Source organism: Halichondria panicea, chromosome 1 (assembly GCF_963675165.1).
Source record: "Halichondria panicea chromosome 1, odHalPani1.1, whole genome shotgun sequence".
Taxonomy (NCBI): Eukaryota; Metazoa; Porifera; class Demospongiae; order Suberitida; family Halichondriidae; genus Halichondria; species Halichondria panicea.
The window spans coordinates 6,295,326-6,538,192 of NC_087377.1; the positions used below are offsets into that span (position 1 = coordinate 6,295,326).

The 242,867-nt window shown below is 42.2% G+C and overlaps 23 protein-coding genes and 5 long non-coding RNA genes across 39 annotated transcripts; 10 read left to right on the plus strand and 18 right to left on the minus strand.

Annotated features, from left to right (window-relative positions):
- Window positions 1-16,624: 16,624 nt before the first annotated feature.
- Window positions 16,625-18,310, minus strand: LOC135330790 (uncharacterized). The gene is made up of 4 exons (XR_010392873.1): window positions 18,185-18,310; window positions 17,922-18,087; window positions 17,322-17,833; window positions 16,625-17,012 (listed from the first exon to the last, which is right to left on the minus strand). It is a non-coding gene; the product is annotated as an uncharacterized LOC135330790 (long non-coding RNA).
- An 840-nt stretch (window positions 18,311-19,150) lies between these two features.
- Window positions 19,151-26,940, minus strand: LOC135342345 (uncharacterized). 6 transcript variants are annotated; one of them, XM_064539096.1, is made up of 21 exons: window positions 23,209-23,261; window positions 23,064-23,153; window positions 22,935-23,000; window positions 22,588-22,689; window positions 22,414-22,486; window positions 22,277-22,327; window positions 22,181-22,222; window positions 22,034-22,083; window positions 21,749-21,809; window positions 21,295-21,416; window positions 20,998-21,059; window positions 20,811-20,906; window positions 20,659-20,768; window positions 20,503-20,559; window positions 20,291-20,439; window positions 19,860-19,925; window positions 19,723-19,805; window positions 19,587-19,671; window positions 19,478-19,528; window positions 19,308-19,355; window positions 19,155-19,244 (listed from the first exon to the last, which is right to left on the minus strand). In XM_064539096.1, the coding sequence occupies exons 5-15, from the start codon at window positions 22,441-22,443 to the stop codon at window positions 20,386-20,388; spliced, it is 735 nt and encodes a 244-aa protein (XP_064395166.1). In that variant the 5' UTR covers window positions 22,444-22,486; window positions 22,588-22,689; window positions 22,935-23,000; window positions 23,064-23,153; window positions 23,209-23,261; the 3' UTR covers window positions 19,155-19,244; window positions 19,308-19,355; window positions 19,478-19,528; window positions 19,587-19,671; window positions 19,723-19,805; window positions 19,860-19,925; window positions 20,291-20,385. The 6 variants fall into 6 exon arrangements, with proteins under 6 accessions (XP_064395174.1, XP_064395166.1, XP_064395150.1 ...); XM_064539104.1 differs by lacking the exons at window positions 22,034-22,083; window positions 22,181-22,222; window positions 22,588-22,689; ... (1 more) ...; window positions 23,064-23,153; window positions 23,209-23,261 and having other exon boundaries at window positions 19,151-19,244; window positions 22,414-22,443; XM_064539080.1 differs by lacking the exons at window positions 19,155-19,244; window positions 19,308-19,355; window positions 19,478-19,528; ... (12 more) ...; window positions 22,277-22,327; window positions 22,414-22,486 and adding exons at window positions 23,492-23,532; window positions 23,589-23,658; window positions 23,723-23,806; ... (3 more) ...; window positions 24,797-25,602; window positions 25,825-26,932 and having other exon boundaries at window positions 22,585-22,689; window positions 23,209-23,444.
- An 8,488-nt stretch (window positions 26,941-35,428) lies between these two features.
- Window positions 35,429-36,150, minus strand: LOC135342381 (uncharacterized). Of its 2 annotated transcripts, none has more exons than XR_010396854.1 (3): window positions 36,002-36,150; window positions 35,743-35,932; window positions 35,429-35,698 (listed from the first exon to the last, which is right to left on the minus strand). It is a non-coding gene; the product is annotated as an uncharacterized LOC135342381 (long non-coding RNA). The 2 variants fall into 2 exon arrangements; XR_010396857.1 differs by having other exon boundaries at window positions 35,995-36,150.
- Window positions 36,151-37,712: 1,562 nt separating this feature from the next.
- LOC135342423 (uncharacterized) lies at window positions 37,713-40,971 on the minus strand. Its single transcript, XR_010396878.1, has 5 exons — window positions 40,849-40,971; window positions 39,853-40,076; window positions 39,512-39,662; window positions 39,078-39,453; window positions 37,713-38,070 (listed from the first exon to the last, which is right to left on the minus strand). It is a non-coding gene; the product is annotated as an uncharacterized LOC135342423 (long non-coding RNA).
- Window positions 40,972-41,005: 34 nt separating this feature from the next.
- LOC135342390 (uncharacterized) lies at window positions 41,006-56,344 on the plus strand. Of its 5 annotated transcripts, XM_064539135.1 has the most exons (28): window positions 41,008-41,159; window positions 41,443-41,544; window positions 47,119-47,418; window positions 47,526-47,831; window positions 47,893-47,969; window positions 48,260-48,476; window positions 48,552-48,875; window positions 48,973-49,251; window positions 49,319-49,354; window positions 49,434-49,537; window positions 49,608-49,655; window positions 49,734-49,766; window positions 49,825-49,953; window positions 50,272-50,367; window positions 50,468-50,594; window positions 50,804-51,085; window positions 51,207-51,263; window positions 51,315-51,421; window positions 51,469-51,520; window positions 51,732-51,812; window positions 51,910-51,995; window positions 52,045-52,198; window positions 52,252-52,374; window positions 54,626-54,682; window positions 54,852-54,968; window positions 55,267-55,371; window positions 55,603-55,654; window positions 56,113-56,344. In XM_064539135.1, the coding sequence occupies exons 2-28, from the start codon at window positions 41,469-41,471 to the stop codon at window positions 56,114-56,116; spliced, it is 3,429 nt and encodes a 1,142-aa protein (XP_064395205.1). In that variant the 5' UTR covers window positions 41,008-41,159; window positions 41,443-41,468; the 3' UTR covers window positions 56,117-56,344. The 5 variants fall into 5 exon arrangements, with proteins under 5 accessions (XP_064395198.1, XP_064395205.1, XP_064395193.1 ...); XM_064539128.1 differs by lacking the exon at window positions 56,113-56,344 and having other exon boundaries at window positions 41,006-41,159; window positions 51,210-51,263; window positions 55,521-55,654; XM_064539123.1 differs by lacking the exon at window positions 56,113-56,344 and having other exon boundaries at window positions 55,521-55,646.
- On the minus strand, window positions 43,260-44,655 carry LOC135342643 (ATP-dependent DNA helicase RecQ-like). Its single transcript, XM_064539438.1, has 3 exons — window positions 44,462-44,655; window positions 44,178-44,283; window positions 43,260-44,114 (listed from the first exon to the last, which is right to left on the minus strand). Exons 1-3 carry the CDS (start codon window positions 44,652-44,654, stop codon window positions 43,295-43,297), a joined length of 1,119 nt encoding a protein of 372 aa, XP_064395508.1. The 5' UTR covers window position 44,655; the 3' UTR covers window positions 43,260-43,294.
- Window positions 56,345-57,982: 1,638 nt separating the features above from the next.
- On the minus strand, window positions 57,983-76,729 carry LOC135352434 (mucin-5AC-like). The gene is made up of 72 exons (XM_064551617.1): window positions 76,439-76,729; window positions 76,176-76,348; window positions 76,026-76,117; window positions 75,918-75,975; window positions 75,816-75,846; window positions 74,336-74,470; window positions 74,106-74,222; window positions 73,915-74,040; window positions 73,682-73,807; window positions 72,289-72,429; window positions 72,100-72,222; window positions 71,877-72,038; window positions 71,690-71,812; window positions 71,467-71,628; window positions 71,278-71,400; window positions 71,055-71,216; window positions 70,870-70,992; window positions 70,647-70,808; window positions 70,460-70,582; window positions 70,237-70,398; window positions 70,052-70,174; window positions 69,829-69,990; window positions 69,640-69,762; window positions 69,417-69,578; window positions 69,230-69,352; window positions 69,007-69,168; window positions 68,818-68,940; window positions 68,595-68,756; window positions 68,410-68,532; window positions 68,187-68,348; window positions 68,000-68,122; window positions 67,777-67,938; window positions 67,592-67,714; window positions 67,369-67,530; window positions 67,180-67,302; window positions 66,957-67,118; window positions 66,770-66,892; window positions 66,547-66,708; window positions 66,358-66,480; window positions 66,135-66,296; window positions 65,948-66,070; window positions 65,725-65,886; window positions 65,536-65,658; window positions 65,313-65,474; window positions 65,128-65,250; window positions 64,905-65,066; window positions 64,716-64,838; window positions 64,493-64,654; window positions 64,306-64,428; window positions 64,083-64,244; window positions 63,894-64,016; window positions 63,671-63,832; window positions 63,486-63,608; window positions 63,263-63,424; window positions 63,074-63,196; window positions 62,851-63,012; window positions 62,664-62,786; window positions 62,441-62,602; window positions 62,252-62,374; window positions 62,029-62,190; window positions 61,844-61,966; window positions 61,621-61,782; window positions 61,434-61,556; window positions 61,337-61,375; window positions 60,933-60,974; window positions 60,490-60,708; window positions 60,223-60,420; window positions 59,944-60,066; window positions 58,946-59,065; window positions 58,714-58,845; window positions 58,358-58,624; window positions 57,983-58,214 (listed from the first exon to the last, which is right to left on the minus strand). The coding sequence occupies exons 1-72, from the start codon at window positions 76,683-76,685 to the stop codon at window positions 58,099-58,101; spliced, it is 10,035 nt and encodes a 3,344-aa protein (XP_064407687.1). The 5' UTR covers window positions 76,686-76,729; the 3' UTR covers window positions 57,983-58,098.
- Window positions 76,730-76,806: 77 nt separating this feature from the next.
- On the plus strand, window positions 76,807-80,111 carry LOC135342447 (uncharacterized). The gene is made up of 2 exons (XR_010396882.1): window positions 76,807-76,897; window positions 79,993-80,111. It is a non-coding gene; the product is annotated as an uncharacterized LOC135342447 (long non-coding RNA).
- On the minus strand, window positions 78,535-86,475 carry LOC135342430 (uncharacterized). Of its 2 annotated transcripts, none has more exons than XM_064539170.1 (18): window positions 86,193-86,475; window positions 84,325-84,600; window positions 84,001-84,255; window positions 83,659-83,931; window positions 83,450-83,575; window positions 83,269-83,394; window positions 83,009-83,134; window positions 82,797-82,928; window positions 82,539-82,730; window positions 82,148-82,474; window positions 81,961-82,095; window positions 81,502-81,723; window positions 81,213-81,413; window positions 81,034-81,156; window positions 80,852-80,971; window positions 80,589-80,720; window positions 78,892-79,158; window positions 78,535-78,827 (listed from the first exon to the last, which is right to left on the minus strand). In XM_064539170.1, the coding sequence occupies exons 1-18, from the start codon at window positions 86,458-86,460 to the stop codon at window positions 78,712-78,714; spliced, it is 3,417 nt and encodes a 1,138-aa protein (XP_064395240.1). In that variant the 5' UTR covers window positions 86,461-86,475; the 3' UTR covers window positions 78,535-78,711. The 2 variants fall into 2 exon arrangements, with proteins under 2 accessions (XP_064395240.1, XP_064395232.1); XM_064539162.1 differs by having other exon boundaries at window positions 83,450-83,578.
- Window positions 86,476-86,502: 27 nt separating this feature from the next.
- Window positions 86,503-91,921, minus strand: LOC135352435 (obscurin-like). The gene is made up of 16 exons (XM_064551618.1): window positions 91,654-91,921; window positions 91,315-91,584; window positions 91,004-91,165; window positions 90,792-90,914; window positions 90,340-90,609; window positions 90,016-90,270; window positions 89,677-89,946; window positions 89,372-89,533; window positions 89,160-89,282; window positions 88,708-88,977; window positions 88,384-88,638; window positions 88,045-88,314; window positions 87,734-87,895; window positions 87,522-87,644; window positions 86,885-87,154; window positions 86,503-86,792 (listed from the first exon to the last, which is right to left on the minus strand). The coding sequence occupies exons 1-16, from the start codon at window positions 91,919-91,921 to the stop codon at window positions 86,503-86,505; spliced, it is 3,543 nt and encodes a 1,180-aa protein (XP_064407688.1).
- Window positions 91,922-98,641: 6,720 nt separating this feature from the next.
- On the minus strand, window positions 98,642-106,044 carry LOC135352436 (muscle M-line assembly protein unc-89-like). Its single transcript, XM_064551619.1, has 22 exons — window positions 105,729-106,044; window positions 105,406-105,579; window positions 105,206-105,328; window positions 104,754-105,023; window positions 104,430-104,684; window positions 104,091-104,360; window positions 103,780-103,941; window positions 103,568-103,690; window positions 103,116-103,385; window positions 102,792-103,046; window positions 102,453-102,722; window positions 102,142-102,303; window positions 101,930-102,052; window positions 101,288-101,557; window positions 100,964-101,218; window positions 100,625-100,894; window positions 100,312-100,473; window positions 100,100-100,222; window positions 99,648-99,917; window positions 99,324-99,578; window positions 98,985-99,254; window positions 98,642-98,835 (listed from the first exon to the last, which is right to left on the minus strand). Exons 1-22 carry the CDS (start codon window positions 106,027-106,029, stop codon window positions 98,642-98,644), a joined length of 4,827 nt encoding a protein of 1,608 aa, XP_064407689.1. The 5' UTR covers window positions 106,030-106,044.
- Window positions 106,045-111,174: 5,130 nt separating this feature from the next.
- Window positions 111,175-146,247, minus strand: LOC135352439 (titin-like). The gene is made up of 71 exons (XM_064551622.1): window positions 145,932-146,247; window positions 145,597-145,875; window positions 145,258-145,530; window positions 144,924-145,202; window positions 144,585-144,857; window positions 144,251-144,529; window positions 143,918-144,187; window positions 143,583-143,861; window positions 143,244-143,513; window positions 142,333-142,491; window positions 142,134-142,274; window positions 141,862-142,065; window positions 140,601-140,810; window positions 138,822-139,049; window positions 138,340-138,768; window positions 137,936-138,190; window positions 137,593-137,862; window positions 137,282-137,443; window positions 137,070-137,192; window positions 136,432-136,701; window positions 136,064-136,339; window positions 135,716-135,994; window positions 133,716-134,114; window positions 133,551-133,640; window positions 133,024-133,452; window positions 132,713-132,874; window positions 132,505-132,627; window positions 131,867-132,136; window positions 131,553-131,807; window positions 131,214-131,483; window positions 130,903-131,064; window positions 130,691-130,813; window positions 130,053-130,322; window positions 129,685-129,960; window positions 129,337-129,615; window positions 127,334-127,732; window positions 127,169-127,258; window positions 126,642-127,070; window positions 126,331-126,492; window positions 126,123-126,245; window positions 125,485-125,754; window positions 125,171-125,425; window positions 124,832-125,101; window positions 124,521-124,682; window positions 124,309-124,431; window positions 123,671-123,940; window positions 123,303-123,578; window positions 122,955-123,233; window positions 120,955-121,353; window positions 120,790-120,879; window positions 120,263-120,691; window positions 119,952-120,113; window positions 119,744-119,866; window positions 119,106-119,375; window positions 118,792-119,046; window positions 118,453-118,722; window positions 118,118-118,396; window positions 117,775-118,044; window positions 116,854-117,012; window positions 116,655-116,795; window positions 116,386-116,592; window positions 115,152-115,361; window positions 113,944-114,171; window positions 113,462-113,890; window positions 113,143-113,409; window positions 112,808-113,083; window positions 112,427-112,702; window positions 112,088-112,363; window positions 111,751-112,035; window positions 111,440-111,601; window positions 111,175-111,350 (listed from the first exon to the last, which is right to left on the minus strand). The coding sequence occupies exons 1-71, from the start codon at window positions 146,230-146,232 to the stop codon at window positions 111,175-111,177; spliced, it is 17,364 nt and encodes a 5,787-aa protein (XP_064407692.1). The 5' UTR covers window positions 146,233-146,247.
- Window positions 146,248-146,256: 9 nt separating this feature from the next.
- On the minus strand, window positions 146,257-152,931 carry LOC135352441 (muscle M-line assembly protein unc-89-like). The gene is made up of 21 exons (XM_064551625.1): window positions 152,588-152,931; window positions 152,305-152,462; window positions 152,166-152,251; window positions 152,055-152,112; window positions 151,959-151,995; window positions 151,367-151,525; window positions 151,132-151,269; window positions 150,872-151,072; window positions 150,608-150,814; window positions 150,309-150,554; window positions 149,832-150,260; window positions 149,513-149,779; window positions 149,178-149,453; window positions 148,797-149,072; window positions 148,458-148,733; window positions 148,121-148,405; window positions 147,812-147,973; window positions 147,608-147,730; window positions 146,960-147,229; window positions 146,595-146,867; window positions 146,257-146,531 (listed from the first exon to the last, which is right to left on the minus strand). Exons 1-21 carry the CDS (start codon window positions 152,850-152,852, stop codon window positions 146,257-146,259), a joined length of 4,467 nt encoding a protein of 1,488 aa, XP_064407695.1. The 5' UTR covers window positions 152,853-152,931.
- A 40-nt stretch (window positions 152,932-152,971) lies between these two features.
- Window positions 152,972-160,370, plus strand: LOC135352499 (BOS complex subunit TMEM147-like). Its single transcript, XM_064551676.1, has 6 exons — window positions 152,972-153,132; window positions 153,194-153,263; window positions 153,876-153,941; window positions 154,377-154,482; window positions 156,412-156,527; window positions 159,983-160,370. The coding sequence occupies exons 1-6, from the start codon at window positions 153,002-153,004 to the stop codon at window positions 160,226-160,228; spliced, it is 735 nt and encodes a 244-aa protein (XP_064407746.1). The 5' UTR covers window positions 152,972-153,001; the 3' UTR covers window positions 160,229-160,370.
- Window positions 160,371-163,897: 3,527 nt separating this feature from the next.
- Window positions 163,898-167,088, minus strand: LOC135330763 (ATP-dependent RNA helicase DHX58-like). The gene is made up of 3 exons (XM_064525717.1): window positions 166,940-167,088; window positions 166,518-166,811; window positions 163,898-166,357 (listed from the first exon to the last, which is right to left on the minus strand). Exons 1-3 carry the CDS (start codon window positions 166,941-166,943, stop codon window positions 164,031-164,033), a joined length of 2,625 nt encoding a protein of 874 aa, XP_064381787.1. The 5' UTR covers window positions 166,944-167,088; the 3' UTR covers window positions 163,898-164,030.
- A 1,849-nt stretch (window positions 167,089-168,937) lies between these two features.
- Window positions 168,938-169,800, plus strand: LOC135338322 (uncharacterized). The gene is made up of 2 exons (XR_010395482.1): window positions 168,938-169,443; window positions 169,495-169,800. It is a non-coding gene; the product is annotated as an uncharacterized LOC135338322 (long non-coding RNA).
- A 1,015-nt stretch (window positions 169,801-170,815) lies between these two features.
- Window positions 170,816-174,039, minus strand: LOC135338330 (antiviral innate immune response receptor RIG-I-like). The gene is made up of 3 exons (XM_064534427.1): window positions 173,911-174,039; window positions 173,568-173,849; window positions 170,816-173,371 (listed from the first exon to the last, which is right to left on the minus strand). The coding sequence occupies exons 1-3, from the start codon at window positions 173,933-173,935 to the stop codon at window positions 170,988-170,990; spliced, it is 2,691 nt and encodes an 896-aa protein (XP_064390497.1). The 5' UTR covers window positions 173,936-174,039; the 3' UTR covers window positions 170,816-170,987.
- Window positions 174,040-174,051: 12 nt separating this feature from the next.
- On the plus strand, window positions 174,052-177,602 carry LOC135338357 (leucine-rich melanocyte differentiation-associated protein-like). Its single transcript, XM_064534461.1, has 8 exons — window positions 174,052-174,213; window positions 174,446-174,500; window positions 175,038-175,153; window positions 175,411-175,543; window positions 175,922-176,061; window positions 176,501-176,627; window positions 176,899-176,986; window positions 177,098-177,602. Exons 1-8 carry the CDS (start codon window positions 174,140-174,142, stop codon window positions 177,175-177,177), a joined length of 813 nt encoding a protein of 270 aa, XP_064390531.1. The 5' UTR covers window positions 174,052-174,139; the 3' UTR covers window positions 177,178-177,602.
- A 952-nt stretch (window positions 177,603-178,554) lies between these two features.
- On the minus strand, window positions 178,555-180,488 carry LOC135338378 (histone H2A.v). The gene is made up of 5 exons (XM_064534484.1): window positions 180,347-180,488; window positions 179,930-179,996; window positions 179,466-179,587; window positions 179,123-179,252; window positions 178,555-178,857 (listed from the first exon to the last, which is right to left on the minus strand). Exons 1-5 carry the CDS (start codon window positions 180,347-180,349, stop codon window positions 178,799-178,801), a joined length of 381 nt encoding a protein of 126 aa, XP_064390554.1. The 5' UTR covers window positions 180,350-180,488; the 3' UTR covers window positions 178,555-178,798.
- Window positions 180,489-180,490: 2 nt separating this feature from the next.
- Window positions 180,491-188,526, plus strand: LOC135338367 (vesicle transport through interaction with t-SNAREs homolog 1A-like). The gene is made up of 8 exons (XM_064534472.1): window positions 180,491-180,631; window positions 180,761-180,855; window positions 181,827-181,885; window positions 182,710-182,820; window positions 184,464-184,544; window positions 185,826-185,981; window positions 187,329-187,390; window positions 188,354-188,526. The coding sequence occupies exons 2-8, from the start codon at window positions 180,762-180,764 to the stop codon at window positions 188,457-188,459; spliced, it is 669 nt and encodes a 222-aa protein (XP_064390542.1). The 5' UTR covers window positions 180,491-180,631; window position 180,761; the 3' UTR covers window positions 188,460-188,526.
- A 391-nt stretch (window positions 188,527-188,917) lies between these two features.
- Window positions 188,918-195,270, plus strand: LOC135338349 (transcription factor 7-like 2). The gene is made up of 12 exons (XM_064534449.1): window positions 188,918-189,131; window positions 189,946-190,085; window positions 190,848-190,890; window positions 191,449-191,501; window positions 191,987-192,081; window positions 192,722-192,872; window positions 193,209-193,277; window positions 193,385-193,519; window positions 193,625-193,699; window positions 194,000-194,090; window positions 194,542-194,641; window positions 194,865-195,270. Exons 1-12 carry the CDS (start codon window positions 189,098-189,100, stop codon window positions 195,094-195,096), a joined length of 1,218 nt encoding a protein of 405 aa, XP_064390519.1. The 5' UTR covers window positions 188,918-189,097; the 3' UTR covers window positions 195,097-195,270.
- A 421-nt stretch (window positions 195,271-195,691) lies between these two features.
- Window positions 195,692-204,504, minus strand: LOC135338338 (dynein intermediate chain 2, ciliary-like). Its single transcript, XM_064534438.1, has 19 exons — window positions 204,339-204,504; window positions 204,191-204,232; window positions 203,978-204,079; window positions 203,280-203,357; window positions 202,945-203,067; window positions 202,446-202,580; window positions 202,058-202,174; window positions 201,253-201,312; window positions 201,055-201,124; window positions 200,671-200,802; window positions 199,741-199,905; window positions 199,463-199,532; window positions 199,089-199,269; window positions 198,683-198,842; window positions 198,214-198,335; window positions 197,429-197,535; window positions 196,675-196,829; window positions 196,263-196,393; window positions 195,692-195,863 (listed from the first exon to the last, which is right to left on the minus strand). Exons 1-19 carry the CDS (start codon window positions 204,372-204,374, stop codon window positions 195,768-195,770), a joined length of 2,082 nt encoding a protein of 693 aa, XP_064390508.1. The 5' UTR covers window positions 204,375-204,504; the 3' UTR covers window positions 195,692-195,767.
- Window positions 204,505-204,543: 39 nt separating this feature from the next.
- Window positions 204,544-208,819, plus strand: LOC135338387 (3-mercaptopyruvate sulfurtransferase-like). The gene is made up of 8 exons (XM_064534495.1): window positions 204,544-204,654; window positions 204,721-204,800; window positions 206,618-206,769; window positions 207,357-207,449; window positions 207,620-207,805; window positions 207,925-208,084; window positions 208,185-208,309; window positions 208,599-208,819. The coding sequence occupies exons 2-8, from the start codon at window positions 204,722-204,724 to the stop codon at window positions 208,662-208,664; spliced, it is 861 nt and encodes a 286-aa protein (XP_064390565.1). The 5' UTR covers window positions 204,544-204,654; window position 204,721; the 3' UTR covers window positions 208,665-208,819.
- Window positions 208,820-209,401: 582 nt separating this feature from the next.
- Window positions 209,402-213,910, plus strand: LOC135352423 (glutamine synthetase 2 cytoplasmic-like). The gene is made up of 9 exons (XM_064551610.1): window positions 209,402-209,678; window positions 211,149-211,291; window positions 211,428-211,527; window positions 211,682-211,846; window positions 212,186-212,328; window positions 212,561-212,628; window positions 212,843-212,985; window positions 213,230-213,347; window positions 213,652-213,910. The coding sequence occupies exons 1-9, from the start codon at window positions 209,580-209,582 to the stop codon at window positions 213,783-213,785; spliced, it is 1,113 nt and encodes a 370-aa protein (XP_064407680.1). The 5' UTR covers window positions 209,402-209,579; the 3' UTR covers window positions 213,786-213,910.
- A 68-nt stretch (window positions 213,911-213,978) lies between these two features.
- On the minus strand, window positions 213,979-220,201 carry LOC135352422 (death-associated protein kinase 1-like). Its single transcript, XM_064551608.1, has 7 exons — window positions 220,076-220,201; window positions 218,640-218,946; window positions 218,323-218,430; window positions 218,156-218,260; window positions 214,922-217,047; window positions 214,688-214,766; window positions 213,979-214,590 (listed from the first exon to the last, which is right to left on the minus strand). The coding sequence occupies exons 1-7, from the start codon at window positions 220,085-220,087 to the stop codon at window positions 214,229-214,231; spliced, it is 3,099 nt and encodes a 1,032-aa protein (XP_064407678.1). The 5' UTR covers window positions 220,088-220,201; the 3' UTR covers window positions 213,979-214,228.
- A 392-nt stretch (window positions 220,202-220,593) lies between these two features.
- LOC135342581 (hemagglutinin/amebocyte aggregation factor-like) lies at window positions 220,594-222,603 on the minus strand. The gene is made up of 6 exons (XM_064539340.1): window positions 222,112-222,603; window positions 221,812-221,914; window positions 221,457-221,587; window positions 221,099-221,155; window positions 220,891-221,045; window positions 220,594-220,830 (listed from the first exon to the last, which is right to left on the minus strand). The coding sequence occupies exons 1-6, from the start codon at window positions 222,247-222,249 to the stop codon at window positions 220,740-220,742; spliced, it is 675 nt and encodes a 224-aa protein (XP_064395410.1). The 5' UTR covers window positions 222,250-222,603; the 3' UTR covers window positions 220,594-220,739.
- A 193-nt stretch (window positions 222,604-222,796) lies between these two features.
- Window positions 222,797-229,107, minus strand: LOC135342574 (cholesterol 7-desaturase nvd-like). Its single transcript, XM_064539326.1, has 6 exons — window positions 228,681-229,107; window positions 228,085-228,418; window positions 225,493-225,762; window positions 225,077-225,322; window positions 224,318-224,491; window positions 222,797-223,125 (listed from the first exon to the last, which is right to left on the minus strand). Exons 1-6 carry the CDS (start codon window positions 228,926-228,928, stop codon window positions 222,964-222,966), a joined length of 1,434 nt encoding a protein of 477 aa, XP_064395396.1. The 5' UTR covers window positions 228,929-229,107; the 3' UTR covers window positions 222,797-222,963.
- Window positions 229,108-229,513: 406 nt separating this feature from the next.
- LOC135342566 (cholesterol 7-desaturase nvd-like) lies at window positions 229,514-234,420 on the plus strand. Its single transcript, XM_064539313.1, has 6 exons — window positions 229,514-229,868; window positions 230,317-230,644; window positions 231,758-232,030; window positions 232,265-232,510; window positions 233,365-233,538; window positions 233,947-234,420. Exons 1-6 carry the CDS (start codon window positions 229,615-229,617, stop codon window positions 234,106-234,108), a joined length of 1,437 nt encoding a protein of 478 aa, XP_064395383.1. The 5' UTR covers window positions 229,514-229,614; the 3' UTR covers window positions 234,109-234,420.
- The last annotated feature ends 8,447 nt before the right edge of the window (window positions 234,421-242,867 follow it).

Here is a 242,867-nt window from a genome sequence, read left to right on the forward strand (position 1 = left end):
TTATGTTGGTCCCAGTCCTTAATGCACCTGAGTTGCTAAACTGGCTATCGATTCGAATTGTTCAATCCAGTCTTGATAGGCTTCTTTGTCTGCCTGGTCATTTCCGTCAAATCGAGATATTTCGGGCAAAGTAGCCGGTTGAGGGCATTATGACGTCATGTGGGCTCGAGTAGGTTGGTAAAATACTGGCTGTCTCTGTCATCACCACGGATTCCGTAGCGCCTAGGCTCCGCCCTCTAGATGCACGCGGCATCCGTACAGTCAGGTTTTCCTTTCCTCTCAATCTGGTTTGCATCGAGTTTCTCTATTCTCTGTTCCAACTGACTGATCACTGTGTGAGCACTCATTAGTTCCTGCTTTATCACATCAAGACAATGTTGTTTCCCTATCTCGATTTGTATCTCCAAGGGATTGCCTCTTGCTATCCAGTTGTTCCACTAATCGGGCTTCTCTGGCTTCCCATTTTTGCTGTTCTACTTCAACAGCTCTATAGCGTTCCAAAGTAGCTGCAGTCGCCTCTCTGGCATACTGCTCATGCAGGACTTCGTTCTGTCTCTCTGCCTCAGCCGTGTTTCTCCGCAACTCTTTCTCCAACTCTTGAGCCTTCTGTTGAACGGTACGGGCCTCTTCGGTAGCATCGGTAACTGCTTGTTCCATATCTGTCCTACATTCGGTCAATCTCGCTACGTCGCCCCTTGCGTGTTCTAATTCCGCTTCCAAATCGGCCCCCTCCGTCTGGATTCCGTCCTCGTAGTTTCTGGTTTTCGACGTCCAGACGATTCATTTCGAACTGAAGGTTATCGACCTTGAGCTTTAGGGCTTCCATTTTGAAGTCAAGGGTCCTCACGACACGAATTGTAGCTTGAATTAGGTACTTTCAACTTTCGGGCGACAACGACTTGGAATAGCAAATCTAGCTCACTTGTCTACAAAGACACTATGTAGACACTGTGCCAGGCTCCACTAGACACTCTACAATCCCAGACAAGCCCCATATGTAACGCTTTGGCCTAACACTTTGACAGTTGAACAAACAATTTCTTCATTTAGCACGACTGATCATATTGCATCACACCATGCCATTAATAGTATTCACAAAGACAGGAAGTAAATAGCTAACAATACCATTAATAGCATAACATATGTGTAATGCGCATGCGCGCTCATTCCCACGTGTGTGAGAAAATAATATCAGATCCAAATTCTCCTGCCAGAATCATCTTTGTCTTGAGGGCCTGGTAAGCCACAAAACACTACCATATAACAATATAGATAACAATATGCATGTACACAGGTCTTTTCTTCTTAGATATTATATACACTGAACTACAGATCCTGGAAGAATCAATTTTCTTCTTTCTTCAGGTCCTGGTAAGCCACATAATACAATAAATAACAACAATAGATAAGTCTTTTCTTCTCAGTGACTTTATATAGATAAGCTAACTTTAATATAAAATTCATTATAGAAACTAATAATTATAACACTCTAATACTTTTAAGCGAAAGCAAAAACATGGCGAGAGGCATTAGCACAGCGCCAGCTTGAACACTAGTTGAACTTGCAGACACACCCCTTATTCTTGGATGTAATGCGCATGCTCAATACCACGTGTAAGATAATTCATTTTGAACCTCGAGATGCAGTATACAATGAAGGCCCTCCAAAGTTCCTCCTTTTTATATACCTTTTACCTTCTTACAAGTAATTTTGTACATGAGTGTTGAGTCAGCAACAAAGAGTGTCAATATTCAGTCAGCATATGGAAACCTTCCTGTTATTAGCCCCTTTCAAGCAGTGGGAGAAGAGTGTTGATTACCGCATTAAAAGCCCATCAACCGTTACTGCATGCCACAAAGCAACGCTGTTATCCCCAAACTAAGGCGGTATCTAAAGAAAGGAAGTCTCATACAAAGACCTTCACTTTGAGGAATGTGGATATGGTTGCCATTACTTCATCAGATTGTCTAAAGAAAATTATCAGAGCTCAGCTTAAACAAGAAATTGTACCTGACATTCATGATTTTCATGTTGGATAATTATGTTCAAGGTACAAACGTAATTAGTATTATGACGATGCTGAAGACTCTATTATGTGTGGTTCATGCCTATATTGGTTTCATTTTTTTTGTGTGTCTCTTAAGTTTTGTCTGTCTTGTAACTATGACCATCACATAGGGGACTGTTAGCAGCAGGAGCACTGCAGTCGTGTCCTCTATCCTTGGTGAAATCTTCACCTTCTGGAGTTTCATCTAGTGATGGTTACACAATAATTAACGCATGTCGACTGTCTTGATAACAACAAATAGTATAATAAAACGGTACGATGTATACTGTGCATGTACACTCCTTATAATGTGGCTTTTGATTATAACATACAAATGTGCCAGAAGTATCTTCATCCATCACATAAACAATTGCTTCTTTGCCCTTGATCCATGTGTCCCTCAAACTCTTCATAGCATCATAGCATCATAGTGTCTCCTGAACTCAGCCATTCCCACCTCTGAAGCAAGTGTGGCTAATTCTTGAGCCATATATTATATGAGCTTTGTGGAAAATTTGATGCTGGAATAGCGTGGACTTTCCTTTCTCACGTGCAATACTAGTAACCTATACAGGTGCATGTGCACAATTGTGAAATCATCAGATGACACATCTGTGGCAGGTGTCTTTTTATTCTTGAAAGTTTCATGCATGTAACTTGCAGTCTATCTTGGAGCTACACCATATAGAAAGATACCTGTCGATTTTCTCGAATAGCAAATATGTGCCGACAGGGGAGATGCTAGCCTCGATCCCAGGCCGAGTTTTCGCTTTTATAAGGGTTAGGTGAACAACTAGGCCTGGTACTTGTCTGCGCATGCGTCAGTCGTTTGTCAGATTCTGACAAATGGATATTCTCGTTCACTTTCTAGAAGTCAGTTCCCGTTTTATCATTATTGGAATGGCTCTTAGCTGAAGCTTCTCTCTTCTCTGAAGCTTAGAAAACATTACTCTGAAGACTGAACAACAAGGGAAGAGGTATAAAGCTTTGTCAAGCTTGTTAAGGTCACACATTTTTGTGTGGGCCCTGTGCTATCAAATCTTGTTCATGTTTGGCAAGATCTATCTAGGTAGACTATAGTTTCATCATTAATATGGTGCATCAAGTGAAGAGTGTGAGCTAGAGAACTTGGTGCTGCCATCATCAGCTCGTCAACAATGACACTATAACCTGTTTAATACGAGAAATTTAATATAGAGCAATGGCTAATATCCAGCTATCCCAACAGTGCTCCACTTGGCTATACTAACGGACGAGACTGGACAGTTTGAGGTAAGGATTTAACCGTCTTTGTAATTATTGTCCTATACTTACAGGACTGGAGTATGACCTGCTCGTTCGAGCATTGCTGGGTAGCTCAGACTGACAGAGGCATCAAGAGAATCTACGTTTTCTCAAGAATTACGAGTTGGGGTCTAGAATCAGAGAAGTCCAGCAGCCTGCTAAATCTTTTTGAAACGTAATTTGAAGGCATTCAATCATCCTGAAGTTGCCCTGGGTCACTGTAATCGTGCTGCAGCACAACTGGCAACTCCCCAGGCCCTTATGAAGTAGCTCTCTATGTGCACTCACTCTGTGCATTTTCTGTGTACAAATTTCGATTGTAAATATTTTTGCCGACCACAAATACAATGAAAATTTGACGCATGCGCAGACAACTAGTACCGGCCTAGTTGTTCGCCTAACCGTTATAAAAGCGAAAACTCGGCCTGGGATCGAGGCTAGGGAGATACATACTTGTCCAACAGTTACATCCAAACAGCCATTAGATAACTGTACTGTGTACTCCACTGTGTACTCCATTATCACTAAAGACATTCATCTTGGTGCGCAAATGTAACTGCTTTTGAAGATACCGTATAGCGCGAAATTTTCACGGATTTCGTGGGTTTAGCAATCTTACCACGAAAATTGTTCTTTAATTACAATTATCTGCTATAACATGCAAAGATTTAAAGGCGTGGCTTCCGGTAAGCAGTCATTCCGCGAACATTGTGCAACGAAATGCTTTTAAAGGCCAATCGACGAAATATAAGTGACTCGAAAAGTTTGCGCTTATGGAGTGAGAAGTAGAGAAAATTGCTCTTCTGGTGAATTAGGTGGAAATGTTGATACCCTCTTCTTTGCCAAAGCCATTAAATAAAAGTTGCATGATCTCTTTCATTTCTCAAACAGGATAACACAGCAAAGAATTGGTCGAAAAAGTAGAAAGATCTGCATACTTTGAGCAAACATTCTTCACTATAATTATTCCCCACTTACATGGGGTCTGTATCATAAGAACTGGGTGGGGCTTAACTACCATAAACTCCCGCATTCCCCGTGCCTTTGAGGGCGCACTGATTTTATACTAGATCTATATGGAGCGCCATTCAGATCAAAAATGCATGACAGAATCATCGATGGATGGCAGGTCAATCATCGATTATTGCCAATCGGTTTGGATCTTTAAGCTTTGCCTCTATGCTTGACCCTTGACCTGAGCTCTCAACCTTCACCTTTATTGTAGGTGATTACCGCCAAAATTAGCAGTAAAAAAATGGTGCTGTTTCTTTAACAGGTGTGTTTTAAAAAATGGTGCTGTTTTTTTACAGAGGGTTTTAAGGGGTTTTAAAAAAAATGGTGCAATTTTTGTAGAGTTTTTCATTTTGTAAGACAGGTTCCTTTTTGCAGAGATGTGTATTTTGTAGAGAGATGTTTGTTGTGTTTCAGAGACTCAGAGCAATGCAGAACAACAGCAGGCAATGGGCTGACACTGTAGTACTGTACTGAGTGAAATCTTCTTTCTTGCCTCCACTTTTAAGCACATGGTGGAGGCAAAAAAGAAGGAACATATTCTCCTGCACATGCACATGCACCGCCAGCTTTGCTAAGAGATATGGAAGACAAAGACACTCTCAGGCAGCAGGTAGTATAATCATAAGCTGCAAAAAGGAACCTGTCTTACAAAATAAAAAACTCTACAAAAATTGCACCATTTTTAAAACCCTCTCAGTCTGCAAAAAACAGCACCTTTTTTTAAAAACCCAAAACCGCACCGTTTTTTAAAGCACACCTTTGTAAAAAAAAAACAGCACCATTTTTTTAAAACTCTGTAAAAAAACAGCACCATTTTTTAAAACACCTCTGTAAAAAAAATAGCACCATTTTTTACTTTTGGCGGTAATCACTTCCCATAAACCTATTAAAAGTACTAGACTAGACTGGAACTCGACTACTTACGTATTACGTACCTATAGCTAGCTATTAAAGATCAAGACAGAAGTAAAGCTCGAAGAGGGCCAGTCGTATTATGCTAAACGTGTGGAACATAACGCCTAAAGAAGCTACAGAAAAGGTTGTCGAGAATATGGAGGTACTAAGAGATATTGCAGCAGGAAAGGCAAGGTTTCCTCCATGTGATTTGTTTGGTAAATATACAGTATGCATGTGAGAGGCACAATAATATTATGTGGAAGACAGGGACATGTAGGATTGTTTGGTATGTGGGTGGACCCTTAAAAGAACTTCGACGTCATTCAAGGAAATGTGGCCTGGATATGTACGTGAACGTTAAGGTCCATATCATGTAATGTGTTGTTACATGCGTCCTCCAGCCAAGGAAGGCCACACACTTACATTGACATCTGTTCTGGATATATCAGTGAGGTATGTGAAGTTACTACAGTTTGAATGTATACATGTACATGTATGCAGAGTGAGGACACTGGTGAAGGAGGATCAACAGAGAGGGAAAGTGCTACGGTCAAGCGTAGTACAGCACAAGTGGAACATGCTATGGTTGCTCATGCCATTGCCCTGCGTATGGGTGAGAGTGATGACAGCAAGACCGAACAAATGTGAGCTCACTGTTTACTTCAATTTAGTGTGAACTATAACAGTGAGCCGGTAACCTTCAAAGACGAATTCACTTGCATAAGCTGCCAATGTGTGTGCAGTAATGTCCAGCCCCACCTCCTAATTTTCATGCTGGCTTGTGCGTTGCGAAAGGGTTAAGTTGCCTGGCTAACCGTTCTCTTATTAATGGCTTGTGGATTTTTGTCTTTTCTTCCACGTGGGACTAGGCTATCACATAACTTATATCACATCACGTGGCTTAGGTTCACCTGAAGTTATAGGCCACGCCCAACTAAGCCTAAGGACACTCATGCATATAAAATAGTGCACCTAGAAGTACGTGAAGTAGTGGATGTGTCAAGTAGCTGATAGATATCAAGTTAGGTGACAAGATGTCAATAGATAATTTATGTCAAGTAGCTGATAGATTTCAAGTATACGCAGCAGTAGATATCAAGTAGTCGATAGATGTCAAGTATAGTATATCAAGTTGGGTGACAGATGTCAAGTAGTGGATACATGTCAAGTAGCTGATAGTATACGTAGCAGTAGATGTCAAGTAGTCGATAGATGTCAAGTATAGTATATAAGTAGTGGCCGGATAGCTAGATGTCAAAAGTGTACTTGTTGCATTTTGAGTGGGCAGATCAAAGGAAACACTGTGCCAATATCTGCCATATGGCACAGGTCAAGCCTTGAACTGTGCCACTATCTAGATACTGGCATAGTATGGCTGAAGTTACCTAAAGCCCACCCTCCACCCAGTAACCCTCCACCCAGTAACCTGAAACGGTCTCTTTATAGTATAACACTGTTAACAGATTCAGTGGTAGGCAGAAAACGTTTTTCATGCATCTGGTGCATTCCACAGCCACCACAAGTAGTTGAAACTAGTTGTCCTATAAAACGAGTGATGTGTACATGGAAAGTAATGCAACAAGGAATGCAACAAATCAGTTGTTACACAGCTCACTCGTGCGCACATTGGATATATTGGCTCAGTAGTGCCTGCGGCCCTCGGGCCTAAGTCACTACTGAGCCAATATATCCAATGTGGCACTCGTGCATGTGTCACAACAAGAGTAGATAAGAGTAAGAGTGTTGAACTGCTAGTAACAGCAATTTCCTGCTCCTGCATCTCACCATCATCACTTGATAGTAATCAGTTATGTTAGCAACACTTCCCAGAAACAGCATGCTGTGATTGCAGTTTAGTGCTACAAACCACAGACCACAGTTTACTTAACAGCACTCATTAATTGAATAGTGACGACAGTGATGATGCATGTCAAGGCAAATGCGGTTCCACGATTACTACAGCAGTTCAACACTCTTACTCTTATCTACTCTTAGTCACAACTATAACATGTGGGTAAAGATCGATATGTGCAATGCAACCGATAGATGTGTGGGACACCCCCATGAAGTGGGATGTATTTTTGACCTATTTGGCGTTCCATAGTGTAGAGGCTAACACACTTCCGGGAGTCTTAGTGTAGACTTGGATAATAGGAAGGTTTGCATATGCTGACTTGGCACTTTCAAATTATAATCGCCCTTTATAATAATTATCTTTCCAGGATCTATAGGAGCTCACGAGGGTAATGGAAGTCCATAGCAGATTTGGCTCAATGGCATGTGTACCCTGAACACAGATGTTGGAGGAGTAGTGGATGACCCTTTTTGAGATACATGAATTCGAATATGCATCCATAAACTGTTAACATGCACTAATAAATATCTTTAATTCCTCAGAGGTATGGAATTGACTGGTCAGGCCCTTGTGTCCTAGATGTGCAGCGAGTGACTGTTTCAACCACAACATGCCCATTAAATGATGAGGAATTGAGGTATCTTAGGGAGTGTATCGATCCAATGGAACTGATGGTGGTATTGGTTTGTACACAGCAGCAAGGCCGTGCATTGTATACAGTTTAGCTAGAAACACTTAACTTGTATTGTATGTGCACATGTCAATTGAAGTGAAAGATATATAATGCTGGAATACATGCAGCTTCAGAAAACAGTGTGAGACAATACTAGATGAATAAGTGACGCAAATTACATGATAACACGCACTGAAGCATGCATGTTCATGAAAACATGGTCCGAAGAGGTTAAATACAGAAAACATGTTCTGGCATAAATGAGAGTGTGTTTACAGAGTTATGAGTTAATTATGAGCAACATGCACTTAGCGCTTCCCAAAACCTCCATGGGTTCTTGAGGCCATACAGCATCTTTTTTTTGAAAAGAGCTGGCTGGTTGTGGTACTGTGTTGGTAGTGTAAGGTGGAGTGCACAGGTTGATTATGTGGGGAACATTCCTTTTGGGCAGAATGCAAGTACAGGCGACAAGTCTAACCCCAATGGAGGCACTAGCTGACTCTGCCCCAGTGAAGAAAGCCAGGATTTTGCTCAAAGGGACGACATCACTTCCTATATAAACACATACCAAGGGCGTATAAAAGAAGAGATCGAGGGCATGCAACTTGGGAAACATCAAAATTCAAATGTGGGCGGGAGAATGTGCATGAATGCCCATGTAAGAATGTAGCTGATAGCTAAATATAGTATATCCAGTTTGAACTCTGATCGCTATGTATAATCATAGGGCTAGCTATACATAGCGATCAGAGTTCAAACTGGATATACATAGGGCCTATGTACTGTAAAATCTTCAGTTCATCACAGTTGGCTAAAAATACAGTGATATAATGATATAATGATACTAGAAATTAATACTGTGCACAGTAGTACTGCGTCCATAATAAATGCAGATGTTTAGAAGCGAAGATCTCAAACAAGAGCTTCCAGAAAGTCTTAATAAATACTGCGTTGGATATGCCTGCTAAGCCTTCAGGTGGCATAACAAAGATTGTGTGTTCACAGTGCATCAAGAGACAGTAGAATCCTGACGTCACTGGTCAGGATAGCAACCACAAGTGTTGAAAGAGCCATTCCACGTCAGTAGTTTTAGTGCAGGTAGTTCTATAAGATTGGCCCCTTGGGAAAGACACGAGCGGTACTGGGGCATCCTCTTTCAATGAGTTCGCACCCATCAGCTAGGAGGAGTACGACGGGGGTTGGAGGGGAAGGTTCCATTTTGCTCCTGTATACAAATTAGTATGAACTTAAATTCACCATTTCACTATACATTTTGTAACTCACAGTGGTGGTCCACACAAAACTAGCCTCGATCCCAGGCCGCACTTCCTTGAAGGCCGGTGAAGGAGGCTAACATAACACCAGTGTCAGTGCCGTAATGTCATATCTTGATCCAGATACCAAGAATTGGGCTATATAGGCTCTATAGTGTACAATTTCCAATGATGAAAGGGTATTATTGATTTATATCGCTCACTTTGACAATACATCCCAGGCCCAGCCATTTGTGGACACCTCTGAGCATAGTATACAAGAGATCGATGGCCAGAGTCTGAGGATAGACTCTACCAAGTGTATCTGGCAATCAATGATCTAATCAAGTGCTTGTATTAAATTGTGTAGTCAATCAAAGGTAGCCAACTGATAGCAGAAACTTGAGAACCTAGGTCTGTTCTTTCACAAGAGTGATGCTCCTTCTTCCTTCGCACAAGACAGCTCCTCACACTCTGGCTGAGGCTAGTACTTCACATGAGTATAAAAGATCCAGAAACATCATGTATACAGGTATTCTTTTCCTTCTCAAATTCTGAGCTCCTCCCGCTTTGTGAATATTTCACATCTTTTAGAAGGGACTTGATGTCATCTGTATATAGTTATGCATATACATGTAGGGGTTACAATTTGCCACACACTCTAAACGAAAGACATACCAGCAAACAACTCCATCTTTCATAAACAAAGAATGGTTCCATCATGTCTGGATGCTCAGCCATCATCTTTCCAATGCCAAGGGCTGACAGACCTTCTCGCAGTTGATCTAAATCAGCCTTATTTCTCAAAAGAGTGTAGTGCTTTGTAACCACAGACAGCAACCTGTCCTTGTCAGTAATACTGACAAAGGTCAGGGGTCTTGAGTATCCAGCATCCATAATGAACTGTACATTATCATCTTTCAGACACAATGACCGCAACTCCTCATTTGTAGTAGCTTTCTTCATCTGCACAACAATGCATACATGCATGCATGTATAACCAGATGGATGTATAACATTCTGCACACTCCATCTGTACATATCCTTGTACCTCCTCAGTGATGAACCGCACTTCAATATCAGGAATTTCCGTGACATCCACATCAATGTTAGGAAGGGAAACACCACACAAATGCTTAAAAACACTGCGTGACAAGAACGGGAAACCACTCCCACAAAGAACATAGCCACCAACTTTCAGAAACTTTTGATCCTGTAGTGTACATGGTATACAAATAAGGCTGGTTCACAATACTGTAACGTAAAGGATGATGCAAGCTGACTCCGTGTCACACCACAGAATTTAACATACCTACGTCATAAATTATTGTAAAGTGGGTTAATGTATAAAGATTGATGTACAAACCTGTAGAGCCAAGGAGTCATGATGTACACACTTTTTCTTCTCATCTCCCTCAGAGCATGCTGGCAATATCTTTGGCCAGTAAACACCAAAACTCCCTCAGTAGCCCCCCTCCATCTTCACCACATTCTCCCAAGAACTCAATCTACATGTGTTTGTACATCCTCACACATGTAGTGTTAGGGCCATGCTCTTACCCTTAGCCCTTCTCAGGGGAGAATATACGGCGCTTAGCTTAGGCAAGGGTCTATAGAGGTAGACTTTTACTTCTCCAACGTCAGCAGACCAAAGGAATCCAGAATGCTGGAAATACTTATGCAAGCAGTGTGTTTCAGTGTTTAGTTAACCATGGGCATCAAGTATATTATGGTGAGGCATATTGCAGAAAACCACTGTGCAATTCAGATAACACATGCACAATAATTAGGAAAATCTTAGCTAAGACTTAGCGGCTACAAATGTTACGTTGTAGCATAGCTACAAATGTTTTGTTGTATAGCAGTGAATCCACAAGCATACAGTGCAGTAGAGCTTCTGAGTGGCGTCGACAATCTGTACCTATATATATGAAAGGAAAAGCAATAAATACATGTTGTGTAGTCACTGTATTTATACAGACATTAATATTTGCTTGTTAAGTGTTGGACGTCCTGACAATTATGCACATGCTTTTTTTGCTTTTTTATTCTGTAACAGTTTCTAACATCAACACATGTTCCATGGAAGAATTTCGGAGTATTATTGTTCGAACCTTTGCGGTAGTTTCGAAATGCTCAGGTGTTTAAGCAACTCAAAAGATTGTAGAAGGGAAACTAACGCAATCTGTTAAGACCCTGAAAACCTGTTCCATGATCCATGGAAGAATTTCGGAGTATTATTGTTCGAACCTTTCCCAAGTTAGGTGATTGTGGTAGTTTCGAAATGCTCAGGTGTTTAAGCAACTCAAAAGACCTAGTGCTTCTAGAAGGGAAACTAACGCAATCTGTTAAGATAAGACCCTGAAAACCGTTATTGGGAGTGGAAGGCTCTATGTCCGGCCGATACAGAAGAATTTGGATCTGACAACTGTTGAAGACCTGCAGTGGGAGGCAGATGAGGTATATAGGAAAGTGTTAAGTGCAAAAATTAATTATTATCGTTTTTGATGATTAATGGACAGGTTGAGGAGAAGTGAATGTTTTGCTGTGAAGCAATGAAAGTGAGCAAGCTAAGAAATCATGTTGAAAGATGCCGCTATAAAAAGTCAGTTTGCCACTTTTCATTTTGATAACAGGATTTTTAGGTTTTCTAGCAGCTTCTCATCTGATGAAGATTTCAAACCAACAAAGGACTCCATTTTGATTGACTCCATTTTGATTGACTCCGATTGCGATTCTAGGGAGGTTAGTAGTATCCTTTTAGTGTTACAATAATTATTGATTTATAATAATCATGCCTTACTTAAGCAAGCTTTGACAGAGAGCAAGCAACCTGATACTCTCGTAAGCTTTAAATTTCCCTATAACACTTTTTTATACCTGTGCAGTGTGATGGTCAGCTCTCTTTCTGGCTTGAGTATCGGTTCAAGGAATATCATCAGACCCCGGCCAATACGTCGCACTTATGTTGTTAGTAGATGCACTCAGAGCTGCAAGGCGGCCTGCATTTTACAAGCATCAAGAAAAAAATTTGGATTACAGCCAATGGAATTTAGATACAGCCAATGAAATGAGAGTATTGCTACATCTACTCCTTCTTTATAACCTTCAATATCACAGTCTCCTCCCTATTGACATTCCAAGAGCACACGGAAGTGCTGCAAGAGTCTCCAGACCTCTTTTTCTCTTCCCCCTCCCCCCTCTGAGAAAAAGGTCTGGCCCCCAGACTATGTGTGTATTTATGAAAAAAAAAATACTTTGACTTTAACGTAATTTTTCTTGCTCTATTCCAGCAAGCCGTAATTATTTTTTTGTTTCCCGGTAATTCGGGTGAATACAGTATCAGGAGCACATTGCAGAAGGAGCGTCTAACTCAGAGTAGCCTCGAATCCAGGCCAATTATTTAATCGGCCTGGTCTCGAGGCTAGTGTATGGTTCGGAAATCGCATCTCGTGTGCTTTTCTAACGCCGCATTGCCTTATAAGGAGATTGGAAACGAAAATGTTTGCGTGAAACACTTCGCGTTATAGGGTGTGGCTAAAACTACAAAGGATTATATTTATAGTCAGCATGCTCATTACCTGTCTTGCTGCCATACAATGTGTTGTACATACAGAGAAATGAATGTTGATTACTCTAAAAAGTAAAGAGAATCTAGCTCCAAAAGGTAGACTAAGCAACGCAGCCACTATCACTAAGCAAATAATTAATGCTATACAAGAAGGAATAGCTCTTACTATGAAGTCGTGGGAGGTCCAAGACTCGTGGTGTCTCTAAAAGTATACTAAAGCAGTTTGAAGGACTATACTGCAAACGTTTATGAACAGTACAGCTTATCCATAGCATGAAACTATCCTGTATAGCACTTACAGGGCCGTAGCCACCAGTCAGGTTAATCAGGTTTCAACCTGACCACTTTTTCCGAGGTGAATAGGCAATGGTCGTCACTACAATAAACACATAATGGACAAAATGTGCAGTGAACTTCTTCTGCAGTGCAAAACATGCAACTTCCAAGCATCATGCTAGAACTATAAGTGATCAAGACTATTAATCTATAAGTATTGCATGCTATCATTATGGAGGGCCATTTGGGTCAAAAATAAGGGAATATAAACTCATGTCAACACACGGTTAGAAGACACGCTCAGGCAGTAGTGTGCAACGTGCTCAGGCAACACACGCTCAGAAGACGCGCTCAGGAAACGCGCTGAGGCAACACACGTTCAGAAGACGCATTCAGGCAACGCGCTCAAAATACGCGCTCAGGCAACGCGCTGAAAAAATGTGCTCAGGAAACGCGGTCAGGCAACACACGCTCAGAAGACGCGCTCAGGCTATCATTGCTATGGCTGTCAATGTTGGAAGAGAATCCCTTCAAAGTCTTCCAGACCAAGCTTACCATCCAGCTGAGCTAATAATTTGTTGTTCCCGAAGCGATCGTTATTTGCAAACCAGTTCTGTGGTCTTGCCAAATAAAACTTTGCTGTTTCTCCATCATGATGAGAATCAAGATGTTGTGTTCTGTAACATTATTTTGTGTTAGGGCTAAGTTTTAAAGCTAGTCCAGCAGTATAGTCAGTAGACAATGGGCGTAACCAAGGATACCGAAAGTGGGCGTGGTCCAACAAAATTCTCCGCGTTATGCGCGCCGATTTTTTCCATTTCATAACCTGACCTAGCCTCGATTCCAGGCCGATTAAAATACGTATTTTAATCGGCCTTGAATCGAGGCTAAACCTGACCACTCTAAAGTTGATGGCTACGGCCCTGCACTTAGATACATAATAACCAAGTCAAGCAATGTCCTTTGCTGTTCCGGCTTCACAGCAGGGAAAGAGAAAGGTTGACATGGAGTATTTCAAGCTAAACTCAACAAAAAGTAAAAACAGAGTAAAGACAAAGGACTTAGAGCTTGTCAGTGGTGTAAACTTACTTCTCTAGAGTACCTCCCAGCTTCTGAGTGATCGATAGTGGATAGGAGAGCTAGAAACAGTTGAAATACAACCTGAGTGTGGTAAAAACTAAAATATTCGCGAGCGCGAAATCATAACGCGGAGTGTTTCACCCGTTGACACAGGGTGGCCTGGTCATTTCCAATCCCCTTCCTTTTCAATCTATGGTACATGTATTATACCAGAGGAGGTACGACATCCGCGTGTCAAAGGAAATGTTTTAGACACACATTCCTTAGGTCAAAGTTCGGAATGTGTGTGTTAAAGACATGTGGATGACACGCAGATGTCGTACCTCCTCTGGTATTATCATTTGTCAATTTATATGGCCTTATGGGAGTTAATGATATTCATAGTTCGCGGTAGTAACAAAAACAGTAACACTCCTTTTGTCAAGGATAACTTTTCATCAGAAGGTGCCTATAACACTATTAATTAAATGATATAGAAATAATGCTGAATAAATAAGCTACTGAATTATATAAAAATAAAGTAGTAAGAAGGAACTGAATAGTTACATTGAATGAAAGAAATCAGTACTGGGGGTGCTGGACAAATCGATACAGATAGGCATAGACTATAGACAACACTGGTAACTAGCTACAAGTAGACCAAATAAGAACACTAATGACCTAGGTTTGACTAAGATACAACAAAGTATGAGTGAGTTTAGCTCTTGCCTACTTGCCACTTGAGTGTCCAGAGTTTCTTAAAACTGTCTAGCCTATTATAATAGCGAATGCTAGAAGTTAGCTGAATAAACAGCATCCGCTTTGCCAAAATTTTTTATAGCAGGTCTCAGGGGCGTAGCTAGCCTCGATTCCAGGCCGCTCTTCCTCGAAGAGAGGGCGGCCTGACGGTATCGACTGTTTGCGCATGCGCTATCTATTACCCAGAAACTGGATAACATCGTATAATTATGCTCAGTAAAACAATGACGTCCAAAGAACGGAAGTGGATAGATAAAGTTCGATTGTGAAGGTTTCTAGCCTATCTGATAGCATTTCTAATAGCTAGCCTTAGCCTGCTATGTTACAAAAGACTCACAGCCTGCAACAGTGTGGATGACAATCGTCTGAACGGAGTGAAGGCTGACAATAGCCTATACGGACAGGCCACGCCCATCTGCTACTAACCTTAGTGAAAGTCTACATGTAGAATCTATCAGAAAGAAATAGCTGCTGTAACCAAACGTACAGCTCTGTCTGTAGCTAGCTAGCTATATGTACGTAGCTCTGTGTATGACTTTTATGAATTTGTATTCTTTGTCTGTATACTTTTCAGGATATTAATTTTTCTGGTAAAATTTATGTTTAATGGGAAACTTTACGGGGAAATTGACTAATAATTTTGTGCATGCGCTTGTAGGACCAGAAAGCCAGAAATCGGAAAAAGCGGAAGTGAAGGGTAAATGAGTGGGCGTAGCAGGGCAATGCATTCCAAGGTTAACCCTTGACTTTTCACAGATGTAATGAGATATGCTCTTGCTTGATCACTATACTAGTGTATGTAAGTAAGTAGAAAGCTGGCCAGCCTAGTTTTAAGTAGACTCTCCATTGTCTGCAGTATAGACTTGATATAATAGCTAGCTACATGCACAATTATGTCTGTACACTGAGCTAGATTTAGATGAATTTAACATTATCCTTTTTAATTCAGCCAGTCACCGTTACTCCTACTTATACTCCCCAATTTATTGTCTAGAGGTTATTTGGCTCTATACTGAAACACGCCGAGCCACTTTTCTGACTTTCTGAGAGCCATGATTATAGAACGGGAACTGGAATAATTATGTTCAATCCTGGTCTATATACAAGCAATTAAGTATATCAGCCAATAAGTTATGTTGATATACTCAATCGACTGGAACTTGCTGAGAAACTTTTCTGACTTTCCGAGAGCAGTGGTTCGTTAACGGGAACCCAGAAAAATAATATATTCAGTGCTGGTCTAGACATGCATGCAGATATTAGCCAGTATATGTTGATATATACTCAAGTTTACAATTCTGAGGTTACTTTAATCGACTGGAACTTGCTGAGAAACTTTTCTGACTTTCCGAGAGCAGTGGTTCGTTAACGGGAACCCAGAAAAATAATATATTCAGTGCTGGTCTAGACATGCATGCAGATATCAGCCAGTATGTTGATATATACTCAAGTTTACAATTCTGAGGTTACTTTAATCGACTGGAACTTGCTGAGAAACTTTTCTGACTTTCCGAGAGCAGTGGTTCATTAACGGGAACCCAGAAAAATAACATATTCAGTGCTGGTCTAGACATGCATGCAGATATCAGCCAGTATGTTGATATATACTCAAGTTTACAATTCTGAGGTTACTTTAATAGACTGGAACTTGCTGAGAAACTTTTCTGACTTTCCGAGAGCAGTGGTTCGTTAACGGGAACCCAGAAAAATAACATATTCAGTGCTGCTCTATAGACATGCATGCAGATATCAGCTAGTATGTTGATATAATTATACTTAAGTTAAAATTACTCATACAGTCCATGCAGTCTCCAACTCTATTATTATCTCTTCGATCATGGCATTGTCATTGACCCCCCCTCCCCCTCCTAAAAAGTAGATAATTATAGCTATACAATGCATGTAATCAGACTGCATGCACGCAGGAATATATAGTGAAAGAAAACACCATGTTGTAGTACATTGTCAAGTATTTTTCAAAACAAGTTATGTATCCCTGTAGCCATTTTACTTTAAGTATAGAAGTCCATGGATGCAAGTATAGTTTATTGATCTGAGATTGTTATTGTGGTAGTCGGTGAGCCACGTAATGTCCGACAGCTTGGTTGTATGTCAACTTGTTGGCTTTACTAAAGAGACTTTTATCATGGCCTGTATACATAATAATTTGCATGTAAATATAGGAGTAGCAAATTGTAATAATAATAATTATACTTACTTCAGGGACAAGAGTATACCACATGACATCAAGATGATGAGAGATAGATTTTTGTGGTGTTTCAGATTCGCTGATCAATTGAGTGAAGTATAGTACTTCTTTTTCCTGCATGCATGCATGCATGTTTTTAAAGGAAGCATAATTATATTATTTATTAATTTTTAAGCATGTATGTATATATTATAGTATGGTTAAGAGTGCAATATAATTATATAGGATTAATAGTACGAGTATATATATACTATTACTGCACGAGTAACCATGCATATTATACTAAATTATTCGAAACAATAATTATGCTGCCATTGAGAGCGTGCAATTACTGGACCGGATGTGATAAATTGCTTCATTCAACTATATAACATACTATTTTTACAGCTGTGCATGCATGCATGCATGCAGTGTTAAACTCACGAGAGGTGAATTGCCCTGTATATAGGGGAGACGTGCCCCGTAATAAATCTTAATCTTCTCATCGATAAGTTTGTCTGTAGTAGAGCAACCTTCATCCACCCAGCTGGTGTAGTCTGAGTACTACATTGCTGAGTAGCACATAGCTGCCGCAACTGCATGTGGCTGTTTTATTAATAAATCACGTTGTCAAGGTTACAAGGGTGCATGTAGAAATAAAAGTCATGTATAGTCCTTTCCGTGCTATTTTGGTCACGTAGCCTTAATTGGCATTATTTGGTAAGGAATGAGTATTTTACACAATGACATACATGCATGCATGCAGTACTTGCATGTGTCTGTAATATATAATATTCAAAACACTCAGTCTCACGCTATAATTATCTATTACTTGTATATATCATTGTGCATTATTATTTGATAATTATACTGAAATAATTATATGCGTATTTTATGTGCTTACTTCAATTGACTGAAGGTGATTACGTACAGCTTCCACCGTGAATGGTTGCTTGCTGTATAAGAACATGCACATTCAGTAATTATCATAATTCATGCATGCATATATAATATATATATATGACATCATTGCTATAAACGTACTGGTCATCATATGGTGTTGATTTGTACAACAGCACTAATTCTTTCCTCATAGCTAGTGCCTTCTCTCTCAGTGACTTGGTGAGGTCCTCTGAGTCCCGGTGTACACGCTGTAGCTGAACCATTTGTTCAGTGATGATTGGCTGAATGATATCGACGTCAAGAGTGTCTGCATGCATGCATGCAGAATTTTTATAACAGCATGCATGGTTCATCTATACACGTTATAATTGCATGCATGTATAGTTAAAATCATGCACACTTACTGAAGTATACAGTGTCTTGTTGTAGAGATAAATCACACGTGCTATGTGATTGCTCTTCATAGAAGGCATCATCTGCATAATAATTACTATAATTTATAATAGCATTATGTAGATGATCTGCTTTCATACCTGTCTATAATTATAATTGACAAGGGTTTTATTTGATACACGTTGCTTGGAAATGTCTTAGGACTGAAAATGTTAATTGTACATGCATGATGAATATTACATAATTATATAAGTTGTACTAATAAATACAGCATACGATAATTACCGGCACGAAGTAATTATAAGTATGTATAATGAAAGCACCACTGCATGGTCTGATAACTCGGTGGGAGGTGTCAAAGCTAAGTGCCAGTAGCAACGTACCACTCCATGGACAAGTATTTCTAAGCACTCTATATTGCAAAGGCTGCAAAGCATTCCAAGTAAGCAAATTAAACTATAGGAGAACCATGCAAGCATTATTTGCAAATCCACGAATTAAAATCCACTGACTATAATAGAAGCCTATACATAATTATAATTATTATACTTGCACTTCATTGATCCTTGAGCAGTATAGCAATCTACATACACACACACACCCGAACATGCGCACTACGTATACCGTATACTTAGCATGGTCGCGCATGCACACTGAGGCATAATTATATCGCTGCACAATGTGTATCCAGTAGAATAAGCATGTTATATACATGTTTATATATAGACACTATAGTTAATAAGATCTATAACATATACAGTCATGGAAAAGTGCAAGGAGGTATACTATATGCACATGCACTATAGTAATCTAGACACTGTTTTGTCGGTGTCCATATGATTTAGAAGCCCTCAGCCAACAGCATACCATGCACCCTTGCTATACACTCGAGATACTAAATCAGTGCCTTTGGTCTTCTAAATCCCATGGACACCTCTAAAACAGTGTTATTATAATTATATCGCACCAGTATATATATATATGCATGCATGTGTGATTGTGTATATTATATGCATTACCTTCCAAGAATCTCATTTTTACCAACCAAGAACGCATAGTCAACGATGCTGTCTATAATTATATACATGCATGTAGTAAAGTTAATTGCCATTGCATAATCAGTCAAAAACATACCTCAAAATGAATTGATTTCGAGTGGGCTTTTACTATGTGATCTGCATACTGTAATAAGTAATAAGAGTAAATTGGTGAAAGGGCCGCTTAAGTGATGTGTGCCTGCATGACACATCTACCATGCGCGCAGTTACACCGACATACATTTATGCATCATGCTAAATGCTTACTTTGCATATGAACACACCACAGTCTACTGAATTCGTCTGTTGTGGTATATTCTGCACGGGCATGTAGAAAATAATAATAGAGATGAATGTTACTATTAAATATGTATACCATTGGTGCCCTATGGTTCCAAGATGAGACATCTGAATGGTGGCCTATATCATCTCGGTAGAGCTGAAGTTCAGCCACAAACTCTCTGCATTATGTATGTATATAATTATTGTAATTAGAATATATATATACATACCTCAATTTTTGGTATATTGTCTCGTAGAATATACCACCTTGTGAGTCGAGGAATGTGATAACTTCCTCATCAAAATCAATTACCTGCATATATATATAATTATGTTATGACTATTATAATTATGTGCAAATTCTTACGCATAAAATCCAGTGACAATTGGAAACATGCACTGGAACCAGCAGTAGTTTCAGTAGTCCTTCACCCTAAGAGATGATTATGATAACAAGATGCTCAGTACATGTAGAGCATTCATCCCGTGCGTTGAGCTTCATCGCACAGCGGCAAAATGTTTTACTGTATATATAATGACCCCTTGTGGAGAATGATTGTGAATCTATAGATCACAGTCAATTCAATTAGAAACAGTGTTTTTGTCCCCTTCCTAAGATCTAAAAGTTTCAACTATATTATTTTTCAACAACTGCATGTCTTGTATATGCTAATTATAGTTCACTCAAACAGCTCATTTTGTGTCCGCACACATGCACGCATGCATATGCACACACACACCAATCACTCTAACCCCTGCTGTGCGCTGCACATGCGGGGTAATAGTATAAAATAATACCTTGATGTAGTTAGCTGGACGTCCTTTAGGAGGTTGAGACAATCTCTTTCTCTTGCTGTTGGAAACACCAATGCTATGGTTTTGACTGTACCGTTTCAGACTTGTATAGAAGAAAGTCGATACAACGTGATGATTGGTTTTTTCCTTCCCTGCATAAATTAATTCAATGCATATAATTATATACATAATATAGGATTACATGAATGATGTACCTCTTCAATAGCTTTTCTGCTCTTCTCCAACAACACTTGAAAGTAGTAATTGATAGTCTGTGCATGTGCACAGTATGAATAAAGGCCCTTCTCAGAAATACTGTACATGCACCTTATATATAATACAGTAATACGTTATATACTTCGTATATATACCATGTCATCCAGCCATTCTTGATTAAGTATTCTGTCAAAACTTGATGCAGAGATGGCGGTACCATTGATAGTCATCAAATGATCTTTACCTACGGTACTAGGACCTGGAACTATATAATATGTGGATAAATTTATTATTATACCATGCTTGCCTTCACTTATCTTGCATTTTTTATCCTTCTTGATGTTTGACTTCGATGTCGGGAGAAAGTCAAGTATACTTACAGTTTTCTCTGATTTTGGGATGTCTGCATATGCAATGCATGCATGGAATCATGTATATATATATAGGGTATATAAATTATAATGCATGCATGCATGTGCACAAAAATAATATACCAATAGCAGGAAGTTCAGTAGTGTCATCACTGTCACTGTCTTGCTTTAAAGGTGCAGATGTCCTATACAAAACACAATTTATAGCATTTTAATGCATGCATGAAGACCTCTCCGCATGTATAATTATAGGCCCCATGCATGCATTTAGCGATATTTATCCGTCGTATAGTATAATACATCCATGCATATAGCCTAATAATAATTATATATAAGCTATTAGCAGAAGTGTATGACCAAGATCTTTGTAATAGTCTGCATGCATGTATATATACATGTACACATTTTAACGTCAATCACCACTCAGTGCATCCCTTTCCATTGCAGAGCCTAGAATGTTTTTCTACGACTCGGAGAGGAAATAGTAGCTTGCACTGATTACACCTGACTTCAATGAGTGTTGATTGATCCATAATATCATCCTATAAATACACAAATGAATAATCGCATGTTGTCCTATTATTTACTGTGATTCGTACAGTGATTAATCGCGTATCAGTAATTGCACGTCGTCATTAACGACGTGCAATTACTGCCTTGATGACCGCACGTTCGAATAACGGCCGCGGCTAATGTTTTTACTGAAACTGCAGCTAAAAGTGTCCTTAAAACTGCATCACAAACGATTAACAATCAATAGTATGGCTAAGAGTGCAATATGGGATTAATAGCACGAGTAACAAGCAATAGCAAGGATACTAATTGCACGAGGCGCAATTATACTAATTATACAACAAAGCACACATAATTATACCTCTCCTTCTGCCTTTGAATTGATGACATCAGGCATAGTCATTTCCGACAGAAGGTTAAACCTGTGCATAATATATAATTATACTGACAATTGAGTACCATGCATATTATAGCCTCGGTTCCAAGCTCATTTTAGAGAACGAATGCATGGTGAATAATTAATACCTATAGCACATTTAAATCTGGCCTGCATGGGGAACGAGGCCAGGTATATATATCGTTACTACTTAGTGTCAATGAAGATTCAAGGTAAACAGTTTTGGTAAATACAAAAACTTTTACATACCCCTGCAAAAGGTCACTGGAAATTTCTGCTCTCAAATGAGTAGTGGTACCCTGCATGTGCATGTTTAATTCACTATATACGAATCATCATCTTGTCATGCATGCAGGTAATCTTGAACTTACATACTAACTACAACTTTTTACTTACGTGAAAGGTTAGTGACTCTTGTTTTAAGATGCACTTCAAATACTGCAGTTTAACATCATCTTAAATTAACGATCGCCAAATTCATACAAATTATACCTTGCACACAAACGGTCCACAATCAGACAAATTTTCTTGCCTCGGAATCTCCTGTTTGGAGCGTAAAAGTATATAATATTATAGGCAAAAGACATGCAAATCAAATGAATAATTATGTTTACTAGCTATTTAATAACCTCATCAACTGTCACCCACCAGCCAGTCATCTAGACTTGTGTTGTACTGTTCAGCCAACTTGACAATGAAATTCTTGTATTATTATGTATATACATTGGTTAATAACATGCACAGTTACACTATAATTATGTAACGTTCTTGGGCCTTTAATAATACAACCTATATTATACATACCAGACAGGCTTCAATGTGGGGCTGTCAAATGTCGTGTCGTTGAAATCAGAGAAGTCAAGGGAATCGTACACGAACACATTCTTCATTCCAAAGTCGATTACCTATAGTATAATTATACACATGCATGATATTGTTATTATGATATTGTTATATAATTATGCCTGTATATACGTAACATAGTAATACATACATATTAAAAACTAAATGCTAAAAATGCGAGCGGCTATTATCATTGCATCACGCAATAAATTCGAGGCCCGAAACAATTCCCATTGAAATTGCGGGATTTGTAGCATGCAATTAGAGTGGGCGTAATCTCGATCGAATACGGTAATTATAAGCTCACCAATAGCATGTAATGCCGTTCACATAGTACAGGTAACAGAGCTTTTCCAGTTTGGAAGACTGTGCCCTGTATAAATAATAATTCATACTAATAATTGTATGTATATATATATAGATGCTTAAAACGTACTGGAATGTTTTTAACTGCTCCCATAACACCTGACATATCAGCAGATTGCATCAGGTAGTACAATGAAGAAGACATTATCCAAACTGCATTCTGAATTTACATTACAATTATATTAATTAAAACTATAATTATGATTTAAACAAACCTCATCAATGCATAGGACACAGGACAGCATCAATGCGTACAGATCAACCAACTGCATATAATATATATTATAGGGATCAGCACACGCATGTATGCATTATAAAATCGACAGTGACATATTAATTACATACACCAAAATAATCAACTGATATTCATACCTCACAGTGAACAGTCCATTGGTTAACTCTACAAAGTGCTGGTAGGTAATCGAATAAGGTGGTAGCTTCATCATCACATCTGAATAAATCAATTGAGTAAATTCATACTTTGCACTTAATATTTACCATCTGAGTTTGGAGCTTGATGGATGGTCAAATCACTGGAACTGTATAATACGTAACAAATATAATAAGAGCATGATTCCTGCACATTAATATGTACCTCACACCATACTTCTTTTTCCAGTCTTTCTTTCGTTCTTGTTTCTTCCTTTTCTTTCCTTTCCTTTTCTCTATAATTATGTTGGTATTTAATGCTAGTACACAGCAGAATGTGATACTGTACAAAATGCGTACCAATATCAACAGCCTTTGAAATATCATTTCCAACTGCTGTTGATCTGCTTGAAGAAGGAGAAGCACCAGGTCTCTTGCCTTCACCTATATAATGTACAAGCATTGTGCACATTAATACTTATACATTTATAGCATCAGAAAAATAAAAGTATAGTTACTAACCACCATCATCATCTTTTTTCCTCATCTTCTCTTCCAGTCGAGTAACAGAGGACAGCTCGGTTACACTGAACCACTCCACGGTAGACTTTCCCTCAACCTCAAAACTGACCTTGTATTTCTTGGTCTTCAATTTTCTCTCTACCACTTTCCCATTGTAACAGCGTGGAGCAGAAACACCTTTGCCTTTGATCTTGGTACAATTTTTGTTCTTGTTAAACTGAACAAGAAGTTCATCACCGACTTGGTACACAGATGGGGGGGTTTTAGAGGCATGTTTTGAAACCATCATCTTTTCAGCTGCACTCGATACCAATGCTCCTATCTTTCTGATCTCTTTGGTCAATGTGATATGGGATTCAATGGCATCTTTTGATACTTGGGCCAAGTTCACTCCTTTGAAAGACTCACAATCCTGTACACAATAAAATTATGGATCAAATAATTGTTGTAGTCCGGTTAACAAATAATTCAGCTGTATACCTCTACTGAAGATTCATCAGACACTGCAGTTTGAGTATCGTCGTTTTCTCTTTCACTTTGATCCCTTTCATTCATTGGGTGCAAGTTGTAGTTTGAACGACGCCCAAAAAAGAGCTCGAATGGAGACATTCCTGTACGTAAGTAAATCAATGCAACTCTGATCAGTTATAAAGATGTATAAATATACCTATTGATTTATGATGACCGCTATTATATATCATCTGGTAAACGGGTAGAGCCAGCACCCAGTTGTTACTGTCAGTACTATCCTTCTCCAATGAGGATATCTCTTCGAGGTTTTTCGTTAAATCGTAACGAATTTTGCTGCGAATGGTTCGGTGAGATCTTTCATCCTAAAAGGAATTATTATATCACGCACGCGCATTGCATTATTAAAGCACAAAGCAATTATTCATGCATGCATGCAGTTACCTTGCCCTGGGATTGAGGATGCCTATAGCACTGCTTCGAATGATCTTCACTTTCAGCATTGTAGCAACCTTATTGACACACCCACGGAACTCAGAACCTCTGTTACACTGAAGCCGAACCGGAGTTCCAAAATCAGCAAAAATCTGGAGAAGTTCAGTCGCAACTGCTGATGCTTGCTTTGTGTAGAGAGGCCGCAAAATAAGGTACCTCGAAAAGACATCAATGCATGACAGTATCCACTTGTATACCTTGCCTTGTATCTCTACGGGATAGTCCATCATACTCATTAGATCTATCTGAACTTGATGCCAAGGATTGCTTGAATGCACTGGACGTAAGCGTGGTTTATTCTCAAATCTCCCCTTGATTTTCTGGTTGAGTTGAGATTTATTGATGTATTTTTGCACCTCATCTTCACTAATGCCAGTGAACACATCATCGATTCTCTTTTTAATCTTTCTTGCCCCGTCTCCCTTTGATCTATCGTAATAGAAAGCAATGCATTTTCCTTTTTCTTCTGTTCGCAACACAATGACCTTCTGAGTCGTCGCATTTTCCTGGAAAAGTATACGCTTTTCATTCTGGTTAGTTAATGGGTTTTTCATTTCACACACTGACAGACTTTCATGATGTGTGTATCGATAGTAGTAGGCCTTTTTCATTGGGGCACTCCGATCTTTGGTGGGGATATGGTTGCCATCTAAGATGTAAGCAAGATGTCTGTGCACTTCATGACTTAAACTTGGAAAGCGTTTTCGTGATGAAATTACTGTGTCAGAAAGTGCTTTGGAGGCATCAGAATCACCCTGTATACAGTAATTACAGGGGCGAATATGGATTAAAGAAAGCCTCCCAGGCCAGTTTTCTATTGCCTATATATATGGCCTTGCATTACAGCTAGGACTGTAGATCTAGAAACAATGGATGCAAGCTTAACAAACGATTATCATCTAATAGTCTACGTTGTAACTATGCCTTTATTATTTATAGTTTTACTTCTGATTCAGCACAATCTGAGCTTTCCTCACTCTCTCTCATTTCTTCTTCAATCTCTAGTATTGCAGCATCATCACTGCCAACTTCATCGTCACTGCTCATAAGCTCATCCATGTAGCCAGATCTATTGTATAGCTGTATATATACACTGAGGGGACTTAACTGATGTTGGTGTAGCTGTGTTGGATCTTAATTGGTAGAATTTACACTCACATACTATCAATTAATGTAAGATCCACTTACCTGCAGACTCATGGATACCCTCAGTCATTGTACTACATCTATAGTAGAATCTATACATGTAAAACCTAGTATACTTCAATTTTGAAGTTTGTTATGAGCCGCTTGACAATCATTATAGGTCTATATTGGTCATGCAGTGTATATCGACCATCATCGTAGAGTCTAAGTATAGTTAATTCGATACCTATATAGTCAAAACTGATTGGACCTTCGGTCACGAGCTTACTCAAAAGGCTATCTCTGCACTGAGTTTAGAATAACAATATTGGTGAAACATGAACATTTCAGAGTCCTAATAATCTATCATTAATTCAATAATTCACTGCTCTCGGAAAATCTAGAAAGTTGCTAAGCAAGTCCCAGTCAATCAAAATGATGTATAGTAACATATTGGGTGATACCTGCTTGTCTAAGACCAACAATGAACATATTCTTTCAGGGTTCTCGTTTACAAATCTGTTCACGGGAAAAGTCCGAGAGTGGCTCGACGTGTTTCAGTAGAGCCAGGTATCAATTAACTGGAGTACAAGTAAGAGTTAGGTGACTGGCTGAATGTAATGTTAAATCTAGCTCAGTGTACAGACATAATTAATTCAGTCATTGTGCATGTAGCTAGCTAGAGTCTATACTGCAGACTATATCCAGTCTATACTGCATGCAGACAATGAAGAGTCTACTTACCTGACTCTTAAAAAACTAGGTTGGCTAGCTTTCTACTGACTTACATAGACTAGTAGAGTGATCAGGCAAGAGCATGCACATCTCATTACATCTGAGACAGATCTTCTCATTACATCTGCGCAAATCTTCTCTTTACATCTGCGCAAAGTCAAGGGTTAACCTTGGAATGCATTGCCCTGCTACGCCCACTCATTTACCTTTCACTTCCGCTTTTTCTGATTTCTGGCTTTCTGGTCCTACATGCGCTAGCAGTCAGTAGCTAGGCTGAAGCAAGGGCGTATACAGAGAAGAGGGCATGCAACTCGCCCCATTCTCAGAATCATCCGACTTTGTATTGAGCTATTTTTATATAGAACTGCCCACAAAAACGCCCACGCGTAACCTTTGACCGCACAAGGTAAATCAAAGTATTTTTTATATCTGTGCCAGCTAGCTAGCTCGATTGCAGCATAGTAAAACTAGTTCTCAGCAGCAGTATGGCTTGTACTAGCAGTGTCAAAGGCAAAGGCAAACCATCCAACAGTTGCAACTCCAAGAAGATGAAACCTAGGTACAATAATCTGTCTTCCTGAGTCTCTGGTACTTCTTAACAATGCGCCCAGCACTCAACTTCATGCTCGAAGGGGTTGTCTTGGACCTGGCTGGACTAGGACTGGTCATGACACTTCTCTAAAATAATACTGCACTGTTAGCTAGCTAGCTAGCTAGGCCAGCTCTGATGTACACGCCCATAATTATAACTCCGTAAACAACACCGCCCACTTGTTCACGTCCGTATACTGGATTCTATTTTTAGCATATCCTGTCTCTGATACGAAGTCGGATGAGTACGTAGGATACACAGTGAGTTGCATGCCCTCTTCTCTGTATACGCCCTTGGCTGAAGGGATAAATGTTTGTGGCCACGCCCACTTCCGGTACAACGCCCCTTATTTGTGCTGGTTACAGGGAAGCATTATTTTTTGATAACTAATGGCATTAGCTTCAGTTCTCCTCATCTCCTAAACTTTTTAGCTTATAAATCTTAGCTGTAATACCAATGTACTACCATGCAGGATCAGTACCATCGGCTCTGAGGTTGGTGGCTGAGAATCAGATTGTGGTGAGACTGCATGTACACGCAGTCTGGAGTCTGAGCATGCAGAGGAACTGGGCTGACAATCAGGTCTCTTATCTTGGATTGCAGAAGCTAAAGTAGCATTAATAATAGGCATTGAAATAAAAATCCAGGCTAGATATCAATCAATACTCTTGCTAGTCTTCATGCAGCCATTAGCTAATAACAGACTCTGAGCAGTAGTAGAGGAACTGGGCTGACAATCAATAATTCTTGGTCTCTTATCTTGGATTGCAGAAGCTGAACTAGTAATAGGCTAGGCAGAATAAATACTAGCCTCGAATCCAGGCCGATTAAAATACGGCCTGGTACCTATTGCATGTGTAATTTATTATATTTTATTTTTTTATGCTGACGGGTGGGTCTCAGCTCTGGCCCAAATTACAAGAGGGCAAGCATGTAGTTGTATAAAAATAGTAAAGTATATATATAGTGAGAAACACATGTAAGTATACTGTCAACTGTTAATTGAGGTGGCTCTCGCTAAGAGCCAGCTCAATTGAAATGTCACTGTTCTTCAGCGCATTGTGGGTGTGGGAGCGTGTGCCACGAATGCATAGAAGTGATGATCTTAAGAGCGAAAATGAGAGCCTGCAGCGAATCTAATTAATCACTTTGGAGTACGGGGTGTCCCCCTTAACAGACACGAGTGATGCTATCCTCTTGAACGCAATCTTGACTTCTTTGCCCATACCTCCAGTTGAGGAGAATACCAAGGGAGAGAATGAGCCATGTTCTATATCCCTGACTCTGTGGCGTCTTAAGAAGTAATAGCAATAATAGCAGAGTGTCTAGAATAGAAGTATAATTATAATAGCAATAATAGCAGAGTGTCTAGATGGAGGAAGTAATAGCAATAATAGCAATAATAGCAATAATAGCGATAATAGCAGAGTGTCTAGATAGAGGAAGTAATAGCAAGAATAGCAATAATAGCAGAGTGTCTAGAATAGAAGTATAATTATAATAGCAATACTAGCAGAGTGTTTAGATGGAGGAAGTAATAGTAATAATAGCAGAGTGTCTAGAAAGCAAGATAGCAATAATAGCAATAAATGATAGCAGAACTAGAGTGTCTATAGAAGTACAGCAAGTAATAGCAATAATAGCGATAATTATATTACTGTGTACAGTATTAGCAATACTTTGCTAATAGCACTTTTTTGTGTAGAAAAGTAGGATAATAGCAGGGTGCTATTAGGGCTTGCTATTATCATAATGCTAAAAGCCAATACTGCACCTAACTCAACAAGGCCAATTGAAGATACCCCACCAGTCGAATTGAACCGACTCCTGGGACACTACTAGTGCAAAGTGTGAAAAAATAACGATGCAGCATACGAGCCAGATATCATAACGTCGCTTCAAAGTAGCCTTGACAGACACCTCACCAAATACCACCACAAAAGCTACAGCGTCATTCGAGACGTCCAGTTTGCTTCCTCAAACGAAAAACTTAAAGCCATTCGAAAGCAACTGAAAAAAGAAGGGAAAGGAAACAGAGCTAATGCTGCAGAAGCACTCGAAGAGAACGAGATAAGAAAACTCTGGAACTGCGACGCCATAGGTTCTTGCTCAGCACTTATTAAAAAGCAATAATTATTGGCAAGAGATCTGATGCACAGCAATAGCCAGCGAGTTGAATTTGACAGAGTTTCAGGTAACAATAGAGATCACAGAAAGACACTGACAAAACAGAACATGCATGCAGGGTATAGTGCACAGAGACGCGCAGGGCCTCTTTACAACAAAAGAACTATTGTACAAAACAAAAGACTACTAAGGGAGGCTCTGCTCCAGGAAACTCAACAGAGATAATTACTAATAAACATTCCTAACACAAACTATGGAACTGATACTCCTTCTCACTTGACTTAAACATTAGGTTCCACCACTCCAGTTTTCTCTCGGAGTTTGCAAAAAGTTTCACGACTGAGACCTTTGGTAAAAATGTTAGCAACCATTTCGATAGTTGGACAATATTTGAGAGTGATCGTGCCTTGCGTCACTTGTTCACGAATGAAGTGATGTTTGATATCAATATGCTTAGCACGTCCATGGAATTGAGGATTCTTTGTCATAGCGATAGCAGATTGATTGTCCTCATACATTAGAGTAGGTGAGTCTACAGTAGAGGAATCAGTGAGTTTTATGATTAGCTGCCTTAGCCAGACAGATTCTTGGGCAGCACTAGCCATAGCAACGTATTCCGATTCGGCAGTCGACAATGCAACACATCTCTGTTTCTGGCTTTCCATGAGATTGCTCCACCACATAGCAAAAATACGTACCCTGAGGTTGACTTTCAATCGTCAATATCTCCGGCCCAGTCGGCATCAGTATAACCATAGGTATTTGAGCTATCCACAGTGTAGCGGATTCCATAATTTGTGGTTCCTTTCAGGTAGCGAAGTAATCGTTTCAGAGCTAACCAGTGCTCCTTCGTGGGGTTTGATGTGAATCTGGCCAAACTGCTCACAGCATATGAATTGTCCGGCCGTGTACAAACGGAGAGGTACAGCAAACTTCCGATCGCAGACTGATACTCCTTCTGGTCCACACACACATCCTTGTCGGTTGCTTTGGTGAGCTTGGAGGTGTTGCTCACTGGCGTGCTTACTTGCTTGCAATCTTGCATTCCAAGCGTTTTGAGTAAGTTCTTTGTGTGACTTGATTGACCAATCCAAATTGAGTCCTGTGTCTTTTGATCAACCTTGATCCCGAGAAAATAGTTCAGTTCGCCAAGGTCCTTGATGTTGAATTTTGTTGACAGAGCAGTCTTGACTTCCTCCAGATTTTGTTCCATCTTTCCAGCCAATATAATGTCATCAACATACACTCCAATATAAAACTTCTCTCCTCCTATGTTCTTGTGGTAGATACATGGGTCGTTTTGTGATTGAGTGAAATCCATCTCCTTCAATTGAGCTGTGTTCCAGCATCACGGAGATTGCTTAAGTCCATAGATGCTCTTCTTGAGACTTGAGTTTACAGACGTGCTGCTCTTTTCCATTTACCTCGAATCTACCTCGAATCCTTCAGGTTGTTTCATGGACACTTTTTCCTCAAGAGTACCATTTAGAAAAGCGATGGTTACATCCACTTGATGGAGCTTGAGTCCATTCCGAACAGATAGAGCAATGAGGACACGTAGTGATTCTTGTCTAACCACTGGGCAGAATGTTTCGTCGTAGTCTGTCCCATATTTCTACTAGTCTCGCCTTGTATCGTTTTACTGAGCCATCAGATCCAGTCTTCTTCTTAAACACCCATTTGCTGCCAACTAGCTTTCGTCCAGGTGGTAGCTTGACGAGGTTCCATACATCGTTTTCTTTCAGAGACTTCATTTCCGTCTCCATGGCTACCTTCCATTTAGCCGTGTCTCGGCTAGCATTTGCTTCAGTGAGTGTTGTAGGTGCTTCAGTTGTGAGGTGGCTTTGCTCCCTTCCATAGTAAACAGGCTGCTTTCTCTCTCTGCTAGATCTTCTAGGTGGCTCATCAACGTTTTCGGTGTTGGGTTGTTCATCTTCCGTTTCAGATTCAGTTTCGGATTCACTTGATAGATCGACAATCTGAAATTGTTAACAGTTTCGGCTTCGGTTTCTTCACCATCGTTTGGTGTTTCGTCAAACTGTACGTCTCGACTGTAGAAGGTCTTTCTTTTTGTGACATAGAGTCTGTAACCTTTGGTTTCTACATATTTCCGTGCTTTCGTGTCAAACTTGCCCCGTTCATCTTTGGGAATATGGGCGTATGCATAACACCGAAACGCTCGAAGGTTGCATACCTTCGGCTTTTCTCCGTTCCATGCCTCGTACGGTGTTTTCTCTTGCACTGCTTTTGTAGGGCAACGATTCTTCAGGTAAGTTGCAGTTGATACTGCCTCGGCCCAGTAATGTTTGGAGAGATTTGCATCTAAAAGCATAGATCTTGCTGACTCAACCAATGTCCTATTGAGCCTCTCAGCCACTCCAGCCACTCCATTTTGTTCTGGCGTTTTAGGGATTGTTCTTTCGTGTCAGATTCCTTCATCCCTCAAGAATTTTTCGAATTCGTTTGAAGTGTATTCTCCGCTGTTATCAGTTCTTAGAGTTTTTAGCTTTCGTTTGCTTTGTTTCTCTACAAGTGCTTTCCAATTGCGAAAGTGACCTGATTTTTAGTTTTCAGGATATACACCCATGTGTATCTTGTTTTGTCATCAGTGAAGGTGAGAAAATATTCAGCTCCTCCTAGGGACTTTCTTGTATTTTCCCACGTATTTTCCCACACACGTCCGAGTGCACAAGTTCCAGAGCTTCTGTCGTCTGAGAGGTACTGCTGCTACGATGATGCTTTCCACCAACACAGGTCTCGCAAAAACCGATCTTGTTAGCCGCATCATAGTTAAACTGTTCAACAAGTTTCTCCTTTGCAATCCGTTCACCGAGATGTCCATATCGTCTGTGCCACAGCTTCTCTGTGCTGTCTTTTCCAGCCACATTTACGACTTCTTGAGCACAGTGTTCCAGGTGGTAGAGATTGCCAACGCGTGTGGCAAAAGTAATTACTTCCTTCTTCTCGTTCAGAATTTCACAGTCAAATCTTGTTGTCTTTCCTTTACTAGAGGCTTTAGATACGCTCAACAGGCTGTATGAGAGTTTGGGTACCAAAAGAACATTGTTCCACTTGCATTTCTTTGTGCATCCATCCGGCAGTAGCGTCTCCAGTATCACTATGCCTTCAGCAGTTCCTTTGAGAGAGCGCCCATCGCCTAGTGTCACTACTTGTGGAGTTTGCAGTAGTTTCAGCTCCGTAAACGAGAGTTCATCGTTGCCCTGAGTCAACAATCCAGGCGCCTTTCGTTGATGAAGCATTAAGTGCAAGGGTAGTCACCAGAGCTTCTTCATCTGAGTGCGTCTCAGCTAGGCTGGCTGCTTGTTTCTTTTGACTCTGAGTCGCTAGGAACTTCCTGCAGTCCTTCTTGAAGTGGCCAGGCTTGTCGCAAAAATGACATTTGAAGTTTTTGGGCCTCCTGAGATTTCTCTGGCTACTTGCTGTGAGTGCCTTCCGTCCGTCGCTATCCGTACATTTTGGAGCCTTTTCTTGGAACTTTGATTCTTCCTGCAGTAGTCTCTCGGTTACTAGTTCCCATTTAGGCACGCTTTGCCTCCAGTGCCGTCACCAACAAATCAAATGAGTCTGGTAGGCTAGCGAGCAGATGCACGACTCTGTCTTCTTCTGTCACGGGATCTCCAAGCACTGCGAGTGCTGCAAACAGTTCACTCATCGTTTTGATGTGGTTCCTTGAGTTGAAGTGCATAGAGCTTTCTTCTTAGCTGCAGCTTATTTGCCCATGTCTTGCACTGAAATTGTTCCTCCAGCTTCGTCCACGCAGCTTGGGGTCACCTAGCAGGTACAGCAATGACGGCTCAACTGCGAGCACGATCACCGCGAGTGCGTGGTCCTTTCTTGCAAAGAACTTTCTCTGTGGTTCTCCATCTCCACCTGGTGCGCTTCCGTCCCGCTGACTATGCTCCAAAGGCTGTCCTTGACAAGGGCCATTCGACATTGTACCCTCCAGGTAGGGTAATTCTGTAGAGTAGACTTGCTAGTAGATCGTACGTTCGTTTAAGAGTTCAATAATAGAGTCTTTGTTGCTAGCTATTCACTTCTATAGAGACTGATTACCTTGTAGTAGTCTCATGAATCAGCCCATAACCTATTGGCAAGAGATCTGATGCACAGCAATAGCTAGCGAGTTGAATTTGACAGAGTTTCAGGTAACGATAGAGATCACAGAAAGACACTGACAAAACAGAACATGCATGCAGGGTATAGTGCACAGAGACGCGCAGGGCCTCTTTACAACAAAAGAACTATTGTACAAAACAAAAGACTACTAAGGGAGGCTCTGCTCCAGGAAACTCAACAAGATAATTACTAATAAACATTCCTAACACAAACTATGGTAACTACACTAACGAATAATTAAGTCTAAGTGTTAAAACACATAACTAAGGCCACTCCAAGTGACGCTCTGGTTTCTGGTCCTGAAGTTTTTCTAATTGCATGCGGGCGGGCGGCTTTTCTCATTATGTCATTATCATTTCGAATCTCATTATTTTGCAAATGAATATCATTATCACACTATTTTGTACACGTGGACCATTTTGCGCATGCGTAGTAGAAATAATGAGATAGAAATCCAATAGAAATCCAAGAATAAAATCTGATGCGGGCGGTGGACCAGAAACCAGAGTATCACTTGGAGTGGCCTAATAATAAATAGTTTCAGCACATGATCAGCCCCACCCATTTTTCTGCAAGCAAGGGGGTTTCTGGGCAACTAGGAAACCTACGCCCCTGGGTCTTGTGTTCTAACATTGGCTAGTTTATTGGATATATCCTGTTTGGACTGACTTTGATTTCTGGGCAAATTAGTAGAGTAGAAGAAGGTGTTATGAGACGGAACCAATTATGAGACAGCTGTTTAAAACAGGACTGCTTCAGCTATTCTGTCTGCATTTAATAGCACTACCACTCTAGTATTTTTTCCAACAGAAATTTGTACATGTAGTTGTTATGCTTGTGTTGACAAAGATACCACAATAGTTTGTTTAAGTACAGAATTTAATTGGAAAAAACATTTTAAGTGACCAAATTTAAGTGGGTGCCAAATGTTTTGTAGTAAAATTCACTAGGTATCTGTTAAAACAGTAGCCTCGGTCCCAGGCCGATTTTTTTTTAATAGAACGAAGTTGAAAGGCGACCTAGCGTTCAATTGGAGACGGATCGGCCGGGGGTCGAGGCTATTAAAACAGGAGTAACTGTTTTTATAGGCAGAGTAATCGCTGTATTATATATCAGAAAGTTCCACATTATGTTATAACAGCCAATTAGCGTTAAAATTAATTAATTGCAATGGTGTCTCATAATACCCCCCCCTGTCTCATAATACCCGAATCACTTTGAACACTAAATGCTAGCATTAGCTGCAAACAAAGCACTATCACTAATTTTTTTTGCTTGCATGCAAGCCTATTGACCGTAGTAGTTAGTGAACAGGCTATTTAGCTCCCTCAAGATTACTGCAAGACAGGGGGGTCAGAAACATTTAGAGGTCTCATAATACCCCCTTGTACTCTACTCCCCAGTTTTGGATCCTAATTTTCCTGTGGCCAGTTCATGAATAATATAGCTACTAGTACTGTGACTCTGGAACCTGGCTTGCACTTCAGGACCTGGGTATGTATGCTGGAAAAACTGTTTCTTTATCCAATTCTGATAGTAAACAATGACGTAACAGAAGCCATAATTAAATTTACGGAGAATTACTGTAGTATTTACAAGCCACAAACAGAAATTACTCACTATGATGCAAAACCACAATTACATCATTTGAAGCCAAATTTGTAGTCTTAGACTGATCCCCATTTTTACGAATGGTGATATTAGGTTTCATATGCTGACTTGGCACTTTCGAATTATGATCGCCCTCTATATATTTTCTTGTGCTGCTATCAGGAGCACAAGAGTGCTCCCTGGCCCTCTGGAGTGCCCCTGGTGCTATCAAGAGCCTTATAAATTTATTGTATGTAAGCCAATCCTATTAAATACATCATGGCTGAGTTAGTGGTTCATAATTATGGTTTTAGTGTTGATCATCTTGCATGTTGGAGGAGGCATGCATAAACATTTGAAACACATGCTTTGCTTCCAAGTTTCATTGATTATACCACAATCATGGTACAGAGACTATTAATACACATTCGATGTAAACTTGTAACAGAAATTATGTTCAGGGAAGTGAAGTGAAGTGAAGTGAAAAGTTATCATGTATAGTGAGGCTGCATGTATCCCACGTTTCTTCCTCTGGAAACTCTCAGCTGAAAAGTGATAATTGTTATTAGAATAAAAAAAAGCTGCTTACTTTTTTATTGAGATGCATCACTGGCAGCCATAACCCTTCTGTCCAGCCCTATATAGCGATAGAAAAAGACATTCGGCTATAGGATAGTCATACCACGCTCCAAACAGGTATAAACCAAGAAGATGCTCACGAGTTCATGCTGGCAATTCTTGACATAATCAACAGCCACCTACATACAGTACAGTACTACCTGTAGTTGTATAGAAGCAGGTATCGATAATAATCAGACTGAGGTTCCTCTTTTTTATATACCTTTTACCTTCTTACAAGTAAATGAGTCTAGTCCACAGTAGTGTATATGCATGAGTCTAGTCTCTGGAAGAATGACATGAGCTCTGCCTCACTAGAACTACATGTAGCTAGCTAGCTAGCTGATTTAAAATTGCATATAGAGTGCTGAGTCAGCAACAAATAATGTCAATATTCGTTGAGTCAGCATAATTATGGAAACCTTCCTGTTATTATCCAGTCGAATGGCCAAGGCCAAATTTACCTCATGAACGGGAAGTACTTCCTGTTGTCTATCTGGACCTGCGGTTTAAAGCTCAATTTCTGCACTAACTTTAGCTCAGTGTTATGGAACGCCGTTTGCGACAAAATTCAGGCAGAATCTGATAGGCGTGTGCATCCAATATAAAATCGATTTTTGAAGATCGATTTTTAATAATCGATTTTTTACAGTTGATTTTCGATTTACACGTGAACGATCTTTGACAATCGATCTGATAATCGATTTTTGAAATTCGATTTTTGAAAATTGATTCTTGATAATCGATTTTTGATAATCGATTATTGAAATTCGATTATCAAGAATCAATTTTCAAAAATCGATTATTGAAATTCGATTTTTGATAATCGATTTTAGAACTGCTCTGAAGGGGGCTGGGGGGTCCCTGTCTAAAGCTGTATCACGTGAGACTATCCTTAGAGAAATTTTGCATTGAAGAACCCACTATTCATGACTTCTATTCTATCTGGAATCACCAAACTCTTTCTCAGCTCTTTCTCTAAGCACACACAAGATGGCCAAATAAAACAGTGCTGGCAAGAAAACATACAAAAATGGGTGCACGAAGGAACTAAATAAGATTAGCACCAACAGAACAGTTCTAAAATTAATGATTTTTATTGTGACTTATGGCCCTCCTTTTTAATGGTTCCAAAAAAACAATAATGTTTCGCTTTTGCGTTATAGTCTATCATGTGAGATAGCTAACCAAGCCAAGCTTTGATTCCAGGCCATGGAGAAGGAGTTTGTACTAATTGTGTATGTTCTGAGTTTCAAGGGCGGCCTAACTGTAGCCTTGAATCCATTTTAATCGGCCTGGATTCGAGGCTAGTATCAATCAATTGCAATAGATTTTCAAAAATTGATTATTAAAAATCGAATTTCAATAATCGATTATCAAAAATCGATTTCAAAAATCGAATTTCAAAAATCGATTATTAAAATCGAATTTCAATAATCGATTATCAGATCGATTGTCAAAGATCGTTCACGTGTAAATCGAAAATCAACCGTAAAAAATCGATTATTAAAAATCGATCTTCAAAAATCGATTTTATATTGGATGCACACGCCTATCAGACTGCCTGAATTTTGTCGCAAACGGCGTTCCATACAGTGTAACTTTTTATTCCTTGCATGTATACAATATATATTTGCATATTCTTTATTGTTATTGCATCCTCTTTGCAACAATATGTATATCACAATTTTAACACTGAGTGTTGCTTTACACAAGAGATTTTTGTGCAGCCACCAAATCTTGCGGTTTTGACCTACCCGCATATTAGCCGATGTAAAAAACGGTTCCTCACCCTGTACCAGCTCCAAAGTTTGCATACCAATAGTTTAAAGGCTGATGCGTATTATGTCCAAAAAATTGGACTGTTCTACTGTATATTCATTACTTTACAGCATGTCAAAGTGGGCGTACTTTAGACACCAGCCACATGGTATTTACAAGAGTTCTTCACCAGTACCACTGGTCCAACTTATGGTAAGCTATAAAAACAATGCACACAACAACAAAACTATCAACATAAAATTTAATAGAATAATGAGATCTGCTAGAGATGCTAGAGATGCTGGAAGAGAGTCGCGTCATGTAACTTCAGCAGTACATCCAGGCCGATCATGCGAAGAATGTGTTCTGTGTAAGAAGAAAGACCTGTCCAAGTTTTCCCATCCCAAATCCTGGAAAGATCCTTCCCTGCTGCAGCAACTCCAAGCCACTGAGCCTTCTCTCAATGTACAGCCAGAAAGCTGCATCTGCTTGCTTTGTAGGAGGGATGTGAGCAATGTTAATGATGTTAGCTTCTCACCTAGATGGAGAAAGAATATAGGTATCATGAAACTGATATGTTATATTCCTAATTGTACGAACACTGACATTAAAACCAAGTTAATCGATGTACAACAATTAACACCATTTTTCCCAGTGGGGCACAACGATGCTACCTTTTCCAACGAAGATGGAACTAACAATGTACCAATTTGCTCATATCACTACATGCAATGGTACAGGTACGCACACACAACACATAGTGACTGCAAAACATGTGGAAAACAAATCCGTGACTACAGCAAAAGCCGTCCTGTGCCAGAGCCAGTAGTACTCCAACATTTTCTAAATACTAATACTGAATTCAAAGGCACCTTTCAACCAGATGATCGTGTGTGTTATGCTTGCTATAAGTCTCATCTTATTGCTGTAAAGCACGCTAAGAATGTAGTTACAAGCACAGATGGAGACCTGACAGACCTAATTTCTGAGATAAAGCAGAATCTTCCTAGATTGTCAGATGTTCGCACTTGGGAGAATGTAATAGACTACGCTGTTCACTCACTAGCTATTACAGTTGGTGAAGGCCTTCTAAAACAGACCGCATTTCTACTACCACAAGTGTATTTGAAATTTAAGCTCGAACTAGATTCTATTGCTACAAAATCGGATGTACAAAAGGAGGACAAAAATCTTCACAGTCATACTTGGCTAAGAAGCTGTCTTTCATCTCTGCTACAGCATCATATGGCTTACAGGTGTGCAATTCCAAAATATGGTACACTAATATACCGCTATGGGGGTGATCTTGTACATGCTCTTACCGTAGCTCTCGAGCAAGGAAACACACAGGTTGCGACTACATTTCTTTTTTCAATGGACTAGGTAAAACCACTTTTCTAAAGACATTGCTTGAGTATGCCGAATTCATAACAACAAATACAACCAGCACACCTGGTACACTCACAAATGAGCACAATGGGTATTTATCTTTCTTGCGGCTAGTAGGGTGCGCCTATTTTAAGAAGCACAAGTCAGCATTCTTACCTTCATTTCCAACTCCAATGACCTTGTTCAACTCAGTCCAGTCAGCTAGCAATCACCAACGACATGAGCAATGGCTTGATCTTATACGAGACAGAATATGGGCGAGAATTCAGTACGAGGAGGACATGACACCCTCGCATGAAGCATTGCTTCGACATTGGAAGAGGAGTAGCTGGGTTTCATCTGTCTGGAATCAAGCGGCATCAAACAACATTGTCCATCCACCACTGGAAGACTTCGGCTGGAAAAAGCCTGATCCAAACACCCTCATGATAGATTGGGACAGTGAAAGCAATGTGTCTAGAATCAGACAACAAGTAGCGCTGATTCGGAAAGGCTGTGGCTGTAAAACAGGATGCTCCTCATCACGCTGTAACTGCAAGAAACGTAATGGTTACTGTGGTCCTGGCTGCATATGTACAGGATGCACTAACCTCCCTGTTGAAGCTCTAGCAGCAGAGCAGGAAGACATTGACAGTGCGAGTGACAGTGCAAGTGATGAACAGTCCGACGTCAGCAGTGATATCGATGGTAGTCACTTGGACGTTGAAGTCAACCAACTCATGTGTGATATCTTTGGAGACTCTGAAGGTGAAGATTTATAGCATAGGAGTCAACACACAAACTGAGACACTAACTCTCATTAGTCAATGATTTTTATTATCTATATTACACATGTACATGCTGAAAACCACATGACACTTTCAAGTAGTATAAAATCTAAATGAACAATGGGAACAGCTAGATAGCTATTTATAATATACAATAGACCTACCTGAACAACATTAGCCAGCTATAAAGTTGTGATCAGTTGAGGAACCAAAGTTACAGAAGCAGGAGGAAAGGCACCTACAACACCCTTGTTCCATATACTGGCTTGTAGCTTCGCTCCAGCACGATTCTACACCTTCAACTTGGTATCAATCAGTAGCTCAGATGATACCCTCCACGTTTCTACAGTCACTTCCTATCATGTGACTATTGAATGCCAAGTCAAGCCTAGACTCGCAAGCCACTCCCTTTTCTCTGATTGGACGGGGGCGGGAGAAAAGGGACTGGTGACTCTGGGACACATTTTGTGTCTCTACCAGAATTTGGGTAGAGATTATTCATTGATTTTTCCAGGTGATCCAAAAATTGCGTGAGGTTAAGTAGAATTGCGTAGCCTGCAAAAGTGATCGCGGGCTTCTTAGCTACAGTTTAAGAATGGATGCTAGTGCTAGAAAAGAGAAGATGATGGAGTAATAACATCATCAGGCATTCAGCTAGGATATAGTCATCTAAGACACCAGCAGAGATTAGCTTGTTTTAGTTTTACGTGATGAGAACTGGCAGCCGAAAGTCATTGGTTGCCTAAAGCTTTTAATAACCTGTACAATACAAGACAGATAATGGCAGACGGCAGCAGTTGAATTGAGAGTAGTCAGACTTGTACAAGCTGTCTTAAATCGCTGCCACTCCTCGGTTCAAAGAAGGACTGCCAAGATTTCTACGTTCATCAGCTGTTCCATGCTAATCCACAAGTTGTGGCACAACAGACACTGGTACAAGGATCTATAAAATCAAAAGGCTGGCTAGATAGATCTGTATACTTGTCTTCTGTGTGTCTTTAGCTTTTGACGCATCAGAATAAATTGGATAATTTGCACGTGACATTAATATTTAATAGCATTCCTGATTTACACAAGCTGTAGCCCAGAGTCACCAGTCCCTTTTCTCCCGCCCCCGTCCAATCAGAGAAAAGGGAGTGGCTTGCGAGTCTAAGTCAAGCCCTCCAAAGTCAGAGTCTGTTTTTTGTTTACTCCCCAACATGACGTAATTGGAAATGCATATTTAAGTAACTGCCCTATGTTTTACATGCAACTTCCGGTCTCTGGCCATACGACTGTATCGCCTTTCATTTTTACTGACAAAGAAGAACCCTAAACAGTATTAAAAGACTTCATGGAGATATCGATTCGATAGTAGACTGAGCGCTGTAGGATAGGTCAATATAGGTATACAATCTTATATGTAGACTCTTGTAGATATAGTAAAGCCTAAAGGTTAGTCAACTATAGATCTACCCGGCAAAAGTTACAGGTTTGTAAAGTTTCTATTTATGTTGAGGTTGACATTCATGTTGTCATACTTTGTTTCATATACCATTGGATTCCTTGTTAGAAAAAGCGCTAGAGCTGGTATAAGTCAACCAGCTATAAAAGTCATGTAGAAGTCGCTATAATTATAATAATTATGTATATATATACTCGACTCGTCAACCACATAGAGCATAAATTATAAATGAAACCATAATTGACCACATAACTTCCAGGCCGAAAATAGACTTCAGGTACATACAATAATTTATTTTACATTTATACAGGTACAATCGAGTGGACCAAGGGCAATATGGGGTCACAAGGACTGGTGGCACTCGTGACAGCTGTCGCTTTCATACTATCACATACTGTAATTGTATTGACAGGTGAGAATTAATTATTATTGTAAAGAACTCTGTATCAGTGCAACTGCTGTTTTTTAATGCCGTAGAGTCCAATAAAGGAGGCCAACATTTTTAATTAGGCCAGACGAAGTAAATTGCTTGATTCTCAGGCCCGCTTGCTTCGTTTTTTGCCACCGCTTGCTCCTTTTTAAAATCCTGGCCTAAACGACCTTTGACCTATTTATGCGGGAAGACTTTATTAACAGAGGAGGAGGAACCACTTGACCTTAGATCAATGTCATTGATTTTGTGCCCATGAACAGTCTACACTAAGACTTCATATCACAATTTATATGGGGCCTTATGGGCGTTAATGATATTCATAGACCGCGGTTAGATAGCTAACACAAAATGGTAGTTTCTTTATGAAGAATAACTCTGCAACAATATAATTATAACAAGAAGTAATATTAATGATATAGAGTTGATGCTTAATAAATAAGCTACTGAATGATATAAAAATCAAGCTCTAAAAGTGATTATAGAATGATTATTGAGAGAAACAAAATAAACAATTTCTTAGTTTACAGCAACTTTGATTTCTGGGCAAAATAGTTCTGAGGGAGCTGGACAAGTATAAACAGGCTAGACTATAAGACAACACTGGTAACTACTAGTACAGCTCTTAAAAACACCAATGACTCAGGCTTACATCAGATACAACAAAGTAAACATTGACAAAAATAAGTAACTTCAATTACTTGCCTGCCTGCCACTTGAGTATCCATTTCTTGAAAGTACATAGATAGCTAATAGCATACTTGAAGTTAGTATTTCCAAAGAACTAAGCAGCTAGCACTTGCTAATTTTTTTTATACATAGTCTTGTGCACTGGAACCTGGCTTGCACTCCTGGGCCTGGGTATAGATGCTGGAAATACTGAAAAACTTGTTGCTTTATCCAATTCTAATAGTAAACAGTGACGTCACAGAAACCATAATTAAATATACTGAGCGTTTCTGTAGTACCGTATATCTTCTAATTTATCGGACTTTTTACAGACTTTTATAAAAAATTAATAATGATAAGCAAATTCATTGCATAGCTATAGCAACAGTGACGTCAAACAGTAGTTATAAGCATATTCATCGAAGAAGCATGACAGGAAGTAGCTCTAAACATAGTACAAGCCAGTTAAACTAGGCCTCTCGTGGTATATTTGATTTACGAGTAATCAGATAAACCAGTAGACTCGCAAGCCACTCCCTTTTCTCTGATTGGACGGGGGCGGGAGAAAAGGGACTGGTGACTCTGGGCTACAGCTTGTGTAAATCAGGAATGCTATTACGTAATACTGTCACATGATTGTGCAATTTATTTTTATGCGTACGTACGTTGTACGTAATAATTATTCCGAGTTCAGAGTCAGAGTTGAAATACAATACAGTGCATGTTGGGAAAGCAATCGGACCACTTTTTCACATGATGAATTCATTTGACAAGAACAACAAAGTTTCTTCTGAATCTGGAAAACACAGTACTAGAGGTACAAAGAAGGATTTGGAAGAGATTGTAAAGGAACTTTTTATTAATTCCAAAGTATTTACAGATACAGCAGGCAGAGAGCACAAATTCTTCCCGAAATTTAGACCAAACATTATGAGTGGTATTGACATGATCAAATTAAAGCAATGGATGAATACACGATTTCAGAAGCTTATTACGTATCAGTGAACCATCTTTTATATAATATACTTATTATCATCTTCAATTTATAAATAACGGTTGCGAGCTATTGTGAACATAATATACATTTACACACAGATGTACAAATATCACAGCATTTACAGTTTCCGATACTAAGTTTTCCTGTCTGATCAAAATCCCTCAACAATAGTGTTCTGCGACAAGTGTCTATGTTCTTACAATATTCCTTCATACTTACATCAACACGGTCAAATTTAAAATCATTTCCATTATAATATAAAGTAGCAGTTGCTTTTTTACCATCTCTGCCAGCTCTCCCAGTTTCCTGAATGTAAGATTCAATGTCGTTTGGAGGTCCCCAGTGTATAATTCTTCGAATATTGGAGCAATCCAGTCCCATACCAAATGCTACAGTTGCTACAACAATCTTAAGAGGGCTAGTAACGTTAGTAAAAGACTTGATAATACATTCTTTGACATTCGGTACTGTGCAGGCAGTGAACATATCTACAAGTCTGAACTTTGCTAGGTCTGGGGCTCCAATTGGTTCAACATTTTCACATCCAATTCCGTTCTTTAAAAACAGATAAATATGTGCCACATCATCGTAAGACCGACAAAATATTATCACTCTATCCATTGATAGGCGACAACTTCTCACTTCTTCCACAATTGGTGCAAATGTTTCTTCTATATCACCTTCTTTTCTGTTCACATGGTACTTGATATTAGGCTTGTTTGGAGACACAGACACCACGGTTGGGTTAACCATTGATAGAATTTGACAAATGGCCGTTCGACTACTTAAAGTAGCTGTCGCAGTCAATGCCATTATGTGTACGCTTGCTGGTATTAAACTTCTAACTTCTACTAAATTTGAGAACTCCCTCCTGAATTCAGTTCCCCTTCAACAAAAAAGAGAACGTGAATATAAACATGCACGTACTTCGATTGGGTATGACACTTACCATTTTTTCACACAATGCGCTTCGTCAATGACGAATGCAACCAGTTTGTCCGCAAACACAGGAGACTGAAGCATATCTCTCCATTCGAGATTGCACAAAAGACTTTCTGGACTAAAAAACATCACCTGGTGTTCTCCCATTTTAACCTAGTCACGCTCCATCTCGCTGACATCACCTAACATCAATAAGTATACATGGGGATTTGTTGAGGGTTACTATAGTTATCAACCAGAGATATCTAGATCAACCTGCTATATATAGCGCTATTAATTAAAACTATATACCTGAATAAACTGCTGTGATTCCTCTGGTCCTTATGGCTTCAACTTGATCCTTCATGAGAGAAATCAATGGGCTTATAACTATCACCAGAGATCCACTTGTATTGTACAAGTTGTCAAAAGCTTTAGGCAAAATCCAGTAACACAATGACTTTCCACTGCCAGTGGGGAGGCTGATAAACACATCATTTCCCATCATAAAATGAAACACAGCTAATCTCTGCTGGTCTCTTAGACTACTACCGTATAGCGCGAAATTTTCGAGGCACTTATATTTCGTGGATTGGCCTCTAAAAGCCATTTCGTTGCACAATGTTCGCGGAATGACTGCTTACCGGAAGCCACGCCTTTAAATCTTGCACGTTATAGCAGGTAAAGAACGATTTTCGTGGACTTAATTTTCGTGTAGGATTGCTAACCCACGAAATCCACGAAAATTAAGCCCCTCGAAAATTTCGCGCTATACGGTATATCCCAGCTGAATGGCTGATGTAGTGATTACTTCTTGAATCTTAGACACATCCATTCTAAGAAACCCGCGAGCAATTGTTGCAGGCTACGCAATTCTACTACCTCACGCAATGTTTGAATCACGTGAAGAATAACTATGAATAACCTCTACCCAAATTCTGGTAGAGACACAAAACTGGTCCCAGAGTCACCAGTCCCTTTTCTCCCGCCCCCGTCCAATCAGAGAAAAGGGAGTGGCTTGCGAGTCTAATAAACCAGAGGCGCAGCCGAGTTGGTTTATCAGATTTCTCTCGCGTGTAAATCAAATATACCACTTGAGGCCATAATTTAACTATAACTTAATGCAGGTACGGGAGGGGGTGAAGTGAAATTTTTTGCAATTTGCTCACAATTTCACCTTCAAACTTTCATATTAATGAGTGAATACTGAATACGAAAGAGTTAATACAAAAACTCGTTCAAAATCGTAGGAGCAGGGGGGGCAGCCCAGGCATGCCTGACCAGTATTTCTAGCTTGTCTTTATAGATGTAGTCTACAGTACCAGTAGTCTCTTGTCTAGCTAAATTATGCTTAGCTACTACAAAAACTGGCACTATTTAGAATCTGATGACATCACAATCTATGATTAAGTTCATAGTAATAACTATCTGTTCATGCACTGCACTGGAATCACAATGCGTACCCAGACTGCACTGAGAGTGGAGGGGATAAGGCTGCTTCCTTGCAACTGGCTGGAAAAGTCTGAGATCTGCTCTATGTTGCAGCAGCATGCACAGTTGCAAACATTGCGCAAGGCCTGACTCAGCAACAGCAATAGTTGACCTATGCACTTTAAATTAGTATATGCTTTGTTGAAAGTATAATAGCTAGGCCACACCAAATTAATCTTATTGTTTCACGGATTTTCAATCCATTTTAATTTTAAGATTTTCAATCCACTTCCGTTCGTTGTGACGTCATTGTTTTGCTGACGTTGTTATCCGGATCCGCCAGATACCGGCGGATGGCAAACAGTCGATACCAGACCCACTCTTCGAGGAAGTGCAGCTTGGGATCAGGGCTAGTAACAGCACTTGCCTTAAATTGCGACATCACCTGATTATGTTTCGCCCCCCGCGATATTTATGGATAATTATAAATATCATTATTGCTATGTTTGAAGTGGATTGAAGGAAGTAGATAGAAGATTCGCAAGCACATCTGATAGTATTCTGATGAAAAAAAGGGCTATCTTGCTAGCGTACTTTCAAGAGTACATTATACAAAACAAAATTACTAGCACGTACTTAATTTACAAATTTGCTAAAATAATTAGTACCCGTTGTGATACCGTATAATTATTATCTTCTAATTTATAGCGGACACTTCTAATCACTCTTTTGGGCAATTGTCGTTGTTCTAATACAACAAACACTCCAGTATTTACATTTGTTTGGACAATACCTTGAAAAGTTGAGTTACCATTCATACACGGCAAGTAAGACTTAGAGTGCTGCAGTTAGATAGCTTTGAGTAGCTAGTTTTAGATAGCTAGTGCTACTATTCAGTCGTACCCTGTTCTATTAAACTTAGCTAGCTTGCATGCAGCTGCTTGCTTGTTTTAATTATTCCGGACATTTCGCATGCTCTATAAAAGTCTGTTCCAATTATACTAGGACAATTTCTATTTTTTGCTGTCGGATAAATTAAAAGATATAGGTAGTAACAAGAGTAGATAAGAGTAAGAGTGTTGAACTGCTTGTAACAGCAATTTCCTGCTCCTGCGGCATCACTTGATAGTATCAGTAATAATTAGTTATGTTAGCAACACTTCCCAGAAACCACACATGCTGCGATTGCACAGTTCAGTGCTACAAACCACAGACCACAGTTTACTTAACAGCACTCATTAATTGAATAGTGCCGACGGTGATGACGCATGTCAAGGCAAATGCGGTCCCACGATTACTACAGCAGTTCAACACTCTTACTCTTATCTACTCTTGGTAGTAACAATAGTGACGACAGTGATGCCGCAATTTAAAACAAATGTCGTTCCAGGTTTACTACAGGAGTTCAACACTCTTACTCTTATCTACTCTTGGTGTACTGAATAGGGCTTTATTTAGAGTAACGCAGACACGTACGGTACATTCAATGATTTTTGACACACGATTAGAGTAATTTTTCTTTTAAATTTTGTATGTAGCATCCGAATTTACGATGCAACCAGTATCAGTGGTACAGGCCCAAAGGGTAGATGCAGTGTTCGAGTGTCGATATACTGGAGCACAAAGTTACAATTGGAGACTCAATGGAGAGTTTCCCACTGAGGATACTTATCCACCTGGTGTGACTGCTACCCCATCGACTAATGATACCCCAGCAACACTGACCATCCCAGCCATAGCACATTACAACAACACTGTTGTCCAATGTGAGGCAGTGGTTAGAGACGGACGAGCGTTGATACCCACATTGTCAGTAAATGCTACCTTGCACTTGCAAGGTAATTATGTTGTTGTGTACACTACATGTCCTGTAGTACATACTTCACTATAAACCCTGGCACACAAGTGTACATGTGCATGTGTACTCGATTGTGTGTTTACCCAGGACTTCTTCCTGCTGTCGCTGATCTGGCCGTGAACAATGTTGCTGGGAACTGTTCACAACTCAACGTCACCTGGGATGCTCCCTTCTCCCTGAACTTGACCACTGCTGAACCAGACATACAGTACTGTGTGGATGTGTATAACTTTACTGAGGATAATCTGCTGCAGTCTGAATGTAACATCACTACTACCCAACATCTGTTTGATATAGCCTATCCTATGGGTACTTATAGCTTTTCTGTAACACCACGTAGCAACATTGACGGCAGCTTGAATGGAAGCTCCAGTACAGGACAGTTTAGCTATGGTAAGGTTGATTAGTCGATGTTAATACTGACTGTACATGTGCGTACTTCATTACATGACAGAACCACAAGCAATACCCAGTGAAAAGGTTAATTTCACTACAACCACGGAATTGAGTCCTCTGCGAGTGACATTTCCCGTGAGTTAATACAGCTAGACTACCGTATAGCAGGTAATTTTCGGGGGACAAAATATTCGTGGTTTAGCAGTATTTAGTCATTTCGTGGATAATATTTTCGTGGTTGCTGCTTGCACTGCAGGTAAAGGTAGGCAAGGTCGCTTCATTCGTAGGTAAAATATTCGTGGTCAGACCTTCAAATCACGAATATTTTGCCCCACGAAAATCACCCTCTATACGGTATAATAATAAAAATGTTAGTATTTTGTTTTATATTTGGTGTTGGTGTTATCGTATAATCCTATTTGCAGCTCGAGTGTCGAGTACCAGATATATACTCCGTTCATATTAAGTACATTGATCGAGAAGGTTTGGATTTGTGTTTTTGCTCCACTGATCAGTCAACTGAAGGTTCTGGAATGATTGTGCTTAATCTTAACTGTAGCAGCTGTAGTGTTGAACGCCATCGACGATGTAGCTTGATTGTTAAACAACAAAACACACAGTCAGCTATGACTATGAATATAAGTAAGTACACGTACACGTACATGTACATGTAACAAATCCAATGGCTATTATTAATTTTGAATATTCTTTCCTAAGGTACTCATGATGTGTATAAAGTGACCAATTTAAATATGGAGGAAAATGAAGTTTCAATCACTGTCGACTACCTTCCACAGTCTAATGATACTGGTTTCGTCGCCATTGTGTACTCTGTTGATACCCCTTATGATTTACGCTATAAAGTTGTGTACCGAGATAATACATCATCCACTGTTGGTAACCTTGCTGATCGTGTTTACAAGTTGGCTGTTTTTGATTTGAATGATGTTACGAAACCTGAGAGAAAACTAGTATTTCCGGCTGTATTACCTAACACAATACTGGATAACACTCGATATGGTGCCACTGAACCCAGTACAGGTAAATGTCCATGCATGGATAAATAGTTTATTTATTAATTGTCATAATAATTATTAATGTACAATGTTACATATGCATGTATGCTGTACTCAATCAGGAGGAGAGGATATGAATGCTACTGAAGTGAACAGAATGATTTGTATCAGTTGCCGCTCCAGTTGTGTGGGGATCATTCACTCCCAGTCTGGGATTGACCAAGACAACATCACATTGATTCCACGGACTGTTACTGACTCCGGCCAAAACTGCACTGAAAGCATGTTACAGGGAATTTACTTTGCTGCCATATTCAAACTAATGTCTAATAGACTTAATGAACTGCCATCATACAATACCATGATTTCCATTGGCTCGCCCACTTCTACTACTGCCTCAGGTACGCCACTATCAGATTTGTACATGCATAATTATTATCATACTGTCTTTTGCAAACACTCATACAGATGCTCATACTCCAGCTGTAGAAACAGCCATAGTAGGTGAGCTACAATGTAGACTAAGTTATTATGTTGTCTATCATACTATAATTTTAATGTATACAAACAACAACTCTTGCAGGAGGAATTGTTGTTGCTGCTACTGTAACAGTTGTTTTGATTGCTTTTCTGGTAGTGATTGTGTTTGTTTGGAGAAGGAAGACGCAGGAGAAACATTATGCCTTGGTAATGGATGATTGTATTGAGTTATTGATATTGCAATACATGTACCTTCAATTATGTTTATAAAATGCAGAGTACCAGCCTTCTTGAGAATGTATACGATGTTGATCCCCCTCTAAATGTAAGTGTGCACTGTATTACATGCATAATTATAAGTATTTGTTACTGCTGGTATCTACACTGATACTCCCCTGTATAGAGAGAATATTCCATCCCTTCGGAAGCTGCTGGTGTAAGTATAATTATTTTTGTTGAAATATTGTACTTTATGTACCATCTTACTAATTTAGGGACCTCCTCCAATACCGTATGAGAATGTTGAGCTGATGTCACTGACCGGAGCAACAGAGCCACCAGTGTCCATTGATGAACCTCCACCATCTTACAATGCAGCAGCTACCTCAAAACCGTTCAAACAGGTACATGCAGTTCATGTACAGTACATGAACTTTTTCAAATTGTCTTTACGACACCATAATAAGTTATATGGTTGTAGTACAAATTTTACCATACAACTAAGCACACATACTGTACATGTGTATATAAGCAGGAGCACAGGAGGGGATATGGAGAGTCTTACTACGCAGATTCGCTAGCTATGTACAAATTATGCCATATAATTATGTCAAACCGCTAAGTGCTGCTTTTAATGGACTTTTGTCTATAATAACTGTACACATACATTGTAATGGCTTCCAGTGTGTATGTACGTACTTGTAATTAACCCTCTTTGCCAGCCACATGATCAATCTGTGGAATCAACACTCAAAGACCCCGTGTATGATGTAGCCAACTCATCACATTCACAGAACAAAAACAAAACTGAAATCCCAGTAAGTTCATGTACATGTACATGTAGTTAAATATAAGTATACAAACTGTATGCTATTCTTGGTTATCATCAAATCTTTATCTGTATATCGATCTATACAGGTTGTGTACGCTGATTTGGACGTCAAACCCAAAGCTAATAGTACTCCTCCAATGCAACATCCTGTTGTGTATGCATTAATCGATGAGTGCTCTCTAGCTCCGAGAAGTGTTGAGAATAACACACCGTGTAAGTTATGTGCAAGTGTTTTGACTGCTGTAAACACATTCTTTATATTCTTGTCATACTTCCTTATTGAAACATACAATGTTTATGTTACAACAATTCCTTACGTGACTGGCGAACATGCAATGATTTATTGTCAGTGTGGTGAAATAATTAAGCAGCTTTGCAGCATTTATGTGCATATTCAGTGAAGACTTTTTCTCCCGTCTAAGGCCCTCTCCCTTCATTATCACCCCCTCCAACTGCCGAGTCTGTCCTTGCTGAAATATATCCCATTGGTAATAACTGGGAGGCTTTAGGAGAGGCTCTGGGAATCAAGGAGCACCACCTTGACTCCTTCTCTACTGAGGGCCACGAGCAGGTCTGTCTGCACGACATGATCCTGTACTACTTCACCTTCGGTCCTCGCTCGTGGGAGGACATTGTCAAGGCTTTGTGGGAGATTGGGGAGACAGAGGTGGCAGACAAAATTATCAGGAGTGGAAAGTGTACAGGTACGTTCTTTATAATCTTGGGCCAATTTGAACCACTCCGATGAAAAGCGCATGCACAATTTCCTCTGAAGATAAAGTGTGTACGTGTTACCTCTGTACATCATTTCATCTTCTGCTACAGTAGAGCTTCCGGTCACTTCTCCAACTGAGACCCCACCACCTTTGCCTCCAAGGAATGGTTAGTAAATATTAACATTGTCTGGCAAATACTTTGCTTTTGCGTTTTCAGACACTGCTAAGGCTGCAAGTCATCAGACAGAGGCAGGTGATGACTGGCAAGATGACAGTGCGCAAGAGAGTGACACTCTAAACACTAAAGAACATCAAGTAACACAGGTGCTTACACATGTACATGTATGACTGTATTGTGTTAATTGTTTCAGCAATGTGTACAGCATTCAGCTGACGATCAAGGAGAGTTGGATGAGTATAACTGTGAGTGGCTGAAAAATTTGCCAGGATTCATGCTCGTCATTGTTTGGCATTACGTAATATACTTAATTGTACTTCTACAGTATAATTTATATATTTACAGTACAAAATAATAATTGTGTGTTGCTGTGACAGTACCATGTTTAGTTGGAGGTATGGTATACTGTATGCTTATCAAGTTGTGTTTTGATGCTACATTTAATGCCATGTTTAGCTGGAGTTCACTTCCCTCGATCTACTGGAGTGGGCAATAAATCAGAGGATGGACCCACTGGCAGGAAAAATAACTCACTTGGTAATGAATGTGCATGTAATTTAACTGAACACGTAAAAGTAATTATTGTGTGGGTTGATATCTAGTTTTTTAATGATGGTTTACATGTATTCTTCAGCTTCGACTCTGAATACTATCAACAAAATGCCTTACTTTCCAACCATTTGCAAATCTGCTGTGCATGATCCAATACCTGACAAAGAAGTAAGTTATATGTAGTACAATGCAACCATTATTCATGCACATAATGCAGGAGTCAACTGTCCCTTACTGCACAACAATGATCCACTCTCTTGGTGTGTTTGAGAAGCTAGATGTCCCACGTAACCACAAAGTCAGAGCTCTAGGATATCTCAACAGTGGCCAAAGTGCACTCTTGAAAACCCTGTACCAGCAGAGAATGGCGGGTAAGAATATGCAAGGCAATGGGTGATGTGAAGTTGATGCCTATTCGATTTAGCTGCAGATGAGGTTCACGAAAACAACGTTAGTCACGTTGTACCACAAAATGATGACACGGCTATTGAAAACAACGGGTACACAGTGAAGCAATCTGTCTCAAGTATCCCTCTCCTTACAAGAGGTACATGTATTAATTGTTCTTAGTTCTTGATCAGTCAGGGTTTACCTAGTTAGTTTACGTAGTTCACTAGAAAGTTGTTATTGTAGTTATCATGTGCATGTATACATGGCATGTGTTGCTAGTGTACATTAGACACATCCATAAACATTGAATGTGTGCATGTTGCCTAGATATACTCACATGCAAACCTTACACATCGTGTACAGCTACATTAGTGTGGTCTAGATACTGGGAATGAGTCTGTAAAATATTTGCTCACCTCCGTTCCATGCCCTAACTTTGGTCCTTGTAACCAGCTAAACATTGATTTGTTTATATGCTTCCTGGTCCAAGTATTGTATATGACAACGTGCTGAAAGGCTATAGTAATCTTTCATGAACATATACAGTAGCCCTCAAATAAAAGGTCTCTTTCCGTTTAGCATTTCCGTTTGTACGGAAACGGGATTACGTTAACGGAACGATAGTGCATGTCATATTCAATGACGCACCTTGATTACTACACATCGTTCCATGGGAAAACGTCCTATTTTGCTGAGAACAGGTGTATGCATGCAGAGTATGCAAATTTGGAATAGCTACATGTATACGTGCAAGCGAATAAATAGAGCTAGCAGTAACATACATAAAGTAGTATGTATGAAGCATGGAAGCTGGCTAAGTAGCAAGTAACATGAGCAATGAAATTCTATAGACTCCAGAGGCATGCTGAGAACGGAGCTTTAGTATGGATGAGATATGCACTGTGGACTAGATAGAACCGCAGCAAAGTCAGCCAGCAGAAAAGTAGTCCTGGTCCAGAGTCATCAGTAAAGCCTTCCGAGACAACAAAACCAGTCACAATTTTAGCTTTCTACTCTAGTGACCCTTTTCCATAATTGTTCCTGGTATGGAATCACTTCAGCTACAATAATATGTAGATCTACCTTGAATAAAGGCCGCGTGTAGAGCAGCAACGTGCTTTTAGCTTCTGCTCGCTTTTATAAGACAACAAAGCTTTAACATCAAAATCTGAAAACTAATAACTTGTTGTGTGGAGGCTATCCATGCTGTAAACGCAGGTGAGTAGACTCTCATAATTATTGCAAACAGACAAACCAACAGACTACTATACCCGTGGCCACCCACGCGCACCTCAGGTAACTAGAGGTAGAGCAAACCCCCGGCTGGTGACATGATTTTAAAGAAACCAGAGGAGTGATATAATGCAGTGCATGTAGTATGTATGACTTAGCTGTCTATAGCACAGCAACCCAGGAGCAATAAACTAATAAAACCAGACTGGAGGCATGCTGAAACAATGAGACTAGGATCACCAGCAAGTAAGCCTGGAGTCTTAGAAAAGTATGGCTCCTGGTTCAGAGCAGCAAAGAAGCCAACAAACCAGTCACAATTCTACTACAGTGACCCTTTCTATTGTTCGTGGTACGGGATCACTTCAGCTGCAAATAAGTGCCTCGAATAAAGGCCACGTGCAAGTTTAAGCTTCTAAGCTTTTGCTCGCTCTTTTATTTGACAACGAGGCTTTAACATCAAAATCTGCCACTAATGAAAGCACCACGGGTAACTACGGTGGAGGTGCCTGAGCTACATGTACGTAACATAAAGCTACTATACACAAATTATAATAATTATCATGATGAACATTTTTGCATTAATTTTACTGCATGCAGGAAAAATCCAGAATTACATGGAAACTCAAAGAGTGGGTAATGATTGACCACCATTGTTGTTAAAAACGATCGATGCCAAAAGTTCAAGTCTAAAATTGATGGCTGCATCAACAGACTGATGTCCGTTCTGTTCTGTTGACTGAGTGCAAAAAGCTGAATGGCTGTAGTCTCGCCATCTAGTCTCATCTGCCTCTTGACTAGCTGCTTCACTTGCACAGTAATCTTAGTGGGCCTACTGGAGCTTTCTCTTCTTCTGGTTGTGCCGGTCCAGTATCATATCTGTTGGCAGTGATTCTTTGCTGAAGTTGTTTGGAGATATTATATGTATAGTAGGGGTTTTATAGCCTTTTGTAAAGTTATAATCCTCTGCTTTGTATAATCGTGAATACCATGCATTAGCTGCTCGAGTACACCACACGTAATTCAACCTTACGTTATTACGGATGATTTCTGTACCATTTCTTAATTTTAATGAGGTGCCATTGCATTTCATTTCCGTTACGCCAATGTAAGTACGTGTGTTTTAAAAAAAACGGACAAGGTGTAACAAAACTGATTGAATATTGTCTTTTTTATAGAGGAGACAGTTACAAGAACTCCAAACACCAGTGACATTCAGTCGACCAGGGTTCGAGGTACATACAAGTGTGATAGTGTGATAATAGCAATAGTCATGCAGTAGAATGCATAAATACATTGAACACGGAGTCCTGGTGAGCTTTTTTTTCGTCCTGTATCTGTTTTAGAAAACAGTGGACAATTGTACAATTATAATCATCACCATAAGTATTATCTTATTTTCAGACTTCTCATATTTTCCCTTCCATCCAACAACCTGGGCTTATTTCCAAGGTGTCTGTTTCAAGGGCGTACAACTGCTGGTACAACTGTTGGAGCATGGTTGTATCTTTCAGCCAGAAAGTGAGTGCCTAGATCCCAGGCCATAATTACCTAAATGAGTACTTAAAACTGCCACATTAATAAACATGTAACTATAATTTTACTGGAAAGGGTGTCAATTGAAAAATTGCTTCCAGATAGGCAAACGGGATGACATGCCTCTAATAAATACTATGACTGCATGTGCACATGCTTGTCCGTATGCTAATTTAATGTAAACCACTATCCTTGGCTTATGGGGGTGAAAGCATGTGTCCTGTATCGAATAGTGGACAATTGTACAATTTTGATCATCACCATAATTGTTATCCTATTTCAGACTTGTCATGTATTCTGTTCTATCGAACAATCTGGGCTTATCTTCGAGGTGTCCGTTTCAAAGGCGTACAACTGCTGGAGCATGGTTGTATCTTTCAGCCAGAAAGTAAGTGCCTAGATCCCAGGCCATAATTACCTACATGTAAATGAGTACTTAAGGTTACGGTAAACAGTTTGCTCATGAATGTTCATTATTTCCTTATAATGATTTTTTTGTGAAACTATAAATGCCATGATAGACAGGCCTTCATACAGAACAAATTGACAGGGGGGAGGAATCAACATTTCAGAAAAATAAACAACCAACCAGCCAGTAAACTTTAGCATTTTTCTTCAGTTGTAGGAGCAAGAACTCTTCAAGTCGCCCTCAGGAATATAATAAACTGCTGGTAGGTCACTGTTTAGTTCTTGTTAGAGTCTTTCTTTCTCTAATATTTGACGACTAAAATCGGCTATGACCACAAGATTTTTGCGGTAAAGTTGTGCCGTCCAGTTAGCGTACTGATAGCTAGCAAGCGCTATATTAAGCAGTATAGACACATAAAATAGAAACAATGTCTTTCTTTCTCACAAAAACAAAAAATTAAAACTCACGAATAATTCGTTATTAACAATTAACATGGGAAAATTCCAGATTGAATCCTATGTACCTGTAGTGTTCTCACCATAGTTACATGTGGTTGTCTTAATTAATACTTAACAGGAGTTCATATTCTTGTTAATAATTATAACACAATGCGTATCTATCGGCTTGTATCTTTACAGACCTTGATCAGACATTAATTTAGCTTTGTGTGGCTATAAGCAATTCCACCTTTAATATTATTGTTAATTTGCATAATCATAGGTGATCTCTGAACTTTGAGGACTACGTAAGAAATAAACAAGTGTAAATTTAGCTACAAAGTATTATAGTGTTATTGTTTAAACTCTGTTTTTACCCTCACATTAATTTGCTGCTTCTATTTTGTCATTATTAGTAATCCAAAGCTACACATTCTCTATAATTATACCGTAGAAAAACCTTACTTTTTGCGTTCTGTTAATGATTGTGATGTCATACAAGTACCAGTATCGAAGTATTCAGTGACCATGGGGATAACAATTACTGAGTGACGTCCAGCACTCACTATAGACCTGCCTCGGTGCGCATGCATAATCTCGGTAGAGTACGGTATATAGATCTATACGTATAACCATGCAGGAGTGCATGAAGCACTCCTGGTACAACCATGCAGGAGCCCAGTAGGAAGGAACGGCTATCTATATATAATTAAGTATAATTATAGTTCAATACTTGTTACCCGAGGCGGCCACGGGTCTAGTATTGTAGACTGTTGGTTTGTATAATTATGGGTGTCAGAGGAATGAATGACTCCCCGGTGGGAGTGACCCCCGGTCATTCCTAAGGTGTGGGGGACTCCCCCCAGGAATGAATAACTCCCTATGCGCATGCCCGCCAATGTGACCTGTTTCCATCTTAACAATTTAGTATACTGTATAGTAATTTATTTATTTATTTATTACAGTAGAATGAAAAGCCAGGATAAAGAGCAAGGTATATATAGCAATGAATAGTAGACAGCAAGTGACAGCTGGAATATATACCTATATGCATGTGGATGAAGAGCAAGGTTGCAAGGGAAAGAACTGGAGCCAAGTGCTGAGCTGCAAATCGCCCAAATGTACAATTAAGCACACAATGGGTTGTTACTGTCTGTGGCCTCTATTGAGCAGCAGTGGCAGCAACAACTGTGGTTTATTTGCTATTGTCGCTGCATACCACGAATTGCAAGAGACAATTTAGATCACATCATCCAGACAACATGAGGCATATCACCTTGTACGTTGTTTAGAAGATGTTCGAAGTCAAAAGAACTGAAAAGCCGCAGGAGACCAGAGAGATTTTCTAGTATTGTGATTACTATAATTATATACTGCCCTTGTCTCCGCCTATGATGAAATGATACGTGCAACTCGTAGTATCATTATACGTATTAAATCAATAGTTTTGTTCTATAAATATAATTTTTAGTCTCTTCCACGTATATACATGTAACTTTAGCAAAATTAATAGTCTTAAGGTAGTTTTTAAGCCGCGGCTATTTCCTGAACTACAGCCACCTCGATCGCTATTCCAGCCAAGCTGCACTATAGCTAGCATGTCCCAGGGGTGACCAGATTAACGAGAGTCTACTGTACATTTTTTATACTTTTGTCATAATGAAAGCTCATGGGTGGTCAGAAATAATTATATTGAGTCAACAACAGCAGTACAAGTCTGAGGCTGGGTAGATATAATTATAGCATGCACTGCATGACCTAATGCATTAAAATTAATTTTCATTAAATTTGGTCGAATCTTTCATCTGGATAATCAGTTGATCAGGGTTTGGATAATCGAGGCTCAACTGTACTAGCTATTTTAAGTGTTGCGATTATATTTTTGCAACATGCACTCGCAAAGTTCGATGCTCGCAAAACATTCTAGATCTAGTAATTATAACATGACAAAAGATATACCGTATAGCGGGTAATTTTCGTGGGGTTAAAGTTAAACTCAAAAACTGTGATTTTCGTGGGTAAAATTTTTGTTTTTATTTATGGTAATAATGCTGCACACTTAATCATTCCAACAATCATCAGAAACGATGAATTAAGTGCATGACCCTATATATAGCCCTAACCCTAACCCTAAGCTTCAAGTACAAAAGTAGTGCTCGTCAATCAACAAAATTGTACATTCTGCCTCCTATAAAAAAATTATGGATCTGCTCCTAATGTCTCTAATAATAATAGTTCAAGTTTGTTACCATGCAATGTTAGAATGAATCTAGAAAATATTGAACTGCATAGTGTTGGGTCTGTACTCACGACCACAACCCAAGGGTATCACCTTGAAGTGATGGCGTCCTTGAGTTAGGCCCTCGACAGTGTAGGGACTCACACCTGAGTAAATGAGCCATCATAGTTACTAAATATAATAATTATTATAATTCCTCATATCTTTTCCTTTCATGGCCAATGCAATGGCACTAGCTAGCACTACAGCACTTATTACATGTAAATACGAATGAAGTATATCAACTTACAGTTTTCAATGATTTCTGAACGGTCCACAACACACGTAAATCCAGTGACCACTCCAGTGCTGTAGAACTCAACTGTGGCATTGTTACCATTGACAGTCAGGGCACGATTCTGAGTACCAGTTACACAGAACACGTCATCACCATGAACCCATATCCTGTTCCTGATGACTGTGCGACGTTCACTAGGTCTTGCAGGGTCTCTGGCAATCACACGGAGGGTGTAGTCACCATGAGGAATACCTGACCTCTCAAATATCCCAGAGGAGCCTGATGAGTAGCAAAGAAGCAACGAAATTAAAATACAGACTATAGTTTGACAGTGCAGTACATACGTACTATAGCTTACAGCAACTTACAATCTTCTCTGGTGGTATCAAGGTGAGTCAAATGACATATGAATGTGATGTTTGGTCTGTTGGCACGGAATCGGGCTACGAGTGTATTCACAGTCAGTTCGGGCGTGTTTCCAACGAAGTACACATCCAGAGCTGCACAAACATGAGTAAAGCCGTCATCGTATAACTATACGACACTAAACCAAGACAGAATTTGCTACAAAATGTATGGCTGCATTATGCATGCACTTACGCTCAACTGCAACCGTTGCTCCACCGATGAAAGTTTGTTGTCCTGCTTCTTGCCTGAAGATCCTCACTTGATGGCCACCAGTCGACAGCTGCGAAACAGGGATGCTATATGGGAAGTTACCTACAAGACGGGCAGCATGATAAAAGTCGACATAATTATGTGGAGTTGATATGATGCTATTAACGTAATCACTACTTTGATGTAGTGATTACGTAATAGCGCATCATACATAATTATATCAAGGGCGTATGAAGAAGAGGGCATGCAACTCAGAATGTAAACTGTGTATGCGTCAAAAAACTGATGAGTCAGCAGGATATGCTATATTTAGTCAACCGCCCACTAGAGGAGGTTGGTGAAGATTAATTAAAACTCACGTCAGCTTATGTTTTCTATGTAAAAACTCCAAACCCCATCCAAGCTGCTGAGTCGGCACTTTTTATTACTTTCTTCCATTAGCCTCTTGTATAATATCTCCTGTTAGTTCATGAGTCGTAGTAGTTCACCATGATTGCTATATATACCTGCTACATCAAGACAGGAGTCAAAGAAACCAAGGATTTGAGGCAATAACTCAAAGTTTGTGGTTTCTGGCTTGTTGCTTCTAGTACAACTATGCTACTCACTTTCTAGTGTCACTGAGCATTGTTAGCATCATTTACTACTAGTAGAGAGAGCTACAATCATCTGCAGTATGTTAGCTTAGCTAGCTTAGCTACTTTCTCTTTAAGTTTCCGTATATCTTCACCGTGCACGCACAAAAACGGTGCATGTGCAATGCATTTTTTACTATTTTTAGATATAAGACCCCGCCCATTTGTTTTCTGATAGATAGTAGTTGCATGCCCTCTTCTCTTTATACGCCCTTGATTATATCAACCTCACTTCGTTTGTGCACTCATGTATATGAAACAATAATTATTTACCAGCAAAGCGTACTGTACATGTAACTATTATACAGTATAGCGGCCTAACAATGCAACTATACTATCACTTACAACTCTCAATATCTCCAGAGTCAATAGAGCAGAATATGTCTCCTGTGTCTGGTTGTCCATCAATGTCACCACAAGACACAGTGGCCACATCATCAGTCACACTACTCGAGCATTCAATAGCATCTGGGTTGGTAGAAAGGAGAGACGACCCATGATATTGTAAATGTATTCAGACTGGGAAAACTAGACCAAAAATAAGTATACAGACGGCCCTATACGTAAATTGTACATGGATTGACATCATTATATACCCTTGTACGTATAATTATACCGGCTCACCATCATCTTCAATGGTTACGAGGACAATATCATTGAGGAATTGAATCCTTTCCAGATCTCTTGGGTCAACTAAGTCATCTATTTCAAGATACGCCACAAATCCTTCTGTGAGTTCAACCTCAGTATCATTAGCAATGTCAGGTCGGAAAACAGCAGGAATAGTTCCAGTTTCTTCAGCAGTAGTAAAGTCACTATCAGCTGTAATAATAATTATTAGGTAAATACTTTTTACTGCAGTATAGCCTGTTTTAAATGCTCTGAGCTTACACGATGCCGGGGCTGGTCTACTTGGGAAGATTCTGTTCAGATCTCTGTCTGTGGCCTCCTGAAACTCTTCATAAGTGAGGTACCGAATGATGAATGGCAGTGGCCCAAAGCTGGTTCCATTCACAGACACCTCCAGATAATTAGAGGGCTGCTCTGACTCTCGAGTTTCTAATACTCTATCAGTAGGTGTTCCAGCCACATTGAAATTGACAATGAGAGCTGTAAGGAAGATTAAGAACATCATTGTAAAGAGTACCAAGGGGTCACAAATATGGCATAATTGAGTTATATTTTAACTCTTACAAGGCAGAGTTGAACGAATTTGTTACCTCACGAAAATTACCCGCTATACAGTATAGACACTCACTAATCTAAGCCTGCATCAACACTGTTGTAGAAAGAGTTTTATCACACAGTATAACACATAGCCAAACATTACAAACCTGGAGGTGGCGTAGTTGTAGTTGGGGGTGGAGTTAATGGCTCTGGAGGACACGAAACAAAACCGTCAGTACATGGATACGCATGTCTCAACATAATTATGATATGCACTCAAATACGTGTCAATACAATCTTTTTTATCACACAGTATAACTAGGAAAGGACAATTAATCCATAATAATTATTACTATTACTTAAAACCTAACCGCTCAAAGTGGCCTAAAAATATACATGTGAAGACGGACGTTCATACATACATGTACGGTAAAAATACATAATAATTATGATGACAAGTATTATTTTAAAGCATACGCAATTAACTTGCAGGCGGTAAACATGTATCAGCAAGGGCTTATCATTATCAGCCCTTGCTGCATGCTAGGTAGCAGTATAAGGAAAACAATACCTGGTGGTGGAGTAGTAGGAGGTGGAGAAGTGGCTGGTGCTAACAGTGTGAGAAAACAGATAAATTACTATAGTGCAATAATTATTGTTAAACTCACTTCCAATGTCAGCAGTGATGGTGGATCGGACACTTGCTCCATCAGCTGAATCGGTCGTACCAATCACGATGGTCTGCAGTCCCGAGAGTCCAACAATAGACACACAGAACGGGAATTGACCACCTGGAAAAACCATGTGTGAGTTGAAACGTGGAGCGCATGGGTATGACAAATCGAAATAACTCACATCCGTCAGTGACAGATAGTGCATTGAGACTACATTCAAAGTCCAAACTGGCGAGATTTCTGCTTGATGTACAGTTCACACATATTTCCTGGGTCTCAGGATTGAACTCAGTGGTACATTCCAGTGATAGTGGAGTCAATGTTGGCGGTTGAGTGGGTGGAGCTGTGTGGGAATTAACGAGTTGATATCAAACGGCTATAATAAAATACCCAAAGAAACTCACTTCCAATGTCAGCAGTGACGGTGGATCGGACACTTGCTCCATCAGCTGAATCGGTTGCACCAATCACGATGGTCTGCAGTCCCGAGAGTCCAACAATAGACACACAGAACGGGAATTGTCCACCTGTAAACAACCATGTGTGAGTTGAAACATGCGCATGGGTATGACGAATCGAAATAACTCACATCCGTCAGTGACAGATAGTGCATTGAGACTACATTCAAAGTCCAAACTGGCGAGATTTCTGCTTGATGTACAGTTCACACATATTTCCTGAGTCTCAGGATTGAATTCAGTGGTACATTCCAGTGATAGTGGAGTCAATGTTGGCGGTTGAGTGGGTGGAGCTGTGTGGGAATTAACGAGTTGATATCAAACGACTATAATAAAATACCCAAAGAAACTCACTTCCAATGTCAGCAGTGATGGTGGATCGGACACTTGCTCCATCAGCTGAATCGGTTGCACCGATCACGATGGTCTGCAGTCCCGAGAGTCCAACAATAGACACACACAATGGGAATTGTCCACCTGGAAAGAAACCACGTGTGAGTTGAAACGTGGAACGCATGGGTATGACAAATCGAAATAACTCACATCCGTCAGTGACAGATAGTGCATTGAGACTACATTCAAAGTCCAAACTGGCGAGATTTCTGCTTGATGTACAGGTCACACATACTTCCTGAGTCTCAGAATTGAACTCGGTAGTACATTCCAGTGATAGTGGAGTCAATGTTGGCGGTTGAGTGGGTGGAGCTGTGTGGGAATTAACGAGTTGATATCAAACGACTATAATAAAATACCCAAAGAAACTCACTTCCAATGTCAGCAGTGATGGTGGATCGGACACTTGCTCCATCAGCTGAATCGGTCGCACCAATCACGATGGTCTGCAGTCCCGAGAGTCCAACAATAGACACACAGAACGGGAATTGACCACCTGGAAAAACCATGTGTGAGTTGAAACGTGGAGCGCATGGGTATGACAAATCGAAATAACTCACATCCGTCAGTGACAGATAGTGCATTGAGACTACATTCAAAGTCCAAACTGGCGAGATTTCTGCTTGATGTACAGTTCACACATATTTCCTGAGTCTCAGGATTGAATTCAGTGGTACATTCCAGTGATAGTGGAGTCAATGTTGGCGGTTGAGTGGGTGGAGCTGTGTGGGAATTAACGAGTTGATATCAAACGACTATAATAAAATACCCAAAGAAACTCACTTCCAATGTCAGCAGTGATTGTGGATTGGACACTTGCTCCATCAGCTGAATCGGTCGCACCGATCACGATGGTCTGCAGTCCCGAGAGTCCAACAATAGACACACAGAACGGGAATTGTCCACCTGGAAAAAAACCATGTGTGAGTTGAAACGTGGAGCGCATGGGTATGACAAATCGAAATAACTCACATCCGTCAGTGACAGATAGTGCATTGAGACTACATTCAAAGTCCAAACTGGCGAGATTTCTGCTTGATGTACAGTTCACACATATTTCCTGAGTCTCAGGATTGAACTCAGTGGTACATTCCAGTGATAGTGGAGTCAATGTTGGCGGTTGAGTGGGTGGAGCTGTGTGGGAATTAACGAGTTGATATCAAACGGCTATAATAAAATACCCAAAGAAACTCACTTCCAATGTCAGCAGTGATGGTGGATCGGACACTTGCTCCATCAGCTGAATCGGTTGCACCAATCACGATGGTCTGCAGTCCCGAGAGTCCAACAATAGACACACACAACGGGAATTGTCCACCTGTAAACAACCATGTGTGAGTTGAAACATGCGCATGGGTATGACGAATCGAAATAACTCACATCCGTCAGTGACAGATAGTGCATTGAGACTACATTCAAAGTCCAAACTGGCGAGATTTCTGCTTGATGTACAGTTCACACATATTTCCTGAGTCTCAGGATTGAATTCAGTGGTACATTCCAGTGATAGTGGAGTCAATGTTGGCGGTTGAGTGGGTGGAGCTGTGTGGGAATTAACGAGTTGATATCAAACGACTATAATAAAATACCCAAAGAAACTCACTTCCAATGTCAGCAGTGATGGTGGATCGGACACTTGCTCCATCAGCTGAATCGGTTGCACCGATCACGATGGTCTGCAGTCCCGAGAGTCCAACAATAGACACACACAACGGGAATTGTCCACCTGGAAAGAAACCACGTGTGAGTTGAAACGTGGAACGCATGGGTATGACAAATCGAAATAACTCACATCCGTCAGTGACAGATAGTGCATTGAGACTACATTCAAAGTCCAAACTGGCGAGATTTCTGCTTGATGTACAGGTCACACATACTTCCTGAGTCTCAGAATTGAACTCGGTAGTACATTCCAGTGATAGTGGAGTCAATGTTGGCGGTTGAGTGGGTGGAGCTGTGTGGGAATTAACGAGTTGATATCAAACGACTATAATAAAATACCCAAAGAAACTCACTTCCAATGTCAGCAGTGATGGTGGATCGGACACTTGCTCCATCAGCTGAATCGGTCGCACCAATCACGATGGTCTGCAGTCCCGAGAGTCCAACAATAGACACACAGAACGGGAATTGACCACCTGGAAAAACCATGTGTGAGTTGAAACGTGGAGCGCATGGGTATGACAAATCGAAATAACTCACATCCGTCAGTGACAGATAGTGCATTGAGACTACATTCAAAGTCCAAACTGGCGAGATTTCTGCTTGATGTACAGTTCACACATATTTCCTGAGTCTCAGGATTGAATTCAGTGGTACATTCCAGTGATAGTGGAGTCAATGTTGGCGGTTGAGTGGGTGGAGCTGTGTGGGAATTAACGAGTTGATATCAAACGACTATAATAAAATACCCAAAGAAACTCACTTCCAATGTCAGCAGTGATTGTGGATCGGACACTTGCTCCATCAGCTGAATCGGTCGCACCAATCACGATGGTCTGCAGTCCCGAGAGTCCAACAATAGACACACAGAACGGGAATTGTCCACCTGGAAAAAAACCATGTGTGAGTTGAAACGTGGAGCGCATGGGTATGACAAATCGAAATAACTCACATCCGTCAGTGACAGATAGTGCATTGAGACTACATTCAAAGTCCAAACTGGCGAGATTTCTGCTTGATGTACAGTTCACACATATTTCCTGAGTCTCAGGATTGAACTCAGTGGTACATTCCAGTGATAGTGGAGTCAATGTTGGCGGTTGAGTGGGTGGAGCTGTGTGGGAATTAACGAGTTGATATCAAACGGCTATAATAAAATACCCAAAGAAACTCACTTCCAATGTCAGCAGTGATGGTGGATCGGACACTTGCTCCATCAGCTGAATCGGTTGCACCAATCACGATGGTCTGCAGTCCCGAGAGTCCAACAATAGACACACACAACGGGAATTGTCCACCTGTAAACAACCATGTGTGAGTTGAAACATGCGCATGGGTATGACGAATCGAAATAACTCACATCCGTCAGTGACAGATAGTGCATTGAGACTACATTCAAAGTCCAAACTGGCGAGATTTCTGCTTGATGTACAGTTCACACATATTTCCTGAGTCTCAGGATTGAATTCAGTGGTACATTCCAGTGATAGTGGAGTCAATGTTGGCGGTTGAGTGGGTGGAGCTGTGTGGGAATTAACGAGTTGATATCAAACGACTATAATAAAATACCCAAAGAAACTCACTTCCAATGTCAGCAGTGATGGTGGATCGGACACTTGCTCCATCAGCTGAATCGGTTGCACCGATCACGATGGTCTGCAGTCCCGAGAGTCCAACAATAGACACACACAACGGGAATTGTCCACCTGGAAAGAAACCACGTGTGAGTTGAAACGTGGAACGCATGGGTATGACAAATCGAAATAACTCACATCCGTCAGTGACAGATAGTGCATTGAGACTACATTCAAAGTCCAAACTGGCGAGATTTCTGCTTGATGTACAGGTCACACATACTTCCTGAGTCTCAGAATTGAACTCGGTAGTACATTCCAGTGATAGTGGAGTCAATGTTGGCGGTTGAGTGGGTGGAGCTGTGTGGGAATTAACGAGTTGATATCAAACGACTATAATAAAATACCCAAAGAAACTCACTTCCAATGTCAGCAGTGATGGTGGATCGGACACTTGCTCCATCAGCTGAATCGGTCGCACCAATCACGATGGTCTGCAGTCCCGAGAGTCCAACAATAGACACACAGAACGGGAATTGACCACCTGGAAAAACCATGTGTGAGTTGAAACGTGGAGCGCATGGGTATGACAAATCGAAATAACTCACATCCGTCAGTGACAGATAGTGCATTGAGACTACATTCAAAGTCCAAACTGGCGAGATTTCTGCTTGATGTACAGTTCACACATATTTCCTGAGTCTCAGGATTGAATTCAGTGGTACATTCCAGTGATAGTGGAGTCAATGTTGGCGGTTGAGTGGGTGGAGCTGTGTGGGAATTAACGAGTTGATATCAAACGACTATAATAAAATACCCAAAGAAACTCACTTCCAATGTCAGCAGTGATGGTGGATCGGACACTTGCTCCATCAGCTGAATCGGTTGCACCGATCACGATGGTCTGCAGTCCCGAGAGTCCAACAATAGACACACACAACGGGAATTGTCCACCTGGAAAGAAACCACGTGTGAGTTGAAACGTGGAGCGCATGGGTATGACAAATCGAAATAACTCACATCCGTCAGTGACAGATAGTGCATTGAGACTACATTCAAAGTCCAAACTGGCGAGATTTCTGCTTGATGTACAGTTCACACATATTTCCTGAGTCTCAGGATTGAACTCAGTGGTACATTCCAGTGATAGTGGAGTCAATGTTGGCGGTTGAGTGGGTGGAGCTGTGTGGGAATTAACGAGTTGATATCAAACGGCTATAATAAAATACCCAAAGAAACTCACTTCCAATGTCAGCAGTGATGGTGGATCGGACACTTGCTCCATCAGCTGAATCGGTCGCACCAATCACGATGGTCTGCAGTCCCGAGAGTCCAACAATAGACACACAGAACGGGAATTGACCACCTGGAAAAACCATGTGTGAGTTGAAACGTGGAGCGCATGGGTATGACGAATCGAAATAACTCACATCCGTCAGTGACAGATAGTGCATTGAGACTACATTCAAAGTCCAAACTGGCGAGATTTCTGCTTGATGTACAGTTCACACATATTTCCTGAGTCTCAGGATTGAATTCAGTGGTACATTCCAGTGATAGTGGAGTCAATGTTGGCGGTTGAGTGGGTGGAGCTGTGTGGGAATTAACGAGTTGATATCAAACGACTATAATAAAATACCCAAAGAAACTCACTTCCAATGTCAGCAGTGATGGTGGATCGGACACTTGCTCCATCAGCTGAATCGGTTGCACCGATCACGATGGTCTGCAGTCCCGAGAGTCCAACAATAGACACACACAATGGGAATTGTCCACCTGGAAAGAAACCACGTGTGAGTTGAAACGTGGAACGCATGGGTATGACAAATCGAAATAACTCACATCCGTCAGTGACAGATAGTGCATTGAGACTACATTCAAAGTCCAAACTGGCGAGATTTCTGCTTGATGTACAGTTCACACATATTTCCTGAGTCTCAGGATTGAACTCAGTGGTACATTCCAGTGATAGTGGAGTCAATGTTGGCGGTTGAGTGGGTGGAGCTGTGTGGGAATTAACGAGTTGATATCAAACGGCTATAATAAAATACCCAAAGAAACTCACTTCCAATGTCAGCAGTGATGGTGGATCGGACACTTGCTCCATCAGCTGAATCGGTTGCACCGATCACGATGGTCTGCAGTCCCGAGAGTCCAACAATAGACACACAGAACGGGAATTGTCCACCTGTAAACAACCATGTGTGAGTTGAAACATGCGCATGGGTATGACGAATCGAAATAACTCACATCCGTCAGTGACAGATAGTGCATTGAGACTACATTCAAAGTCCAAACTGGCGAGATTTCTGCTTGATGTACAGGTCACACATACTTCCTGAGTCTCAGAATTGAACTCGGTAGTACATTCCAGTGATAGTGGAGTCAATGTTGGCGGTTGAGTGGGTGGAGCTGTGTGGGAATTAACGAGTTGATATCAAACGACTATAATAAAATACCCAAAGAAACTCACTTCCAATGTCAGCAGTGATGGTGGATCGGACACTTGCTCCATCAGCTGAATCGGTCGCACCAATCACGATGGTCTGCAGTCCCGAGAGTCCAACAATAGACACACAGAACGGGAATTGACCACCTGGAAAAACCATGTGTGAGTTGAAACGTGGAGCGCATGGGTATGACAAATCGAAATAACTCACATCCGTCAGTGACAGATAGTGCATTGAGACTACATTCAAAGTCCAAACTGGCGAGATTTCTGCTTGATGTACAGTTCACACATATTTCCTGAGTCTCAGGATTGAACTCAGTGGTACATTCCAGTGATAGTGGAGTCAATGTTGGCGGTTGAGTGGGTGGAGCTGTGTGGGAATTAACGAGTTGATATCAAACGGCTATAATAAAATACCCAAAGAAACTCACTTCCAATGTCAGCAGTGATGGTGGATCGGACACTTGCTCCATCAGCTGAATCGGTTGCACCAATCACGATGGTCTGCAGTCCCGAGAGTCCAACAATAGAAACACAGAACGGGAATTGTCCACCTGTAAACAACCATGTGTGAGTTGAAACATGCGCATGGGTATGACGAATCGAAATAACTCACATCCGTCAGTGACAGATAGTGCATTGAGACTACATTCAAAGTCCAAACTGGCGAGATTTCTGCTTGATGTACAGTTCACACATATTTCCTGAGTCTCAGGATTGAATTCAGTGGTACATTCCAGTGATAGTGGAGTCAATGTTGGCGGTTGAGTGGATGGAGCTGTGTGGGAATTAACGAGTTGATATCAAACGACTATAATAAAATACCCAAAGAAACTCACTTCCAATGTCAGCAGTGATGGTGGATCGGACACTTGCTCCATCAGCTGAATCGGTTGCACCGATCACGATGGTCTGCAGTCCCGAGAGTCCAACAATAGACACACACAACGGGAATTGTCCACCTGGAAAGAAACCACGTGTGAGTTGAAACGTGGAGCGCATGGGTATGACAAATCGAAATAACTCACATCCGTCAGTGACAGATAGTGCATTGAGACTACATTCAAAGTCCAAACTGGCGAGATTTCTGCTTGATGTACAGTTCACACATATTTCCTGAGTCTCAGGATTGAACTCAGTGGTACATTCCAGTGATAGTGGAGTCAATGTTGGCGGTTGAGTGGGTGGAGCTGTGTGGGAATTAACGAGTTGATATCAAACGGCTATAATAAAATACCCAAAGAAACTCACTTCCAATGTCAGCAGTGATGGTGGATCGGACACTTGCTCCATCAGCTGAATCGGTCGCACCAATCACGATGGTCTGCAGTCCCGAGAGTCCAACAATAGACACACAGAACGGGAATTGACCACCTGGAAAAACCATGTGTGAGTTGAAACGTGGAGCGCATGGGTATGACGAATCGAAATAACTCACATCCGTCAGTGACAGATAGTGCATTGAGACTACATTCAAAGTCCAAACTGGCGAGATTTCTGCTTGATGTACAGTTCACACATATTTCCTGAGTCTCAGGATTGAATTCAGTGGTACATTCCAGTGATAGTGGAGTCAATGTTGGCGGTTGAGTGGGTGGAGCTGTGTGGGAATTAACGAGTTGATATCAAACGACTATAATAAAATACCCAAAGAAACTCACTTCCAATGTCAGCAGTGATGGTGGATCGGACACTTGCTCCATCAGCTGAATCGGTTGCACCGATCACGATGGTCTGCAGTCCCGAGAGTCCAACAATAGACACACACAATGGGAATTGTCCACCTGGAAAGAAACCACGTGTGAGTTGAAACGTGGAACGCATGGGTATGACAAATCGAAATAACTCACATCCGTCAGTGACAGATAGTGCATTGAGACTACATTCAAAGTCCAAACTGGCGAGATTTCTGCTTGATGTACAGTTCACACATATTTCCTGAGTCTCAGGATTGAACTCAGTGGTACATTCCAGTGATAGTGGAGTCAATGTTGGCGGTTGAGTGGGTGGAGCTGTGTGGGAATTAACGAGTTGATATCAAACGGCTATAATAAAATACCCAAAGAAACTCACTTCCAATGTCAGCAGTGATGGTGGATCGGACACTTGCTCCATCAGCTGAATCGGTTGCACCGATCACGATGGTCTGCAGTCCCGAGAGTCCAACAATAGACACACAGAACGGGAATTGTCCACCTGTAAACAACCATGTGTGAGTTGAAACATGCGCATGGGTATGACGAATCGAAATAACTCACATCCGTCAGTGACAGATAGTGCATTGAGACTACATTCAAAGTCCAAACTGGCGAGATTTCTGCTTGATGTACAGGTCACACATACTTCCTGAGTCTCAGAATTGAACTCGGTAGTACATTCCAGTGATAGTGGAGTCAATGTTGGCGGTTGAGTGGGTGGAGCTGTGTGGGAATTAACGAGTTGATATCAAACGACTATAATAAAATACCCAAAGAAACTCACTTCCAATGTCAGCAGTGATGGTGGATCGGACACTTGCTCCATCAGCTGAATCGGTCGCACCAATCACGATGGTCTGCAGTCCCGAGAGTCCAACAATAGACACACAGAACGGGAATTGACCACCTGGAAAAACCATGTGTGAGTTGAAACGTGGAGCGCATGGGTATGACAAATCGAAATAACTCACATCCGTCAGTGACAGATAGTGCATTGAGACTACATTCAAAGTCCAAACTGGCGAGATTTCTGCTTGATGTACAGTTCACACATATTTCCTGAGTCTCAGGATTGAACTCAGTGGTACATTCCAGTGATAGTGGAGTCAATGTTGGCGGTTGAGTGGGTGGAGCTGTGTGGGAATTAACGAGTTGATATCAAACGGCTATAATAAAATACCCAAAGAAACTCACTTCCAATGTCAGCAGTGATGGTGGATCGGACACTTGCTCCATCAGCTGAATCGGTTGCACCAATCACGATGGTCTGCAGTCCCGAGAGTCCAACAATAGAAACACAGAACGGGAATTGTCCACCTGTAAACAACCATGTGTGAGTTGAAACATGCGCATGGGTATGACGAATCGAAATAACTCACATCCGTCAGTGACAGATAGTGCATTGAGACTACATTCAAAGTCCAAACTGGCGAGATTTCTGCTTGATGTACAGTTCACACATATTTCCTGAGTCTCAGGATTGAATTCAGTGGTACATTCCAGTGATAGTGGAGTCAATGTTGGCGGTTGAGTGGATGGAGCTGTGTGGGAATTAACGAGTTGATATCAAACGACTATAATAAAATACCCAAAGAAACTCACTTCCAATGTCAGCAGTGATGGTGGATCGGACACTTGCTCCATCAGCTGAATCGGTTGCACCGATCACGATGGTCTGCAGTCCCGAGAGTCCAACAATAGACACACACAATGGGAATTGTCCACCTGGAAAGAAACCACGTGTGAGTTGAAACGTGGAACGCATGGGTATGACAAATCGAAATAACTCACATCCGTCAGTGACAGATAGTGCATTGAGACTACATTCAAAGTCCAAACTGGCGAGATTTCTGCTTGATGTACAGGTCACACATACTTCCTGAGTCTCAGAATTGAACTCGGTAGTACATTCCAGTGATAGTGGAGTCAATGTTGGCGGTTGAGTGGGTGGAGCTGTGTGGGAATTAACGAGTTGATATCAAACGACTATAATAAAATACCCAAAGAAACTCACTTCCAATGTCAGCAGTGATGGTGGATCGGACACTTGCTCCATCAGCTGAATCGGTCGCACCAATCACGATGGTCTGCAGTCCCGAGAGTCCAACAATAGACACACAGAACGGGAATTGACCACCTGGAAAAACCATGTGTGAGTTGAAACGTGGAGCGCATGGGTATGACAAATCGAAATAACTCACATCCGTCAGTGACAGATAGTGCATTGAGACTACATTCAAAGTCCAAACTGGCGAGATTTCTGCTTGATGTACAGTTCACACATATTTCCTGAGTCTCAGGATTGAATTCAGTGGTACATTCCAGTGATAGTGGAGTCAATGTTGGCGGTTGAGTGGGTGGAGCTGTGTGGGAATTAACGAGTTGATATCAAACGACTATAATAAAATACCCAAAGAAACTCACTTCCAATGTCAGCAGTGATTGTGGATCGGACACTTGCTCCATCAGCTGAATCGGTCGCACCGATCACGATGGTCTGCAGTCCCGAGAGTCCAACAATAGACACACAGAACGGGAATTGTCCACCTGGAAAAAAACCATGTGTGAGTTGAAACGTGGAGCGCATGGGTATGACAAATCGAAATAACTCACATCCGTCAGTGACAGATAGTGCATTGAGACTACATTCAAAGTCCAAATTGGCGAGATTTCTGCTTGATGTACAGGTCACACATATTTCCTGAGTCTCAGGATTGAACTCAGTGGTACATTCCAGTGATAGTGGAGTGACACCTGTACATGTATGTGTTTGACCACGAGAACAATCATTAGATGACATACATGTATAACACAACATCTGAAAGGAGAACCAGGACTGTGTTTTTGTGGTTTGTGTGACCTAAGAGACTGAGACCATCAACAACATCTGCTGAATTTTGTTTAGCCTACACAACTGGCACCACAGACATAAATCTCCAGTGGGACAGGATTGTTGTGGGCAGTTGCTAAGCAACACAAATATGAGGCCATCTGTTGAGTACTCAAAGACCAACATTGGGGTCTAGCCACTTCCTGTGGCAAAGCTGTACCCTGCTGCTTATACATTCCAACTAGCCTCAGTCCCAGCCAATAAAGAACAGAAGGGAGAAAAATACATTCTGAGTAAACTAACTAGTTTACGGTATGATTTTACCGATGTAGAACGAATTCCCCAGATTCTGGACAACAAATAAGCACATACAAAACTCACTATGTCATTGAGTTCCATAATTATAATTATGGGATGTTGGTTAGCTCAAAACAATACCAGTCCCATTCTTTTACAGAGTAAATACCCACACATAATTATAGTTATGCCTGGTGTGCGCATGCGCAAGAGAGGTATATGCGGTAGTGTACGTGTTCGTGTATGTGTTTGTGTAGACTGCTACAGCTACCCAAGGACAATGAATATACATCTAGTTTTTTATGGATTTGCTTCGTTCTCGAGTAAATGTTATGCCTAGCTTTGCTTACTTGGAATGCCATTGCAACCTTTTCAATAGTGTGTAGCAAAACTTGTCTGCTACTCTACTTAGTAGTTAGCTCTGAACTAGAACGCTACATATTGATAGCTGCAAGGGTCTACTGATGTAGCAGTAGACTTTGATTTCCATGTCGATCATTTCCCACTCTTTGAGTTTCCTTGTGATAATGCTTGTATACAGAAAAAAATGTTCACCATGTGAATTAGCAATAGCTAGTAACTTCATGTTATGTACTTTGACACATCCACTGAGGCATCGATCAGCACCCACAGTGCTTTCATTTAGACATCGGATATCAGTAGTATAAGACTGTACGTATCATGGAATTAATTGTAAGCAATTAATTTCAGAAATGAGGTGGCCCAACAGTTTCCGTCGCACTAACGTGCGCACCATAATTATTCTTTCCCCAAAACTATAAATCCTAGATGAAACCCTGCCAACATTCAATCTTCCCCAGGCCTGCTAGTGTCTATTAGAGAGAAATTGGTGACACAGCTAACCCTGAACACACTTACCTGTGATGGTGAATGTATTCACTGGTGCATCAATACCAGTAGTGATGTGTGTACACCTGATTTCAAATGTGTGTGGACCAACTCCAACCGTTGACCTATCAATATCAATGCCATCATAAGGGTTACCTGAAGGAGTTAAAAAAATAATAGTATATACATGTAGGTCATCTGTATGCAACTATTCAGGAGGATTTCTACATAAATTCTGTTTTGTTGTACACTGAAACACTTACATGGCTCAAATGGATTGTTATCCAGGAGACAAGTGCAGGTGCCTTCAGTTGTATTGAAATTGGAAGCACACGTAATGCTCAACTGAGTGTTCTCAGTAGATGTAGTACAGACAAGCGTGGGATTGTCTGAGAGGTTTGAGAATATGAGATAGGTACTGTCCTGTAGATCACACACACCATTATCAACTTACTTGGAAACCGGATGGTTGCTTGCGGAATTTGTGAGGAATCACTGATAGGAGCATTAACAGTAAACTCATGGTTCCCAATTGACAAACCAACAAGTGAAATTGTTTGGGGAATAGTACCTATAGGAGATTGAAAACACAAGTGACTCTTGCACAAACTATCAATAGACAAAATATCCATGCATGGAGTAAGTGAGAACAAGTAACATTAGTCTAAATGCACTCCTACGCACATCTTTCCGATATCTGTTGATCAAGTTGACATGTATAGCCAGTGGTAGTGCAGCCCACTAAGGTGCAGTTCACTTCAAGCTCTTGGTTATTGGAATCTGCTACAAAAGCTCCCTCACAACTCAGAGTGCACTGGGCTAAAAGTAAATAGAAAAAGGTTAGCTGCACTCCTATCTACCACAGCTAATTCCTTTATTAAAAAAGGGGAAACGAACAACGGGAAAATTTTGTGATTTTATTTTACCTAAGATTTACCCAGATCACCAAAAATAATGACCAAATGGTTGGTTCGCCAAATTGTCCTGTTATACAGTATAATTATCACAAGAGAATAACTTATTGCAATTTGGTAGGAAAGAGCATTCTATTGGACTGCTTTCTTCAGTGAAATTATTTCCCTCACACGTGAGAGACTTATAGAGCTACATACCAACTAAATCTGTTGGATTGCACAGCTACATGCATGCATCCAGACCTGCAACTTGCTGGAATAATTGTGTTCAGTGTCCACCACACCACAATCACTTTACCAGAGACTGTATGCATGCAACCCACGGGATAGCCAGTGGCGTAGCCAAGATTTTTGGAAGGGCATGCAGGGCTCAAATCGGTTGAGCAAGACCAGATGCTGAATTTTACCTTAAAAAAATGTAATCACTTCTCCTCAGCAGTCAACATGTGCATTAGATCATGATTGTTGCTAAAAGGATGCCAAAAGTACAAAGTCTAAAATTAATGGCTGCTGCATTAGTCTGTAGAGCCTTGCAGCTCTCTTCTCATTCTTGCAGCTACAAATATAGCTAGCGTTCTAGTGCAGAGCTAACTACTAAGTAGAGTAGTAACACTCCATGGACAAGTAATTTTGTTACGCACTCTTCTGAAAAGGCTGCAATGGCATTCCAAGTAAGCTAAACGCAAAACTAGGCATAACTCGAGAAGAAGAATTATTTTGCAAATCCACGAATTAAGGTTACTAGAATGCTATAGAAACTCTTACCTGGAGTTCATTGATCCTTGAGCAGCTGTAGCAGTCTACACACACACACACACACACACACACACACACACACACACACACACACACACACTACCATATACATGTACCTCGCTTGCACATGCGCACCGAGGCATATTGTTTCCCTATATATTCCTATGACAAATTATGTTTTACAGCATACACAACCCTTAACCACAATGGTCAGACACAAAAGAATCTGGCTATTGTGGATACTGCTGACACTTGACAGATGGTTGTAGTCTGAACCTACTATAAACATTGGTCAAATTAACACATGCAGTCCACTACAGAAGCCCTATGAGAAAATTAACAATAGCTATGGAATGTGCTGACAAAGTTTGTGGGCATATATCGATGTGATGCCAGAAAAGAAAAATCAAAGCATGCTTTACTACCACCGTATACCATAATTATTTTGTATTATTTTGGCAGCACTGCAATACAATACAATCTCTACTACTTACTTGACGTCCCACAGAAGGCTGGATCTGGTTGCTGCACAGTCATTAAAACAGAATATGTAAAGTAAAATAAGCAAACCATAACACCAAAATACCAAAACTGACCAGTTCAAGTCCTTTTAGTTGACTATGAAAATTTGTAAAAGTTCGTGTGATTGAGAACCTGCATTGAAGTTATTAATGGACCAGAATATTGTGCGATAAAGCACATACCAGAAAGTGCAACTTTTTAGATCTGCAGTAGATGGAGGAACCCAGTCAAAGCACACTCTTGTTTTATCATCACGATTGGTGTGGGTAACTCCCTAGAAACAGCAATATAGGATAATACTACAATTACCAAGACAATAATTACTAGCTTACCTGAACCGGACAGGGCCACTCCTGAACATCTCGATTTGCGTCAGTGGGAAAGTTAATAAACTCTCCACACTGAAAGTCCGAGTTGGTATCAGACGTAACCAACTCCGGAGTAGAAATACGAGACTGCACCGCAAACCCTCTAAATTGGTTGCCTGGACTTGCTTCAACACAAACTAGATATTAAAGTGGTACAAAAATTAATAATCTCTAGTAGCTGAGAGATATGATCAATAATTCAGTTGATCTAGACTTATGATGCTTACGTCTATACACAGATCCACATCGGAAGGTAGAGGGCTGTCTAGCTTGCATTTCATTTCCATCTATGGAGTCCACAACCACAGAGAAAGGGCAGTCATTTGCTGCACATACTGTAGGATCGAATGGACTATGGACCTGTGTGAGGTCATGGCACACATTGAGAAAAGTGGGAGCACCAGTCCCTAAACTTGAAACAGTGCTACAGTAGCTCAGCAGAGCAACAGTAATGAAGAACAACGCTGCCTCCATTATTGCATGCTTAATACAGTGGTGGCAATAGTGATTTTGAGGTACTTTTATGCAACACAAACTGACACATGCGCAGTAGACTGATCATTAATAATTACAACTAATACAAGCAGTGGTGATGATTATTACCTGTATCCACTGAGTGATGGACGCCGTGCGCCATCCCCATCATAATAGAGTATGCCATCATCCGGTTACTTCCGCATTAGCAGGTAATTTTCGTGAGTTCTTTCAACAGTGGCGATTTTGGTGAGTAAAAAAATTCGTTTGCTGCATATGTACATGTAGAGTCTCTTGCCCATTCCGGATCCGGTACGCCTAGGTTTTTCGTGGTGTTCCATTGGGAGGGGTCAGCTGCCATGAAATATTTCCCCCGATTTCCCCCACAAGTAGGGTTAATGGGTGCATGGGGTCTTGATTATACGTGCAGCTTTATTTTATAATTTAGAGGCAAACACTTGCAAGTTCTGCAAGCAAGTTATTATATACACTGTCTGCGCATGCATCAATTGCCCCTACTGTATAATTATACACCATAAATTAATAGCTTCTTCAACACAGCCTCAGACATTGACAGCTAACGGCTCCATGTGCCACAATGGAGAATAGTGTATTGTTCCAATTTAAAGTGTCGATTATCTACTTGGCAATAGAGTATGATTATTAAATTATATATAGTTATAGCGAAAACTGACAAAATTATGTACATGCATAAACAGGGTCCAAGTTACACCATTCTCAGGGTATCATACAGGGGAAAGGGGGGATATCCCCCTCTGGCTCCAATCCCCCCCCCCTAAGATTTGCATTCAGGTACAGTGGAACCCCTCTATAATGGACACCTTTGGGGAACAATGTTTTGGCCTTTATACAGAGGTGGTCTTTGTTGAGAGGTTGTTTTGTACACAACTGTTCATTTGGGACCGGGGTGCCTGGCTGTTATATAGCAACTGGCCTTTATTCGGAGGTGGTTGTTAACAGGGGTTCCACTGTAATTAGTAGTATGACTGAGTGTCCATATAGCTGGCAATGTTAAGGGTATTGAAATAACAGTAGACCTTTTTTAAGCAACATTAATCTTCTGGTTACTTTTCAAAAGCATACCTTATTTCCTCCCTCTATACTTTGAAATCCTGTATGACACCCTAGCTGATTCTCCATCGAGTTTCATTGGCATAATTATGGAGCTGTTCTCTGAGCTAGCTAGGCTGTGCTGAATAATTATTATGGTTTATAGTGTAACCATGCATAGCAACTTGCAAGACTATAGTGCTGAGCATATTTACTGATAACGTATTACTAGAATATTTTGCCGAGCATTAAACGCGAACTTTGCGAGGGTTAATTGAACAATAAAATCGCAACACCTAAATTAGTACTGGTAAATACACACGATCCTTGCCAAAACGCAATAGTTTAGATCGCAAAGGGTAAATTTGTCTGCTGATTTGGCCCATTTGCAACTAAGGTTTTTCACCCGCAACATATGCTAGTAATATACGGTACAGTATATTCCGGCTCTCTGAAGTATACGCGCATACGGCCACATCGATACCGGCCATTGGTTTGGCACGGATTGAAATGCTCCCCTTCAGACAGTTTCTGAATTCTGTTATTTATAGGTAGTATTACCAGCATAATTCTTATCCAAAAAATGCGCGCCGTTATTCGAACATGCGGTTGTCAAGGCAGTAATTGCACGTCGTTATTAACGATGTGCAATTACTGCCTTGACGACGTGCAATTACTGATACGCGATTAATCACTGTACGAATCACAGTGAATAATAGGACAACATGCGATTATATAATCTATACCAACCCCTGACATGTACACCCAATGGGGGTACGAAAGTTACATAATATACTTATGTCTCTGAGTCAAAGTCACAAATTATAAGGCTAAGGGAAAAAAATAATTATTATGTGTTGCTACTCAGCATAATTTTTATTGTCTCCTTTGCTACAATTATAACAGCATAGTCATTCTAACTATAATTAGTACCGGTATTAAATTAAAGGGTTACTCAGATGATCGTAAATTGCATAGTGTTCGCTCTGTATTGACGTTCACAGCCCAAAGGTATCACCTTGAAGTGGTGCCGTCCCTGGGTTAGGCCTTGGATGGTGTATGGACTCGCACCTGAGGGTTCAAAATAATTATATAAAGTTGCTTACTCGTTATATAACTATCGATCTGCACTTACAGTTGTAAATTATTTCTGAGTGATCCAGAACACATTTATAGCCAGTGACCACTCCAGTGCTGTAGAATTCCACTGTGGCATTGTTACCATTGATAGTCAGGGCACGATTCTGACTTCCAGTCACACAGAAGACATTATCACCATGCACCCATATCCTGTTTCGAACAATTGTACGGCCATCTAGTGGTCTTGCAGGGTCTCTAGCAATCACACGGAGTGTGTAGTCACCATGAGGAATACCTGACCTCTCAAAGACCCCAGAGGAACCTGAAGAATAAAAACGTCGGGTTTATACATGATACAACTAGACCCTGCGCATTACGTGGCACTAATTATAGCCTACTTTGTGGCCAAATCAAAAAATATGTTTACACTACAGATGTGAGGATATAGGATATTTTAACTTCACAAAATTGGCTTGTGTGGGGCTTCAGTCACATTACAAGCAGTGGGAAATCCTGCAGAGTTTGCAATGCGATCAATGTAAAAAGAAGTATAGAAGCTGCTTTTAGCTAACTTATGTTCGTTCTAGAATGAACTACATGGGCTAACTACATAAGTAGAACAGGTGAATAACTGTAAATGGCTAAAAACAATTCTAACACTCTGAGCAAATTAAGGGGGGGTTCCTTTGCTCCCTTGGATTCCCCCTGGATCTGCCACTCATAACTATGGGCTCAAGCTGTACAGCAATACACGCCTTGCCCTCGAACTCACAAGCTGTACAGCCCTCGTGCATGAACGAGTGCTGCAAGCTGCCTCTTGCCATGTTTTTCCTTCGCTCAAAAACAGTGTACGTTATAGTTATAGTTTGCTTTGTCTCTGTAGGGGGTTTCGAGGATACAAACTTTTTCGCGGAATGACCGTTAAAAAGGTTTTCACGGATTTAATTTTCGCAGAATAGCAGCCTTTCTGCAGCATGCATGCATGCGATATTAAATTTGTGAGGTATAAAATTAATGTTCGCGGTACATGCTTGATCAGCGAAAACCGCGAACATTTATACCCTCGAAATATACACGCTATACGATATAATTATAATGTTACGTTATTATTGTTGATTGCAATATTGTTGACAATGAATGAAATGAATTCCAATAGGAGAGGAGCTTAATGGAAACAGAAGTCTATCTGATGGCTTGATCTTCAAGGATAGAAGCAACTGCTGTTATTGTATTTAAGTATTTTGCATTTCCTGTCAATCAATAATTATTAACAAAGGGGTTTAAGTATAATTATTAGAGAAATAGTTGTGTATCTACAGTAGCATTTAGTGTTTCGTGGCTTACCAGGACCTCCGAAGGATGACACATCCACGTGGATGCGCAGAAAAAGGGGTGTATCCGCAATATGTTAAAGTTCGCAATGGCTGCTGCAACTCGGGCAGTACGTACAAGCTTTGCAGCTCTTTTATGACTCTTGTATCTAACCACAAGCTAGCGCAGATGATGCTACGAAAGATTCTGAAGAGACTGCAACAGCCTTCGTTGTAAGTAAAATTAGCCATAACTTAACAGGGTTTAGTTTGCAAATCCAAGAGAATCTGGCCTATAGAAGCTGTTAGTTTTCGTCACGTTGCAACTGTTGAGCAGTTATGGCTGGAATACACACACACACACACAGTCAGTTAGTCAGCTTTACTGTATCGCTCGTGCGGCTATGCCTCGAGGCATAGTAATATCTGAATGTTAACTCACAATCCTCCTTGTAGATATCAAGGTGAGTCAAGTGGCATTCGAATGTGACATTTGGTCTGTTTGCTTGGAATCGGGCAAGGAGTCTGTCAACGTTCACAACAGGGGTGTCACCATGGAAATACACTTCCAATTCTAGGGAGAAAAAAAAGAATCATAGACTAATTAATGTATAGGGATGATTATGGCGATTGATGGTGGCAGACCCTATAATTACATCTGTTCCAGTTTCGCACTTTCAATATAATCTAGATCGACATACATACGTTGTACTGTAAATGACGTTCCTCCAATGTTTTCCTGTCGTCCTTGCACAACTCTAAAAATTATGACATCATGCCTTCCGGTAGGTACTTCTGACGTGGGAATTGTATATGGGAACGTGCCTGTTGAAGGCCGGGAAACAACAAATGAGTGGAATTCAAAAGCTAAAAACAATTTTACTCACAAGGTTCAGCGGGTAAAAAGTCCAAAGAACAGAATATATCTCCATTGTCAGGCTGACCATCGATACCTTTACACGACACTATTGCAGCGTTTTCAGTCACACGACTGCTACACTCAATTGAATCTAATTATTATGGTGATTTGAAAATAAGAGTATCATATACATTAGTACATACTAACCATTATCCTCAATTGTTACTAGAATGATGTCATTCAGAAATTGAATCCTATTGTAGTCACGGGGATCGATCAACTGTCGCTCTAGGTCGAGTAAGGCTATGAATCCTTCTGTCAGTTCTGCACTAGAATCGTCAATGATAGCGGGTGCAAAGTGGCCAGGAATAATGCCTGATTGCGATACAGTTGCATTGAAGTCATCAGCTGCAAGAGAAGCAATTATTTAAATTGCAATCAATATAATTATAGATTGTATATCTACTGGGGATAAGCACACAGATAAAAATCTTACCACTTGCTGCACGGGGTCTTGCGGGGAAGATCTTGTCTAGGTTCCGGTTACGAGACTGAGCCTCAAACTCGTCATACGTAAGATATGTTATTCTGTAAGGCAGTGGCCTAAAGCTTGGTCCTTGAACATTAACCACTGCACCCTGAGGTGAATCATCAGTTTCTTGTATATTAAGCACTCGTGTGCCAGTCTGTCCAAGCACACCAAATTCAATAATCAGACCTGTGTAATACAGAGAAGGTGATAAATCTCTGTGACTATGCACTTATACACACTAATTGTAATGTTGTGTAGACCTTATTACAAGGCTTGTAGTCTACCTGAAAATAAATGAATTCATGCAACAATACATAAATATAATTATACAGAATAGGCTATAATTATAACAGCAACCCCTGAAGACAAACCAAATGCAATATAAAGTCCATGCAGGTACAAGTGTTGTACTATGGTGCTCACGAGGTAAAGAATCCACAGTTTGTCCATCAAAGTCTATGTCTGTTATTATTTCAATTCCTGCACTCCTAACCACGATAGTCAGTGTGTGACGACCAGGTAAGTATTCCAATTGGTTGACAACCAACGGTAAATTGCCTGGAATTGGTCATAGATTACGATCAAGTGATGTAAAATTTCTTAAACTTACATGGCTCAGGAGTAGCTCCATCAAATAAACAAGTTATCTCATCAAACACAAAGTTGCCGTCACAGTCCACAAGAATACTTGCAACAGACTGATTTTGGGTGCATGTGAACTGAACATCTTGTAATCTCCCGAGCGCCACATCAGAGTCTATGTCCACTTGTCCTTGGTCTCTTGGGTCCAGCTGTGTCTCGTCCACACTCAGAATGAATACCAAACACTCCTCTTCCTCATCCAAATTATCAATAGAAGACGAGAACAGAATGGATATTTGACCACTGCCTAGTGGTGGGAGTGAGACCGTTCTTGGACTGGCTCCAATCAAATCATCTACAGCAATAGCCATAGCAAAATATAATTTCAAAATCTGTGAAGTACATATGAAGTGGCGTACCCAAAGTAATTGAAGCAGTAGGAATGTCACTGAATAGAGCACTGAGATCTCCAGGATAGTCAGAGCAGGGCAGAGGTGTCACTTCCACAGGAATAGAACCATAACTGAACCCTCTGCCATCTACCATTAGGAATATGGATTGTCCTTCAGCTAAGATGCGCAAATCCCTGGTTTTAAAACCAACCACAGCTCCTGTGGAAAAGCGAAGTTTTTAAGAATGCTAATGCAATGATAGAATACATAATTTATCATACTTACGTGGACGAACACGGCCAGTGAAGTTATACTCAAAGATCCCGACAAGTCCATTTACGTCAGTGTACTCGATAATCAACACACGAGGTCCAGGAGAGTCAGTGAAAATGTTAATTGTTATGGAATTTATATCACCTGCATATGAAAATTGAGTATACCGATTAATTTAGTAGAGGTTACTATAATTATACATATATACTGTAGGCACAACTCACAAGGCTCTATTGCAGGGCTTCCATCATCAAATGTACAGTTAGAACTTTGCACAAAACCATCACAGCTTAAAATAATTTCATTGGATCTACCAGCATCAGCAATCTCCACGCAGTCGACTGGAGGAGCTATAGGATGTCGGCATCACAGTATAATATCAGGTATATAACTCATGAGAATTCCAGTTAAACATTGCATCATAGGCTACAAATACATTCAAATAATTATGACAAAAAGCATTGACTGTCACACTGTACTGCACCTTGAACAGCAAAAGAGACATCACTTGATGAGACCTGCCCACCAGGACTCATAGCAGTGATTCTGTACGAAAAGGATCCAGGATCTAGTCTGTCAATTGGGAAGGGAAACCTTGGACCAGGACCGCCTGCAATAATAATTGTACTAGATAAACCAAGAACATTCACATAAATTTATCTCACAAATAGTTGGAGGTTGATTATTTAGGGAGCAGGAATAGACGAGAGAGATGATGCCATCAAGTGAAGAAGAACATTCAGCAGAGAAAAAGTCAGCAGAGATATCACAATTGAGTCGTAAAAGTGGCTCTACTATAAGGGAAGAATTATCATCATTAACAGTAAAAAAAAAACATGAACGCAACCTAAAACCAACAGTCAGTATGACTAACCAAAATTGAGAGAGGCTACATCTGAATCGATAATTCTTCCACTGGGTGATGTAACTCGCACTCTATAGCCTCCAGCGTCTTTAGGGCCGGTGTTAATAACTCGTAAGGTGGACGTGGTGGCTCCTTCAATCGCCCCATCACTGTTGAAAAGAGATTCTCCATCAGGACCAAACCACTGGTAGCTCAATCCTTCACCAGAGGCTCCCACGGTGAATGTAGCAGTTCCACCCGCTTCTGCATTCACATCGCTCGGTTGTACGTCAATTGCAGGACCTGTACACAAAGACGAGTAAAGCATGGACATGCCCGCCACACATGCAGACACAAATCAGATGAACTCACCGACGGAAAGTGAGACAGTGTCAGAATCGACAATTCCTCCATTGACAGTTGTAATTCGCACTCTATAGTCGCCAGCGTCATCTGGTCCAGCATTGGTAATCCGTAAAGTGGATGCGGTGGCTCCTTCGATCTCTCCATCAGGACCAAACCACTGGTAGCTCAGTCCCTCTCCGGTTGCCACCACACTGAGCGTGGCATTCCCACCCCGCTCAACGTCCACATTCTCTGGTTGGGTCCCAATCACGGGGGCTTCGCCTGAAACCGACATGCACACGAATAATAATACCTGAGCCGAACAAATACGCATGTTTCAATTAATCTCACCGATAGACAGGGTTGCAGCATCAGAGATGACTGATCCCGCACTGTTGGTCACAACGACTGTGTAGTCTCCAGCATCGCCAGACTCAACATTGATGATTTGCAGGGTGGATGAATTGGATCCTTCGATGTCTCCGTCAACGTCAGTGAGAGCGTCCCCGCCAGGACCAAACCACTGGTAGCTCAACAGTCCTTCACCAGAGGCTTCCACGGTGAATGTGGCAGTCCCACCTGCTTCCGCAGCATTCACATCGCTCGGCTGTACGTCAATTGCAGGACCTGTACACAAAGGCAAGTAAAGCATGAACATGCACGCCCGCCACACAGACACAAACTGAGCCGTAAGAATATAGGCATGTTTCAAATCTCACCAATAGACAGACTTGCAGCATCAGAGGTGACTGATCCCGCACTGTTGGTCACAACGACCGTGTAGTCTCCCGCATCGCCAGGCTCAGCGTTGAAAACTGTCAACGTTCCTGAAGTGGACCCCTCAATCTCTCCGTCACTGTCAGTCAGAGCCACTCCGCCAGGACCAAACCACTGGTAGGTCAGTCCTGCACCAGAGGCCTCCACGGTGAATGAGGCACTTCCGCCTTGCTCGACACCCACACTCTCTGGTTGGGTCTCAATTTCAGGGGCTACATAGAGTGAGTAGTGAAACGATCAGCACTGAACTCAGCATTGCTTGTTTGGCACAAACAATGGAAGGGATTCACCACCGAGTCGACCATAATCAACTGGACCGCTCACCCACTTTTTAGAGGCTCAACGTGCTATGCTGCTATCAGCGGTGCACACACATGCAGTTACGTTGAGGAGGATCGAGTTTAGTTTACACTCTATAATTGTAGTTTACACGGCCATGACGTACGTACTACGATAAACACAAACAAGGGGAACGACACTTTCACCATAATATACTAAAAAGTTTAACGCATGCTGCCCACACGCACTCAATTCGGTACGAACTCAAGAAACGGCTCGGCCAGGGTGAATATACATTTACCTGCGGTTGTGATTGTAATGGTTGACGTGAAACCAGCTCCATCCGCTGGATCGGTTGCACTGATGACAATGGTCTGGCTTCCTGAAGCTCCAGCGACAAACACAAAGAACGGGAATTGTCCACCTGCATGCAAACAGAAACAATGCGTCAATCACACGAGACCAACAAACGATGGATGAATTAAGGCATGCAGCAGAGACACCAAAACTCACATCCTTCTGTTACTGATGAATCATTGAAGCTGCACTCAAAGTCCAAGCCGTCGAGGTCCCTACTTGACGTGCAGCTCACACTCACTTGCTGAGACTCAGCGAGGAACTCGGCACTGCAGTTCAGGATCAGAGGAGCAAGTGTGGGACCTTGGGTAGGTTGAGCTGCATGTGTGGAATGGGGAACGTTTGACTAGCACACACTGACTATTATTATATCTTTCCGAAAACCACACGTATAATTACACATGCACTAGCAAGAATAATTATAATTGCACTTGAACCGGAAAAATAGGCATGTTTCAATCTCTCACCAATAGACAGAGTTGCAGCATCAGAGACGACTGATCCCGCACTGTTGGTCACAACGACTGTGTAATCTCCAGCATCGCCAGACTCAGCATTGATAATTTGCAGGGTGGATGAATTGGATCCTTCGATGTCTCCGTCGACGTCAGTGAGAGCGTTCCCGCCAGGACCAAACCACTGGTAGCTCAATCCTTCACCAGAGGCTTCCACGGTGAGTGTGGCAGTTCCACCCGCTTCTGCATTCACATCGCTCGGTTGTACGTCAATTGCAGGACCTGTACACAAAGACGAGTAAAGCATGGACATGCCCGCCACACATGCAGACACAAATCAGACGAACTCACCGACGGAAAGTGAGACAGTGTCAGAATCGACAATTCCTCCATTGACAGTTGTAATTCGCACTCTATAGTCGCCAGCGTCATCTGGTCCAGCATTGGTAATCCGTAAAGTGGATGCGGTGGCTCCTTTGATCTCTCCATCAGGACCAAACCACTGGTAGCTCAGTCCCTCTCCGGTTGCCACCACACTGAGCGTGGCATTCCCACCCCGCTCAACGTCCACATTCTCTGGTTGGGTCCCAATCACGGGGGCTTCGCCTGAAACCGACATGCACACGAGTAATAATACCTGAGCCGAACAAATACGCATGTTTCAATTAATCTCACCGATAGACAGGGTTGCAGCATCAGAGATGACTGATCCCGCACTGTTGGTCACAACGACTGTGTAGTCTCCAGCATCGCCAGACTCAACATTGATGATTTGCAGGGTGGATGAATTGGATCCTTCGATGTCTCCGTCAACGTCAGTGAGAGCGTCCCCGCCAGGACCAAACCACTGGTAGCTCAACAGTCCTTCACCAGAGGCTTCCACGGTGAATGTGGCAGTCCCACCCGCTTCCGCAGCATTCACATCGCTCGGCTGTACGTCAATTGCAGGACCTGTACACAAAGGCAAGTAAAGCATGAACATGCACGCCCGCCACACAGACACAAACTGAGCCGTAAGAATATAGGCATGTTTCAAATCTCACCAATAGACAGACTTGCAGCATCAGAGGTGACTGATCCCGCACTGTTGGTCACAACGACCGTGTAGTCTCCCGCATCGCCAGGCTCAGCGTTGAAAACTGTCAACGTTCCTGAAGTGGACCCCTCAATCTCTCCGTCACTGTCAGTCAGAGCCACTCCGCCAGGACCAAACCACTGGTAGGTCAGTCCTGCACCAGAGGCCTCCACGGTGAATGAGGCACTTCCGCCTTGCTCGACACCCACACTCTCTGGTTGGGTCTCAATTTCAGGGGCTACATAGAGTGAGTAGTGAAACGATCAGCACTGAACTCAGCATTGCTTGTTTGGCACGAACAATGGAAGGGATTCACCACCGAGTCGACCATAATCAACTGGACCGCTCACCCACTTTTTAGAGGCTCAACGTGCTATGCTGCTATCAGCGGTGCACACACATGCAGTTACGTTGAGGAGGATCGAGCTTAGTTTACACTCTATAATTGTAGTTTACACGGCCATGACGTAGTACTACGATAAACACAAACAAGGGGAACGACACTTTCACCATAATATACTAAAAAGTTTAACGCATGCTGCCCACACGCACTCAATTCGGTACGAACTCAAGAAACGGCTCGGCCAGGGTGAATATACATTTACCTGTGGTTGTGATTGTAATGGTTGACGTGAAACCAGCTCCATCCGCTGGATCGGTTGCACTGATGACAATGGTCTGGCTTCCTGAAGCTCCAGCGACAGACACAAAGAACGGGAATTGTCCACCTGCATGCAAACAGAAACAATGCGTCAATCACACGAGACCAACAAACGATGGATGAATTAAGGCATGCAGCAGAGACACCAAAACTCACATCCTTCTGTTACTGATGAATCATTGAAGCTGCACTCAAAGTCCAAGCCGTCGAGGTCCCTACTTGACGTGCAGCTCACACTCACTTGCTGAGACTCAGCGAGGAACTCGGCACTGCAGTTCAGGATCAGAGGAGCAAGTGTGGGACCTTGGGTAGGTTGAGCTGCATGTGTGGAATGGGGAACGTTTGACTAGCACACACTGACTATTATTATATCCTTCCGAAAACCACACGTATAATTACACATGCACTAGCAAGAATAATTATAATTGCACTTGAACCGGAAAAATAGGCATGTTTCAATCTCTCACCAATAGACAGAGTTGCAGCATCAGAGACGACTGATCCCGCACTGTTGGTCACAACGACTGTGTAATCTCCAGCATCGCCAGACTTAGCATTGATAATTTGCAGGGTGGATGAATTGGATCCTTCGATGTCTCCGTCGACGTCAGTGAGAGCGTTCCCGCCAGGACCAAACCACTGGTAGCTCAATCCTTCACCAGAGGCTTCCACGGTGAGTGTGGCAGTTCCACCCGCTTCCGCATTCACATCGCTCGGTTGTACGTCAATTGCAGGACCTGTACACAAAGACGAGTAAAGCATGGACATGCCCGCCACACATGCAGACACAAATCAGATGAACTCACCGACGGAAAGTGAGACAGTGTCAGAATCGACAATTCCTCCATTGACAGTTGTAATTCGCACTCTATAGTCGCCAGCGTCATCTGGTCCAGCATTGGTAATCCGTAAAGTGGATGCGGTGGCTCCTTCGATCTCTCCATCAGGACCAAACCACTGGTAGCTCAGTCCCTCTCCGGTTGCCACCACACTGAGCGTGGCATTCCCACCCCGCTCAACGTCCACATTCTCTGGTTGGGTCCCAATCACGGGGGCTTCGCCTGAAACCGACATGCACACGAGTAATAATACCTGAGCCGAACAAATACGCATGTTTCAATTAATCTCACCGATAGACAGGGTTGCAGCATCAGAGGTGACTGATCCCGCACTGTTGGTCACAACGACCGTGTAGTCTCCCGCATCGCCAGGCTCAGCGTTGAAAACTGTCAACGTTCCTGAAGTGGACCCCTCAATCTCTCCGTCACTGTCAGTCAGAGCCACTCCGCCAGGACCAAACCACTGGTAGGTCAGTCCTGCACCAGAGGCCTCCACGGTGAATGAGGCACTTCCGCCTTGCTCGACACCCACACTCTCTGGTTGGGTCTCAATTTCAGGGGCTACATAGAGTGAGTAGTGAAACGATCAGCACTGAACTCAGCATTGCTTGTTTGGCACGAACAATGGAAGGGATTCACCACCGAGTCGACCATAATCAACTAAGTTTAACGCATGCTGCCCACACGCACTCAATTCGGTACGAACTCAAGAAACGGCTCGGCCAGGGTGAATATACATTTACCTGTGGTTGTGATTGTAATGGTTGACGTGAAACCAGCTCCATCCGCTGGATCGGTTGCACTGATAACAATGGTCTGGCTTCCTGAAGCTCCAGCGACAGACACAAAGAACGGGAATTGTCCACCTGCATGCAAACAGAAACAATGCGTCAATCACACGAGACCAACAAACGATGGATGAATTAAGGCATGCAGCAGAGACACCAAAACTCACATCCTTCTGTTACTGATGAATCATTGAAGCTGCACTCAAAGTCCAAGCCGTCGAGGTCCCTACTTGACGTGCAGCTCACACTCACTTGCCGAGACTCAGCGAGGAACTCGGCACTGCAGTTCAGGATCAGAGGAGCAAGTGTGGGACCTTGGGTAGGTTGAGCTGTGGAATGGGGAACGTTTGACTAGCACACACTGACTATTATTATATCCTTCCGAAAACCACACGTATAATTACACATGCACTAGCAAGAATAATTATAATTGCACTTGAACCGGAAAAATAGGCATGTTTCAATCTCTCACCAATAGACAGAGTTGCAGCATCAGAGACGACTGATCCCGCACTGTTGGTCACAACGACTGTGTAATCTCCAGCATCGCCAGACTCAGCATTGATAATTTGCAGGGTGGATGAATTGGATCCTTCGATGTCTCCGTCGACGTCAGTGAGAGCGTTCCCGCCAGGACCAAACCACTGGTAGCTCAATCCTTCACCAGAGGCTTCCACGGTGAGTGTGGCAGTTCCACCCGCTTCCGCATTCACATCGCTCGGTTGTACGTCAATTGCAGGACCTGTACACAAAGACGAGTAAAGCATGGACATGCCCGCCACACATGCAGACACAAATCAGATGAACTCACCGACGGAAAGTGAGACAGTGTCAGAATCGACAATTCCTCCATTGACAGTTGTAATTCGCACTCTATAGTCGCCAGCGTCATCTGGTCCAGCATTGGTAATCCGTAAAGTGGATGCGGTGGCTCCTTCGATCTCTCCATCAGGACCAAACCACTGGTAGCTCAGTCCCTCTCCGGTTGCCACCACACTGAGCGTGGCATTCCCACCCCGCTCAACGTCCACATTCTCTGGTTGGGTCCCAATCACGGGGGCTTCGCCTGAAACCGACATGCACACGAGTAATAATACCTGAGCCGAACAAATACGCATGTTTCAATTAATCTCACCGATAGACAGGGTTGCAGCATCAGAGGTGACTGATCCCGCACTGTTGGTCACAACGACCGTGTAGTCTCCCGCATCGCCAGGCTCAGCGTTGAAAACTGTCAACGTTCCTGAAGTGGACCCCTCAATCTCTCCGTCACTGTCAGTCAGAGCCACTCCGCCAGGACCAAACCACTGGTAGGTCAGTCCTGCACCAGAGGCCTCCACGGTGAATGAGGCACTTCCGCCTTGCTCGACACCCACACTCTCTGGTTGGGTCTCAATTTCAGGGGCTACATAGAGTGAGTAGTGAAACGATCAGCACTGAACTCAGCATTGCTTGTTTGGCACGAACAATGGAAGGGATTCACCACCGAGTCGACCATAATCAACTAAGCTTAACGCATGCTGCCCACACGCACTCAATTCGGTACGAACTCAAGAAACGGCTCGGCCAGGGTGAATATACATTTACCTGTGGTTGTGATTGTAATGGTTGACGTGAAACCAGCTCCATCCGCTGGATCGGTTGCACTGATGACAATGGTCTGGCTTCCTGAAGCTCCAGCGACAGACACAAAGAACGGGAATTGTCCACCTGCATGCAAACAGAAACAATGCGTCAATCACACGAGACCAACAAACGATGGATGAATTAAGGCATGCAGCAGAGACACCAAAACTCACATCCTTCTGTTACTGATGAATCATTGAAGCTGCACTCAAAGTCCAAGCCGTCGAGGTCCCTACTTGACGTGCAGCTCACACTCACTTGCTGAGACTCAGCGAGGAACTCGGTACTGCAGTTCAGGATCAGAGGAGCAAGTGTGGGACCTTGGGTAGGTTGAGCTGCATGTGTGGAATGGGGAACGTTTGACTAGCACACACTGACTATTATTATATCCTTCCGAAAACCACACGTATAATTACACATGCACTAGCAAGAATAATTATAATTGCACTTGAACCGGAAAAATAGGCATGTTTCAATCTCTCACCAATAGACAGAGTTGCAGCATCAGAGACGACTGATCCCGCACTGTTGGTCACAACGACTGTGTAATCTCCAGCATCGCCAGACTCAACATTGATAATTTGCAGGGTGGATGAATTGGATCCTTCGATGTCTCCGTCGACGTCAGTGAGAGCGTTCCCGCCAGGACCAAACCACTGGTAGCTCAATCCTTCACCAGAGGCTTCCACGGTGAGTGTGGCAGTTCCACCCGCTTCCGCATTCACATCGCTCGGTTGTACGTCAATTGCAGGACCTGTACACAAAGACGAGTAAAGCATGGACATGCCCGCCACACATGCAGACACAAATCAGATGAACTCACCGACGGAAAGTGAGACAGTGTCAGAATCGACAATTCCTCCATTGACAGTTGTAATTCGCACTCTATAGTCGCCAGCGTCATCTGGTCCAGCATTGGTAATCCGTAAAGTGGATGCGGTGGCTCCTTCGATCTCTCCATCAGGACCAAACCACTGGTAGCTCAGTCCCTCTCCGGTTGCCACCACACTGAGCATGGCATTCCCACCCCGCTCAACGTCCACATTCTCTGGTTGGGTCCCAATCACGGGGGCTTCGCCTGAAACCGACATGCACACGAGTAATAATACCTGAGCCGAACAAATACGCATGTTTCAATTAATCTCACCGATAGACAGGGTTGCAGCATCAGAGATGACTGATCCCGCACTGTTGGTCACAACGACTGTGTAGTCTCCAGCATCGCCAGACTCAACATTGATGATTTGCAGGGTGGATGAATTGGATCCTTCGATGTCTCCGTCAACGTCAGTGAGAGCGTCCCCGCCAGGACCAAACCACTGGTAGCTCAACAGTCCTTCACCAGAGGCTTCCACGGTGAATGTGGCAGTCCCACCCGCTTCCGCAGCATTCACATCGCTCGGCTGTACGTCAATTGCAGGACCTGTACACAAAGGCAAGTAAAGCATGAACATGCACGCCCGCCACACAGACACAAACTGAGCCGTAAGAATATAGGCATGTTTCAAATCTCACCAATAGACAGACTTGCAGCATCAGAGGTGACTGATCCCGCACTGTTGGTCACAACGACCGTGTAGTCTCCCGCATCGCCAGGCTCAGCGTTGAAAACTGTCAACGTTCCTGAAGTGGACCCCTCAATCTCTCCGTCACTGTCAGTCAGAGCCACTCCGCCAGGACCAAACCACTGGTAGGTCAGTCCTGCACCAGAGGCCTCCACGGTGAATGAGGCACTTCCGCCTTGCTCGACACCCACACTCTCTGGTTGGGTCTCAATTTCAGGGGCTACATAGAGTGAGTAGTGAAACGATCAGCACTGAACTCAGCATTGCTTGTTTGGCACGAACAATGGAAGGGATTCACCACCGAGTCGACCATAATCAACTGGACCGCTCACCCACTTTTTAGAGGCTCAACGTGCTATGCTGCTATCAGCGGTGCACACACATGCAGTTACGTTGAGGAGGATCGAGCTTAGTTTACACTCTATAATTGTAGTTTACACGGCCATGACGTACGTACTACGATAAACACAAACAAGGGGAACGACACTTTCACCATAATAATTATACTAAAAAGTTTAACGCATGCTGCCCACACGCACTCAATTTGGTACGAACTCAAGAAACGGCTCGGCCAGGGTGAATATACATTTACCTGCGGTTGTGATTGTAATGGTTGACGTGAAACCAGCTCCATCCGCTGGATCGGTTGCACTGATGACAATGGTCTGGCTTCCTGAAGCTCCAGCGACAGACACAAAGAACGGGAATTGTCCACCTGCATGCAAACAGAAACAATGCGTCAATCACACGAGACCAACAAACGATGGATGAATTAAGGCATGCAGCAGAGACACCAAAACTCACATCCTTCTGTTACTGATGAATCATTGAAGCTGCACTCAAAGTCCAAGCCGTCGAGGTCCCTACTTGACGTGCAGCTCACACTCACTTGCTGAGACTCAGCGAGGAACTCGGCACTGCAGTTCAGGATCAGAGGAGCAAGTGTGGGACCTTGGGTAGGTTGAGCTGCATGTGTGGAATGGGGAACGTTTGACTAGCACACACTGACTATTATTATATCCTTCCGAAAACCACACGTATAATTACACATGCACTAGCAAGAATAATTATAATTGCACTTGAACCGGAAAAATAGGCATGTTTCAATCTCTCACCAATAGACAGAGTTGCAGCATCAGAGACGACTGATCCTGCACTGTTGGTCACAACGACTGTGTAATCTCCAGCATCGCCAGACTCAGCATTGATAATTTGCAGGGTGGATGAATTGGATCCTTCGATGTCTCCGTCGACGTCAGTGAGAGCGTTCCCGCCAGGACCAAACCACTGGTAGCTCAATCCTTCACCAGAGGCTTCCACGGTGAGTGTGGCAGTTCCACCCGCTTCCGCATTCACATCGCTCGGTTGTACGTCAATTGCAGGACCTGTACACAAAGACGAGTAAAGCATGGACATGCCCGCCACACATGCAGACACAAATCAGATGAACTCACCGACGGAAAGTGAGACAGTGTCAGAATCGACAATTCCTCCATTGACAGTTGTAATTCGCACTCTATAGTCGCCAGCGTCATCTGGTCCAGCATTGGTAATCCGTAAAGTGGATGCGGTGGCTCCTTCGATCTCTCCATCAGGACCAAACCACTGGTAGCTCAGTCCCTCTCCGGTTGCCACCACACTGAGCGTGGCATTCCCACCCCGCTCAACGTCCACATTCTCTGGTTGGGTCCCAATCACGGGGGCTTCGCCTGAAACCGACATGCACACGAGTAATAATACCTGAGCCGAACAAATACGCATGTTTCAATTAATCTCACCGATAGACAGGGTTGCAGCATCAGAGGTGACTGATCCCGCACTGTTGGTCACAACGACCGTGTAGTCTCCCGCATCGCCAGGCTCAGCGTTGAAAACTGTCAACGTTCCTGAAGTGGACCCCTCAATCTCTCCGTCACTGTCAGTCAGAGCCACTCCGCCAGGACCAAACCACTGGTAGGTCAGTCCTGCACCAGTGGCCTCCACGGTGAATGAGGCACTTCCGCCTTGCTCGACACCCACACTCTCTGGTTGGGTCTCAATTTCAGGGGCTACATAGAGTGAGTAGTGAAACGATCAGCACTGAACTCAGCATTGCTTGTTTGGCACGAACAATGGAAGGGATTCACCACCGAGTCGACCATAATCAACTAAGTTTAACGCATGCTGCCCACACGCACTCAATTCGGTACGAACTCAAGAAACGGCTCGGCCAGGGTGAATATACATTTACCTGTGGTTGTGATTGTAATGGTTGACGTGAAACCAGCTCCATCCGCTGGATCGGTTGCACTGATGACAATGGTCTGGCTTCCTGAAGCTCCAGCGACAGACACAAAGAACGGGAATTGTCCACCTGCATGCAAACAGAAACAATGCGTCAATCACACGAGACCAACAAACGATGGATGAATTAAGGCATGCAGCAGAGACACCAAAACTCACATCCTTCTGTTACTGATGAATCATTGAAGCTGCACTCAAAGTCCAAGCCGTCGAGGTCCCTACTTGACGTGCAGCTCACACTCACTTGCTGAGACTCAGCGAGGAACTCGGCACTGCAGTTCAGGATCAGAGGAGCAAGTGTGGGACCTTGGGTAGGTTGAGCTGGATGTGTGGAATGGGGAACGTTTGACTAGCACACACTGACTATTATTATATCCTTCCGAAAACCACACGTATAATTACACATGCACTAGCAAGAATAATTATAATTGCACTTGAACCGGAAAAATACACATGTTTCAATTAATCTCACCGATAGACAGGGTTGCAGCATCAGAGATGACTGATCCCGCACTGTTGGTCACAACGACTGTGTAGTCTCCAGCATCGCCAGACTCAACATTGATGATTTGCAGGGTGGATGAATTGGATCCTTCGATGTCTCCGTCGACGTCAGTGAGAGCGTTCCCGCCAGGACCAAACCACTGGTAGCTCAATCCTTCACCAGAGGCTTCCACGGTGAGTGTGGCAGTTCCACCCGCTTCCGCATTCACATCGCTCGGTTGTACGTCAATTGCAGGACCTGTACACAAAGACGAGTAAAGCATGGACATGCCCGCCACACATGCAGACACAAATCAGATGAACTCACCGACGGAAAGTGAGACAGTGTCAGAATCGACAATTCCTCCATTGACAGTTGTAATTCGCACTCTATAGTCGCCAGCGTCATCTGGTCCAGCATTGGTAATCCGTAAAGTGGATGCGGTGGCTCCTTCGATCTCTCCATCAGGACCAAACCACTGGTAGCTCAGTCCCTCTCCGGTTGCCACCACACTGAGCGTGGCATTCCCACCCCGCTCAACGTCCACATTCTCTGGTTGGGTCCCAATCACGGGGGCTTCGCCTGAAACCGACATGCACACGAGTAATAATACCTGAGCCGAACAAATACACATGTTTCAATTAATCTCACCGATAGACAGGGTTGCAGCATCAGAGGTGACTGATCCCGCACTGTTGGTCACAACGACCGTGTAGTCTCCCGCATCGCCAGGCTCAGCGTTGAAAACTGTCAACGTTCCTGAAGTGGACCCCTCAATCTCTCCGTCACTGTCAGTCAGAGCCACTCCGCCAGGACCAAACCACTGGTAGGTCAGTCCTGCACCAGAGGCCTCCACGGTGAATGAGGCACTTCCGCCTTGCTCGACACCCACACTCTCTGGTTGGGTCTCAATTTCAGGGGCTACATAGAGTGAGTAGTGAAACGATCAGCACTGAACTCAGCATTGCTTGTTTGGCACGAACAATGGAAGGGATTCACCACCGAGTCGACCATAATCAACTAAGTTTAACGCATGCTGCCCACACGCACTCAATTCGGTACGAACTCAAGAAACGGCTCGGCCAGGGTGAATATACATTTACCTGTGGTTGTGATTGTAATGGTTGACGTGAAACCAGCTCCATCCGCTGGATCGGTTGCACTGATAACAATGGTCTGGCTTCCTGAAGCTCCAGCGACAGACACAAAGAACGGGAATTGTCCACCTGCATGCAAACAGAAACAATGCGTCAATCACACGAGACCAACAAACGATGGATGAATTAAGGCATGCAGCAGAGACACCAAAACTCACATCCTTCTGTTACTGATGAATCATTGAAGCTGCACTCAAAGTCCAAGCCGTCGAGGTCCCTACTTGACGTGCAGCTCACACTCACTTGCTGAGACTCAGCGAGGAACTCGGCACTGCAGTTCAGGATCAGAGGAGCAAGTGTGGGACCTTGGGTAGGTTGAGCTGCATGTGTGGAATGGGGAACGTTTGACTAGCACACACTGACTATTATTATATCCTTCCGAAAACCACACGTATAATTACACATGCACTAGCAAGAATAATTATAATTGCACTTGAACCGGAAAAATAGGCATGTTTCAATCTCTCACCAATAGACAGAGTTGCAGCATCAGAGACGACTGATCCCGCACTGTTGGTCACAACGACTGTGTAATCTCCAGCATCGCCAGACTCAGCATTGATAATTTGCAGGGTGGATGAATTGGATCCTTCGATGTCTCCGTCGACGTCAGTGAGAGCGTTCCCGCCAGGACCAAACCACTGGTAGCTCAATCCTTCACCAGAGGCTTCCACGGTGAGTGTGGCAGTTCCACCCGCTTCCGCATTCACATCGCTCGGTTGTACGTCAATTGCAGGACCTGTACACAAAGACGAGTAAAGCATGGACATGCCCGCCACACATGCAGACACAAATCAGATGAACTCACCGACGGAAAGTGAGACAGTGTCAGAATCGACAATTCCTCCATTGACAGTTGTAATTCGCACTCTATAGTCGCCAGCGTCATCTGGTCCAGCATTGGTAATCCGTAAAGTGGATGCGGTGGCTCCTTCGATCTCTCCATCAGGACCAAACCACTGGTAGCTCAGTCCCTCTCCGGTTGCCACCACACTGAGCGTGGCATTCCCACCCCGCTCAACGTCCACATTCTCTGGTTGGGTCCCAATCACGGGGGCTTCGCCTGAAACCGACATGCACACGAGTAATAATACCTGAGCCGAACAAATACGCATGTTTCAATTAATCTCACCGATAGACAGGGTTGCAGCATCAGAGATGACTGATCCCGCACTGTTGGTCACAACGACTGTGTAGTCTCCAGCATCGCCAGACTCAACATTGATGATTTGCAGGGTGGATGAATTGGATCCTTCGATGTCTCCGTCAACGTCAGTGAGAGCGTCCCCGCCAGGACCAAACCACTGGTAGCTCAACAGTCCTTCACCAGAGGCTTCCACGGTGAATGTGGCAGTCCCACCCGCTTCCGCAGCATTCACATCGCTCGGCTGTACGTCAATTGCAGGACCTGTACACAAAGGCAAGTAAAGCATGAACATGCACGCCCGCCACACAGACACAAACTGAGCCGTAAGAATATAGGCATGTTTCAAATCTCACCAATAGACAGACTTGCAGCATCAGAGGTGACTGATCCCGCACTGTTGGTCACAACGACCGTGTAGTCTCCCGCATCGCCAGGCTCAGCGTTGAAAACTGTCAACGTTCCTGAAGTGGACCCCTCAATCTCTCCGTCACTGTCAGTCAGAGCCACTCCGCCAGGACCAAACCACTGGTAGGTCAGTCCTGCACCAGAGGCCTCCACGGTGAATGAGGCACTTCCGCCTTGCTCGACACCCACACTCTCTGGTTGGGTCTCAATTTCAGGGGCTACATAGAGTGAGTAGTGAAACGATCAGCACTGAACTCAGCATTGCTTGTTTGGCACGAACAATGGAAGGGATTCACCACCGAGTCGACCATAATCAACTGGACCGCTCACCCACTTTTTAGAGGCTCAACGTGCTATGCTGCTATCAGCGGTGCACACACATGCAGTTACGTTGAGGAGGATCGAGCTTAGTTTACACTCTATAATTGTAGTTTACACGGCCATGACGTACGTACTACGATAAACACAAACAAGGGGAACGACACTTTCACCATAATAATTATACTAAAAAGTTTAACGCATGCTGCCCACACGCACTCAATTCGGTACGAACTCAAGAAACGGCTCGGCCAGGGTGAATATACATTTACCTGCGGTTGTGATTGTAATGGTTGACGTGAAACCAGCTCCATCCGCTGGATCGGTTGCACTGATGACAATGGTCTGGCTTCCTGAAGCTCCAGCGACAGACACAAAGAACGGGAATTGTCCACCTGCATGCAAACAGAAACAATGCGTCAATCACACGAGACCAACAAACGATGGATGAATTAAGGCATGCAGCAGAGACACCAAAACTCACATCCTTCTGTTACTGATGAATCATTGAAGCTGCACTCAAAGTCCAAGCCGTCGAGGTCCCTACTTGACGTGCAGCTCACACTCACTTGCTGAGACTCAGCGAGGAACTCGGCACTGCAGTTCAGGATCAGAGGAGCAAGTGTGGGACCTTGGGTAGGTTGAGCTGCATGTGTGGAATGGGGAACGTTTGACTAGCACACACTGACTATTATTATATCCTTCCGAAAACCACACGTATAATTACACATGCACTAGCAAGAATAATTATAATTGCACTTGAACCGGAAAAATAGGCATGTTTCAATCTCTCACCAATAGACAGAGTTGCAGCATCAGAGACGACTGATCCCGCACTGTTGGTCACAACGACTGTGTAATCTCCAGCATCGCCAGACTCAGCATTGATAATTTGCAGGGTGGATGAATTGGATCCTTCGATGTCTCCGTCGACGTCAGTGAGAGCGTTCCCGCCAGGACCAAACCACTGGTAGCTCAATCCTTCACCAGAGGCTTCCACGGTGAGTGTGGCAGTTCCACCCGCTTCCGCATTCACATCGCTCGGTTGTACGTCAATTGCAGGACCTGTACACAAAGACGAGTAAAGCATGGACATGCCCGCCACACATGCAGACACAAATCAGATGAACTCACCGACAGAAAGTGAGACAGTGTCAGAATCGACAATTCCTCCATTGACAGTTGTAATTCGCACTCTATAGTCGCCAGCGTCATCTGGTCCAGCATTGGTAATCCGTAAAGTGGATGCGGTGGCTCCTTCGATCTCTCCATCAGGACCAAACCACTGGTAGCTCAGTCCCTCTCCGGTTGCCACCACACTGAGCGTGGCATTCCCACCCCGCTCAACGTCCACATTCTCTGGTTGGGTCCCAATCACGGGGGCTTCGCCTGAAACCGACATGCACACGAGTAATAATACCTGAGCCGAACAAATACACATGTTTCAATTAATCTCACCGATAGACAGGGTTGCAGCATCAGAGGTGACTGATCCCGCACTGTTGGTCACAACGACCGTGTAGTCTCCCGCATCGCCAGGCTCAGCGTTGAAAACTGTCAACGTTCCTGAAGTGGACCCCTCAATCTCTCCGTCACTGTCAGTCAGAGCCACTCCGCCAGGACCAAACCACTGGTAGGTCAGTCCTGCACCAGAGGCCTCCACGGTGAATGAGGCACTTCCGCCTTGCTCGACACCCACACTCTCTGGTTGGGTCTCAATTTCAGGGGCTACATAGAGTGAGTAGTGAAACGATCAGCACTGAACTCAGCATTGCTTGTTTGGCACGAACAATGGAAGGGATTCACCACCGAGTCGACCATAATCAACTAAGTTTAACGCATGCTGCCCACACGCACTCAATTCGGTACGAACTCAAGAAACGGCTCGGCCAGGGTGAATATACATTTACCTGTGGTTGTGATTGTAATGGTTGACGTGAAACCAGCTCCATCCGCTGGATCGGTTGCACTGATGACAATGGTCTGGCTTCCTGAAGCTCCAGCGACAGACACAAAGAACGGGAATTGTCCACCTGCATGCAAACAGAAACAATGCGTCAATCACACGAGACCAACAAACGATGGATGAATTAAGGCATGCAGCAGAGACACCAAAACTCACATCCTTCTGTTACTGATGAATCATTGAAGCTGCACTCAAAGTCCAAGCCGTCGAGGTCCCTACTTGACGTGCAGCTCACACTCACTTGCTGAGACTCAGCGAGGAACTCGGCACTGCAGTTCAGGATCAGAGGAGCAAGTGTGGGACCTTGGGTAGGTTGAGCTGCATGTGTGGAATGGGGAACGTTTGACTAGCACACACTGACTATTATTATATCCTTCCGAAAACCACACGTATAATTACACATGCACTAGCAAGAATAATTATAATTGCACTTGAACCGGAAAAATACACATGTTTCAATTAATCTCACCGATAGACAGGGTTGCAGCATCAGAGATGACTGATCCCGCACTGTTGGTCACAACGACTGTGTAGTCTCCAGCATCGCCAGACTCAACATTGATGATTTGCAGGGTGGATGAATTGGATCCTTCGATGTCTCCGTCGACGTCAGTGAGAGCGTTCCCGCCAGGACCAAACCACTGGTAGCTCAATCCTTCACCAGAGGCTTCCACGGTGAGTGTGGCAGTTCCACCCGCTTCCGCATTCACATCGCTCGGTTGTACGTCAATTGCAGGACCTGTACACAAAGACGAGTAAAGCATGGACATGCCCGCCACACATGCAGACACAAATCAGATGAACTCACCGACGGAAAGTGAGACAGTGTCAGAATCGACAATTCCTCCATTGACAGTTGTAATTCGCACTCTATAGTCGCCAGCGTCATCTGGTCCAGCATTGGTAATCCGTAAAGTGGATGCGGTGGCTCCTTCGATCTCTCCATCAGGACCAAACCACTGGTAGCTCAGTCCCTCTCCGGTTGCCACCACACTGAGCGTGGCATTCCCACCCCGCTCAACGTCCACATTCTCTGGTTGGGTCCCAATCACGGGGGCTTCGCCTGAAACCGACATGCACACGAGTAATAATACCTGAGCCGAACAAATACGCATGTTTCAATTAATCTCACCGATAGACAGGGTTGCAGCATCAGAGGTGACTGATCCCGCACTGTTGGTCACAACGACCGTGTAGTCTCCCGCATCGCCAGGCTCAGTGTTGAAAACTGTCAACGTTCCTGAAGTGGACCCCTCAATCTCTCTGTCACTGTCAGTCAGAGCCACTCCGCCAGGACCAAACCACTGGTAGGTCAGTCCTGCACCAGAGGCCTCCACGGTGAATGAGGCACTTCCGCCTTGCTCGACACCCACACTCTCTGGTTGGGTCTCAATTTCAGGGGCTACATAGAGTGAGTAGTGAAACGATCAGCACTGAACTCAGCATTGCTTGTTTGGCACGAACAATGGAAGGGATTCACCACCGAGTCGACCATAATCAACTGGACCGCTCACCCACTTTTTAGAGGCTCAACGTGCTATGCTGCTATCAGCGGTGCACACACATGCAGTTACGTTGAGGAGGATCGAGCTTAGTTTACACTCTATAATTGTAGTTTACACGGCCATGACGTACGTACTACGATAAACACAAACAAGGGGAACGACACTTTCACCATAATAATTATACTAAAAAGTTTAACGCATGCTGCCCACACGCACTCAATTCGGTACGAACTCAAGAAACGGCTCGGCCAGGGTGAATATACATTTACCTGCGGTTGTGATTGTAATGGTTGACGTGAAACCAGCTCCATCCGCTGGATCGGTTGCACTGATGACAATGGTCTGGCTTCCTGAAGCTCCAGCGACAGACACAAAGAACGGGAATTGTCCACCTGCATGCAAACAGAAACAATGCGTCAATCACACGAGACCAACAAACGATGGATGAATTAAGGCATGCAGCAGAGACACCAAAACTCACATCCTTCTGTTACTGACGAATCATTGAAGCTGCACTCAAAGTCCAAGCCGTCGAGGTCCCTACTTGACGTGCAGCTCACACTCACTTGCTGAGACTCAGCGAGGAACTCGGCACTGCAGTTCAGGATCAGAGGAGCAAGTGTGGGACCTTGGGTAGGTTGAGCTGCATGTGTGGAATGGGGAACGTTTGACTAGCACACACTGACTATTATTATATCCTTCCGAAAACCACACGTATAATTACACATGCACTAGCAAGAATAATTATAATTGCACTTGAACCGGAAAAATAGGCATGTTTCAATCTCTCACCAATAGACAGAGTTGCAGCATCAGAGACGACTGATCCCGCACTGTTGGTCACAACGACTGTGTAATCTCCAGCATCGCCAGACTCAGCATTGATAATTTGCAGGGTGGATGAATTGGATCCTTCGATGTCTCCGTCGACGTCAGTGAGAGCGTTCCCGCCAGGACCAAACCACTGGTAGCTCAATCCTTCACCAGAGGCTTCCACGGTGAGTGTGGCAGTTCCACCCGCTTCCGCATTCACATCGCTCGGTTGTACGTCAATTGCAGGACCTGTACACAAAGACGAGTAAAGCATGGACATGCCCGCCACACATGCAGACACAAATCAGATGAACTCACCGACGGAAAGTGAGACAGTGTCAGAATCGACAATTCCTCCATTGACAGTTGTAATTCGCACTCTATAGTCGCCAGCGTCATCTGGTCCAGCATTGGTAATCCGTAAAGTGGATGCGGTGGCTCCTTCGATCTCTCCATCAGGACCAAACCACTGGTAGCTCAGTCCCTCTCCGGTTGCCACCACACTGAGCGTGGCATTCCCACCCCGCTCAACGTCCACATTCTCTGGTTGGGTCCCAATCACGGGGGCTTCGCCTGAAACCGACATGCACACGAGTAATAATACCTGAGCCGAACAAATACACATGTTTCAATTAATCTCACCGATAGACAGGGTTGCAGCATCAGAGGTGACTGATCCCGCACTGTTGGTCACAACGACCGTGTAGTCTCCCGCATCGCCAGGCTCAGCGTTGAAAACTGTCAACGTTCCTGAAGTGGACCCCTCAATCTCTCCGTCACTGTCAGTCAGAGCCACTCCGCCAGGACCAAACCACTGGTAGGTCAGTCCTGCACCAGAGGCCTCCACGGTGAATGAGGCACTTCCGCCTTGCTCGACACCCACACTCTCTGGTTGGGTCTCAATTTCAGGGGCTACATAGAGTGAGTAGTGAAACGATCAGCACTGAACTCAGCATTGCTTGTTTGGCACGAACAATGGAAGGGATTCACCACCGAGTCGACCATAATCAACTAAGTTTAACGCATGCTGCCCACACGCACTCAATTCGGTACGAACTCAAGAAACGGCTCGGCCAGGGTGAATATACATTTACCTGTGGTTGTGATTGTAATGGTTGACGTGAAACCAGCTCCATCCGCTGGATCGGTTGCACTGATAACAATGGTCTGGCTTCCTGAAGCTCCAGCGACAGACACAAAGAACGGGAATTGTCCACCTGCATGCAAACAGAAACAATGCGTCAATCACACGAGACCAACAAACGATGGATGAATTAAGGCATGCAGCAGAGACACCAAAACTCACATCCTTCTGTTACTGATGAATCATTGAAGCTGCACTCAAAGTCCAAGCCGTCGAGGTCCCTACTTGACGTGCAGCTCACACTCACTTGCTGAGACTCAGCGAGGAACTCGGCACTGCAGTTCAGGATCAGAGGAGCAAGTGTGGGACCTTGGGTAGGTTGAGCTGCATGTGTGGAATGGGGAACGTTTGACTAGCACACACTGACTATTATTATATCCTTCCGAAAACCACACGTATAATTACACATGCACTAGCAAGAATAATTATAATTGCACTTGAACCGGAAAAATAGGCATGTTTCAATCTCTCACCAATAGACAGAGTTGCAGCATCAGAGACGACTGATCCCGCACTGTTGGTCACAACGACTGTGTAATCTCCAGCATCGCCAGACTCAGCATTGATAATTTGCAGGGTGGATGAATTGGATCCTTCGATGTCTCCGTCGACGTCAGTGAGAGCGTTCCCGCCAGGACCAAACCACTGGTAGCTCAATCCTTCACCAGAGGCTTCCACGGTGAGTGTGGCAGTTCCACCCGCTTCCGCATTCACATCGCTCGGTTGTACGTCAATTGCAGGACCTGTACACAAAGACGAGTAAAGCATGGACATGCCCGCCACACATGCAGACACAAATCAGATGAACTCACCGACGGAAAGTGAGACAGTGTCAGAATCGACAATTCCTCCATTGACAGTTGTAATTCGCACTCTATAGTCGCCAGCGTCATCTGGTCCAGCATTGGTAATCCGTAAAGTGGATGCGGTGGCTCCTTCGATCTCTCCATCAGGACCAAACCACTGGTAGCTCAGTCCCTCTCCGGTTGCCACCACACTGAGCGTGGCATTCCCACCCCGCTCAACGTCCACATTCTCTGGTTGGGTCCCAATCACGGGGGCTTCGCCTGAAACCGACATGCACACGAGTAATAATACCTGAGCCGAACAAATACACATGTTTCAATTAATCTCACCGATAGACAGGGTTGCAGCATCAGAGGTGACTGATCCCGCACTGTTGGTCACAACGACCGTGTAGTCTCCCGCATCGCCAGGCTCAGCGTTGAAAACTGTCAACGTTCCTGAAGTGGACCCCTCAATCTCTCCGTCACTGTCAGTCAGAGCCACTCCGCCAGGACCAAACCACTGGTAGGTCAGTCCTGCACCAGAGGCCTCCACGGTGAATGAGGCACTTCCGCCTTGCTCGACACCCACACTCTCTGGTTGGGTCTCAATTTCAGGGGCTACATAGAGTGAGTAGTGAAACGATCAGCACTGAACTCAGCATTGCTTGTTTGGCACGAACAATGGAAGGGATTCACCACCGAGTCGACCATAATCAACTAAGTTTAACGCATGCTGCCCACACGCACTCAATTCGGTACGAACTCAAGAAACGGCTCGGCCAGGGTGAATATACATTTACCTGTGGTTGTGATTGTAATGGTTGACGTGAAACCAGCTCCATCCGCTGGATCGGTTGCACTGATAACAATGGTCTGGCTTCCTGAAGCTCCAGCGACAGACACAAAGAACGGGAATTGTCCACCTGCATGCAAACAGAAACAATGCGTCAATCACACGAGACCAACAAACGATGGATGAATTAAGGCATGCAGCAGAGACACCAAAACTCACATCCTTCTGTTACTGATGAATCATTGAAGCTGCACTCAAAGTCCAAGCCGTCGAGGTCCCTACTTGACGTGCAGCTCACACTCACTTGCTGAGACTCAGCGAGGAACTCGGCACTGCAGTTCAGGATCAGAGGAGCAAGTGTGGGACCTTGGGTAGGTTGAGCTGCATGTGTGGAATGGGGAACGTTTGACTAGCACACACTGACTATTATTATATCCTTCCGAAAACCACACGTATAATTACACATGCACTAGCAAGAATAATTATAATTGCACTTGAACCGGAAAAATAGGCATGTTTCAATCTCTCACCAATAGACAGAGTTGCAGCATCAGAGACGACTGATCCCGCACTGTTGGTCACAACGACTGTGTAATCTCCAGCATCGCCAGACTCAGCATTGATAATTTGCAGGGTGGATGAATTGGATCCTTCGATGTCTCCGTCGACGTCAGTGAGAGCGTTCCCGCCAGGACCAAACCACTGGTAGCTCAATCCTTCACCAGAGGCTTCCACGGTGAGTGTGGCAGTTCCACCCGCTTCCGCATTCACATCGCTCGGTTGTACGTCAATTGCAGGACCTGTACACAAAGACGAGTAAAGCATGGACATGCCCGCCACACATGCAGACACAAATCAGATGAACTCACCGACGGAAAGTGAGACAGTGTCAGAATCGACAATTCCTCCATTGACAGTTGTAATTCGCACTCTATAGTCGCCAGCGTCATCTGGTCCAGCATTGGTAATCCGTAAAGTGGATGCGGTGGCTCCTTCGATCTCTCCATCAGGACCAAACCACTGGTAGCTCAGTCCCTCTCCGGTTGCCACCACACTGAGCGTGGCATTCCCACCCCGCTCAACGTCCACATTCTCTGGTTGGGTCCCAATCACGGGGGCTTCGCCTGAAACCGACATGCACACGAGTAATAATACCTGAGCCGAACAAATACACATGTTTCAATTAATCTCACCGATAGACAGGGTTGCAGCATCAGAGGTGACTGATCCCGCACTGTTGGTCACAACGACCGTGTAGTCTCCCGCATCGCCAGGCTCAGCGTTGAAAACTGTCAACGTTCCTGAAGTGGACCCCTCAATCTCTCCGTCACTGTCAGTCAGAGCCACTCCGCCAGGACCAAACCACTGGTAGGTCAGTCCTGCACCAGAGGCCTCCACGGTGAATGAGGCACTTCCGCCTTGCTCGACACCCACACTCTCTGGTTGGGTCTCAATTTCAGGGGCTACATAGAGTGAGTAGTGAAACGATCAGCACTGAACTCAGCATTGCTTGTTTGGCACGAACAATGGAAGGGATTCACCACCGAGTCGACCATAATCAACTAAGTTTAACGCATGCTGCCCACACGCACTCAATTCGGTACGAACTCAAGAAACGGCTCGGCCAGGGTGAATATACATTTACCTGTGGTTGTGATTGTAATGGTTGACGTGAAACCAGCTCCATCCGCTGGATCGGTTGCACTGATGACAATGGTCTGGCTTCCTGAAGCTCCAGCGACAGACACAAAGAACGGGAATTGTCCACCTGCATGCAAACAGAAACAATGCGTCAATCACACGAGACCAACAAACGATGGATGAATTAAGGCATGCAGCAGAGACACCAAAACTCACATCCTTCTGTTACTGATGAATCATTGAAGCTGCACTCAAAGTCCAAGCCGTCGAGGTCCCTACTTGACGTGCAGCTCACACTCACTTGCTGAGACTCAGCGAGGAACTCGGTACTGCAGTTCAGGATCAGAGGAGCAAGTGTGGGACCTTGGGTAGGTTGAGCTGCATGTGTGGAATGGGGAACGTTTGACTAGCACACACTGACTATTATTATATCCTTCCGAAAACCACACGTATAATTACACATGCACTAGCAAGAATAATTATAATTGCACTTGAACCGGAAAAATAGGCATGTTTCAATCTCTCACCAATAGACAGAGTTGCAGCATCAGAGACGACTGATCCCGCACTGTTGGTCACAACGACTGTGTAATCTCCAGCATCGCCAGACTCAACATTGATAATTTGCAGGGTGGATGAATTGGATCCTTCGATGTCTCCGTCGACGTCAGTGAGAGCGTTCCCGCCAGGACCAAACCACTGGTAGCTCAATCCTTCACCAGAGGCTTCCACGGTGAGTGTGGCAGTTCCACCCGCTTCCGCATTCACATCGCTCGGTTGTACGTCAATTGCAGGACCTGTACACAAAGACGAGTAAAGCATGGACATGCCCGCCACACATGCAGACACAAATCAGATGAACTCACCGACGGAAAGTGAGACAGTGTCAGAATCGACAATTCCTCCATTGACAGTTGTAATTCGCACTCTATAGTCGCCAGCGTCATCTGGTCCAGCATTGGTAATCCGTAAAGTGGATGCGGTGGCTCCTTCGATCTCTCCATCAGGACCAAACCACTGGTAGCTCAGTCCCTCTCCGGTTGCCACCACACTGAGCGTGGCATTCCCACCCCGCTCAACGTCCACATTCTCTGGTTGGGTCCCAATCACGGGGGCTTCGCCTGAAACCGACATGCACACGAGTAATAATACCTGAGCCGAACAAATACGCATGTTTCAATTAATCTCACCGATAGACAGGGTTGCAGCATCAGAGATGACTGATCCCGCACTGTTGGTCACAACGACTGTGTAGTCTCCAGCATCGCCAGACTCAACATTGATGATTTGCAGGGTGGATGAATTGGATCCTTCGATGTCTCCGTCAACGTCAGTGAGAGCGTCCCCGCCAGGACCAAACCACTGGTAGCTCAACAGTCCTTCACCAGAGGCTTCCACGGTGAATGTGGCAGTCCCACCCGCTTCCGCAGCATTCACATCGCTCGGCTGTACGTCAATTGCAGGACCTGTACACAAAGGCAAGTAAAGCATGAACATGCACGCCCGCCACACAGACACAAACTGAGCCGTAAGAATATAGGCATGTTTTAAATCTCACCAATAGACAGACTTGCAGCATCAGAGGTGACTGATCCCGCACTGTTGGTCACAACGACCGTGTAGTCTCCCGCATCGCCAGGCTCAGCGTTGAAAACTGTCAACGTTCCTGAAGTGGACCCCTCAATCTCTCCGTCACTGTCAGTCAGAGCCACTCCGCCAGGACCAAACCACTGGTAGGTCAGTCCTGCACCAGAGGCCTCCACGGTGAATGAGGCACTTCCGCCTTGCTCGACACCCACACTCTCTGGTTGGGTCTCAATTTCAGGGGCTACATAGAGTGAGTAGTGAAACGATCAGCACTGAACTCAGCATTGCTTGTTTGGCACGAACAATGGAAGGGATTCACCACCGAGTCGACCATAATCAACTGGACCGCTCACCCACTTTTTAGAGGCTCAACGTGCTATGCTGCTATCAGCGGTGCACACACATGCAGTTACGTTGAGGAGGATCGAGCTTAGTTTACACTCTATAATTGTAGTTTACACGGCCATGACGTACGTACTACGATAAACACAAACAAGGGGAACGACACTTTCACCATAATATACTAAAAAGTTTAACGCATGCTGCCCACACGCACTCAATTCGGTACGAACTCAAGAAACGGCTCGGCCAGGGTGAATATACATTTACCTGTGGTTGTGATTGTAATGGTTGACGTGAAACCAGCTCCATCCGCTGGATCGGTTGCACTGATGACAATGGTCTGGCTTCCTGAAGCTCCAGCGACAGACACAAAGAACGGGAATTGTCCACCTGCATGCAAACAGAAACAATGCGTCAATCACACGAGACCAACAAACGATGGATGAATTAAGGCATGCAGCAGAGACACCAAAACTCACATCCTTCTGTTACTGATGAATCATTGAAGCTGCACTCAAAGTCCAAGCCGTCGAGGTCCCTACTTGACGTGCAGCTCACACTCACTTGCTGAGACTCAGCGAGGAACTCGGCACTGCAGTTCAGGATCAGAGGAGCAAGTGTGGGACCTTGGGTAGGTTGAGCTGCATGTGTGGAATGGGGAACGTTTGACTAGCACACACTGACTATTATTATATCCTTCCGAAAACCACACGTATAATTACACATGCACTAGCAAGAATAATTATAATTGCACTTGAACCGGAAAAATAGGCATGTTTCAATCTCTCACCAATAGACAGAGTTGCAGCATCAGAGACGACTGATCCCGCACTGTTGGTCACAACGACTGTGTAATCTCCAGCATCTCCAGACTCAGCATTGATAATTTGCAGGGTGGATGAATTGGATCCTTCGATGTCTCCGTCGACGTCAGTGAGAGCGTTCCCGCCAGGACCAAACCACTGGTAGCTCAATCCTTCACCAGAGGCTTCCACGGTGAGTGTGGCAGTTCCACCCGCTTCCGCATTCACATCGCTCGGTTGTACGTCAATTGCAGGACCTGTACACAAAGACGAGTAAAGCATGGACATGCCCGCCACACATGCAGACACAAATCAGATGAACTCACCGACGGAGAGTGAGACAGTGTCAGAATCGACAATTCCTCCATTGACAGTTGTAATTCGCACTCTATAGTCGCCAGCGTCATCTGGTCCAGCATTGGTAATCCGTAAAGTGGATGCGGTGGCTCCTTCGATCTCTCCATCAGGACCAAACCACTGGTAGCTCAGTCCCTCTCCGGTTGCCACCACACTGAGCGTGGCATTCCCACCCCGCTCAACGTCCACATTCTCTGGTTGGGTCCCAATCACGGGGGCTTCGCCTGAAACCGACATGCACACGAGTAATAATACCTGAGCCGAACAAATACGCATGTTTCAATTAATCTCACCGATAGACAGGGTTGCAGCATCAGAGATGACTGATCCCGCACTGTTGGTCACAACGACTGTGTAGTCTCCAGCATCGCCAGACTCAACATTGATGATTTGCAGGGTGGATGAATTGGATCCTTCGATGTCTCCGTCAACGTTAGTGAGAGCGTCCCCGCCAGGACCAAACCACTGGTAGCTCAACAGTCCTTCACCAGAGGCGTCCACGGTGAATGTGGCAGTCCCACCCGCTTCCGCAGCATTCACATCGCTCGGCTGTACGTCAATTGCAGGACCTGCACACAAAGGCAAGTAAAGCATGAACATGCACGCCCGCCACACAGACACAAACTGAGCCGTAAGAATATAGGCATGTTTCAAATCTCACCAATAGACAGACTTGCAGCATCAGAGGTGACTGATCCCGCACTGTTGGTCACAACGACCGTGTAGTCTCCCGCATCGCCAGGCTCAGCGTTGAAAACTGTCAACGTTCCTGAAGTGGACCCCTCAATCTCTCCGTCACTGTCAGTCAGAGCCACTCCGCCAGGACCAAACCACTGGTAGGTCAGTCCTGCACCAGAGGCCTCCACGGTGAATGAGGCACTTCCGCCTTGCTCGACACCCACACTCTCTGGTTGGGTCTCAATTTCAGGGGCTACATAGAGTGAGTAGTGAAACGATCAGCACTGAACTCAGCATTGCTTGTTTGGCACGAACAATGGAAGGGATTCACCACCGAGTCGACCATAATCAACTGGACCGCTCACCCACTTTTTAGAAGCTCAACGTGCTATGCTGCTATCAGCGGTGCACACACATGCAGTTACGTTGAGGAGGATCGAGCTTAGTTTACACTCTATAATTGTAGTTTACACGGCCATGACGTACGTACTACGATAAACACAAACAAGGGGAACGACACTTTCACCATAATATACTAAAAAGTTTAACGCATGCTGCCCACACGCACTCAATTCGGTACGAACTCAAGAAACGGTTCGGCCAGGGTGAATATACATTTACCTGTGGTTGTGATTGTAATGGTTGACGTGAAACCAGCTCCATCCGCTTGATCGGTTGCACTGATGACAATGGTCTGGCTTCCTGAAGCTCCAGCGACAGACACAAAGAACGGGAATTGTCCACCTGCATGCAAACAGAAACAATGCGTCAATCACACGAGACCAACAAACGATGGATGAATTAAGGCATGCAGCAGAGACACCAAAACTCACATCCTTCTGTTACTGATGAATCATTGAAGCTGCACTCAAAGTCCAAGCCGTCGAGGTCCCTACTTGACGTGCAGCTCACACTCACTTGCTGAGACTCAGCGAGGAACTCGGCACTGCAGTTCAGGATCAGAGGAGCAAGTGTGGGACCTTGGGTAGGTTGAGCTGCATGTGTGGAATGGGGAACGTTTGACTAGCACACACTGACTATTATTATATCCTTCCGAAAACCACACGTATAATTACACATGCACTAGCAAGAATAATTATAATTGCACTTGAACCAGAAAAATAGGCATGTTTCAATCTCTCACCAATAGACAGAGTTGCAGCATCAGAGACGACTGATCCCGTACTGTTGGTCACAACGACCGTGTAATCTCCAGCATCGCCAGACTCAACATTGATAATTTGCAGGGTGGATGAATTGGATCCTTCGATGTTTCCGTCGACGTCAGTGAGAGCGTTCCCGCCAGGACCAAACCACTGGTAGCTCAATCCTTCACCAGAGGCTTTCACGGTGAATGTAGCATTTCCACCAACTCCAACTTCTATATCACTAGGCTGACTTGTAATGACTGGTGGTTGAGTAGCTGCAGCTGCACCAGAAAACGATCTTGATATAGCTAGGAGGTTACATCTAGAACTTACCAATGTATAATATGGCCTCTTCAGAATCTACTGATCCACCAAGATTGGACGCACGGACACTGTAGTTTCCAGCATCACCAGACTGAGCAAAAACGATCTGCAAAGTAGTTGTAGTGGATCCCTCAATCCTTCCATTACTGTCTGTGAGAGCCCCTCCATTGGCACCAAACCATTGGTAGGTCAGTCCTGCACCAGAGGCTTCCACGGTGAATGTGGCATTGGCACCAATAGTAACTCTAACACTGATTGGCTGTCTTGTAATTACTGGTTCAGTGACTGTAGCAAAGCAGATTGTGAAGCATCAAGCACTATCGCACACCACTTATCTTTTTGACTCACCTATAGTTAGCGTGGCCTCCTCAGAATCCACTGACCCACCAATATTGGATACAAGAACTGTGTAGTTTCCAGCATCACCAGATTGAGCAGCAACTATCTGCAATGTAGCTGCAGTGGATCCTTCAATCCTTCCATCACTGTCTGTGAGAGACTCTCCGTCAGGACCAAACCATTGGTAGGTCAGTCCTTCACCAAATGCCTCCACCGTAAATGTGGCAGTTGAACCTGCAGCAGCTTCAACATCGTTTGGCTGTCTTGTAATTACGGGTGGATCAACTGTGGAAGAACAATCATAATTATATCGACTCTGTTCACCATTATTGATGAAACGTCAATCAAAGGGCAGTATATCATCGCACCATATAAATATATACAACATACCTATGGTTAGCGTGACCTCCTCAGAATCCACTAATCCAGCAACATTGGATACACTAACTCCGTAGTTTCCAGCATCACCAGACTGAGCATCAACGATCCGCAATGTGTCTGTAATAGATCCCTCAATCTCACCGGTGTTGTCGGTCAGAGCTTCTCCGTCGAGGCCATACCACTGGTAGCTCAGTCCTTCACCAGAAGCCTCCACAATAAATGTGGCAGTTGAACCAGCAGCAACTTCAACATTGCTTGGTTGCCTTGTAATTTCAGGTGGAGAGACTGAAAGAATAAAAAATCAAAAAATGAATGTCATGGAGGTTATCTCTGTTCAACTTCACCAATTGTCAAAGTTGCTTCATTTGAAAATATGTATCCGCCAGTAGCGAACACTTGAACACGGTAGTTTCCAACATCATCTGATTGAGCACTGACAATCCGCAAGGTAGCTGTAGTGGATCCCTCAATATCTCCTTCACTGTCCGTGAGAGCTTCACCATTAGGACCAAACCACTGGTAGCTCAGATCTGTCCCAGAGGCCACAACAGAAAACGTGGAGGTTCCACCAGTGGCCACTCCACTACTTCTTGGCTGGTTAACAATGAACACTGCATGAGCAAGAAAGTGTAACTAACAATCATGACATTACAAGTAACGTACATTCAGCGATGAGAATGAAGCTAGATGAAAACAGAGCACCAGATGTAGGGGGTAGAAAAGGTGGACCAGAAAAGTCAGTACGGATCCTACGAACTTGAAACGCCTCCAGGCTCTCTGTGATATTGTCTGGATAGAGTGTAAATTCAAAGTCTACCGTCTGATCGTCCGGACCAAATACTAGCAGGACAGTATTCTCCCCTTGAGCTGATATAGAGTAGTCATTGTTACTAACACTTCCATCTCCATTCAATGTAGATATCGTGGCTGGTGAAATACTGGCATTTGGTGTGTTAGAGCTGGCTTCAATAGTAACAAGGAAGGTCTGTTCTGATATGCGCCCATCTTGCTTTTCAAGAGTAACAGTGACGTTCCGTGCCTCCTGAGGCTCAACAAAGGTGTATGATGCATTCTCAAACCCAATACGTATATCTGTAATGGTAATTAAAGCCTCACAAACAATATTTAACATAAATGTTACAAACCATCGTCATCTTGAATGATGCAGAGTGATGAGCGTCTGCCTGAACTCTCGTCATTGCTTCCTTGAACTGAGACAACAAGTATGAACACTTCCTCATCAGCTTCATCGAATTCATCATTTACGATAGGTATTTGGACGTCAACATCATTTTTCTGGGATCCGTCCTCGTCAGCCTCTACAGTTACAGCAATTGCATCTGGTGAGAAGTCTTGAAGGCTCTCAGGAAAACCTAAAAAGAGAATTCAAAAATAGTCACTGATCATAACGAGTGTTGCAAACTGCGCTGTGCTAATGCCTCTCACCATGTTTTGCTTTCGTTCAAAAGTATCAGAGTGTTGGAAGAAAGTGTGTATAATTATCTAACTGAGAATAACTGAGAAGAAAAGACTTGCATCTATTGTATTATAATTGACTTGTGTACATCCATCAGTGTTTTGTGGCTTCCAGACCTGAAGTATTTTGCCAGGATCTGGGGTTCAAAATTGCCAGAGGAGGTAGGACATGCATCACGTGCGCCTCAATTAATTAACAATCCAGGTTTAACAGCAAAAATTTGGACAAGGATTTGTGCATGAAAAGTAAGGATCTTCAAGCAGCCAAAACAGCAGCAATCCCAGGGTAATTTTCTCTAAAATTTAGCTATCATGTAGTGAAAGGATAGCAGTACTAACTTGTGGATTAGCAATCCCAGTGGGATCCCGGCTCAATAGCTTGAAATTCACCATCAAACCTACTGTACATAAGCTACTACGGAGAGCAGTCTATGGAGATTCATTCCATTGCCATGTGATTGATGACACATGTCCCACCTCCTCTGGCTAGCTGTTTAACAGCTCTTTTTCTGACTCTTGTAGCTATTAAACAAAAAGCTAGCGCTTCAGTGCAAGGCTGTGTTGAATAGAAAGTTTGTGCGAACAGATGATGCTATGAAAGATTCTAAAGAGACTGCAACAGCCTTCACTGTATAAAGTAAAATTAGCCATTAAACTACCGGTAGAAAACAAAGCTTTAGTTTGCAAATCCACGAATCAAAATCCAAGAGAACTTGGCAAGCCTATAGAAGCTGTTAGTTTTCATCGCATAGCAACCGTTGAGCAGTTATGGCTGAAATATGGAATACACACACACACACGTAGACGTACGTCTAGACATAGACACACACACAGTCAGCTTTACAGTATCCCTCGAGGCATAATAACAAAAACTTACATCTAGCACGATTCGGAGAGTATGGATTGTCATCATCTGGGATACCATCAGGTATTGGTTGACCCAATCTGATAGCATCTTCGACAGCGTACGGGGTCAGCAGTGCAGTAACCCTATTGGCCAGTCTTAAGTTCTTCCTGATGGTAACTTCTATAAATCCAGTTCTCTCAGAAGCACTGTAATCGTTTTCTTCCAACTCAAAGTTTACAACTAAAGAGAAAGTATGGTTTTCAAAAACAAGCAAGTAGCTATATAATAGCGTCGATTCTAGGCCGCAGGGAAGCAGCTTGGTATACTTTGCATGCACATGCATGCAAAGTATATTTCACAAATTTCACGATACAAATTGTATAAACAGATTCACACAGATTATTTCAAACAGAACAAGGGTAACCTCAGATCAAACTCACATAATCTTGCATTTAGATACTCCTACTTTGTTATTGCCACCCATGTGTATGGAATAGGTTACCAACTTCAGTTGTGCAATCAACGGGGGACCTACCTTTAAACAATTTATTAGGTCACCTGTCATATTATATCCTTTTAATCCCAGTATTAAATCTTTTTTCCCCCCTCTTAGTTCTGTTTGTTTTGTTCGTTGTGTGCGTGTATATGTTTTGGGAAGCACCTAGATAGGATTACCTTTTGTGCGACGCGTTCCATGCATGTATATGTATTGGATAATTATTTCACAAAGGAAGAATTTTTGTTGATCTATGGTGGTAAAATGTTCATGTTGAATAATTGTGCTGCAGCAGTGTTGCATCTTCTAGCTCTGTTTAGCAAAGACTTTAAGAGGAGACCTTCCTGGCAGCTCTAGCTGTAGTTAGTAAGAGTGATGGACTCTTCTTACACATTATTTTGTAGAGGTTGAATGAATAACTTCCTGAGTGTCGAGTCTAAAAGCTTTTAGGAGGATCGTTATATAGCTCTTTATCTTCAGAAATAACTTCTTGTCAAACATAAAAGGTAGCGCATAATTATTTGAAAGGCCATATCCAAAATTTGGTAGCAGATAGATCGACTTGCCTGGTCCGTAATCAAGGAACAATAAAGGGCGTAAACCAAAGCAGGACTCAGTTATCTTTGCACAATACTTATGTAGTGAGTGTACTAACTTCAGATTACAAAATAGTGTATAATACTGTACCAGGCCGCTCCTCCGAGTTTCGAGGGCGGCCTGGAATCGAATGTATTCAGCACGTACAATATTTCATTTGTGATAGCTCACCGTCACTGTCTATAATCACAACTGTTAGACTGTTTAGAAACAATGCGTTGGGAGATGGTGGGGTGGATATTAGAGTCAGCTCAAACAGGAGCGTTTCATCATCCTCTGCAGCAATACTGTCAGCTCTCAGAGTGAACTGGTAGATAGCATTCCTAGTTGTAAATACTCTAAATCTAGGATTTCCCAAAGAGTAGTCTCTGGTGGGACCTGCATATATAGCAGGTGGGAAATTGTTGTGACTTTGCTTGTCACACATCAAATTAACATACTTGCAGTTCCAGCAGGGTCTACTGCAACGTTTCCTAGAAGGATGGTAGTGGTGGTACTAGGACGCTTCAGATATCCAATCTCAATCTCATAAGCAGAAAAACGCTCAGGTAGAACAAGACGATTCTCCAGGAATCCATACACTACATACAGCAAAAATAACTCGTTCCTTAGAAAATTGATCAGAGTAAATAAACATACCTATACAATCAAAGCATTGGTCCGATGTTGTGTATGATAGTGCCTCTGTATTGACACAGCACTCTCTTCTCTCAATCTCTTCTGAACCCGTAGCTCCCAGCCCAATAGTGTCACCAGAACATTGGTAGTCAAGAAAACACCCACGGATAAAGCTAGGATCTGCAGAAATATATACATCATAATTTACGAATTAGCAATACTGATTGAAACTTGTTTCTTTTCATGTATAATTATGGGCATGGTGACTTTATCCCGAGACACGTGGTGGTTGCGGGTTTTAGTAGTTGGACAAGGACAGTGTATTTGCTTGTTATAATTTGTGTGTCACGGTATTCTGAGCCTGCATTCCCACCTGGATGTCAAAGTACTGTGTTCTTACAGCATGGATATGCAGCCTCAACATAACTAAAACTTTTAGTTGTATAACTGCGAGCAAAAGCTAAGAAGCTTAAGCTTGGGTGTGGTTTCCTGGCATTGAAACGCGAATATTAGACCCATAAAATTTTCTGCTGAGGGCTCTGGAGCCAGAACACGTACCACAGCAGTAATGATATTCTCAAAGCCTTACCAGAGCTTAGGGCATAATAATTATATTATGTACATGAGGTTTATATTTCAAAAACACGTATTTTAATCGGCCTGCATTCGAGGCTAGATCTTTTAAAATACTCTTCTGCACTTTTTCTGCAATTTTATAGATCTACAACTACCGACGATTAATTTTAAGCAATTTGTGCTCTTTGTTTCATACTGTAGGTGACAAATATAGGTGTCTCTACAACAAACAAAAGGTTTAATCTCTCTTACTAAAATAATGGTTTAAAGCCTGACTAATTTATTGTAGCCAAACTATGTCGCCTATTATCTCATCATGTCCTACAGTATAAAAGCTATATTAATTTTGTCAATTAAGAAACTTACTGAACGTCAAAAAGGCACGATCAGAAATGACAGATCCATCAGAGTTTGACACTACACAACTATAGCCTCCAGCATTACTCAGTTGCACATTTAAGATCTGCAGAGTGGGTGTATTTGACCCTTCAATCTCTCCAGCTTGGTCTGAAAGGGGCTCTCCATCCGGGCCAAACCACTCGTAGCTCAATCCTTCACCAGAGGCTTCCACGGTGAATGTCGCAGTTCCACCCACTTCCGCATTCACATCGCTCGGTTGTACGTCAATTGCAGGACCTGTACACAAAGACGAGTAAAGCATGGACATGCCCGCCACACATGCATGCAGACACAAATCAGATAAACTCACCGACGGAAAGTGAGACAATGTCAGAATCAATAATTCCTCCATTGGCAGTTGTAATTCGCACTCTATACTCTCCAGCGGCATCTGATCCAGAGTTGATAATCCGTAGAGTGGATGTGGTGGCTCCTTCAATCGCCCCATCACTATCGAAGAGTGGTTCTCCATCAGGACCAAACCACTGGTAGCTCAGTCCCTCTCCGGTTGCCACCACACTGAGCGTGGCATTCCCACCCCCTTCAACGTTCACATTCTCTGGTTGAGTCCCAATCACGGGACTTTCACCTGAAAACGCCATACAAGCAAGTAATAAACTTGAATGGTGAAAGTACGCAGCTCACCAATAGATAGAGTTGCTGCATCAGAGACGACTGATCCCGCACTGTTGGTCACAACGACTGTGTAATCTCCAGCATCGCCAGACTCAACATCGATAATTTGCAGGGTGGATGAATTGGATCCTTCGATGTCTCCGTCGACGTCAGTGAGAGCGTTCCCGCCAGGACCAAACCACTGGTAGCTCAATCCTTCACCAGAGGCTTCCACGGTGAGTGTGGCAGTTCCACCCGCTTCCGCATTCACATCGCTCGGTTGTACGTCAATTGCAGGACCTGTACACAAAGACGAGTAAAGCATGGACATGCCCGCCACACATGCAGACACAAATCAGATGAACTCACCGACGGAAAGTGAGACAGTGTCAGAATCGACAATTCCTCTATTGACAGTTGTAATTCGCACTCTATAGTCGCCAGCGTCATCTGGTCCAGCATTGGTAATCTGTAAAGTGGATGCGGTGGCTCCTTCAATCTCTCCATCAGGACCAAACCACTGGTAGCTCAGTCCCTCTCCGGTTGCCACCACACTGAGCGTGGCATTCCCACCCCGCTCAACGTCCACATTCTCTGGTTGGGTCCCAATCACGGGGGCTTCGCCTGAAACCGACATGCACACGAGTAATAATGCCTGAGCCGCATGTTTCAATTAATCTCACCGATAGACAGGGTTGCAGCATCAGAGGTGACTGATCCCGCACTGTTGGTCACAACGACTGTGTAGTCTCCAGCATCGCCAGGCTCAGCGTTGAAAACAGTCAACGTTCCTGAAGTGGACCCCTCAATCTCTCCGTCACTGTCAGTCAGAGCCACTCCGCCAGGACCAAACCACTGGTAGGTCAGTCCTGCACCAGAGGCCTCCACGGTGAATGAGGCACTTCCGCCTTGCTCGACACCCACACTCTCTGGTTGGGTCTCAATTTCAGGGGCTACATAGAGTGAGTAATGAAACGATCAGCACTGAACTCGGCATTGCTTGTTTGGCACGAACAACGGAAGGGATTCACCACCGAGTCGACCATAATCAACTGGACCGCTCACCCACTTTTCAGAGGCTCAACGTGCTATGCTGCTATCAGCGGTGCACACACATGCAGTTACGTTGAGGAGGATCGAGCTTAGTTTACACTCTATAATTGTAGTTTACACGGCCATGACGTACGTACTACGATAAACACAAATAAGGGGAATGACACTTTCACTATAATATACTAAAAAGTTTAACGCATGCTGCCCACACGCACTCAATTTGGTACGAACTCAAGAAACGGCTCGGCCAGGGTGAATATACATTTACCTGTGGTTGTGATTGTAATGGTTGACGTGAAACCAGCTCCATCCGCTGGATCGGTTGCACTGATGACAATGGTCTGGCTTCCTGAAGCTCCAGCGACAGACACAAAGAACGGGAATTGTCCACCTGCATGCAAACAGAAACAATGCGTCAATCACACGAGACCAACAAACGATGGATGAAGGCATGCAGCAGAGACACCAAAACTCACATCCTTCTGTTACTGATGAATCATTGAAGCTGCACTCAAAGTCCAAGCCGTCGAGGTCCCTACTTGACGTGCAGCTCACACTCACTTGCTGAGACTCAGCGAGGAACTCGGCACTGCAGTTCAGGATCAGAGGAGCAAGTGTGGGACCTTGGGTAGGTTGAGCTGCATGTGTGGAATGGGGAACGTTTGACTAGCACACACTGACTATTATTATATCCTTCCGAAAACCACACGTATAATTACACATGCTAGTACTAGCAAGAATATAATTGCACTTGAACCGGAAAAATAGGCATGTTTCAATCTCTCACCAATAGACAGAGTTGCCGCATCAGAGACGACTGATCCCGCACTGTTGGTCACAACGACTGTGTAATCTCCAGCATCGCCAGACTCAACATTGATAATTTGCAGGTTGGATGTATTGGATCCTTTGATGTCTCCGTCGACGTCAGTGAGAGCGTTCCCGCCAGGACCAAACCACTGGTAGCACAGTCTACGACCGGAGGTTACCACCGTTAATGTGGCAATTTCTCCGGTGCTGATAGTAACGTCACTTGGTTGTACTTCGATAATAGGAAGACACACTTGCTCAAAGGTTAGCAGGCAACTATCTTTCTTCGGACGGTCTCCGTTGTTTAATTCACATAATCTGATGCGCTGACAGAATGGTCGCTGGGTTTCTACGTACACCTTACACTCATATCCAAGTGCACAGTCAAACGCAGCACAGGGATCATCTACACATCACACAAAATATTATGTAAACCTTAAGAAATTGTGTGGACACAAGCATTGTGTTCAACATTATGCGAACATGTACACTCACAAAACTCACTGATGTAGATATCTGCGTCAGAGGCCAGTCTTGCACCAGAGGCCTCCACGCTGAATGAGGCATTTCCGGTTTGCTCGTCAAGTTCAGTGGCTACATAGAGTGCGTAGTAAAACGATCAGCACTGCCCTCAACGTTACTTTGCACAATATGGACTTTCAAACTCACCAATGAACAGTTCAGCACCATTCGAATCCACACATCCAGCAGCACTGGACACTCGGACAAAGTAGTCTCCAGCATCGCCAGACTGAGCATTGAAAATTTCCAGACTAGCTGTTCTAGATCCTCTGATCCCCCTGGAACTGACTGAAAGAGCCTCTCCTATAGGACCAAACCACTGGTAGCTCAGTCCACGACCGGAGGCTACCACCGTCAATGTGGCACTTCCTCCGGTGCTGATAGTAACGTCACTTGGTTGTACTTCGATAACAGGTAAACATACTTGCACCGAAATTAGCAGGCAAACTCTGCAGTCTCTGTTGCACTTACAGAATGGTAGCTTGGTTTCTACGTCTACCGCACACTCATGTCCAAATACACAGTCAACAACAGCACAGGCAGCACCTATACATAGGCAATAGATTTTGGAAGGCCATACTGATCGAGTCACAAAACGTTTCACAGACATATGCAGACTCATGGAATTATTACACAACAATGTCATAAGTTGCTGTGGTGTTGCTATATGCAGCAAGCTGCGCTGTGCTAATGCCTCTCGCCATGTTATACTTTCGCTCAAAAGTATTAGAGTGTAGGGGTAGTAGGTTAGTAGGGGTAGTAGGGGGAATCATAGATACAAGAGGAAGAGAATTGGAAACGAGGTCACGTGAACTCAATTAGCATAGACTATCCTCGTTAGACGGAATAATGTGGGCGTGGTTTACACTAATAGTGTACACACAGACCACAAATGGCACGAATAAAGATCTAGCGTTGTATCTATGGTGCTAGTAAGGCACACAGTCATACATCATACTAGTATTGGTATTCTTTCTCAGCACAGGTTTTTGCTCTCTTCTCCCTCCACCCATGCCGCAGCAGATCTGTATGGACAGAAATAGCATAAAATATCACACCATTCAGATTGGGAAAAACAGCACCACAAGACTAGTTAAAAAATGTTATGAACATTTGCAGTATAAGATACCTACATTGTAAGTCAGCACAACAAAGCCATCTTTTCCTTTTATTTCATGTAACTACGGATCAACGGTAGGCTTTTACATTTTAAAAACTAGCCGATGCAGTGCAGCAGAATTAGGGAAAGTGTTAGTTGTAGCAGTTTTCAAGTCCTATAATAGTACTGTATAAGTGAGTTACTACCCACAAAGTGTAATAAATGGGTCTATCTCTTCAACTTTGTGTGCTTACTATCTCATACGAAAATAATTGATGCATGCAGTGACGCTCTTAAATCAACTTAGCTTATCTTGGTAGTCCGAAGAATCGCTCCAAATACGTTCTTTGCCACAACATTTTGCTCGCTTACAATAAAACGCGGATCAATTCTGGGGCTTACTGTAGGATTGATAGCGCACGTGATCTCATTTCCAATTATTTTCCTCTTGTATCTATGGGGGAATAAGCTTCTTTCTATAATGAATTTGACATTAAATTTGCATTTGAACTTCATACAACGAAAGTGATTATATCTATCTATATAAGAAAATACTTGTGTGTACATGCATCTATTGTACATGGTATCATTGTAGTGTTTTGTGGCTTACCAGGACCTAGGACCTCAAGAAAGATGAAAAATGATTATGCTCGGATCTGGATTGTCTCACACGTGGGGATGGTGCGCATGCGCATTAGGTATACAGGAATAAGGGGTGTGTCTGCAAGAAGTCAAGTTCACAAACTTAATGGCTAGTAAATGCTTTAGCAACTCTTTTCTGACTCTTAATTGTAGCTAATAAAAAAGACTGGCGCTTTAGTGCAACAGCCTTCAATGTGAGTCAAACTAACCATAACTTGAGAAAGAAGCTTTAGTTTGCTAATCCACTAATCAAAATCCAAGAGAACGTGGCTAGAAGACTATAAAAGCTGCTAGTTTTCGTCACATTGCAACCGTTGAGCAGTTACAGCTGGAACAGACACACACACACACACGTAAAGCATGAACATGCCCGCCACACATGCAGACACAAATCAGATGAACTCACCGACGGAAAGTGACACAATGTCAGAATCGACAATTCCTCCGGTGACAGTTGTAATTCGCACTCTATAGTCGCCAGCGTCATCTGGTCCAGCATTGATAATCCGTAAAGTGGATGCGGTGGCTCCTCCAATCGCCCCATCACTGTCGGAGAGTGGTTCTCCATCAGGACCAAACCACTGGTAGCTCAGTTCCTCTCCGGTTGCCACCACACTGAGCGTGGCATTCCCACCCCGCTCAACGTCCACATTCTCTGGTTGGGTCACAATCACGGGGGCTTCGCCTGAAACCGACATGCACACGAATAATAATACCTGAGCCGAACAAATACGCATGTTTCAATTAATCTCACCGATAGACAGGGTTGCAGCATCAGAGATGACTGATCCCGCACTGTTGGTCACAACGACTGTGTAGTCTCCAGCATCTCCAGACTCAACATTGATGATTTGCAGGGTGGATGAATTGGATCCTTCGATGTCTCCGTCAACGTCAGTGAGAGCGTCCCCGCCAGGACCAAACCACTGGTAGCTCAACAGTCCTTCACCGGAGGCTTCCACGGTGAATGTGGCACTTCCACCCGCTTCCGCAGCATTCACATCGCTCGGCTGTACGTCAATTGCAGGACCTGTACACAAAGGCAAGTAAAGCATGAACATGCACGCCCGCCACACAGACACAAACTGAGCCGTAAGAGTATAGGCATGTTTCAAATCTCACCAATAGACAGACTTGCAGCATCAGAGGTGACTGATCCCGCACTGTTGGTCACAACGACCGTGTAGTCTCCCGCATCGCCAGGCTCAGCATTGAAAACTGTCAACGTTCCTGAAGTGGACCCCTCAATCTCTCCGTCACTGTCAGTCAGAGCCACTCCGCCAGGACCAAACCACTGGTAGGTCAGTCCTGCACCAGAGGCCTCCACGGTGAATGAGGCACTTCCGCCTTGCTCGACACCCACACTCTCTGGTTGGGTCTCAATTTCAGGGGCTACATAGAGTGAGTAGTGAAACGATCAGCACTGAACTCAGCATTGCTTGTTTGGCACGAACAATGGAAGGGATTCACCACCGAGTCGACCATAATCAACTGGACCGCTCACCCACTTTTTAGAGGCTCAACGTGCTATGCTGCTATCAGCGGTGCACACACATGCAGTTACGTTGAGGAGGATCGAGCTTAGTTTACACTCTATAATTGTAGTTTACACAGCCATGACGTACGTACTACGATAAACACAAACAAGGGGAACGACACTTTCACCATAATATACTAAAAAGTTGAACGCATGCTGCCCACACGCACTCAATTCGGTACGAACTCAAGAAACGGCTCGGCCAGGGTGAATATACAATTACCTGTGGTTGTGATTGCAATGGTTGACGTGAAACCAGCTCCATCCGCTGGATCGGTTGCACTGATGACAATGGTCTGGCTTCCTGAAGCTCCAGCGACAGACACAAAGAACGGGAATTGTCCACCTGCATGCAAACAGAAACAATGCGTCAATCACACGAGACCAACAAACAATGGATGAATTAAGGCATGCAGCAGAGACACCAAAACTCACATCCTTCTGTTACTGATGAATCATTGAAGCTGCACTCAAAGTCCAAGCCGTCGAGGTCCCTACTTGACGTGCAGCTCACACTCACTTGCTGAGACTCAGCGAGGAACTCGGCACTGCAGTTCAGGATCAGAGGAGCAAGTGTGGGACCTTGGGTAGGTTGAGCTGCATGTGTGGAATGGGGAACGTTTGACTAGCACACACTGACTATTATTATATCCTTCCGAAAACCACACGTATAATTACACATGCACTAGCAAGAATAATTATAATTGCACTTGAACCGGAAAAATAGGCATGTTTCAATCTCTCACCAATAGACAGAGTTGCAGCATCAGAGACGACTGATCCCGCACTGTTGGTCACAACGACTGTGTAATCTCCAGCATCGCCAGACTCAACATTGATAATTTGCAGGGTGGATGAATTGGATCCTTCGATGTCTCCGTCGACGTCAGTGAGAGCGTTCCCGCCAGGACCAAACCACTGGTAGCTCAATCCTTCACCAGAGGCTTCCACGGTGAGTGTGGCAGTTCCACCCGCTTCCGCATTCACATCGCTCGGTTGTACGTCAATTGCAGGACCTGTACACAAAGACGAGTAAAGCATGGACATGCCTGCCACACATGCAGACACAAATCAGATGAACTCACCGACGGAAAGTGAGACAGTGTCAGAATCGACAATTCCTCCATTGACAGTTGTAATTCGCACTCTATAGTCGCCAGCGTCATCTCGTCCAGCATTGGTAATCCGTAAAGTGGATGCGGTGGCTCCTTCGATCTCTCCATCAGGACCAAACCACTGGTAGCTCAGTCCCTCTCCGGTTGCCACCACACTGAGCGTGGCATTCCCACCCCGCTCAACGTCCACATTCTCTGGTTGGGTCCCAATCACGGGGGCTTCGCCTGAAACCGACATGCACACGAGTAATAATGCCTGAGCCGCATGTTTCAATTAATCTCACCGATAGACAGGGTTGCAGCATCAGAGGTGACTGATCCCGCACTGTTGGTCACAACGACTGTGTAGTCTCCAGCATCGCCAGGCTCAGCGTTGAAAACAGTCAACGTTCCTGAAGTGGACCCCTCAATCTCTCCGTCACTGTCAGTCAGAGCCACTCCGCCAGGACCAAACCACTGGTAGGTCAGTCCTGCACCAGAGGCCTCCACGGTGAATGAGGCACTTCCGCCTTGCTCGACACCCACACTCTCTGGTTGGGTCTCAATTTCAGGGGCTACATAGAGTGAGTAGTGAAACGATCAGCACTGAACTCAGCATTGCTTGTTTGGCACGAACAATGGAAGGGATTCACCACCGAGTCGACCATAATCAACTGGACCGCTCACCCACTTTTCAGAGGCTCAACGTGCTATGCTGCTATCAGCGGTGCACACACATGCAGTTACGTTGAGGAGGATCGAGCTTAGTTTACACTCTATAATTGTAGTTTACACGGCCATGACGTACGTACTACGATAAACACAAATAAGGGGAATGACACTTTCACTATAATATACTAAAAAGTTTAACGCATGCTGCCCACACGCACTCAATTTGGTACGAACTCAAGAAACGGCTCGGCCAGGGTGAATATACATTTACCTGTGGTTGTGATTGTAATGGTTGACGTGAAACCAGCTCCATCCGCTGGATCGGTTGCACTGATGACAATGGTCTGGCTTCCTGAAGCTCCAGCGACAGACACAAAGAACGGGAATTGTCCACCTGCATGCAAACAGAAACAATGCGTCAATCACACGAGACCAACAAACGATGGATGAAGGCATGCAGCAGAGACACCAAAACTCACATCCTTCTGTTACTGATGAATCATTGAAGCTGCACTCAAAGTCCAAGCCGTCGAGGTCCCTACTTGACGTGCAGCTCACACTCACTTGCTGAGACTCAGCGAGGAACTCGGCACTGCAGTTCAGGGTCAGAGGAGCAAGTGTGGGACCTTGGGTAGGTTGAGCTGCATGTGTGGAATGGGGAACGTTTGACTAGCACACACTGACTATTATTATATCCTTCCGAAAACCACACGTATAATTACACATGCTAGTACTAGCAAGAATATAATTGCACTTGAACCGGAAAAATAGGCATGTTTCAATCTCTCACCAATAGACAGAGTTGCAGCATCAGAGACGACTGATCCCGCACTGTTGGTCACAACGACTGTGTAATCTCCAGCATCGCCAGACTCAACATTGATAATTTGCAGGGTGGATGAATTGGATCCTTTGATGTCTCCGTCGACGTCAGTGAGAGCGTTCCCGCCAGGACCAAACCACTGGTAGCACAGTCTACGACCGGAGGTTACCACCGTTAATGTGGCAATTTCTCCGGTGCTGATAGTAACGTCACTTGGTTGTACTTCGATAATAGGAAGACACACTTGCTCAAAGGTTAGCAGGCAACTATCTTTCTTCGGACGGTCTCCGTTGTTTAATTCACATAATCTGATGCGCTGACAGAATGGTCGCTGGGTTTCTACGTACACCTTACACTCATATCCAAGTGCACAGTCAAACGCAGCACAGGGATCATCTACACATCACACAAAATATTATGTAAACCTTAAGAAATTGTGTGGACACAAGCATTGTGTTCAACATTATGCGAACATGTACACTCACAAAACTCACTGATGTAGATATCTGCGTCAGAGGCCAGTCTTGCACCAGAGGCCTCCACGCTGAATGAGGCATTTCCGGTTTGCTCGTCAAGTTCAGTGGCTACATAGAGTGCGTAGTAAAACGATCAGCACTGCCCTCAACGTTACTTTGCACAATATGGACTTTCAAACTCACCAATGAACAGTTCAGCACCATTCGAATCCACACATCCAGCAGCACTGGACACTCGGACAAAGTAGTCTCCAGCATCGCCAGACTGAGCATTGAAAATTTCCAGACTAGCTGTTCTAGATCCTCTGATCCCCCTGGAACTGACTGAAAGAGCCTCTCCTATAGGACCAAACCACTGGTAGCTCAGTCCACGACCGGAGGCTACCACCGTCAATGTGGCACTTCCTCCGGTGCTGATAGTAACGTCACTTGGTTGTACTTCGATAACAGGTAAACATACTTGCACCGAAATTAGCAGGCAAACTCTGCAGTCTCTGTTGCACTTACAGAATGGTAGCTTGGTTTCTACGTCTACCGCACACTCATGTCCAAATACACAGTCAACAACAGCACAGGCAGCACCTATACATAGGCAATAGATTTTGGAAGGCCATACTGATCGAGTCACAAAACGTTTCACAGACATATGCAGACTCATGGAATTATTACACAACAATGTCATAAGTTGCTGTGGTGTTGCTATATGCAGCAAGCTGCGCTGTGCTAATGCCTCTCGCCATGTTATACTTTCGCTCAAAAGTATTAGAGTGTAGGGGTAGTAGGTTAGTAGGGGTAGTAGGGGGAATCATAGATACAAGAGGAAGAGAATTGGAAACGAGGTCACGTGAACTCAATTAGCATAGACTATCCTCGTTAGACGGAATAATGTGGGCATGGTTTACACTAATAGTGTACACACAGACCACAAATGGCACGAATAAAGATCTAGCGTTGTATCTATGGTGCTAGTAAGGCACACAGTCATACATCATACTAGTATTGGTATTCTTTCTTAGCACAGGTTTTTGCTCTCTTCTCCCTCCACCCATGCCGCAGCAGATCTGTATGGACAGAAATAGCATAAAATATCACACCATTCAGATTGGGAAAAACAGCACCACAAGACTAGTTAAAAAATGTTATGAATATTTGATGCAGTATAAGATACCTACATTGTAAGTCAGCACAACAAAGCCATCTTTTCCTTTTATTTCATGTAACTACGGATCAACGGTAGGCTTTTACATTTTAAAAACTAGCCGATGTAGTGCAGCAGAATTAGGGAAAGTGTTAGTTGTAGCAGTTTTCAAGTCCTATAATAGTACTGTATAAGTGAGTTACTACCCACAAAGTGTAATAAATGGGTCTATCTCTTCAACTTTGTGTGCTTACTATCTCATACGAAAATAATTGATGCATGCAGTGACGCTCTTAAATCAACTTAGCTTATCTTGGTAGTCCGAAGAATCGCTCCAAATACGTTCTTTGCCACAACATTTTGCTCGCTTACAATAAAACGCGGATCAATTCTGGGGCTTACTGTAGGATTGATAGCGCACGTGATCTCATTTCCAATTATTTTCCTCTTGTATCTATGGGGGAATAAGCTTCTTTCTATAATGAATTTGACATTAAATTTGCATTTGAACTTCATACAACGAAAGTGATTATATCTATCTATATAAGAAAATACTTGTGTGTACATGCATCTATTGTACATGGTATCATTGTAGTGTTTTGTGGCTTACCAGGACCTAGGACCTCAAGAAAGATGAAAAATGATTATGCTCGGATCTGGATTGTCTCACACGTGGGGATGGTGTGCATGCGCATTAGATATACAGGAATAAGGGGTGTGTCTGCAAGAAGTCAAGTTCACAAACTTAATGGCTAGTAAATGCTTTAGCAACTCTTTTCTGACTCTTAATTGTAGCTAATAAAAAAGACTGGCGCTTTAGTGCAACAGCCTTCAATGTGAGTCAAACTAACCATAACTTGAGAAAGAAGCTTTAGTTTGCTAATCCACTAATCAAAATCCAAGAGAACGTGGCTAGAAGACTATAAAAGCTGCTAGTTTTCGTCACATTGCAACCGTTGAGCAGTTACAGCTGGAACAGACACACACACACACACGTAAAGCATGGACATGCCCGCCACACATGCAGACACAAATCAGATGAACTCACCGACGGAAAGTGACACAATGTCAGAATCGACAATTCCTCCGGTGACAGTTGTAATTCGCACTCTATAGTCGCCAGCGTCATCTGGTCCAGCATTGATAATCCGTAAAGTGGATGCGGTGGCTCCTCCAATCGCCCCATCACTGTCGGAGAGTGGTTCTCCATCAGGACCAAACCACTGGTAGCTCAGTTCCTCTCCGGTTGCCACCACACTGAGCGTGGCATTCCCACCCCGCTCAACGTCCACATTCTCTGGTTGGGTCACAATCACGGGGGCTTCGCCTGAAACCGACATGCACACGAATAATAATACCTGAGCCGAACAAATACGCATGTTTCAATTAATCTCACCGATAGACAGGGTTGCAGCATCAGAGATGACTGATCCCGCACTGTTGGTCACAACGACTGTGTAGTCTCCAGCATCTCCAGACTCAACATTGATGATTTGCAGGGTGGATGAATTGGATCCTTCGATGTCTCCGTCAACGTCAGTGAGAGCGTCCCCGCCAGGACCAAACCACTGGTAGCTCAACAGTCCTTCACCGGAGGCTTCCACGGTGAATGTGGCACTTCCACCCGCTTCCGCAGCATTCACATCGCTCGGCTGTACGTCAATTGCAGGACCTGTACACAAAGGCAAGTAAAGCATGAACATGCACGCCCGCCACACAGACACAAACTGAGCCGTAAGAGTATAGGCATGTTTCAAATCTCACCAATAGACAGACTTGCAGCATCAGAGGTGACTGATCCCGCACTGTTGGTCACAACGACCGTGTAGTCTCCCGCATCGCCAGGCTCAGCGTTGAAAACTGTCAACGTTCCTGAAGTGGACCCCTCAATCTCTCCGTCACTGTCAGTCAGAGCCACTCCGCCAGGACCAAACCACTGGTAGGTCAGTCCTGCACCAGAGGCCTCCACGGTGAATGAGGCACTTCCGCCTTGCTCGACACCCACACTCTCTGGTTGGGTCTCAATTTCAGGGGCTACATAGAGTGAGTAGTGAAACGATCAGCACTGAACTCAGCATTGCTTGTTTGGCACGAACAATGGAAGGGATTCACCACCGAGTCGACCATAATCAACTGGACCGCTCACCCACTTTTTAGAGGCTCAACGTGCTATGCTGCTATCAGCGGTGCACACACATGCAGTTACGTTGAGGAGGATCGAGCTTAGTTTACACTCTATAATTGTAGTTTACACGGCCATGACGTACGTACTACGATAAACACAAACAAGGGGAACGACACTTTCACCATAATATACTAAAAAGTTTAACGCATGCTGCCCACACGCACTCAATTCGGTACGAACTCAAGAAACGGCTCGGCCAGGGTGAATATACAATTACCTGTGGTTGTGATTGCAATGGTTGACGTGAAACCAGCTCCATCCGCTGGATCGGTTGCACTGATGACAATGGTCTGGCTTCCTGAAGCTCCAGCGACAGACACAAAGAACGGGAATTGTCCACCTGCATGCAAACAGAAACAATGCGTCAATCACACGAGACCAACAAACAATGGATGAATTAAGGCATGCAGCAGAGACACCAAAACTCACATCCTTCTGTTACTGATGAATCATTGAAGCTGCACTCAAAGTCCAAGCCGTCGAGGTCCCTACTTGACGTGCAGCTCACACTCACTTGCTGAGACTCAGCGAGGAACTCGGCACTGCAGTTCAGGATCAGAGGAGCAAGTGTGGGACCTTGGGTAGGTTGAGCTGCATGTGTGGAATGGGGAACGTTTGACTAGCACACACTGACTATTATTATATCCTTCCGAAAACCACACGTATAATTACACATGCACTAGCAAGAATAATTATAATTGCACTTGAACCGGAAAAATAGGCATGTTTCAATCTCTCACCAATAGACAGAGTTGCAGCATCAGAGACGACTGATCCCGCACTGTTGGTCACAACGACTGTGTAATCTCCAGCATCGCCAGACTCAACATTGATAATTTGCAGGGTGGATGAATTGGATCCTTCGATGTCTCCGTCGACGTCAGTGAGAGCGTTCCCGCCAGGACCAAACCACTGGTAGCTCAATCCTTCACCAGAGGCTTCCACGGTGAGTGTGGCAGTTCCACCCGCTTCCGCATTCACATCGCTCGGTTGTACGTCAATTGCAGGACCTGTACACAAAGACGAGTAAAGCATGGACATGCCTGCCACACATGCAGACACAAATCAGATGAACTCACCGACGGAAAGTGAGACAGTGTCAGAATCGACAATTCCTCCATTGACAGTTGTAATTCGCACTCTATAGTCGCCAGCGTCATCTCGTCCAGCATTGGTAATCCGTAAAGTGGATGCGGTGGCTCCTTCGATCTCTCCATCAGGACCAAACCACTGGTAGCTCAGTCCCTCTCCGGTTGCCACCACACTGAGCGTGGCATTCCCACCCCGCTCAACGTCCACATTCTCTGGTTGGGTCCCAATCACGGGGGCTTCGCCTGAAACCGACATGCACACGAGTAATAATGCCTGAGCCGCATGTTTCAATTAATCTCACCGATAGACAGGGTTGCAGCATCAGAGGTGACTGATCCCGCACTGTTGGTCACAACGACTGTGTAGTCTCCAGCATCGCCAGGCTCAGCGTTGAAAACAGTCAACGTTCCTGAAGTGGACCCCTCAATCTCTCCGTCACTGTCAGTCAGAGCCACTCCGCCAGGACCAAACCACTGGTAGGTCAGTCCTGCACCAGAGGCCTCCACGGTGAATGAGGCACTTCCGCCTTGCTCGACACCCACACTCTCTGGTTGGGTCTCAATTTCAGGGGCTACATAGAGTGAGTAGTGAAACGATCAGCACTGAACTCAGCATTGCTTGTTTGGCACGAACAACGGAAGGGATTCACCACCGAGTCGACCATAATCAACTGGACCGCTCACCCACTTTTCAGAGGCTCAACGTGCTATGCTGCTATCAGCGGTGCACACACATGCAGTTACGTTGAGGAGGATCGAGCTTAGTTTACACTCTATAATTGTAGTTTACACGGCCATGACGTACGTACTACGATAAACACAAATAAGGGGAATGACACTTTCACTATAATATACTAAAAAGTTTAACGCATGCTGCCCACACGCACTCAATTTGGTACGAACTCAAGAAACGGCTCGGCCAGGGTGAATATACATTTACCTGTGGTTGTGATTGTAATGGTTGACGTGAAACCAGCTCCATCCGCTGGATCGGTTGCACTGATGACAATGGTCTGGCTTCCTGAAGCTCCAGCGACAGACACAAAGAACGGGAATTGTCCACCTGCATGCAAACAGAAACAATGCGTCAATCACACGAGACCAACAAACGATGGATGAAGGCATGCAGCAGAGACACCAAAACTCACATCCTTCTGTTACTGATGAATCATTGAAGCTGCACTCAAAGTCCAAGCCGTCGAGGTCCCTACTTGACGTGCAGCTCACACTCACTTGCTGAGACTCAGCGAGGAACTCGGCACTGCAGTTCAGGATCAGAGGAGCAAGTGTGGGACCTTGGGTAGGTTGAGCTGCATGTGTGGAATGGGGAACGTTTGACTAGCACACACTGACTATTATTATATCCTTCCGAAAACCACACGTATAATTACACATGCTAGTACTAGCAAGAATATAATTGCACTTGAACCGGAAAAATAGGCATGTTTCAATCTCTCACCAATAGACAGAGTTGCAGCATCAGAGACGACTGATCCCGCACTGTTGGTCACAACGACTGTGTAATCTCCAGCATCGCCAGACTCAACATTGATAATTTGCAGGGTGGATGAATTGGATCCTTTGATGTCTCCGTCGACGTCAGTGAGAGCGTTCCCGCCAGGACCAAACCACTGGTAGCACAGTCTACGACCGGAGGTTACCACCGTTAATGTGGCAATTTCTCCGGTGCTGATAGTAACGTCACTTGGTTGTACTTCGATAATAGGAAGACACACTTGCTCAAAGGTTAGCAGGCAACTATCTTTCTTCGGACGGTCTCCGTTGTTTAATTCACATAATCTGATGCGCTGACAGAATGGTCGCTGGGTTTCTACGTACACCTTACACTCATATCCAAGTGCACAGTCAAACGCAGCACAGGGATCATCTACACATCACACAAAATATTATGTAAACCTTAAGAAATTGTGTGGACACAAGCATTGTGTTCAACATTATGCGAACATGTACACTCACAAAACTCACTGATGTAGATATCTGCGTCAGAGGCCAGTCTTGCACCAGAGGCCTCCACGCTGAATGAGGCATTTCCGGTTTGCTCGTCAAGTTCAGTGGCTACATAGAGTGCGTAGTAAAACGATCAGCACTGCCCTCAACGTTACTTTGCACAATATGGACTTTCAAACTCACCAATGAACAGTTCAGCACCATTCGAATCCACACATCCAGCAGCACTGGACACTCGGACAAAGTAGTCTCCAGCATCGCCAGACTGAGCATTGAAAATTTCCAGACTAGCTGTTCTAGATCCTCTGATCCCCCTGGAACTGACTGAAAGAGCCTCTCCTATAGGACCAAACCACTGGTAGCTCAGTCCACGACCGGAGGCTACCACCGTCAATGTGGCACTTCCTCCGGTGCTGATAGTAACGTCACTTGGTTGTACTTCGATAACAGGTAAACATACTTGCACCGAAATTAGCAGGCAAACTCTGCAGTCTCTGTTGCACTTACAGAATGGTAGCTTGGTTTCTACGTCTACCGCACACTCATGTCCAAATACACAGTCAACAACAGCACAGGCAGCACCTATACATAGGCAATAGATTTTGGAAGGCCATACTGATCGAGTCACAAAACGTTTCACAGACATATGCAGACTCATGGAATTATTACACAACAATGTCATAAGTTGCTGTGGTGTTGCTATATGCAGCAAGCTGCGCTGTGCTAATGCCTCTCGCCATGTTATACTTTCGCTCAAAAGTATTAGAGTGTAGGGGTAGTAGGTTAGTAGGGGTAGTAGGGGGAATCATAGATACAAGAGGAAGAGAATTGGAAACGAGGTCACGTGAACTCAATTAGCATAGACTATCCTCGTTAGACGGAATAATGTGGGCGTGGTTTACACTAATAGTGTACACACAGACCACAAATGGCACGAATAAAGATCTAGCGTTGTATCTATGGTGCTAGTAAGGCACACAGTCATACATCATACTAGTATTGGTATTCTTTCTCAGCACAGGTTTTTGCTCTCTTCTCCCTCCACCCATGCCGCAGCAGATCTGTATGGACAGAAATAGCATAAAATATCACACCATTCAGATTGGGAAAAACAGCACCACAAGACTAGTTAAAAAATGTTATGAACATTTGCAGTATAAGATACCTACATTGTAAGTCAGCACAACAAAGCCATCTTTTCCTTTTATTTCATGTAACTACGGATCAACGGTAGGCTTTTACATTTTAAAAACTAGCCGATGCAGTGCAGCAGAATTAGGGAAAGTGTTAGTTGTAGCAGTTTTCAAGTCCTATAATAGTACTGTATAAGTGAGTTACTACCCACAAAGTGTAATAAATGGGTCTATCTCTTCAACTTTGTGTGCTTACTATCTCATACGAAAATAATTGATGCATGCAGTGACGCTCTTAAATCAACTTAGCTTATCTTGGTAGTCCGAAGAATCGCTCCAAATACGTTCTTTGCCACAACATTTTGCTCGCTTACAATAAAACGCGGATCAATTCTGGGGCTTACTGTAGGATTGATAGCGCACGTGATCTCATTTCCAATTATTTTCCTCTTGTATCTATGGGGGAATAAGCTTCTTTCTATAATGAATTTGACATTAAATTTGCATTTGAACTTCATACAACGAAAGTGATTATATCTATCTATATAAGAAAATACTTGTGTGTACATGCATCTATTGTACATGGTATCATTGTAGTGTTTTGTGGCTTACCAGGACCTAGGACCTCAAGAAAGATGAAAAATGATTATGCTCGGATCTGGATTGTCTCACACGTGGGGATGGTGCGCATGCGCATTAGGTATACAGGAATAAGGGGTGTGTCTGCAAGAAGTCAAGTTCACAAACTTAATGGCTAGTAAATGCTTTAGCAACTCTTTTCTGACTCTTAATTGTAGCTAATAAAAAAGACTGGCGCTTTAGTGCAACAGCCTTCAATGTGAGTCAAACTAACCATAACGTGAGAAAGAAGCTTTAGTTTGCTAATCCACTAATTAAAATCCAAGAGAACGTGGCTAGAAGACTATAAAAGCTGCTAGTTTTCGTCACATTGCAACCGTTGAGCAGTTACAGCTGGAACAGACACACACACACACACGTAAAGCATGGACATGCCCGCCACACATGCAGACACAAATCAGATGAACTCACCGACGGAAAGTGACACAATGTCAGAATCGACAATTCCTCCGGTGACAGTTGTAATTCGCACTCTATAGTCGCCAGCGTCATCTGGTCCAGCATTGATAATCCGTAAAGTGGATGCGGTGGCTCCTCCAATCGCCCCATCACTGTCGGAGAGTGGTTCTCCATCAGGACCAAACCACTGGTAGCTCAGTTCCTCTCCGGTTGCCACCACACTGAGCGTGGCATTCCCACCCCGCTCAACGTCCACATTCTCTGGTTGGGTCACAATCACGGGGGCTTCGCCTGAAACCGACATGCACACGAATAATAATACCTGAGCCGAACAAATACGCATGTTTCAATTAATCTCACCGATAGACAGGGTTGCAGCATCAGAGATGACTGATCCCGCACTGTTGGTCACAACGACTGTGTAGTCTCCAGCATCTCCAGACTCAACATTGATGATTTGCAGGGTGGATGAATTGGATCCTTCGATGTCTCCGTCAACGTCAGTGAGAGCGTCCCCGCCAGGACCAAACCACTGGTAGCTCAACAGTCCTTCACCGGAGGCTTCCACGGTGAATGTGGCACTTCCACCCGCTTCCGTAGCATTCACATTGCTCGGCTGTACGTCAATTGCAGGACCTGTACACAAAGGCAAGTAAAGCATGAACATGCACGCCCGCCACACAGACACAAACTGAGCCGTAAGAATATAGGCATGTTTCAAATCTCACCAATAGACAGACTTGCAGCATCAGAGGTGACTGATCCCGCACTGTTGGTCACAACGACCGTGTAGTCTCCCGCATCGCCAGGCTCAGCGTTGAAAACTGTCAACGTTCCTGAAGTGGACCCCTCAATCTCTCCGTCACTGTCAGTCAGAGCCACTCCGCCAGGACCAAACCACTGGTAGGTCAGTCCTGCACCAGAGGCCTCCACGGTGAATGAGGCACTTCCGCCTTGCTCGACACCCACACTCTCTGGTTGGGTCTCAATTTCAGGGCCTACATAGAGTGAGTAGTGAAACGATCAGCACTGAACTCAGCATTGCTTGTTTGGCACGAACAATGGAAGGGATTCACCACCGAGTCGACCATAATCAACTGGACCGCTAACCCACTTTTTAGTGGCTCAACGTGCTATGCTGCTATCAGCGGTGCACACACATGCAGTTACGTTGAGGAGGATCGAGCTTAGTTTACACTCTATAATTGTAGTTTACACGGCCATGACGTACGTACTACGATAAACACAAACAAGGGGAACGACACTTTCACCATAATATACTAAAAAGTTTAACGCATGCTGCCCACACGCACTCAATTTGGTACGAACTCAAGAAACGGCTCGGCCAGGGTGAATACACATTTACCTGTGGTTGTGATTGTAATGGTTGACGTGAAACCAGCTCCATCCGCTGGATCGGTTGCACTGATGACAATGGTCTGGCTTCCTGAAGCTCCAGCGACAGACACAAAGAACGGGAATTGTCCACCTGCATGCAAACAGAAACAATGCGTCAATCACACGAGACCAACAAACGATGGATGAATTAAGGCATGCAGCAGAGACACCAAAACTCACATCCTTCTGTTACTGATGAATCATTGAAGCTGCACTCAAAGTCCAAGCCGTCGAGGTCCCTACTTGACGTGCAGCTCACACTCACTTGCTGAGACTCAGCGAGGAACTCGGCACTGCAGTTCAGGATCAGAGGAGCAAGTGTGGGACCTTGGGTAGGTTGAGCTGCATGTGTGGAATGGGGAACGTTTGACTAGCACACACTGACTATTATTATATCCTTCCGAAAACCACACGTATAATTACACATGCACTAGCAAGAATAATTATAATTGCACTTGAACCGTAAAAATAGGCATGTTTCAATCTCTCACCAATAGACAGAGTTGCAGCATCAGAGACGACTGATCCCGCACTGTTGGTCACAACGACTGTGTAATCTCCAGCATCGCCAGACTCAACATTGATAATTTGCAGGGTGGATGAATTGGATCCTTCGATGTCTCCGTCGACGTCAGTGAGAGCGTTCCCGCCAGGACCAAACCACTGGTAGCTCAATCCTTCACCAGAGGCTTCCACGGTGAATGTGGCAGTTCCACCCGCTTCCGCATTCACATCGCTCGGTTGTACGTCAATTGCAGGACCTGTACACAAGCACGAGTAAAGCATGGACATGCCCGCCACACATGCATGCAGGCACAAATCAGATGAACTCACCGACGGAAAGTGAGACAGTGTCAGAATCGACAATTCCTCCATTGACAGTTGTAATTCGCACTCTATAGTCTCCAACGTCATCTGGTCCAGCATTGGTAATCCGTAAAGTGGATGCGGTGGCTCCTTCAATCTCTCCACCAGGACCAAACCACTGGTAGCTCAGTCCCTCTCCGGTTGCCACCACACTGAGCGTGGCATTCCCACCCAGCTCAACGTCCACATTCTCTGGTTGGCTGTCAATCACGGGGGCTTCGCCTGAATAGTAAACACGCTTAAGATTGGCCTGTTATGAGAACTATTATAATTATCATCTTTACACACGATGTAAATATATCTACATGTATCACTCCTATTTAAGTCAATATAATGGTAACTTTTACAGGCCTAAAATGTGTGCAACTTACGTTCATCAATGATAATGAAGCTAGATGAAAACAAAGCACCAGATGTAGGAGGCAGAAAAGGTGGACCCAAAAAGTTAGTACGTATTCTTTGAATTTGAAACCCCTCTTGGTTCTCTGTAACATTGTCTGGATAAAGTGTAAACTCAAAATCTAACGTCTGGTTGCCTGGACCAAACACTAGCAGGACAGTATTCTCCCCTGGAGCAGAGATAGAGTAGTCATTGTTACTAATACTTCCATCTCCATTCAATGTAGATATCGTGGCTGGTGAAATACTGGCATTTGGTGTGTTAGAGCTGCCTTCAATAGTAACAAGGAAGGTCTGTTCTGATATGCGCCCATCTTGCTTTTCAAGAGTAACAGTGACGTTCCGTGCCTCCTGAGGCTCAACAAAGGTGTATGATGCATTCTCAAACCCAATACGTATATCTGTAATGGTAATTAAAGCCTCACAAACAATATTTAACATAAATGTTACAAACCATCGTCATCTTGAATGATGCAGAGTGATGAGCGTCTGCCTGAACTCTCGTCATTGCTTCCTTGAACTGAGACAACAAGTATGAACACTTCCTCATCAGCTTCATCGAATTCATCATTTACGATAGGTATTTGGACGTCAACATCATTTTTCTGGGATCCGTCCTCATCAGCCTCTACAGTTACAGCAATTGCATCTGGTGAGAAGTCTTGAAGGCTCTCAGGAAAACCTAAAAAGAGAATTCAAAAATAGTCACTGATGATAACGAGTGTTGCAAACTGCGCTGTGCTAATGCCTCTCACCATGTTTTGCTTTCGCTCAAAAGTATTAGAGTGTTGGAAGAAAGTGTGTATAATTATCTAACTGAGAATAACTGAGAAGATGAAAGCACCGCGGGTGCTGATGCCTCGGTGGAGGTGCCAAAGCTACATAACATAAAACTACTAATAGCTAGCTTTTATACACACATTAATTTTATCATGATGAACATTTTTGCATGCAATCACAGGGAAACTCAAATAGTGGGTAATGATCGACCGTGATTGTTGTTAAAAACGATCGATGCCAAAAGTTCAAGTAAAAATTAATGGCTGCAAGTCAGCAGAGCCTTGTAGCTCTTTTCTCACTCTTGCAGCTACCAATAGCTAGCGTTATAGTGCAGAGCTAACTACTAAGTAGAATAGCAACACTCGGTGAACAAGGTTTGCTACGGACTCTTCTAAAAAGGCTGCAATGGCATTCTAAGTAAGCAAAACTAGGCATAACTCGAGAACGAAGCTTTATTTTGTAAATCCACAAATAGCATGCCGAGAAAACATGACTAGAAGCCTATAGAAACTCTTACTTGCACTTCATTGATCCTTGAGCAGCTGAAATAGTCTACACACACAGACAGACACACAAACACACTACCGTATACCTCGCTTGCGCATGCGCACCGAGGCATAAAAAGACTTGTACATGCATCTATTGTATTATAATTGACTTGTGTACATCCATCAGTGTTTTGTGGCTTCCAGACCTGAAGTATTTTCCAGGATCTGGGGTTCAAAATTGCCAGAGGAGGTAGGACATGCATCACGTACGCCTCAATTAATTAACAATCCAGATTTAACAGCAAAAATTTGGACAAGGATTTGTGCATGAAAAGTAAGGATCTTCAAGCAGCCAAAACAGTAGCGATCCCACGGTAATTTTCTCTAAAATTTAGCTATCATGTAGTGAAAGGATAGTAGTACTAACTTGTGGATCAGCAATCCCAGTGGGATCCCGGCTCAATAGCTTGAAATTCACCATCAAACCTACTGTACATAAGCTACTATGGAGAGCAGTCTATGGAGATTCATTCCATTGCCATGTGATTGATGACACATGTCCCACCTCCTCTGGCTAGCTGTTTAACAGCTCTTTTTCTGACTCGTGTAGCTATTAAACAAAAAGCTAGCGCTTCAGTGCAAGGCTGTGTTGAATAGAAAGTTTGTGCGAACAGATGATGCTATGAAAGATTCTAAAGAGACTGCAACAGCCTTCACTGTATAAAGTAAAATTAGCCATTAAACTACCGGTAGAAAACAAAGCTTTAGTTTGCAAATCCACAAATCAAAATCCAAGAGAACTTGGCAAGCCTATAGAAGCTGTTAGTTTTCATCGCATAGCAACCGTTGAGCAGTTATGGCTGGAATATGGAATACACACACACACACGTAGACGTACGTCTAGACATAGACACACACACAGTCAGCTTTACAGTATCCCTCGAGGCATAATAACAAAAACTTACATCTAGCACGATTCGGAGAGTATGGATTGTCATCATCTGGAATACCATCAGGTATTGGTTGACCCAATCTGATAGCATCTTCGACAACGTACGGAGTCAGCAGTGCAGTAACCCTATTGGCCAGTCTTAAGTTCTTCCTGATGGTAACTTCTATAAATCCAGTTCTCTCAGAAGCACTGTAATCGTTTTCTTCCAACTCAAAGTTTACAACTGAATGAAGAGAAAGTATGGTTTTCAAAAACAAGCAAGTAGCTATATAATAGCGTTGATTCTAGGCCGCAGGGAGCAGCTTGGTATACTTTGCATGCATGTGTATGCAAAGTATATTTCACAAATTTCACGATACAAATTGTAAATAAACAGATTCACGCAGATTATTTCAAACAGAACAAGGGTAACCTCAGATCAAACTCACATAATCTTGCATTTAGATACTCCTACTTTGTTATTGCCACCCATGTGTATGGAATAGGTTACCAACTTCAGTTGTGCAATCAACGGGGGACCTACCTTTAAACAATTTATTAGGTCACCTGTCATATTATATCCTTTTAATCCCAGTATTAAATCTTTTTTCCCCCCTCTTAGTTCTGTTTGTTTTGTTCGTTGTGTGCGTGTATATGTTTTGGGAAGCACCTAGATAGGATTACCTTTTGTGCGACGCGTTCCATGCATGTATATGTATTGGATAATTATTTCACAAAGGAAGAATTTTTGTTGATCTATGTGGTAAAATGTTCATGTTGAATAATTGTGCTGCAGCAGTGTTGCATCTTCTAGCTCTGTTTAGCAAAGACTTTAAGAGGAGACCTTCCTGGCAGCTCTAGCTGTAGTTAGTAAGAGTGATGGACTCTTCTTACACATTATTTTGTAGAGGTTGAATGAATAACTTCCTGAGTGTCGAGTCTAAAAGCTTTTAGGAGGATCGTTATATAGCTCTTTATCTTCAGAAATAACTTCTTGTCAAACATAAAAGGTAGCGCATAATTATTTGAAAGGCCATAACTTTAGTTCCAAAATTTGGTAGTAGATAGATTGACTTGCCTGGTCCATAATCACAGGGGACCAGCAGGAACAAGAAAGGGCGTAAACCAAAGCAGGACTCAGTTATCTTTGCACAATACTTATGTAATGAGTGTACTAACTTCAGATTACAAAATAGTAGTGTATAATACTGTACCAGGCCGCTCCTCCGAGTTTCGAGGGCGGCCTGGAATCGAATGTATTCAGCACGTACAATATTTCATTTGTGATAGCTCACCGTCACTGTCTATAATCACAACTGTTAGACTGTTTAGAAACAATGCGTTGGGTGGTGGGGTGGATGTTAGAGTCAGCTCAAACAGGAGCGTTTCATCATCCTCTGCAGCAATACTGTCAGCTCTCAGAGTGAACTGGTAGATAGCATTCCTAGTTGTAAATACTCTAAATCTAGGATTTCCCAAAGAGTAGTCTCTGGTGGGACCTGCATATATAGCAGGTGGGAAATTGTTGTGACTTTGCTTGTCACACATCAAATTAATTTTAACATACTTGCAGTTCCAGCAGGGTCTACTGCAACGTTTCCTAGAAGGATGGTAGTGGTGGTACTAGGACGCTTCAGATATCCAATCTCAATCTCATAAGCAGATAAACGCTCAGGTAGAACAAGACGATTCTCCAGGAATCCATACACTATATACAGCAAAAATAACTCGTTCCTTAGAAAATTGATCAGAGTAAATAAACATACCTATACAATCAAAGCATTGGTCCGATGTTGTGTATGATAGTGCCTCTGTATTGACACAGCACTCTCTTCTCTCAATCTCTTCTGAACCCGTAGCTCCCAGCCCAATAGTGTCACCAGAACATTGGTAGTCAAGAAAACACCCACGGATAAAGCTAGGATCTGCAGAAATATATACATCATAATTTACGAATTAGCAATACCGATTGAAACTTGTTTCTTTTCATGTATAATTATGGGCATGGTGACTTTAACCCGAGACACGTGGTGGTTGCGGGTTTTAGTAGTTGGACAAGGACAGTGTATTTGCTTGTTATAATTTGTGTGTCACGGTATTCTGAGCCTGCATTCCCACCTGGATGTCAAAGTACTGTGTTCTTACAGCATGGATATGCAGCCTCAACATAACTAGTTGTATAACTGCGAGCAAAAGCTAAGAAGCTCAAGCTTGGGTGTGGTTTCCTGGCATTGAAACGCAAATATTAAACCCATAAATTTTCTGCTGAGGGCTCTGGAGCCAGAACACGTACCACAGCAGTAATGATATTCTCAAAGCCTTACCAGAGCTTAGGGCATAATAATTATATTATGTACATGAGATTTGTATTTCAAAAACACGTATTTTAATCAGCCTGCATTCGAGGCTAGATCTTTTAAAATACTCTTCTGCACTTTTTCTGCAATTTTATAGATCTACAACTACCGACGATTAATTTTAAGCAATTTGTGCTCTTTGTTTCATACTGTAGGTGACAAATATAGGTGTCTCTACAACAAACAAAAGGTTTAATCTCTCTTACTAAAATAATGGTTTAAAGCCTGACTAATTTATTGTAGCCAAACTATGTTGCCTATTATCTCATCATGTCCTACAGTATAAAAGCTATATTAATTTTGTTAATTAAGAAACTTACTGAACGTCAAAAAGGCACGATCAGAAATGACAGATCCATCAGAGTTTGACACTACACAACTATAGCCTCCAGCATTACTCAGTTGCACATTTAAGATCTGCAGAGTGGCTGTATTTGACCCTTCAATCTCTCCAGCTTGGTCTGAAAGGGGCTCTCCATCCGGGCCAAACCACTCGTAGCTCAATCCTTCACCAGAGGCTTCCACGGTGAATGTCGCAGTTCCACCCACTTCCGCATTCACATCGCTCGGTTGTACATCAATTGCAGGACCTGTACACAAAGACGAGTAAAGCATGGACATGCCCGCCACACATGCAGACACAAATCAGATAAACTCACCGACGGAAAGTGAGACAATGTCAGAATCGATAATTCCTCCATTGGCTGTTGTAATTCGCACACTATATTCTCCAGCGGCATCTGATCCAGCGTTGATAATCCGTAGAGTAGATGTGGTGGCTCCTTCAATCACCCCATCACTGTCGAAGAGTGGTTCTCCATCAGGACCAAACCACTGGTAGCTCAGTCCCTCTCCGGTTGCCACCACACTGAGCGTGGCATTCCCACCCCGCTCAACGTCCACATTCTCTGGTTGGGTCTCAATCACGGGACTTTCACCTGAAAATGCCATACAAGCAAGTAATAAACTAGAATGGTGAAAGTACGCAGCTCACCAATAGATAGAGTTGCTGCATCAGAATCGACTGATCCCGCATTATTGGTCACGACGACTGTGTAGTCTCCAGCATCGCCAGACTCAACATTGATAATTTGCAGAGTGGGTGAATTGGATCCATTGATGTCTCCGTCAACGTCAGTGAGAGCGTTCCCGCCAGGACCATACCACTGGTAGCTCAACCCTTCACCAGAAGCTTCTACGGTGAATGTGACACTTCCACCTGCTTCTGCATTCACATCGCTTGGTTGTACGTCAATTGCAGGACCTGTTAACAAAGACAAGTGAAGCATGGACATGTCAGTAAAATAAACAAATTAGATGAACTCACCAACGAAAAGTGCAACAATGTCAGAATCAACAATTCCTCCATTGGCATTTGTGATTCGCACTCTATAGTCTCCAGCGTCATCTGGTCCAGCATTGATAATCCGTAAAGTGGACGTGGTAGCTCCTTCAATCTCTCCATCACTGTCAGAGAGAGGTTCTCCATCAGGACCAAACCACTGGTAGCTCAGTCCCTCTCCGGTTGCCACAACACTGAATGTGGTATTTCCATCCCGCTCAACTTCCACATTCTCTGGTTGGGTCTCAATCACGGGACTTTCACCTGAAACCCATCATGCAAGCAAGTAAAACTAGAGTGGTGAAAGTATGCATCTCACCAATAGATAGAGTTGCTGCATCGGAGTCGACTGATCCTGCACTGTTGGTCACGACGACTGTGTAGTCTCCAGCATCGCCAGACTCAACATTGATGATTTGGAGGGTGGATGAATTCGATCCTTCGATGTCTCCGTCAACGTCAGTAAGAGCGTTCCCGCCAGGACCAAACCACTGGTAGCTCAACAATCCTTCACCAGAGGCTTCCACAGTGAATGTGACAGTTCCACCCGCTTCCGCATTCACATCGCTTGGTTGTACGTCAATTGCAGGACCTATACACAAAGACAAGTAAAGTTTCATGCCCGCCACGCATGCAGACACAAATCAATTGAACTCACCGACGGAAAGTGAGACAATGTCAGAATCGACAATTCCTCCATTGGCAGTTGTAATTCGCACTCTATAGTCTCCAGCGTCATCTGGTCCAGCATTGATAATCCGTAAAGTGGACGTGGTAGCTCCTTCAATCTCTCCATCACTGTCAGAGAGAGGTTCTCCATCAGGACCAAACCACTGGTAGCTCAGTCCCTCTCCGGTTGCCACAACACTGAATGTGGTATTTCCATCCCGCTCAACTTCCACATTCTCTGGTTGAGTCTCAATCACGGGACTTTCACCTGAAACCCATCATGCAAGCAAGTAAAACTAGAGTGGTGAAAGTATGCATCTCACCAATAGATAGAGTTGCTGCATCGGAGTCGACTGATCCTGCACTGTTGGTCACGATGACTGTATAGTCTCCAGCATCGCCAGACTCAACATTGATGATTTGCAGGGTGGATGAATTCGATCCTTCGATATGTCCGTCAACGTCAGTAAGAGTGTTCCCGCCAGGACCAAACCACTGGTAGCTCAACAATCCTTCACCAGAGGCTTCCACAGTGAATGTGGCAGTTCCACCCGCTTCCGCATTCACATCGCTTGGTTGTACGTCAATTGCAGGAGCTGTACACAAAGACAAGTAAAGCTTCATGCCCGCCACGCATGCAGACACAAATCAAATGAACTCACCGACGGAAAGTGAGACAATGTCAGAATCGACAATCCCTCCATTGGAAGTTGTAATTCGCACTCTATAGTCTCCAGCGTCATCTGGTCCAGCATTGATAATCTGTAAAGTGGATGCGGTGGCTCCATCAATCGCCCCATCACTGTTAGAGAGTGGTTCTCCGTCAGGACCAAACCACTGGTAGCTCAGTCCTTCTCCGGTTGCCACAACACTGAGCGTGGCATTCCCACCCCCCTCAACGTTCACATTCTCTGGTTGGGTCCCAATCACGGGACTTTCACCTGAAAACGCCATACAAGCAAGTAATAAACTTGAATGGTGAAAGTACGCAGCTCACCAATAGATAGAGTTGCTGCATCAGAGTCGACCGATCCCGCATTATTGGTCACGACGACCGTGTAGTCTCCAGCATCGCCAGACTCAACATTGATAATTTGCAGAGTGGGTGAATTAGATCCATTGATGTCTCCATCAACGTCAGTGAGAGCGTTCCCGCCAGGACCAAACCACTGGTAGCTCAATCCTTCACCAGAGGCTTCCACGGTGAGTGTGGCAGTTCCGCCCGCTTCCGCATTCACATCGCTCGGTTGTACGTCAATTGCAGGACCTGTACACAAAGACGAGTAAAGCATGGACATGCCCGCCACACATGCAGACACAAATCAGATGAACTCACCGACGGAAAGTGAGACAGTGTCAGAATCGACAATTCCTCCATTGACAGTTGTAATTCGCACTCTATAGTCGCCAGCGTCATCTGGTCCAGCATTGGTAATCCGTAAAGTGGATGCGGTGGCTCCTTCGATCTCTCCATCAGGACCAAACCACTGGTAGCTCAGTCCCTCTCCGGTTGCCACCACACTGAGCGTGGCATTCCCACCCCGCTCAACGTCCACATTCTCTGGTTGGGTCCCAATCACGGGGGCTTCGCCTGAAACTGACATGCACACGAGTAATAATACCTGAGCCGAACAAATACGCATGTTTCAATTAATCTCACCGATAGACAGGGTTGCAGCATCAGAGATGACTGATCCCGCACTGTTGGTCACAACGACTGTGTAGTCTCCAACATCGCCAGACTCAACATTAATGATTTGCAGGGTGGATGAATTGGATCCTTCGATGTCTCCGTCAACGTCAGTGAGAGCGTCCCCGCCAGGACCAAACCACTGGTAGCTCAACAGTCCTTCACCAGAGGCTTCCACGATGAATGTTGCAGTTCCACCCGCTTCCGCATTCACATCGCTCGGTTGTACGTCAATTGCAGGACCTGTACACAAAGGCAAGTAAAGCATGAACATGCATGCCCGCCACACAGACACAAACTGAGCCGTAAAAATATAGGCATGTTTAAAATCTCACCAATAGACAGACTTGCAGCATCAGAGGTGACTGATCCCGCACTGTTGGTCACAACGACCGTGTAGTTTCCCGCATCGTCAGGCTCAGCGTTGAAAACTGTCAACGTTCCTGAAGTGGACCCCTCAATCTCTCCGTCACTGTCAGTCAGAGCCACTCCGTCAGGACCAAACCACAGGTAGGTCAGTCCTGCACCAGAGGCCTCCACGGTGAATGAGGCACTTCCGCCTTGCTCGACACCCACACTTTCTGGTTGGGTCTCAATTTCAGGGGCTACATAGAGTGAGTAGTAAAACGATCAGCACTGTGAACCCAGCATTATTTTTTTGGCACGAAAGGGATTCCCACCACCGAGTCTACCAATATCCAATAATCAACTGGATCGACTGCTCACCCACTTTTTAGAGGTTCAAGAAAAACTAATGTGCTATGCTGCTTTCAGCTGTGCACATACATGCAGTTACGTTGAGGAGGATCGAGCTTAGTTTACACTCTATAATTGTAGTTTACATGCCCATGACGTAGTACTACGATAAACACAAACAAGGGGAACGACACTTTCACTATACTAAAAAGTTTAACACATGCCCACACGCACTCAATTTGGTACAAACTCAAGAAACGGCTCGGCCAGGGTGAATATACATTTACCTGTGGTTGTGATTGTAATGGTTGACGTGAAACCAGCTCCATCCGCTGGATCGGTTGCACTGATGACAATGGTCTGGCTTCCTGAAGCTCCAGTGATAGACACAAAGAACATGAATTGTCCACCTGCAAACAGAATCAATGCGTCAATCACACGAGACCAACAAACGATGGATGAAGGCATGCAGCAGAGACACCAAAACTCACATCCTTCTGTTACTGATTGATCATTGAAGCTGCACTCAAAGTCTAAGCCGTCGAGGTCCCTACTTGACGTGCAGCTCACACTCACTTGCTGAGACTCAGCGAGGAACTCGGCACTGCAGTTCAGGATCAGAGGAGTAAGTGTGGGACCTTGGGTAGGTTGAGCTGCATGTGTGGAATGGGGAACGTTTGACTAGCACACTGACTATTATTATATCCTTCCGAAAACCACACGTATAATTACACATGCACTAGCAAGAATAATTATAATTGCACTTGAACCATAAAAATAGGCATGTTTCAATCTCTCACCAATAGACAGAGTTGCAGCATCAGAGACGACTGATCCCGTACTGTTGGTCACAACGACCGTGTAATCTCCAGCATCGCCAGACTCAACATTGATAATTTGCAGGGTGGATGAATTGGATCCTTCGATGTTTCCGTCGACATCAGTGAGAGCGTTCCCGCCAGGACCAAACCACTGGTAGCTCAATCCTTCACCAGAGGCTTTCACGGTGAATGTAGCATTTCCACCAACTCCAACTTCTATATCACTAGGCTGACTTGTAATGACTGGTGGTTGAGTAGCTGCAGCTGCACCAGAAAACGATCTTGATATAGCTAGGAGGTTACATCTAGAACTTACCAATGTATAATATGGCCTCTTCAGAATCTACTGATCCACCAAGATTGGACGCACGGACACTGTAGTTTCCAGCATCACCAGACTGAGCAAAAACGATCTGCAAAGTAGTTGTAGTGGATCCCTCAATCCTTCCATTACTGTCTGTGAGAGCCCCTCCATTGGCACCAAACCATTGGTAGGTCAGTCCTGCACCAGAGGCTTCCACGGTGAATGTGGCATTGGCACCAATAGTAACTCTAACACTGATTGGCTGTCTTGTAATTACTGGTTCAGTGACTGTAGCAAAGCAGATTGTGAAGCATCAAGCACTATCGCACACCACTTATCTTTTTGACTCACCTATAGTTAGCGTGGCCTCCTCAGAATCCACTGACCCACCAATATTGGATACAAGAACTGTGTAGTTTCCAGCATCACCAGATTGAGCAGCAACTATCTGCAATGTAGCTGCAGTGGATCCTTCAATCCTTCCATCACTGTCTGTGAGAGACTCTCCGTCAGGACCAAACCATTGGTAGGTCAGTCCTTCACCAAATGCCTCCACCGTAAATGTGGCAGTTGAACCTGCAGCAGCTTCAACATCGTTTGGCTGTCTTGTAATTACGGGTGGATCAACTGTGGAAGAACAATCATAATTATATCGACTCTGTTCACCATTATTGATGAAACGTCAATCAAAGGGCAGTATATCATCGCACCATATAAATATATACAACATACCTATGGTTAGCGTGACCTCCTCAGAATCCACTAATCCAGCAACATTGGATACACTAACTCCGTAGTTTCCAGCATCACCAGACTGAGCATCAACGATCCGCAATGTGTCTGTAATAGATCCCTCAATCTCACCGGTGTTGTCGGTCAGAGCTTCTCCGTCGAGGCCATACCACTGGTAGCTCAGTCCTTCACCAGAAGCCTCCACAATAAATGTGGCAGTTGAACCAGCAGCAACTTCAACATTGCTTGGTTGCCTTGTAATTTCAGGTGGAGAGACTGAAAGAATAAAAAATCAAAAAATGAATGTCATGGAGGTTATCTCTGTTCAACTTCACCAATTGTCAAAGTTGCTTCATTTGAAAATATGTATCCGCCAGTAGCGAACACTTGAACACGGTAGTTTCCAACATCATCTGATTGAGCACTGACAATCCGCAAGGTAGCTGTAGTGGATCCCTCAATATCTCCTTCACTGTCCGTGAGAGCTTCACCATTAGGACCAAACCACTGGTAGCTCAGATCTGTCCCAGAGGCCACAACAGAAAACGTGGAGGTTCCACCAGTGGCCACTCCACTACTTCTTGGCTGGTTAACAATGAACACTGCATGAGCAAGAAAGTGTAACTAACAATCATGACATTACAAGTAACGTACATTCAGCGATGAGAATGAAGCTAGATGAAAACAGAGCACCAGATGTAGGGGGTAGAAAAGGTGGACCAGAAAAGTCAGTACGGATCCTACGAACTTGAAACGCCTCCAGGCTCTCTGTGATATTGTCTGGATAGAGTGTAAATTCAAAGTCTACCGTCTGATCGTCCGGACCAAATACTAGCAGGACAGTATTCTCCCCTTGAGCTGATATAGAGTAGTCATTGTTACTAACACTTCCATCTCCATTCAATGTAGATATCGTGGCTGGTGAAATACTGGCATTTGGTGTGTTAGAGCTGGCTTCAATAGTAACCAGGAAGGTCTGTTCTGATATGCGTCCATCTTGCTTTTCAAGGGTAACAGTGACGTTCTTTGTCTTTTGAGGCTCAATGAAGGTGTAAGATGCATTTAGGAACCCAATACGAATATCTGCATAGAATTAGTCTCACAAGCTTACAATCACCGAAGATGACTTACCATCATTATCCTGTATAATACAAAGGGATGTTTGCCTCTGTAGCCGAGCAGTGTTGGTGTCAGCTACAAGACTGTTGTTATCGACTGTCAGAACAATGATAAAAACTTCCTCATCAGCTTCATCAAAGATATCATCAAAGACACGCACAGGAACTAGAATATCGTTTTTCTGACTTCCACTCTCATCAGCTTCGAATATTACAGGAACAACATCTGGTGAAAAGTCGCGACGATCTTCAGGGACAGCTGTAAGAAAACAAAATGAAGTGGTACAACCACTTACATCACACACTACTTACATCTTGCATAGTTTTGCAATAGATTGTCTTCGGTTGGGATATCATCTGGTAAAGGTTGCCGGGATTCAATTGCCACTGAGATACTATACGGTGTCAGCAACAGAGTCACAGGATTGGCCAGGCGAACGTTCTTGTTAATTGTTGCAACGATGAAACCATCATCTTCCGCACCACTGTAGTCATTCTCATTCAGCTCGAACGTGACAACTATATTATTAAGAATGCAGATAAACAAAATGCAAAAAATCCAGTAAGAAAACCTACCAGTTCGATCTTGAATGGCAACAGTGATAGTGTTCACAAAAAAGCCAGGTGGAGACGCTCCAATAGGCTGAAGCTCCAGCCCAAAAGTTTCATCAGATTCTTGAGCAATATTGTCAAAATTGAGAGAAATGGAGATGACTGCAGGAGCACCAACTCGTGCAATGTAAGTGTTTCTGAGTAACCGGTAGTCACTTTGAGGGGCTGGAAGACAACCAAACAAAGATGTCAATCACCAACTACAAAAATACCAAAAAGCTTACTTGCAGTCCCTCCAACTTCAGTGATACGTCCTCTAATTAATGCAGATGTGCCACCCCCTTCCTTTCTGTATCCAATTTGTATATTGTAAAGCTGAGTTCTTTCTGGTGCTTCAAAGAGATCCTCCAGAAAACCATAAACTAACACATCACATTGATGAATATTGAACCATAGAATATACGTATCATACGCATCATAAAATTAATCTTTAATGATCATCATACGTAGTGAACATACCGACACACTGTACACATTGTCCAGAGAGACTATACGACAGTGCTGGGGTATTGACACAGCACTCTCTAGTTTCAATCTCCTCTGTTCCAATATCTCGCAGTGCAACAGTCTCACCAGCACAGGTAGCACTGACATAGCAGCCATTGAGGATGACAGGATCTACGAATTGATTGAAACAATGTTGCTTATTAGCAAACTGCTTAATTGCTGTGCCAGTGCCATCTGTTCGTACAAACATGTTAATTTTGTGTTGACTACCGTAAATTTAGCAGATCAAATAACTATTTTACTGCACGGCTGCTCAAATTAAAAACATTTCACGCATTGCAGATAGAGGTCAACGAATAAGTCACAGTATCAGAAGTAATTAAAACACTGATTCCATGTTCTCATGCCACCATTGAGTCAATTATCCACGAATTTTTTGAACATTGATTTTGACGCAAAAAAAAAAGTTGGAAGCAGCTCTGAACAGTGGCAGTAAAATGAATAGTAGTTAGGATACCACCAAAAAAAACCATTAACATCTGTTGTGGTATCATATCTGTTGCAGCACAGGCTAGTATGGGTTCTGCTTACATAATTCACTCACCAAGAAGTTGTGGAGGACAGAAATCTGGACTAGGAGACTGTTCAGAAAAAGACCGGGTAATAAGGATCACATTATAGTTGAAACATAATATCTTACCAGATCTAGTCCTCGCAGTTGAGTATGGAATATAGAAAACACTCTCGTGACAGAGAACCTATAAAAACATACGGACTTAGTTTACTTAGCATCCTTTATATTCGATCCTACCAAAAAGTGACACCAATAGGTGTTGGTGGAGCAACCCAGTCGAAGCACACTTCAGTTTTATCGGATCTATCCGTGTGTGTCACTCCCTGGTGTTAATAAATTAATTATTGTGGTAAGAACTATGATTTCATGAGCTCACTGCAATAGGACAGTCCCACTGTTGAACAGTGGAAGTAGGCAGATTGATAAACTCTCCAACACTGATTTGCTCAGGAGACACTGAGAACTCAGTAGTGGACTCCCGAGGCTGGACAACAAATCCTCTGAACTGAGCCCCAGCACTTGCTCTCAGGCAAACTATGGAACGATAGAGGTAGTGTCATTATCACATAGAGCTATGTACATCCTATAGCTACATGCATGCGTGCTGTTAAAGTATTAACAATCCCAATGAGACCATGCTGGAGAATAAAATAGTTTACGTCTGTGCACAGCTCCACATCTGTAGAAGTTTTCTTGTCCTGCTAGCACCTGGCCACTATCAATGGAATCAACAATCAGGCTGAATTCACAAGAAGCAGGTAGGCACGGCTGTGCTACATTCTCGAGATGTTGTGGAGTCAAGTCACTGCACACACTTGGATATAAATCTAAATTTGTTGGAGCACCATCAGGTAGGCCTGAAACTAGGTTAATGCTATAGCTGCTTAGCAGAGCAGCTGAAACGAATAGCAAACAAATCACCATTTCTTGTATTTCACATAGCTCAAGCGAAAACAAGTTAGATCTAGAAGTGTAGATAAACTCTGGTATGATCGATAATTCAATGTGCTCAGCAAATTGATGATTCTACTGCACATGCGCAGACATCTGCTGGAACCACCCGTACCAGATGCATGTGCTTTTCAAGGTGGCCACATCATCTTCTCCTCCTTGTCCAGATTGAAAAGATGACTCTTTTCCATTTCGTGAATTGTATTGGAGCTGCCTACGCTCCCTACTTCATCACCTATCGATTTTGTGGACTGTAAGTAAGCTTAACAATCCAGTCAAAATGTTAGTCTCAGTATTGATTTCTTGTTGTACAGATCCGAGTACAGCTCTTTCTGGAAGTGTGTGCGAGCTGGCACAGCTTACATTGTCACTCAGCTTGTGAAGGTAAGGTCTAAACCTGCGGTGTGACCACACGTACACGTACATGTAGGGAAAAAAGAAGTGTTTGGAAGTGGTGTGACCATTCACATTTTATTACACGTGAAGCCATCCTAAATGTCCTTTGGGTAAACTCACTCAACATATGAAAGTTGTTTTTCGAGACATCACCTCTCCAGCAATTGTGACATACCCATTCAGTCAGCCATTGTGAAATGACAAAGCATCTCTTAAACTACTATTTTAGGTGTTCAACATTAGCGAACTTAGTAGCCATGCAGGTACATATCTTTAAATAGAATTGGGCTGCCCCTAAAATGAGGAAGTCTTTAACTCATTTGAAATATTTGATTTTATTACATTGGCTACAGCTCTTATCAATAGTCATGAAACTTCTTCGAGCATCTGAGAAAGCTGTCATGTCGCAAATTAAAATGTTGTGTATCGCACACACAGCTTTTATTCGAGGCCTGTACAATTAAAATCGCGACGTTTAATCAAGGAAATAAGTTAAACGCATAACTAAATTTGGCCAAAACACGTAATTAATTTTTATGCTTGCATGATTTATTTCTAGCGCCTACGGTACAGCCCCTAAATATTGTTTTCTCCTCGCAGATGCTGATACTTGCTACCCTCTTCCCATTGAATGCTGCTGAAGAACATGGCAACCCTGTTTTAGGAGTACGTTCCTCTTCCTTAGTAACCAGGAGAATATGTTCCTTTTGTGGAATTGTTGGTCTTTATAATAAGCATTCAACTTACAGTGTAGTTCTATCTTTCACTGTGAACTAAAACTAACGTCTTTTTGCGAAACATCTCTGAATATAACTTTGGGGACACACAGTTTCTTCTTATAGAGGTGGCGTATGTTGAGGCAGGGAGAGTTTTAACCAGGGGGCGAAGTTTAGCATTTCACTGAGCACATGTCACGTAGGATATGCAAAGGCCCCCTATTACATTTGTGGCCTGTCCATGACCTATATTATTATGGCCTCTCTTAATTGAGGTATGCCTGTTATAAAGTGGGATTCTGCTATACATAGTGCCTGCATCAAAAGTTCATCAAACAGCTGTGTTGTCTTCGTCTGTGTACGTTTGTTCTCTTATTTTTCCCAGGAAGCTCTCAAGTCGACAGTGGATCTGTTGGACATGCTTGGAATGTACTTGGTGATCACCAGACTACTGGGAAGGTCAGAGCAGAAGGTTCTAGTGACAGCTGTGGGTAAGTTGAGAAGACTCACATTGTCTTGTTATAGTTATTGTAAACTACATTAGAATTTATAGCAATTAGCCTCTGAGGCTGAGGGTTGTATACCCATGCACTGGAATGAAATGCTTGCTATGTAAGCTACCTCATCTTAGATACAACTAGCTACCAGCTCAAAAACGAACGACAAGCTTGCATGCATATGACCCACCCATCTACTTGTCCATGTTCAGTGAGCCCCACCCTTTTATCCTGCTTTCCTTGTGTTTAGCATGCCCTTGCCAACGTGGTGTCTAGCGAGCACTGCCCTTTTGTGAAGTACTAACATCTTTTAAAAATCAGTGCGCCTTCAAGGCAAGGGTTTATGGTAGTTAAACCCCACCCATGCAGTTGCTACTCTAAGTTGGGTATATACCGTATAACTCATCAAATTAAAGTTTTCCGATGTCATTGCTGTAGTAGCCGCCACGCCTGAGACGCCAAATTAAAAATCCAAATGACTTGTTCGCCAAATATAATACCCACTAAATGTTCCAGTTATACGATACGTCACAATCCAGGCTAGCTATAATAATTATACCTTAATTATGGTGCACCGTATTACTTGAATATTTTGCTGGTGAAGAACCTTTACGAATGAGCCAAATCAGCAGAAAAATTGACCCTCACTATAATTGCGTTTCTGGCAAGGATCATATGACAGTGTATATGTATACCGTATATGCTCGATCAGAGGCCGCTCTTGTATAAAGGCCGCACTCAAATAGTAGCCTCCCTTGCTAGCAAAATGAAACATTTAGTAGGCGCTCTCAAATAGTAGCCTCAGTGAACTTTGACTCTAGCATTTCTGCACGTGGCAGCCAAAAAAATTATTACTAGCAGCTAGCTACATGTACGTACGTAGCTACAAGTAGCAGCTTGTTAGTGCTTCACAAAGACTTTCTCATGGCAGAGTTCAAGTTTATGCAGGTGAAAACAACTTTTGATGACAAACTAAATTATCTGGAGCTAATAAACGCCGCTCTTGAACAGTGGCCTCTCTTGAATTGTAGCCTCCTCTTCCAGCAAAATGAAACATTTAGTAGCCGCGGCTCCTGATCAAGCATATACGGTAGTTACTGGTAATTACACAATTACCAGTAACTAGCGAATTGATCAAAGTTCGCATAATTTTTTTTTATGTTTGATGCTTGCAAAGCATTCTAGTAATACGATATCCACTTTCTAATTGGTTCTCCTTAGCATGCTTCTCAGCTAGATTTTTTCGGGGAATCAACTAATTTTGTTTTTGATTATCCATGACCTTCATTGTATTCTGTTTGTGGTGGTGGTGGTGGTGGTGGTGGTGGTGGTACTGACGGGGTTAAGTATTCAGTTGTAACTTGTAGAATATCGCTATAGAATTGTTCATCAAAAGAACACATTTCCTTTGTTCAACAGTGATGTGCGTTTCAACACCTTCCTCTATACTATTCATATAATAATCAGCTTCCAGTATCTCATAACTAGAGCACTTCCAGTGCTAAACTCTGGCCTGAGGTTCGATCTACATGTATTATGGCTTTTGAGAGCAATATTGCTACTGCAACAGTTATTTGTGTATATTTAGCCAACGTGCAAGTTAAATTTCTTGACTTGCTCACTTTTATTCAACCATGAAGCCTTTATAATACTATTGAAGTTAATGACTTGTTGTATGTTAAGGCTATAATTGTATCCATGCTGTATAAATGCATCTTTTAAGCGCAGTCAGGTGTGCAGACTCAGAATATACCGACAGGCCACCGTATAACCGGCAGCTGCCTGCGTGAATATGTGACGTACATGTATCTGCATACTTGCATTATTTTACTGTACAGTCATGTTATTGTATATAACATGTAGCCATTGCTAGCTGGCACCCAATGTTTCTCTGGTTGTGAACTAGATATCGCTCTTTTACAGGCTGGGGCACTGCTGAGATGGTGATGACCAAGGTGTTGCCACTGTGGGTGGGAGCAAGAGGGGTGGAGTTTGAATGGACAAACTTGCAGAGTGCACTTGATTCCAACCTCAATCTGGTAAGTGCTGTGTACTAGCTATGATATTATCTACAGTCTACTTTGAAAGGTTATTGTGCAATGATCGAGTCTCAAACGTTTGAGTTCTAACTCGTGACAGATCTTGCACCATTACAATTATGAAAGCACCGCGGCTGCTGATGCCTCGGTGGAGGTTCCGGCCAAAGCTACATAACATAAAGCTACTATACACACATTATAATAATATCATGATGAACATTTTTGCATAATTAATGTGCTGCATGCAAAGGGAAACTCGAAGAGTGGGTAATGATCGACCACGATTGTTGTTAAAAACAATCGATGCCAAAAATTTTAAGTCTAAAATTGATGGGTGCATCAGCAGAGCCTTGTAGCTCTCTTCTCACTCTTGCAGCTACCAATAGCTAGCGTTCTAGTGCAGAGCTAACTACTAAGTGGAGTAGCAACACTCGGTGAACAAGTTTGCTACGCACTCTTCTGAAAAGGCTGCAATGGCATTCCAAATAAGTAAAACTAGGCATTATTTTGCAAATCCACAAATTAAAATCCAAGAAAACATGACTAGAAGCCTATAGAAACTCTTACTTGCACTTCAATGATCCTTGAGCAGCTGTAGCAGTCCACACACACACACACACACACACACACACACACACACACACACGCACGCACACACTACTGTATACCTCGCTTGCGCATGCGCACCAAGGCATAAAAATGTTTGTGGAGGCATAGTATGCCACATGCATAACTATATTTTGTGGCCCACACAGTTGTGTCTGTTGTAAGGTTTGTGAATCCTGGTAAATGTAACCCCCTATTGACTTTGGGTCAATTGTTGTGTAATTGTATTGCAGAGACTGGTCAGTGTAATTGTGAGAAAAAGTACTTAAAAGGGCAACCACTGAAGTCTACTATTGGTGTAGTGAGGTTGATTTAATTGCCTGTCATGAGAGCTGATTTTAGCAACCATGTCAACCGAGTCTCCAAGCAGTTCGTATCTCCAAGCAGTTGGTATTTCCTTTCCACTGAAGTCTACTATTGGTGTAGTGAGGTTGATTTAATTGCCTGTCATGAGAGCTGATTTTAGCAACCATGTCAACCAGTCTCCAAGCAGTTTGTATCTCCAAGCAGTTGGTATTTCCTTTCAGAAGCCACCATAATTAGTACGCCTTGATCCACCCACTTTATTAACAGCAGTGCCACATGGTTGTCTGCGCATGCGCAGACTATAAGCAGGCATGTCTCCATGGTAACAACTGCAACGCGCATGCGCATTTAAGGGACACGCCCATTTTCTAAATCTGATAAAAAGAAACTGCCAAGCCGGATAATCGAGGTTCCGGATAATGGAGGGCCGGATAATCGAGGTTCTACTGTACCGTATAGCGGGCAATAATTATTCTTGGGGTAAAAAGTTTTTTATTGTACTTCAGTGCATGCGTTCGGGTAAACCATGCACGCTTAGGTTTTCTTGGGGAAATTTTTGTGGTGGTCAGATTGCCCAAGAAATTTCAAAATGACCCGGTATATGGTATTGCTAGAATTGCATGGTTGACGAATATAAATAAATACTACTCAGCCTCCTACACAGAAATCCTGCTACTGACTGTTTGCTCGTATTCAAAATTCCTTCCCACAATTATTAACAATAATATGCAGGCGATGAATACATAGTAGGCACTGGAGATGCATTATACCATTTACTGTACTGAAGGCGAGTCTTGAGCATCATAATTATATAATCTGTTGTGTTGTGATTGTGACTACGGCAAGCATCTCCATCCTGCGATTGATATTACTCTCTAAACAGTGCGTTACGGTTCAATGCTCGCCTATTGCTATATGAACCCAGAGGAGGTTGGACATGCGTCATCATTTATGTGACATTCTTAACGTTACCATAGATACTGTAAAAAAGCTACTGCTATGTTCGACTGTACTGAACCTGACTAGCTGTATCTGTTGCCTGGTTGGGGAGCAGGATTAGCTAGACTATAGGGTAGAGTATAGTTCAACGGTGTTGTATATAGCTTGCATTGTACAGGCTGGCAGGAATCTAGTAAACACTCTGTGCACTGATAACTGGTCAGAATGAAGAGGATATTTGGGGATAATTGAATGTCAGGGTAGCTATACACCCAAGGAGCCAGGAAGTCCAAAATAGTCAGCTCTCAGTTGCTAAGAAATCAAGCTAGAACTTTACATAGTCAAGAATGTGAGCCAGCTCACAGCAAAAGTTTGTTGCACGTGATCGTGTCCAACTTCCTCTCATAATTATGAATCATAACTATTGCATCTACATCAGCACAGTGCAATACGTGATGTATTCCCTTTGAACCGCCCACGCAAGTCGCACTACAAATTCAGTCAGTGTACACATAATTATATAGATGGCTAGGTGACGTGTGCAAAAGGTTGTTTGAGCTAGCTAGCTCGTACTACAATGAATATCTACAGCTGGTTATATCCACCTGGACTTTTTGATATGTCTTGTCTGATCACATGAGGAAATGTAACTGATATATAGATGTTTAGTAGCTAAAGATCAACCAAGATTGCTAAAAAGGATGCCAAAAGTTCAAAGTCCATAATTAATGGCTGCTGCTCTCGTCTCAGTGCAGCATGCAGGTTCGCAGCTCTTTTCTCACTCTTGTTCTAGTGGAGAGCTAACTACTAGCAACACTCTATGGGCAGTTGTTGCTACACACTATTCTGAAAAAGATGCAATGCATTTCAAGTAAGCAAAAGTATAACTTGAGAACGAAGCATTATTTTGCAAATCCACATAAATTATTTAAATCCACTTTTTTACTTGCGATCCCTTAGCAGCCTAGACAGACACACACACAAACACACTTACCATACACCTCGCTTGCGCATGCGCAGCACACCGAGGCATAACAACGTTTGTTACCTCCTCTCCTCTGAGAGGTAGTAACAAAATTAATACGTCATTCCTTTATTTTAGTGCGAGTTCGGGTGATTTTTCACCCACTTGTGCAAAATCCTAAAGGAAACCCTGAATTCAACATTGGATATAAGTATCTGAGTTATTTGACGCATACCCATTTGTACTAATTCTATTGTGGGGCAATGAACGGTTTAGTGTTCACGGTGTGGTTCTGAGCGTTTTTGCGCAAGAGAAAATAAGAGCTCGTTACTAGGCTTGAATGTAATGTTGGGATCAAAGGTCGTGCATGGGTAGCTCTTCTTATATTCACAACTCGCTTCGAGATCCGGAAGTGGCTAATGCGGTAATTAAAGCCAACATGCTCGGTTAAGTGTACAACGTTAATTAAAATTAATCAAGCAATAATATATCATAATCCCCCTAGCGTTACCTCTCCGGCCTCTTTGTTAGAGGGAGACTCACTGCTAGGGGCTGGTAGATTATGCTCAAGGCATTGCCTATTCTATTATTTTTGTTGTGCTTACAATTCAATGCAAGTATGTGTGTTTACATTTCACAGCTATTCCTGATTGTTGTCAACATGTTGCTGTGGCTATGGAACAGAAAGGACCTCAACAAAAGTCTCCTCCCACTTTTGGCAACATTCCTCCTGGTCATCTACTATCGACCCGTGCTGCTGGAGATTGTTCAGCTCTACTATGGGATGGATCCATGGGGCCTTATTATAGCTAAGCTGTTGTTCGTCACTGTCACTGGTGTTGTCACTCTTAGGATGTATGGCTCCATGTCCAATCTCAGTCATTAAGTCCAATTTCCGTTTCATTGTAGCTTCAATTTACATTTATAGTATTGTTATTATTATAATGATGTGTCCCACCTGTACAATTTGGTTCAATAGTGTTATTGTAGTGTGTCTCCAGACTTGTGTGTTATTGGTCAACTTTGAATGTGTTCTGGGATTGGAAATTCAAATGTTTTGCAATAGAGAGTGCAATCCTGCATGCGCAATTTATTTTTAATATTCAGGCATCGTTATTAATAAATAATTTTTATTATTTGGATTGCTTTTGGCTACATTTGTGCAGTTAATCTCTCTGCTCTCTGCATCAGTTGAGTTGCTTGTGCACATACGCTTTCCAATGCCAGTGATGCATGGTGTTTTTCTACCTTGAAGATTATGGTAAGAGTTGTTTGCAGAAGATAGTATACCAAAAGTACATAAGCGAATATTCTTCTGACATTAATATAGCTATAAGGCCACTCCAAGTGATACTCTGGTTTCTGGTCCACCGCCCGCATCAGATTTTATTCTTGGATTTCTATCTCCTACGCATGCGCAGAATGGTCCATGTGGTACAAAATAGTGTGATATAATGATATTCATTTGAAAAATAATGAGATTCATGAGGTGAAATTGATAATGACATAATGAGAAAAGCCGCCCGCCCGCATGCAATTAGCAGGACCAGAAACCAGAGTATCACTTGGAGTGGCCTAAGGTGATGTGTGGTATATAAAAATAGGCCCTGATAAATTATGATTTTTTTCACCCATTGTTCTATCTTTATTTTTGAAAAATGTGCCTATTTTTCTCACTGATTCACAAAATAATTATAGAAAAAATTATGACGTAGGCATAAACACAGCATACAACTGACACAAGACATAATTATGATTCTCAGTTGTTGACTTGAACTGATCTCACCTTCAGCATTTTTGTCATGAAAATGTCGTTATGCAAAACTTAACGTAATGATCTTTACCAAAAATAGTCATTGATGCCTTTAGACGCCTGTTATGCTAATGAATTATTCCGAAAATATTCGTGCTCAAGGATCCACCCCCTGAAATTATCCACTATAAAATTATGGTATGGTATACTATAATTATAATAAAAATGCAGTACATGCATGATTGTGTATTGATTTGTATGCACGAATATAATGTTATTGTCAAGTGACTTATGTGTGTCTCCCAAGAATAGAACTAATGGGAAATAATTAATAGGAATAATTCTGAGCAATAGTATTTCGGATATTATGTTTTGAGCACTTCTAATGCTTTTCTAAGTTGTATCAGGTTGAATGCACTGTATCATCTCATTATAGGAGTCAGGGCGGAGACAATAGTATATAATTATATGCAGTATAATTATGTGTACAAATCAAAATAAATCTCTGGTCTCCTGCTATTCATGCAGTTTATATTAATTGTTTTCTCTTTTCAAAACAGCTTACATGATGTTGCCTCACTCTTTGCAATGCGTGATATGCAGCGGCAATTGCAATAATCAGAGGCCACACAGTATAGCAATCCATTTGTATGTACAATTGGGGATTTGCAGTTAGATATGTAATTATAAGATCTAGCTCTTCATAATGATAATTATTGGCCATTGAATACGTATCTAACCATAGATACTATTATAAATTACTGTAGTATCTATATATGATCTAACACATCAAAAGAGCAATGAATAATCTTGCATATAATATATGGTATGCATGCTCTTCATCTGCGCTTGCTTGCATGGTCATCCGGATCTTAATCTTTACTGTGGATTTATTGTTTGCATGTTTGCATCCACACATTTTTCGCTGTATGTGTATGTATACCTATGAGTTGATGAGTTCACATAATAATTATACTCACTTCATGTACTGGCGGCATAATTGATTGATTGATGTAACTTAATTGAAGTGCTTGCAAATTTATAGATAATTATAAAATTATACTCGATCGAAATCTTCACGTGCATGTACCAGTGGATGTAGAACATTATAACCCGCAATGCCTTGCAAAAATGCATAAATATCCCCCCGCCCTCATGTTAATTGTACCACAGAAAAGCACCTTTTTCTGTACTATCATGTACTCTTGATACTGTAATTATACATGAATTGTTTGCACCAAGAGTGCAAATGCCTGCAGCCATTACCTCGACTTGAAGGGAAAAAACATTCTATGCAGGGGGAAAACAATAATTATAATTATATACCAGGTGATTGTTTTGTCTCCCTGGACATAAAATAATTATTCTATACTGCCACATGCCAACACACAGTAGCTAACAAAATTATTCGATGATGGTAGATCTTTTTGCTGATACATGAATATTGGATTAAAATACGCGATTTACAATGTAGCGGCAAATTTTCGCTCTTTGTCCAGAACCCTCAGTAGAAATGTTCATGGGTTCTAATATTCACGGTTCAATTCACATGAAACCACACCCACTAATAGCTTTGCATGTGAAATACCAGTGCGTGGGAGTTTATACTAGTTTTTAATATTCGCGTTAGCTGCTCTGCCCTCGAAATTTTTTGCACCTCACGAAAATATTTAAAGAAAGGTCAGGTGACTACGCTGATTGGCTGGAGATGATGTGACAGCACTAATACAGTTACAATACGCAAAATAGATTCATAATTTTGACTCTAACCAGATATGTCTATGTACTCAGGCAGAAATCGAATTACCGCATTTCTTCTAATTACAGCGCCACAAAAAATTCAATAATGATTTTTCAATGGCACACAAATCAGAGTGGCTCTTAGCAATTGTTTCCACGAGGCTATCATATCAATTGTACATAATAATTTACTCGATCGATTTAAGGTCACGTTATACTATTAAAGCGGCAGGAATAAATATTTCCAGAATTTACTTGGCGCTCAATTGGAGTAAAAATATAATAATTATTATTTTGTAGACTTGCATGGCGCTTCTGCTAGTTGTCATTAGAAGAAAATTAATAAGCATAATTATATCCTACGTGTACACTTTACAGTGCATCCAATCTATAGAGAGAAGATTAAGAAATTGTGCTGATACCATTGTGTATGTGAAAGAATACTTATTATCTACAATAATTAAAATTAAGTATTTCCCCAAAAGTTGTTACATAAAAATTATGATGAGAAATCCATTTACCGTATTAATTTACTAGAATATTTTGCGGGTGAAAAACATTTGCGAATGAGCCAAATCAGCAGAAAATTTGACCTTTGCAATCTAACTATTGCGCTGGCAAGGATCGTGTGTATTTACTAGCAGTTTTGTGGATTTTATTGTTGCGAATTGATCAACCATGCATCGCAAAGTTCGCAAATGTTTGATGCTTGCAAAACATATTCATACGGTAGGTGAAAACTGGGGTGATTGGAAACGCATTTATCTCCAGATTTGTCTTTTCAAAAGTGAGACAAATTATTCATTTTGGACCTTAGCCATTAATTTTGGATCTTCTTCAAATCTCTTCCTAACCGAAACGACACTCAAACCTAGCCCTGCGGAGGGTGTGTATAGAGCAACATCGAACCGGTCTAGCCAACTATATAATTATATCTATAGATGTTGTGACAAAGTCCCAGACTTTAGCTGGAAACTGTTGGTACGTCTTTTCTCTCTATGACAATAAGTGTATAAACCCTCGCCTTATGTTCCCATGTTGTAGCCTATTTATTCACTTACACAACGGTATGAGTAGAAATTTTAATCATAGTGTAGTAATAATTATTTAAGCTACTCCCTAGACTGGATGCCTGTATAGTCACTCTAAAAACAAAGAATAAAAAGTTATAAATCTGAATCACAGTTGGCATTAATTAGTCTATATACATCTGGATATCAAATGGAGCGGCAGACCATTTTTTCACAGTTATCGGGTTCCCTCTTACAATAAAAGTGAAGCTCTTGCAGCTAAGCACTGGGAACTGGTTCCCAGAATGTGGCCAAATGCAACTGTTTCCCCATGAATGACCACATGTCTTGCAAAGGATCTTGTGTGTTTTGTTCATAGCCAGCTTGTACAGTGGCTTTGGATGCTCGATCTTGTTAATCTTATCTTGAAATTCTTCACTAGGAACCACATAACAATTCCCATTGAGTACTCGAATATCAGCAGCACAACAAGCAGGTGTTTTGCAGGTAATACATAGTAGATGTACGTCTTCAACTTTGTAAGTAGACTTTTTCTCATTTGCCATTGCTCTGTCACGTTCTTCTTTCTTCAGAAGCATTTCTTGCTCCTTTTCGATCTTTATTTGCAATATGCGGCCTGTTGGAAAGTGAGCATCTAGAAGAATGGTATCGACAAGCGCCAACAGCTCTCCATTCATCACTTCTTGCCTCTGCTTGCTTGTAGACGACAAGATGGTGTAGCCCTCACTCTTTCCAGTTGCTCGTGCTCGTCCGAGAGTTTGAGCTTTGGCAATTTCATTAGAAACATGTTGGTATCGTATGACAAGATTACAGGCTGGAATATCAATTCCCTCTTCTCCAATTGAAGTTACCACTAGGAGATTGCTTCTCCCATCACGAAATGATTGGAAAGAGTTTTCCTGTTCGGCTTGAGTCATCCCGTCCCCAGTAATTCCAGCTTCCTGCCCAACAACCATGCAAGGGTGGATTCCAAGCTGCTCGGCAGTGGGTAAAGATTTGATCCAGTTGAAAATGGAGGATGCATGTTTTTTTGTTCTCACAAATAACATCACCTTGGATTGGGAATCTGTCACAAACTGTTCTTTAAGAATACTCTTGACTTTCAAAAGGTGAGGATTTTCTACTCGAACAATGCCCTTCAATTCTGCTAGAAGGCTATTAAGGCTGGCACATAATTTTGTCTCGAATTCGTTTGCCACGTCAAGTTTGCGTATACTTGAGCTGTCTAAAACACTCATAGCATCTTCGTACTGTAACTCCATGTAAACGTCTAATGCCCGGCTGAGACAGCGTAGAAGCTCCCAAATTCGAATCAAATCTCGAGATGTGGGATTAGCACTTCTTTCTAGAGCAAACTTTTTCTGCTGAACTTGCGTTTCATACTTTTGGCTCCACCGATTGAATGGGCATGTAAAACTAACCCTCCTCTCAAGTTCTTGCATGAGTGCCACAACGTTGACAATGAATGGCTCATTTGATTCTCTATCTTTGGAATTCTCTACATTGTAGTCGGGCTTGTTAGTGTGTTCTTCCAGCTCTCTTTTATTCATTCGAACCATTTTGATACCACTTGTGGCATCCATGAGTGCACAGAGTTTGACTAAGTGGTCAATGGTAACTGTCTTTTCAAGATTAGGATTATCTCCAGCTCCTGGTGATGCTGTCAAGCCCATGACTTGCGGCAAAGTTGCCTTTTCTGATTTCATCTGTATGTATCGGATCATGAGTCCTGCATATGGAGAATTCTTTCGAGTATGATGACATTCATCAAAGACAACAAGACTAAAATCGGACAGTGAAACTCTTCCACACTTCTGATCATCAAGAAGCTTGCCAGCAGTACACACAATGATGTGATGGCCGTCATCAATTGAAGTTTTGATAGAGTTGTTCGTATCGTCTCCAATACAACAAGACACTTGCGCAGCCGGGATGAATCTTTGCAACTCTTTGGTTTGCTGCTGGGCAAGTGGCCTCTTCTCTACAATAAAGACAACCTTCCTCATCTCGTCTTTCTCTTTTCCAGTTTGAAGATGGTGTGAAATCACAAGAGCAGCCACAAGAGTTTTTCCACTTCCAGTGGGGGCCACAACAATATAATTTTTTCCTTCAATACCGGGCTGAGCTAACTCTGTTTGATAGCCTCGAATAGATTTTCCTTTATCAAGAGCTAAGGTGTAATCAATAGGTAGGAATTCAGTGGGGGTTTCGTCAGGAAGAGGAGGCCCGTCCACGGCAATTGGAAGATCATTCGTACCACCTCGTGGTTTGAGTTGTACTTCACTCACATCGCCATCGCAGTACAATTGTTCAGTGGCAATTGTAGTTGTTGTGAAAGCAAGTTCAGCCGATTGTACATTGTAGATTGTCTTTTGTGGTTTATGTTGTAAGTTGTCGGCGTGGGAAATGCAAGTTGGGCCTTCAGTTGTGGAAGTATTTTGATCTTCACTACCAGATTTTCTTCCTGTGTCGTGAGCCAGTGAAACAGTAGCTGCACAGTACAAAATATTTAATAACTTAGATTCTGTATAATTATTACTTATGTCAACATCATTGTGTCAACATTAGTGATGCCGTTTATTTTCCAGTGTGGGCTAGAATCGAGGCTAGGGTGTGGCTACAATAAAAACGAAGTTGGTTAATTTTAATACCTCCAAAGACGTTCTCTTGTATAGCTTTCACTGCTTCGTCCAGTTGAAGACCACTCGAGCTCAGGCAATCAATGAGTGTTTGCCAGGTTAGTTGAGAAGGGTCAGCCTCCTTAAACCACTTGCCTATCATGCAGTCAAAGCAATCTCCTTTGTCGGCTCGATACTTTTCTCGGATTTCATCAAGAGCAATACCATCCTCATCTCCGACATTCAGTTCCAGCCCCAGATCGTACCATTTGTGAGTAGCGTGAGGTTTTACATACTTATTGATGTCTTTTCTCTTAGGTTTCTGAGCTGCAAAACATTGACATTGCTTTTATATATCTAGATCTATAGGTAAAAATATCTCGATATAGAATTTCTACTTGTGACATCAAAATTCTTACATCACACATGCACAGATTGTTTTCAAGAGCACTCACCCATACTACACTAGCTGTACTGTTGAGTTTATCTTGTTTCTCTGCCTATGAAAGTCACAGTCTAGTCAAGGGTAGTGTTTATAATAATCTCGGTGTTTATATAGACAGGCGTCGCCGCCCTCGTGTTTATATAGCTTCCAACAGCAAAACACCTGGGAATATCCCCATGGACATCATTACCAGCATTCCTGATTCCCAGAACTATATCTACATTGTACATGCATGTAGTATACATGTACATAGAATAAACACCAGGGAATTTCCCCATCATTATTTGTGTTGACAAAATTATCATGCATGTGGGCGAGCACATTCCTGATTCCCAGAACAATAATAATATTAGATCTACATCGTATAACCGTATTATGGGGTGTTATCTGTGTCAAAATGACTATGACAATGTACACACGCGTGCATTCATATGCACATTACAATATGCATGCCAACATGCATATGCACGTTACAATATGCATGCCAACATGCATATGCACATTATACAACATGCATATAATTTTTATACACATTTACAGTATTATGCTGCATGCATGGGATGTCAATAATTATGACCTCCGGCAGCATAATTATACACTTATACACCCAATACATGTCCATATAATATAGACTTGTTGGCACATACAACATTAATTGTGGATGACTCCTCCACAAGACTCCAATTTGAGCTGGAAAAGACGCCGCAATAATTAGTTTGTTAGTAGGTGTGACATCTTGACTTGATTGTACATGCGCGGTAAAAATATAAGCCCACTCCACATGTACCGACACGTGGAGAGTGGGCTTCTAAATATAATCTGCCCTCGTTGGCTACTCTCCAAATCTGGAGGCGAGAAAAATAAGGAAGAAGAAGAAGTACCGACAGTGTATCAGACTCTAGCTAGCTAGTTAGCTGTGATATAAATGGCTGACAAGATTACTCGCGCCAACGAGATAATATAAATTTATTGTGCTAGTCCTATTATGAGCACTTACACTTTGACCCAATGACCATGGACATAATCTAGACTCCACCCTTTCTGCCTACAAAATTACAGTGTAATTACTCTCAATATCCGGATACATGCATATTGTGTAATGTGTAAGTATACATGACATGCACATGCATACCATGCATGTATAATTATTATTGACTGATAATTGTGTAACGACTAACGTGTATATGCATGTTGTAATGTGTATATATTATGTTGACATGCATGTTGCATGCATGCTGTTGAGTTCGTGCACCGAGCAGCGTGCGGCAGTTCAAGATAAGATTTAACATTCAACCATGGATCAACTGACAGTATGCACAAAACATAGACGGTAAATACTAAGACAACAAAGACAGTGGAGCAGAGGCTCCCATACACAAAGGGCGCCGCTAGGAGCAGGCCGCCGGGCTAGAGCACAAAGCAATAAGATAGACCTATACAAAAGAAGTGTTAACTAGTAACAGAGATACAAAAGAAAGGGGATTGGAAACGACCGCCCACGCCCTATGTAAAAGGACTGACATCCGGTGAAGCACTCCGTGTAATTATTGCGCTCGCAAATAATTACATGGAAAAGTTTTATATCCCTGGTTTCTAGCTCTCCTATCCACTAGAGATCACTCAGGGCCTGGGAGATACTTGAGAGAAGTAAGCTTATACCACTGACAAGCTCTAAGTCCGTTGTCTTTACTCTGTTTCCAATTTTTTTGAGTTTAGCTTGAATTACTCTATGTCAACTTTTCTCTGTCCCTCCTGTGAAGTCAAAACAGCAAAGGACATTGCTTGACTTGGTTATTATGTATCTAAGTGCTACATAGAATGGCTTCATGCTATAAATAAGCTGTACTGTTCATAAACGTTTGCAGTATAGTCCTTCAAACTGCTTTAGTATACTTTTAGACACGCCACGGGCCTGTCCCTCCTTAGCCTCGATCCCAGGCCGAGTTTTCGCTTTTATAACGGTTAGGCGAACAACTGGGCCTGGTACTAGTTGTCTGCGCATGTCAATCGTTCGTCAGATTCTGACGAATGGATATTCTCGTTCACTTTCGTGACATTTATATTCGTGTACTAGAAGTCAGTTCCCGTTTTATCATTATTGGAATCGATTGGAATGGCTCTTAGCTGAAGCTTCTCTCTTCTCTGAAGCTTATTCTGAAGACTGAACAACAAGGGAAGAGGTATAAAGCTTTGTCAAGCTTGTTAAGGTCAGATATTTTTGTGTGGGCCCTATGGCCGGCTATGCTATCAAGTCTTGTTCATGTTTGGCAAGAATGTAGGTAGACTATAGTTTCATCATTAATATGGTGGATCAAGTGAAGAGTGTGAGCTAGAGAACTTGGTGCTGCCATCATCAGCTCGTCGACAATGACACTATAACCGAGAAATTTAATATGTATAGATCTACACGTATTTAAAATGTCTACTTCTCTGTACAGGAGCAATGGCTAATATCCAGCTATCCCAACAGTGCTCCTCTTGGCTATACTAACGGACGAGACTGGACAGTTTGAGGTAAGGGTTTAATCGTCTTTGGTTTCTTTTAATATTGTCCTATACTCACAGACACAGGACTGGAGTATGACCTGCTCATTCGAGCGTTGCTGGGTAGCTCAGAGACATCAAGAGAATCTACGTTTTCTCAAGCAATGAGTTACGAGTTGGGGCCTAGAATCAGAGAAGTCCAGCAGCCTGCTAAATCTTTTTGAAACGTAATTTGAAGGCATTCAATCATCCTGAAGTTGCCCTGGGTCACTGTAATTGTGCTGCAGCACAACTGGCAACTCCCCAGGCCTTTGTGAAGCAGCTCCCTATGTGCATCTTTTGTGTACTCACTCTGTGCATTTTCTGTGTACAAATTTCCATTATTGATTTGTTAAATATTTTTGCCGACCACAAATATACAATGAAAATTTGACGCATGCGCAGACAACTAGTACCAGGCCCAGTTGTTCGCCTAACCGTTATAAAAGCGAAAACTCGGCCTGGGATCGAGGCTAGTCCCTCCTACGACTTCATAGTAAAGGCTATTTCTTCTTGCATAGCATTTATTTGTCTAGTAATAGTGGCTGCATGGCTTAGTCGACTTTTTAGAGTTAAATTCTCTTTACTTTTTAGAAAAATCAACATTAAAAATGATCAATTTCACTGTTTCTATGTACAGCACATTGTAGAGCAGTCAAGACTGGTAATGAGCATGCTGACTATAAATATAATCCTTTGTAGTTTTAGCCACGCCCTATAACGCGGAATGCTTCACGCAAAAATTTCGTAAAAATTTCGTTTCCAATCCCCTTTCTTTTGTATCTCTGCTAGTAATAAGAACTCATGCGCATGTACAATTAAACAGTAAACATTACAACACAGGAAACATTAAGAACAGGAAATGACTAAGTGAATAACTAACTAGCAAAGTCATTACACATGCACATTGTAATGTGCATGCATATGCATTTTGACATGCATATTGTAACGTGCATATGCATGTTGGCATGCATATTGTAACGTGCAATATGCATGTTGGCATGCATATTGTAATGTGCATATGAATGCACGCGTGTGTACATTGTCATAGTCATTTTGACACAGATAACACCCCATACCGTATATGTGAAATTCGAGGCGAGCTAGCAGGGCAGAGCAGTTAAAGCGAAAATTAAAACTGGGAGAAACTCCCACGCACCGGTATTTCACATGCAAAGCTCTAGCTTGGTGGATGTGGTTTAATAACGCAAACATTTAATCTGGGCTCTCGAGCCAAATAGTGAACATTTCGATCTAATTCCCGGGTACATGTACACACAAATTATAGAGTCTACCAATTAATGGAATAAACACCAGGGAATTTCCCAGCATAATTATCATAAATTTGGGCACGTCACATTCCTTATTCCCAGAACACAATAGGATCTCATTACATGCACAAAACACACAAACCGTGCAATATTAGAGTCTACCACTAATACGATTTATTTTCCTGACTCAGGCAAATTCTAGTTAACAAATTAAAAGATCGAGACACTAATTGTCTGTCACTAGCAACGCTAAATACCTACGTATTAGTCAGTGTCGGAATCGGGGCTCGGAAAATGTTCAGCAATCCATACGTCAAGAGGCAATGGCTCAAATGGGGCTTTGGACCATTGTGCAACAGGGAACAAGCTACCTGTGGTTCCATTTTGGAACACAAAGCTTTTACATTTCAAGACTGGAAACTCAAACCCTTCTACTGGCCAAATGCACATTATTCCCCAGTCAGCATCACAAGCCTTGCAGTAGATCTTGTGTGTTTTGATCACAGATTCATCGAGTTTGCCAGGCTTGTGATGTGGTTTCTTGACCAGCTTATCTTTTATTTCTTCACCTGGAACAACGTGGTGTGATGAGCCTTCAGCTGTATATATGTCTGAACCAAAGCAAGCTATTGTTTTGCACTTCCTGCACCGCAACTTGATTCGTTCCCTATCACCAGATCGACTTTGCAGACGTTGTTGACGTAAAAGTTTTTTTATGTTCATTTGGCGCATTACGAGTGTCTGTTGCGTTCTTAGCTTCTCATGAAGTATTTTGCCTTTTGGGAACCAATTGTTTGTAATGATTTTGTTGACAAGCTCGAGGCGCTCTGAATTCTGAATTTCCTTCATGTTCATTGATGAATCACTTGACAGAATAGTAATCACCTCACTTTCTTCGGCCCGAGCTCGCCCCTGAGTTTGGGCTGTAGCAATTTCATTGGAGACATGTTGAAATCGGATGACAAAATTACACGCAGGAACGTCTAGTCCTTCTTCAGCAACTGAAGTTGCCACTAAGATGTTGCTATCTCCACTCCGGAAATTTTCCATGGCAACATGTTGATCAGCTTGTGTCATTCCATTGCCACCCTGTCCTGTAATGACTATTGGCTTCAAAAAATTATATTGGAGGCTCTGCAGCCATTCGCAAACAGCATAAGCATGACGTTTTTTCTGTACAAAGAATACTCCACGTGATTTCGTGTTGTTTTGAAATTGCTCATTGATGCATTCTTTAGCTCTTTGTAGGAGTGGATTCTCTACAGGCTGGAGTGTTTTCAGATGAGATGTCAGGGTGTGGAGACCTATCTTTAATGTTTGCTCATGCTTTGTTGAATTGTGGTCCTCATCAGGTAGGTCCTTGAAATCTTCTAGAACCTTGATGGCATCTTCTTGTCTTAAGTCCATATAGATGTTCAGAGCTTGGCAATAGCAAACCAGTAGTCTGAGGGTAGAAATCTTATCCCTGAACGTTGGATTATTGCTAAGTTCTAGTGGCTGCTTGGTTTCACAAGCGACAGTTTCGTATTTCTGAGACCATTTGGGAAACGAAGTCTTTAAAGGTGTATGTCGCTCAAGTTTAACCATTTCTTCTTTGATCAAGCACACAAATGTTTCGCTTTGACCTCGATTCGAAACAATTTCTCGGCTAAGTGTTGGTTTCCTAACAAACCGTTCCAAATCGGCCACATTCTGTTGAACAGTGACTATTCCAGCTGAAGCATCTAACAAAGCACAGAGGTTGACTAAATGGTCAATTGTTTTTGTCGTGTCCAAGTTTGGATTATCACCTGCACCAGGTGAAGCTGTAAGACCAACAATTTGAGGCAGCTGTGCTGAAGGATCTTCGAGCTTGCGACGAATGTAGTGGAACATAAGCTGTGCTTGTAATGATGACTTCCGTGCATGGTGACACTCATCCATTATGACTAAGGTAATTTTGGTTTCGTCGGCTTGAGCTTCTGACGGTAAAGCTAATCTGACCATGTCGCGATTTAGCTCATCGAGGAATTTCCCGGTCGTACAAACCACAATTTCACATTGGATAAGTGCATCTTTTATTGTGCCGATACTGTCCCCCACAATGCATTCTACCTGAGCCCCATGGACACACGATTGCAGACTTGCACATTGCTGATCGGCTAGTGGCTTTGTGTGGACCAAGAAAACCACTTTAGCGATATCACCCGATGCTTGTACCTTTTTCAGATGCTCCGTAATAATAATAGCTGTTACAAGTGTTTTCCCGCTACCAGTTGGAGCTACAAAGATGTAATTCTCACCCCTAATTCCAGGCTCAGCAAGCTCCTGTTGATAATCTCGAATCTCATGTCCTTCTGGGAGTTTTAGTTGATAACCAGTAGGGATTGGCTCACAGCTAGGAGCTTCACAGTCCATGCTAGAGGAATAACCAGCTGAGCTAGCAGATACAGATTCAGGTGGATTTGAAACAGCTATTTGGGGGACCATTTGTGTTACTTCAATGCACATGGGAATCAGTGGAACATTGACAGATGTGTTGAGTGTTCGGGACGTTTGAGTAGAGCTAGTATTCGTTTGCATGTCAACTTGGCTGTCTTGTTCCTGCTGGGTAGCCATTGTATTGCCAACGACTTCTGTTATTGTGCCAGGTGGCTGAGTAGCTGACACTGCACAGAAAACAGTATAGTACCATATATAGGTAATAATGCTTTTTACTATAATTATAAGAAAGTGAGTGATTCAAAGTTAATTCCCGACTGTACGCTGAATGGGTAATTCCCAGGGACTATATAATAATTATTTATACAACACAGCTCAATATCAAAGGAATTCAGTTGTGGCCTATTAGCAAAAACCACTCACCTTGGATTTTACTTTCAAGTGAGGCTACTGCTTCCTGCAATTCAAGTTCTCTCAAGCATTGTAGGAGAGTCTTCCAAGATACACTTGTCAAACCAGAGCGTACCCACACAGTTATCATTTCCAAGAAGCAGTCTAGGTCATTTCTGTCGTTCCTTTTCTTTATGTCATCCAGCAACTTTCCCTCGTCATCTCCTACCTCTAGCTCTATCCCAATGTCGTACCACCTTTCTTTGGCATATGGCCTCACATACTTATTTATGTCTTTCAGTCTCGGTTTTGCATCTGCATTAGAATAAAAAAACATTATGCCATCTATCCATATAGAATAAGCCAACCAAAATACCTGGGTTCAACAGAATCTCTGACATTATGGAGAACACTTAAGGGTCTCACATCAACGTACTCTGAATTGAAACTTACAAGGTAGTAAACAGTACAAGCCCCTCCCTTCTTTAACCGTTGGACAGGACGTGTCATGTGATAATTATGGGCGTAGCTATAGACCCCAGATTACCACACAAGTACATGCACAAAGCAAGCAAACAACTCTAATAAGTATTACAAGACTCTCAATGGCTACTGCAGAGTCTTTACTTTCAAAAAAGAGTGCCCGTACCAGTGACAATGGAGGGGCATCCACAGAAACGTGAGCTGATCTGGTCAGGTCATGTTAATAGTTATTGCCATTGATTCACTGCACGTAGGTACCTGTACTGTACTGTACTGTACCTATGATGCATATTTATGTATTAGCTGCTTTTTGGCTAGATCTATTCTTTAATAAGTATTTAGCTGTTTGTTCGTACATCTATATTATATTTATGTGTGCTTCATGTACATGACTCGACTCTACATCATCATCTCTATCTCTTCCTCAGATCCAAACCTCTGATTCGAGAGAGCTCCTCAGACAACCCATCGTCACCAAACACTGTGAGTGTAGCCCCATCATCAATGTCTGGGTTAACAACTGCCTGACAGTAGTTAAACGACTATACATGCACAAAATTCCAGCGCTTTTCCTCTTTTCTTTGCCAAAGTTATGGTAACAAAACTCTCTTCATGGAAGTAATGCATTGTTGCCAGAAGGAATTTTTATTACATACCTGATCACACATTTCTAGTAAAAGTGTGTGATTGTGAGCTACGTGGGAGAATTTTTATGTACAGCTAGACCACACATAGTGTGTGGGTTTTTTATGCTGGCTGGAAAATTATATTCGTCTATTATTATAATTATGTGAAGCCAGTTGTAATGATCATAAATGTACTACGCACTGCATGAATTGACAGTCATGTACATGCATTAGAACCCCTATAGATTCAATCATTGTGACTGGATTTTCGAATGTCTTCGCTTGAATTGCTAACCTCTGGCCATTTGATTGTGACTTTTTACCTCATTCGTCCCCCACACTCTTCAACCATTCCCCACCCTCACACCCCCATACCCCCCACATGCACACACAGCTCACACCCTCACAGGTGGCATACGTTGGTGAGGATGTGGAGTGCATACCTGGGCATCTGATAGTCGAAAAGTCTCACATTGCTCAAAGACTGGACGTCAGCTACAACAGACTCAAGTACTAATAATGATACAAATCATGTTTACCCATAGCTACAAAAAGGGTGCCCTTCATGCATCGTTATTTGACCTCTGTTTGCTGTATATATAGCTAGTAATACACATTATGTAGGCCATTGATTGTTAACTGGACACAATATGTGTGTTGTACGTATGTAAGTGAGTTTACTGGTCACCTTAGTTTCATAAACACGCACACACACACACACACGCACGCACACACACACACACACACACACACACACTATACTCTAGTACACTGGATGGCTTAGATCAATTCACACTGTTAGAAGAGCTAGTTTTGGACAACAACCTGCTAACAGACGAGAGCCTCAGAAGACTACCAAAACTCCCACGTCTCAAAACACTCACAGCTAACAAGAACAAGGTACTGTATGTGTGAGAATAATACTCTGGGTGAAATGTATGCTTTTCATACGCATGAATGGGTACATATGTGTACCAGTAGTGCACTTTGCAGCAGTGGAAGCCTTATGTGTGAATGTACTGAGTCTTGATGATAAAATGAATGTGCACCTACTGTAAGCATGACGTTTTTCCAACCTTAAACAGGCACTTTCAATATAATAGGTCCCGAAATGTCTGTATTAATGTTCACTAACTAAAGGCACATTGTATGGTGGAACTCATGTGTGCAAATTGTTAGTTGCATGCATACACATAATTATGTATGCAATGGAGTACATAATGAAGTCAAATCATGTGACGGCTACGCTTTACAGTATACTGATGTTTTTGTTTCTAGATCACTGATACTGAACAGTTATTGGGTATTCTCGTGAAAAACACTCCTAATCTACGCTATTTGAGTCTCCTGGGCAACCACGCATGCCCAAACGAGTTACTGGGTGATGATCATGATGACAAGGACTATCAACGATACAGGTGCGTGAATGAACAGTTATACACAATGTACATGTACAGGGTAGCTACATGTACATGTACATGCGTGTACAGGTGTACACAGTGACCAAACTGTAGCGAGAGGTTGTATATCGTAGAATGGTCGCACGTTTGGTGCTTGTGATGATTGAAACATGGTTTTCAAGTTCTGAGAAAAGCTTTAGTTTTAGTGTTCAGTTCCTGAAGCCACTCTATGATAACATACCATATTAATAGGGGGTAATTCCGAGTTCATGGCTGAGTAATAATTATTAGTCAGTTCGTAGGATACATTTTCGTGGCTTCGTACTACAGGTAATCATTCGTGGGTCAGGAAGTCAACCACGAAAACCACAAAATGTTGCCTTTCCCAAAAATTATCCGCTATACGATACATTCCATCGTTCCTGTTTGTACGTGTACAGTTCTTTTGCAAATGTAGGTATTATGTGCTGTACAAGCTTCCTCAACTGACATTCCTCGACTCGCGACCAGTAAGCTCTGAGGAGAGGAAGGAGGCAAAGAGAGTGGGGCAGTTCATGAGGGTTGTCAAGCCTCCATCAGATGTGGTATGTGTGCATGTGCTTACTTTTGTTGGTTCTCAACAATGTACATGTATGTCGCAGCTGCATGTTATATTTTTCCCAGTGGAAAACCGGCTTACTTTTTGTGTATTTACTGGCCACCTCATTAAGGTGAATAAAGACAATGTGCCTCTCTGGTAGTAGCACTTTCGCTAAGGTAGTCTAGAGTAGGCTGAGAAACAGTCTCTTGCTTAAGTACTACATAAATTAGTATACAAGCATGTACATGTACAATCTACCCCTCCCCCCACACCAGCTGGAGGCGCGAGACAAACGACGTAGGGCAGAAGAATCTCAATACACACCACTACCTCAGTCAGCAGATATGGCTGGACAACACAAAGGTCAGTCATGACTCTAGTAGTTTTTTGAATTTTTGGGATTTCACTTTCTAAAGTTTTGTGACTTTTGATCACGTCTAGCTAGCATTACAGTGTTATGCTATTCTCCCCCAGGAGTATTTGGTCAGTGCAAGTACGTGTACTATGGGAAGCACTCAGAGGGCAACCGATTTATCAGGAACAACCAGTTATAGTTTTTGTGTCCACATGTGTGTTTGCGACCTGTTCAGAGCTATTTTAATCCAAGCTTTAGCTTACCTGTCCTTGTCTTCACGTTGTATCAGTATACTTAATTAGTGTTTCTACTATAATTTTAATTTGTATATAATAATGGTGTGTGTAATTTACATTTTATCACATTAATGGCAGTTAGTTGCTGACTAGCAGTGCTTGTGTTCAATGATCATAATTGTGCCATAAGCTATTAACTCGAGTTCTACTTTAGTTTGTGTTCAATGATCATAATTGTGCCATAAGCTATTAACTCGAGTTCTACTTTAGTTTGTGTTCAATGATCATAATTGTGCCATAAGCTATTAACTCGAGTTCTACTTTAGTTTGTGTTCAATGATTATAATTGTGCCATAAGCTATTAACTCAAGTTCTACTTTAGAACGTCTGTGCATACAAGTAATTATGTGTAGCATAAAATTAGTAGAAACATGCACGTACATGTTATAAACTCATCTCTCTGTACATCAATAATGTACTATTATTTGCCTGTATAATTATAATAGTTGGTTAACGAAAGTTGTGATAAACAAGTGACCGCAAGAAAAGGCTGGTGGCTGGTATTATATTAGTGGAGTGCATGGAGCAATTAAAGGGCAGCAGTATCTGCATGGTGCACTCAGATAGGGTTTATGCTCGAAATAATTACCTGCTATTCTTATATATAATAATTATGCTCAAGTTAAAAATTTTTCAATAGCCTTAATATTGATTCAAGGCTGATTAACGGCCTGGAATCGAGGCTAATTAACTAGCTACTATTCTTTTCAAATCGCCTAATTAAAGCACAACATAATAGACTCCTGTCGTCGCACAAATATTAAATAATATTATTATATAGTGGTCACATGACTCAATATACATTATTATGTATTTTCGCAGAAAGACCGTTAAAACGTTTTCGCAGATTTCACAGGAAGAAAATCTATACTATATCAGGATAGTGCAACATAATTTCTGTACACTTTCCTTTACACGTCCTACACATGTTTAGTGAATGAAAGCTTACGCGACATTTTAATGGACTATTATATAATAATTATCTTACTTTACATGTAATTAATTAATTTTGTATAATAATATAGTACGTAATTTGCAGGAAACACGAAATTTCTCAGGAAGGGCGTGCGTATATCACTGTAGCAGGAAATTTCGCAGAATAGCAACTAGCCTTTTTTCAGCATGCATGTGATATTAAATTCAGGGATATAACTTAATGTTCGCGTTACATGCTTAACTAGCGAAAGCCGAAGCTATAATTATTACATGAGAAATCCCCAGTCTCGATCATAATTATCACATTATAATTGGTTTTTCACATCTCCCAAATGTACACATGATTACTGGTATGTACAATTTATAAGCCGTAATTATAATTAGCATAATAATTTACAAAAAATGTGTTATGCAATAATAGCCATGTTTAATTGAAAGTAATGTACTGGGGTATAACCACTAGCTACAAGGCTACAAACATCAAAATGGTACAAAGAGACGAGCGTGTACTATCAAAGGGTGTAAAATACTAGGAGTGTAGCTAGGTACATGCACATATAAGAGGTTCAGTGGTCAAGTGGTCGGAGTTCACTGTTGCTTTGTTTGCTTTTTGGCGACAAGACTCTTGTGGATGTACGGGATAACACCTGCAGTGGGGAAAGTGGTGGCTTAAGCGTTGTTCAGTATAATAATTAAAGTGAAACCAACGACGACACATGCTTCTTTGTTCTGAAAATTACTCCGATATTAGGGAGTTAGACATACCGGTAGCATGTAAGGAAACCCCTTTTAATTCTCACACCTAAAGAGGGGCACAAAGACTAACATGCAGCACTACATAAATACCACTTTTTCCTTTCGGCTCTAACTGTGCACTACTATAATAGTAGCCATACACTGACTATGTCTTACCTCCACCAGCAATGGTGGCTTTGATCAGAGAGTCCAATTCTTCGTCACCGCGAATGGCCAGTTGCAAATGTCGGGGAGTAATTCTCTTTACTTTCAAATCTTTTGAGCAGTTACCTGCCAACTCTAGCACCTATAGATAGAACAAAACATATTATGTGAACAGGTACATTTACAAGAAGCTACAACAGAACCAACATAAAAAAGAAACAAGGTACATGTATGAGAAAAGGGGGAAATACGAATTATATCTGTGATAATGCTCTCAGACCAGTACTACAGCTTTCGGCTAAACACTAGAAACGGATACTGAATAGTTCATGTACGATTATTGGTGTCAACTGACCTCAGCAGTGAGATATTCGAGGATAGCTGCACTGTACACTGCTGCAGTGGCACCAACTCTACCATGACTGGTGGAGCGTTCCTTCAAGTGACGATGGATCCTACCCACAGGGAACTGAAGTCCTGTGTGTATGTGTGTGTTGACTTAAAAATTAGTATGTGCTTTAAATGTACAGTACAGAGTGAACACATTTACATGGTGCAGCAAAAATGTATGTGTGCGACCGGTACAAAGTACAGTAGAATCTCGATTATCCGGCTTGGCAATTTTCTTTTTAGAAAATGGGCGTGTCCATTAAATGCGCCTGCGCATTACAGATGTTACCATTGGATTAAGGCGTGGTTTATCTATTCGATTATCCGGCCTGCCTCTGGAACCAAGCTGTCTGGATAGTCGAGGTTCTACTGTAACGTACATGATGAAAATTTCCTCAATTCATTAACAGACATAGGGTACTAACGCACCTGCTCTTGTTGACCTTGACACTGCTTTCGCCTTTACTTTGGCATCTTTACCAGCTTTACCTCCTGCCTGGGTGTGTGTGGCCATAGTAAATAGCTTAGAATGTACTTCTCAGCTTGATGCATATGGGGGGAAATTATGGTTTGTAGGTAGTACTAGTACAGTACAGTTACATAGCTACAGGTGGACACTCCTTAAGCTTTTAAGCTTTGAAAGGCTAAATGTAATAGGTTTGGGTATGAGCATTTACATATGTTACCGCTAAAAGCTTAGAAACAAGCTTAGCTTAGAAACAAGCTTTAAACAGTTTGATGAAAGCTATAAACATTACATTTATAGGGTTAATTACAAATAGGCACACAATAAACTCTACGGATAACTTTATCTGACCGCCAAAGCTTCCAATACCTTAGGCTTACCATTTCGATTCAGAAGAGTCTTTGTAGAGGTTATTTTGAAGATCCAAAGCTTAAAACTGATGCCACAAACCAAAATGGCGCGAGTTTGAAGAGCTCAACTATTTACAGTACAAAGTAGTGAAAGAGAGAGGTAAAAATGGACCAATCACATTGCAATATTAACCAACATTAGGATGACGCGGTGGTAATCAAGTTCTGCCAAGTCATCATTATTATATTATTTTTTTCTAGTTGTTGTCTGTGTGGCCGTGGGTACTACCTAATCCCAGAAGAAAAACTTAACAGGTATGTCAGCTATGGCTTAGTCTTAGATCACCTTTTTTATTTATCAGTCTAGTCGAGTCAGATCGATCATAGACTCGCTCTAGCTAGTCTAGCACTGGTCGAATGATTTAATATAATTTTCTTGTGTAGAATGGCTGCTGTGTTTGAGACGTATGAGAAACAGTTTGCCACCATCACTGCTGACATCACAGCAAGGATTGGAAGGATACCCAACTTAGTTGGAAGTAAGTTATTGGCAAAGGTGACTAGGCTTATAAAACTGTCCCTCGTACTCTATACCGACTAGACTGTGGACGTACCGTACTTATAGCGACTCTCTAAAGATGCACACCCTCTTGATCTTGCATCTAAAAGTAGCGACAGCTGCGTTTACAATTATTTTTTAAAGTCGCGTTCTAAATAGAGGTAAATGTAGCATTGCCAAAACTTTTTTTATTTCGCATCCTAAATGGAGGTCAAATGGTTGCTACCTATACCTAGCCTTGATTCTATATAGGTCGCTTGAAACGAGACTGGAATCGAGGCTAGTAGAGTACACCTAGTATACCTCGACCGCCTTCCAATTAGATGTGACCCTCTACATACGCAACACAAGCACTTCAACAACCTCCAACTAAAAAATTATAATAATAATTATATACACTACCGTAAGACCTCGATTTAAGGCGACCCTCCAAATATGCGACACCCAGGAGCTTCAGCAATTTTCTGACCTCTAAAAATAGCGACAGCTGCGTTGATAATTATTTTTTAATGTCGCGTTCTAAATAGAGGTAAATGTAGCCACTGCCTAGCCTCGATTGTAGCCCACTGGAAAATCAATGTTTTTAAGCGGCCTGAAATCGAGGCAAGTAGACTTTGTAAAGTTACCTCTAATTAGATACGACCCTCTAAATATGCGACACCAGGACTTCAATATAATTTTTCAACATCCAAAAGAAGCGACCTCTGGCTTCGTAATTATTAAAAAGTGTCGCTTTAAATGAGGTCTTACGGTAGTTAAGGAGGAAAGTACATAAGGTTGATTTTACTAAGCAGATGAGCTGCTGGTAGTAGAAAGTGCTGTAAAGGTCACCTGATAGCATGTTACCAAGGGAACACGACAGTACATGTGATTATAATCATATTAAGGGTGATACTATGACTATTGCACTCAAGTGTTTATACGATAAAATTATAATGATATTATATGCAGCTGAAAAAAAGACGGCGGTGGGTGTGGTCCAAGGAAACATTGACGAGGCCGGAGAGCTGGTAAGTACATGCCCGTAAATCTGTCTGTTATTATACCTCGGTGCGCATGCGCAAGCGAGGTATACGGTAGTGTGTTTGTGTGTCTGTGTGTGTGTGTGTGTGTGTGTGTGTGTGTGTGTGTGTGTGTGTGTGTGTGTGTGTGTGTGTGTGTGTAGACTGCTACAGCTGCTCAAGGATGAATCAAGTGCAAGTAAGAGTTTCTATAGGCTTCTAGTCATGTTTACTTGGATTTTAATTCGTAGATTTGCAAAATAATGCTTCGTTCTCGAGTTATGCCTAGTTTTGCTTACTTGGAATGCCATTGCAGCCTTTTCAGAAGAGCACGTTGCCAAACTTGTTTACCGAGTGTTGTTACTCTACTTAGTAGTTAGCTCTGCACTAGAACGCTAGCTATTGGTGGCTGCAAGAGTGAGAAGAGAGCTACAAGGCTCTGCTAATGCAGCCATTAATTTTAGACATTTTACTTTTGGCATCGATCGTTTTTAACAACAATCATGGTCAATCATTACCCACTCCCTGAGTTTTTGCAGCAAAATTAAATTGTTTATCATGTGTATTTAATAGTAGCTTTATATTATGTAGCTGTGGCATCTCCACCGAGGCATCAGCAAATGCGGTGCTTTCATTAATATTATAAGGCTTGATCTGATTACAACCTACTTAAGGTTTATATTTCAGCAGCAGCTTTTAAATTAATTGTTGGTCAATAATTTGCCTTTAGCTACATGTACATGTATACATGTATAATTATGTCTGTAACAGACACTATAATCATAACAACAAATACACACACACAACAAATGAAACACACGCACACACTACAGCTTGAGCAGATGGACTTGGAATTACATGATGCTTCAACCGACGTTCGCCCTGCACTGATACGCAGAGTAGAAAACTACAAAAGGGAACTGTCTCGTCTCAGAAAAGAATTTGTAAGTGAATACGCAAGTACATGTACCTGTACATGCATTGTAATGCCGATTTGGTTGAAATTCATTTACACTAAATAAAAATGTTGCGGTAGAACCGAACCCCTGTAACAGGCACCCCATACGAAAGGCCAGTAACTCTGATACACAAGTATAAAGCCAGGTCTCAAATGAACATAGCTACCTCGTGTATAACAGCCAAAACTTTGTTCCCCAAAGGTGTCAGATACTGTAACAGTGTATAAAGTTTTTGTACCTCGAGGCGTAGCTGTACGAATGATACGGTAAAAGCTTTATATGTGTGTGCGTGCGTGTGTGTGTGTTCCAGCTGTAACTGCTCAACTATTGCAATGCGACGAAGTAGTGTGTGTGTGTGTGTGTGTGTGTGTGTGTGTGTGTGTGTGTGTGTGTGTGTGTGTGTGTGTGTGTGTGTGTGTGTGTGTGTGTGTGTGTGTGTGTGTGTGTGTGTGTGTGTGTGTGTGTGTGTGTGTGTGTGTGTGTGTGTGTGTGTGTGTGTGTGTGTGTGTGTGTGTGTGTGTGTGTGTGTGTGTGTGTGTGTGTGTGTGTGTGTGTGTGTGTGTGTGTGTGTGTGTGTGCGCGCGCGCGCCTCTCTCTCTCTCTCTCTCTCTCTCTCTCTCTCTCTCTCTCTCTCTCTCTCTCTCTCTCTCTCTCTCTCTCTCTCTCTCTCTCTCTCTCTCTCTCTCTCTCTCTCTCTCTCTCTCTCTCTCTCTCTCTCTCTCTCTCTCTCTCTCTCTCTCTCTCTCTCTCTCTCTCTCTCTCTCTCTCTCTCTCTCTCTCTCTCTCTCTCTCTCTCTCTCTCTCTCTCTCTCTCTCTCTCTCTCTCTCTCTCTCTCTCTCTGTGTGTGTGTCTCTCTCTCTCTCTCTGTGTGTCTGTGTGTGTAGACTGTTACTGCTGTTCAAGGATCAATGAAGTTCAAGTAAGAGTTTCTATAGGCTTCTAGTCATGTTTTCTTGGATTTAATTCGTGGATTTGCAAAATAATGCTTCGTTCTCGAGTTATGCCTAGTTTTGCTTACTTGGAATGCTATTGCAGCCTTTTCAGAAGAGTGTGTAGCAAAACTTGTTCACCGAGTGTTGCTACTCTACTTAGTAAACGGGTGTTTATTGTTATGTCTACTCCAGAGTCTACTACAAACTCTTGCACAGCCAGCAGTTATTATGCTCTTTTTGGCTGCTGCCACAGCTCTCAGCTTAAATCATAAGTCGTAGGAGTGGTGTTTCTTCTGTGTAAGTATCTCTCTCTCTCTGTTGTTATGCTATCTATTATTCTATGCTGCCATGCTTGCAACGGTTCCACGTGCTAATTCAGCTCCGCCCACAGTGCCACGCCCCATATATGGGCGATTATTTAAGATAAGCGATTATTGACAAAGACAGAGCTTTACTATGGGCGTTTAATCAAAGAGGGCATTTAATCAAGTAAATACGGTATCTGTTATTCGACCGAATGCGTCCCAATTTTACCATGTGTTAATTATGGGGGCAAAGATTTTGTTGCTATAGTAATGTAGTTTTTTGAAGTGTGTATAGGTGAAAGTGTTTGTGTGTTGTACGTGGTATTGAAGGTTACTTGCCATGTGTTTTTACTTGGCCAGGTTCAGTTTTAACACTTATTGTTTGTACAGCGTACATCTCAAGTAGCAGTGGGAGGAGCTTCAATGAGAAAGGAACTGTTTGGCAATGAGCCGGTAACTTCCGAAGATCATGTGAGTTGTAATACCTAATACTTATGTACTACATGTATGGTGCATGATGTATATTCCAAGAAGGAAGTTGCAACATGACATGTAGGTAGGTGGCCCTGTAGCCTCGTTCCCAGGCCTTCCTTTTTGTACCGTTGTCATAGATGCTGTATTAGTCTAGCTACATGTACATTGTATATTAATTATCAACATAAATAGAAGGTATCAAAAAACGAACAAACGAAATGATATAGATCGAGGCAGTAAAAGAAAGAAATGGGCATACAGTTAAGAAAAGGAAGGCCTGGTTTGCGTGATCCATAAGGATTTTTATGAACGTGGGCGTGACATAAGTATTCTCCCACATATTCAGAGTTAGTAAGACTATTAAAGACACTACCAAGGTACCAACTGCAAGTCAGGGAAACAGCGTGGCCAGCTCTGGTGGCAGTACAATGTAGCTACCTAAGCTATTAGTTTAGCAGATAGAAAGACAAAAAATATATACAATGTATATTAGATATTCAGAATCTAAACACACAATCTAGACTAGTAGATCTACATGTACACTGTAGCTAAGGTATAGCTAGCTAGCTTGTATAAACTGCTTTCCAGTTCCGAGCCTGCAGGCTACAGTGGGCGGATCTAGGATTTTTGAAAGGGGATTCCAATCAGGATTTTTGGAAGGGCAGGGCTCAAATCAGTTGAGCGGGACAAACACTCTGAGTTTTACCAAGGTCGTACGTCATTTTTCGAAACAGTCTCAGCATGTGCATCAGGACATTGAAGTTTACCTACAAAACGTTCGTCAGCATGTGCTAGAAAGTTTTTAGTAATAAAACTGTACGATTACAAGAAGTAAAGGGAATTAAGTGATAAGTGCATGTGAAAGCTAGTAATTAAGGAAAACCTTGCTGGCTAGTTGCTTAAACCTCCCACTCACTTTTGTCTCGGGGGGGGGGGTCAATTGAACCCAAAGAACCCCTCTGGATCCACCACTGGGCTAGGCTACAGGCAAAGTTTTGTATTAGTCATAGATCTCTACGTGGGCAGTCCAACATCTCTTAGCTCTGCATGCCCACGCTCATTTTATAAAGACCCACAATTGCTAGGATTGGCATTGGCCGGTGGAAACACCAAAAAGCGTAGAATCAAGAAAGCGGACGCAAGCATAACTCCAATCCGTTACAACGTGCATGTACATGTTATTACGTGAAGTATTATTGGTCCAAGTGTCCGAGGACATTTTTTCCTACATAATATTTGATGTACCACTCTCCATGCACCCACCCTTCTAATGCACAGAGAGAGCGTCTACTGGACAGCACATCTCGTCTAGACAAGACTTCCAATCGATTGGAGGAGGGTCATCGCATCGTCATGGAGACAGAGCAAATTGGTATGGACATCATGGACAATCTCCAGAGAGACAGGGAAACCATTCAGAGGGCTAGATCAAGGGTGAGCGGGTGATCAGCTTTGTATCAGCCAGATATGAGTCCTCTAGTGTTCTGTAGCTGACTTTGAATGCCCATCACTTGTCATGAGTATGGATGATCCAATTCAAAATGGAAACACAATTTTGTAATTTCCATCGTGTATAGCTCAATCGTTACACGTACTATATAATTTCCGGGAGTCAAAACACTTGTGGGTTGAGTCAGTTCGTGGTTATAATTTTGTGGTTGCTGCTGCTTGCATTCACAGTTGCACTGCAGGTAAGGATGGTCTCATTCGTAGGTAAAATACTCGTGCTAGGGTTTCAATGACGAAAACCACAAACATGTTGCTCCCTGAAAATAACCGCTATACGGCATCCAGCAATGGCTGTATTTCTTCAGAACATAAACGTAAACAGATGTTGATACTACTCTGCCATCATGCTTTTTACGAGTGTTCATAGCTAGATTATACGTGGCCGGTACTGTACTTTTGTGTACATGTTAAACTTTGAAACTCAGTACCTTCCTTTGATGTGTGGTGACCAGGACCCTAACCCTTTGAAGTAGTGCCACCCTCCTGGGGGAATCTTTGTAATGAGCAGCTAATTCATCAAACTATGTCTCCCATTCACACCTAGAACACTTGCATGGGAATCATTCAACACATTGTAAAGTCATACGCTATTGTGTTACTCTGCAGCAAAACATAATTATACTGTTCCTAGCTAAGTGTTGAACTTCTGCGCTTACTTTCCCCTCTATGGTGTTTCAACCTAAATCGTTTGGAATTGTTGTATAACGGACAGTAAAGGGTATTTGCTAAAAATACACATACTTGTACACGTACACTTCATTGGCATCATGTCAGTGGGTGGGCTCAATGAGCAAGTATACATGTATAACAAGTGAAGTACACCGTATACGTATAGATTTTGTACATCAATGTCAACTATGTTTGCATGAGCATTTTGATTACCCTTTCTGGTGAAGTGTAAAGTACATGTATACTAATGCAGCACTGAAACTGTATTATTATCAGATTCTAGTTATAACAGTAATTGTTCGTCTGGTGTAAACTGTTGTTTTTAGTGAAGCCCTTTCTAGAAAGACTCTGAATCTGCACTGTAGATTCTTGAACTGTCTACTTGCTATTGTGTAGCTCAAGTTTCAGTCAAAACATACCATCAGAGCTCAAGAATCCTATGTCCTGCAGGACAACTCATCAGTCATGTACATGTAGTAGATGGCAACTAAATTTTGTTTTTTACTGCGTGTAACTATTTCTGTCAAGGTTTTGAATATTGATGCTTGGTGTACATGTAAAATAATGTTACTTTCCCCCTTACACACACACATACTCACACAGCTACGAGAGACTGATGCAGATATCACGCAAGGTGGCAGAATTGTCAGTAGAATACGGAAAAGGTCAGAGCCCTATTAACAGTATGTGTTGGAATTTTCATCAAATAGTTCAACACCAAGTGTACACACTGGTTTTTAATTGAGCAGCTTGGTGTCATACACTTTCACAGCTGAAATTCATTCCTCCAGTTGTTAATGTTTCTTTGTACAGAGATTAGCAAGCTCTATTCAAAGAAGTCACCTTTCGTAAATAATTTCCTGTGGTACAGTTTATTATCGATGACATACTTAGACTAGCGTTTAATACTAACTCTATCCCATCACTGAAATCACACGTCACTGTATGACTTTTATCTCGATTATACATGTATGTTATGAAAGGATGAAATACCTAAATCTTAGGGTACGTTTTTCCTATATTTTATGCAACGACAACATTAATACTATCGGTGAATGATTTAATGGTGTAAGGAAGTGGATGTGGTTGTGCGGAACCTTGTGTATTAATTGTCAAGAGAATAGGTATGAAGCAGGAATTTTAATATTCAATTTGTCTGTAAGATTGCCCCTGAGGAATGAATTCGTTGTGCGTGAAGTTTATCGTACAACAGTAGTTTGTATGCACAATGTCATGATTGCACAATGTTATGATTGTTAAACATGGCTGTTAAAATGTTATGGTCCCTCACACAACAGTATACAGTGGGCTTCAGTGGTTGTCAACAGGAAGTGCACTAAGAGCTGTTGGTTTCCCACTTTAATTCGTAACTCTCCATAAGTGGTTACCATAGCCAAACCCCATATCTATAGCCGAAATTTTCGAAAACCATTAATTTTCGTTGAATAAATTGACAGCTTACCAGAAACACTCCCAGGTCACGCCTTCCATCTTTGCGTATAGCAGACAACCTAATTAATGAACCATTTTTCTAACCCTCAAAAACAGCGAAAAATTCACGCTATACGGTGTTCACTGCTATTATTATAACTCACAAGTGACCTTTTCTATATGCATACACAATTCAGGATCATCCAGCACAAGGTGTTCTTCATAGTAGGGATCATTGTGATGCTGCTCATCATAGCACTGCTTATATTTGCTATCGTAATGATCAAAAATAGTCAAAGCTGACATTATCTATAATTATAGTGTTCCTGTTTGTGTTTGTAGCTGTCAGTTCTATGTGTTGTGTTACCTATTTTATGCCAACAAATTTTTACTTGCATGCTGCATGCTGTAACTGTGAGACAATGCACTATAATACGCTAGCTCCGTTGTGCTACCTGAGTTGTTACATGTAATAATTGTACGTGACAATAATGGCATTCCATAATAATTATAATGTGAATTGAAAATAAACATGCATCTTCAATGTAAAACAGTATCATGAACATGCAGGTGTATGTAATAATGAATTAAAAATGCTTTTTTGTGGCGGAAGTGCGTGGGCGATGATAAGCATTCCTTTGAACTCTTCACACACCACAAGAAGATCAAAGACACCTGCGTAACAGAACACGTCATTCCACTCTTATGACGTCATATATGTTGACCAATCAGATTACACATACGAGAGTAACTATGAATAAAATTTGACTAAGAAGAAAGGCTTTGAACTGCCTTTGATCTCAACAAGATCAGTAAGACTCTGATTACCGCAGTCAAACGCGTACAGCTGAGTGACTAACAAACGCTTGTGTGTCTGCGGTAATTATTCAAAGGTGTTTATGTGAGCGGATCAAAGGCAGTGGTTATTTGAGCTTATCAGTATGTCAAACGGTGGAGCCTCGACCAGTGGTGCAAGTAAGTCTTTGTGTTTCTTTGCTTCCATGATGTGTGTACACAGCAATCTACTCAGCTATGATATCTTCGTATGCATGCCACATTCTAAAGTATTGTGCTGTTGACAAAGTGTTGAGGAATTGTAAAGTTTAAGTTTGCTGTTCTTCATCACCTAATTGTGTTAGCATTAAGTGAAAAATGCCAGGCCTTAATAGTGCAGTATAGCCGGTTTTACCTACGTACCTGTACCTAAATTCCTACCAATTTTTGTAGCTATAATTATACCAATATTGTACGTATATAAATACTATAGGGAAGGCTAAACAAAGGATGCCGGCAACTTGAATTAGCTCGTTTTATGGTACTATATACTGGGATGTAGTTGTTTGCTGTTGTGTGTGTGTGTGTGTGTTTTAAATGTCTGGGAAAAACCTGCTTATCTTGACAGTTAGTATCTCTCTCCCATGTAAGGCCAACCTACACTTTAGCACCACACAGACAGGACATATTTTAGTATACACAGATTGTCAATACCTTGTCTGGCCTGTGCTAGTACATCACACCCTTTCTTGACTTTGGGAAGTTATGAATTCATACTTGATGTAATTGAGGTTGATGTAATTATGCTAATGTTACAGTTCTGTGTAAACTGCAGCAGTAACACCCTCACACACATGTATGGGGCACATAATGGGAAATAAGTACAGCCTGGTTAGCACTCCTCCATGACTTGAATTGTCCAGTGCATTCATCACATCCTGCTCTACTAATCCTATACCTAGCTGCTCTTAAAATTACATATCACCCACCCTCTAAACACACACTACACACACAGCTCCTGATGATTTTGACGATCACGGGGACACAGTGACAGTGTTTCAACATGAGGGCGATGGAGAGAACACAGAGCACCTTCAGTCCATGGACCTCCACGATGTCAAGACCGCCCTTGAGAAAGATGCCGAATTGGACGAGGTACGTACTAAAGCAGACCTCCTGCTGTTGATTTGCCCGTCAGGTTTAGGAGAATACACCTACACTGTACATGTAGTAGTCTGATACAACAATGTAGTTTGCTGAAGTGCTATGTCCTGTCACCAGCTAATGTATGTGTGGGATGTGGCACTTCCTCTGATGTGGCTAGCTGTTGGTAGCAAAACCTTTGAAGTTGTGGTGGTGGCTTGACCACAGGGGGCACTAATCTTGCTTTCTGAAGGACTGCTATTATCACTAGCTAAAGTAGTAAAGATTGTTCTCCCAGCTACACTGCAAAAGAACACTGGTCTAATACTCTCAAGCAGTAGCAAAACAAGAAGTGTGGGCACTAGAGATAATGGTTACCTGTTTAGACAGTGAGATATGTGCTTTTTAGTGTTGTGAATTGTGGCCTATGCTTGTTGCCATTGTTTGTTGTGGTATTGTGCCCTGGTCATTGTTAATGCTGAGGTCTAGACTAATTCAATTACCTGGCCCCACACACTAAATCCTTGGTGTGCAGCTGGACCTATTTTAGCACTACCTCAGTGGCTAAAATGCCACTTTATAATAGGATCAGCTGCTTGTGTGTGGTTGTGCCTCTATGCTCATGCACCTCATCATTCACCATCAACTAGATGCGAGCACTTACATGACAACTAGTACATGTGTATAATTAATTTACATTGCAATCTACTGTACAATTTGTGGTGCAGTCTGATGTACACTTAGTTGCTGCAATCCACACACACAAACACACAGCCTGGATCAGCAGGCAAGGCGGCTACCTCCCCAACGTCAGCAGGTGAGTCTCATTCAGGTTAGCTCATTCCCTGTATGGTTAATTGCTTGTGAGTGTTGGCGGTGATTCAAATCTCTCCTCTCCCCCATTGTTCTGCCTAATGTAACTGCCAACACTTACACTGGGCTGGAACAAAGTATAATAAATAAAGATGCAGTGGTTGCCTGGTATTATGGACTGGTACAGTTTGGGGACATACATGTAGGGCCTCTAGTGTATCCCGTGTTGTACCAGGTTTGTACTTACAGCCTGTGCATACTTACAGCCTGTGCATCCTAATGGATCAGAATTTAATAGTTCACTGTTTATTACGATGATAGCATTTTTAATAAGCACTGTGCTAGTTGTATTGTATTACAGAACTATTTGGGTGGTCTGTAACAATGCTTACAGGTTTTCTGGTAACCATTGGAGCTTGTCTTGCTGTGGGAATTGTCATTGGGGAAGGTTGATAGGTTCAACCGGAGTAGTGTAGAGACAATGACACTGTGTATATGTATCCATGTATACTGTTCCCAAATGCTATGTCTTATTGACTCTTCTCTCCCTTTTATGCACTAGCTGGCAGTGCTAGTCTTCAGCAAACCACCATTCGTCCCATCATACAACCAATGGTGAGTGTGTGTGTGAGAATTTGATTAATTTACACGGAAAGCTTGATTCCATAGATCTAATTTACATTGTTTGTAGAGCCTGATTTAAGTTCATTTAGTAGAGCTTGTATTATAATTATAGTAACAGCCTTTTGGGAGTGTCATGTACATGTATTGAATAATTATTCTGCAGGTATGTTGTTTCTAGCTTTTGAAAAGTCCACTATCTCAGTGTGGCCTACCAACAAACACTTCATCACTACTATTGGTTGTAATTTGTCATAAAAGCAATTATGCACTACCTTCAAAGGTTTGGCTAGTTTGCCTTTGTTTGAAGTACCTGCATGTTGCTTTGAGTGGTAATTGATCACTAGACCCTGGAATGCTTTTAAGTGGGGGGCAATAAATTGCACATTCCTTCTAAATATAGGATTACAGTTCAGCCATCAACACCCCCTCACACACACTCCTAATGTACTTTCATTCATGCATACACTACTGTACAGCTCTATGCGAATGGTTTCATGGTTCCACCCTTTGCTGCTGGAACCTCAATCTTCTCTGCTGGAATAAGACCCATTAAGATGGAGGGATCCGAATGGTAAGTTGTTTAGCTTGCAAATAATATCGCATAGCTGGTAATTTTCGGGGTTGACCTCAAACCTCAAACTTGTAATGCCTCGAAAAATAATGGTGATACATGTACCAGGAGTGCATGATATTCCTACACTCTTGGTAGTACCCATGATGTTTCCCTGCTGTGTACAAGACTGTTTCTCTGAGTACATGTCTATTGTTCAGGGCTGGCTTATCCAATTAAAGTTGTTTATGTTGTGACCCTCAATGTGCAGTTAACTAATTTCATCAACACTCTTAGACAGAACTACAACAACTCTAATGTTTGGAAACTTACAGTATAAACTCAGTGCTGTGGATGAGATTTAAACATGTACATGTACGTACTGGCGTGGCAAATACGTACACACAGGTTGCTAAGTGAAGCACTCTGCAACAAAATGAATATACAGTGTACATGAATTGTTATGGTAGCAGAGCTTACAAAGTAGAACTAGTGCACCTGTAAGTAGATTTGCCTGGCTTGTATGGCCTTGTTAATATTATTGGATTAAGCCTACATGTGCATGTTGTTATAATAAGCAGATTCCCTCCAACCACAACCATGAACAGTTTGTACATGCCCTCACAAGCACACATGTGCATGCACACCCATAATTTTATAGGAAAGTTTCGCAAGCACCCACAGTAACTGGTATACCGTATAGATACCCAACTGCTGGTTTCCTACCAGTTGACCAATCAGGTTTTAGACCTGCCGCTGGCTACCCCTTTATGATTCCCGGGCAGTATGCAGTGGCTACTCGTTATCAACAGGTGAGCAGTCTACATTGTATGTGATATATACATGTACGATCATGTATATACTGTAGCTACCGTTTTAATTTCTTGGAACAAGTACCTCAAAAGTTCATTCAAGAACTTGGCACACAGAAGCCACTGCATGAATGTTAAGTGCTGTATAATTGTACTCAATTAGTGAATGTTTTCAGTTGTTCGAAGCCAAAAATAGCCACGAACCTTCATGGCTCGAAAGCATTGCCGTGTTTGCACATTGGTACTGTATAATAAGGTTAGAGCAGCTGTGCTTGCATACCTTACAAGTGGCTCTGAAATGAGTCTCACTGTAGTTTCCTCTCCCTCCCTCTTTAGTTTACTACCTTCGGACAGCCAGCCCCTAATGCAGCAGTACAACCCAACTCAGGCCTTGTACAACCACAGGTGCGCATGACAGTCAAAGTCTGTAGTATGAAAATTGTATGGTGCCCTATATTAATAGAGGCAGTGTACGTGTACAGTATGTGTGATCAGTGTGATTCTGACCACAGGTGAAAGAGAAGAAGCCGCACATCAAAAAACCACTAAATGCATTCATGATCTTCATGAAAACCAAGAGAGCGGAAGTTATAAAGGAGTGCACGTTGAAAGAGTCTGCAGCCATTAACCAGATACTCGGCAAAATGGTGAGTGAGTATTATTCTATTCAGTGATTCGTATATAATTATTATATACATTGTAGATTCCTTTGCCTCTTGTCATGGTGGTTACTATCTTTGATTCCATAACAGTGGCACGCGCTGGATCGCAGTGAACAAGCCACGTACTATGAAATGGCAAGAGAAGAGAGAGCGAGACATATGCAGGTAGTTACAACAGACTAAAACAATTAATGCATTAATTACTATAATAATTACACATGCAGGCATGTAATTACTTTATTTGGCGGATATGTATAGGAATTGATACCCGCATACCTGTACTTGAGACTTGTTTGTGTACGTGTCCATACAACAACACTGTTTATGATTGCCCTATATGAATACATTCCTTGTACATGTAGTATAGATACAAGCAATCACGTACACACTAAAACTTTTATCAGAAGCTTTTTGTTGCACGTTACACTGTACTTAAATGTCTGCATTAATGCCGTCCTCTAACAGATGTACCCTGGCTGGTCAGCACGCGACAACTATGCTGTTCACAAGAAGAGGAAAAAGAGAAAAGCCAAATCTGAGAAGGGGAATGACGAAGGTATGGACAGTATCACTAACTATGACAGTCAGGGTTTCATGCAGAGGGGGAGGGCCATGCAAGCATGGGATTCCCCCTGGAATTATGTCATAACAACAACAAAAAATTTAATATGGTTGACTTAACGGCTTGAAGCACACAAAACAAATTACAATCATTCCTCAAGATTTTTTACTGGGTGGAGGGGCTACTCAATATCTCCAGGGCCTTACGCCCATCGTTATCCCCCCGCGCTAAGAGTCCTGTATGAAACCCTGAGTCAATCAAATACATATATTTGCTAAGCCCTTTGCACATTGGTCCTTATTATTTTGACCTATACATGTACAAGTCATGTAGCAATACTCAATACGCGTTGGATAAAATTAAAACTGCTTGTGAAGAAACGAGTTAGGTAGCTCACAGTCATTGTACTTGGGGTGTCCAAATCACTTGTACTTTGTTGTTCCAGTTGAGGGTTCGACTGACAGCTGTGCCCTGGGTGAGAGTGAAGGAGAGAGGTGTCCTGATAAACATCCAGACAACTCCTCTAACTGGTGTGCACTTTGCAGGTGAGTAAGACTGTAACCCATGCATGCAGGCCCTCGCATAATTACTGTGATGTATACAATCTTGCATCACCTACGTACCACCACACATGCATGATGATTTACACCTTGTACCACAACTCAGAAGAGAATAAGTATACATCCATGAACTTATAATTATAACCACTATGATAATCCTCATTATGCATGTACAGTGGCATTACACTACTATATCACTTTTGTGCAGACGTAAAAGAAAGTGTGTCAAACGAAATAACGACGATGAGCTAGATATCTCGGATGTCACTAAAAATGGAAAAGTTGCTTCTATTTTGGGAACTGTTGGACAGGATCGCAATGAAGACAGTACATATGTCACTACAGAATGCCGGGAGGATGTCATTGTGTTGTCAGAAACTAACCAATCAGAATGCAGTATCATCCAAGCTCCAATCACATTACAAACAATCCCAACATAAAACTACTGAGTGTATACATGTATTTTGTTTCCATGGCGATTGCTGTAGTCTCAATTCGAATGGTTGTTTTCTGTGTCATGAAAGCTCTCAGTCACTTGACAGGATATTTTCATACCTCACACACATGCATGCATGCTTTCCAAATCTTCAATTTATTTTCAGCCACATCAAAAAGGATTAAACAACGTATGCTATAACTAGAATAAATTGATGAACTGAATAATTTGTATATGGAATGCATGCCAGACATAGCCTTATATAATTTAAATGGAACTGCAAGACAATACGTACTCTATAGATCTACATGTATATATCAATGATGAAGTTAATTGGTGCTATAACTGTAGCATAATATAATTATGCACCCTCGATTAGCCAAATACATGCAGTCTCAAACCTGCCAAAAACAAGACGAACCCCAGTTAAGGGGAATTTTGTGTCCCCTTACCTTTTCCATACATGTTTGGGATTCGAGGCATGCCCAAATACGGGAAAAAATTACATGCCTCAATTAACTATTAGCAACTTCGTGTGCTGTTGATGGCATTTCTGATGGACGCAGTGCGGGGCACCGTTTATGCGTCAATGGCAGGTAGAGGGTACAAGATGTGTCTAATTTTTATGTATGTACACGTAGACGTTACTTATGAGATAATGCTATTGTCTTTCCATCAGTTTTCCCGTTGCTTCTCGAGTAGTGGTTCACGCACAAACGAGATAAGTTTCTCAATCCTTGCCACCTCTGTGTCTTTGGTTCGATTCTTCTCCTGTGAGGACATGCAAACTACATGACTTTGTATAACAATAGATTCGGAAGAAACGAGGGGCTGGCAACAAGTGAAATCTTGTAATTAATAAGAAATATACTAGAAATACGCCTGTACGATATTAATACTAGGAGGTATTCCCCCATTACAAGAGCCCACAAGGAACCACGCCTTCTTAGGGAAAAGGGTGTGATCTCCAGTATTGCGGTGCGTACATGAATGAGGAGACTACACACTTTCCCTGAACCACAGTGATAGCCTCGAATCCAGCAGTTTCTACGGACAGACAGACACACAAACACACTACCATATATATACCTCGCTGCGCATGTGCACACCGAGGAATAACATTAAGCCCATGTGATTTTCATACAGTAGTAGGTTATACATATAACTCACCGTGAGGTTCTTCCGGAGGTTAGGAGAGAGTTTGAGACAGATGACGGTGCCCCTATCATCACCAATGATGACTATCGGATAGACAGGGTTGAAGCACACATGAGTCAGTTTAGTGCGCTTTTTCTGAATCACTGTGGGATTGAGTACGTGCACATGTAGAAAACAGATAATAATGTACACATAATACAGGTAAATGTTCATGAATGACATTGTACTGCTGCATGTGTCGAATTGAAGTACATGATACATTTACCTACTACTCTAGAGTGGAGATTTGAAGGGTGAGTACAAACAATGAAACACAAATTCAAAGTACAAGCTGGACACTAGAATCTAATTTAAAACTATAACTACTTCTGGGACGCCGTGTTCTCATCTTTCACAGCTACATGTATGTCACTCTAGCTCTCACCTGATTGGACGCAGAGTGGCTCGTACTTGTTGATACTGAGGTCAAACACATACGCCTTGCCACCTGCAGTTACAGCAGCAAATACAGTAGAGCAATATGGCGACCATGCCACGTCTCCAACAACATTGTTGAGGTCAAAGGAGAACATTGGATTCCTGTAGAGATATTACAGACAAAATTGATGCAAGTAGATCTAACATTAGGAGGCAAACATTATTGAGACTGACACACACATCACATTGCATGCAGTACCTTAAACGTACAGTCTGTATAAAATACGTTGTCAAGGTAACAAGGATGTAATAAAGGTCATACAGTCCCTTCCGTGTTATATTAGCCTCGAGGCATTACTTGGTAAGGGATCGTTGTGATATAAAACACATAATTTATAGCATGAGAATCCTCCCACCACTTATCAGGGGCATAACTAGCAATGAGGCAGAGGAGGCCCTTGCCTCCTGTACTATTGAACTTCAAGTGCCATGTGACTCAGCTTTTAATAGCTCTGGCTAGCTAACTTCTGGATAACTAGCCAACTAGGTATATAGAATGAGCAGAAAATGAGCTCTGTCACCGTCTTGTTGACGAAAAAAGGAGAAGAAGAGCAGGTAAATAGCAGTTATACTGCCATTTATCTGCATTCTAGCGATAATTAGTGGGTGTGGTTTTCGGTTAAACATTTTGCGGGGGCGTTGCCTCCTTCCTGTAAAATTTCTAGTTACTCCCCTGCTTATTATACAGCATGCTTAGTTACTTTCTAGTGTGGTCCCATATTTTGACTGTCCAGTCAGCTCCACAAGAGGCAAAAACATTTTGATGGAAAGGGTTCCAGCTGATGGAGTGTACTGCCATGTGATGGGCCTGTGAGATGTGTGGAGGAGGGTTGTGATGGCATACATCTACACACATGATATGTACACAATATAATTTCCTTGTATGTTTGTCCTAACCAAGTACCAACATGTAGTCAGGCTGTACACGTGTAGCTACGTACAGTACGTACATGTACATGTGCGCACACGCTTTATTTGTTTTACGCATTAATAATGATCATACATGTACCGTATTTACTTGATTAAACGCCCGGGCGTTTATTTCAGATCAAAGTCTTTAGAGGGGGCGTTTAAACGAGGAGGGCATTTAATCCAGGAGGACGTTTATTGTTATGTCTACTCGAAAACTCTTGCACAGCAGCAGTTATTGTGCTCTTTTTGGGCTGCTGTCTCAGCTTAAATCTATTTCTCAGCTTAAAAGTCATAGGAGTGCCCTCTGTGTCGGTAACTCTCTCTCTCCATCGATTCATCATAAAAAGTATTATTATTCTATGCTGCCATGCTTGCAACTGGGTTTCACATGCTATTTCAGCTCCACCCACAGTGCCACGCCCCATATATGGGTGATTATTTAAGATGGGCGTTTACAGAGCTTTTATCCTGGGCGTTTAAACGAGATGGGCGTTTATTCAAGGAGGGCGTTTAATCAAGTAAATACGGTATGTACTTGTAGGTGCCGGTAATTTTGTATTACAAAAATGTGTACCTTGTACACGTCGAGGTAGTGGGTAGTGTAGGCTTTAGAGCACTTGTAAATCTGGCCCTCTTCAGAGCCAACTAAGAACAAGTGGTCAACAAATGGACTGAATCCAATCGCTGTACCAGAGCCTGTGTATAGGGTGGACACAATAATTATTATACAGTACGTGCATGTATAAATAATACTTGGGATTAACTAGGAAACTGCCGTATACCAGGTTTCGAATGTGAGACTCTTTTGAATGCGAATTGCGAGTTTTTGCATAGGAGGCAAACGAAAGACCCGCAAAGGAGAGAGAATGCGCATACAGTTACTAAAATTGCAACAGTTGAAAACGCAATCAGGCTTGTACAAATGTTATTCGCAATGACAACTACGTTGTCAAAACTGGATATATGGTAGTATGTACATGTACATGAACTTCACTTGCTGTACATGTATAATATAGAATGCACAAATTGCAGAGAGTGCTTACTGAGTGTGAAATCCTTCTGCCCCTCGACACTGTTCTTGAGTGTAAGAGCATCTTGGAATTGAAGCTCATTTTTGACCAGTTTCCATGTGACCACTCGACCGTCAGCAGACACAGAGTAGAAGTTGAGGTTGCCATCCATATCATTTTTCTGCCAGCTCACCTACGCCATAAATAGAGTGTCCAATTTATCAAGTTACATGCATTGAAAAACAGTACTATACTGGGGGAATTCAAGGCCTAAAATGTAGCGTTTTGTGTGCAACCCCTCAAACAAACGCCACCTCTGTATAGTAACCCATAGCTTTGTTCCATAACAGTGTTTGTAACACAGCTAGAAATCGAGTGCCAACACTTTTTTGGGGGTGATAATTACATGCATACGAACACACCGTAGTGACTTGCATACCTGCCAGACAGGGTCTGAATGTTTCCCGGTGTTAGCGGTGGCCTTGTAGATGGCCTCTTTAGAGTTCTCTTGAAGGTCATAGACGAGCACAGTGCCATCATAGAGCCCTGCGGCCACTAGGTAGGGGTGCTCAGGGTGTATGTCCAAACACATCACTCCACTGGGGGTCTCAAAGATATACCTGGAGGGGGGGGGGGGGTAACATTGCATGTTATAAAAGTACATGTGTTCAGACTATTGTTACAGGTAAAAAGATCCTTATGTGTGCTCATTAAAATCGTACACTTGTACACAAAGCAATCATTGGTAACTGGCATTGAAACAGGAAATACCACGAGAAGACACATGCACTTTGCATGCTGGTGACAACGTACTCAGGATAGGTTGGGTTCTTCAGAGAATGGAAGCAAATCAACCCTCCACTGCCTTGATCAGTGAACTCATCTGAAACAAAAGGAGGCATGCTAAGCAAGGCACAGCTACATGTAGTACAGTGATAGTGGTCACCCCAACAGTGGTGCTGTAATAAAGAGGTGGCATGCTAACACACGTCAAAACACACGCTATGAAGACTTTTGGACTCATTAACCTAGCTACATGTAGGTGACCTGATTACAGGATTACAACAATAGACAGTGTTCACTGTACTCACAAGAACCACGACCCACAGCAAACAGGTCACTGTACAGAGGGTTCCATGACAGTGCTGTAATAGCTGCTTTTCGAGCCGCCTTGTCAAATTTGAACCGCCAGAGGGGAAGCATTGAGCCCACATTATCTCTAAACTGGTCTCCAGGGTCATCATAATACTTGAAATCTGTGTGTGTGTGTGTGTGTGTGTGTGTGTGTGTGTGTGTGTGTGTGTGTGTGTGTGTGTGTGTGTGTGTGTATGTGTGTGTGCGTGTGTTTGCGTGCATGCGTGCATATGTGTGTGATGTTCCTACAGTAGGGTCCCTAGCAGAGGAGGTTGGACGCGATCACTGGACACGATCACTGGACACGATCACGTGCATTACTTTTTGCTGAACTAACAATTTTATGTAAACTTCTAACTGGTTATGCACGCGGTCATTGTCAACTGAAGGCAATATTTCTGTGACTATCAGTAGTCTACCGTCATAAAAGTTATATGGCGATCACCTTTGGGTTCTTTGCTCACCTTACCATACATGTACAAATGTCATGTACATGTAGGTACTAAACAACTATAAAAAAAGTTATGCCTACCTCTGGCTTTACTGAGCTTATAACAGTCACCTGACTAGCTGTAAACTATGTAAATGTACATGTATGGTAAGGTGAGCAAAGAACCCAAAGGTGATCGCCATATGCTCGTTAGGAGTGGCACGTGAATGATCATGTAACCTCCTCTGGGTCCCTATAGCTAGTAGTGGAACTTTTATGACGGTAGACTACATGTATGTACAGTATGTACATGTATGTGCATTTATACACATGTACATGTGTTGCTTGAGCAGGAAAATTATGAATTGTGATGATGCGTGCTGGCGTGCCTAACCACTACCTGCAACTCTCAAATAATGTACTGTATGAAGTGAGTATTCACTTCGTAGCTAATTACCTTGGGCAATTTCATCGAATGTGTTCTGATTGACCATTCGCTCCATGATCTTGGCGGCAGTCTTCACTCGTGTAATGTCATCACTTGATATCTCAGAGCTTGAAGACTTCGTCTCCTTTTTAACTTCCTCACCTACATGTGTAGAAAATATGCAAGATTCTATTAACACAATTTACTGTACACTGTACATGTATGCTTACTTTAATTGTGCATAAATTATACATAAATAGCAAAATACAGTAATGAGATCCTCCATGCTTCATGTGTTACACATTTATTACAATAGCCATTGTTGTTCCTTGTTTGCTTGTACATTTGTTGTAGACATGCAAACACAAGGAACAAGAATGGCTATGGCAATACGTACGAAACTATGTGACTGACCTTTGCCCTTTTTCTCTTTGGCCTTGTCTTGCTTGATGAGATCTTCCACGTAGGCATCGAATATCTCCATCTGAGGTCGATCATAGTTAGTGAATATGTACGGGCATATGCACCAACTACACTACGTACGTACATGTTAGTATAACTACATATCTACATAATTATGTACATGATCGTAAAAGTACAACCGGTCTATACCTGGTTAGCATTGACTGAGAAGTCAGCTCTTGGAGGTGGCTCAGTTGCAGTACCCCTGTCCTGCATAAATGCAAGAACATACAACTGTCACATTGGGTTGTACAGCACGTTACAGTGTTTTATCGGCTACATGCTGGTAAGCTTGAATACGTAACACATGTATAAACACCGCGAGCACACTCTTTATGTGCTCCTGATCATCGATACACAGTAGACTAAGATGTAATACACTGTAGCTCCCTCAATGCTTTCTATGGTATCATTCATTGATCTCAGAAAAGTTTACGTACTTGTACATGTATGTGATAATTTGTTCCAGTGTTGTTAGTACATTGGTTTACATGTCCCAATAATTATTATTCATACTCAAACGGAGTAGAAGGATGAACGCAAAGCTTTTATTACAGAAGATAGTGGAACAAAAAGCCTACTCTAATTTTCTAAGCAATCTTGAAGCAGACACAAGGCACTTGGGGCACAGGTACATTATCTCATTGTCTCGTTGCTCAAAGGAACACAGTTTTCAGAGAAGCAGAAAATAGACGAGTTCAAGGAACTAGGGCAACAAATCAAAAAACACATGTCTCTAGTTCCAGAACTGCTAGACATTAAAGACAAGAATGCTTACTGTCAGTTTTCTCACAAAATAATGATGAGTTTGAAGAGCTGCAAAGTGGTTTTTGGTCTGATTACACATTTTGCATGCATAACTGCACAGAAATGTGTGTACTTGTTACGTTGACCATCATTAAATGAAGCTTTACTTACATGTGTGTGGAAATATATTATGGCAATATTTACTTACTCTGAATGGGTTATTGAGAGTTTGTGAAGCTCTCTCAGAGTAATTAAACTGGTTTCTCAATTGCTTCTGCTCTCCACCAGACTGCTTGTCTCCAGACTCTGGCCCCTCCTCCTCCTCCTACAGTGTAAACATGGGGACGTACAGTTGTACACAAAATTGACGATGTGCTAACACTGAATCATATAATGTACGTAAATAGGCCTAAATACAGTACAAACAGGTAATGTAAACTGCAAAAGGTCTTGTCCAAGTACAGTACACGCACAACACACAGTACATTATACTCAAGTAGTCTGTATGTATTATAAGTACTGTTGTACGTACGTACGTACCAATGTGCAGTACATATTGATGCCCACTAACTATTAATGTACGATAGACACTGTACCCCATCATCTTCGACCTCGCTTTCATCTGATTGGTCAGCATCCTTGTTAAGCTGACGCTGAGCCTCGTCACTGTCCTTATGCAGAAGATTGCTTTCCATGGCAAAGTGGATGGCTAGCTGATCAATGGCCGCTACCTGCACATTTGTGGAGTGTGTTAATTACTATCCACTACTAATTCACTGCACCAACGTTACCAGGTACATGTAATGTAGATGTGAATCATTTGATGCTTGAGTATACAGTACAGTATACATGTACATGCATGTACAAATACAATGTAGTAGGAAATGGCAGTGCATTAGTGATGTGTATAATTATTTAAGCGGGTGTTTTGCGTATAATGGGGAAAAACTGACTGTTAGTATATAATTAAACTAAGGTCGCATAATGCTTTGAGTGCCACTGCGTAGTTAGTCATTACTCCAATAACTCCTGACTTACGCATTAATATTTTGATAAATGGACCAAATTTTACGGTGTAAACGCAAGACAAGGTACCTGTTTGAAATGCTTGTCCTTGAAGTTGTAGCGAACAATGTTAGCCGGGGCATGTGGATTATCAGCAGTGAGCACTCGAGTGAACTCTTCCTTGAGCTCTTTCTCACCCAGCTCTATCTGGTCCTGTGTGTGTGTGTGGGGGAGGGGGGGGAGAGGGGTTAACACGAATAGTCAAAAGTACCATACAAATTATTGATGAAGTTTGCATTTATTGTACAGTTAATTATCACATGTATGTAATCAGTTAGAGAACTCGCAGTACATGTAAGTGTACAAGCATTTAATTGCCTGCTTAGGCAATGTCTAGCCAATAACAAAGTATATCTACATTGTACCTCTGGTCTGATGAGTTCCTTGGGTCCACCCCAATCCCCGTCAGCATCATCATACTCATCACGAAAACCATCCTCATCCTGAGGGGGAGGGGCAACTTTCAAATCTCATTTGTGCATACAATGTAAAATGTCCACAGTAGAAACTTGTACCAATTGAATAATAATGAGACCCTTCGGTTTTGCCCTTAGTACATGTACTTGTTTAAGTCACAGGTGTTACCGTATAGCTGATAATTTTCGTGGGGTAAAAATTCGTTCAACTCGAAAACGGTGGTTTTCGTGAGTAAAAATTTCTCTCATTGTCTGCACTGCATTCATACGATCCGGTAAGCCACGCCTACGTTAAAGTTTCATGGAAGTCAGATTGCCCACGAAAATAACGAATATTTTACCCCACGAAAATGACCCGCTATACGGTGAATCTTAATGTCATAGGGTCTTACATTTGATGCATGGCACAAGAATTGTTTATATGAGCACAGTACTATATGGAAGTCTGCACAGCGTTGCATTCCATATACTGTACAAATGTATAGTGATTAAATTTGGCGAATGAGGCAATTGAACTACATGTATTATTGGCGATTTTTAATTTAATGATCATGCAGCATAATCGTCGACATACTGGGACTGAGTGTCAAGCTAAACATTGGATTCGTCGTCCCGTCAAATTTTCCCGCAATACGGTATTATCTTACCTTTCTTCGTGGTGCTCTAGAAGGATTGTGCAGCCTTGCTTTGGACTCCATGATGCTCCTGCTCATGACCTGGCTTGCTCGTCGGAAGCTCGGGTTCCCAAGCTGAGTGAGTGTGCATGTGTGGATCGAAATGTGAAGAAAACACACACTTGGTGGAGTACAGACTACTAAAAATACCACAATGAGCTGTACATGCTATGCTAGTACACTCACAGCAGATGAGGATCCTTTCCTCAGTGTGGATGGTGGCTGAGGCTGCAATGAAAAGTATCATAACTAGCCCTTTTTTAATACACCAAGAGCGAGATCAAGAGCATGCACTTACACCGACATGGTGACTGTGCATTAATAAGAAACCTACCTTGGGGCCACCTTTACCAGCTTTTACTTTGCTCATGTTTCTTTTCCAGGTCAACACCGACTGCTTAGCAACACAGACCTTAACTTTTTAAGCTAACTGAATGAAAGCTAAGTATTCTTCTAAAAAAAACTGAGCAGTTAGCGGTTACTATAGAAACAAGAATGTTGACCTCTGACCTCTCCTCCCCTGTTTTTTAACTAAGTGGCATGAATCGTCAAAGTCATCTGTCCAATAGACATTACTTCAATGATTCGTTTCAAATCTGTCAAGAGTAGTGTTGCAGAGAGCAGATCAGATCAGAGAGCTAGAGATCAAGGTTTGTCATCTGAATCTACACTAGCCTTTTCAGCTTAGCTCACACATGCACCTTTCTTTGTTACAGGATGGTATCTACACTGGTGTCTTCTCTCTGGCTGCGTCAACAGATCACAAATGGTCTCAGGCACATCAAAATACTCAATGGTAAAGATTTAGTTGGGCGTAGTCCAACCCTCTGCGAGTGGTTGGGTATCATGACAATGTACGTTTTTGTTCCACTGGTACTTGAGGCAGAGTATGAATATCGTTTATTCTTAAGTGGCTGACAACCGCATGGCTCAGGGGTGCGATATAAAGAAATAACTTGACTACATCTAGCTATAACTGTTTTAGTAGCATAGATAGTAAAGGAAAGGGATTGGAAACGCATTACGTCATATGGCTCAATCCTACTTACTGACCTTAACCTCGATTACAGGCCCTTCATTGCGGCGTAAATTTGAGACCACATTGATATTGAGCATAATGAGTGTGTGCCACAAGCTCAAGCTCAGGCTGTGGAGTACCTCAAGAAGCTCATACTGTGCACAGTGTAGTTAAAGCATAGATTGAACTCTTTAATCTATGGTTAAAGGATAAAGGCTTCATGATGGCATCCATATCAGCAAAAAAGCTAGATTTATTTTATTCACGACAAAAACGTATTTATTATCTTACTGAACTTAAGTCTTGACACTAATCATAAGCATGATAAGTGTATTGTACTCTAAGAATGTCATAATTATAATATTAAAGCGGTTGCAGAGAGAATAAAAACAAAAACAGTGTATACACACACAAGCAAAAATAAACATGTACATGTATACTTAGTATGAGGTGAGGTTACTACATGTCTTATGGATGACATTGTTGAATTCATGTCTTCCTAGATGCTTTTCTTTTGTTGAGAGAGAGTGGGATCTGGTTGAGGAGGACTTGCACCTTTTCTTATGAGGTTTTTGCTTCACATCCTAAAAAGACAATAATTAATCACTTTAAAAAACATGATATAACAGTTGTTGTAAATCACGATTGGATGCCCTGATCACTCCAAAATCAGTTGCATACTACATTCTAGCATGAGTACTAGGATTACTGCAGATCCTAATCAGAGGAGGTTGGACACGATCACGTGCACTATTTTTTGTTGATTTTAATTGGCACAGCTTATTTGCACTATTTTTTGTTGATTTTAATTTGCACAGCTTATTAACTCCACGTAAACTTTTAGCTGGTGTTGCACGGTCATAGGAGACCGAAGGCAAAATTTCAGTGACTCCTGTAGCTTCTTTCAATACATTAATTAACCAACCTGCATTCTGAGTTATCAGTGCATAGGGGTGTCCAGTATATAAGCTACATATGACATAAGCTTGCTATCACATCAAACCTCAGCTAGCAAAGTTGATCATTATGGTAAATTTTAGACACAGTACTGCAACAGTTGAACCTCGATAATCCGGACCCTTTGTCCTAGATCCAGGCCAGATAACTGAATATGCCGGTAGTGCCATGTTAGCTAGGGCACGTGATTATAATTATATGCACAGTCGCAGATGATGAACACGTCTATCCTCCTTTTATTTACGCATGCGCAGTTTAAGGATACGCATGTTTCTTAATTACTGGTTGAACTTTGACCCTGTTGCACATAAATGTGCCCTACCTGATAATCTAGGTATCCAAATAATAGGAGGTCCAGCTAATCAAGGTTCTACAACCGTACATTTGCGGGGAAAAAATCATTCAACAAAACCGGTGATTTTCAAAAATGTCATTGCATGCATTCCGGTAAACCATGCCTATGTTTTCGTGGGGAAAAAATTTGTGGAACAGCTTGCCCACGAAAATAACGAATGTTTTACCCCACGAAAGTTACCTGCTATACGGTATAATGATTATATAGACAACATTTAAACTGTGATCCTAGTTCTACACTACATAATTACATGTATAGTCTTAACCCCACTTCCATCCCCCAGCTTCTTCTCAGAGTGACAAAGCACACCAGGAGTTTCTAGAAGAGAGGCTCCCAAACTCAGCATTCTTTGATATCTCAGCCATCAGTGACCAGAGCTCCCGCTATCCTGACATGCTGCCCAGAGCAGAGGAGTTTGCCAATCATGTCATGGAGGTGGGCCGATTACTATACTTATTAGACTGGCGGCGACAGCCCCTCGCGTGCGTAGCCCAAGGGACTGGCAAACTGCCTTTCCGTCACTCGTCTCAGCTGCAATGAGCATTGCAGCCTATCAGATTGCTCAACGTCATATTAGCCCTGTAATTGTAACCGCGCTTACAATTCAGGGGATTCAGTGCATTCCATAGTATAGCTAAATCTCATAGCAAAATTTAACCACATTATCTATAATGATATTCATGTTTGGTAGTGTCATACGATCTATACACTTCCGCTGAGACGAGTGACTGATAGGCAGTTGGCCAGTCGCTCGCACTACGCGCAGTCTATATGCTTATACTGTTAGCATGCTACTTCTGAGTGGCGATTTGGCTAACATGATGATCTATGGTTTTTTTACTGTCAGTGGTGTGTGAAATTAAATGATACTCCAGTATATTACACTCTAGCCACAAGCTGCATGTGCTCTTTGAACATTCTATCATTAGATATGAACACTCATGAATACATATTTGATGTATACGTACCATGTCAAGAGCACAGCTAGACTTGCTAATTCTTGTCTAATGAATCTGACACAGTTAGGAGTGAGCAACGATAGTCATGTGGTGGTCTATGACAACAATGAGAAGTTTGGACTGTTTACTGCCCCTAGAGTCTGGTGGATGTTTAGGGTGAGCTACATGTACATACGGTAGCTATACTTAATCTGTAGGTAGTTTGTACACATTTTGATCTTAGTTCCTAGAGTGCCATCAATGGGTATATCAATCACTTAATCTTAACTATATAGTCATATAGTAGGGTACATGACTGTATACTTCTCAACTACCCACATCCACAGGCGTTTGGGCATCCCCATATCTCAGTGCTAGATGGTGGCCTCCTCCACTGGAAGACTCAGGGCTATCCAATCGAACAGGGACCCTCTGATGAGGTTGGTAAGGGTAATTTCGAAGCAGAGCTGAATGGTGATTTGGTGAGGAGCTTTGAGCAGATGAGAGAGATACTGGCAGCAAATTCTAGTCAGGTTAGTATAACTTTGAACTTGACTTTTACCATGTATTCTAAGAGAGTATGCAGATCGATTTTATGAAAGCTGTGTGTAAAGCTGACAATTAATTATCTTTGCTTTAATCTACGCTGCAGGTATTAGATGCTCGTAGTGGTGGGAGGTTTGGAGGTACTGAACCAGAGCCACGCCCAGAGCTCCCCTCGGGTCACATGATCGGTGCACTCAATATCCCTTTCAAAGACCTCATCAATGAAGACACCAAACTTTTTAAAAGCAAGGAACAACTACAGGAAGGTACATGTACAGTTAATATAGGTGTTTGCAATTTTAATACTGTACAGTAGTTTGTTGGTTCTTATCCCATTGCGCATTAAATGTACCTCCCTTATCTCAGTGTTTCAGGCTGCTGGTGTCAATACTCATGAACCGATGGTGTCTACCTGTGGCAGTGGGATCACTGCAGGGATAATTGCCATGGCAGCACACATTGCTTTAAACAAGAACATCCCAGTTTATGATGTAAGTATAATCTGATTTAGCCACGTCAGTATAATAATTATACGTAGTATAAAATAGCATCCATAATTATTGTGGGTTTGGTAGCAAGTAAACAATAAACTTTATTCCCCCGGGTTGGTCCCTTTCGTCTAATCCTGTATATTGTGTGGTCCATGTTGGCTATTCATTGCTTTCCTGTAGACATTGCTTTCCTGTAGACGATACAGGAAGACACCCAAAGCCTTGCATCAGCAAACTTAAGATGTTGATAATTATTATTATTATTATACAATCCTTGTACCTTGTGCAGGGCTCATGGACAGAGTGGGTGCAGAGGGCACCAGGGGAGACTCTATTTAAAGCAAAAGAAGAGTAATTATTTTTTTGAGTAGACTTTCTTTTACTTAGATTTTTAATCCGTTTGTCGATCACTTTGGGATGAATATCCACGTGACAACAAGTATATATATTTTTTGTAAGTTTCTGTTTCGTTTGTAACTGTCTCAGTAAACCCACATATTTGTAAACAATTATGCATATATACGGGTAAATTTTCCCCCTGGCTTTGTCCCTAAAATTAAAAGTACATATAGTCCTAATGGCTGAAAGATTTGGCATGCGCTGCAGCATAATTTGTAAACAATTATGCATATACAAGTAAATTTTGTCCCTAAAATTAAAAGGAGTCCTAATGGCTGAAGATTTGGCATGCGCTGCAGCATATTTGTAAACAATTATGCATATACGGGTAAATTTTCCCCTTCGGCTTTGTCCCTAAAATTAAAAGTAATCCTAATGGCTGAAGATTTGGCATGCGCTGCAGCATATTTGTAAACAATTATGCATATACGGGTAAATTTTCCCCCTCGGCTTTGTCCCTAAAATTAAAAGTAGTCCTAATGGCTGAAGATTTGGCAATGCGCTGCAGCATATTTGTAAGCAATTATGCATATAATTTATATTACGGGTAAATTTTCCCCCTCGGCTTTGTCCCTAAAATTAAAAGTAGTCCTAATGGCATTATTTTTGAGTTGGTGGGAGGCAAGGATAGATTTGGCATGCGCTGCAGAGCACGTGAGTTGCCATGTGTAGCAAGAAGCCTTTCATGTTCAACATTGTTAAAACTTGTGTACCCTTCCCCAAGCACATAGCATCTCAGTATATAAAGGTCGCGGCTAGATTGCTTAGCACAAGAAGCGCTGCAATCATCAGAGCCACAGCAATTACCATTTCTGCAGCTCCAAATCTCCCCAAAAATCGCTCTTACTCTACTGGAATAGCACAGGACATCATGGCTTCACGACTGGACTCCCTGGTGCATCAGCGCTACATGGAACTAGACACTAGTGGATCAGTGATGGTCACTTACATATGGATTGATGGGACTAATGTGAGTATAACATTTATTAATTGCACTGCTCAGTATTCAGTCCTACCATTGCTGCATTTGTAGTTTGAGCGTTTGCACTTGGGTTGTATATAGAATACGTTTTTCTTGTTGATTTAATATTAAAATGTGGGTATAAATGGTAGGTACGTACGGTAGATGGGTACTGTTCTGATTACTACCAAGGCGCAGAGTACATACGCCACAAAGTGTGCATCGCTGCATGTTTACTTAACAGTGGTGTATGACTGCATGTGTACACGTGGACTTTTTGATACGCTTGTGCTGCATGTGGAAGTATTCAAGGCTCCGTTGGCAAATGTGTGGTGCATGGAGTGTGCATGGCATGGCATGGAGTGTGCATGTGCATGTGCTCAAATTACTCTAAACTTGGTCTCAGATGCTCCCACAAACCTATGAATTACAATCCGTGGCATGCACACTCCAGGGAAGGTTAACTAGGTTCATTATTGTCATCTAAATTTTCGTTGTTGAGATTCATTATTATTTTAACAAGCACAATTTAATAGTCTCAGTTACACACGTCATGTATATTGGAGCACCACCCCCACCCCCACCCACCCACCGAGTTTAATGAAAAGTATCATGCAGAAAGTATTGGATTTGTTTGAAAGATGAATTGCACTGTTGCATTAATTTTCTTGCATCCTTGCTAGTAGGATTGTATACATAGTTACAAGTATGCTAGTCGTCTACATAAGTTTCCCTGTAGTTTCACTTGATATAACAAGATGATGTAGTAATTCGCTGGCCCATTGTAAATCACATCTCCTGTAAATACACAATACATAGCATACAAGTTAGTAAGAAATAATATTTGTCTATAGTTTTCCTTGATGTAATTATTATGCCTTGAGGCGTAGCCGCACAAGGAATAATTATGGTAAAGCTGTCTGTGTGTGTCTATTTCAGCTGTAACTGCTCAATGGTTTCAGAATAACTACAGCTTCAATAGCTTTTAGTCAGATTATTGTATGAGAAAAATAAATCACCCTACCTACCTACAGAGATTCGCAACTTCCTAGGTAGTCAGAAGGAACCTTATAAGAGTAGATCCTGTGGGTACCCATCTAACAGTAAGGAAATGCTCCCATCTAACAGTAAGGAAATGCTCATTTAGCAGTCCTGGGAGGATGTTTATCAATACCCAGCCAAAGGAAGGACATTGAATAGTGTAATGGTTTTCCTTACTTCTGTTTCCTTACTTCTGTTTATGTGTTAAAACATGGGATGTCCCTTACGTAGGCCTATAAACAATGTGTTTGGTTTAAGGCTACCCACAATAATATAAATGCTTGCCGGGCGTAGTCTCAGATAATAGGTTTCAGTATCTCCCTGTGGCGTAGCCGGTTGTCTTGTTTAAAATGTAATTAGGGATTGCACATGAAGTATTGTTGCATACACTTAATTCACTCGCTCTCTCTCTCTCTCTCGATCTCTCTTCTCTCTCAGGGCCTCCGCTCCAAGACGCGCACTCTCAAGTCCTACCCCACCTCTCCTGAGCAGCTGCCGGTATGGAACTTTGACGGCTCCAGTACAGCCCAATCACTCGGCCATGACAGTGATATCTACATAAGACCACAGTCAATATTCAAGTATGCACTGATTGTTTGGCATCATGCAACCTAATTTACAGTTATTTTCATGCCTAAAGTGTTAATTATGCTGTAAACAAGTATAATTTATGCACATTCTTCTGGTGCTTTATAATTACCTTACCCATAACAACAGAGACCCGTTTGTCCCTGGTAACAACTGCCTGGTCATGTGTGATACGTACGACAAGGATGACAAGCCACACCCCACAAACTACCGATACTCATGCTATGAGGTATTTCAACTTGTGTTAAGTACAGTGTGTGTGTTGGTCAGGGCAGTAAGCATCGTAAACTGTTGTGTAGTGAGTTTGTCATAATTAAATAGAGAATTTGGTTGCTGTCTGCACTTAAGCAGCACTCTTTTAACACACAAACCCTTCCATACAGTCAATGAAGAAAGTTGATGCCCAGCACCCGTGGTTTGGTATAGAGCAGGAGTACACACTATTGGATCTCGATGGTTACCCCTTCGGCTGGCCTAAAGGTGGATTCCCCGGTGCTCAAGGCCCTTACTACTGCTCTGTAGGGAGTAACAGAGTGTTTGGACGACAGGTGAGTATCCCATCTAGAAAGTGTTGTAGTGTGGCCATGGATTCATGCTGTGCGTGTAGCTCGATCTCTACACTGTCGTGAAGTAAATTAATATTAATCTGTAAAAAATCTTTGCCAATGTTAATTGTACTGAGATGTAATAATGTTGTGTCAAGTGCTGATAATTAATAATAAAGAAGTGTGTATTGAAGTTTGTTGTACCTTTTGTACAGTGTGGCAATTATTTACTACTGTGTTAATGTTTGTTAATTGCCGATAATTGGAGCCTAAGTCTTTGATCATCAGTAGAACTACTGTCGTTTTACGTTACTGTTGTGGTCCACTCACATGCACGTGCAGATTGTGGAGGCCCACTACAAGGCGTGTCTGTATGCTGGCATTGATGTGTCTGGAACTAATGCTGAAGTCATGCCAGGACAGTGGGAGTACCAAGTTGGCCCCACCGAGGGAATCGCTATGGGAGACCAACTCTGGGTATCAAGGTATACACACAAAACTGTGTTCATACGAGTTAATGTTAACGTATTATGGGCTCTATAATTATGTCATAAACAATTATTACACCCAGTTACTTGTACACAATTTCTTCATATTTATAGGGCCTGACTTTTGTACTGCAATTTGCCTTTCTTTAGTACTTATACTGTATGCGTATTCTTGAAGTCCTCGTGCTCACGTGATGTATCTGTGTTTTTGCACATGCATGTACTGTAGGTATATTCTGGATCGTGTGTGTGAAGACTTTGGTGTCATCGCTTGTCTTGACCCTAAACCCATGCCAGGTATGGTGAAAGTCTGTACAGTCGTAATTATAGTGTCTCTTGTTTATTTCTAGAATTTTAGGTACAGTCTAATACAACTGTTTAATAGCTAAGGGGGCATTACCTATGTAGCTCACAATTCCTAGAAACTCCTATACCTATATAACCCCAGTGGCTAGTGTTTAACACATGCACATATACACTCAAATTCCATGATTATCATTCACTCTCTCAGGTGAATGGAACGGAGCTGGTGCTCACTGTAACTACAGTACACTGGCCATGCGTGAGGAGGGAGGCATTAAGGTCATCAATCAGGCCATTGAGAAACTCTCTAAAGAACACCATCGTCACATCAAGCTCTACGATCCAACTGGAGTGAGTCAGTTCATGTATGTTCTGTCGTATGCAAGTATTGATAATTAGCATAGTTGTATTACCCTCGTGGTTATATCCTGTCATGCAGTGTGTAACGAAGGTATTCGGTGATTCCATCCATGTAATTGTATATGATTTCAGCTCGACCAATAAGTATGCCTGTAATTGCTGTAAACAGACACTTGCATGCCATTTGGTATCTTCGGCCACATACATTTTTACCTTCTATTCATTTTTGTTGCAGGGTGAGGACAACAAGCGCCGATTGACGGGTCGCCATGAAACTGGTCACATTGACAGGTTCAACTCTGGAGTTGCCCACCGTGGTGCTAGTATCAGGATTCCTCGTCAAATCAACAAGGGTGAGTGTTATATAGTGTAAATATTATACAGTACAGTACGTATACGTCCTGGCATAATTATACACAATCATGTCTGCATTGCAAGTGAATCATTCCTGGCAGAATCTTTCACAACTAGCTCTTTCTGTCATATCAACTGATTCCTTTTACTATCAATGCCTTTGACAAAGGTTCTTGTAGCTATACAGTCAACTAATCACCTCTTCCATATAAGCAAAACTAAACATACCCCGAGGCATTTAACACTCCCTTGAGCTTACATGCAAGCATGCATATTATAATAATTTTACCTACTCACATGCAGATGGCAAGGGCTATTTAGAAGACCGACGTCCCTCAAGTAACTGTGACCCCTACCTTGTAACAGAGGCTCTCGTGAGATCTACCTGCCTCGATTGGGAAAACTTTGACATGGAGCGCTTCACCCCAAAAAACTGAACCAAAATAATTATAGGATATGTTATTTAATAGTATAATTATGATACAAGTAACACTTTCACTGATCAAACCCTTTAATATTTTTTATGCTACTGTTAAAATGAACATGATTGTATTTACGATGAGTTCGATAATAGCTGCCTTTCCCTTGAGGCGGATATTATGGTGACTGCATAGTACAGTAGTAATGCGATTGAAGACAAATGTTCATAAGATCACCGTCATAATTTAATATAATATAAAGATAAGCAAACACACGTATCTAGTCTATAGATTATGACATTAAGGGCGTCATAATTATATTATCTCACGCAGAGCCATTGTGTCTTATCAGGAGTGCATGAATATCACTCCTGGTCTTATAAATAGTAAGTATACATGTACATATAATTATATTCGCCTTGCGTGAGTGATCACAAGATATCTAGTGACACTACCCAGTGTTATAACAAAGTTTTAGACAAAGTGTTCTCAGAGAGACACTTACAAACACGGAGAGCCACATCACCTCTTCTTAAGTCCAGTACAATAACCAGCAGCGCTCTATAAGTTGCTGCAATAGGGTTAGGCTGACCCCACAGTTTGAGTGCTTTCGCCATAGCTATTTGTGTACCACTGCGACAAGCCAGATCTTGGATATCAGTTTGCTGTCCAGGAAGCAGACCAAGATTGTAGATGTAAGTATCGACATCATTAAAACAGGCGGCAATGTTGTGAAGGTCATTTTCTTTGAGAAGTGCATTCAGCTGGTTGTCAGTGACTCCGGTTTTTCTCATTAGATTATCAATCGTTACGACTCCACCATCTGTGACAATAATTCATGGGTTTGTGTTGTAAGTGCATATAGAAGTATACATGATTACCAAATACCAATCAAAGGGGCTTGAACTTTGACCACATACCTGTGCTTATTGCTTGGGGCACCGGTAACACTGGCAATAAGTCCTCTTCAAACTCCTTAGGAGGGATATCAGCGATTTCCTGAACACAAGAATTCCGATAAAATGTCATCTAATATTGATCATTATAGATTAGATATAACACAGGGGGTGGTCACGCACAAAGAAAGTCTACGAGGAAAGTTATACTGAAACAAAAATTGATGACAGAACAGTAAGTCAGGTAACTTAGCTCACCATGGGGTTTTTTCCAGCAAAAATACTTAGAGGATCCAAAATATGTCTGAGTGAACTGTACGTGCCTTCACTTCTTTCCCTCCATGACGTAAGTACTTTTCGTAGACTTTCAACACCTAATTGTGGTGTGGTCACACATTCTGTGGTGGTAAGTGCGGAGTAGATGATCTTACTGATTTGAGAATTCTTAGACCAAAAGGAAGAAACGGCTGAAATGTATCGATCAGATATTGTTGAATTGTAAATTGCATCGTTTTCGTTGAACAAAGATCGAAGAACGTTTTCACCAAGATGAACATACACGTCAAACAATTGGTTAAGTTGCACAGTACACTGACCATTATTCGAAACAACTCCTAGTTCACGATTAACAATGCTCTGTGCGACTGTTTTAATACTGAATAGCTTTGCTATCGATAATTCAATAGGATAATTAACTGAAGCTGGTGCGAGAATTTGCTCAGCTGTGCTTACAGATGGACAGACATCACTAACAGCCTTGAGAACTTTCTTTATGACCACTGAGCGTAACGTTAAACATTCCAAAGATTGTTCGCGGGTCTGAAGCAGTACGATAGTTTTATTGTGATCGATAACTTCAACAACAACTTTTGCACCTTGACTAATGCTCCAACAGATACCTGTTTTCCAGACTGAACATTGGTGCTGTAAAGTAGGAACATGAGACTTTATTTCGGGGGCAATAACTTGAGAGAAAGCCAGTCTGAGAATGAGAATTTGTTGAAACCTTGCATCAAAAAACTGATTCCTATCGACACAAGACAGCATCCAGCCGAAAGAATGTTTCATATTCTCCCAAATTCCCCTTGGAGGATCTAATCGGATAAGTGCAGGACAGAATATGTGTTTGTTATTCCTGTCTTGAGGAAAATGCTCTTTGTTAAGAAGTTCGAGGACTTCCCCATCTTCAATTGGTACAGCAAGTTCGAGATTAAATAAAAATCCGGTAAGCACTTCAACCTCAACATCTGGAATATATGTGGAAAGTTTTGAGTTTGGAACCACACCAGTGCTTGTAGAGAGTTCACAGTGCTGTTTAAAGTTTTCAGGAGCGAAGATAGTACCGTTAACTTTACTCAAGAGTGCTGTCTTGTTGAGAACTATGAAACTCTTTTCAGGTGATGTATTATTGTGTAGAAAAAGAATGTGACTTTTGTCATTTAACTGGACACAGATCTCAACAAGATGAGGAATCGTATTTGGAATAAACGAAAGTATTTCTCTATCTCTTCTAGAAAGACTGCAATCAGCATCAGCATTAATTTTCTGTTGCACTTCTTCAAGTTGAACTGCAATCTCTTTAGCATACTTATCAAGAAGGAAAATGAGAAGCATATGAGAGTTCAATGTTACAGTCAGTTTAGATCGAATTACTGAACAGCTCGTTTCCAATGAACGTCGAAGCAACGTCAAACCTTCTGACTGTGGATAGCGGCAATCCATTGCAATGGTCTTAACCAGATCGAAAGTTGAATTGTTTGAAATTGATTGTGTGATGAGTCGCTTCTTTCTATCAATTGACGTTGTTTGCGCAACCTGGTCGACATGACTACCAACTACAATGAGAGGGGCTTTGCATTGCATATTGTCGCATTGATTGGAAATTAGACCTAACCAATACGATATTGAACGTATAATGGCGTCATCGTCTCTATGAAGACCTAAAACGAGCAAAAAAATTGGGGGACATGTATTAACAACTGACTTGACGATCGCAGCATGACTGCTGTAGTACGTATCTTGCCCTGCAAAATCAAACACTTCGACATCTCCAAACACCTGACTCTTGAAAAGTTTCGTAACAATACCAGCTGTTTGTTGGTTAACATCAGTGACCTGTTGCGGAGATCTAGAGGTGAACCACCGCTCAGTTAGATTTTGTAGGAAAGAAGGCTCTTGCTCCATCGATTTTACAAGTGTGCTTTTGCCTTCACCGCCACGACCAATGATGAAAAGTTTCACTGGATTGGTCAAGGGATCCAAGAATTTGCCTACTATTTTTGAGTAAGCATCTTTGCTGTGTGCTCCATATTGAAGTAGAACTCGAATGATCTCATTTTGGTGTGTCAAAGCCAATGGTGTCTGTCCGGATTTGGTTGCAGGGGCTGTAGAGGGAAAGGATCGTGGATCAACAAATCATTTTATTATTGTTAATTATCAGCCCTTTATGTAATGATTACAGCCTCGCCTCTATACCCATTTAAGAAAAGTGTAAATTTTTTGCATTTCCTGTAATAAAAGGAGAGGGTTTTTGCAGAGAAGTCAATGTTCACAATGGCTGCATCTTTTGGATAGCTAACAAATTATTCTCACAAGCCAGACCCAAAAATAGAGTCGGGTCACTTCACAAAGTTGTGCTGATAGCGCCACAACTATAGTGGGGGTTCTGTCAAAGCTGTGAAAATTGTACCGCCATGCTTGCAGCTAAAATAAGGGTGGCAAATCTAAATATGTATGGTTTCACATTGTTCCTATAACCACAACCAGCTACATATACAATGTAGCGTGTTTGCCAAACGTTTCCTATCCTCCCCTCCCCTCCCCTGGCCTTGTGATAGTACTAAAAAAATAGCTAGCGCTTTAGTGCAAGGCTAACTCATAGATGATCTATGAATCTACGAACGATTCTGAAGAGACTGCAGCAGCCTTCACTGTTACCATAACTCGAGAAAGAAACTTCAGTTTTCTAATCTACTTATCAAAATCCACGAGAACGTGGCTAGAAACCTGTAGAAGCTGTTAGTATACAATCGTCGAGCAGTTACAGCTGGAATACACGTACACAGCTTTACCGTATTCCTCAAGGCATAAATATTCAACAAAGAGTGCTAATTTAGATGTATAGATCTACACAGTGCTAACTATAGAGACTATGATCACAAGACTATTGAATTGCACGTACAACCTGTAATTAACAAGAGTCCATAAAAAAAGAGAGCGGAAAGCAGAGGTGACTTCCTGCTTGGTAACTGACTAACCCGAGCTCTAAAGCAGTGGACACTAAGTTGTTTATTTTTGCCGCCTTCCCTTCCTCATTCCATCATGGGGGAGGAGGTGTATATTTACTACATTGTTAGGCCAGGGGTCGACTGTGCATCTCTAGCCTTTGACTTGTTGGTAGAGAAGGTACCCCTTTCCGGTAGGGAGGCTCTCTTTTGAAACTACTAAATGTAACTCGTACCGCAAAATTATGCCAGAGGTAAAATAACTCACCATTAACATCAACATTAACAACAGAGACGAGAAACTTGACAATTTCAAGCTTCCCTCCACGACTAGCAAATCCCAACGGAGTATCTCCTTGTTCGTTAACAGGACCTGCTCAAAGGATAAAGTCAACTAGTCAACCAGGCATTCAGATTATGCATCATGTATATCACCTTTATGAGCATCCATGTCAAGCTTCTTGATCAAAAACTTGAATATCTTCGGGTTACCATGATAGATTGCTTCCCCTAACGGAGTTCTTCCAGATTTGTTCAAAATTCCTGGAGGAATAATTTATTACAAACATGCCAATGATCATTAGCGTGCAAGGAGCTAGCCTCATCACCAGGGAAAATTGTCTCTATTTATGATACGGTTTACGATCACGACTGGCGCTACACAACACCAGCCCTAGTTTTCGACTTATAGAACTGGAATGAGGCTAGCATGGGCCCTGACGGGTATAATTGGGCTATTGATGATTACTTACCTAAGTCACACATCCCTGTGGCACGCAGTAAAGTGATACATTCCATTGCTCCCATATAGAAGGCTTTGTGAAGGGGCGTGTCTCCTTCGCTGTCTTGTTGGTTAACATCAGCTTTATACTTTAACAGAAGCTTTGCAATGTCTGCTCTGTTGTTGAAACACGCTTTGTGTAGAGCAATCCACCCATCACTTGCTCTGGAATTCACAGGAACACCTTCTTCCAGTATGCGAGTGATGTCTTCCACATTTCCACAGAGAACGGCCAAGCCAAGGTCTAGCTGATCACCACCGCTCATGACTGGTCGACTCTATACAATGAAGGTGGTGGCAGCAGCTTCAGTATTAGTATTTGTTATAGGGCCAGCAAAGAATAATCATAGAAGTTACTTCGCATTTCTATTTATAGGGTGGCGATGTAATTAAAGTGCCTACGGTTAATTGCTGTAATTTTTGGGGCGCATATAAAAAGGCATGTCAAGGCAAGTCGCCTTTTCTTTTTTGGCCTGTGCATGCATTAATTTTGATGCATACTTGTCACTTGTGTTATATAACTGTCTAGATGCAGATGTAGCATAGAGACCAAAAATCAAAACAGTAGACCCACCTGTTTTGTGTATACAAGAAACAGTCACACTACTCTAGATGCAGCGTAAGCACCACCGTAAATTTAAACGCCGCTGGGCAGAACGCAATTTTGGGGTTCTAAAAGATGTGGCACTCAGAAATGGGAATTTTATTTTTTAACGTTCAACTACGGTTCCGCCGATTTAGTAAAGCGTAAAAGCGTGAGACCATAAGTAAATCGTGGGACTGATACTGTATTTATACAGTGCCAGAAAAATTAATTCAACTTCTGAGTGGTGCATGTTTTAAAACACAAAAAATTGCGTTCAGCCCAGCTGGCTCCTAAATTATGGTGGCGCTTATGTTCTACAGCTAGTATAGAATTTGTAGAGAAAATGGGCGTGGTCTAGCTCACTTTTACTTGCTAAGCTGCATGCACCGTCGCGTCGAGAGTTGAGAGTGATTCGTGAACATTCATTGACTGTTAGACAACTGTTCAGAAGTGTGAGGAAGTCAAAGACGCAAGATGATTGTCTTGATGTCTCAAACAAGCCTTTTTATAAGCGCTAATTGTAGCAACGTAGGCGCTTCTTTTAGGACCTAAAAAATTATGCTGATGCTGACGTGGCGCTTAAATTAACATCAATTACGGCCCGGTACATGCAGTAAGTGGATTTTCATGTATAATTATTTATAAACAAAGTAGTTTTGACACGAACAGCACCCCATGCTACCATGCTGCGACTATATATTGACTGTATTTATACTGGGAGGCACAGTCTAGAGATCTACTGTACCAGGAGTGTATGAAATAGATGCTATTTATTACCATGCACTATAGGTCTAGTTCTTGAACTCATGTATAGAACTTACCAACTGAGCCATGAACACAGCCTAGGTAGATGTACTTCAGTCTCCAGTCTAGCCAGAGAAGCTCTAGACAGTGTCAAGTTTTGATCAAAATTAATTTGTTCAAGGGTCACCAGATATCCAGTGATTTTAATATGAATACCATTAGAGCTAGTGTTCCTGCAGCAACCTTTTCACATGCATGAGCAGAGACAGCTTACTGTGTCATGCATGCTCAAGTCTTGCATGTGACAATTATAAGTAGGCTGAGTCAGTATGTCTCATGCATGGGATACACTTTGATTACCATATTAATAAGGGTAATTTTCGTGGGGTAAATATTCGTTCAACTCGAATTAATATTAATACGGTGATTTTCATGAGTAAAAAATTTCATTGCCTGCACTGCATTGCATGCGTTCCGGTAAACCATGCACACCTACGTGCATGGAGGTCATGAAAATAACAAATAATTATTTTACCCTACGAAAATTAGCTAGCCTAATAGACTATTATATATAAAGGTATCATTACAGGTCTAGATCTAGATCTTACTAGGATTGGCAGAGTGTTTGCTTTTCTGAAATTACATATAGACGTCGATCGAATACCATGCATATTAAATCTACCAAGGACAAAATATTGAGTCAGTCGATAGTGCTATTGACTCTACATACTACACTGTCGGTCAGTTATAATTATTGCTAGGTCTTGATGATCTCAATCTACTCTTATCATCACAAGTTACAGCGCACTCCAAAAGCTTCCATCTTCTGTCACTGCATGACAATTATTAGCAATTAATTTGTAGAACTGATCCACACTTTTGTGAGACTTACTGAGGAGTATAATGGTTGGTGACAAATCCGGTGAAAGCTCTTGTTGCACGACATGTGGACTTGGAATGATGCATAAAGCGTTCTCCTTTCTTGTTTAGGAAGTCTGTCAAAGTACAACCTTCAGTATGATAACCTCGAACACTACAGCATTGGACCTATTAGTAAGGCAAATTACATTGACAACTATAATTGAAATATTATACTATACCTTCCACCTTCTGTCTTCACTAGCTTTTGTGTGTTTGCTGGACAATCCAGTTATCACCTGTATAATACAACCAACGGATAAGAGATGGATTCTCTTGCAGACATCATGCAGTCAGATCTACTATACATGTCGGAGATCGTATGCACAATTAGCTACATACTAAACATTGCAAATTCAAGGTACACATTAATTTTGATGATGATTAATAATTTTATTCTGATAACTCTTGTTTATCATACAAGTCTAACAATTATATGACAGTTATTATATGACAGTTATTAAACAATTGCAAGGTATCACTGTGCTAAAATGTGTATCAAGCTTGAATATTGAAAGTGCATGTATGTATAAATTGTACCTGGTTCATAGGACACATGAAAGAGATGGGTCCGTTCCAATCATTGATTTTGTCCGTCCACTTGCAACTGGTTAGAGGAGTGTTAACAATTCTCTTGCAGCTCCACTTCCAAATACGATCATACTCCCCATCTACGTTATACAAGAAAAAGAATTGCATATATAAGAGTAGTCATAATTCAACAGAGGACAAATGAAAGAGAGATTGATAGTTACAAATGAGAATTACCAAATAGTTGACATATAAAGGTTCTGTATGGGTATAGATTTAGATCATGCAGATATATCAGACTAAAATTATTGCTCATTCGACAGCCTAAAGTATAATTATAATGATGAAAAATCAACTGACTAACGATTCTGTTCACTCTCTACTCTGTAGATGGCCTCTCCCTTTTTTGTGTTGCACTCAACCTTCATCGGCTTTCCATAGCCATTGTCAAATTTGCGTTGTTTCTCCTATAATCATTATAGTTACAAAAACATAAATATAGAGCCCTGATTATATGTAACAGTACAAACAAGATTAACTATAATAATTATTGTAATAATACATGTAGTATGACCTGGGAATGTTTTACGATCATGCGAGTTAATGAGAGTACCGCCTATATAATATATATAACAATAATTTTGTATACCATGTGATTGCTCACCCATTCTTCTTTAGGGATTTTGGCTCTGGATGCTTCCTCTACGGTAACGACATAATCTTGGCGGTTTGTCAAGCCACGACACAAAACATTACTTACTGCTAGTAGGTATACACCAACTAGACACTGCAATAGCCTCATGATTTCTTTGTAGGTGGCTATAGCTTTAACCTCAACACATACAAGCACTAACTATAGTCATTATAAATCAGTCTGTATAGTGTACAAATTATGAAAGCGGACAAAAGGATGCACATGTTTTCGTTCAATTTTATTTGCTTACAACTAACAATAGTTGTGGTGGTTTCAGTTCATTTATATTCAATAGGCGAATGACACTACAACTTCCTCATGTATTACGAATACATTGAGTCAACTACCGTGCTCAACTTGACACAGCAATGTTTAGAAGACAAGGAACTGTTATCATGATCTATACCACCCATAATTATATAGCAATTCAATGTGTTAATTGATTCAGAATAATTATGCGCAAACAAATTGCCCAAAACAGATTCAATCCCCTCTTTTCTGTAAAGTGTTTAATCTGTTGCAAATAATTATTGTGATGCCATGTGTAGACCGCACCATGCCAATATTAATAACCTGCCATCAAGTTCCATTGGGAATTAGAGTATACATATATCATTGATAAATGACCATGCATGCATGCAGAGAGACACTGACACACAAAAGACGCATAGGGCCTCTGTATACAACTGTAGATCTAAAAGGGCTGCCACTGCCGGAATAGGGCCAATTCTAAAGATAGCTAATAGGCCTGTAATAAAATACACTAATATAGCTATTAAGTCTTAAGTCTACAGTTTCAAGTACACGTGTATTGTTGACAGCTCAAAAATCAAGTTCGTCTTTGATAAAGGTAAATTTGTTGCTGTTTTTGGAGTAAAACTGTGAGTACCAGCGCCTGTGCTTCAGTATGAGTTCATCTTCACGTACCAGGAGTGGCTTGAGGCTGTAACGCTTGTTGTTCCACACTATCATGTCCCGCTCCAACTATACAAACAGGAGAGCAGAAAAGCATGGATTAATGAGAGAAAGGTGTCTACGTAGTTTATCGATAGGGCAGGAAATTGATTAAAACCTCTAATGTATGAGCACACAGCAATAGGCAACATTTAATACTTCGAATTTTCAAAGCAATCCGAAAGCAATAAAAAAATCTACACAGTTCTCTAGCTGGAAATATAACCAAATTACACAGTCAAGCAGAGGACGAAGGACACACTTGACCTTATAGGCACTAATTATGATCTCAAACTACATCATGACTAGTGTCCAACAGTGAGAATTTATAGAGAACGAAAACCTTCAATTACAAGGTATATATACCTAAGGTCAGGTGTGTCTCAAAGCCTCGAGGCATGCCTCGGTGCGCATGCGCCAGCGAGGTATATGGTAGTGTGTTTGTGTGTACAGTCTGTCTGTGCATGTGTGTGTGTAGACTGCTACAGCTGCTCAAGGATCAATGAAGTGCAAGTAAGAGTTTCTATAGGCAAGTTACGTGGTCAACTACGGCTTCATTTATGGTTTGTGTGGTTACCTTTAGTTGGTTGAAGCTTGAAGCCCTTTTTAACAAGGAATCCAATGGTATATGAAACTTTGAAAAAATAATTATTATGAAGGTCAACCTCAACACAAATACACTTTAATTTGTGGATTTGCAAAATAGTGCTTGGTTCTCGAGTTGTGCCTAGTTTGCTTACTTGGAATGCCATTGCAGCCTTTTCAGAAGAGTGCGTAGAAAAACTTGTCCATTGAGTCAACCTAGCTCTGTACTAGAACGCTAGCTATTGGTAGCTGCAAGAGTGAGAAGAGAGCTGCATGCAAGGCTTTGCTGATGCAGCCATTAATCTTAGACTTTTGGCATCGATCCTTTTTAATAACAATCATAGTTGATCACTACATACTCTTTGAGTTTCTCTGTGATTCTGGATTCTGCCTGCCTGCAGCAAAATATTACTGCAAAAATGTTTATCATGATATAATGTGTGTATAAAAGCTATTGCTAATAGCTAGCAGCTTTCTTTGACACCTCCACCGAGGCATCAGCACCCGCGGTGCTTTCATTTGGTACGGTCATCGTGACATTGTTAAAGCCAGAATTGGCACTACGTCTGTAGCTTTTTCACATACCATTTGGTTTCATGCTCATGCTATATCTATTACATGCAGTTGCTGCACACACCTGAACATCATAGGCCTGCACCAACCACTTGACGAGGAATGTAGGAATCCACCAATCAGAGTAGGCCACCACAGAATATTTCTGCAGGAAGGGTTCCAATGGAGTCACAGTGTGCAGGAGCAGCACGGTGCCAAACTTGGACTTGAGAGTCAGGTACACCACTCCACATCCCATCTAAAAGAGAACAGCGACTGTTTGGTTACTGCGCTAGAGCACTACCGGTATAAGGTGCCAGCTAAACCCTTGGCTCAGTTGTATAGCACATCTAAAAAATAACTGTGAGTATAATTATTATAGTATACAATATACGTGCACAGGTCACTGTGGTATATAATAAATGATGAAGCACTGGGGACTAAGATCACAACAAAAAAAAACAACTAAGTGATCACTACTAGACCGGGCTCGCAAGTTTGAATAAGCCGTGTATATATAGCTACTACAAGCAAAATAGTTATGTCGCAGCAAAGTGGCATTAACTGACATAGAATACACAGACAGACAGATAGGCAGACAATCACACCAGCGAACTACTATAACCCGCGGCTGCCTACGTGCTTTGGGTTACATAATTATGTCATACATCAATCTGTTATAAACAAGGCAAAATTACGTCTCCACCTAATCAATTGACTATGCTTGCTTGGCCAGGGCTATCGACTTTATTTGAGACAGGCCACAAAATATGTATGTTATACGTATCATGTATAGCCACAAGTTTAACTGACCTCACGAAATTTAGGTTAAATTTGAGCATACCTGGTCAGCAATAGACGTAATGTCCAATGACTTGAAATTCACTCCCAGTATACTGTTGGTCATGGTAAGAGTCATACGACCGACATAAGTAGATGGTTTGGGAAGAGATTCCCAGCGAGCTGTCCAACTGTGTGTGTGCAATTTCCCAGAGAGAAGCTCACGATAGTCCATGCCAGCGCCAGAGGAAACTCCTGCTCCGTGAAGGTATGTCAGGTGAGCTACATCAGCACCATTCTCAGCAATGTCCTGTAAACAAACGAGATGGGAAGCATAAATCAGGACATAAAGCCATTGAGCCTTCTGTACCACATACATGTAAATATTTTGAGTAGTGGGTATACGCAAAAGTATATATAAGGATTATATAAGATGCATTCACCACTGAGTTAATTGGCATCGACAGTTAAATAACTTACCTGTATATGAGTCTTGATAAAATGAGTAGAAGAGAGTCGATACACAAAGCGACTGCCTATCCCCTCTAGATCCTTCAGGGACCAAAGTGGCTCCCTTCCCTCGGCATCATGCCACACGAGGATGGCACCATTGCACTCCAAGGTGGGCCAAGCCTTTACCTTGGCCTGGGCCGGAATCTTCCCCTTAGCATACGGGATCTTGGTGCACTGGCCTGTCTCACCATCAAACTGCCAGCCATGGAATGGACACTGAACGCACGAGCCATAGATCTATATAGGGGAAATTGGTCAAGGAGTGTAATCCACAGACACTAGTCTGCGACAGTTCAATTGAAGGGATTATTTTCAAAACAAACAATACATTTGAAATCTGAAAGGTTGCAAATGTGTTGTTTATTTTATATCATATACTATCATATACTATGTTACCCTTCATTTTACAGTTTAAAAAAACATTCATATTGACCAAGGACTGGAACAAATGGGATCTCATCTAGACTTGCAAGCCGTTACAGTTGACGGCAAACAGTAGCCTCGATCCCAGGCTGCACTTCCTCTGAAGAGGCCTGTGAAGGAGGCTAGGAGAACAGTAGACTGGTCAAACTCTGTGTAGAATCTTGTGTTGCACAATCATCATATCAGATAATATTCCAAGTGGGGCTGTGGTTTTTGTGTGTCAGTGTATCAGTGTCAGTCTACTGTACGTGATACTGATAGTTTTCTAGTGCTAGACCTCATCTATGTCTCACATTCTCTCAGGGTGATCAGACAAGGTAACAACGTGCCCAGAGAGTCTGATATCACCAACTATATTATAGCTGCCATGCACTGCATGTGTATAGATAAACGAAATTAACTGAATCAATTCTGTACTAAATAGCGCTTCAATTCGAGTACAAAAACTTGCAAGTTGAGCATACGATTAAAATTAAAATACGCTTATAATCGAGTAAGCGCTAACAATCCGTTTCTACGGTATATATACGTATACGGTTAAAAGTGGCTTGTGTGTATGCTCATGACGCTTTCTTGTTTCCATGCCTTTGGCCGCACAATTACTGGAAATGTGTTTTTTGCTTTTTTGTGTGTGCATGCAAGAGCAGAGTAGGAGAGAGTACTGTGAGATGGTACACACTTTTATGCAGCGTTTTTTAAAGGAGTGCATGTCATTCATCTATTTTTTCTGCAATTAATTGTAGTAGTATAATAGCACTATACTTGTACCTATACATCTACCTATCTACCAAAAGAAATTGTGCCAGAGATACCGTACACAATAGTTTGTTTAATACAGAATTTTAATTGGAGAAAACATAAAATTAAGTGGGTGTGAAATAATTTTATAGTATGGTATCTGTTACCACAAGAGTAACTGTTTTTGTAGACAGGAGAAGGTTGTCCAAAACATACAAAACATGCTGATGCATAATAGCTCACATGTATAATAGGAACTCAAGAAGCAAGGAAGTTGTGGAAGCTCAAAAACAGAAGAAGACAGGACACTTTTAATATCAATGCAATTTTTCAAAGGCTGATTTCTGCATGTGCAAGTTTTTGGGCTACATAGAATTATATCATATGTAGGAAAGGCTAAAGAAACTACATGTTACTGTGCAGCCAGTTTCCAGATCTGGTCTTTCTCTGTTGAACCTTTCTCTGTTGAACATAAGACCTATGTGTGAAATTATGGGCTAAAAAGCTGCAATCCTATGCAACGAAACCTACAATATCATATGTCAGGAATGCACTCATTTTACTAGATTTACCACGTTCCATTTGTGATGAATACATTTAAAAGACATATAACACCTGCATAGCCTCTACACAGGCTCTCCTTTTTCTGTTCTTTATCACAATCGTTCAGTAAGATAAAATACTGTATTATTCGTTCAACAAGATAAAATACGGTATTAATTGGAGGAATAAAGAAAGAAATAGAGGTAGAGTTAGGAAAAAGGAGAGCCTGTATCGGGAAGTCGCGTGAGGGTAGAAGGGTGAGGGTAGAAGGGTGGTAGAAGGGTGAAAAAATGAGCGTGAGCATGCAGAGCTAGAGATGTTGGACTGCCCACGTAGAGATCTATGACTAATAAAACTTTGCCTGCAGCAAGCTGGACATAGACTTGGAACTGGAAGTTTGCAAGCTGGACATGGACTTGGAACTGGAAGTTTGCAAGCTGTTTATACAAGCTAGCTAGCTATACCTAGATCGTGTGTTTAGATTCTCATAATTACGTGTCTCTCTAAATGCTAGATCTAAACTAATAGCTTAGTCATTATTATTTAGCTGGCCACGCTGGTTCCCTGACTTGCAGTAGCTTGGTACCTTAGCAGTGTCTCAGTACAGTCTGAATGCGTGGGAGAGTACTTTACGTCACGATTGTGGGCTACATATCGCCCACATTCATAAAAATCCTTGTGGATTACGCGATTTCCTAAACCAGGCCTTACTTTTTCTTAACTGTACGCCCATTTCATTCTTTGCTGCCTCATTATTTTTTTGCTACCTTCTACGTATAGATAAACATTGACAACAGCAAGAAAAAGTAAGGCCTGAATTGGAACGAGGCTAACCTGTGCACACAATCTACATACCTTACCACCCACGCCCAAGTTTGCACCCAAATGAGCACAGTAGGCATCTAGAACATGAGCATTCCCTTTGTCATCTCTAAACACAGCAAAGTTTTGGCCCAGTGCGTTCACAGCAGTGCTTTGCCCGGCTTTCAGTTCAGTAGAGCGGAGGAGGCCAAACCAACCATTCGGAAAAGGTGGTGGAATATCTCCCATCTTCCTTCTTTTTTGTACTTCATTAACAAAATCTCGTTTTGTGACGAACCCTTTCATTTTTCTACTAGGGAAGTCAAACCCAGCCTTTGTTTCGGGACAGTACAACTCCACAACTCCAAAAATGGCCTGGTACAAGTTCCTGTGGGGGAGGTAGAGTTCGCATACATTTTAAATTTTTTGTACATGTACGTACAGTAGGGCAAAAAATTTGTACAGCTGTGCTCATTTCAAATTTCATCTCTAGATCTACATGTACGTTTGTTCAAGATTATTAATTTTCTTGAACACCCAAAGATAAACTAAAGTGACCTTTTGTGGTGTGTTGTGACTCTGTTTGTGGTTTTATAATGATTACCCATACCCATCAACATTTTAATCTAGAGCTAGCTAGAGAGGCTCACCTGCCAATATACAAGATGTACACAGTTGCAGCTGAATACAACAGCATTCTGAGCAACCATCCCACGCTCACGACGTCAGAGCTGAATGGTAGGGCTGAAGACACAGTATCTAAGACTCTTTCTAAAGTTCCAGTCACGTTGCCATTGAGGCTGTCATTAATTTGCTGCTCGTAGTTACCACTGAAGATGAATTGGGACACAGCAATCAGACCAGCAATGTGGATGAGCAGGCTAATAGAAGGGGTCATCTTTTCATAGGTCCTTTAATAGGTGCACGTAGATCTACCACCATGCAGCTATAATTAATTACAGAGCTGGCTAAGCCTAACTTTATGCTAAAGGCTTTATGGCTTGTTGATATCTAATTGTCTGTCGCTATGCATACCATGTATCATAGCACATGTCAGCATGTATTTAATATGCGCACTGAAGCCATAAAACTTTATCTGTTACATAATGAAAGCCATAAAACTTTTATCTGTGCTGCACAAGTGACTAATGACTACCGTATATAATGAAAACACCGCAGGTGATGCTGATGCCGCCTCGGTGGAGATGCCAAAGCTACATAACGTACATAAAGCGTATGATAAAGCATAAACGATCGACGCCAAAAGTTCAAGTCTAGCTAGGCTGCCGCGTCAGCAGAGCCTTGCAGCTGTAGCAGTCTACACAGACACACACACGTACACACACACACACGTTGATTCATACACAGACACACCATAGATACTATAAATTTATAGTATTCTATATACCTCGCTTGCGCATGCGCACCGAGGCATAATTATTAGGTGGGTGATTTGACCTTGATCAGATTAGAAGGTCACCATGACTTGTGTGAAAATGTAGAGACGATCATTACGACTTGTTGCTGCTGCAGTAGTAATCTTGAGCTATATGAGGTATATACGTGCGTACATACTAAGAAAGAATGACCCCTTCTATTAGCTTGCTCATCCACATTGCTGGTCTGATTGCTGTGTCACAGTTAATCTTCAGTGGTAACTATGGGCATGTTAATGGCAGTCTCAATGGCAATGTGACTGGAGCTCTAGAAAAAGTCTTAGATACTGTGTCTTCATGGGGCCTACCATTCAGCTCTAGCTCTGACGGCGTGAGCGTGGGATGGCTGCTCAACATGTTGTTGTATTCAGCTGCAACTCTGTACATCTTGTATATTGGCAGGTCAGATTTATGTAATACATAGCTCAGATCTACGTTCCGTAGTTGATGTATTAAACTAGATCTATGTACCGTAGTTGATGTATTAAATTACAGCGCCATGTGCCAGTTTATGAAATTCGAAATTGTTGGCCATAAAAAATTATTATTTGTTTTATGTACATAGTCTCGCAAATATTTTTCTGGCGCTGTAATTACATCAACTACGGTAGTAGTAGGTACGTTTATACGTCTGGTACATGGTATGAGCTCAGCTGTAAAATAAAGGTTGCCCCAAAATAATGGTAATAATGATGATAAACCAGGGCTAGTACGTAGTTCTAGTACAATAATTATAGCTGTTTGATTTGTATGAGTTATAAATGAGGTTGGTTTTGTGACACGCATAATTATTGCTACTAATTTTGTGCTAGGTTTAAATAGATTTATGCTAGATGTTCCTCCCCTACAGGAACTTGTACCAGGCCTTCTTTGGAGTTGTGGAGTTGTACTGTCCCGAAACAAAGGCCGGCTTTGACTTCCCTGGTAGAAAAATGGAGGTCACGAAACGAGATTTCGTTAATGAAGTACGAAGAAGAAAGAAAATGGGAGATATTCCACCACCTTTTCCGAATGGTTGGTTTGCCCTCCTCCGCTCTACTGAACTGAAAGCTGGGCAAAGTACTGCTGTGAATGCACTGGGACAAAACTTTGCTGTGTTTAGAGATGACAAAGGGAATGCTCATGTTCTAGATGCCTACTGTGCTCATTTGGGTGCAAACTTGGGCGTGGGTGGTAAGGTATGTAGATTGTGTGCACAAGTTAGCCTCGTTCCAATGTAGCTAGGCCTTACTTTTTCTTGCTGTTGTCATTTCATCCATACGTAGAAGGTAGCAAAAAAATAATAGACAAAATGAGTAGCAAAGAAAGAAATGGGCGTACAGTAGTAAGGCCTGGTTTGGGATATCGCGTGATCCACAAGGATTTTTATGAACGTGGGCGATATGTAGCCCACAATCGTGACGTAAGATATTCTCCTACGCATTCAGAGTGTACTGAGAGACTGCCAAGATGCCAAGCTACTGCAAGTCAGGGAATCGCGTGATCCACAAGGATTTTTATGAACGTGGGCGATATGTAGCCCACAATCGTGACGTAAGGTATTCTCCTACGCATTCAGAGTGTACTGAGACACTGCCAAGATGCCAAGCTACTGCAAGTCAGGGAATCGCGTGATCCACAAGGATTTTTATGAACGTGGGTGATATGTAGCCCACAATCGTGACGTAAGGTATTCTCCTACGCATTCAGAGTGTACTGAGACACTGCCAAGATGCCAAGCTACTGCAAGTCAGGGAACCGGCGTGGCCAGCTAAATAATAATGACTAAGCTATTAGTTTAGATCTAGCATTTAGAGAGACACGTAATTATGAGAATCTAAACACACGATCTAGGTATAGCTAGCTAGCTTGTATAAACAGCTTGCAAACTTCCAGTTCCAAGTCCATGTCCAGCTTGCTGCAGACAAAGTTAGTCATAGATTTCTACGTGGGCAGTCCAACATCTCTAGCTCTGCATGCCCATGCTCATTTTCATTCTACCCTCATGCGACTTCCCGATACAGGCTCTCCTTTTGCAAACTTGGGTGTGGGTGGTAAGGTATGTAGATTGTGTGCACAGTGTCTATAACCAGGAGCATTTGGTACAACAGGGAATTGTTATGAATAAATCAGTGCATGTACCTAAACCTATAACGAGTGCATATAAAGGCATATTCATTACATGTATAGACATAGTATGCCTTTAGCCCCCTTCGATTTGTGCTGTCACATGTACTGTACATGTATACATTTCTTATACATGTAGATCTGTGGATTACGTTCTTCTACCAAAATTACTTTCCCCTGTATAGATCTATGGCTCGTGCATTCAGTGTCCATTCCATGGCTGGCAGTTTGATGGTGAGACAGGCCAGTGCACCAAGATCCCGTATGCTAAGGGGAAGATCCCGGCCCAGGCCAAGGTAAAGGCTTGGCCCACCTTGGAGTGCAATGGTGCCATCCTCGTGTGGCATGATGCCGAGGGAAGAGAGCCATTTTGGTCCCTGAAGGATCTAGAGGGGATAGCCAACGGTCGCTTTGTGTATCGACTCTCTTCTACTCATTTTATCAATGCTCATATAGAGGTAACTAAATATCAATGCATAGAGTTACATGTAATCGTATCAATTAGTGGAGAGCACGTGTACTTGTCTACCATAACTATACCTATACCAAAAGTTAAATAGCCTCTAACCCTTTTCAACCTGAGCATATCTTCAAAAGCATAATTATCTTCAAATGCATGCCAAAACTGTATGTTATAGCACTACTATAGTAATACAAATTTTTTTATGGTACATGTATCTTCGTCTTTACAGGACATCCCAGAGAATGGTGCTGATGTAGCTCACCTGACATACCTTCACGGAGCAGGTGTTTCCTCTGGCTCTGGAATGAACTATCGTGAGCTTCTCTCTGGGAGACTGCACACACACAGTTGGACAGCTCGCTGGGAATCTCTTCCCGAACCATCTACTTATATCGGTCGTATGACTCTTACCATGACCAACAGTATACTGGGAGTGAATTTCAAGTCATTGGACATTACGTCTATTGCTGACCAGGTATGCTTGAAATGTGAGGGTGCGAAATTGTGGGTAAAGCAATAATTGTATCGCGGTCTTCGCCTGATTTTCAAAGGGGCTATCCACGAAAATAGAATTCAAGCATAGCTAATTGATATAGGTAGAGACTTAGTGATTAAGTTAACAATCTGAACTCCCTCTGAAGTACTTATATAATTATAACTAGAGCACTAAAGTGCAAACCCTCGGCTGGTGACATGATTATAAAGAAACCAGTAGAGTGATATAATGCAGTGCATGTAGTGATGTATGACTGAGCTGTCTAGCACAGCAACTCAGGAGCAATAAAACTAAACCAGACAGAGGCATGCTGTGAGAACAGAGTTAGTGGTACATGAGGCATGCACAGTGGACTAGGTCCAGGATCACAGCAAAGATGCCTGGAGTCTCCTGGGATCCTGATCCTGGAGTCAGCTAACAAAACAAGTCACAATTCTAGCTTTCTATTGTAGTGACCCTTTTCCACTGTTTTTGGTACGGGATCACTTCAGCTGTAAATACGGATGGTAACTAGAATAAAGGCCGCGTGTAATTAGCTAGCTAGCTGCTTCAAGCTTCTTAGTTTATGCTCACTTTTATTCGACAACAAAGCTCTAACATCGAAATCTACTATTGTTAAAACTAATAACTTATTGTGTGAAGGCTATCCATGCTATAAACGCAGTGCTGTGGCAGCCAGGTGAGCAGATCCTGAAATTACAAACAGACAGACAAACCAAACGACTACTATACCCGTGGCCGCCCACGCGCACCTCGGGTAATGATAGCAGACTGTAACACATGACATGTATAATAATGTTGTCAGTAACCAAACAGTCGCTGTTCTCCTTTAGATGGGACCTGGAGTGGTGTACCTGTCTCTTAAGTCCAAGTTTGGCACTGTGCTGCTCCTGCACACTCTGACTCCATTGGAGCCCTTCTTGCAGAAATATTCTCTGGTGGCCTACTCTGATTGGTGGATTCCCACATTCCTCGTCAAGTGGATGGTGCAGGGCTATGATATTCAGGTGTGTGTAGCATTGCCTTAATTGTGCATATATACAATGTACCTGTACATGTAGCACCTATAGTTTTCTTTCAAATTATTTGCTTGTTGCTCTGAAAATGTACTGCTCATAAATATTACAATAGAGGCCTTATACAATCCCTGCGCTGTTAGTGTACCTTAAGGTGACATATTTTCACAGGTAGATTTGTTTGCGTTTTTACACATTTTGCGGTATAATTTTTTGCGAAATGTCGATCTGGATACATTAAACAAGAGGGCGGCCAATTATTTGCGAGTACTAATTTTTGCGATTTACTCTCATTCGCAGAAATAGCAGAAATTAATACACGCGAAAATATGTCACCTTAAGGTAATACACTTTCTCATTCATCGATCACTACTAGTGTTGTGTATAATAATTGTATAGTTGGAGCGAGATATGATAGTGTGGAACAACAAGCGTTACAACCTCAAGCCACTCCTGGTACGTGAAGATGAACTCATACTGAAGCACAGGCGCTGGTACTCACAGTTTTACTCTGAGAACAGTGAAAAATTTACCTTTAAAAGAAACGAACTTGATTTTTAATTACATGAGTCTAGAAACTATTCTGTTTCTTAATTTTGGGTTGTGTTTTTGTGTTCATTTATAATATAGACAGTCTAGGGCTCCTATCCTAATAGTATTTTGATTATCACCAACTAGAAAGTTATTAGCACGGAGTTGTACTTTATATCTTACTAGAAGTACATGCTGCAGGTATCTCCATCTCGTGGCTGTTCCACCAACTTTAATCTTGCATGGAAATGTCTTTTATCAGGCACTCTTGCTTTTATTCATAGTCAGGATAATTATTTGACCTTTTATGTGGACCTTTACCATATACAAGTTAAATGTGAAGTGTACAGTGTAACTACATTAAAGGTATGTTATTATTGTAATGTTGCTCTATAGATCAAGTTATTTGACATACTGTCACTTAGACTTTCTCAATATCTATTATGGACTCTAGCGCCCTCCAAAACATATTTGCCTGTGGCACACAAATGGAACAACTCAATTAAATTTTGCGCTTATATTGGAGTGGTGCTTAGCATAAGAACGTATACCGTATAAGTAATAGATAGCCATTCCACGAGGCCATGTGAATGATCAATTTGTACATGTATATAGCCTTGATTTCAGGCAGTGTCATAATTTCTACTCTAATAACCTGAGCGCCGTAAAAAAGATCTGATTGGTGCTCAATTGTGGAGCAGTACAAAAATTATTGGGAGTCTTGGCGCTCGACCCTGTAAAAGATTACATGCATGTCTGTATTTGTATTAATTATGTGGTGTAGATATTACCGTATAGCGCGAAATTTTCGAGGCACTTATAATTATTTCGTGGATTGGCCTCTAAAAGTATTTTCGTTGCACAATGTTCGCGGAATGACTGCTTACCGGAAGCCACGCCTTTAAATCTTGCATGTTATAGCAGGTAAAGAACGATTTTCGTGGACTTAATTTTCGTGTACGATTGCTAACCCACGAAAATTAAGCCCCTCGAAAATTTCGCGCTATACGGTATTGTAGGCTATGCTAATGGCACATCAATACACCATGTAAAATCTACATGTACGTATGTTCCGTATAGCAGGTAATTCGTTGATGCAAATTTTCGTATGAACTGCCCTTTCGTATTTAGCAGCTCAGGATAGTGTGACGTTGAACGATTGTGGTAGAAAAATTTTGAAGTTTTAATTTTCGTATGATACTCTAGCTATACATGCACTGCATGAATATATTTATAGTTATAGTATATATACGCTTACCATTCAAGTGAATATATGGTTGCACATTATTAACCCGAGGCGCGTGGGCGGCCACGGGTTATAGTAGTCGTTTGGTTTGTTTGTTTGTGACAGGTGAATCTACTCACCTGGATGCCACAGCACTGCGTTTACAGCATGGATAGCCTTCATACAACAAGTTATTAATTTTAATAGTGGCAGAATTTCATGTTAAACCTTCATTGTCAAATAAAAACGAGCAAAAGCTAAGAAGCTTGTGACTGGGTCTGCTTACCTGGATGCTCTAGCACTGCGTTTACAGCATGGGTAGCCTCCACATAACAAGTCAGTACTTCTAATAGTGGCAGCTTTCGGTGTTAAAGCTTCGTTGTCTAATAAAAGCGAGCAAAATGTAGCTTGAACAGAACTTGCACATGCCTTACTTATAACTGAAGTGATCCTGTACCAGGTCCAGAAACAATGGAACAGGGTCACTAAAGTAGAAAGCTGTATATACCAGGAACAATGGAACAGGGTCACTAAAGTAGAAAGCTTGCTTTAACTGACTGGGATCCATGCAGGACCTGGAGCCATACTTCTATGAGACTCCAGGCTTCTTTGCTGTGATCCTAATCCACAGTGCATATATCTATAGTACTACTACCTGTTCTCAAATGTTTTAGCATGCCTCCAGTCTGGTTTAGTTTTATTGCTCCTGAGTTGCTGTGCAAGTCATGCATGATGATGATAACAACAGCACTGCATATCAGTCTTCTGGTTTCTTTATAATCATGTCACCAGCTGAGGGTTTGCACTTTAGTGCTCTAGTTCTATACATGTATAGCTGTATACATGCAAGCTGTATAAATAATAATAGGTGCTCGAAGCAACCTATATCGAGGTGCAAAAATAATTGTTCTCATACTCAGATATATACTTATGTTCTCTTACTTAGTAATCATCTACACCCTATATATGCACGTAGATCTATAATGGTAGCATAAAAATTAAGTTTCGTTTATAGAGGGTTGTTTTCGACCCATTTTAAAGAATTATGCAGTCATTGCTGCTCTGCCTGGGTGGAGGGCTTCTTATGGCTGGTCGACTCCTTCTCTCTGCAAATTCTTTCAGGGGCTTGAGGTAGTATGTCTCCAGCCAAACCTTCTTAAACATCATGATCTTTTGCACCTTCTTTCTCTGACCACCGACCACAAGCGAATCTGTGACAACCATACGGGTGCTGACAGCACTCAATTCAAAGAATTCATTGTTTGAATCGATGTCTTCAGAGTGGATAAATATCGTACCGATTAGCTTGTCAGGACTAAGTGCAAGACACAGCACAAGTAACTTTGCTTCTTCTTCGTTTGAAAGTCTGTGGTAGTTATCGTAATCCTTCAAGCGACGGATTTCGTAATCCTCTTCAGCCTCAACGCATGAGTTCACGCACCGAAAGTAGTACATCAATTTTGCAACTGGTGAGCTTGGCACTGTGCATGATGTGCCTGTCTTCTTGATTCCAATCTCTGTTCTTCCTAGCATAGCAGCCATGACAAAATGAAACTTGCAAATAATTTGTTTCTCTGTCAGTGTCTATAAAGCAAATGCAATAATTACCTTTAGCTAGAAAAGCTTTAAATAGCTAACACTTTGGAATGTTAAATTTGTACATCATATCCTGTTTATTTCTGCATGGATTGTGAGTGCTGTCCTCCATAATTAAATTAAGCATTACACTTCTAATATTCTTATAGCAGTATAATTAGTACTCTGCACGGTGCTCATTATTCATCGAATGTTTTGTGATGCTCTTAAGTTTTATCATGTCTGCCAGTTTAATGAATACATATAATTATATGACTTATATATTATTTCCTGGAACATGCAGGTGGTCAGCTGGAATTTGAAACTCAACATGTTCGTCTATATTCATACCATAATTATACAGTCCTCTTTGTTACGTGAGTTCTATCGTATAATGATAATTAATGCTTCAGTCCCATCTGTCATGATTCCGTACTGAATGCCATTAAATAAAAAAGTGCCCCATTGGCAAGTATATAGGAGAGCTTTAATGCCTATATCCTCTCCTATAATACTAGGAGGCATTTTTATAATGCATGTGCATTAAACAGGTATAATAATAGGAGAGCTTTAAGAATCTCCCATATTATTATAGGAGAGATTTAGTGCCCCTGTCACCTGTGAATTCCTGCACTGCTCTATCTAAATGCTGTGCCTTAAATTATGTATAATTATTATACATGCACACACTCTCCTTATATAGCCTGCTTCAAAGGCTATAGATATATTGGTATAATTATCGTTTTGAACCGATTTTTAAATGTTCCTACCGCATGCACCTGCATGCGGTAATCAATTCACTTGCATGTGTGACATTACCTCTTTCCTTGGCAATCTGTTGTAGAAATTACAACAACGGTAACGAATCGTTATGATGAATTAGATGAAGTTGTATGTGAGCTCCTCCCTGACAAACAAACTGTAGTCTAGGTAAAGGCCTTATCAGTCAAGTAGGCTAAAAATCTGTGTCCTTTGATGTAAGCTTTGATGTCTCTTTGTGCATATGTAGTTAAAAAAAAGAAACCTTTGACTAGCTAGGAAGAGTAGCAGTAGTAGTAGGAAGAGTAGCAGTAGTAGTAGCAGTGCAAGCAGGACTAGACTAGATTAAAAAGTTGGTGGAACGAATAACTGACCGTTTGGACGTCACCTGGCTGCCAGACTTTCATCTCGACTCTTCCCCCTGAGTAGCTGGCCTTTCTCTAAGCCACAAAACTGAGCAAGAAGCTGAAGAAGCAGCTAGACAGAGACATGTACCTAGCCTTGAGAATTGGGAGGCGTGGCTCAACTAGTTAGCCCAGCCCAGAGGAATTGTTACCGTGGGTACTGAACAACAGTAGAAGTAGGGCAACCCCTGGCTTTACTGCTGTGTCTGCTGTCTAGTTGGACCAGATTTAGCTAGATAATGGGGTAGAGAATAGTTGAGCGGTGCTGTGTGTAGCTTGAACTGTACTGGCTGGCAAGAATCTAGTAAGCACCCTATGCACTGATAACTCGTCAGAATGGAGGGTATGTTCTAGGGATCTGGACAGCTGTACATCCAAAGGAGCCAGGGAGTGCCAATCATCTTCTCCCAGTCTCTGACACGCTAAACAAAACGAGCTAGAACTGGGAGTCCCAGCTAGAATTGCTAGCCGGATCTAGACTAATAGAATGACATGGAGGCGTGGTGAGGCCGGATCCACACTAATTGATCGACCTAAAGACGCTCCTGTTCCAGATTTTCACGAATGGCAAGGAAAAGGTTACAAGTGCTGTATAAGGCACCGGTATATATACGTGTCTGCTATAAATATATAGACATCAATTGAAAGTCATTGTGTCTCCTGAACAATTATAGTCTAAACGATAGTATCCACAATAATTTAGATGCCACATGGTTTTCCCCTGGGATATATAGGCATGCGCTTTTTACATGCAACTGCTTGCATGTATAAACATAATTAATTATAATCATGCAGATGCCTAACCAAATGAACTATAATTATGTGTCTTGTACACCTATATCCTAATTTGTTGTTCAGCTATAGCTGGATTCCTTTACAGATATAAATTTGTTACAAATCATTATAAGCATGAGGTGATCAGTGAAATTTCTCAGCTTTCGATGTCATGAATAAATACATGCATGCATGTGTCTATAGCTCTCATAGCTACAAGACGTAGTGTTGTAGCCTAATTTTTTTGTTCATAAGTATTATGCAGCTAGCTGGATTTGCAACAAACTTTATACTTAATTATTTCTAAGGTATAAATGTTTGTGGTTTTCACTCCACGTTGATTAAGCATATTATACCGCGAACATTTATACCCATGAATTTAGTATTTCATGCTGCAAAAAGGCTGCTATATTCCGCAAAAATTATATCTGCCTTATTTATGTCCGTATTTAATAAACCGGTTCTCTGTCCTCAGGACCAGATCTTATATACCGTTACATGCGCTATCCATGCACTGCAACTTTTGTTATCATGCAGTTGTGTCCACCCCTAGATGCTGTTATGATCACCTAATGATCTGTGACTGTGTATAATTATAGTTAAACTAGATTACTGAACTTAGAACTTTAGGTTATCATATTTATTTAGTGATGTCACCCTAAGGCTTCCGGTGGTGTTGCTATGAAATGGTGGGAATTCCATGATCTGTAACTGTGTACGTGCATGTACTGTGTAGTTAGATACTTTATATCATAGAATTATCTAATTCGTGAATATAGGGCTGTAATTTTAATATAATAATTATTTTGTCCTGTGTGATCATACATGCACATGCACACCTTGTCTTTTGCCATGTTTTTTTGTCTGTGTCTTGTTGCATGTGTTACCCCCTATAATTATTGAAACCTAAGAATAGCTCTATTGAAATGTATTATCATACCTATGCATGCCCGCAATACTATTTTGATTGCCTGATAATTATCATTGGAATTAATGATATTTCCATGATAATTCTATATAGTCATGTATACGCTGAGATGCTGTAGTCAAGTATATAGACACCATATACAATAAAAGGGTTATAAATATGTGGATGCCATCCGAACCCATTGCCCCGGCCACAAAATTTAAACGTTAAGTTATGTCATTTAGAGTATGAAGGTTATATACACACATTCATTGCCATGCATGCATTTGTCTACACCACACTGACTGTATTAATGTATAATTATACATGCATGCATGACTGTAAGTACAGATAATGACACCTGCATGCATGTATAATAATATATATATAGCCATCATGTTAGTGTTGATAGATAATCAGCTTGTTATATATGGGTCATAACCCAGCTATAGCATAAATGTATATTCATGCACCCAAATTGGCCTGGGAATGTGGTGCTCAATGGAACTTTCCCTGGGACAGCACCTGCACACCACACCACAATAATAATGTATACTACAGAGGATTTCACTTTGGTTGGCAGAAGTTAAAAGTTGAAGTGCAGTCAACCATGACCGCTAATTGCATTAGTAGGAAGAAACACACACTGTGTGGTCATGGTTGAGTGCACTTCAACTTTTAACTTGTGCCAACCAACCTGAAATAATCTGCGGCAAGTATATGTATACAGTCATGCAAGAGTACATTATAATGTATACTCCTGATACAGTGCATGCATAAAGCCTGATGAAGGTTATATACTCCTGATGCATTGTATACGTATATCCATGTGTATATGGTATTTTATGCAGATATTGAAAGCTTATAGGATATAAACACATTCATAACTATACCCTAAAATTCGTCATGCAGCCGATTGTTCCAAGTTTATAAATAAACAAAACACGGCATAGGGCGTATCAACCCTAAAAAGGAAGGGCATGCATATAATATATACGCCTATATCTATTTACTATAATTATATAGCTATAGCTGGTGTTAATAATTATATATACGCACTAGCTCGTACTCCAATAACACTTTCTGTTGCTTTCATGAATATACTGCACAATCATATCAAACAAACTCTGCACTTCTACTTTACTGTCATAAAAATTTACGTATCTAAACGAACAATTAGCTAAAGTTTAGTCTGGTAGATGATCAAAAACAACATCTGACTACTAACTTTTGCGGAATCAGTCATCATAGAAGAACACAAGAACGTTCACTTTGACGTGGGGGAGGCTGATGTATATTATATAATCTATAGAATAATAGCTGACAGACTTACTCCAACATTGGAGCAGCTGATGTATATTATATAATCTATAGAGTGATAAGAATAGTTAACAGAGGAGTCTATAAAAATGACATTTAGAGCATGGGCAAACCATATGAAAGGAACATAAGTAATTTGTGTCAAAGTTTTCTAGAAAATCTGACACTAAAAAGTCTGAAGTCTTTTTCTTGATTGTTCCTAGAGATGAATCTAGATTTATTAAATTCGACGGCGATTTATTCCATACTTTTGCAATTCTAATGAAGTAGAAGTGTCTTGAATAGTTATTTCTAGCAAATTTAGGAATGGCCTGAGCAGCCTGCCCTGGTTTTGGATGAAGTGAAAGATACTAGTTCTCTTATATCATCCGACTGCTGCTGCATACATTTCACAATAAACATGATAAACACAATAAACATGATATCTTGCAGTTCAATGTGTTGCATGTGGTGTTGTATCCTTTGTATCACACATAAAATATTATTTTAAGTATTATAATCTGTATTATAATTATTTGCAGGAATGAATAAGCAACATATTTCTAAGCTGGAGAAGATGTAGTACAGTAACAGTCGGTAGGGTTTGTGGGGAACAGTTATGCATGTATAGGCAAAGGAAAATCTTCCAGAAAGTATACAACTGCCCCAAATACCAGGCAGATTTAAACGAGACCTTCTCCATCGACATTCGCCTGGATGGGCTACAAAAGCATCCCACATAATTTTGCTATTCTTGCAAGAATGCAACAAAAAGGTCTCAAAGAAGGTAGAAAAGTCAGCACCAAAGAAAAAGAAGCTGTTTGATGTTTTGATACCCAAAAGTCAAGTGAAAATGGGAAGGCCACCAACAAATCGTATCAAGACCATAGCACCAATTAACACCAATCGAGCATAATTGAGTGACAGTATAATATAATACTGTCAGAATTTCAATTCCCAATATGCTTAAACCTATTGCGGCAACCTGTACCTATATTGAGTTCATACTTACGTCTGTGCGTCATGCTGCTGTGAGTGGTTGAGGCAGTGCAAGTTGTTGTCGTGTCCATGCTGCCATTGGGACCACCTAGCTGACTTCTGCAACGCCATTATCCTCATGTCATAAATCAGTGCACAGCTTATTTCACTTGGGCAAACAGCTGTAACAACATCCTACACAAGTCACACAAGTCTTCGCTAACACCTCTTAGACTATAGAAAAGAAGCTACAATCATTTTACTGCGACGTAACCTGTCCAGCAGTGCATGTGTCTCCAACCTTACAAGTGAAAACAGGAGGACATAATTATAAGTACTACAATCTATATACCTAAAGAACTATACTCATACGTGCAGCCAATCACTTTAGTCCCGCCAGCATACCTCATATTACGAGTGGGAAAGCAAGTACCTCCACACTTCGCCGTAGAAACAAGCAGATTCATTCTCACTGGTTGATGCTGAGTGGAGGTGATCATGTGAGTCAGTTACATGTACATGTAGCTAGTGAAATTAGGCACACTGCATGGCACGGGGCGGCGAAAAGCATCGCTTGACTCACTCCTCAAAGACAAGAAAGCTATATGAGTGACGATATCTCCTCAACAAAGTTTGGTCGTGAAGGCAGACTTCCAGATACCAAAACGGATACTGAATCAGTAAAATCAAAGTTATGAAACTCACATTACATATATATACTTATGTGTCCCTTCGCGTTGTTTGTAGATGGTACAAGGAACTTCTGCGAGCATCTGAAGGAAAGAACAAACAGTACCGTGTTTTTTGTGTTTACGAGGATCTGGACAGCCCTGCAAACTTAAGTGTAGCTGTGGGGCGCTATAGAGAG

Bases quoted from the DNA above. Each gene is read 5' to 3' on its own strand.
- LOC135342345 (XM_064539068.1), bottom strand. From the start codon at position 25,906: ATGGATGAGCTTATGAGCAGTGACGATGAAGTTGGCAGTGATGATGCT. The intron at 25,603-25,792 runs GTAAAACTATAA...TACTGTATACAG, and splicing joins CAGATTGTGCTGAATCAGAA to GGTGATTCTGATGCCTCCAA. The intron at 24,718-24,796 runs GTAACTGCATGC...AATTCCTTTTAG, and splicing joins ATCCTCAATCCCAGGGCAAG to GATGAAAGATCTCACCGAAC.
- LOC135342390 (XM_064539123.1), top strand. From the start codon at position 41,469: ATGGGGTCACAAGGACTGGTGGCACTCGTGACAGCTGTCGCTTTCATA. The intron at 49,252-49,318 runs GTACGCCACTAT...ACACTCATACAG, and splicing joins CACTTCTACTACTGCCTCAG to ATGCTCATACTCCAGCTGTA. The intron at 51,521-51,731 runs GTGAGTGGCTGA...TGCCATGTTTAG, and splicing joins AGAGTTGGATGAGTATAACT to CTGGAGTTCACTTCCCTCGA.
- LOC135342643 (XM_064539438.1), bottom strand. From the start codon at position 44,654: ATGGGAAATGATGTGTTTATCAGCCTCCCCACTGGCAGTGGAAAGTCA. The intron at 44,284-44,461 runs GTATATAGTTTT...TTTTTAGTCCAG, and splicing joins AATCACAGCAGTTTATTCAG to AAAGTCTTTTGTGCAATCTC. The intron at 44,115-44,177 runs GTAAGTGTCATA...TTTTTGTTGAAG, and splicing joins GCGCATTGTGTGAAAAAATG to GGGAACTGAATTCAGGAGGG.
- LOC135352434 (XM_064551617.1), bottom strand. From the start codon at position 76,685: ATGGAGGCAGCGTTGTTCTTCATTACTGTTGCTCTGCTGAGCTACTGT. The intron at 66,709-66,769 runs GTGAGTTTCTTT...ATTCCCACACAG, and splicing joins CATCACTGCTGACATTGGAA to CTCCACCCACTCAACCGCCA. The intron at 60,067-60,222 runs GTGAGCCGGTAT...CTACCAACCCAG, and splicing joins CGTAACCATTGAAGATGATG to ATGCTATTGAATGCTCGAGT.
- LOC135342430 (XM_064539162.1), bottom strand. From the start codon at position 86,460: ATGTCGGTTTCAGGCGAAGCCCCCGTGATTGGGACCCAACCAGAGAAT. The intron at 82,096-82,147 runs GTAAGTTTAAGA...GACCAATTCCAG, and splicing joins TGGAGCTACTCCTGAGCCAT to GCAATTTACCGTTGGTTGTC. The intron at 80,721-80,851 runs GTATGTATGTCG...TTTTCTCCCTAG, and splicing joins AACGTCATTTACAGTACAAC to AATTGGAAGTGTATTTCCAT.
- LOC135352435 (XM_064551618.1), bottom strand. From the start codon at position 91,921: ATGTCGGTTTCAGGCGAAGCCCCCGTGATTGGGACCCAACCAGAGAAT. The intron at 89,947-90,015 runs GTGAGTTCATCT...CTTTGTGTACAG, and splicing joins CACTGTCTCACTTTCCGTCG to GTCCTGCAATTGACGTACAA. The intron at 89,283-89,371 runs GTGAGTTTTGGT...GTTTGCATGCAG, and splicing joins TTCATCAGTAACAGAAGGAT to GTGGACAATTCCCGTTCTTT.
- LOC135352436 (XM_064551619.1), bottom strand. From the start codon at position 106,029: ATGTCCATGCTTTACTCGTCTTTGTGTACAGGTCCTGCAATTGACGTA. The intron at 102,304-102,452 runs GTGAGAGATTGA...CCACACATGCAG, and splicing joins TGCTGCAACTCTGTCTATTG to CTCAACCTACCCAAGGTCCC. The intron at 101,558-101,929 runs GTAAATGTATAT...CACTCTATGTAG, and splicing joins CATTACAATCACAACCGCAG to CCCCTGAAATTGAGACCCAA.
- LOC135352439 (XM_064551622.1), bottom strand. From the start codon at position 146,232: ATGTCCATGCTTTACTCGTCTTTGTGTACAGGTCCTGCAATTGACGTA. The intron at 130,814-130,902 runs GTGAGTTTTGGT...GTTTGCATGCAG, and splicing joins TTCATCAGTAACAGAAGGAT to GTGGACAATTCCCGTTCTTT. The intron at 126,493-126,641 runs GTGAGAGATTGA...CCACACATGCAG, and splicing joins TGCTGCAACTCTGTCTATTG to CTCAACCTACCCAAGGTCCC.
- LOC135352441 (XM_064551625.1), bottom strand. From the start codon at position 152,852: ATGGTGATTTGTTTGCTATTCGTTTCAGCTGCTCTGCTAAGCAGCTAT. The intron at 151,073-151,131 runs GTAAGCTTTTTG...GTTGTCTTCCAG, and splicing joins TGAAGTTGGAGGGACTGCAA to CCCCTCAAAGTGACTACCGG. The intron at 147,731-147,811 runs GTGAGTTTTGGT...TTCTGTTTGCAG, and splicing joins TCAATCAGTAACAGAAGGAT to GTGGACAATTCATGTTCTTT.
- LOC135352499 (XM_064551676.1), top strand. From the start codon at position 153,002: ATGTGCTTTTCAAGGTGGCCACATCATCTTCTCCTCCTTGTCCAGATT. The intron at 153,942-154,376 runs GTACGTTCCTCT...TATTTTTCCCAG, and splicing joins ATGGCAACCCTGTTTTAGGA to GAAGCTCTCAAGTCGACAGT. The intron at 156,528-159,982 runs GTAAGTGCTGTG...TACATTTCACAG, and splicing joins TTGATTCCAACCTCAATCTG to CTATTCCTGATTGTTGTCAA.
- LOC135330763 (XM_064525717.1), bottom strand. The intron at 166,358-166,517 runs GTATTAAAATTA...TGTACTGTGCAG, and splicing joins ACAAGAGAACGTCTTTGGAG to CTACTGTTTCACTGGCTCAC.
- LOC135338330 (XM_064534427.1), bottom strand. From the start codon at position 173,935: ATGTCAGAGATTCTGTTGAACCCAG. The intron at 173,850-173,910 runs GTATTTTGGTTG...ATTCTAATGCAG, and splicing joins AGAGATTCTGTTGAACCCAG to ATGCAAAACCGAGACTGAAA. The intron at 173,372-173,567 runs GTGAGTGGTTTT...TTTTCTGTGCAG, and splicing joins ACTTGAAAGTAAAATCCAAG to TGTCAGCTACTCAGCCACCT.
- LOC135338357 (XM_064534461.1), top strand. From the start codon at position 174,140: ATGGCTACTGCAGAGTCTTTACTTTCAAAAAAGAGTGCCCGTACCAGT. The intron at 174,214-174,445 runs GTGAGCTGATCT...TCTCTTCCTCAG, and splicing joins GGAGGGGCATCCACAGAAAC to ATCCAAACCTCTGATTCGAG. The intron at 175,154-175,410 runs GTACTAATAATG...ACTATACTCTAG, and splicing joins GTCAGCTACAACAGACTCAA to TACACTGGATGGCTTAGATC.
- LOC135338378 (XM_064534484.1), bottom strand. The intron at 179,588-179,929 runs GTGCGTTAGTAC...ACATACACACAG, and splicing joins GTCAAGGTCAACAAGAGCAG to GACTTCAGTTCCCTGTGGGT. The intron at 178,858-179,122 runs GTAAGACATAGT...TCCCCACTGCAG, and splicing joins AGCCACCATTGCTGGTGGAG to GTGTTATCCCGTACATCCAC.
- LOC135338367 (XM_064534472.1), top strand. From the start codon at position 180,762: ATGGCTGCTGTGTTTGAGACGTATGAGAAACAGTTTGCCACCATCACT. The intron at 180,856-181,826 runs GTAAGTTATTGG...TATTATATGCAG, and splicing joins GATACCCAACTTAGTTGGAA to CTGAAAAAAAGACGGCGGTG. The intron at 182,821-184,463 runs GTAAGTGAATAC...TTGTTTGTACAG, and splicing joins CTCGTCTCAGAAAAGAATTT to CGTACATCTCAAGTAGCAGT.
- LOC135338349 (XM_064534449.1), top strand. From the start codon at position 189,098: ATGTCAAACGGTGGAGCCTCGACCAGTGGTGCAA. The intron at 189,132-189,945 runs GTAAGTCTTTGT...CTACACACACAG, and splicing joins AGCCTCGACCAGTGGTGCAA to CTCCTGATGATTTTGACGAT. The intron at 191,502-191,986 runs GTGAGTGTGTGT...ACTACTGTACAG, and splicing joins GTCCCATCATACAACCAATG to CTCTATGCGAATGGTTTCAT.
- LOC135338338 (XM_064534438.1), bottom strand. From the start codon at position 204,374: ATGAGCAAAGTAAAAGCTGGTAAAGGTGGCCCCAAG. The intron at 203,068-203,279 runs GTACAATGTAGA...ACACACACACAG, and splicing joins AGGAACTCATCAGACCAGAG to GACCAGATAGAGCTGGGTGA. The intron at 198,843-199,088 runs GTATGCAAGTCA...TTTATGGCGTAG, and splicing joins ATTCAGACCCTGTCTGGCAG to GTGAGCTGGCAGAAAAATGA.
- LOC135338387 (XM_064534495.1), top strand. From the start codon at position 204,722: ATGGTATCTACACTGGTGTCTTCTCTCTGGCTGCGTCAACAGATCACA. The intron at 204,801-206,617 runs GTAAAGATTTAG...TCCATCCCCCAG, and splicing joins GCACATCAAAATACTCAATG to CTTCTTCTCAGAGTGACAAA. The intron at 207,450-207,619 runs GTGAGCTACATG...CCACATCCACAG, and splicing joins GAGTCTGGTGGATGTTTAGG to GCGTTTGGGCATCCCCATAT.
- LOC135352423 (XM_064551610.1), top strand. From the start codon at position 209,580: ATGGCTTCACGACTGGACTCCCTGGTGCATCAGCGCTACATGGAACTA. The intron at 211,528-211,681 runs GTATTTCAACTT...CCTTCCATACAG, and splicing joins ACCGATACTCATGCTATGAG to TCAATGAAGAAAGTTGATGC. The intron at 212,629-212,842 runs GTATGGTGAAAG...TCACTCTCTCAG, and splicing joins TGACCCTAAACCCATGCCAG to GTGAATGGAACGGAGCTGGT.
- LOC135352422 (XM_064551608.1), bottom strand. The intron at 218,431-218,639 runs GTAAGTAATCAT...TTATTCCTCCAG, and splicing joins CACAGGGATGTGTGACTTAG to GAATTTTGAACAAATCTGGA. The intron at 217,048-218,155 runs GTGAGTTATTTT...TTCCCTCTACAG, and splicing joins TGTTAATGTTGATGTTAATG to CCCCTGCAACCAAATCCGGA.
- LOC135342581 (XM_064539340.1), bottom strand. From the start codon at position 222,249: ATGAGGCTATTGCAGTGTCTAGTTGGTGTATACCTACTAGCAGTAAGT. The intron at 221,588-221,811 runs GTTAGTCAGTTG...TGTATAACGTAG, and splicing joins AGTAGAGAGTGAACAGAATC to ATGGGGAGTATGATCGTATT. The intron at 221,046-221,098 runs GTATAGTATAAT...CCTTACTAATAG, and splicing joins GTGAAGACAGAAGGTGGAAG to GTCCAATGCTGTAGTGTTCG.
- LOC135342574 (XM_064539326.1), bottom strand. From the start codon at position 228,928: ATGACCCCTTCTATTAGCCTGCTCATCCACATTGCTGGTCTGATTGCT. The intron at 228,419-228,680 runs GTGAGCCTCTCT...CCTCCCCCACAG, and splicing joins TACATCTTGTATATTGGCAG to GAACTTGTACCAGGCCATTT. The intron at 225,763-228,084 runs GTATGTAGATTG...TCCCCTATATAG, and splicing joins ACTTGGGCGTGGGTGGTAAG to ATCTATGGCTCGTGCGTTCA.
- LOC135342566 (XM_064539313.1), top strand. From the start codon at position 229,615: ATGACCCCTTCTATTAGCTTGCTCATCCACATTGCTGGTCTGATTGCT. The intron at 229,869-230,316 runs GTCAGATTTATG...CCTCCCCTACAG, and splicing joins TACATCTTGTATATTGGCAG to GAACTTGTACCAGGCCTTCT. The intron at 232,511-233,364 runs GTATGCTTGAAA...GTTCTCCTTTAG, and splicing joins TTACGTCTATTGCTGACCAG to ATGGGACCTGGAGTGGTGTA.